This window comes from Triturus cristatus, chromosome 4_2 (genome assembly GCF_964204655.1).
Source record: "Triturus cristatus chromosome 4_2, aTriCri1.1, whole genome shotgun sequence".
In the NCBI taxonomy this organism is placed as follows: domain Eukaryota; kingdom Metazoa; phylum Chordata; class Amphibia; order Caudata; family Salamandridae; genus Triturus; species Triturus cristatus.
This window is the reverse complement of record NC_140586.1, coordinates 242131638-242359137: the sequence shown is the minus strand read 5'-3', so window position 1 is coordinate 242359137 and position 227500 is coordinate 242131638. Positions and strand designations below refer to the sequence as shown.

General features: G+C 48.1%; 1 protein-coding gene and 1 non-coding gene across 3 annotated transcripts in view; both read right to left on the bottom strand.

Annotated features, from left to right (window-relative positions):
* Positions 1–41636: 41636 nt before the first annotated feature.
* Positions 41637–180252, bottom strand: LOC146833541 (E3 ubiquitin-protein ligase TRIM39-like). 2 transcript variants are annotated; one of them, XM_085601398.1, is made up of 6 exons: positions 179806–180252; positions 87104–87199; positions 67336–67566; positions 64909–64931; positions 52452–52492; positions 41637–42533 (listed from the first exon to the last, which is right to left on the bottom strand). In XM_085601398.1, exons 1-6 carry the CDS (start codon positions 180220–180222, stop codon positions 42022–42024), a joined length of 1320 nt encoding a protein of 439 aa, XP_085457524.1. In that variant the 5' UTR covers positions 180223–180252; the 3' UTR covers positions 41637–42021. The 2 variants fall into 2 exon arrangements, with proteins under 2 accessions (XP_085457524.1, XP_085457523.1); XM_085601397.1 differs by lacking the exon at positions 179806–180252 and adding an exon at positions 140651–141092.
* A 46840-nt stretch (positions 180253–227092) lies between these two features.
* The window catches only part of LOC146833540 (28S ribosomal RNA), a 3734-nt gene continuing 3326 nt past the window's right edge, over positions 227093–227500 (bottom strand). Inside the window, exon 1 of the ribosomal RNA XR_014961034.1 lies at positions 227093–227500. This exon is cut by the window's right edge and continues 3326 nt beyond it. This is a non-coding gene — a ribosomal RNA (28S ribosomal RNA).

Sequence of the window (227500 nt, the reverse complement as noted above, 5' to 3'; positions counted from 1 at the left end):
CACCCGCAGGCGAGGAAGGGGGCTCCCGGTGCGTCAAGGGGCAGGCAGCCCCGCAGCCACCGGTCTCTCCCAGAGTAACCAGGAGGGACCGTATGAGTCTTCAAACCCCTCGGACCGGCCGCACGGGACCGGGTCAAATCGGGTACCTGGCATCGAGGGAGGATCACCCCACCTGCACCTCAGCCCTCCGTCACCAGGCGGCCCCGAGCCATGCACCGAGCTGGCTTGTACAGCCCACCCCACCCTTGCCTGTGCCAGAGGCGCCGGAAGGGAAAAGCCAGGCAGCTCCCTATCCCGCACGCCTCCCACCGAGAGGAGCCGGAGTCCCCTCACAGGTCCTCGGCCCCTGCTCTTCCAGGCTGCCCTGCCACACGAGAAGGGCCCAACCTCAGTCGCCTGGATCTCGGACGGGCCGGGACGTTGGGCTTAGGAGGGCCCAGCCAGCAGCAGGTCCTTCTAGGGGGGGTGGTACCCGCCCACTGCCATTCGGTTTACCCCTACCGCGGGGGTGGTGCCGGATAAGCTTGTGTTCCATCTCGGGAGGGCCTACCGCTGTGCCCCTCCCAGAGAGGGACAGGGGACGGGACGCCCCCCACCCCCAGTCCCTCACGCTTCGGTCGGGTCCTCCCCGGTGGAAGGCGCCCGCCGGAGGCCCGGTCCTCAACCGAGCACCCCATGTGGCCACGGACCGCTCCACCGGCCAGGGCGCGCAAGGGCAGGGCCAGGCGCCTGTGCCTACGGTGTGTGCTTCCAGGAGGCAGCCGAGGGCTTCGGGGCTGGAACGAGCATCAAGGTAAGAGCATCAAGGGGGTGCCGAGAGGCAGGGGCTGGGACAGGTGGTAGCTCGCCTCGCGGCGGACCGCCAGCTCAACCCCAAGATCCAACTACGAGCTTTTTAACTGCAACTTTAATATACCCTATTGGAGCTGGAGTTACCGCGGCTGCTGGCATCAGACTTGCCCTCCAATGGATCCTCGTTAAAGGATTTAAAGTGTACTCATTCCAATTACAGGGCCTGTATTTTTATTTTTCGTCACTACCTCCCCGAGTCGGGAGTGGGTAATTTGGCGCCTGCTGCCTTCCTTGGATGTGGCAGCCGTTTCTCAGGCTCCCTCTCCGAAATCGAACCCTGATTCCCCGTTACCTGTGGTCACCATGGTAGGCACAGAAAGTACCATCGAAAGCTGATAGGGCAGACATCCGAATGTATCGTCGCCGTCACGGGGACGTGCGATCGGCCCGAGGTTATCTATAGTCACCAAAGCCGCCGGGCGAGCCTGGATTGGTCTTGGTCTGATAAATGCACACATCCCGGGAGGTCAGCGCTCGTCGGCATGTATTAGCTCTAGAATAACCACAGTTATCCAAGTAACAAATGGAGCGATCAAAGGAACCATAACTGATTTAATGAGCCGTGTGTACTTACACGTGCATGGCTTAATCTTTGAGACAAGCATATGCTACTGGCAGGATCAACCAGGTATCCGCTCCTGCTGACGGGGTGGGGGACCGCATGCCCATCTCCCCGACCGGCAATCTTCACGCACCCCTCCCTCTCAGGAGCCTGCCAGGGGAAGGATCTAACCCACCTGGTTGGGAGGGCTCACTGGAGGGGTGTGGAGAGGTGCAGTCGCATGGGCACCGGCAGGCCCAGCCGTCTCCCCCGGGAGGGAGAGGCAGGCCGAGGTGCAGCCTGAGCGAGATGCAGGGGTGCCGGAGCCTGGCGGCAGCGGCACCCCTCAGAACAGTCGTTCCGAGCTGCTGTGGAAATGTGCTGGGCAGACAGGGGTGACGGCGTGGCGTGCGGGGCCTTCGGACCTGCTGAGCAGCAGCATCAAAGGGCCTGGCGCCACCGACCCCTCCCGCTCGGGTCAGACACCTGGGGGTCACGAGTTGCCGGGGCCGCTCGGCCATCACTCTGCTGGGTAGGGTCTTCTGCCAGGCAGCAGGCCCTCGAGTCGGATGGTCCATGCGGGGTGGAAGTGCTTTGCTCGAAACAACAGCCGAGGCTGGCCAAGCAGTCCATCCCTAAACGGACCGAGTGTGGCCAATCGAACAGAGTACAGCTGGGGTATCCCCTGGCAGGCCACCCTGCGCAGGGGGTATGCTGGCTTAGCATCCCTGCCTGCTCCCGGGGCAAGCCCACTCGGAGAAAAAGGATCATCGGGAAGGGGCTGAGAGGCAGGTGTGTAACCGGGCCCTTGGGGGCCCCGGCGGGCAGGCCCAGGTGCTGCATTCCCCCGTTTCAGCATCACCGGACCTCACGGAGGTCTAACTGATCAAACTGGGAAAAAAAGGACCATCGGGAAGGGGCCGAGAGGCAGGTGCGTACCCGGGCCCCTGGGGGCCCCGGCGGGCGGGCGGGCCCGGGTGTCGCCTTGCCCATCTCAGGATCGCCAAACCTCACGGAGATCTAGCTGAGCAAACTCGGAGAAAAAGGACCATCAGGGAGGGGCTGAAGAGGCAGGTGCGTACCCCTGGGGGCCTCGGCGCTGCCTTCTCCTTCTCAACATCGCCAAACCTCACGGATGTCTAACTGAGCAAACTCGGAGTAAAAGGACCATCGGGAAGGGGCGGAGAGGCAGGTGCATACCCGGGCCCCTGGGGGCCCCAGCGTGCGGGCCCGGGTGCTGCCTTCCCCCATCTCAGGATCGCCGGACCTCACGGAGGTCTGACTGAGCAAACTCGGAGAAAAAGGACCATCGGGAAGGGGCTGAGAGGCAGGTGTGCGTACCAGGGCCCCTGGGGGCCCCGCATCGGGGTGACCCGGGTGCTGCCTTCCCCTGTCTCAGGATCGCCGGACTTCACGGAGGTCTGACCCAGCAAACTCGGAGAGAAAGGACCATCAGGAAGGGGCTGAGAGGCAGGTGTGTACTCGGGCCCCTGGGGGCCCCGGTGGGCGGGCCTGGGTTCTGCCTTCCCCTGTTTCGGAATCGCCAGACCTCACGGAGGTCTGACTGACCCTCTCCCTAGTAATACGGAGGAAAATTACTCCCCTTTCTTGAAATCTGTGCACACGAGGTGACAGAGGGGACCCAAGGCGCGAATGTACCAGACCTCCTGCACCCCTCGCTGGGATCAGGGAGGCAAATGGACCCTCATCGGGACTTCCAGGCAAGCCCGGCCATCTGGTCACCCCATTGGAAAGCATTGCGCGCGACCAGATGGTCGAGGAGATAGGCGCGACCAGATGGCCGAGGGGACAGGCGCAACCAGATGGCCGAGGGAAAAGATGCGACCAGATGGCCGGGCTCGAAAGGGAAGCCATCTGGTCACTCTGTGCCCCAACAAAAGAGTGAGCGGGCGCCGGGGCATGGGGGACCGGAGGCCCAGGGCCCCAGACATGGAGGCTGCGAGGGGGACCCGACAGGCCCGCCGACCCAGGGCCCGCAGACACCTTGACAAGCAGGGGAGGCCTGCACGGGACCGACAGACCCCTGTCCCGGGCCCTTGGCAGAGCGGCAGGCCGGAGGACGGGGCCCAGGGCCGAAGCCCCCGACCTGGGGCCCCTGGACCTAGCCGGGGCTCCCAGGCCCGGACGCGCAGGGGAAGCCTCCCCGGGCCCACCGGACCCCGTCCCAGACGCGGCAGGACCCAGGACGGAGCCCGGGGTTGGGAGGCCCTCCTCCCCGGGGCCCTCAGGGGCCACGGTCAGAGCTCCTGAACCCAGCCAAGCAAGGGGAGGCTCCCTGGCCACAACGGAACCCCGTTCCGGGCCTTTGGCAGTGCCGCAGGCTGGGGGACGAAGCCCAGGGCCGGAGCCCCCGGCCCCCCCCTGGACCCAGCCAGGGCTCCCAGGCCCGGAGGCACAGGGGAAGCCTCCCCAGGTCCGCCACACCCCGTCCCGGGCACCCTGCCACGTGGCAGGACCCAGGACGGAGCCCGGGGGGGGGAGGCTGCCCTCCCCGGGGCCCTCAGGGGCCCCAGCCAGAGCTCCTGAACCCAGCCAAGCAAGGGGAGGCTTCCCAGCCACAACAGAACCCCGTCCCGGGCCTTTGGTAGTGCCGCAGGTCAGGGGACAGGGCCCAGGGCCAGAGCCACCCATCTGGGTCCTGGCAGGGCCCCTGGACTCAGCCAGGGCTCCCAGGCCCAGAGGCGCAAGAGAAGCCTCCCCAGGCCTGCCGGGCCACGTCCCAAGGCTGGGGCGGCATCCTTTCTGGTAACCCGTGCGCACCGTGAGGTTCAGGAGACCCTAGGCGTGAACATGCCCCCCTAGGCGCGAACATGCCCGACCTCCTGGAGCCCTGGCTGGGATCCGGGAGGCAAATGAGCCCTCATTGGGACTTCCAGGCCAGCATGGCCATCTGGTCGCCACATTGGAAAGCATTGCGCGCGACCGAGGGGAGAGGTGCGACCAGATGGCCGGGACTGAAAGGACTCTCATCTGCCCACCCCGAGCCTTCGCGCTAGGGTTCCCGCCTGCCCAGGCAGGGCTTGGGGGCTCTGCTTCCCGGGGGCTCGGGGACCCCGGCTGGGACTCAAGCCCGGGGAAGGACCACCGGAGCTCTTGGGCCCGGACGCCAGGGGAATGACAGCTCGGGAACCATGGAGCCCGTTCCGGGTACTTTGCCACGCCCCTGGCCGGAGGAGGGAGCCCTGGATGCCTAAGGAGGTGTTGCCCAGGCATAGCCCATCTGGTCCCCGCCTGAGAACCGCCAGCCCGGGAGGGGTGTCCCAGCATACCCTGCCCCTATTAATCCAGAGGAAGGCTATCCTCCTTTCTGGTAAACCGTGCGCACCGAGTGACGGAGGGGACCCTAGGCGCGAACGTGACCAACATCCTGGAGCCCTGGCTGGGGTCTGGGAGGCAAATGAGCCCTCATCGGGACTTCCAGGCAGGCCCGGCCATCTGGTCGCCCCATTGGAAAGCATTGCGCGCGACCAGATGGCCGAGGGGATTGGTGCGACCAGATGGCCGGGACCGAAATGACGCCAATCTGCCCGCCCCGAGCCTTGCAGGGCTCGGAGGCTGAAGGGCACGGGGATGCAGGGCTCGGGGGCTGCAGGGCTCGGGGCGGCTCGGAGACCCCACGCTGGGCCTCAGGCATGGGAGGCCCGCAGGAGCTCCCGGGGCCCAGACGCCCGGGGACCCATGGAGCCCGTCCCGGGCACTTTGCCTCGCCGCGGGCTGGAGGAGGGAGCCCCGGACGCTGGGGAGGTGTTGTCCGGGCTTAGCCCATCTGGTCCCTGCCTGAGAACCGCAATCTCCAGAAGGGGTGTCCCAGCATACCCTGCCCCTAGTAATCCAGAGGAAGGCTACCCCCCCCCCCTTTCTGGTGAACCGTGCGCACCGAGTGACGGAGGGGACCCTAGGCCTGGACACACCCGACCTCCTGGAGCCCTGGCTGGGATCGGGGAGGCGAATGAGCCCCCATCGGGACTTCCAGGGCAGCCTGGCCATCTCGTCGCCCCATTGGAAAGCATTGCATGTGACCAGATGGCCGAGGGGATTGGTGCAACCAGATGGCCGGGACCGAAATGACACCAATCTGCCAGCCCCGAGCCTCCGCGGGAGGGCTCCCGCCTGCCCTTGCAGGGTTCGGGGGCTGAAGGGCAAGGGGACTGCAGGGCTCGGGGGGCTGAAGGGCTCGGGAGCTGCAGGGCTCCGGGGCTGCAGGGCTCCAGGGCTCGGGGGCTGCAGGGCTCCGGGGCTGCAGGGTTCGGGGGCTGTGGGGCTGCAGGGCTCCGGGGCTGCAGGGCTCGGGGGGGCTCGGAGACACCACGCTGGGCCTCAGGCATGGGAGGCTCGCCGGAGCTCTAGGGGCCCGGACGCCCGGGTACCCATGGAGCCCGTCCCGGGCACTTTGCCTCGCCGCGGGCTGGAGGAGGGAGCCCCGGACGCCAGGGAGGTGTCGTTCGGGCTAAGCCCATCTGGTCCCCGCCTGAGAACCGCCATCCCCAGGAGGGGCGTCCCGGCATACCCTGCCCCTAATAATCCGGAGGAAGGCTACCCCCCTTTCTGGTAAACCGTGCGCACCGAGTGATGGAGGGGACCCTAGGCCTGGACACACCCGACCTCCTGGAGCCCTGGCTGGGATCGGGGAGGCGAATGAGCCCCCATCGGGACTTCCAGGGCAGCCTGGCCATCTCGTCGCCCCATTGGAAAGCATTGCATGTGACCAGATGGCCGAGGGGATTGGTGCAACCAGATGGCCGGGACCGAAATGACACCAATCTGCCAGCCCCGAGCCTCCGCGGGAGGGCTCCCGCCTGCCCTTGCAGGGTTCGGGGGCTGAAGGGCAAGGGGACTGCAGGGCTCGGGGGGCTGAAGGGCTCGGGAGCTGCAGGGCTCCGGGGCTGCAGGGCTCCAGGGCTCGGGGGCTGCAGGGCTCCGGGGCTGCAGGGTTCGGGGGCTGTGGGGCTGCAGGGCTCGGGGGGGCTCGGAGACACCACGCTGGGCCTCAGGCATGGGAGGCTCGCCGGAGCTCTAGGGGCCCGGACGCCCGGGTACCCATGGAGCCCGTCCCGGGCACTTTGCCTCGCCGCGGGCTGGAGGAGGGAGCCCCGGACGCCAGGGAGGTGTCGTTCGGGCTAAGCCCATCTGGTCCCCGCCTGAGAACCGCCATCCCCAGGAGGGGCGTCCCGGCATACCCTGCCCCTAATAATCCGGAGGAAGGCTACCCCCCTTTCTGGTAAACCGTGCGCACCGAGTGATGGAGGGGACCCTAGGCCCGGACGCACCCGACCTCCTGGAGCCCTGGCTGGGATCAGGGAGGCGAATGAGCCCCCATCGGGACTTCCAGGGCAGCCTGGCCATCTCGTCGCCCCATTGGAAAGCATTGCATGTGACCAGATGGCCGAGGGGATTGGTGCGACCAGATGGCCGGGACTGAAATGACACCAATCTGCCAGCCCCGAGCCTCCGCGGGAGGGCTCCCGCCTGCCCTTGCAGGGTTCGGGGGCTGAAGGGCAAGGGGACTGCAGGGCTCGGGGGGCTGAAGGGCTCGGGAGCTGCAGGGCTCCGGGGCTGCAGGGCTCCAGGGCTCGGGGGCTGCAGGGCTCCGGGGCTGCAGGGTTCGGGGGCTGTGGGGCTGCAGGGCTCCGGGGCTGCAGGGCTCGGGGGGGCTCGGAGACACCACGCTGGGCCTCAGGCATGGGAGGCTCGCCGGAGCTCTAGGGGCCCGGACGCCCGGGTACCCATGGAGCCCGTCCCGGGCACTTTGCCTCGCCGCGGGCTGGAGGAGGGAGCCCCGGACGCCGGGGAGGTGTCGTTCGGGCTAAGCCCATCTGGTCCCCGCCTGAGAACCGCCATCCCCAGGAGGGGCGTCCCGGCATACCCTGCCCCTAATAATCCGGAGGAAGGCTACCCCCCTTTCTGGTAAACCGTGCGCACCGAGTGATGGAGGGGACCCTAGGCCCGGACGCACCCGACCTCCTGGAGCCCTGGCTGGGATCAGGGAGGCGAATGAGCCCCCTTCGGGAATTCCGGGGCAGCCCAGCCATCTGGTCGCCCCATTGGAAAGAATTGCGTGCGACCAGATGGCCGAGGGGATTGGTGCGACCAGATGGCCGGGACCGAAATGACGCCAATGTGCCCACCCTGAGCCTCCGTGGGAGGGTCCCGCATGCCCTTGCAGGGCTCGGGGGCTGCAGGGCTCGGGAGCTGCAGGGCTCGGGACCTGCAGGGCTCGGGGGCTGCAGGGCTCGGGGGCAGCAGGGCTCCGGGGCTGCAGGGCTCGGGGCTGCAGGGCTCGGGGCTGCAGGGCTCGGGCTCCAGGGCTGCGGGGCTCCAGGGCTGCGGGGCTGTAGGGCTCGGGGGCTGCAGGGCTCGGAGACACCGCGCTGGAACTCAGGCATGGGAGGCCCGCAGGAGCTCCCGGGGCCCGATGGAGCCCGTCCCGGGCACTTTGCCTCGCCGCGGGCTGGAGGAGGGAGCCCCGGACGCCGGGGAGGTGTCGTCCGGGCTTAGCCCATCTGGTCCCCGCCTGAGAACCGCCATCCCCAGGAGAGGCGTCCCGGCATACCCTGCCCCTAGTAATCCTGAGGAAGGCTACCCCCCTTTCTGGTAAACCGTGCGCACCGAGTGACGGAGGGGACCCTAGGCCCGGACGCACTCGACCTCCTGGAGCCCCGGCTGGGATCGGGGAGGCGGATGAGCCCACATCGGGACTTCCAGGGCAGCCCGGCCATCTGGTCGCCCCATTGGAAAGCAATTTCGTACGACCAGATGGCCGAGGGGATTGGTGCGACCAGATGGCCGGGACCGAAAGGACTCATCTGCCCGAGCCGAGCCATAGCGGTATGGCTCCCACCTGCCCTTGCAGGGCTCCGGGGCTCTGTACCAGGGACCCTTGTCCCGGGCAGATGGACACTTGGCAGGCCACAGGACGTGGGCTCCCAGGCCCTGACCGAAACTCAGGAGGCCTGGGCCGGTCCCTGCTTCTCAACGCAGCCAGGCCGGGGAGATCGGGGAGCCTGCCCGAGCACGAGGGATCCCAGTCCCGTGCACACGGTCCCTCAGGTTGTGCGTTGGTTTTCCACCATTTTTTTCAAAATTGTGCGTAGTTGCGCTACGGAAAGTCCGCCCAGCCCTATTCAGGACCTGCGCTCATTTTCAACAATTTGTTTCAAAATTCTGCGTAGTGGCGCTACGCAAAGTCCGACCAGCCCTTATAATGGGTGAATGTGATATTGTGCTATGAGCACGGACTGCTTGACACCAATATTGGTTACTGTTATGTTTTGCAGAAACCTGGACAAATAATTCACTGGAATAGGGCGAGTCAGCCCTTGTTTGTTGCATATTTTAAGTGTTAAATGTGTGTGTTTAGGGCCTAACTCACACAGTTGGGCGAACAGACTGACCTTAAGATATGTCATTTCTGGGGTATAAAAAATGTAGTCCTGATGAAAGTCTGCAACCTTCTAGGCTACTGAAATCGGGCTGAAATATGTCAACATTACAGAGGGTGTAGGACCATTAATTCCCATAAGCACCCCAACTCAGTGACGGCTGGTGATATTTGGAAGTGCTGAGACATAACTGTTGTGAGTGTCTTGTGTCGAGCGAGAGAACTGCACTGTCAAAAATGGGGTTCGGGGACGGGGTTCTCCTCCCGAGAAAATTTTGAAAAAAAGTGGGCAAAAGGTGCATTTTCAAGCAAATTTGAGAAAGCAAGAAGTTTAATAAAGCAATTGTGAAAGTGTAGTTATGACAACAATAAAGATATTTCACATAATAATGACAAAGGTAGCTGCATATTCGGTATAACCACAGAACTTCATAACAGGGTTTAAGATAACAATGCTGAGTACCTCACAGATTTCTTTATTTATTGATATACCTTGAAGAGGGGCATCACAGGGCGGCCTCTGCCCCGGAGAGGGAGAAGAGCCCCGGGCCTCTGGAAGTGAAGAGAGCGCACAGGGCATCGCTCATCATTGCACAGCCAGTGGGGGTTATTACAGAGGAGGACATGCCAGGAAGGGGGCATAGAGCCATCCAGTTCCCACAAACAGGTAGATGTCTCTTGGAAGCCAGTAGGGCTGAGGCAGGGTCTGTACTACACTTTCAGGGAGATAGGACAGTTTCAAACAGTCTAAGGCAGGTGGGGCTGGGGCCAGATTATGTATAAGGCTCCCGGTTTTCTTTTTAAACTGATTTTTACATATAAATACAGACGGAAAACTTGTATTCCTTTGTCTGTATTTATAAATAGAAACAGAAAAATACTTACCAAACGGCTTTATGGTGTCTATGTGCTCCCCTCGAAAATCAGTGTCTGAGGTGCACAGGCGTTAGGAAAAGAAATCTGAAACTGCTACTGCGATGTCCTGTAGACTCTTCTCCCCTCTAAATCACCCGGCCCTCCCGAGTCTGGGCCAAGCACTCTGCTGCCAAGTGAGACTGATCTGTTAATGAGTGAGTCTCTCCACCTCCCAGACAGCAGCAGGCCGAAGTGCTTATCGGCCTTTATCAATACATCACACACATATTGAACATGCCACGGGGTTAATTGCCCCACCCCAGACATCCTGTTAACACAATGACGTTTGTCATCTGTTGTCGCACTATCAGCTCACAGTTTAAAATGCAAAGAAATGGGCAAGCAGCAGGACAGTGATGTTCTCATTGTCTTCGAAGTAGTGGTAAAACTGCACGATGTGGTGGTGGAGTCGGTGCAGCTCAATTTCTTTGTCCATCTACAAGAAAAATGAAAGGCCCGTTAAGAGAGCTCGTTTAAAGCTAGGGCCTGGCACCACAGCGAGGTTATGGCTTCCTTTACCCCCACAAAGTCTGGGGAGCAAAATCTTTGAATATTTTCACTGGAAGGGCCTTGCTGTCAACGGCAGCAGAAGCAGCGGCCATCCCAAAATGAGTACGAAACCAGTGTATTGGGGGTTGGTGTGAGGGGGGGGGGGGGCGGCTTAGCTTCCTTTAGTGCCCGTGGCACATTTGCTACACCATTCTTCACTTCTAAGCAGCTTGAGTAAAGAAAGATATATCGGGCGGTGTCCGCCACTTGAACTTGGAGCGCTGTGGATCTGAACCCTGAGGACAGCAGCGACGCATCTTAAAAAAAAGTGCACGTGAACATCTGGGCGTCTGAGGTACAACAGCGCCTGGTTCACAGCTACAGCCCAGAGCCAGTGAACCACCCAACTTGCCTCGTCATCACTGCTGTGGGAGGAACAGGAAGAAATCAGGAATCTAAGAGCCCTGTTTACGTTCCTTGATTTTCACTCAGCTTAATTTTCTTAGCCGCACAGCAGGAATTAAGTTACTTCTGTGGAGCTAAGAGTGGGTGTAACCCTGTGATGGCAAAAGGATTGTGATGTCACCTTCACTACTCATAGCACTGGGGTGAATTAACAACCATGGATGTGAACATACAGACTCAAGTCTCGGGTTTGGCTCACCATCCCATGATTATGGCCAAATCCCTTAATTTCCCAGTGTCTGTAAAAATGAAAATAACTTGGTGTAATCAAACTGTTGCTCATGTAAAGCACTTTAGTACCTTTGGAGCAAAGTCACACTATAAAAAAAACAGCAAAAGTGTGCATTATCTATTAAAATAAATGTGAAAAGATACTAGCTGCAGCGTGTTCTTTTGCTTGCCACAAAAATAAATGCGGATAAATACAGATAAAATTATAAAAAAATAAATATGGATAAATACAGACGGTAATGTGAAAAAAATAAATACCATAAAACCGGGAGCCCTAATTATGGACTAGGCTTTCGGAGAAAGAGGGTGGTTTCCCATCAGTCATAATCCTTTTAGGGCTGGTGGGGCTGGGAAAGGGTCTGTACTAGACTTTATGGGAGAGGGTGGTTTCCTAACAGCAAGGGTTCTTTCTAAGGCTGGTGGGCCTGGAGTTGCCTCAGGGCCGACTTAAAAGATATAGGCGCATGTCTTCAGCCTCTTTAGCAGTGCCCGAGTTAAGACAGTGATACGCAAATGATGGATGGAATGCTGAATAAATCATACATTCACCCCCAGTCAAAAGATCCGGGTTAAATCCATTGTTCTTCTGCTCACTACGCCACCCCCGTTTGGACACAGCTATATGCAAATCAGTCTTAACCCTGTGCCTCATGGGAACAGTCCAGCCCGAACTGCCAAGCCAGGTCCTCCCTGAACGGGAAACAAGCCTCCTGGGACAGGTTTCTGGGTATTACCCTTCATCAGCCAGGCCAGCTTTGATCCAGTGACACAGGGAAAAAAGGGACCCACGTCTGGGCATTCCCATCCCAGTTAGGGCGAAAAGTGATACGCAAACAAATGATGAATGAAATGCTGAATAAATCATACATTCATCCCCAGTCAAAAGATCTGGTTTAAATCCATTGTTCTTCTGCTCACAACGCCACCCCAGTTTGGACCCTGCTATATGCAAATCAAGTCTTGACCCTGTACCTCATGGGAACAGTCCAGCCCGAACTGCCAAGCCAGGTCCTCCCTGGACTGGAAACAAGCATCCTGGGACCGGTTTCTGGGTATTACTCTTCATCAACCAGGCTAGCTTGAATCCAGTGGCACAGTGAGAAAGGGACCCACTTCTGGGTATACCCATCCCACTTAGGGTGAAACGTGATACGCAAACAAATGATGGACGGAATGCTGAATAAATCATACATTCACCCCCAGTCAAAAGATCTGGGTTAAATACATCGTTCTTCTGCTCAGTACGCCATCCCAGTTTGGAGCCCGAAACCGGTCCTAGGATGCTTGTTTCCAGTCCAGCGAGGACCTGGCCTGGCAGTTCGCGCTGGACTGTTCCCATTGGGGGCAGGATCAAGACTGATTTGCATGTGGCTGGGTCCAAACTGGAATGGCATGGTGAGAAAAAAAAGGATGGATTTAGGCCCAGATCTCTGTACTGGGGTGAATGTATGACATTGTTCTGCATTCTGTCTATCAATTGTTCTTTTTGCACGAGTTAAGACAGCATCAGGGTGGGGATTGAACCCTAGGCCATGTTTACTTAGGTTTATAAATTTAAAAAAACACATTTGGTCATTTAAAGCCGACCACATACTCGAAATCCACAAGAATAGGCAGGTGTTGTAATTAAGCAGGCTGCAACGAAATCAAGTTGAAGATGAATTTATTCTTCACAGAAAGATCCTATCCACCAGCCCACAAGATCAGCTCCAACCGCTAACCAGAACCTCTTTTAATCACCACATTCCACAGAACCTCAGTATATCATACATGGCAACAGCACCAGTATGTCATACACGGTAACCACAATAGAAATAGAAGATACCACACATCTCCCTTCCATACAAAACCAAAAAGAAAACATTAAAAAACAAAATAAATAAAACAAACAAAAGCATCAATATTACACATATTCCTTCAAATAATTTGGACGAGAAGAAGCTCTGGAAGAATGTCGAACTCCTTCAGCAGGAGTAGTTAGATTCCTCCTCAAGGTGTCCTCTTTAGAGTTTCCATGAACATCACTCTCACTTGTTTTGCTGTGTCCATTTTTCAGAACTACCACTCTGTTCAGATTCCATACATGGTGGTCTTGAGTCTTGATGGCATTTGTGAAAACCTTAATAACAGTCATAGGTTTACAATACTTTAGATTAGCATTACCACATTGGCCTGGTTTTTTGATTGCTACTAGATCACCAACCTTTACTTTTAACAGCTTTACACAATTCCTATTGTCAAAATTAATTTTTCTTTTATTAACCTTACCATCCTCCCTTTCCTTCAGATCTCCATCATCACACACAACCTCTCTACCCTTACTTGCACTATACTCATTAACCCAACTCGGCTCCAAATGCGCGTTTGGAATTCTACTTTGAAACAAAAAAAATGGTGTTTTCCCTGTAGTTGAATGGGGAGTTCTTCTATATTCCTCAACCTTTTTAAGAACTTCACCCCTCCAATCCAGAGCAAGAGCTTTACCAAGAGTGATTGTTTCCTTTAAAACTCTATTAAACCTCTCTACCATCCTGTTTGCCTCGGGATGATATAGAGCACATTTCTTATGTAAAATCCCACAAGAACTTAAAAATTCTTCCATATCTCTGGAGACAAATTGTACCCCATTATCAGATAAAATTGATTTAGGCAAGCCCTCTCTACTAAACAGTTTTTTCAAACATTTAATGACATTCGCAGAGTCTATGCTAGTTAGAAAAAACACCTCAGGCCAACGAGAGTACATATCAATTATAACTAAGAGTTAAATCTGAGAACCCAACATGTTAATTGGTCCCAAGATATCCAATGAAATGTCATCCCATGGCGATTTAGGTCCAGACTTTACAACCATGGGTTGCACACTGGGCATTTTGGATTTATCACTCACATTGCACAAAACACAATCACGGATTTGTCTCTCAATAAACTTATCCATACCTGGCCACCAATAAGATGAACGCAACCTTTCTTTTGTCTTTGTAATCCCAGGATGGCTAACATGACCCAAATTTACTAATTCACTCCTAAGTTTCTCTGGAGGAATCAGTTTCGTACCCCTAAATAATATGCCACCATCCACCGCAAGTTCATCCCTCACATGCCAGAAAGGCTTAGTCCCATCCGAACCACATTTCGCACTTACCCAACTTCCCTGGATAAGCTTCTTAACCTCTTTTAGAGTATCATCTCCCGCTACCTCATCGGACCATTTCTCTTGAAAAATGTGATTAGGTTCCACAGTACAAACCCATTCACCACCATCATCAACATCATCACACTCACTACAGTCCTCAGAAACTAATCTTGAAAACGCATCCGCAACCACGTTATCAGCACCAGGAATATATTTGATCGAAAAAGAGTACTCTTGAAGACTAATTATCCATTTGGTTATCCTACTAGATATCAAATCCAAATCTTTATTCTCAAAAATCTCAACCAATGGCTTGTGGTCCGTCCTAAGCTCAAAATCAACACCCCATAGGAATCTCTTTAATTTCTTTACCGCCCAAAAGATTGCTAAAGACTCACGCTCAACCACCGAATACCTAGTCTCCGGTTCTCTCAAACCACGCGAAAGGAACATAATAGTCTTTAAGCCTTCAAGACTAATCTGTTGCAATACCGCACCAAGCCCTTTTTCACTTGCATCAGTAGTCAAAATCGATCTCAGATTGGTATCAAAGCTCTGTAGAAACGGAGCACTAGCTAACTTTTCTTTTATCAATACAAATTCCTCCTGACATGCACTTGACCACGCAAAGTTAGTTCCTCTCTTAAGAAGAAGTCTCATGTTTGCAGTTAATTCTGAGAACCCTTTAATAAACTTTGCATAATACTCAATCATGCCGAGGAAACTCATAAGCTCATCTCTAGAACTAGGAGCGGCCAACTTATGAATAGAGCTAACCAAATCTTCCTTTGGTTTGACTCCCTTTCCAGAAATATTATGTCCCAGATAATTCAAAGAATCCGATCTAAATTTACACTTTTCAATCTTTATAGTCAAATTTCCATTGCTTAACCTAGAGAGTATATCCCCAAGACGCGAATCATGTTGCTCAGTGTCATTACCAAATACCAGGATATCATCTTGATAAATGCACACGCCCTCAATGCCTTTAAGTAAGCTTTCCATGACTCTTTGAAATACTGAAGACGCAGAAACGAGACCAAAAGGCATCCTAATGAAATGAAACGTTCCAAATGGCGTTATAAAGGCCGTAAGATCCCTGCAAGATGGTTCAAGTTCAATTTGATGATATTCCGACGTCAGGTCAATTGTACTAAAAACCTTCGCTCTACCCAACAATACTAATAATTCACTGATATTAGGCAGTGGGTACCTGTCCACAACTACGTTCTTGCTCAATTGGCGCAAGTCAATGCATAAACGTAAATCCCCATTAGCTTTCCTTGCAGCCACTACTGGAGAAAGCCATTCAGTTCCTTCCACCTCTTCAATAATCCCATTTCTTTTAAGCTTCTCCAACTCTTTCACCATTTCATCTTTAAAAGACAAAGGTACTCCCCTGACTTTACAAGATGAAGGAATAGAGTTATTTTTCAGTTTAATCTTATGTTGATAACCCTTAAAACAACCTAAGCCATCATTGAACACCTTTGGAAATTCCATCTTCAACTTCCTCGTGAATTCACAATCAATCTGTTTCTCTACAGCACACACCTGGTCTTTCAACAATATCTGAGGAACCGAATTAGGATCTAAGTAAACACCAAGCTCCCCCTGATGAATCCAACTTATTAAACTATCTCCCCTTTTTGGCACATAAACCTTTCCAGAAGTCATCCTATCCCGATACTCAATCATACCTAGGAAGTAACCATGTAGCTTTATAGGTTCTCCTCCGTAAGCTACTGGAGATATGTCCGGTTTCAACAAATTCACCTTATGCCTTAACTTGCTCATGTAAAATTCATTAGACACTATTGTTATTTTAGCGCCCGAATCGAATAAGACACGAGTTGCAACGCCATCAACTAATATTTCATCATATGGGCATGACCTCTTGTTAGTAAGACCTCCGATTTCCGAAATAATTTGTCCACACTCGTACTCATCATAATTGGTGTAATCACCAACGCCCTCACATACATCAACTCTTTTAACTCTAGGAGGAGGTTTGGTTTTACACACAGATAGATAATGCCCCTTTTTTTTACATTTACTACAGGTGTTATTTATTGCAGGGAATTTTTTATCATTCGCAAGATGACCTGATTTGTCACACCTATAACATCTCAAAGAAGAAGAACTGTTCATCCTCCCTTTATTATTGCCAAACTTCTCCCTGTCTTCTGTCTTGACAGTAACTTTCTTTCCACTCACACTCTGTACTATGGAGTCAGCTGTTTTATCTTTGTTAATAATGGCAATACATTTTAACGAGTGCTCAATTCTTTTTGCAACCGCAATAACCTCATCCAGATTAGGCTCATCCCTAAGCCAAAGTTCTTCCCTAACTTTATCCATGTTGCAACCCAACATGAATTGATCACGTAAGTGCTCATCAACTAAGCCCTCAAATTTGCATGAAGAGGCTAACTTCCTGAGGTCAGTTAAGTAACTTTCCACAGTCTCCTCTCCATGTTGCATTCTTTTACCAAAATGATACCTTTCCAGGATGGTACTTATCTTAGGCAAATAATGTTTATCTAGTTTATATATACAAATTTCATAATCATTTAGCCCTCGCGCTTCAGCAGAAGACAATTCGGGTAAATGATCAAAAACATCCTGCCCTTCTGATCCCAAACAATGGAGCAATAATGACGTCTTCCTTTCTGCACCTAGAGATGCGCCACATACCCTTGCATATCTTTCAAAAACTTTTTTCCACTTCTTCCACTTTATTGGAGGTTCACCCGGAGAAGCTAAGAAAAACGGAGCAGCAGTAACGTTCTGCATACCTCCAAACTTCTAATGCTCCTCCAGATATGAACCCTTATTATTATTATTTTTTTTTATAGTGTACGTATATGCTGAGCAGAAGTTACAATATCAATGTGCACATTAAGGTGTGATGTCTTACCAAGCAAACTGCCAATAACGCACAACTTCATTGGACTTCTAGCCGCTCTTTTGACCCAACAATAACACTACACACTATTGTTGCAGGGTGCAACAATAGTGTGAAGTGTTATTGTTGGGTCGAAAGTGCAAACTTGCAGTCACACTTACAAGTGGTCTTCCTCGAACAGCACTCACCAGACAGAACCCTTTGCACTCTTGTGCACACGCGTGGGGGAACCAGTCGCATAGTTGGCAAAGCGCGATGCTGTCATCTCAACAGCACTGTCCCGCAACGCACCAAGGTACACCATAAAACCACACAGATAACATTGCACGCACACAGCAACATATGTACCAGCACACCCTCACAACATTGCGTCATAGCTGCCAGCACACCCTCACAACACAGAAACATAATACACCCTCACGCACACATCATAGCTACCTCACACAAATGCTGCTCATAGGGCCCCCACCTTCAAGCAATAGTGGTGCAAGGACCCAAAACTCTCCCTCACCAGATCTACGTGCGACCCCAACCAAAACCTTCAAAAAGGAGTGCGGAACTCTTCTATACCAAAAGACAATTTGGTGACTGATTATTCCCAACTCCAGCTTCTAATCTCCATTGCCTCCTTTGAATGTGTTGTTTCGGTGCTCACTGGTTTTACTGTATCGCTGTTACTCGCCACTACCTTCCATGCAATTGTAAGGCACGCTGATGGCCTAGCACCACGTTTGCGCAATAGAAAACTGCAAACATAAAATAAAATTAAAACTAGACTACTCATTTGTTCTAGACAGAAGCGTAACAGGAAAGACGAAAGCATTACCTTTGAAAAGCATCGACATGGTTCAGTTGGAGATAAACCGTAAAGAGAACAACACAGGATAAAGCCTAATTTCATAAATGCGTAGTCCTCCGCAGGTAAAAGATGAACGCCATTGTGCTGAAAATGGACTTGCAATCTGCACAGAGTTGATTTTTAGCAGTGTTTCCACCATGGTCAACATTTAAAATCCTCTGCCCTCTGCCTTGGGGAGGGCACCCCGTGTTGTAACTGGTATATCTTTGAGGTTTTCAGTCACACAAATTTTAAACATTGTAGTGCCATAGCTATTTAGTTGGGTTATTCATAATATTGTCAACAGTAGATTCATGAGCTGCTTGATATACTGCTTATTAATTCAGTGGGGCTGATTCATTCAAAATTAAATAATGTCTGACTTCCTTTACTAGTGGAAATAACTTCAAATCATAAAATAAAATATGCACATTTGCAGCAAACTCACTTTATCTGAGTGGATGGAAGCTGGAAGCTCTTCAATGTGCCGTACTAGCACAAGCAACGCTGCGGCCTATCTCTCTTCGTGACGCATGAAAAGGGAAGAGAGAGAGACAGCCTCCTCCCAGCCCCTTACTGCGTCGCGTGCACACACTGCCCGAGGCTCCTAGTCTCTAAGCCAATCCAGAGGCTGCTCCTGCTGTTAAAGCCACGCCTGGATTGGCTGGGGCAGGGAGCCTCTACGCTCATTACTGAGCCCGGGGGCTGTGGCTATGACTCACCTCAGCTCCAGTATGAGCTGACAAGAGACTTTGAGTGGCCTCTCGTGCAAATGGTGGGCTGGCCGGGGAGAGGCAGCCGACTTGGGCCTCAGGTGCTAGCTACTAACTCTAATGTTGCATGTCAATACTATTATTACGCCCCACCCCTCAAGCCCACACTAGCTGCTTCAGGACCCGCCTTTGTGTGCAACCGGCCCGGCCATTGCAACGTGCAAACACTTCCAATGTTTTACTTTACTGACATTTAATTGGGGGGGGGGGCAATATATGAGGGGGCAACGCCCAAACGCAGGCACTGCCCGTGTTGATATATTTTTTTCTAACTTTGATTGTGTACATATTTGTAATTTTATGACTGTATTGCCAATGGTTGTCTTGTGAGGAAGGTTATACTCAATACAATAGGCCTGAGTTTATTATGGCGACAAGTAAGTGATAAGGGCTATAGGCCTGAATGATTCATTGGGAAGAGTTATCAGATGGCACAGGTTTGATCTGTTTATGATGAAAAGGAATGTCAAAAGCAGTAGGCCTGATCTATTCATGGTGAAAAGCATACGTTAAAGGTAATATGCCGTTAAGAGCGGGTTGTGATTACACGGTGTTAAAACCTGTAGATAGGAATTTAATACCTGGAATCTCACAAATTACTGTAAAAAGCAATTTTTTAATGATGTATACTATTCCAGTGATAATCATGGCTACAACCTCTTAGGAGGGATTGTATATTGTTTTTACAACTGTAACTGTGTATACGCTTCACTGAAAAAAACAAAGGTTAAAGTAACATTATAGGTAGGTGAATGTCAGTGACAACAAACGTTTTGAACTAAAAACAAATACAGAAATTCACCAGTTATAGTTAGCAGAGCTAACTATAACTTGCACCCCTGCAGTGCACTGCTTATGACCTCACATGTTACATCCCTGATGACATGTTCTATGACATTATTTATGAATTCACTGATGACATTCAAATGACATTACTGGTGAAATCACTGATGACATCATTCAAGGTTATTTTTTACACATGACTCTGTAAACTAGTATAAAGAACAATTGATGGACAGAATGCTGAACAATGTCAAACATTCACCCCAGTACAGAGATCTCGTTAGTTTTTTTGCTACGCATGCCATTCCAGTTTAAAACAAGCCATATACAAATCAGTCTTGATCATGCTCCCCATGGGGAGACGTGGGCCCTGGGCTCACTGTGCCACTGGACTCAAGCTAGCCTGGCTTATAAAGGGTGATACCCCAAAACTGGTCCCAGGATGCTCGTTTCTGGTTCAGGGAGGACCTGGCTTGGCAGTTCAACCTGGACTGTTCCGATGAAGAGCGGGGTCAAGATTGAAGTGCATATGGCTCGGTCTAAACTGGGGTAGCATGGTGAGCAAAAGAACGATAGATTTAACCCAGATCTCTTGACTGGGGGTAAATGTTTGATTTGTTCCACATTCCGTCCATCATTTGTTTATCTTTTGCTCTATAAACTAGTATGGCATTAGAGGGCTGAAAGTAAGTACAAAATTGCTGAGAATATTATGAAGCATCATTAATGCCATCACAGATACAACTCCTTTAGGTGCAGCACACATATGGTATGTACAACATTGACCCTATACCATACACTTTACAGGAAGCCATGTTCACGTTAACAATCAACCACAAACATATATGCGAAACCCTCATTACACATGGTAATATTTATACAACTGTTCAGAAAAAGCCAAGTTCCTCAAGATACTTAACATCAGTTCCAACATTAATGCCCTACTACGGACAGCTTTTATGTGTATCAAAGCCCTTACTGTCACCGAACCTACATCAAGAAATTAAGTTGATATGAGAAGAAAAGTGGGCACTATAAACAGTGTTGACTCTATGGAGAGAGTTTACTTTGTACCACACTGTTAGCAGACAGTGAAACTCTCATGAGAATATACACCACAAAGTAATAAAAAAGTAACTATCTAGAACACTGTACACTATGCAACACTATACCTGGTGCACACAGTCTTCCAAGTTAAGTAGAAACTGTCAGACTGAGATGATTTTATCTAATAACTTAGGCTGCTACGTAGAATCTTAGCCCTTTTGGAAACCTTTTCTGCAGAGCTAAAAACGTGTGTGGAACATACAGGACACAAGTTTCAACTGTCATCTGCACGGAGTTACTCTTCAGTACAAAGATTTATAACGCGTTCATTACTTCTACACACCTATGCTGCATTAGCAGCACATGCATTTTGTAAACACTTACACCCATTAGCTGGACACAGGCAGTACAAAATTAGGTAGATAAGTAATATGGAATTCACCCACCGCTATGTAAATTATAAAACAAACTAACACACTCACAGGATGATAATATCAGTGATGTCATTACTGATGTCCTTTGAATGTCATCGATGATGTCATAAATGATGTCATAAAACATGTCATGAGTGATGTAATATGTGAGGTCCTAAGCACTGCATGGATGGGCAAGTTATTGTTTGTTCTGCCAACTAAAACTGGTGAATTCTGTGTTTTTTTTAGTTCAAAATGTTAATGCAGTCACTGAAATATTCACTTAACTATAACATTACTTTCATCTTGGGGGGGGGGCATAGCCGGCCAGCCAGCCAACATGGCGGATGCAAATTCTTAGTGCTCCGTCCATCGAGCCCCTATTATCCGCAATAATTCTCCTGAGAATGCCATCTGCGAAACCGATGTCCAGGACCGGGCGTTGGAAGGCGCACTGCATCTGTGGAATGCTGTACTGAGCAGTTCAACCCGCTGGGAACGAGGCGGTGTGGGCAGCAAACGCGCGGCCCTGCTAACGGTTAGGCCGTGCGCGGACATTTTGTGGAAGAAGATGGCCCCCCGCTGTGGAGTGTCCGCCCTGTAGCTGCAGCGGAGTCTCCAACAGCAGCGTGTTCGGGCAGTGCAAGCGCTACTCTGCAACCGGAGAACTGGTGCCTTGATGCGGTATCCCCCGAGATCATCACGGTGAGCTGAGACAGGCGAGGAGGATAAGGTGCGCGACTGAGGGCACCCATGTGGGGTGCCGGAGGCTGAAAGCAGCGAAAAGACCCCTGTGCCGGAGCTCGCAGCGCCCAGGCGTACGGGCGCCGTAGCGACTGCAGCATACCCCCGCCCACACTCACCTGCCGCCCAAGACAGCAAGCGCTGCGGGCACACCGCCTGAGGACCCAGGTTCTGTGGGCTGCGCGGGGCCGGTGGCTGAGTGGCGCGAAATTGTCCAGAGCTGCGGCGGGCACCGGGAGTAGGGTTCAGGAATCTCCCGAGGCCCCTCGAGGCGCAGAGGAGCACTGCAGGCGGCGCAACACGACCCTACATGGGTGCCTGGGACCTGAGGGCTGCACAGTGTGGGCGCCTGCCTCAGAAGCAGCCAACTAAGACGGGGTAGGCGGCGCGACCGGTGGCTGGGAGATGGAACCCCTGAGGTACGCAGGAGTGTGAAGGAATCTGGCAGACATAGCAGTCTGTCCCGGTGGGAGCACCTGAAACACTGCCGCCCTTACAGCAGTGCGGTCAGAGGCAAAGTTGAGACCTCCATGATCCCGGGCCTAGACTATTACTGGGGACCTGAAGTGGCCTCTGGTGAACGGGCAACGAGATCAGGAGTCCCCGGAGAAGGAAGTCTGTGCCACACCGGTGAGGAGCCTAGAGTGGAGGTGGGGGCGGTGCTTCCTGTGGGCGGCCTGTAGGGTCCTTGGCTGATGCTGGCAGGGAATCTGTGGTACTTGAAGGCCCCCATGGAAAGCCCCCAACTGGAGCCTGCGAGATAAGCAAACAGCGTACTACCAGTTGGGCACATGGTAGAGACACTGGTAGTGAGAGATCGCTGTAGTGCCCCGCTCCCACATCTTTAGGACACCGCTGCTGATGTGCCAACGGCTACTAGGGACTCGATGCTGGCTGAGTTGCCCTCACCCTGCAGTACGTGCGCTGCTGGGTTCGAGTGCGCCAACACCTCTGGCAGACGGGACGTTTCCTCCTGCCGGTGAACAGGTCTGGAAGAGGCGGTCCACGGATCCCGCAGTCTGGTGCCAGGGATACTACACACAAGGGGTGCAGAGCAGCGAGGCAGCCGCATACAGTACATACCTGACAACACCTCTTAGGTGATCTCCTCGGACGAGGACCTTTTGACTGTGACACCATTGCCGGTACGTTGTTTTCTCTTCTTGTATCCTGCGAACGCCCACAGCGCAGCAGCTTGTAATGGGCCGGATACGGGCCAAAACACAACAAGGGCACTTGCGGGCCGCCAGCCTCGACCCCATGCAAGGGTCTGCGGGGGAGATGCCGGAACCAACGACCACAGCCCTGGTGGCCAAAATGGACTCCGTTCTCGCGGCAGTGGAGCGGATTGGTGCAGTACTGGACCACACCAGGACCTCCCTGGAGACCAGGATTGATAAAGTTACCTCAGACTTTACCTTGCTTCACGCAGAGCACTGGAAGCTGGCTGATAAAGTCAATGCACACGACCAAACCCTGAAGGAGCTTCAACCTGTGACGCAAAACCATATGGCTGCACTGCAGGATTTGATAGACCGTGTCCACATACTGGAAGACCGGGTAGAGGATGCGGAAGGACGCTCACGCCATAACAATATTTGCGTGGTGGGTCTGCCGGAAGGCGAGGAAGGTAGAAATCCGGAACAATTCACAGAGCGATGGCTGCGTGATCTTCTGCCCCAGGGAACATTGTCCGTGCAGTTTGTGGTGGAACGGGTTCATCGCATACCAGCACAGAAGCCGCAGCCAGGTGCCAGACCGCGTCCGTTCATATTTAAATTACTCAATTATAGAGAGAGAGATGCGGTGCTCCGTGAAACACGCAGGATGAACTCCCTTAAAATGAGCGGCAGCCAAGTTATGCTCTTCCCAGACTACACTGCTCTCGTGCAGAGGCGTAGGAGCAACTACACAGCTGTGAATCGTCAACTCCGGTCCTTGGAGCTACCTTATTCGCTGCTGTTCCCTGCCCGACTACTAGTGGTCACGTAAGACGGAACCCACTTCTTCGACTCTCCTGAGGAGGCATGGGTGAGAGCGGGCACCCCATTCATTTTCGAGGACACAATGACAGACCCCAATGGCAGATACACTCTAGTGAAGGGGAAACTTAATGGTCAACAGATATTATTAGGCTCCATATATGCCCCAAACACAGATCAATCCTCGTTCCTGGCGCGATTGTCCATAATACTGTCTCCTTACGTTGGGCTACCCTGTCTGCTGGGAGGGGATTTCAATTCGGTGGTACTTGATGTGCACATTGACAGGTCCTTCCCGCCACTCCGGACAACGATGGCGGCTTCGAATGCGCAGGCGCTCGCGGACTGGTTGTCACACTGAGCAGTACTGGATATATGGCGTGTCCTGCACCCCACAGACCGAATTTACTCTTATTACTCTGTAGCTCACGGCTTACATGTGCAGTTGGATAGGGTGGTGGGCTCGCAATCACTGGTCCCCCTGGTCGAGGTGGCAGAATACCTGGGAGGGATGCACTCCGACCATAATCCATTACGGCTAAAACTGAATTGGGAACCTGGCCGCCCCCCCATACCCACCTGGCGCCTCCAGCCTTCTGCACTGGTAGACCCAGAATTCCATGCATCCCTGGGGTCAGCCGTCCTGGAATATTTCGAGCATAACGAGGGGACGGCGAGCTCCGCACTAGTGGAGTGGGACACCCACAAAATAGCCATTAGGGGGCACTGCCTTGGGACTACGTGGAATTTACGCAAACAACTGACTTTGGTGCTTACTCGCCTAGAATCGCAATTGCTCCAATACGAACGAGAAGGGGAGGGTGGGGGTGGACAGTCAGGCCAACTAGAGAACTTCAGGGCACAACATGCGGACCTCATGGAGAGACTGCGATGCCATAACTACGCTGCCCACACAACTCGCATACACACCAAAGCAGACAGAGCGGGCCGACTTTTGGCCTGGCTGTTGAAACAAGGGAGTAAGCATGCCCCAATCGGAGCCATACGCACACCAGAGGGCTCTCTAGTATACACACAAAGAGAGGTACAAATTGATGGCAGACCATTATGCACAACTGTACCAATCCAGGGAGCGCTGTTCCGAACCCAACCTAGAGAGATTTTTCGCATCTATTCAGCTACCAACAGCCTCCAGAGCACATCAAGAGGCACTCAATGGTCCCCTTACTCTAGAGGAAATCGGGGAGGCGATTAGGTCCATGGCGTCCGGGAAAATGCCGGGACCAGATCGCCTGCTTGCTGAATATTACAAAGCTTACCGGGAAGTTCTGACGTAGCACCTACATACTCTCTACTCCACAGCCCTGACAGACCACGCATTACCCCCGTCGATGCAAGAGGCCTACCTGGTGTCTCTCCTCAAACCAGACAGAGACCTCGAAAACTTGGGTCATACAGATCTTTGGCACTCCTGAATGCAGATTACTAAATATTCGTTAAGTTACTGGCAGAACGCCTGGCGCCGGTGGTCCCCGAATTGGTCCACAATGACCAAAATGGATTTGTACCCAAGCGCAGTACATCATTGAACTTGCGGAGATTCTTTCGGGTGGCGACAGAGTGGGAGGGAATGCCCTAGAGCGGGGTGCCTGGTGTTAGACCTCGAAAAAGCCTTCGACTGCTTAGAGTGGAGTTATCTCGCGGCGGTGCTGCTGTGTTATGAGTTGGGTTGGGAGTTTCTACAAATGGTGGACCTGTTATACAAAAATCCCACAGTCCGGGTGCGGCTAGGGCCATACATCTCCGATGCCATACCGATACACAGGGGAACGAGGCAGGGATGCCCGCTATCGGCCCTCCTGTTCGCGCTGGCAATTGAGCCCCTGGCAGCAGCTCTACGAGCAACGCTGGGAGCGGGAATACCCCTAGGGGATGCAACGCACCAGGTCTCGCTGTACGCGTATGACGTTCTAGTCTTCGTGAGAGATGTGGGAGCTATTCCAGCTCAACTAGAGCACATCTTGCGTGACTTTGCTGCCTGGAGCTCGGGTGAACGGCAATAAATCCTGTCTTTACGCGTTTGGAGGGGTCACTCAAGACCTGGGCTATGTTCTGGCCGATACATGGGTGCAGTGGACGGATGATACGTTCCGCTATCTTGAAGTCCAGATATACCGTCAACCGGCTGACCTCTTCGATGGCAATCTGGGCCGTGCAGTGACAGCCATCAAGTCGCAAATGAATTTCTGGAAGACGCTTCCGTTAACAGTCACGGGTAGAGTGGCGTTATCTAAGATGGTGATTCTTCCGCGGCTCCTGTATCACTTCGCTAACCTACCACTGTATGTCCCAGCGGCCTTCTTTAACAAACCTGCTACACTTCTTAGAGACTTCCTCTGGGGTAATGCGAGTCATAGGATAGTGCTGGCAAAGTTATACTTGTCCACGGACCAGGGGGGCCTAGCTGCACCCTGCTTCGAACACTACTACCTGGCTGCACAATTGCAGTGGATAGCCCGATGGTTCGCTGACAGAGGTCGAGATGATACGGCGACCACAGCTCCCCCCTCTCTTTGGACTGTATCACTAGGCTTTTTCACCCGGCTGCTAAGATGCCAATGCCGGCTCCCCTCCTTCTAGCGGTGGCTCACAAATGCGTCCGCCGCTGCCTATAAATCACCAGAGGGCTAGTCCCCTACGCGCCGGCCATACCACTAGTGAGCTCCCCCAGCGGGCCTGGGGTGCTCACATCCCTGGAGCTTCTGGAGTGGTACAAAGCCGACATACAGACCCTGGAGACCTGTATCAAGATGGCACGCTCATATCATATGAATCCCTAACCGAAGAACTGGGGCTGCCGTCGGGACAACTTTTAAGACACCATTCACTGATCACTACACTAGCTTCTAAGTGGGGGGATAAGAAAGAAGAGCCGAGTCAACATCTCACCATACAGTACCTTCACGTTATGGGACGTGGCCGACACTTAATCCGATGGTTTGCGGCATCTCTTCGCACACATGCGGCGATAAAACTAGACTCACTCCAATGCAGGTGGGAGGAGGATTTGAAGCGGCAACTGGAAGATAGGGAGTGGGAAAAGATAATGAAGAGTCCCAAACGCATCCCCAGAAACATGCGGTTCCGCCACATTCAATTATTCATAGTTCACAGGGCATACCTCACACCCGAGAAGATCAATAGGTACTTTCACCGCGTGGAAGCGACCTGTCCCCGCTGTGCGGAGGTAGGGGCTGGACTGGTGCACATACTATGGGGCTGCCACGCACTACATACCTATTGGCGGGCTGTCGGTGAGGCGCTGTGCGCATGCACGGGCCGCAACATACCCTTTGAATGGCCTATTTACTTGTTACATCAATTTCGCAGGACCCCGACCACAAAAGACACTTCTCGTTTCCTTGACTTGGGGCTGGTGGTTGCCAAACGACTCTTAACGAAGAGATGGACGGCGCAAACCCCACCACACATAAGGGCTTGGAGGTATTCACTCCCAGCGAGGGCCAAAGCAGAGGGAACTGCCATCACACAGGAGGAAACGCTGGGTCTTCGTAATACACCTATAGCAGCGCAATGGGAGGGTTTGCTTCAAGTCCTAATACACACGGAGGGGGACTGCCTTGAGCAGCGACCGGATGACGAGAGCGACATTCCCACACTCTGAGACGGGCGATCTGCCAAGAGCACCCTTATCCCACCACGCAGGCACATTTATACCAACCATCAATTAGGAAGGACGCTGATGTGTGCGGAGGATGGCGTTGCAGTTCCGTGGAGAGCCACAGGACTGAGGGACGGGGGGGGGGCATGGGAGACAGTAAAAAGGGGGGGAGGTAAAGGGGACTAAGTGAGGAGCGTACAATTAGAAGTCGGTCTCCGCTGCTGTAGTTGGTTTTTGAGTTACTGTTTGTTTTCTCTATAACATCTGTGCGCTCACATGAGATGTATGACCTTTAACAATTTGTATACAGTACCACCAGAAACACATTAAGAATGCATAGTGGACTTTATCTTCGCTGACATGACCCACCTGTTGAGGTTCAATATGGAACTGAGGCTATAATGCCACCAGTATGTACGGTAGGGCATTCCAAACTCCTACATGAGGTCTGAGCGATACTGTTAGCAGGTTCTAAATATGGCTGTAATGATATGATGAATGTTGTCTTTCATGCACATGTAAACTCTTTGAACAATAATGAAAACAGATTTGAACAAAAAAACACATTACTTTTATCTTTATTTTTTTGTGTGAAAAAAATGTATATATATATATATATTCACTGAAAAAAACATAGGTTTCAGGCCTGATATAGTTAGGAATTAGCATTTAAAAAACCTTAGAAATTCACTGAAAAAACAATAGGTTTTAGGGGTGTTATAGTTAGCTGGACATTTCACTCGAACAAAACCATTGAAATTCCTCCGATATAGTTAGTTGTACTAACTACATCTCGCGCGCCCACAATCCACTGCTGATGATGTCACATATTACATCATTCATGACATGGTCAGTGACATCACTGATGACATCTCAAATGACATCACTGATGACATCACTGATGACATCATCCAGAGAATGTGGTTTGGTTTGTTTTTTAAATATGTATTATATATATAGCAATTTACTTTGAAGAATGAGTGGATATATAAATATAAATATCTGGATGGAGGATTTAGTAGCAGTGTGATTGACTGTTTACTTGACTAATTTATAGTGTCTCACTAAATATATTGGATAGTGACTAAACTGTGTGAATATCTGTATCACTTTGTCAGTTGTTGTGTAAACTGCTGCACTAGTTGGTTACTACATACGTGAAAGTCTATATTATTCATTGATTAGTTAACTGAGTATTTGTATGGGAGAGTGAATGTGTGTGTGGTTCGGTGGGGGGTGTGTGACTGCCCAAAGATGTGTGAATAGTTGATTCAGTAGGTATATGAAGTTAAAACTACATGTTATAACAGTTGTTTGGGTGAGTGAATATCTTTATGGATGTGGCGATGAGCAAATATATGTCTCAATGGTACATGTCCAACCAACTAGAAAAATAAAAGCCAGTGTATGTGTCAGTTGTTGTATATAAATAAGTATACATAACACTCAGTGATTGTATGAGTGACTGTATGGATAACTGTATAGTTGTAATAGTGATTTTAAAACACACTAAGTATGAGCTATTATCTATATGGATAGATGAAGTGGTGTTTTTATAAGTGTATAGCTAAGTAAAAGTAAGTATGATCCATTGTTTGCATAAGTGAGTAGGATGACGTCATAAGTGATTAGGATGTGTGCTGGTGTGTAATGTCGATATAGGTGTATACGTATATTTGATAGTGTTCTATTGATCATTGACAGCATGTATGAGTGAATCTATAGGTAAGTGATTAGATGTGTGTATAGATCTAGGAATCACTGAGTGTGTGTTTAGAAACTTGTATTGGTGTGTCAATGGTTTTAAATCTGACACTCTATTTTACAGTGAGTGATGAAAGGTTATACTAGTGTATGATGAGGTGTATCTGATTGTCAGGTGGATGATGTCATCAGTGATGTCATTTGAGATGTCATCAGTGATGTCACTGACCATGTCATGAATGATGTAATATGTGACATCATCAGCAGTGTATTGCGGGTGCGTGAGATGTAGTTAGTACAACTAACTATATTGGAGGAATTTCATTGGTTTTGTTCGAGTGAAATGTCCAGCTAACTATAACACCCCTAAAACCTATTGTTTTTTCAGTGAATTTCTAAGGTTTTTAAAATGCTAATTCCTAACTATATCAGGCCTGAAACCTATGTTTTTTTCTGTGAATTTCAAAGGTTTTTTAAATGCTAATTCCTAACTATATCAGGCCTGAAACCTATGGTTTTTTCAGTGAATTTAAAAGGTTTTGTAAATGACAATTTTTAATGTATTAATTGTTATACTGATTTTTTTGATACTGATTTACTACATTGTTTAAACTGTTTATTTTTAGATATTTTATTTTTTTCATTACATTATACATTACAATACAAAATATACTTTCTCAGAATGAATTTTTAGTTTAAATACTTTGCAAATAGGCAATAGACTTTTAAGTACAGTAGTTACAGTTGTTGCAATGGGCAACACAATTTCAAACACAAAGCAACATTGAGCTCAATGTGAATTTCTAGTCAAATGCAATTAGTTACTTTATGGATTACTTTTCTAACCATAGGACTGGATGCTAGATTCAGTCCGTGGACATCTCCTGTAAACAGTTGAGTAAAAGCGTTTTGGTTACAGTAGTGATATTTAAGGATTATTATTGTATTTTAAAAGTTGACACTTAGAAACTTTTTCACATAGAATCACCAATGTTAACCTATGGCAGAAAATTCACTTAGCAGGTAAGTAGTGTTATTGTTACTTTTTCTTACTCAGTGGTGGATCCTGGATCCAGCACAGGTGAATCTCCTATAAACAGTTGAAAGAATGTGTTTAAGTCATACAGACGATTTTTTAGGAATATTTTTAGTTTGTGAAAATAGACACTTAGAAACCTTTCTGTTGAAAACCACACAATGGATTCTTATGGAAGGAAATACAAGTTACTGGTAAGTACGCTTAGAATTATTTTTCAGGGTCAGTGCTGGGCTAAAAGATGCAGCCCTGGGTTCTCTCCTGATAACAGGTGAGTAAATTGGAATTCGTAGTTCGGCTGATTTTAGAGGAATATTTGTACGTTCCAAAAATGGACACTTAGAAACTTTTCTGTTGAAAACAACACAATGGATTCCTATAGAAAGAAATACAAGTTACTGGTAAGTACACTTAGAATTACTTTTCAGGGCCAGTGCTGGTCCAAAAGATGCAGCACTGGGTTCTCTCCTGATAACAGGTGAGTAAATCGGAATTCGTAGTTCGGCTTATTTAAGAAGAATATTTGTACGTTTCAAAAATGGACACTTGAAAACTTTTCTGCTGAAAACCACACAATGGATTCCTATGGAAGGAAATACAAGTTACTGGTAAGTACGCTTAGAATTACTTTTCAGCATCAGTGCTGGTCTAAAAGATGCAGCCCTGGGTTTTCTCCTGATAACAGGTGAGTAAATCGGAATTCGTAGTTCGGTTGATTTTAGAGGAATATTTGTACAATGGTAAAGGAAGGGGGTGGGGCCTGAGGTGACGTGTGCAAACACGCCCTGTGGCGCGTTTTAAGTTGGGGAATTAATTCCTCTTCAATCCTGCGGTCCCCTGGGGGCCAACTAGCCCACCAGGTACCTCCAGTATGCATCAGGGAGCTGCGTTGCAGAGCGGTGTTCAGAGGCCACGCCCCTTTTACAAAACTCTGCAACGCAGCTCCGTGGTGCTTCCTGGAGGTACCTGGTGGGCTAGTTGGCCCTTAGGGGACCTCTGGATTGAAGAGGAATTAATTCCCCAACTTAAAACGCGCCACAGGGCGTGTTTGCACACATATCACCTCAGGCCCCCCCTACCTTCACCACTGTGCAAACGCACCCCGTGGCATGTTTTAAGTTGGGGGATTAAGTCCCCTTGAAGCCTGAGGTCCCCTGGCAGCCAACTTGCCCACCAGGTACCTACAGTATGCGCCAGCGAGCTGCGTTGCAGAGAGGTGTTCAGAGGCCACGCCCCTTTTTACAACACTCTGCAACGCAGCTCCGTGGCGCTTACTGGAGGTACCTGGTGGGCTAGTTGGCCCCTAAGGGACCTCTCGATTGAAGAGGAATGAATTCCCCAACTTAAAACGCGCCACAGGACGTGTTTGCACAGTATTACCTCAGGCCCCGCCCCCTACCTTCACCACTATGCAAACGCGCCCCGTGGCACGTTTTCAGTTGGGGGATTAAGTCCCCTTGAATTAGTTCCCCCTCTGCAAACATGCCAAGGAGGGGGCGTGGCCTCCAGCCCGATCCCGGTCAAAAATCGGGAAGGGGGCCGCGTGGCCCCCCTCCCGAGGCCATAATTTGTCCCAGGAACCCCATCCCCCGGGGCATGGCCCTTTTTTTTTTTGGAGGGGTCTGGCTACCCCCCTCCTGTGGCACCTTTTGGCCCCGGGGACCCCATCCCCGGGGCCGTTTAAAAAAAATGTTTTTTAAATTTTTAGGAGGGGGGCTGCGTGACCCTCCTCCCGAGCCACTACTGGCCCCAGGGACCCCATCCCCCAGGGCCTGGCCACCTCGTTGAGGACAGTGGGGGGTTCCCAATTCCCCCACGGCCCCGCCGGCTCCCCGCCTCCTGCGGGAGCCGTCATTGCTTTTCCACATGGGGAGCAGCTAACATGCTGCTCCCCATGTGGAAAAGTAATCTGCTTTGCTTCATTGAAGCGAGAGCAGGATTCTCTGCTCTCGCTTCAATGAAGCGAAGCAGTTTGCAATGGCAGGGCGGGAGCCGCGAGGCTCCCGCCCTGCCATTGCAAACAGCAGTGTCCCGGGGGTGGGCACCCCGGGACACTGCTGGAGCCGGCCTGGAGGGTGGCGGTCCCCAGGGCCATCATTGGCTCCCGGAGGGGGGCCGCGCTGCCCCCCTCCCACTTAATTTAAAGCCCCGGGGGGTGGCGGTCCCCGGGGCTTGGGGGGGCCTTTGAGCCCCCCCACTCATGTATAATAAAGCCCCGGGGGTGGCGGTCCCCGGGGCTAAGAGCCCCCCCATATTTCAGATTAGACCCGGGGGGTGGCGGTCCCCGGGGCTGTGAGGCCCCTCTGGGCCCCCATTATAATATCATATTGCCCCCGGGACTTGGCCCCCCCCGGGGGCTAAATAAAAACAAAGCGCGGGAGTCCGCACTTCGTTTTTTTTTCGGCAGCGGGATGCGCGGATCCTAAGCACATCCCGCGATTTAAAAAAAATATATATATTTGGGGGGCTTTGTGGGTCCTTGCGGGACCCCCTGAGCAGGCCTAGGGGGTCCGGGTGTTTCTACCCTGCCCCCTTGTCGCGTTTTGTGCCTTTTTTTTTGGTCTTCTTGTGCCTCGGTTCTACCGAGGCACAAGATGGCTGCCAACACTTCCTGATTCAGAGCGTTGGCAGCCAATTAGCATTCAGCTCGTGCTCGGGAGGGTGCGCGGATCCTCCGAGGCCATATATATCTATCTTTTTAACTCTAATTTTCTCAGGAACTACTGAACGGATTTACACCATTTAACCAAAAGGCACAAGTCTGAACTGAGGACTACCTCTTTGCCAAATTTGGTGTAATTGCGTTCAGCAGTTCGGGCTGTAGCTGCGTCAACAGGTCCTATGGGAAAATGCATGGGGAAAATGTGTGTTGGGACCCCCCCTTTTTTCTCGGCCCCCGCTTTACTAAACACCGTGAAATTTTCAGGATAGGAGCGGACCGGAGCTGGACAAAAGTTTGGAAAATTTCGCGAAGATTCGTCAATCGGCGCCAACGTTCTTCCAAATAGAATGTTGCGGATTTCCTATGGAAAATAGGTCCTAACTATATCTACCTACTGACGACCGCCAGTAGGTAATATATGAACAAACACTCCCACTTCCTTAGAGACATCCAGCGAAGAAGGCACGGACTTCAGGCTGTTAAGAATATGGCTTCTTTTATTGTTTCAGGTCACCCTCAACCCGGACATACGAGAGACGCGTTTCGGCTTCGCAGAAGCCTTTGTCAATCTGATTGGCGCCAACATCAAGTGAGTATATATAGTGTCCTTCCCACTTAAGGCTTTGATAAACACAGAAGAAATACTTTCAGGTAATACTATGATATGCACATGCTATCCCACGTAAAACAAAATTATGTACTTAGCTCAGTGCTAATGATCAGTTTGTATGTTTTACCATGGATTTGAAAGCATGAATGATAAAAGATGCATTTCAAAACTATGCATAATATCCGCCTTAATAGGAATTTTTAATACATTGAACATATGGCGCCCATCACTCGTAGTTTGTTGCTTATTAATCCTACACACAATATGTAAAACAGTTAAAATAAAGCGGTGCGGGGGCGTGGCTTGGGAGCCAAAGAAGATGGCCGCCGGATCGCGGAGCTCCGTACTGACGTGAAGACCGGAGCTTCCACCAGGCATCTTTTCTCTATCTTTGGGACGGTGCTGACGTTGGCAAGATGATATAAAGCATAGCGCTTCCAATTGAACTCATTTTCGACCTTCAGGGTGAGCTGTTTCACACTTTTTCAGCGCACTTTCGTTCGCGCTCGTTTCTGTGGCCGCCATTTTGTTTTTTACCTCGGCGCAGCAAATAGAATGCTATCTCCTCAGATTTGGCTCAAGAATATGGCTTTTTTGCTTTCTACCTGTTCAAGGTCGCTCTCTTTGTTTTTCTGAAGACTCGCTTTATACAAACAACCTGAGCAACATATTTTTCTAAATGCTTTTTGCCTCATCTCTTCCCTTTTTTCATTGACTTTCGTTGCTCTTAACTGGACTTTTGTCCGTGCCTCAAACATTTGCGTGTCCTCATTTCTCCACACGTTTTACATTTTATTGTGTGGTTTACTATGGCAAAAGCTCGTGCACTCCGTACTGGTTCTACTCTGGGTGACAGCACTACGATGAGTGATCCTAATCCCTTCAGTGTACTACAGGACAATACAGAAGACCCTGAAACTACGCAGTTCAATACCACTACTACTCAGGCCAACTTATCTCGTAGTAATCCTAAACAAATACCTAAAAATTCATCTACCACTTCTACAAAGCGTGTCAAAAAAGACCCACCGTCTCCAACAGGCTCTACAACGACATTATCCATGGAACTTCTTCTTCAAGAAATTCGCGCGCTTAAACCTCATATGGAAGAGACCAACATTCGTCTCCAGAATCTTGAAGATAAATGGTTTCAAATGGAGCAACAGTCCTCACTGCTTTCTCAACGCGTTGATTCCATTCAATCTGTCACTTCTCAAATCCCTCCATTACAGTTAGAGGTCGCTCCTCTCAAGACTCAGATTGAGAATTTGGAGAACCGTAATAGGCACAATAATCTACGCATTTACGGCCTTGTGGAAGGAATTGAGGGCTCGGATGCGCTTTCTTTCTTTCAATCATTTCTACCAACCCTGCTGGACATTCCTGAATCTCCAAAATTGAACATTCAAAGAGCTCACCGACTAGGCCAAAATTCTAAGTTTGCTTCCTCTACTTCCAAGCCACGTGGTGTTATTCTATATTTTTTAGAATACACAGACTTACTTAAAGTCCTTCATGCAGCCAAAAATAAAGGGAGAGTGTCTTGGCAAGGTAATAATTTATTTTTTGCTCAGGACTATGCGAAAGCAACTGCTGACCGGCGGAAAAAATTTGTGGACATGAGGCCTGCGTTACGGAATCTCAATGCTCGATATGGCTTGTTTCACCCATGTCTTATGAAAGTCACCTTTAACAACAAAACTACGTCCTACGAAGACCCAGCACGTCTACAAGTCTTTCTTGACTCTTGTACTGAGGACAACATGGAAATTCCTCGTACTTCGAAGACCTGAGGCTACTTAAGACTTATAACCTATAACTTTTAACTAAGCGAATGCTTTAACCCCTTCAGTGCCCGCCCCTTTCCCCGCCCAGTGCCGGCGCTTTCATTAGCGGGCGGGGTCTATGACGAGCTGGACTCGTCATGGGCACAGCGCAACCGCGGCCCATGACGAGTCCAGCTCGTCATGGGCACTGAAGGGGTTAACTATTCTAAGAATTGTTGTTGATTTATACTAAATTTGTTCTTCTGTTTTTTGTCATTGTATGTGATTATAAATTTCATATACCCTTTGTAATTGGTCTTCCTTTCCCCTTTCTTTATTTTAGAAGCAGCAATATATCGTCCGTCATTTCGTGATCCTATCTTCATTGCCTGGATGGTGTCTTCGTTTTCCGTTCTGTACCGGGGTATCCCGCCTTTGGTGTGCTGTTTTCCTCATGTGCTTCCACCATCCCCATCTGTCCATGTCTTTTTGTGGTATGTGCTTTATTTATTATTTCATCTTGTTCTCCTCTATTTCTATCTTCCTTGTCTTTCCCCCTTTCTCTTTTGTTTTTGCCTTCGCTTCCTTATCTTATTTCCTCTGCTGGACTCTCTGTTATTTTTCTCACATCTTGTATTTTTTACCTCAGTCTTGCCTCTTTTTCTTCTTTCTTTTTTCTACTTACATCCCGGTAATAATCTATAACCTCTTCTATTGTTCTTCCTTTTCACATTATACTCTATTTCCTGGCTTCTCAGTTACTATTTTATATCTTTACCTCTCTCTTTGGTGTTATAATTTCTCTTTTACTCGTTTAATTCTGTCTATCCTTTCTCAACAATTTTCCATGATATTTCTTTCTTGTATTAACTTAACGTGCATTGTACAGTTATTAAACATTACATATGAATGTTTTTACGGTAATTGTAGAGTTAGTATTTATATTTAGATGACATTAAATATTATATCGTGGAACGTCAAAGGCTTGGGTTCCCCCATTAAACGCCAAAGGGTTTTATCTCATATTGCTAATTTAAAAGGGGATATTGCGTTATTACAAGAAACTCATGTAACTGAAAGTGAACTAACTAAATTACGTCGTCAGTGGGTAGGCCATGTTTATGCTTCGCCTGGTTCAGGGAAACGTAATGGTGTAACTATACTATGTCACAAACGTTTAGATATTTAACTTGTGAAGCAAGAGAATGACTCTGAGGGTAGGTGGGTTGTTGTATCATTATTGATTAACAAAATCCCTTTAACCATTTTTAATATCTATGCTCCCACAACCTTAGATAAATCGTCTTGGCCTCACCTTCTTTCTTCTTTAATGCAATATACTGATGATTACTTAATTTTGGGCGGCGACTGTAATATGATTTTAGACCCCTTTTTAGACAGACGATCCAAATCTCGATTTTCTCCTTCTTCCATGCACAACCAGTTCACTTCTACTATTCAACAAAGATCTCTGGTAGACTCCTGGAGACTTTGTCATCCTACAATTCAAGAATACACGTATTTTTCCCCAGCGCACTCTTCCCAATCCCGAATGGATTACATTTTTATTTCCAAACCTCTCACACAACATATTTCCTATTCTGATATAGGATCCATTCTAATTTCGGACCATGCTCCAGTTACTTTAAGTTTAGATGTACTCCCCCCCAACAAAGGCACTAAACGTTGGAGATTTAATAACTCTCTACTATTAGATCCCAAATTTTCATCATCATTTCTGGAATTTGCAACCTTATTTTTTGCTGAAAATGACACTCCCCATATATCCCCCCAACTCGTTTGGGATACTTTTAAAGCTGCCTCAAGAGACTTTGTTATTTCATTCGTGGCTCGTAAACGTCGAACATCTATGCAGTCTATTCAAACACTTAATTCACAAATCAAGAAATTGGAACATTCTTATTATCTAACAGAGAATCAATCTACGCTTAATGATCTTATTAAAGCCAAACTCTCCTTTAATAAACTCTCTACAGAATTTGCAAACTTAATTCTTTTAAAGTCCAGTGCTAAATATTATAACGCTCCGAATAAATCTGGCAATCTCCTTGCCAATTATCTTAAGGTTAAAAAGGAACGCACAAAGATCGAATCTATTGTCGCTTCTAACAACACAACTGTTCATATAGATAAAGACATTCTCTCAGAATTTGTTAATTTCTATCAAACGCTCTATACTCCTGAGTGTTCGCCCTCTTTGCCTGACATTTCCCATTATTTGTCTACTATTCCCTCCCCGTCTCCCCCGGATGTTGATTTCTCCTCTTTGGACTCAGATATACTCCCCAATGACATTCTTAAAGCTATTCACTCACTCAAAAAGGGCAAAGCTCCTGGGCCGGATGGCTTTACCATGGAATTCTACGCGCATTTTGCTTCCTTCCTTGTTCCTAAATTACACCAATTGTTTTTATTTTTCATTTCTTCTGGAAAATCTGAAGGCTCTTTTCAAGAGGCTCTAATATGTCTTCTTCCTAAGGACATCAAAGACCCTACTCTGTGTAAAAATTATAGACCCATTTCTTTGATTAATTTGGACTATAACATTTTTGCAAAGATTCTAGCTCTTCGCCTAGATAATATCTTACCACGGTTAATTGGCAGAGAACAATCTGGTTTTATTAAAGGTCGTTATTTATCAGATAATACCCGTCTCTTTTTTAATGTTCTTAGTAAGTCCCATTCTCATCCATCTTCTTTAGCGGCCATTGCATTAGATGCTGAAAAAGCTTTCGACAGAGTCAACTGGCAGTTTATTTTTTCCACATTCCGTTGGTTTGGTTTTGGTCCCAAATTTATTTCATATATCTCACTATTATATTCTTTTCCTAGATCGTTTATTTTAGCTAATGGCCTTATATCCTCTTCTTTCCCTCTCCATAGAGGGGTTCGACAGGGTTGTCCCCTTTCTCCACTTTTATTTATTTTAGCGTTAGAACCCTTTTTAACAAAAATCCGTTTGAACTCTAGCATTACAGGCTTCCCTTATGCAGACAACAATTTAAAACTTTCAGCGTATGCTGATGACATTCTTTTATTCATTTCAAATCCTCAATCATCTATTCCAGCCTTTTTATCAGAGGTCTCTGCTTTTGCTCTAGTTTCGGGATACAAGCTCAACATTGACAAATGTGAAATTCTCCCTTTAAACAAATATTGTTTTCATGCTGATTTTTTAGATTCTTCCTTTCATTGGAACACTTCTAAAATTAAATATCTGGGTCTATGGTTCACTCCTTCCCTTAAAGATACTGTGGCTTTAAACTTAAAAAACTTACAGCTCACTTTGAGTAACTCTACATCAAGATGGCATCCTTTATTCTTATCTTGGTGGGGCAGATTAGATTCGATTAAAATTATGTTAGTTCCGATAATCCTATTTTTCTTATCTAATCTTCCTGTTAATATTCCTAAATCTTGTTTCAAAAAAATGTATGGCATCTTATCAAAATTTTTATGGCAAAATAAGCATCCTCGGATGTCTCTCTCCAAACTCAAACAACCTAAGCATGTGGGTGGGGTCAATTTCCCTGACTTTTCTTCTTATCATACATCATTTTTTCTCAAACACTCTTCGTTTCTGCTCTCTACAGATCTGGACACTTTTAATCCTCGTCCCTTGTGGGTAGAGTTGGAGTCTTCCTTTTTCCATCCATTCTCCTTTGAGGAATTTTTATCCTTAACTCACATCCCATTGAAGATGTCCCTTCCCATTCTTAAGAATGCTCGCAAAATTTTCCAACCTCTTTTGTTTGGAGGTCTTGATGATCGTACCCGCTTTCTAAACTCCCCAATTTGGTATAATAAACATATTAAAATCAAAAATAGGACTCTTTTTTGGAAGGATTGGCTGGCGCTTGACCTTAAGTGGACTCATCAACTGTTTCAAGATGATGCTTGTGTTCCCTTCTCTGTACTTCGCACTCGCTTTTCTCTTCCCCCTTCCTATCTGTCGAAGTATCGACTACTGACTTCTACTGCTCTAAATTCTTTCAATATCTTATCCTCAGTCCCTATCCATACACCAGCTTCTCCTCTCACACTTTCTTCTCTACGTACCCCATCCTCGGCATCCACTATTTCTAAAAAATTAAGATCTACATCTCTTTCCCGTACTAAGTCTACAACGGAATGCAGTTGGGAAGTGGATTTGGGTTTATCTTTTTCCGTTTTAACATGGGAAAAGATTTGGAATAAAATAAGGAAGTCATCAAGAGCAGCTAATATCACACAAACTTTATTTTTTATTTACAATAGACTCCTAATCACCCCGGCCAAATTGAATCGCATAGATCCTACTGTTTCCTCTACTTGCTGGTCATGTCCTGCCCCTAATGCAGATCTTCACCACATGCTCTTTACTTGTCCTCCTGTTCACACTTTTTGGATCAAAGTTTGGCAGCAAATTAACAGAATTTTTCACACGCATATCCCTTTTTCTCATGCTCATATTTTCCTAGGTAGTATCTCAGAGGTATGGTCTTCTCTCAGCTCTTCCACTTCTATTGTGGACTTACTTTTAGCCGTTGCATTTCAACAAATTACAAAATCGTGGAAAAATGCCTCTAACATTTCATTTCAAGCCTGGTGGTATGGCGTCTGCTATAACCACAGATTAGACCGAGCTTATGTTTACCCAATTGCTTTGGCCATTAAACGAGATATGTTGTGGTTACCAGTCACTAATTTCCTAAATGCTTCTGCTTGTGCTATACCTTTGCATACTCCTTGTAATGAAGAAGTATCCAAGCCTCCGTGAAATTAATAGAAAAGTTTTAATCTATCTACTGTTAATATTTTAGTATGCAATGCACGTTTGTTTTTCATGCTATTTTTATCATTCGCCGAAATGTTTACATGCTGTATTCTAGTTATGATACCACTGTTTATCATATGATTTCCCTCTTTTTTCCCCGCTTCTCCCTTTCTTTCTTTTCTTTCTTTCCCTTTCTTTCTTTCTTCTCTCTTGTTTTATAACCAATTTTGGATTTATATTACATTATATGATGTATTTCGAATTGTTATATTTCCTTTTTATATCCAATAAACCTTTCTTTAAACTTAAAAAAAATAAAGCGGTGCTGCAGCGTGTTAAAAAATTGTTGCATTGAAACAACGTTTACCCAAAATGTGAAGCTTCAAAAGAACCCGGACCAGTAAAAACAAACCTCTGACCTTGGTTGCGAGTAAATATTCATAGCTGGATGCTGAAAATACATAGATGACAGCTACGCTCACGAGGACCTGGAGAATCCCAAACATGCCCCCGAACTGAATTATGTACCATTTAAACACTAAACAGACTTACACGTCAAGCTCCCTGCGCAGGCCTATATTTAAAACGGGACTACCTGTCCCATAATGCAACTTTGCGGAAACATATTTAGTGGGCAGATGTCCGTGAAAGAGTCAGAGGTGTCGATATAACCTCACAGGGCCAAATAACACCACATGAACAAAAAGGACAATTAAAAAATATCGACTCTTGGGGGTATAAAGTCACAATGTTTATGGTGACGAGCAGCGCCAAATAAGAATTTAAACAAAGCACAAAAATCCGGGTATAGGGGGATCGGTAATCAAAACGTTTCCGTGTGCCAAACAAGCCTCACCGCATCCGCATGTGCATTGGCGGTGCCCGGTCACCATTATGTACGGTAGGGCATTCCAAACTCATACGTGAGGTCTGAGCGATACTGTTAGAAGGTTCTAAATGTGGCTGTAATGATATGATGAATGTTGTCTTTCATGCACATGTAAACTCTTTGAAAAATAATAAAAACAGATTTAAACAAAAACCATTAGTTACATCTGTATTTTTTTGTGTAAAAAAAATGTAGAGAGAGAGAGAGAGAGAGACAGACAGACACGCCTTGGATCAGTCCTGCTCATCCATTGATATGACGGAATGTTATTAGCATTCTTCTTCTGCCTATGACATCATATGGTATGGGGCACTGGGTCAACCCACTTCACTGACGCATTTGCTTTACCACTTTGTACAGCTGCTGAAAATAAGGTTGCTTCACTGCCAGAGCTGGTGGGCCAGTACATTAGTTTTCCATGTTCTTCTTTTATAAACGACCTTTTCTTTTCTTTTTTTAAATGTATTTCTTTTTTTATTTGTGTTTAAAGTAACCTGCATCTCTTCAGTAAATCCCACTGAGCAGCTCGCTCGATGGTCATTTTATCTGCACTGAGCAGTATCACGCACAGTCACTGCTTCTAAACCAGTCAGCCATCTTCAAGTGGAGTTGTCCAAAATTTTTCATTGTTTTGATGTTCTGTAACGGCCTTCACCTTATGAAGTAATGTTAGCCATCTTGGATCAGTACAACATGATACACTGTGCACAACACCATCCCGAGATGGCCTTTTGCTTGTATGTTTAAATTTGACCTATTTTGTTTTGCAAGAGTAAGCCCATCACATTTAGGTGGCAGTATTTATGCTTATTTCTACTTTTATTCTTCAAAAATATCTTGCATATGCGTATTGAGTGTATGTATGGGTTTTATTGATTATGCTTGAGTGGGTGACAGCAAGAATGAATCAGTGGGTTGATGAATGGATGCATGGTGCTGGGTTGAGTGACATGGGGCATGTATGTTGAGTTACTGGGTTTTTAAAATCACCAGTCCCTGAGACACACTTTCAGGATGAACCAGGCATTGTCCGTGCTTGTTAAACATATATTTATTGATATTTTCCCATTCAGTTATAACATATATTTCTTTTCCAACTCCATAAAAAACATTATAAACAGTACTCACCAGCCACCCTGCCAGGAATTTCTTGGTATAAAACCAGACTCAGTATAAATGTTGACTAGTTCCCAAGTTTCACTTCTAAGCTCGTAGCACAGTTATTTCAACCACTTCTGTAGTCGCTATATCTATAGTCTTGACTTGAATGACCTGAATGAAGGGGGCCATGGGAGATGTCCTAACAGAAACAAATCAGCAGTTGCACTTTGTGGACCTGTAAACCAGCCCCCTGAAGGGGATCAGACCCGTAAATCTCAAGTCAGGGGACATTCTTTACAAGAGAGGAGCAGCAGCTTCTACACCATCCTCAGCTCTGCTCCTTCCCAAAGATCGAAGACTGGGAAGAGCCTTTGTGTGAAGGAGGTGTGGGGGAACGCGTAGAGAAGCTCCATGGAGTCGGCATTGTACACATCCAGCCGCCCTCCCTCATAGTCCAGATACACCCCCAGCTTCTTGGGCTTCTCCCTTGGGGACAGAGAGGTCCGAGGCGAGGTGAGGACTGAGTACCGACCATTGCACCCGGTTACAGCCCAGACTCCCGTCTGAGGTGACCATGTGAATTTACTCTTCCTGTCCACAGAGTCGGCTAAAATGCCCATATACCATCTTACCCCCTCCTGCACAAGCTGCACCTCCCAGTAATGCCTTCCCGAGGTGAACCCCTCACTCCCCAGCACACACCACCAGCAGGCAAATCTCTTTGGAGTCCGTGGAAGGATCTGTGCTCTGTCTGCGTATCTCACATGTCTCTGATTCTCAGACAGGACGAGCCAAGTGTTTGCTGTGTCTGGATCCAGGGTGACTGTCACTGTAGAGGAGAGAGAGAGAGAGACAGGGTACTAATAGTGACTTAATGCCCACAAATTAAGGGATATAGTAGCAATTGTTTTACTGCATTTGATATATTGCATTTCTATCTAGAAGGAGCAGCACACTGATTTCATTGAATATTTTTCTAGTAGTAGGAAAATCACAAACACCAGCTGCTCAGCACGGATCAGTGGGGTGTATGGTTTTCAGTTGAAATAGGAACGAGAGAGCACCCTACAATAGACTTCACATTGTAGTAGATGGCTGCTGTACTAAATGGTACACTGCACTAGAGAGCAAACTGAACTAGGCTAGATGGCACACTGCATTAGAGAGCACACTGCACTAGATAGTAAAGCGTAACACAGTACAAAGCACACTGTACTACACCTTACATTGGATGAGACAGCACTCTGCATTAGAGGGCACACTGTACTAATCTGAACACTGCACTGGGCGGTACCCTGTACCCGACAGCGCATTTTACTAGACAGCATGCACACTAGAGAGCACAACTTACTGGACAGCAGACTGTTCAAGACAGAACACCGGCTAGACACTACATTGTACTCAACAAAACACTATATTAGAAAGCAACCTCATGGCAAACTGCAAGTTTATATACTGTACACAGTACACTACACTAGACAGCACAGCACACTAGACTGAAAAAATGTACTGACTGATACCCTGTACCTGATAGCAGGCGGCACGGATAGCAGATCACACTCTCTACCAAACAGGACTCAGTAGTAGATATTACTCTGCGGTAGAAGACACGTTGTGCTAAATGATATATTCTACTAGACAGCACACCACCCTAGACCGCAGACCGCACTAAACGGCTGTCACACCTTTACATGACTACAGCATGCAGTGATACCATTAGAAAACATATGTAAAAGCCACACGGGTTTTAGGACGCATGTGCTCAATCTTTGATTACCAGGATCTAAGAAAACTGCATATCCTAAATGACAGTCCTTGGAGATATGAAACTCGGTAGAAATCTCCCTAAATTGATTAGTAATAACCATTTAAAACGGGTTATTGGTCCCGCAGAGTGTCTTCAGGGACCCCGATCAGCTGTTGATGTCTCGCTATAGGCAGGTGTCAAGTTGGACACTTTAAAACTACAGTGAGGGAGAGGAGGGTTAGAACTTCCTGTCCTGCGACCCAGTCTCAACAAGCAGTGCACTGGCTAAATGAGGGGGAGACCTGGGAGAGAACCCTGCTGATAGGGGGACACAGTAAGATTGCACTACAGAACCTACTTATGATGGAGAGGAACAGGCCGAATCACTTTCCTAATGTGACTGACAAGAGTGCAATACAAGGGATCGGGTAGTCCAAATTGTCACGCATACATGATAAACATCTGGGGTGGGAGAAACAGGGCAAAGACTTGGCAGAACTGGGAATGTTTATACAAAGGGCCCAATCAGAAGTGGACACTGGCAACGCAGAGGGCACCGATTCAAAGCTGGGCTATGACGGGAGGGAGGGGATGTGATGTTCAGCAACAGATTGTTTATTTCTGCTTTTCCTCTTTCTCAAATTCCGAGTTCAATAATGGAAAAGTACTGCTATACAATGTTAAACTTAAATAACAATATATATTATACAAGCATTGGCAAAGTCAAAAGGTCTTGCCTATGCGAGAGCTATTTGCTTTGCCAATGTGTTTTAGCAATGTTGTACACCAGCTTGGCTGCTGCTTAGCATGGCTAAAAGTTAGTGGCAATTAGTGGAGGAGAAATGTCGTGGCTTAGAGTGTTGTGGCACAGAGAGGAGTGTTGTGGCTTAGAATGTTGTGGCGTAGAGGGGAGCGGCATAGAATGGAACGTAGTGGCATAGAGCGAAGTGGCGTTGAGTGAACTGGAGTGAAGTGGCGTGGAGTATCGTAGAGTGGAAGGGCGTAGAGTGCAGTATGCACGGTGTGGCAGAATACTGCCATTACAGACAGCACATTGTCCATTGAAATGGCCATTACATTTGCATGCATACAGTTTTACTTATAAAACTTTACAGGGCACAAACGATAATGTGATAATGTATGGAATTTGGCATCACCGAGGGAATCGATTTGGTTTGATCGAATTAAAATTTGTTTCCACCACAATTCAGAGTTACAAATTTTCCTAATTCTGATTTATTCTGAGATATTTGTACAATTAATTTACTGGCATTTAAATTTTGTTGTGTGCTAGAAAATAAAAAGAAAAGAACCTAACATTTGACCTCTGTCTATGCACAGCAAATGTGACATGGTAAAACACAAATTAAAGGCCTGTTTATTTGTCATTCATTTCTGTACTCCAACATGCTTCTTCAGGGAGGGCTTCAGCACCTCCTCACCCCCACGTACAATGCCTATGGCATGGATGTGAAATTAAAGAAACCAATTGTTTAAGTTATTTTATTACTAAAGAGCACTGATCACAGGCATGCAAGGTTACTGTACTGGCAGAGATAATCTGATAGAGACTTCTAGCCACAAATTACTTCCCCTACAATATTTCCTAGGTATCAGACTAGATCTGGTAAGTTTTGATGAGCAGTACCCCTGCACACCGATAGGTGGTGTCGTTCGGCTCCGAGTGGTGTCGTCGGTGTCTTACACGTCAGAAGTGATGTGAGCGGTGCCTATATAGATGCCACCCCAGCGTGCTGATGTCCGTTCTTTTCTTCCTGTGCCAGTCAGCGCAGATCCTGTGAAGAGCTACCCCCAGTCATTTTTGACTGACTGTTTTTCGACCTTTTGTCGAAGATTTTTTGACACTTTGTCTCCAGATGTGAAGGATGTCCACCAGAAAGGCAGGTTTTAAGCCATGCGGCGCCTGTCATCCACATATGTGGGAGATGGTTCTGCATTAGGTTTGTTTATGGTGGCCTGAGAATAACCGCGATGCCAAGACATGCGATGACTTCCACGCCATGCATTCTGAGGTGCTGAGAGAGCGCTCCCTCAAGCTCCTCACCGCCTGACATAAATTTTCTCAGTGACGCTTCAGGTCTCGGTCACGAGGAAGATCCCGAGATCATTCACGGAGCTATACCCGGCAATCGTTATCCTACTCCAAATCGCCGCGGAAGTCGGGTAAGTCCCACAAAAATAAGAAGTCGAAGAGGTCTTCCCCCCCACAAGTCTTTAGCTGAGTCACTGGGCCATCGGCGCTAGGGGCCTAGTTCTGTGGTGAAGCCTGAGCTTAGGCTGTCTTTGTGCCTCCCCACCACCAACGCCCAGCAGTGGCAGTGTAACCTTCATCATTCCCTACTCCGACACGGAGCTGGACAGGCTTCGTCTGACACCGGCGCCAACCAGGTGCAGACTCCCAGTATTGGTCACTGCCCTAGTCCTGTGACAGAACAAGGTTGGGTGATAATTATGGTATCGATAAGACCCTAACAGTTACCAGTCTTTAGAAGATCCTGAGGACAACTGGTAGGAGGATCAAGAGAATGTAGTTGGATTGGATACTTCTCCAGACAGTGGCCTGGTCTCTCCCTCTACGGTGGCTATGGAGGAGGATGCCTCTTTTGCAATGGTGGTGCAGAGGGCGGCTGAGGTCCTGGACCCTATGCTGCCCTCAGTGGCAGTCAATACAAACATCTTGATGGAGGTGCTTCAGCCAGGAGTTGCCCCCAAGGAACCTTTACTCCCATTCAATGAAGAACTTAACAATGTCCTGCTTGAAGCTCGGTCCAAGCCCTGCACAGGGGCTCCTGTGCATAGGTCAATCGTACACCGCCATCACCCCGCCTTGGGGGCCGTAGTTTCCTCACCCAGCACCCCACCCTGTAGAGCTTGGTGGCCCAAGCCTCCACCTCCAAAATCAACCCCAGTGCATTCCATACCATCTCACTGGACAGGGAATCCAAAAGGCTGGATACCTTCTGGAAGAGGATGTTCTCTTCCACCAGCCTGACACTGTGGTCTGTGAACACAGTGTGTCTCTTGGGCTGATACTCACATACAATCTGGGACTCGGTTGAGCAAGTGTTGCCCATTGTCTCGGAGGAGGCCAGAGTCATACTCTCTCAAGCAACTGCTGACAGGAGGAATGCAGCCAAGTTCACCATAAGACGACAGACACGCTGGGCAGAGCAATTTCATTGTCTCTGGCCTATAGGCACAATGCATGGTTGAGAACCACTGGCTTTTATGGAGATATCCAGGCCTCGCTCATGGACATGTCCTTTGAGGCCTCCTGTTTGTTCAGAGAGAAGGCAGACTCATCACTGGAGATTTAAGGACAGCAGGGCTATGGCCAGGTTTTGGGCCTTTTCATGGTCCCTCACCAACCCCATTGTGCCTTCCGCCCCTTTTGAGGAGTTTTCTTTGGTCATTTTATGCGCAGTCACCATGGCCAACAAGTCAAACAGTCTTTTCACGGCTAAGGACACGGTTCATGAAACACACAAAAGGTGATGAGAGGCTGCTTGCAATAAGTCTAACCACTGGCAATAGCTCGTGGGAACACTCCAAGCCATTGTTCTTTTGCTCTCCACGCCACCTGAGTTTGGACCAGCCAAATGCAAATCAGTCTTGACCCTGTTACTCATGGGAACATTCCAACCCGAACTGCCAAACCAGGACCTCGCTGAACCAGAACACAAGCAACCCAGGAGTGGTTTTGCCCTAGTTATGGGCTCATCCACTGGGTACAGCTTGGTTCCAGTGGCACAGTGAGCATGGGACCCACTTCTGAGCATGTCTATGCCACTTAGGGCGGTATATGAAACACACAAAATGTGATGGGAGGCTGCTTGCAATAAGTCAAATCACCGGAAATAGCTCGGAGTAGCACTCCAATCCTTCTTTCATTTGCTCACCATGCCACATCAGTTTGGACCCAGCCATATGCAAATCAGTCTTGACCCTGTTCCTCATGGCAGTTCCCATGGACCACGTGGGACAGGTAGCCAGAAGTCGAGCTTGTCATCACAGGCACCCAGTGGGAGGCAGGATAGGCCATCATCTGCACCACTAGAGGTCACTAATATCGCTCCGTCTGGAAGTATTGGCTCTCTTGGCCAAGGGATCTATAGAGAAGGTGTCAGCATCAGAAGTAGGTCGTGATTGCAATTCCTGCTCTTTTCTGGTGCCCAAGAAGGACGGAGACCTTTGTCCAATTCTAGACCTGTGCCTTTTCAATCTGTTCCTGAAAAAGAAGGAATTCAAGATGCTCACACTTGCGCAAGTCCTGTCTGCTCTAAACCCTGGATACTAGATGGTATTGTTAGACTTGAAGGACGCATATTTTCACATCTCTGTCCTGCCTGTCCACAGGCATTAGCCAAGAGCACTTTGCTTTGAGTTTGCCATGCTCCCCTTTGGCCTTACCAATGCACCTTGGGTGTTCAAGAAAGTGACTGCGGTGGTCGCAGCTCATCTATGGAGGTCAGGGTTTCCAGGCTTACCCTACCTCACCGATTGGCTGTTGAAGGCAATCACGCTGCTGGCAGTCGTCTTGTAACTCCAGACTACAGCAAACCTTCTGCATTTGTTCGGGTTCACTGTCAATGTGCCAAAGTCACACCTGACTCCCTCTCAGATGTTCCCTTTCATCAGAGCTGTTCTGGGTATGCTGAGGTTTTGGGCTTATCCTCCTGAGTGGTGAGTCCATGATATTCAGGCTAGGATACAGATGTTTCAGTCTCTACTCTGGATTTCAGTGAAACTGACTCTGAGGCCGCTGGCCTCATGGGCTGCTGCATTCTGCTAGTAACACGTGCCACCTGGCATATGAGGGCTCTGCTGCAGGACCTGAAGTTCCAGTGAGTGTAGCGTCACCATCGTCTCATCTAAGAGTGGGGAAAGTCTTTGTTAGATTTGTTTGCCTCTGTTGAGAACGTGTAATGTCAGCACATGTAATGCTTTTCTACTCGAGAGGAGCTCCGGCCTCCTGTGTGCCTTTCCGCCCATACCACTTCTGCTCAGAGCTCTCAGGAAGATCAGGAATGACAGGGCCCAAGTCATTCTTGTGGCTTCGGATTGGGCATGGGGAGACTGGTATCCAGAGCTACTGAGCATGATCAGGCTGCCTCTTCTGGAGGATCTTCTGTTGCAGTAGCAGGGCAGCTTTCTGCACCTGAACCTCAAAATGCTCCGTCATCATGCATGAAGATCGAGCAGCGACAGTTGACTCCTTTTGACCTTCCACCCAAAGTCTGCAATGTTATCTTGGTAGCTAGGCGTCCCTTCACTAAGACTGTATACGCCTTCCGTTGGAGCAAGTGTGTGGCATGGTGCATGTTGTATATTTGTGCTTCTTGTAAAATGGCTGACAGTGGTCATTAGCCCTTCCTTTGTGTTCTTATCTCCTCAGCCTCCCAGAATACATGTCAGTGTTCGAACTTATACTAGAGTGTTCTACTCTTGTCAGTTGATGGTCTGGTCAGCTGGTTCATTTACAACAGTGCACAGATAAAAAAAGTTGAGCCTCTACCTGCACCCCTTTCACAGGTTCTTTTGTTTATCTTACCCTATCCTAGCAGGGTTCTGCTTTGGGACATTGAAAGGTTATCTTTCTTCCTGCTTGGCATTTCTGCAGTTGCCAGATCAGCCATCCTTTTCAAATCTTATATTGTAAATAGGTTTCTAAAAGGTCTTCCCACCACCACCTTTCATTATGCCACAGTGGGACCTCAACCCAGTTCTCCCATTTTTGCGGTGTGCACCCTTTGAGCCATTATATAATTGCCCACTCAGGCTTCTTACCATAAAAACAGCCTTCCTAGTGGTGATAGATCTGCCCGGAGGGTCAGTGAGTTGCAGGCACTGTCAGCACATCCTTCATACTTCAACATCTACCCTAAAAAAATGATCCTTCAGACTAGAGCATCTATTCTACCAAAGCTGGTAACTCCCTTTCACATAAGCCATTCCATCACTCTGCCTACCATGCACACTCTGCTTCACCCCTCTAAAAAGAGGAAAGACTCCATCGGTTGGATCCAAAAAGAGCGTTGTACCTTGACTGCACAAAATAGTAACAAGTGGATGATCAACTCTTCGTGTGGTACGTCAAAGCAAAGAAAGGAAAGGAGTTGCAGAAGCGGACCATCTCACAATGGATTATGCATCAAAATCTGCTACGCATTTGCCAAAAAGCAACCGCCTGAAGGTTTGCAACCTCATTTCACCACAGCTCGTGGAGTTCCTGTACTAGATATCTGTCAGGCAGCAACATGGGCATCCCTGCACACATTTACAAAACACTGCTGCCGGGACAGTCAAGTTTGGCGTGATGGGCATTTCGCCCATTCTCTCCTACGGGTCTTTCTAGTCTAATGCGTATTGCAGCCAGTCCTCTGGGAAGGCACTGCCTAGTCTAATGATTATTGCAGTCTGTCCTCTGGGAGGACACTGCTTGGGCATCTATTCTAAGGTAATGAATCTACGGCTACAAGTCGCTATCAGATGAACAGGTTACTTACCTTCGGTAACGCCTTATCTGGTAGAGCCTTTGTCTAGCTGCAGATTCCTTACCAACCCACTCATCCTCCCCGCTCTACTGATAACACAAGCTCTCTTGGAGTGCCTCACGAAAAAGGAAAAATAGAGTTCCCAGAAAGTGAGCTCTAGTGTAAGATAACAAGGAGCCAGTCCGAAAGGTGGTAAACAGGCTGTGCTCCACGGGAGAAACAAAGACAAGCTGGACAACCAAAAACAAAGAACAAAGACAAGACGGGCAGCCTAAAACAAATAAAGCCAGCAGATAGAAAGCAAGCAAAATGTGAGTTATAAAACACCAAGCCAATCGTAAGCAATGGGTGGAATGCATTTCAAGTGAAGTTTTCCCCAATATGTCTTTGCAACCAGACAGCTGCGTTGTCTGGTAGAATTAGGCCTAAAAACGGGGTGTGCAAGGTAAATGTTCACTTTCATGTTCCCTCTAAATACTTAGGACACTAAAAGACGGGACAGTAATTTGAAAACGACAGGAAATATCTCCTTTGACAACAGATTTGCCTCACTGAAAGCTATATATATAAATAAGATTACAGGAAAAGAACAGGTATCTGAACACTAACATTTGTCAAAAGCAAAATTTGTTACTCACTGTTACTTCACATTAAATTTGTAAATTAGAAAAATATTTGTTTCTCATATACCTACTGCAACTGTGTATGAAACTTGATTTTACCATTTTCCTCCTTGTAACCTGCTACAGTAGCAAAATAAATTAGTTCCTTCTTACAACCTGTTGAAGCTGCAGATTACTTGGGAAAACTTGTATAGCTGCTGACAAGTTGCCTGCAAAATCAACTAATGTTACTCCACATCACAAGACTTATATTAACTTAACCTGCATCACAACTTAGAGACATCAGCCACTCGCTTAAGATATTTACACTATTACAAAAAAGTATGCCAAATCAGAAACCAAACCAGCACATTACATACACCCAATTTACTAACCCTGTCATTCTAAGCACACGCTTGTTCATAAATAACACAATTCAGTTGGTATCACACTATTCTAATCACTATATTTATTCATAATTTACCAAACTCATTAGGTATCACTCCACTCTAAGCACTACATTTTTGTTCAGGACTGTTCCAACTCACTTGGTATAACACCATACTAAGTGCTGCATTTTATTCACAACTCTCCCCTCACCCGATGCACTTAGTACAACCTTAACCTAACCATTATATTTTTTTGACGGCTGGTCCAACTCACTTGCTTTCAATATACACAATCGTAAGCACTACACTCTATTCAGGTCTGACCCAACTCACTTGGTGCCACACTATACTATGCACTTCGTTTATTCATTATCGACAAAACTCATTTGGCACCACACCATCCTAAGCTCTACATTTGGCTCATGACTAACCCAATTCACTTAGTATCGCTCCATCCTAAAAACTATATTTTGTTCAGATCATCACTACCTTGTGTAGTTCTTTACTACCCTGACCACTATATTTTATTCTGAACGCAACCTATTTAGTACCACACTATCATAAGCAGTACATTTATTCAGATGTTACTCGATTCATTTGCTACCACACCATCCTCAGCACTACATTTTATACAGACCTTATCACTTGGCACCACGTGTACCTAAGCGCTGCATTTTACTCATCACTTACCTGACACATTTGGTAGCACACCATCCTATGCACTGCGATTTGTTTAGGACTAACCTTCCTCACTTACTATCACAGCATCTCGAGCACTACACTTTATTTTGTATCCAGGACTAATCCGACTCACTTGGTACTAAGATATCATAAGTAGTTCGTTTTATTCAGAACTCATTTAGTACCACACTATCCTAAGGACTATATTTATTGAAGACAGACCAAATTCAATGGGTATTAGACTACAATATCCTAGGCACTATCTTTTATTCAGGGCTGCCCCAACTCACTAAGTACCAGGTTCAACATCTGGTACTCCTCCAGGAAAAGCAGGGACCATACCTGATCCATGAATAGTGAAGGCATGGCCTCAGTATTGTATGGCAGTTCATTATGCTCTGCCCAGGAACCTATTCGGAAATAAAAGTGTTTGCAGAAGCAAAGTATGATGCATTATTTTGAAATTAAGAAAATATTATGTGATTGAAGCAAGATCAAAATTGGGATTTGTGGCTATTTAGGAAGCATGAAGTCTAAAAGGATCATTCAATACTACGGAAGCGCATACATTTTAAAGACCCAAATCAAACATTTTAATTTGATGTGAGAAGTAATGCACATTGCCATTTAAAATAAATGTAAACATTTTTAGTTATTTTTTTGTCTTGGTTTGTTTTTAGACCTTTATGTTTTGGTGCAGTGGCATTAGTGTGCTAAATAAAAAATATAACCAAACAACTGTATTTACCAAAGCATTCTATTTCATTTTTATGAACACCAAAACATAAGTATAGTTAACACAATTGTATTTACCTTTATAACTCTTCACCGTCTGACCAGTCACATCGTTACACCTGAAACAGAACACAAACTGTCTTTCTATTACCAAACAAATAACAGTTTACAGGATCAGAAGGAACGTCAAATGCAGCCTAGTATTATAAAGTAATAACTTTAATCAAATGAGCTCCTGTTACTATTCACAATAAAAGTTTTAGAGATCTCTGAACATGCTACAGTTTTATGTAATAAAGTTGACTCTTAGAATGTCAACTACTTTAAGTCGAGTTAAAATTGCCCAGGCCATGAGGTCGTACCCTTAATTATTACCGATGGACAATTAAAAAAATTTTGATTTTTGAAAATTGTTTTTTCTTTATATGCATTCTTTAATTTATGTAACTGAACCCTAATAACTCCTAAATACCCCTAAAGCTTCATATCTCTGAACCCTTAAAACCCTGAACCACACCTTAATGACACGCTGCCCTGAACCCTAAATGCCCATACTACCCCTTTACACTACCCTAAAAGCCCCTAACTACCCTTTAACACTACCAATCCCTGCACCCACTTAATTCTACCCTTCTCTTAATCCTAAAAACAGTTTACTACCCTTTTAGGCACCCTTCCCTGAACCCTTAAACCAACTTATTACCCCTTAACGCTCCGCTTCCCTAACCCATAAAAGCCCCTACTATCCCTTAATGCTACCCTTTCTAGAACCTAAATAAACTCTACTTCCCAGGAACGTCAAATGCAGCCTAGTATTATAAAGTAATAACTTTAATCAAATGAGCTCCTGTTACTATTCACAATAAAAGTTTTAGAGAGCTCTGAACATGCTACAGTTTTATGTAATAAAGTTGACTCTTAGAATGTCAACTACTTTAACTCGAGTTAAAATTGTCCAGGCAATGAGGTCGTACCCTTAATTATTACCTATGGACATTTCCAAAAATGTTGATTTTTTAAAATTGTTTTTTATTTATATGCATTCTTTAATTTATGTAACGGAACCCTAATAACTCCTAAATACCCCATACGCTTCATATCTCTGAACCCTTAAAACCCTGAACCACACCTTAATGACACGCTGCTCTGACCCATAAAAGCCCAGACTACCCCTTTACAATACCCTAAAAGCCCCTAACTACCCATTAACACTACCAATCCCCTGTTAATCCCTTAATTCTACTCTTCCCTTAATCCTAAAAACAGCTTACTACCCTTTTACGCAGCCTTCCCTGACCCTTAAAACAACTTATTACCCCTTAACGCGACCCTTCCCTAACCCATAAAAGCCCCTTACTATCCCTTAATGCTACCCTTTCTGGAACCTAAAAAAAACCCTACTTCCCATAATTGTTAACCTCCCCGAACTCTAAAGTCCCTTACTACCCCTTAATGCACGGGTACTCATAGATTGGCCCACGGGCAGCCAGCGGCCCGGCAAGCCTGCATTGGCGGCCCGGCAAGCCTGCATTGGCGGCCCGCGGACCTTGCAGACATTGTACCTGTGTTTTAAAAGATTTTTTTTTTTTTTAAGAGTATCAGCAAACACCGCCGCAGACACTCTGCTCTATGGGGGCTGGGCGATTCTAGTGATGGTCAGAGTGGAGATGCAGGGGAGCTAAGAAGAGGTGAAGTTCAACAAAGCCTCATTAACAAGTAAATGGTCTTTTAAAGACCTATGAAGTACTCGGGTGCGGCTGTGTGTGTGCCTGGTAAAGCTGTCTCAGCCCGGGCTGACACACACGCGGGGTGAGGTGACAGAGGGAGGGAGACAGAGGGCGACAGACAGAGACAGACAGAGGGAGACAGAGGGAGGGAGGAGGGCAACCGAGGGAGCAAGACAGATAGAGGGAGACACAGGGAGGTAGACAGACAGAGGGTGACAGAGGGAGGGAGACAGAGGGAGAGAGAGGGAGGGAGACAGAGGGAAAGAGAGAGGGAGACAGAGAGAGGGGGACAGAGAGAGAGAGAGGGAGACAGACAGAGTGAGTGAGACACAGGGAGAGAGAGAGGGGGGGGGAGAGAGATAGAGAGAGGGAGGGAGACAGAGAGAGAGAGGGAGGGAGACCAAGAGAGGGAGGGAGAGATAGAGAGAGGGAGGGAGACAGAGAGAAGGAGGGAGAGATAGATAGAGAGAAAGATGTGTGTATGCCGGGTTGGTGGCTCAGTGGACGAAGGCGTTAGCTGCAGGGGCCTGTGTTCAACCTCATGGTCACAGTTTGTTTTGTGCTCTAGCCCCGCCCCCTCCCCCCACTGACCCCGCCCCACCGGTGCGGCCCTCAGCCAGAAACCACACTGTAAATGTGGCCCCTGAGAGAAAGTTTGTGAGTACCCATGCATTAATGGTACCTGCCCTGAACCCTTAAAGCTCATACTATCCCTAAACCTACTTTTACATCCCATCTACCTCTTAATGCCATCAATTCCTAAACCCCACAAACTTTTTACTAACCCTACCCTTACCTAAATCTTGAAAATATCTTTTCCCTAGGCCCTAAAAACCTCATACTATCCCTTTATGCTACCCATCCTTGAACCCTAAAAACCCCAAATTACCCCTTAATGCTACCCTTCCCTAAACCATAAAACCCACAAACCCTCTGCTAACTCTACCCTTCCCTGAACACTAAGAACCCTTTACAACCCCTTATTCTACCCTTCCCGGGAACCTAAAAACACCTAACTTTCCGTACATGCTAACCTTCCCTAAACCCTGAAAAACCCTTACTGCGCGTTACCTCTGTTCCCTAAAGCAGCTTGTTACTCTTTTACACTACTCATCCCAATATACTAAAAATTCTGAACTACCAGTTAATGTTAATCTTCCCTGATCCTTAGAAACCCCTTACTACTCCTTAACACAACCCTTCGCTGAACCCTATAATCCTCAAAACTACCTTTTTACACTATCCAACCCATAACGCTACATTTCCCTGAACTATAAAAAATAGTTACAACCCCTCAACACTACCCTTCACTGAACTCTAAAAATCCCTAACTACCCCATAACACTATCAATCCCTGAACCCTGGCAACCCCTTGCTACCTCTTAACGTCACCCATCCCTGAATTCTAAAAAAACCCTTTCTATTCGACCATCCTTCTACCTGTCCTTCTGGTACATATGTGTGATATTGTGTCTCCTGAACTTTACCGACAGTATGTTATACCTTCCACTTGCTTTGATTATTACATAGGTACATGTGGCGTTGGTTGCCTCGTTCCTTAGCACTGCCTCTTTTTCTGGTTTTAGATAAGTTGAGAAACAACTTACTCTGCTCTATGCCTTAGGGTTCCGGTCCTGGGCTGTGATTTGAAAACAAATGAATTTCACCCCTGGCATTGAGATACTCCCATTTCATTCTCCTAGGTGATTTTAATCTTCATATGGAGATGATAGAGGAGAAGGAGGTAATATCCTTACCGGAGAGTACCTCTTCCTTGGCCATGACCCAGATGGTATTTATACCCACACATCAAGCTGACCATATTCTGGACCAGATATTTTTTAATATATCACTGGAAGTGGACACTCCCACCCCATTAGTCTGTTCGGACCACTATATGATTATGTTCCGGTGGGCCAGCATATGGAGGATTTTACCTTAAGTAGGGCACATATCTCCAGTGTAGAGAGCCTTTCATAAATTTCCATCTGAGGTCTTTTGTAGGGCATTGGAGGAGAAAAGACCTTCTCTCTCAGGTATTATGGACACCGATGTTGACCTCCTGGACAACTGGATTGGATCCATTACTCATGTGCTCCCAAACTGCCACGGCATTCGTGACGAATTAAGCCTTCCAGTCCATGGTACACAGACTTCCTTAAAAAGGTCAAAACTGAGGGCAAGCACCCAGAAAGGCAGTGGAGGGTGTCCTATAGCTCAACCGCCAAAACGAGGTACAGAGTGGCTTTAAAAAAGTATCAGAAAAAGATTAAAATAGCTAAAAAAATCCTGCTTCGAGGACAGAATTTTAAAGGCTGTTAACAAATCGAGAGTAGTTCAAATAGTGGAGTCTTTTACATCTCCAGTGGCCTCCACAGGATGGCAGGTGCCCTCCGCGGAATGGTGTGAACAACTGGCTCACTACTTCTAGGATAAGATTTTCAATATCCAAGCTAGTCCCCCTCACCCCCTCTTGTGTGGGGGGAGGAGAGAATGGATGGTGGGGGGCACCTGTGTATGCAGAGACCTTTTGGCCCCAGATTCAGCCCCACAAGTCCAATTCGACAGAAAATACCTCCCAAAAAGTATTGACCAATAGACCAACTAATTACAACTAATTACAATATAGATGCACACTGAATCCCATACGGTATGGGATTTTTGCCCAGTAATAATATCCTTAGAAGGGTTAGTTTAGCGTGAGGCAGCTTTACAATGTATCACCGGCCAATATTGCGGGAAATCTTGTCGTCAGTACCTGTCGCTCAAGCATTCCCCTATTAACGCATTGTTAATTTGAGAGTCGGGATCCAGATACTGGGGAGTAGTTCTCCCCATATGCACATGCGCATTACATCTGTGCACTCGCGCATGTGCTCCCTCTAGTTTGGAAGCCCTGAGCACACCCCGGAAGGGGAATCCTCCCAGACTTCTGATCCCACGACTTTATTAGTATCACGTCTGGCCATGATCAGTTCATTGTCGGCATACGCATGGACAGGGTAGGTTCAGAGGAGGGAACACCCGTACGAAATTGTAAGTGGAGTACTTTTAAAAGCGTTTTATATATGTTGTAATATTCTGAGCAAGTTGCTCAGTGCATTTAATACTTTGGGTTTTATGACAAAATGTTATTTGTCTGTCTTTACAGCCCGGTTATATGCGGGCATTCATTGCGCTTGCCAAGAGGAGTTACATTCTTACATTGCTAGGTAAGCACACACCCCCTTTTTCAATAGAGAGGTTTGTGTGTTATCAGTTTAGTAACATTATTTTGGCGGGACCGCTACCCGAGCATGGTACATTTTGGCTAATTTAGCTTATGCACGGAAGTAAGGTCTCGACATATCGCTTATGATACCGTACATGATTGGGGCTCAATGCAGCATCAACAATTAAATTGCTTCGTGTGCCTGTTCTGTTTCTATTGTCTAATCGATGTGTACACAGTGTTAACACATTATGAAACATCTAGTTTCATTGATGCCCACATCTGTGGTTGATATCGTTTTCTTTTTCCTAGTCACGGTCATGAGCAGTCTCGACTACACAGCTGTAGCCACAATGAGGGTATACAGAATTTTGCACTGCCCTGACCGAAGAACAAAGAGGGTATTTTAATGTAATGTATATTGGTTCACGTGCACTACACTTTGTTGATGACTTTGGTCCTGAAGAAGCGCCACCGACCTTTATGGCGATTTAGGCGCGAAACATGTTGACCTATGACCTCCGACATCCAGGCATAGTGTGCCTTTGGGGCGTTGTTTTTATTGTAAAGGGTAAAATATTTACAACTACGCTTCGAGTTTACCCTTGAATTTATATACTTTTCGTATCACTTTGCACGCACCTCTTTACCCTCAGTTTACCCTCCCTTCACACACCCCCATGCACCATCCGGCAGTCCTGAAAAGATCTCCGATAAAGTGACCCTTCGGGGGACCCGTAGGGAATTGCAGCGCCGGCCCTACGAGGAGCAATTGCCCGATGATGAAGCATGACACCCCTAGGGGTGTGTGAGGGCACTAAAGGACAAAGATTGATCTTCCTTTCTCCCTTTCTATGGGTTCTCCATTCCTAGGACTCTCTTTTCTCTTTCCCTTTTTTCCTCTAATTTTATACGGGTGACTTTTGCACCCTAAAGCATGGGTGACTTTTTGCACCCTGCTATAGGAACAGTGTCCTCTTGTTGTTTATATAGGCATTAGGAGCATGGACACTGGACCTTTATTAGCTCCTAGGTCCCCCCCCTCTTCTTTTTTGATATAGTTAATGCACGACGGCTCAGCCGAGGGACCAGACTAGTGCTTCTTTTTCTCTTTTCACCTTTCTCAGACACACGAGACACTATCATATTTAAATTATAAGGTGGTCGGACTTCGCCTCAAAACATTTGTTATGGTTAAAGATCCAGCCCACCACTTTACTTGACTGTTATGGTGAATTTTGGAGTGGGGGGCACCTGTGTATGTAGAGACCTTTTGGCCCCAGATTCAGCCCCACAAGTCCGATTCGACAGAAAATACCTCCCAAAAAGTATTGACTAATAGACCAACTAATTACAATATAGATGCACACTGAATCCCATACGGTATGGGATTTTTGCCCAGTAATAATATCCTTAGAAGGGTTCGTTTAGCGTGAGGCAGCTTTACAATGTATCACCGGCCAATATTGCTGGAATTCTTGTCGTCAGTACCTGTCGCTCAAGCATTCCCCTATTAACGCATTGTTAATTTGAGAGTCGGGATCCAGATACTGGGGAGTAGTTCTCCCCATATGCACATTGCGCATTACATCTGTGCACTCGCGCATGCGCTCCCTCTAGTTTGGAAGCCCTGAGCACACCCCGGAAGGGGAATCCTTCCAGACTTCTGATCCCGCGACTTTATTAGTATCACGTCTGGCCATGATCAGTTCATTGTCGGCATACGCATGGACAGGGTAGGTTCAGAGGAGGGAACACCCGTACGAAATTGTAAGTGGAGTACTTTTAAAAGCGCTTTATATATGTTGTAATATTCTGAGCAAGTTGCTCAGTGCATTTAATACTTTGGGTTTTATGACAAAATGTTATTTGTCTGTCTTTACAGCCCGGTTATATGCGGGCATTCATTGCGCTTGCCAAGAGGAGTTACATTCTTACATTGCTAGGTAAGCACACCCCCCCTTTTTCAATAGAGAGGTTTGTGTGTTATCAGTTTAGTAACATTATTTTGGCGGGACCGCTACCCGAGCATGGTACATTTTGGCTAATTTAGCTTATGCACGGAAGTAAGGTCTCGACATATCGCTTATGATACCATACATGATTGGGGCTCAATGCAGCATCAACAATTAAATTGCTTCGTGTACCTGTTCTGTTTCTATTGTCTAATCGATGTGTACAAGCGTTAACACATTATGAAACATCTAGTTTCATTGATGCCCACATCTGTGGTTGATATCGTTTTCTTTTTCCTAGGCACAGTCATGAGCAGTCTCGACTACACAGCTGTAGCCACAATGAGGGTATACAGAATTTTGCACTGCCCTGACCGAAGAACAAAGAGGGTATTTTAATGTAATGTATATTGGTTCACGTGCACTACACTTTGTTGATGACTTTGGTCCTGAAGAAGCGCCACCGACCTTTATGGCGATTTAGGCGTGAAACATGTTGACCTATGACCTCCGACATCCAGGCATAGTGTGCCTTTGGGGCGTTGTTTTTATTGTAAAGGGTAAAATATTTACAACTACGCTGCGAGTTTACCCTTGAATTTATATACTTTTCGTATCACTTTTCACGCACCTCTTTACCCTCAGTTTACCCCTCCCTTCACACACCCCCATGCACCATCCGGCAGTCCTGAAAAGATCTCCGATAAAGTGACCCTTCGGGGGACCCGTAGGGAATTGCAGCGCCGGCCCTACGAGGAGCAATTGCCCGATGATGAAGCATGACACCCCTTGGGGTGTGTGAGGGCACTAAAGGACAAAGATTGATCTTCCTTTCTCCCTTTCTATGGGTTCTCCATTCCTAGGACTCTCTTTTCTCTTTCCCTTTTTTCCTCTAATTTTATACGGGTGACTTTTGCACCCTAAAGCATGGGTGACTTTTTGCACCCTGCTATAGGAACAGCGTCCTCTTGTTGTTTATATAGGCATTAGGAGCATGGACACTGGACCTTTATTAGCTCCTAGGCCCCCCCCCCCTCTTCTTTTTTGATATAGAGAATGGATGACAGTCAGCAGGCCAGGCAATCTTACAATTCAACACTTCCTTTGGATAGTTTTAACCCGATCTCCCTTTAAAGATCACTATCCACAATTTGCATCCTCAAATCAGGTTCTCCATCAGACCCATGGCCCACGAGCCTTTTTGGTCTGGGAGTAGAGGTTATTAATTCTCTGGCCAATCTCTCCTCAACGCCTCACTCTCTTCAGCCACTGTTCCCATGGCTTAGAAGCAGGCTAAATTAATGCCTTTGCTGAAAACACCCCAGGCGGTGGTCATAGATCCATCTAATTAAAGGCCTATTTTGTTACACCCGGCCCTCTCAAAAGTTTTGGAAAAATATGTCAATCAGCAGCTATCCCACTACTTGGAAAGCAATGGTCTGATGCATCCTAGTCAATCTGGCCTTTGTCCTAGCTGCAGTACAGAAACAGCGCTAGTACAGGTGGTTGTTTACATCAGGGGACCCTAGATGTCGGAGGCAGGGTTGTGCTGATTATGGTGACTCTGTCAGCAGCATTGGACACGATACCCCACTCCACTCTCCTGGCACGCCTCCAGTCTTTCAGGATTGGGGGGCAGGCATGGAAAGGGCTGGCTTCTTTTCTTGAAGGTAGAGGTCCTCCATTTTTGTCTTGCCTCGGGATCTCAAGGTGGGAGTGCCACAGGACTCCACTTTAAGCCCCACGGTATTCAATTTATACCTCACTCCCCTGGCATGCTTTGCTGAGACCCTAGGTGCTAAAATAGTCTCATATGCTAACGACACCCAATTGCTTTTTTCATGGGGAAGGATGAAACATTCTTGTCTATCAGAAGTGTTCCAATGGCTATCTCATCATCAGCTAAAGTGTAACCCGGGCAAAACTGAGTTACTTTTCTTCGGTTTAAGATCGTAGGAGGCCCGGCAGTTCTTCTGACCAAAGGATGCTCCCCCAACCGCTAAATCACACTAGATCAGTTAACAATCTGGGCATCTAATTTGATGGTGGGCTGTCCTTGTTAGCACAGGTCAATGCAGTAGTAGGGACTTACTTTGGTCTGCTGCGAATGCTCAGAAAGTTCCTTCATTTTTGGTCCCTTTCAGGTAGGAAACTGGTAGCCCAAGCACTGATAACATCTAGACTTGACTATGGCAATGCACTGTGCCTGGACCTACCTGAGTATTTGATCAGAAGAGTGCAGGTGGTCCAAAATGCAGCTGCCTGAACGATACTCAGCTTTCCCCTTTCTCAGAGAGCTGCATTGGCTTCTTTTTAGGAAGAGGATTATCTTTACGACCTTGTTGTTAATCCATAGTTCTTTGCATCAGTCAGGCGCAGGGTACCTGAGAGCAAGATCAAGAAATAGTTTTTATGCTTCCTCCAGATGTCTGCGCTCAGCCAATGTCTTTCAGGCCAAAATTTCTTGGATTCGTAGGTCTAGAACAGGGGGCAGGTCCTTCTCTTTTTTGGGACTTTCTCTATGGAATACACTCCCTTTGGAATTAAGATGCATCACATCCACCCCCCTGTTCCAGCGGAAGAAGCAGAAAACTTGGCTTTTCTTGAATAACTGATTTGGTTCTCCCTAATCTCTCTGTTTCTCCACTGACAGTGCAGAGTGCCAGGACACTCTTCAGAGTAACAGTTGCACTTTAGAAAAGCCTTTTACATTACTTACATTATATTACATCTGTGCCTTTTATCTCCATATTGCAACCTTTGATTCATATCGGTCACATGCCAGGTTTTTTTAATACAAATTGTGCCACATCTATAAGTATAATCTGTAATTTTAAGTATGCCAGAATGTGTTTTAATGTGTGAGTTTTTTTAAAGGATTGGTGTATTGATTCTTTCCTTGTGGTTGATTGATGCCATTTGGCAACTATGCCGGAGAGGGGTGTGGGAATGTGTCTCATACTATCTCAGTGAGACACATTGTTTAATGTCATTAACCAGTCTGGCCTGTCATCTGAAGTAAGATCAGTGTAGGTGTCTGTTTCTATCTAGAAACACCCCCTCAGCAGAGTAACAAAATGAGTTTGTCCGAATCGTAAAGGCCCGTTTTAAAACATTCTATTAATTTTTTGTCAACACGAGCACACAAATAAGATGAACTTGGAAGGAACAGAAAAAATTTCTTTGCCTCCCCCCCCCCAAGCTGTACAACTTGAAAACAACCATGACAATGGTCGATGATAATTCCAGCATTCTTATTCGCCAACAAACACTACTACATGCATTACTTTCTATTTCATGATCTCTTACCCTCACACTTCATCATTTATCCTCCAAACTGTAGACCTGCTTGAATCTAGAGTAATCTCTTGGTCCAGATTTTGTATTTCTGGAGGTACCTTCTTAGACAGGTGTTTTTATGCATTTTATGTATTTAAATGTATGAGGATAAGAAAACACGTTATGATAATAAAGTATTTTAAATATGAATGTACACTAGATAAAATAAGAAAATCTCAAATCGAATTACGATTCTTTCGGGATGCAAGCTACATCTGTTTGGCATCATTTTTTATATTGATCCAGATCCCAAAAGGAAGCATTTATAATTTCTTCCCAACTACAGCCCGCTGCATATTTTATACCATTCTTCTCAATTAAACTGAACGGCATTGGGCGAAGAATTATTTAAATGGGTTGGGATTCTGCACTGTGTCAGGTCTTGCCATCTGGTATCGGAAAAGGAATAACTATGAGACACAACACCGTCATTTATGCTGAAGTTAAGGTGTTGTTTGGAGAAGAGGGCAGCTTCATGGGTTTAACGGCTGAACTGGGGTGACAAAAGTTCATTGATGGGTCCAAAATGTAAAATGCCAAAACATAAGGGCAGCTGTCACACACTCGCCGTACATGACTTTGTTTATGTGGGTTCTGGAGTGGGAGTTAACCAAGGCGCAGCTGTTTCCACCAAAGATTGGTTCTGATGATATCACCATCTACAACCAGAAAGCTCAAGATCTTCAGCGTGCCGTGGATGATTGGGCCCAGTTTTGGTCAGCAATCATTTAGCTATAAATGTGAATAAGACGCAAGCCATAACATTGGCTGCTACCTCCTTCAAGGAGACGTAGTATACCAATCATAACCAGATAAGTCACACTAAAAGGGTCATTTAGGAATGGGCGGTAATGGGCATCTGCAATTGGTAAGTATCTTGTTTGTTCACCCTTTACTTCCCCCAATGTATTTAGATATTGGGGGTCGCTTAGTTTCTGAAGGCAGTGCCTCAACTAGCTTCAAAATGATGTGTTAAATCTTACAAATACATGGCCATTGTTTTTAGTAGGAAGTTGCTGTGGGTAGACATGTGGACTATTCAAGTATTAGGTAAAGCACATTGAAAATTCAAGGCATATGGAGTGAACTGAGTTTCTGTTGTGATAAGTGCTTACAATATCAGTGTTACTCCTGGGTTATCCCCTTAGATGGTTTTGAAATCTTCATTGGAGGAACTTCCTAGGGAGTCTGAAAAATTACCCCTTCTGAACTGTTTCACCTTGAACTGCTTGTCAATAGTGGTTGTCTGGCTCTTTGGTCTGTCGTGAGCTGCTTATGATTCCTTTTGATTGACTGAACACTGTCTTTGGAGAAAAAGGTGCACACTCTGTAGGTTTGATCATCATGGTTGCCTGTGTAAGCTCTATCTTGAGGTATTAAAATACAAGGACTCTTTGAGGATCAAACAGTCTCATTGCAATAAGTAAAGCAGTCATAAGTGATATTTCCTGGCTACTGATTTTTATTTATACTTTTAATGTACACCTATACATTAGCAAAATTGCTGTGATTATATAAAGGTGGCCATATGGGATATCTGGGTTTGCAGAGGAATAAGACGTTAGGAAAAACTTTATGCATTTTAGATTTTGTCATGTAAACACTCTGTGGGTGACAGGTGTGTCCAAGGCAATTCCTAAATTGCAGAAGGTATCTAGAGTTTGTTATCTGGAAAAAAGTTTTGGTCCTTAATTGACACTGTTGCATGAGCAGTTTATAATGTTAGAGAGACGACCATTTCTCCATTTTCGTCGAGAATCTTGGGGCTAATTGAATGAGAGCCTATTAGAGAATGAGGCGGGTTACTGTAGACTGTGTATGGTTTTCTGAAAAGTCCAATGATATTTTTAAGCACTAGAGGGGCATTTGAGGATTGGCATGGGTGTTAGCAAGTTTTTCAAATATTCTGAATTTGAGGAAAGAAAAGTTGAGTGTTTTTTACATGGATATCATTGAGTTTTATGTGGGCTTGTGGAGCTTCCCTACAACTCAATGTAATAAAGAAGTTTTCTGAGGGCTTAAAGTAATTTTCTGAGGACTTAGGGCAGGTTTGTGCATACATGAATGACTAATGTTCTCTTCCACTACATCAAGGGTTTCAAATACTAGATAAAAAGCCTACATACTGATGTGGGATTTTCAAGCGAAAGGAGTGGTTCTAACAAACTGAGATCGGCTACTTAAATATGTATGAGGTGCTCTCACTATAGTTCATAAGAAAGAGAGGATTTGTGTGACCTGAGCAGCGGCCTTTCCACAGCCAACCTGCTGTATACAGAGAGAACACAATAAACCAGCCTTACCTGCTTAGAATGCTTCTGACATCCTGAAAAACAGAGGGAAACACAAGGGAATCAGTTTCCAGGGAAGATATTAAATTATGACAACAGTCCTGGGTTATAAAAGAAGTTGAGAAATCCAAACTTTGTTAAATACTTGTAACAATTTTTACTGAGGGAACATTGGCCACCGCTCCCAAGCCTCCTCACACACAGTCTGTGATAGTCTAATAGGGTCGCGCTGCACAGCATAGTCTCTGATATTCTGAAGGGGGTCACATGACGCACCGCAGTCTGACCACAGTCAGATATTCTGAATTGGGTCACAAGACATAGCACAGTTTGATATTCGGAATAGAGTCACCCTGCAAAGCACAAGCTGATATCCTCAATGAGGTTACATGATACCCGTTTCAAAACTACCAGGTCTAAGAAAAACTTCCTAGCATTTAATATACACACAGTTTTCCAGTGTGGTATTAGCCAAGACCTTTTGATATTACCAAAATTATATATATATATAATATACTTACTTAGTAGGGAACATTTCAGCCATTCCTCGTCGTTTTTCTTTAGCCCGCTACAGCATGCAGCAGTTCACCCATTGGCTGGCTTTACAGTGAGTGAAGGTATTCTGCCCTTTCACAAGGACCACATCCACCCACAACTTATTTCCCCTCAGTGCCAGAGCTTTTGAGACCAAAAAAATATGTTTTCTTATAACATCTAAATTTCTTTACATAGACGAGGGTCTGGCAGCTTCGCCAACAATATTGTTATGCAAAAACCATCACAAATTAAAACAAACACTGACAAAGCCATACAGCTAGCAGTCATAGCCATACCTTCTGGCTTTGCTAATACTTGTTTTTTTATTTTTTACATATATGTCATCCTCTGTCCCTGGACCACTTCATGTTCTAAACCTCCCTTACCGCATGACTTTTTTCACAATCTATTTCTGCCCTAGGCTGTCTCCTTATTCCCATCTTATATAAACGTTATCAATCCAATCTTTTTCTTGACACCCAACTTTAGCACTTCTTTTCCCTACTTTCAAGCTTCTTTGCACTGACTTCCATAGTCTCTCCCCATGCCCTCCTATTCACCCTTACCCCTTGTGTGCAAAATTCAACTTCTTTTTTTTGGCCACTTGTCCTGTAATTTATGAGCCAAATTGGCAATTTAATCCACTTATAACTTTTTATCCCTGAGACAGGTTTAAATCGTTTTTAACACCGGATGTTGGGTACGATATGTTTTATTGTTTATTATACTGCAAAGATTGCTGATATGTCCTTTGTTTTAGGGTTATGCTACCGATTGTATATGTTTACTGTGCCTACTCTTTTTGCTATCTAGTAAAGTAGCTCTCTATAAAAATGCTAAATAAATAGTAATGCAGCACAGTCTGTAAAAATTTAAATAAAGTCAAATGAGAAAGCAAACTGTGAATTCATCACAATGTAATGTTTTTGAAATGTTTCCATCCATAAAAAAGGCACTCTACAAAGTTTTTAAGTGTTATCACCCACTGTGTGGGGTACAGCAACTGGGGGCCAAGAGTGTCAGACTCCAAGTAAAATACTAAATAACGCCCATGTACGGTGCAATACCAGAAAATCATGGGAAAAATATTGTGCCACAAAAATATCGAATAAAACATATTGTCAAGGTAATTATATGTAAGTAAGTATACACTTGGTATACTCAACTCTTTGTATGTATATCTTGACAACATATATATGTGTGCACACATTTTCTTCATGCTGCGCAGCTCTGTAGTTAAGAATAGTGAATCTGTACTTCTATACTTACAAACAAATAAATACTTACCATGACAACATTTTGGTTGGTAATCAGTATTTTGGCAATATTATTTTGGAGCACGATATTTATGTCTGTGATAGTCTGACATACAACCAAATACCTCTCTCTATACCGCGCATGTACCCTTCTCTATGCATTCCAGGTACCCCTTTCTTCACTCCCATGTGTTAGCGTGCACGGGATACTATAAAATGAACTTGCCTGTAGATTATGAACACATAATTGTCATGCAGGAGCACTGTAGATCTGATTAACACATATGTTGTCATAAATTACTGCACTGCAGGCAAAGCTGTAGGCACAAATAACCTACATATAGGGCTGAGTTTACGGCATTCATGTGACTCTGTAGGGAGGCTATGCCTCATACTGTGATGTATTATTTGCATGCAAGGTGTCACTGTAATCACAACCTCCCAGTGCAATGTTATTGTATTTGGCTCTTAGAATACAGAGATTAGCTCTAAACTGGGCCTTGTGTGGGTTCTATCAGCATAGAAGAGGCCACTACGAATGCACCCTGTCTGGAGATTGAGTGATCACCTCATACATGTAATGCTGCACATGCCACAGGACTGTATTACATCTTCACTGTATAGTATTTACCTAACAATGTCTCACCTTCAGAAGTCCCCATGGAGGCTCCTCAAACTTCTTCTGTATCTCAGTTATCAAGACATTGAGAGAGGTAATTTGATTGGACAGTTTGGCTATATTTGCATTTTCTACTCTAGCAATTTTCTTCTCCATCTCTTCAAGTCTCCTGTTCAGTGTCTTTTCGTTTTCGTTGAGGAGCTGGCGCAGTTGTTCAATGTCATATTTAATTTTCTCCTTCTCTTCTCTTAACTTGATCTGTGAACAGCAAAGCAAAACTGGTTAGACTTTGTGAGCATTGTCCTCCTTAGGGTGCAGGTCCAGAAAAGGGGGGGGAGGGGGAGAAAGGTCAGGAGGGTCTGTCAAAGGCGAAACTATAAGGATGAAGTCCTTTTCTTCAGTTCTGGTCTGTAGGTTTTGTTGTAGTGAAGATAGATCCTTGTAGGTTATATGATGTAGGTTTATTAAGCTTAGTTACAAGGTTGTAAAGACGGGCTCACTAGTGAAGTATTAAAAGTAGTACCTTATTCCAAGTAACTGGCACGGTACAACGAAACAGCTGCTGAGCCTCCGACCAGCTTCACCAGTAACTGTCCAACCTCCCACATAGGGTGCCCAACCGTCCCTAAATTTCACAGACATACGTCATTTAGGGGTGATGTCCGTTGTCCGTAATCATTCCTTTTACGAACGCCTTTTGTTCATAATTTTGGACATTGATTACAGCGTTCCCTGCGAGAAACCCCAAGAGATTAAAAGTTCTCAGGGACCAGTTCGCACTTCTCTGTTGAACTCCAGAGGCTGCAGCAGCCCCTACCTGAGCTCTCACACACTGTGGGCAGGCCCATTGTCATTCCGACTGAGGCCGATTATCCCCTTTCGAATGACAATGCGCCCACCGTCTGCCTTTAGCATATCATGTGCCAGTGACATCCTAGTTGGTGATTACAGAGGAGCTTTCCCCAGAGTACTGCAGGGAACTTCCCCCTTGTGTAATTTGTCAATGTTATACACAGAGTGAACAGGGCATGAGCAGTGACGGGACAGAAGAGGCGAAAGGAGAGGTGATGGGGCAGGAGAGGTGACCGGGCAGGAGAAGTGACGGAGCAGGAGAAGTGACAGGGCAGGAGAGGTGACAGGGCAGGAGAGGTGACGGGGCAGGAGAGGTGACGGGGCAGAAGCAGTGACAGGGCAGGAGAGGCAACAGTTCAGGAGCAGTGACGGGACAGGAGAGGCGACAGGAAAGGAGAGGTGATGGGCAGGAGAGGTGACCGCAGGAGAAGTGACGGGGCAGGAGAAGTGACAGGGCAGGAGAGGTGATAGGGCAGGAGCAGTGATGGGACAGGAGAGGTGACAGGAAAGGAGAGGTGATGGGGCAGGAGAGATGACCGGGCAGGAGAAGTGACTGGGCAGGAGAGCTGACGGGGCAGGAGCAGTGACGGGACAGGAGAGGCAACAGAAAAGGAGAGGTGATGGGGCAGGAGAGGTGACGGGGCAGCAGAAGTGACAAGGCAGCAGAAGTGACAAGGCAGAAGAAGTGACAAGGCAGAAGAAGTGACAGGGCAGGAGAAGTGAGGGGGCAGGAGAAGTGAGGGGGCAGGAGAAGTGAGGGGGCAGGAGAAGTGAGGGGGCAGGAGAAGTGAGGGGCAGGGGAAGTGATGAGGCAGGAGCGGCGACAGGCCAGGAGCGGTGAACGGACAGGAGCGGTGAACGGACAGGAGCGGTGAACGGACAGGAGCGGTGAACGGACAGGAGCAGTGAACGTATAGGAGCAGTGAACGGGGAAGGAGAAGTGAACGGGGAAGGAGAAGTGACAAGGCAGCAGAAGTGACGGGGCAGGAGAAGTGACGGGGCTTGAGAAGTGAGGGGGCAGGAGAAGTGAGGGGGCAGGAGAAGTGAGGGGGCAGGAGAAGTGAGGGGGCAGGAGAAGTGAGGGGGCAGGAGAAGTGAGGGGGCAGGAGAAGTGAGGGGGCAGGAGAAGTGATGGGGCAGGAGAAGTGACGGGGCAGGGGAAGTGAGGGGCAGGGGAAGTGATGAGGCAGGAGCGGCAATGGAGCATGAGCAGGAGTACTGACTGGACAGGAGCAGTGAAAGGGCAGGAACAGTGAGGGGGCAGGAGAAGTGAGGGGGCAGGAGAAGTGAGGGGGCAGGAGAAGTGACGGGGCAGGGGAAGTGATGAGGCAGGAGCGGCGATGGAGCATGAGCAGGAGTACTGACTGGACAGGAGCAGTGAAAGGGCAGGAGCAGTAACTGGGCAGGAGAAGTGACGGGGCAGGAGAAGTGACGGGGCAGGAGAAGTGACGGGGCAGGAGAAGTGACGGGGCAGGAGCAGTGATTAGGCATGAGCAGGAGCGGTGAATGGGTAGGAGCAATGAACGGGCAGGAGCAGTGAACAGGCAGGAGCAGTGAACGGGCAGGAGCAGTGACGGGGCAGGGGAAATGACAAAAGAGCGGTGACGGGGTAGGAGAAGTGACCGGGCAGGAGAAAGTGACAGGGCAGGAGAAGTGACTTGTACTTATGTTCCTTGCCTATTTATTTATACACTATTGCATGACATCCACTTATGTGTCTGCGAAGCATACCTTTTGTCACAAATTTTTGTCTTGACTTTTGACCCCTTGTCCTTAATTTTTACACTCACCATCCTGAATTTGCACCACATCATGCATCCCCACATTCCGAGGAGGCATGTCACCACAATGTTACAGGAAACACCCCACCAGGAGCAGCATCCTTGTTGTTCAGCCCACTCTCTCCAACTGACATTCACACCAACCAGGCACTCATCAACATTCTGGGAACGAGATCTCTGTCTCTGTCTCTCTCTCTCTCTCTCTCTCTCACAATTGAAAATGTAAAAAAACTAGGCCTATAGATACTCGTTCTCATTAAACATCAATGAAAAGGACAAAAGATAGAAGGAACGTTCAATCAGTCCTATGAATACTAGACTCACAAAACATCAGCAGGTAAATCTAATTCACGACTTCCACACACACAGTACATCCTTAACCCCTTAAGAAGGACACACAATATTAAGGCGTAACCTACATGCCCCTACCTCCTTAGGAAGGACACACCACATCACACTTACACTAATGCATGGCAGGACCAGTGACTTCTCTAACCCTCTACAGCATGCATGGCAGGACACCAGGGACCTCTCATACCCTCTACTGCATCAACATAAACCACATGGCAGAACCAGGGACATATCACACCCTCAACTGCTCACACATTGGGGAAACCTATTCCCTCAGTCGCCTCAACCACATTATTTTACAGAATACACACCGTCTGGTTCTCAAAACACAGTCTTACATCAGGACCAGGGATACTCAAATCACGGTCTCAGTTCAGGACCAGGGATCCACTTCCCCAAAACACTGTCTCACTTCAGGACCAGAGATGCTAATAAAAATCTGCATAGCATACTCAACATAGCATCAACACAGCTTGACAGCATATCTAAATAAATAAGTATTAGATAAAATTGTGATTAGGCAGGTAGCTTAAGATGGTGAGCGAGATCTCACCCGAACCCAAAACTCCTTTATGTTGAGCAACCTCTCACCCGAACTCATCGTCAAAGTACCCTTTCTGTCATTCAAATGCATATCATTAACCTAACCTCCTGTGTAAAGTTGCAGCTCTAGTTCTCATACCACTTGAACTGTTCTCATTAGCCAAGTCGTCTCACACCACTCGAACTGTTCTTATTTACTAGGTTGGCCCTCTAGTCTTCCTCCCAGAAGAACACTTCCTTAACAGATCGGCTATTCCATGACCTCCCTTGAGGAATTAGTAGCGGAGCAACTCAGCAAACCAGACAACAATTCAGAACAAGAAAGCTGTACCATATGAATTCCTCAGTTTGAATTTTACTTTTCCTTCACAGTGCTACACGCTGATCAGATCACTTCCGTTAAGTCCCGGCATAACAGCACACATGCACGCAAAGCCGGCAGAATGATAAGCTTGAAAACTATTGTCACTGTAGCGTTCAGGGCACACCTACAAAATGATGACCATCGCATGCCTGGCTATCTCATGGTGTGCATGCACACAATCACTCATGCGCTGTTCCGTTCTGACTTCTGATGACTGTAGGCTGTCTGGTGAGAAAGACACTGGTTGGACTTTTTGGGTGTTTTTCTTCTCTTCTTAAAAAGTCAAATTCTTCTTTGTTTCGGTAGTAGACTTTCTCTTTAAGTCCTTTTCCACATAGATTTGTTTTTCAGTCGTCACTAGTGCTACTCAGCAAACCAGACAACAACTCAGAACAAGAAAGTGGTACTGTAAGGATACCTCAGTTTAAATTTTCCTTTTCCGTCACAGTATCACGCGCTGCTCAGATCACTTCCGATAAGTCCTGGTATAACAGCACACACACGCTGTTCCGTTGTGAACAAGCGCTCACCAGGCTTCACATCACGTGTTGTCCACCTCCTCTTCGACTTGCCCACGACTTCTGATGACTGCAGGCTGTCTAGTAAGAAAGACACTGGTGGGGCTTTCAGGGCGTTGGTCTTCTCTTCCTAAAACTTCAAAATCTTCTTTGTTTTAGTAGTAGACTTGCTCTTTAAATCTTTTTCTGCACAGATTATTTCTCCAGTCATCGCAAGTGGTGTAATGAAGATAGATCTTTGCAGGTTATATGATGTAGGTTTAATCAGCTTAGTTACAAGTTGCCGGCTACAGGTAATGCCCCACCAGGAGCAGCATACTTGCTGTTCAGCCCACTCTCTCCAACTGACATTCACACCAACCAGGCACTCATCAACATTCCGCAACCTCACACACACTGGCTGAGCAGCAGGGAACAGGGAACTTTGAAGAGAATACTTAGCAACCATGACAAGTCACAAAACGTTTTTGATACTTCGTCTTCTATCACCTTCCTTCCTTCTCACACTCCCATTTGCACCCCCTTGGTTTGCAAACAGGTGTTTAGCCATTGAGAATCAGTGCTCTCTGCTAGCTCGGGGATCTACATGAGGACTGTGAAAGGGAGACTCAGTTGATGTCAGTCTCACCTTGTCAAAGCAGAGGCTGCTTGTGGTAAGTAGGAAGAACGTCTGTTATGTGGAAGAATGCCTGTGCCCCTGAAATGCCGCAGGAATGTTCACAGTAGAAAGAATTTGATGATGGGCTGGGTCTCCTGCTGTGAAATGGAGTATGTTAGTAAGGATCCTGCACTACTGCAATTAGTAAAGATCCTTTACTGCTGCAAGGCATCTTAAAGAAGGGAAGGCCTAATCTGCTCAGCGGACACATACCACAATGGATTCAGATTTCAGAATTAGGAAAGCTACAGCCCCAGAGAATGTAAGTAGAAAGTCCAGTGCAGATAGTCAAAGTCCCAGAGACAGGGCTTAGTGTAGTGATTGGCTGAAACCACCCGTGAATGACAGACTGGTGAGAACGTGGATAAGATAAGAGCCCAGGAAGTCTCAACATTTTGGTTAGAGAGCAGGAGTTACAGGGGAGGATATGTGCCGCCAAGAAAGAGAGATAGCATTTATCTTGTATACTTAATGTCCCCCCCTGGAGAGGTAGGCACTGTGTGACTACATTTTTGTGTTAGCGATTGGGGTCAATGGCCTTACAACAGCACAGAATAGAATGGTTTGAGCTATTAGGTGACATAAGTCTCGCGCTTGCCTCGAATACATGTTTGGCTTATCAATCAATCAAACCAGATTTATAAAGCCGAGCTAATCACCCGTGAGGGTATCCAGGAGCTGAAATCCAAGCTGCTTGGGGGGCCTTAGTTGAATAGCCAGGTCTTGAGTCCCCTTCTGAACTCCGGGGGAAGTCCAGAGATGGTAGGGGAGGCTGTTCCAGGACTTCGCTGCGAGGTAGAAGATGCGTCCTCCACTGTTGCTTCTGCAAATGCGGGGGTTTGAGCGAGGGAGGCGGAGTGCAGGAGTCTGGAGGGATGGTGGAAGCTCATTCGATGGTTGATGTAAGCTGGTCCTTGGTTATGCAGAACTTTGTAGGCGTGAGTCAGAATCTTGAATTGGCATCTCTTGTGGACGGGGAGCCAGTGGAGTTTCTTCAGCTGAGGGGTGATGTGGGTCAGTCAGGAGAGGTCAAGGATGAGTCTGGGCGCTGAATTCTGAATGGTCTGCAGTCTCTACAGGAGGTATGTGGTAATTCCTGTGTAGAGTGTGTTGCCGTAGTCCAGGCAGCTGGTTATTTGGGCTTGAGTGATGGTGCATCTGGTGGAGACTGGGCGACATTTGAATATCTTTCAGAGCATGCACAGTGTGAGGAAGTAGGCGGAAGAGACTACGTCTATCTGGTTCTTCATGGTGAGTTTGCTGTCCAAGATGATGCAGAGGTTCTGGGCATGGTCCGCGGGGATGGTAAAGGGTCCCAGTTCAGGCCACTAGGAGTTGTTCTATAGGGAGGTTTGCATAAAAGGATGTGCGTAAAAAATCCAATAGCAACTTGATGTACGTTTTTGCAGCTGTGATTTTTAATCACAATAATAATTTTCCTCAATCCCTCATTGTTGGAGTATTCAACTTAGTAACAAGTACCAGAGCAGCCCAAAGCAGCCAACACGTGTTTCGCCCCCTTATGGCTCATTCACCTGGGGCTTTTTCAAAGTTTATAAATACAAGTGAAACTGCAGTGGTCTGGATCCCTTATATATATTTTCCACGATAATCAGTTGTGATGGTAGGCGTGGTGAATTCCATCTTGCCCGGGCTAAATCCCATAAAACTCATTGTGAATAAAACTCACAACTTCAACAACCTACAGCAAGTTGCTTTTTGATTTTACATTGTGGAATACCCCGAAACTAATGCATTAACAAATACGGTATATGAGAGGGAGAGCGCACTTATCCTTTTCTATAAATGTCCACATAGAGGCAAAGGAAGGTCCAAACCTCGAGTAGTGACCCACCTGCAACAAAAAGGGTACTGCACAAACGGGGAGGGAGAGATGGACCTTGCACCATATCAGTTCCATTGGGAGAAGTTGTACCAGAAGATCAGTACTTCGGACTTGTCCATTTAGAGCTTGAGGCAGTTGTTTTGCATCCAGTCGGCAAAACTGCTCATGCACAGGTGGAAGTTGTCCCTCGTGGTGGAAGGGTCTTCGGATAGAGAGAGAATGAGATGGGTGTCGTCTGCTTAGGAGATAATGTTCAGTCCATGTTGTCTGATGATGTTGGCCAAGGGGGTCATGTAGGCGTTGAAGAGAGTAGAACAGAGGCATGAACCTTGAGGGACGCCACAGATGATGTTCTTGGGCTCCGAGGTGAAAGGTGGATTCTCTGTGTCCTTCCGGTGAGGAAGGATGCAAACCATTTGAGAGCATCCTCTTGGAGTCTGATCTTATGAAGCCTCTTTTATCAGGGTATGGTGGGACATAGTGTTGAAAGCCACTGAGAGGTCGAGGAGGATCAGGGCAGCCGCTTCTCCCTAGTCTAGGAGCGTGCTCATGTCGTCAGTTGCTGCGATCAGGGCAGTTTCTGTGCTGAGGTTCGTGCGGGATTCGGACTGGGAAGTATCCGGGACATCGTTGTTCATAAGGTATTCCGTGAGATTGTGGTTGATGGCCTTTTTGAGGACTTTGGCAAGAACGGGGAGCAGGGAGATAGGCCAGTTGTTTTTGAGCTTGTTGGGGTCTACGGATGGTTATTTAAGGAGGGGTTTGGCTTCAGCATGTTTCCATTCACTGGGAAGGTGGCTGAGCTGATGAAAGCTTTGACCATGGCTGTGAGCCTGTTGCTGATTGTCTCGTTGCAGAGCTTGAACATTTGGTGGGGACATGGGTCCATAGGTGCTCCTGATTGGACGGAGTGCATAATGGCAGTGGTGCTCTGCATGGTGAGCTGGTCCCAAGCGGTGATCCGGTTGTCGGAGGTAGCAACTGTGATATTGAGGGAGCTGAGGTTGTTAGCAGCGGCGGGCAGGGGTTCGAAGTTTTAGTAGATAGTGAAGATCTTATCATGGAACAAGTCCACCAAGATGTCGCAGTGTTCTTGGGATGGGGTAAAGATGTTTAATTAGCTGAGAGGTTGGAAAACTGCTTGATGATGCTGAAGATTTTTTTGCTGTGGTTGGAGCTGGCTGTGATGCGGTCGACTAAGGCGTTCCTTCTCGTCTCTTTCAGGAGTCGGTCGTACTGGTTGAGCGATGTCTTCAATGTGGTTTGGTCGGTGGGCTCCTTGCTAGTGCACCGCTTCCTTTCCAGTTGCTTGCATTTGCATTTTGTGGTTCTCTGTTACGGAGTGTACCAGCTGGCATGTTTGATGGCTCTCTTGAATTTGGTGGGGGCGACTCTGTCGGCGCAGATTCGGGTGGTGAAATTCTTGACCACATGTTCAAGTTTGGTGGTGGTGTCAGGGTGGGAGGGGTTGAGGGCACTGCTCCATTGCCTTTCGGATACTTTGTTCCAGTTATGGTGTGAGGTGCTGGGTGGTCTGTTGGTGATGCTGGGGGCTGCTGTGAAGGTCAAGTGGACAATAGCGTGGTCAGTCCAGGTGAGCTCGGTGGCATGGCTGTACTTGACTCTGTTTCTAGCAGTGAAGATAGGGTCCAGCATGTGCCCTGTGATGTGAGTGGGGTCAGTGACTAGCTGGGTGAGGCCAATGTTGTTTATGCTTTCGAGAAGGTTGGCTGTGTTGGCATCGTTGGGGTCATTGAGGTGAAACTTGAGGTCTCCAAGAAAGATGTAGTGTTTGGTGTAGATGGCCTAGGGAGCGATTAATTCAGGGATGGTGCGGCGTGGTCCTTGAGGTCTGTAGGCGAGGGTACTTCTGATGGTGGTTTTGCCGTCTATTCTGTGTTTGAAGTTGAGGTGTTCCGTGATCGGGCGGTGTTGTCCGTGGAGGTGGTGCAATGAGTGGATTCTTTGTGGATGATGGTGATGTCACCTCCGTGTTTGTTGATGCTGTCCCAGTCTGCTATCTTGTAGCCATTGGGCCTGCTGCTGTCGGGTGCAGATGCAGGGTTAAGACAGATCTAAGTGAGGAGAGGAGTAATACGGTGAGATAAAAGAGTTTCATCCAGGTATATCGGCTGATAAAAATACCCAAATTGTGAAAATCTTTCCAAAAATGTGGAATAGCGTGCAATAGTGTGCACAGAAAGGTTAATTTCCAGAGAATATTCCCTATTCCACTGTGCAACTGTCTAGTGACCCCTTACATGTGCAAGAATGGTGTACAGTAACTGCAATGTTTGCGTTTGCAAGGTGGCATCTGGTATATCTTTGTAGGCTTCTGCCCTAGCATCACACTGTGGTTGGTAGTTTATATTTTGGCTTACCCATGCTGGTAAAGAGTTGTGCTGGTGTTGTGTCACACCGTTCCTAGGAGAGGCTTCTGCTTTTATGTCTCCAGTCCTAGATGAAGGTTGTGCTCCTGTGTTACGTCACCGGTCTTGGTAGATGGGTGTACTTTTGTGTTATGTCCCAAGTACTAAAGATGTTTGTGCTCCATGTTGTGACACAAGGTTGTGCTCCTGAATTGTCACAGGTTTTCTTGACAGATTGTGTGTTGTGTCACATAACATGGTACAGCGTTACGTTCCTGCAATATCATGAGTCCTGGCACAGGGTTGTGCTCCTGTGACTACATTAGTCTTGGGAGGGGGTTGTGTCCCAGCATTGTCTCACCAGACCTAGCAGAGGGCTGTACTCCTGTGTTTTGTCATCATTCATAGTAGATGGCTGTGGTCCTGTGTTGTGTCACCCGTTTTTGCAGAAGGTTGTGCTCCTATGTTGTGTGATGGCAAAGAGTGGTGTTCCTGCGTTATGTGCTTAGTAGTGCTATAAGGGTGTGCTCTGTGTTGTGTGCCCAGCACCAGCAGAGGGTTGTTAGTCCATATTGTGTCACTAGTCATGGTGGAGTGTTGTCATGAGTCATGACAGCGGGTTGTGCTCCTGTTCCAGGGGTATGGAATTTAATAAAATATCAACTTGTCCATGGGGCAGGTTGCTTCATAAATCTACTTGCCCTGTAACAAAATCCACTTGTGCCTTTCGTGCCATGTAGTGCAGCGACAAATTATGGTAGCAATCTCATTATATAAGATATCTGATATCGCCTCTCTGATTATGCCAGGGCTCATACCATAATGGGTTTGAATACCAGAAATTCCCTTATTTTGCCACCTTTCCACAGATCCACATACTGGGGATGAAGGTAGTGGTAAGTCATTGTTCCAGGATTGGAATGCCCTTTTGAGTCCGTGCAAACCTACTAACTTGGATATTTTAAGGGTTTTCACCAGCTCTTCTCTTATCTTTTCCCATACTGAGAAAGGTTGGAAATTTAAACCTCACAATGGCATATGTAAAACTTCTTCCAGAGTTGGGAAAAAAGTGGCTGGAGGGAAAGTGAACTTGCAAACGCTCAACAGATTTTCACATGAGCAAATCTACACATGCATGTTTGTTCGTGCTAAAATGCTGTTCACAAATATTTTCTACGACTACGATTTCGTGACCAACTTTTGTAAATTTTTGTAAATTCATGAAAGCAGTAAATCTGCACTAATGTAGTTAGGCCTCCAATTAGGTCTGGAGTTAACCAAGATCTTTTGTGTTTATTACATTTCTATCTCTCTCTCTCTCTGTACATCTATTGGCTGGCTTCACTATAAGTGACAGCATTATGCTTTTTCACAAGGAGCATATTGGCACACAAAGTAGTTTTATTACGTGCCAGGAACTAATGTGGCAATGTGTGCTTTTTGAGACCAACATTTTTTTTTTGCCAATGCTTGTTATAATAGTGAGGGCCCGGCACCTCCCACGCCAGTAAGGTTTTACAAAAACCATGTCAAAACAAGACACGCATTGAAAAAACCTAATGACTTTGCCAATGCTTGTTTATTTTTAGGTTTCCATAATCTTGCTGAAACTGGTTACACTGATTTTCCATTAGGAATATTTTCTTTAAATACTAGCATGCATCAACACATTTTATAAATGATGCTGCAAATAAATGGTACCTAACGTGTTACAGTAGTTTAGTAAAATGTTATTTTTCCTAGTTGCATTTTGTTGTGAACATTTTATTTTGAAAACAAAGAATCATCCATCTTGCTTTCAAGCTTCTGCAAACATTTGCATCTTATCAGACAGCATTCTGGGAACATTATACATAGCCTTATACTGCTAAACTTTTAAAATGTGTGTACACGTTAATACTGTAATTGCTATCAGTAGTGCAGTCCGAGCTTACAACACTTCCTTAGAACACGCACCCTAATAATGAAGGCTTTGCATTAGTGAACCATGAATACAAGTTTGAACAGCATTAACACATGAACAAAAATATTACCTTAACTGCAGCCAATACCCTTATTTAATCCATGTGATACTGTAAACTTTCAGCCAAAAGGTGTTGGGCATACTTGTCCCAAGGACAAAATACACATGAAAACTTGTTGTCCTTAACCCCAAACATTATGTCCTGTGTGTCGGGCTATAGAAATTCCACACCCTTGCTGTTCTGGCCTCAGCAGTTTAGGTTGAGGGTTGAACTTTGGCGTTGTATCACCAGACGTGTTGTGTCACTAGTTTTGGTAAAGGATAGTCCTCCTTTGGTTTGTTACCAGTAATGGTAGATGGGTGTTCTGTTGTGTTATGCCTGCATGTGTAATAGTGGGTGTGGCCCCATGTTGTATCACCAGCTCCAGTAGTGGGTGGTTGTAGGACTTGGCCCTTTTTCCCTCAGTTGTTTTCATTTTTCATGTTGATGCAGATTCAGGGAGCCATTTTATTTACCCCTGGAAACTTCTGTCTGAGGGCCTGGAGCACAAAATGGTGGCCACCTGTGACATCACCAGCATCCACTGGAACCTACTAGCACCTTCCAGAACATTCCAGAACCTTGTGACAGTTGGAGGCGGTTTAGAATGTTGGGAGGTTAAGACAGAGTGTTGGCAGTTGGAGCTGGCGGTTGGCACCTGACTGGTGAAGAGAGAGGAGCACAACAGTGAAGGAGGAAGGAGTGAAGCAGCAGGGGTGGAAACTTGTGCCTGGAGTGGGGTCCATAAACCCACCCTTGATACTAGTCCCTACTGATGGATCCCAGCCTATAGCCCTGTGTGGGAAGAAGACAGAAAAACTCATCCTAAGGACCTGGACAGCAGGAACAGGCCTTAGAAGCAGAAAGCAGCAAGATCCTGACCTGGAAACTGGTTTCCCTGGAGTCCGGCGTCGAGTAGCCTGAGACCTGGAGCCCGAGGTGGAGAAGCGGCGCTGACTGAGGAAGCAGACGTCGTACCCGGAGCCGCCTGAGGTCGTGAGAGGGCGCCGACGGAGGTCGTGAGGAATACCAGAGGTCGAGGAGGAAGTGAACCGAGGTCGAGCGAGCGGCGTCATCGGAGGAGTGAAGTCCGCCCTCCGGAGTCGTCGGAGACCGAGGTGGAGTGTACCGGAGGTCGGGAGTGAGGATCGCACTCCGGAGTCGCCGGAACCGGAGGAGAGGAGCACCGGAGGTCGGGGGTGAGGATCGCACCCCGGAGTCGCCGGAAGTCGACATCGAGGCCAGGCCGGCCGACGTCATCGGAGCCGAGAGCGCCATCGGACCGGAGCCGCCCGAAGTCGACATCGAGTAGAGACTGCCCGACGCCGTCGAATCGGAGGTAGAGATCGAACCGAGGCCGCCGACATCGGACCGGAACCGCCTACCGGCGTCGTCAAGAACTGACATTGTGCCGAGGCCGCCGAGACCGAACCGGAACCGCCTCACGGCGTCGACACGACTCCAGCGGCGTCGGAACATCAGAAAAAGGGCAGTAAGTGGAGTAGAGGGCGCCTAAGGCCCTGTGGAGACCTGAGAGACTGCTCTAAGGGGCTAGGGAGGTGCTGAAACCAACCTGACTGTGCCTGGGGTGAACTGGGACTAACCTAGAGAGGTTGTGTGGAGAGAGAAAGCCAGGGCACTGGTATTCCCCCCTTTGATCTACCTCAGTTTAGGCCTCAGCCTTGTCCCAGCCAGGGAGTAGCCCCCCTCAAGCCTTCCACAACCCTACAAGCTGTGCCTGGGCCAAATCAGCCCTTAGGAATTGAAAAGTGATCTGATTACATGAGTGTTGCTGTATACTTTTAATTATTTATTGGGGGCACTGTATTTATTGTGTTTTACTTATTTATTGCTTCACTATATTTATTGGTCCACAGGACTTGTTGGTGTACAATATTTATTGGTACAGTATTTATTGCCTCAAAATATTTAATTGCCTGTATTACCTGCACTTATATTTATGTCCCTTATATTTATGATCACCCCTATTTATTGAATCTTCAGACAATATTTATTTGACCTGCACTATTTAAAATTTGTATATTGTGATTGACTTATTTATTTTTCCAATCAGCAACTAAGAGAAAAAGATAAAGAAGAATATTTTCATAATTTTTACGGTGTAGAGTCGTTTTTGGAACGGATGCACGCATGGTTATTGTATGGGTATATTGTATGCTTAGCACGGTGCCTGTTTCCTGACCACTCGAGCCAAGCTACCACAGTGTGTTCGGGAAGTCCACCACCACCCTGCGGAGTGGGAGTGGGCTGTTTCCAACATAAATTGGTGTTCAGTGGTGGGATAGAGCTGTGCCTACATATACTCAACAATAACTGTGGGTAGTCCATAGGCCTACACCGGGAGTTTTCTCAAAGCGGCCTTCCTAATTGTGGGTTTTTGTTTTTTCCAAATTTACTCTGGTGGTGGGAGGAGGTATTATTAAAGGTACCCCCCTGCATTGTTACTGCACAAAACCTGTCCTCTAACCTGAGTGGGCAAGATGGAGTTTGTACTAGAAAATCTAAAAACGTACACTGTGGCCCAAGTCAGGAAGTTAACAGACCGGAGGGAGAAAAGACAGCTCACATGGGACTTAGCAAGGCTGGAGAAAGAGATGGAGGAGAAAAGGATGGCGCACGAGCTTTGGATGAAGGAGATGAAGCTGCGTGCCCTCCAGATGAGTGTGTCCAGCGAGGACACTGGTGGCAGCATACCAGAAGCTTCACAGGAGCTAGAAGTTTATTTACCCCAGGATGACATCACCAGGGTGTCTGAGGAGGCATTGGGGTGTGAACCTGAAGGGGGTAGTGCAGGGATCTCCCCACCCAGCGAGGTGGGAGAAGTGGCAGATAGCCCAGCTAGGTCCCAGGGAGAGAGGGTTGTAGGGCCTCACGACCTATCTGTAGGAAGGCGTGAGACGGGGAGGTGTCCCGAGGTGCCCCAACCGAAGTCTCAGGGCCTGGAGAGTTCCGCAAGGGAGCCCCAGGTTGGGAGCCTAGGCTGTCCCGATGTGCCCTCCAGTGCAGGGGAGCCCCTAGTGTCAGGAGGACCCAGGGCGACTGTAACCAGCGCGCCTGAGGTTCTGGGGTTGGCCCAGTTTCAGGGTTTAGGTCCTGGGCTGGGATGCCAGGCTCAGGGGTTGCCTGACCTGGCGGGTGGGGCCTCGGTTAACCGGGTCCCCCCGAAATTGACTTCCAGGGGTACTTTTCCCGGTAGGAGGGTGCTGAAATCTGGAAGGGGGTGCAGAGGGAGGAAGGTCTCGCCTCGGGCACCGACTCAGCCTAAGGGTTTAGACCCTAGGTTGAAGGATCAGTTGAGGGGTCAAGGCCCTAGACTGAGGAGGAAGTGTTGGTCTGAGGGTGCCTCGCAGGGTAGGGTGAGGAATCCCAGAAGGAGAGTTAGGGGGAGGAGAGCCTCGCCCCTGAAGGCTGGTCAGCCTAAGGGTGTGAACCCCAGGAGGAAGGACCAGAGGCAGTTTAGGACTGCAAGGAGGAGGACCGGAGTGGTCAACGGGCACTACAGGCCTGGGGCTACTGCCCCCCACTCCGCGAGATCACCCGGGCCAGAGACATCTGGATGGCCCAGGGGCCGGTCCTGGCCACAACTAGCTAGGGAGCCCCAGTGGGGTGGTTTTGTTGGTCCAGGGAGGTTCGTTAGGGAACCATTGGGTTCCAGAGCGGAGGAGAACTTGCGGGAGCTCCTGCCGTTGCGGGCCGGCGTCCACCTTTTCTCGCCCCAAGCAGGGAAGACCATCAAGGCATTGATTGGTCTACCCTGGCTTTTGGCTGGAAGGGGGTTATGTAGGACTTGGCCCTTTTTCCCTCAGTTGTTTTCATTTTTCATGTTGATGCAGATTCAGGGAGCCATTTTATTTACCCCTGGAAACTTCTGTCTGAGGGCCTGGAGCACAAAATGGTGGCCACCTGTGACATCACCAGCATCCACTGGAACCTACTAGCACCTTCCAGAACATTCCAGAACCTTGTGACAGTTGGAGGCGGTTTAGAATGTTGGGAGGTTAAGACAGAGTGTTGGCAGTTGGAGCTGGCGGTTGGCACCTGACTGGTGAAGAGAGAGGAGCACAACAGTGAAGGAGGAAGGAGTGAAGCAGCAGGGGTGGAAACTTGTGCCTGGAGTGGGGTCCATAAACCCACCCTTGATACTAGTCCCTACTGATGGATCCCAGCCTATAGCCCTGTGTGGGAAGAAGACAGAAAAACTCATCCTAAGGACCTGGACAGCAGGAACAGGCCTTAGAAGCAGAAAGCAGCAAGATCCTGACCTGGAAACTGGTTTCCCTGGAGTCCGGCGTCGAGTAGCCTGAGACCTGGAGCCCGAGGTGGAGAAGCGGCGCTGACTGAGGAAGCAGACGTCGTACCCGGAGCCGCCTGAGGTCGTGAGAGGGCGCCGACGGAGGTCGTGAGGAATACCAGAGGTCGAGGAGGAAGTGAACCGAGGTCGAGCGAGCGGCGTCATCGGAGGAGTGAAGTCCGCCCTCCGGAGTCGTCGGAGACCGAGGTGGAGTGTACCGGAGGTCGGGAGTGAGGATCGCACTCCGGAGTCGCCGGAACCGGAGGAGAGGAGCACCGGAGGTCGGGGGTGAGGATCGCACCCCGGAGTCGCCGGAAGTCGACATCGAGGCCAGGCCGGCCGACGTCATCGGAGCCGAGAGCGCCATCGGACCGGAGCCGCCCGAAGTCGACATCGAGTAGAGACTGCCCGACGCCGTCGAATCGGAGGTAGAGATCGAACCGAGGCCGCCGACATCGGACCGGAACCGCCTACCGGCGTCGTCAAGAACTGACATTGTGCCGAGGCCGCCGAGACCGAACCGGAACCGCCTCACGGCGTCGACACGACTCCAGCGGCGTCGGAACATCAGAAAAAGGGCAGTAAGTGGAGTAGAGGGCGCCTAAGGCCCTGTGGAGACCTGAGAGACTGCTCTAAGGGGCTAGGGAGGTGCTGAAACCAACCTGACTGTGCCTGGGGTGAACTGGGACTAACCTAGAGAGGTTGTGTGGAGAGAGAAAGCCAGGGCACTGGTATTCCCCCCTTTGATCTACCTCAGTTTAGGCCTCAGCCTTGTCCCAGCCAGGGAGTAGCCCCTCTCAAGCCTTCCACAACCCTACAAGCTGTGCCTGGGCCAAATCAGCCCTTAGGAATTGAAAAGTGATCTGATTACATGAGTGTTGCTGTATACTTTTAATTATTTATTGGGGGCACTGTATTTATTGTGTTTTACTTATTTATTGCTTCACTATATTTATTGGTCCACAGGACTTGTTGGTGTACAATATTTATTGGTACAGTATTTATTGCCTCAAAATATTTAATTGCCTGTATTACCTGCACTTATATTTATGTCCCTTATATTTATGATCACCCCTATTTATTGAATCTTCAGACAATATTTATTTGACCTGCACTATTTAAAATTTGTATATTGTGATTGACTTATTTATTTTTCCAATCAGCAACTAAGAGAAAAAGATAAAGAAGAATATTTTCATAATTTTTACGGTGTAGAGTCGTTTTTGGAACGGATGCACGCATGGTTATTGTATGGGTATATTGTATGCTTAGCACGGTGCCTGTTTCCTGACCACTCGAGCCAAGCTACCACAGTGTGTTCGGGAAGTCCACCACCACCCTGCGGAGTGGGAGTGGGCTGTTTCCAACAGTGGTGCTCCTGTGGTCCTCTCAAGTCTTCAGACAAATGGCAAATTCAAGACAGGGAAGGTTTAGCCAAAGACTCTAGAGAAGAGCCATATCTTCCACTGTGTCCTAAACAAGGAACAGTGGAACATGTATTTAGTGATCTGAAGCGACTGAAAGGAGACGTTTATAGAAATCTTAAAGAAATACATTTCATTGAGGTGTTGGATTTGGGAAAACCTATGACCGCTGCACGCACTGCTGATCTTATTCTGCCAAGATACATGTGTTTAAAGGTAGAAAGAATGCCCAGGTTTATGTTTTGAGAGTCTTGTGGCAGAGGACTAGAGTTGAGGTCTAATGTAAGGTGTTGTTGTGCAGGGCTTTATGGAAAAGTCTTGAATCTCACTGGAATCAATGGAAAGTCCTCAGGATGTGGCCGAAGTGCCTTGCCTTATAAATTATTCTGACTCTTGAGCTGCAGTGCCTGGGGATTTCTTGTAAGACTGTAGTTCACACTGTCTGATAGGATGTTGTCAATCTATTTTTTCAGAAAGAGCCTTTTGGTTACAGCCCTGAGCTCTGGGTGTTTCTGGTTGAAAAGGCATTTCAGCGTGAGACTTCCTTCCGGAGAAGGTTACAGTATTTAGTTGAGAGTCCAGAGTAATGATTTGTTCGCTTTCTTACTGAGAAACTATTATTCGAGATACTACAGCTAGTACACAAACAGCTAAACTTTAGATGGTGTCTAGGGAAGCTGAAGGAAACAGAGCTCTTAAGTTTCCCAGTTCATTATGTAAGTAGATCGTCAAGTCCGGGTTTGTTTTTCAATCTGGTATTTGCAGTTCTGTTCATCCCATTATAAATTCAAGACTATAGTCCCAGAAACCAAATGATGAACTCCTTGTGCACAGACCTGGGAAACTTAAAAGATATGAAGATGGGAAGACTGAGCCTGAGTTAGAGTTTAGAGAATGATTAGTCTGTCACAAACGTGATGGAGATCAAGTCATCCTTATTACAAGTGCATATCCTACGACACCAGTTTCTGAGACAGACGGCCTGATTTATAGTTTGGTGGACAGGTTCTCCATCTTATGGGATAAGATATAATGGCATATCGGTCACATTTGCAATGGAGTACCCATCCGCCAAACTCCAAATCAGGCCCTGTGCCTTAGAAATAGTTGGGCAGAGGTGGTATTTATCTTTACCCAGTATTGAGCAGACGAGAGGGGACAAAAAAGGGTACCGTTTGGTGACGATCATTCCAGAAAGGACTATATGAAGGTGTGTGTTTTTTTTATAAAAACAAACACTAATGTTGAAGCCATCTTTCATATATGATACCAAATGCTTAAAGTTTTTAGGCCCTGTTAAGTTGACATGAAAACTCACTGCACAAGATGCTTGTACTTTTCCATTTTGCCTCAGTAAACTGCTATTGTAACGCAAGGCTTGCTTAAGAAAGATACAGGAACAGAGGAAGATGCACGCTTAGACACAAACATTTCAACATATCACATTTGGAAATGTTTCTGGTACGTGGCTAATTGCATTACCTAGAAGCTGCCTACTTGGGACACGTGGTCAGCAACAGTATATTTCGGACCATAAATGGTATAACACCAACTAGGCCTTTGCTAATTGGTCAAGTGGCCAATGCTTAATTTGTGCTACGTATGTTATGATGCTGCATCCTCTTGTGGTTTAGGCCTATAACAGCTCTCAGAAACGTCACATCTTTGGACACTCAGTGACTATGCTGTTTGTCTCCGAGCTGCTTGTATTTGCATCGTTTGTTGGTCTCCAATAAATTCTGCTATCTTCTGTGCTGACAGAGAACCGTATCTGTGGTATTATTTCTTATTATTATTTTAGATTTCACACTAATACTGGTGAGTCATAGGTCTAACAAAAATTGCAAGTAGCTATTTAAAGGCGCTGGTAAGAGTGTTGAGCCCTGGGGTACACCCTGAATATTTATACTGGAGGATCTGAGAAGTCAGCTTGCCGACCTGCAAGAACTGGGTTTTTATGGAGTGAGTGTTTGAGTAGGTATCAGATCCCAGGGATTAGATGCTGTAGAAAAAGCAAGAAGGAAAAGAGGAAAAGGAGGGCAAAGTCACTTAAATCCAGAAGTCAAAGGACTACCTCCACCACTGCTGCCATAGAGATTTCCACAACACAGGAGGGTTGAAAGGAGTTGGCAATGGAAATGTTATTAAAGATGTTCTGAAGTAAAGAGGTTGAGAAAACAAGAAGGCTTCCATATGTTTAGCTAGCAAAAGATCAACAGGCCCCCAGAATGATAAACATATTTTCTCATACGTATTCTAAAAAATTGGCGGTTCTAATTGTACTTAGCAATTCAAACAACAGTTATGTTCAGTTATCCCTTTTAAAATGCAATCAAATGCATGATTGCCATAATGCTAGTGGTGGACTGAACTCTGTAAAAGAGTAAAAGTATCCACTCTGTGATCCTTTATCAAAATGGGGAAGGGATTTTGAAAGTTATTTAGAGCCCTCTCACCCACCTCCTCTCTCACTTTCGCACCTGCTTCCAGGCAGGACTAGTGAAAAAAGGCATACAGCTAGATGGGCATTATAAAGTCAAAACTATTTTAAGCATGATGTTTACTTCTCTAGGAGAATAATGAATGGTCCTCTTTGCCAGGACATGCTGCCCCGTGATCAATTCATTCTCTCCCCCCTCACCCAACCCCCCCCCCCCACACAGTTTGAAGACCTCTGCTATAGGGTGACCCATAAGCTTCTGGGTGTTTAGAACCTTGACAGTAGAACACACTCATACACACACGCGCACACACTCCTCAAAGCTCCGACTTACCATCAGGGTTTTATATTGTTCCTCTTCCCTGCATTTAGACTCCAGAGCATATTCCATCTCTTTCTGCAGAGGACACAGCCAGTCCTGGAGCTTTACCTGTAGACAGCAAAGCGCATAAGAGATGAATACAGATCTGCTGGGAAGTTTTTACGAGAAATAATATTCACTACAAACCCAGAACCTCATGCTTCTTCCAGTAATACACTTCACATTTTATAACCTTATTCCACCATACTCAGATGGTAAATACAGACCACCCATATGTCATATTCATATTTTAAGCACCAGCCGCACATTGGAAGTAGCAGTCATACACATCGAGACAATAAGTGACAGACAAAACAAACCCTGATTGAAATGACCGACAATACATATGCAGAGTGTTAAGTACCAGCAACACTTGGGTCCCAAAAGTATTTTTGATGCTCGACGGGCAGCCATCTGCTTGTCATGAGCTGTGGCACTCTGCTCACCCACAGATATTATTTTGGAATACTGAATACAATAAATCCCTTTAGTTGAATATAAAGGGTTGAAGTCGCGCTGTGAGCCGACAAGTATTGTGGTGCTACAGAATCAGCAGGTTGCAGACTCTGCACAACACTAGACATAGACATCCACTTGTCTTCTTATGGTCTCTACTTTTCAGCATACAGCTGCCGCATATGCCATGCATTTGAATGCTTTAGCATACCAGAAAAAACAAATGGGTATTTCTATCCACTACCTTTCCTGAATTCATTCAGGCACAATTTGCAGGGGACTAGTTTTGCAGACTTCTCATTTACTCCGTGTCTAAAGGAGAAGAACTTCCATACAAGTGATCCGGGAAAGCTCTCTGGCTGCTCTTCCTCATCGAGGGTCTTCAGGGTACTCTCTAGTCTCCTCCTGATGCCACTCTAAGTTTTTTTGTGGTCCACCCCCCCCCCCCCCAAAAAGAGATAAGTCCCAAAAAAATATAGAGTGTACAAAGTGTGAACCAAGTGTGCAAAATCCCTTATTGATGTAAAAGGGCTTGGAAATATTTCAAATTGCATGAACAGTCACACAAACCAATCAGATGTGAGTCAAGGGTACCACTGTACCATTTTTAGGGGCTGAGGCAGACATTTTAATAAAAACTACATGATTTCTTAGTTATTTATACCTGTCAGCGGACCCCCTAGCCTCAAACTTGAATAGATGACCTCTTCTTAGTAAACTAGAAAAATGTTTTATCTTCTGAGTCCCACAGAACTGCTGTGGAACCCGCAAAAGAAAGTAAACGCTTTGCGCAGTGACGCAGCACTCTAACATTGGCTCAATAGGTCCACAAAAACAAGCATTTGCAATGCAATAGGTCTCGCGTTTATAAGAGTTTGAGCTATTGGCATTGTAAAATTACAATGCCTTTTATTTACGTTTTGGTTTTAAAACAAATAAAAGGCATTGTCATTTACAATGTCAGCAGCATAAACTCGCATAAAAGCAGTGTGTGGAGTGCAGCAGTGTGCGGCGTGCAGCAGTGTGCGGCGTGCAGCAGTGTGAGGCGTGCAGCAGTGTGAGGCGTGCAGCAGTGTGCGGCGTGCAGCAGTGTGCGGCGTGCAGCAGTGTTTCGTGTAGCAGTGTGAGGCATGCAGCACTGTGACGTGCAGCGGCGTGCAGCAGTGTGCGGCGTGCAGCATTGTGCTGCGTGCAGCAGTGTGCGGCATGCAGCAGTGTTTCGTGTAGCAGTGTAAGGCATGCAGCACTGTGGCGTGCAGCGGCGTGCAGCAGTGTGCTGCGTGCAGCAGTGTCGTGCAGCATGCAGCAGTGAGTAATGCAGCAGTGTGCAGCAGTGTGTGGCGTGCAGCAGTGTGCCGGTTGCATCAGTGTGTGCCGTGCAGCAGTGTGTGGCGTGCAGCAATGTTTCGTGTAGCAGTGTGTGGCGTGCAGCAGTGTGTGGCGTGCAGCAGTGTGCGGCGTGCAGCAGTGTGTGGCAGTGTGTGGCGTGCAGCAGTGTGAGGCGTGCAGCAGTGTAAGGCGTGCAGCGGCATGCAGCAGTGTGAGGCGTGCAGCAGGGTGAGGCGTGCAGCAGTGTGAGGCGTGCAGCAGTGTGAGGCGTGCAGCAGTGTGTGGCGTGCAGCAGTGTGAGGCGTGCAGCAGAGACACGTGGAGGGTGAGGAGAGACACGTGTAGGGTGAGGAGAGACACGTGTGGAGGGTGAGGAGAGACACGTGTGGAGGGTGAGGAGAGACACATGTGGAGCGTGAGGAGGAGACACTTGTGGAGGGTGAGGAGGAGACACATGTGGAGGGTGAGGAGCAGACACATGTGGAGGGTGAGGCGAAGGGTGAGGAGACACGTGTGGAGGGTGAGGAGAGACACGTGTGAAGGGTGAGGAGAGACACGTGTGGAGGGTGAGGAGAGACGTGGAGGGTGAGGAGAGACACGTGTGGAGGGTGAGGAGAGACACATGTGGAGGGTGAGGAGAGACGTGTGGAGGGTGAGGAGAGACGTGTGGAGGGTGAGGAGAGACATGGAGGGTGAGGAGAGACACGTGGAGGGTGAGGAGAGACACGTGGAGGGTGAGAAGAGACACGTGGAGGGTGAGGAGAGACACGTGGAGGGTGAGGAGAGACACGTGGAGGGTGAGGAGAGACACGGAGGGTGAGGAGAGACACGTGTGGAGGGTGAGGTGGAGGGTGAGGAGAGAGACGTGTGGAGGGTGAGGAGAGACGTGTGGAGGGTGAGGAGAGACGTGTGGAGGGTGAGGAGAGACATGTGGAGGGTGAGGAGAGACGTATGGAGGGTGAGGAAAGACACGTGGAGGGTGAGCAGAGACACATGTGGAGGGTGAGCAGAGACACGTGTGGAGGGTGAGCAGAGACACGTGTGGAGGGTGAGGAGAGATACGTGTGGAGGGTGAGGAGAGACGTGTGGAGGGTGAGGAGAGACACGTGGAGGGTGAGGAGAGACACGTGGAGGGTGAGGAGAGACACGTGTGGAGGGTGAGGAGAGACACGTGGAGGGTGAGGAGAGATGTGGAGGGTGAGGAGAGACACGTGGCGGGTGAGGAGGGTGAGGAGAGACGTGGAGGGTGAGGTGGAGGGTGAGGAGAAACAGAGTTGGAGGGTGAGGAGAGACGGAGGTGGAGGGTGAGGAGAGACGGAGGTGGAGGGTGAGGAGAGACGGAGGTGGAGGGTGAGGAGAGACGGAGGTGGAGGGTGAGGAGAGGTGGAGGTGGAGGGTGAGGAGAGACCGAGGTGGAGAGTGAGGAGAGACGGAGGGTGAGGAGAGACCGAGGTGGAGGGCAAGGAGAGACCGAGGTGGAGGGCAAGGAGAGACCGAGGTGGAGGGTAAGGAGAGACTGAGTTGGAAGGGAATCAGAAGTGGAGGAGAGAGAGAGGTGGAGGGTGAGGAGAGACAGTGGTGGAGTGGGGGGGAGGGGAGGATATCACTTTTACTTCCTCTCCTAGTGTAAGGCAACGCCCCCACCCCACAGGCCCTGCCGGGGCCGAGAGCAGATCACTGTTCGCATCAGCCGTCACCCGAGACCGCTCCGTACTTGTTGGTAAATAGAGGTTCACTATCTGTTGATAATGGGATTCACTTGGGGGGCTGACTTACCTCCTCCACCCCCAGGGCCAACACTGAGAAGGCATCAGAGACCTGGTGCTGCCTATGCTGCAGTACTGCGAGAGAGAGGGATGGGGGGGCGGGCAGAGGAAGAGGAGTGGGGTTAGAGAAGGGACAGGTGGGGAGAGAAAGAGGAGAGAAGGGACAGAGACAGAAAAGGAGCAAAAAAAGAATTAGAGAGAGTAAAGAGGAGAGTTGGGGAAAATGAAAACATTACGAGAGAACATGTAGCAATGAGGTGGAGAGAGAAGATGGGAGAGAGTAAGGACGCAGCCAAGAGATAGGGCAGAGACAAAAAGAATCGAAACAATACAAAAGTATTTTCCAAACTCGTAAATAACCACGGGCCAAACAACTGATCTGCAATGAAGCATCTGAATCCGGTATATCATGACGTTAACCATGCAATAAAAAATAAATTTAAAAAAAATAAAAAAACACCCAAAAACACGTATACACCATGTTGACCCTTTTCCATGCAACGAAATCTAAAACGCCATTTTCATTCATACATTCACAGAAAACCTGTTCACAAGAGTGACAGAAAATGTGGTATTAGTGTTACATTTTTGTTTACATCCATACTCGCTCACTTATACAATTAAAGGATTCATGACCACACGGTTAAACAAAACGTACTGATTGGCCTTGCCGTGAAGGAGAAACACGTGTTGACACACACTCCCGATCTGTGAAACGTTCACCCCACTTTCTCGAAATTGAAACCAGTGCATGTGTCCGACGAACTTACTGCCGCTTATCTGAATGCACCAGTGGCAGAAGATAGTCACCATCTTGCAACAACACAATTAAAGGGAGGCATGTCTGTCTCTCCCCACCGCCACATGTCTCTGAGTCTTACGGTCTCATGCGAGATCTCCCTCTAGGAGACAGCTGACACCGACTCTTCCCCTGAGACAGTACGGGAGATGCGTGGGTGTGCATAGTGTGTGTGTCTATATGTATATATCTGTGTGTGTATGCATGTGTGTGTGTTTGTATGTGTATATGTTTGTGTATGCATGTGTGTGTTGGTGTGCAAGTATGGGTGTGTCATTGTGTTCATTTGTCTTCATGGATGTGTACACATATGTTTGTGTGTATACCTACGTCTGTGTATGCATGTTTGTGTGTATGTATATGTGTTTGAGTATGTTGATGTGCGTGCTTGTTTATATGTGTATGTGGGGTTGGTGTGTTGGTGTGCATGTATATGCATATGTTTATGCATGTCTGTGTGTGTTTGTATATGTTCATATGTGTGTGTAAATGCATGTGTGTGTTTGTATGTGTGCATAGTTGTGTATGCATGTGATCAGAGGGCAGAGTGCACTTGAGGGCAGAGGAAAACATACAGGGAAGAGTATGTGAGGGCAGAGAGAAAAATACAGAGGGAACAGCACGTGAGAGCAAAGCGAAAAATACAGAGGGTAGGGCGCATGTTAGACCGGAGATAAAAACATAGAGGGAAGAGAGCATGTGAGAGCAGAGAGAAAAATATAGAGAGAAGAACACATGCGAGGGCAGCGAAAAAAATACAGAGCGAAGAGCACATGTGAGAGCATAGAGAAAAAATGCAGAGGGAAGAGTACATGTGAGGGAAGAGAGACAAATACAGAGGGAATAGCATGTGTGAGGAAAGAGAGAAAAATGGAGAGGGAAAAGCACATGTGAGGGCAGAGTGAAAATACAGAGGGAAGAGCACATGTGAGACCAGAGAGAAAAACATAGAGGGAAGAGCATATGTGAGGACAAAGAGAACAAGTACAGGCTATGTCAAGCGGAAGTGATCGCGTTTGCGATCAAACATCAAAGCGGCGAAAAAGAAAGTAATCGAGCAGAGCATCAAAGGGCTGGGTGAGAAGGGAGGGGGGAATGCAAGGGTCAAAGCGGCTAAAGTGAAAGTAATCGAGCAGAGCATCAAAGGGCTGGGTGAGAAGGGAGGGGGGAATGCAAGGAGCAGAGGAGCAGCTGTGCATGTGCACGCCATCGTGCACTCAAGCCCTAGGCCAGCAAAACCATGTGGGTAGCACTTTTGAAAGCCCACTTACAAAATGTCTCAAAGAGACAGCTTTCGCTGTCTCAGCGAGACCTAAATAACATGCATTAAAAATGCAATAGGTCTCGCATTTACAAGAGTTTGAGCTATTAACATTGCAAATGGCAATGCCTTTTATTTTTGTTTTTAAAACATAAATAAAATGCATTGTCATTTACAATGCCAATAGCTTAAACTTGTGTAAATGCGAGATCTATTGCATTGCAAATGCTTGTTAATCAATGCACTCACAGGCCGACCTCTGGTCTCCAGAGCCGCCCTCATCATTGTACACAGGCTGACCTCACCCAGCAGCGGCCTTTCTCATCGGCGCAGAAGGCGACCCACTGAATATAGGATTTTGCTCTCTCCTGTACACAGGCTCTTCTTTTTCTACAGGCGTAGAGGGCAGGCGGAGAAGACAAGATGACGAGGGGGAGGAGACAGTAAATGTGAGAGAGTCAAAATGAGAGGAAGGTGGCCAGGGTGGGGAGAGGTGGCATGAGGAAGGACGAGGGAAGAAAGGTGTAGAAGAGAGGGGGGCTATTCGGCAAAAAGGGGCTGAGGAGAGAGGGCGAGGTGAATGAAGGGAAAGTTCAGTTGATAGACATGGAGGAGAACAGCTGAGTTTGGGAGTGAGAGTGGTGGAGCGGAGGACAGGCAGGTCCAGCCAGGACACGGGAGGGGTGCGAGCAGAGAGAAGTAAAGGAGGGAAGTATGCTGACGAGGGAGAGTGCAGGGCAGTGAGGCTTATGGAGGAAAGGTGATGAAGAGGGAAGAGATGAAGAGGAGGGCTGAGGGCTGAGGGTAGTGGTGATGAAAGGGGAGATGAAAACATTGGAACTTTCCGAAAAGGGGACAGCAGGGGAAAGGAAGGAGCGTCGATGGGCAGAGAGGGGACGGGCTAATGCAGAGAGGAGAGTAGTGGAGAAGAAGGCGGGATGGTAAGTGAGATAGGAAAAAGTTGAAAAGAAAGAGGAGTGCTTGGAGAGGGAACAGACCTGTTGGAGGTCACGAGAAGGGAGGGGGGAGTGGATAGGAAGAAGAAGAGGTGGGTACAGGAGATGAAGGGACTGGGAGAGAAACATAGGAAATGACAGTAAGGGTTTCTAGTCAGGAGAAGGCGCGAGGGCGGTAGTAGAGGAGTAGGGAGACACGTCATAGAGGAGGCAGTGGAAGGCGAAAGTGCATTAGAGAGGAAAGAAGTGGGGGAGGTGTCAAACTCCATTACCTTGGGGTCCAGTTAGCACTAAATAAAACTGCAAAAAAAAAAAAAAAAAACACAAAAAAGCTGGATGATAAATTGAGAAGAAAGTGTAGAAATAAAGGGAGAAAGAGGGCGACAGAAAATGTGAGGGAGCGAAGATAAGAGTCGGAGAGTAGAGGGTGTGAGGTGTAAAATGAATGAAGGCGGGATGGTGACTGGGCGTGGGCGAAGGAGGTGAAAGAAGTCATACAGAATTTGAACAACAAAAAAACCCAGAGAAAGTGAGTGATTTATAGAGCGCTTATCAGCCTCAAAAGGGCCTCTTTGCGCTACCGCTGAAATGCGGTTGAAAGAAAAAAAGGGCTACTATTGAAAGCCACATCAGAGAGAGGAGGTGGGTGAGTTATGCCAGTTGAAAAGTGTGCGGAGAAGAAGGGTATCACGCTGAGAAATTACAAAAAAAAGTGTAAGACGGGGTGTAGGCAGTTAGTTCATGTAAGAGGTCTGGGAGGGAGAGTAAGGGGGTGTAGCGTGACAGGAAGCAACAAGCATTTGCAATGCAATAGGTCTCGCATTTGCAAGAGTTTAACCTATTGGCATTGTAAATGACAATGCCTTTTATTTACACATAAATAAACGACATTGCCATTTACAATGCCAATTGCTCAAACTCTAACAACTGCGAGACTTATTGCATTGCAAATGCTTGTTTTCCATCCTCCCATCCTGAATCGAGTGTCAGAACGGGATGGGGGCAGCGGGGACTTGTGTGCTCTTTGGCTGGCTGTCTTGTGTCTGCCAGCCAGACATGCACATTTTAAACTTCTCAGCTGGGTTAGAGAAAGCACAGGCCACCAGCGCTCTTGAGAGCGCACTGAGAGAGGCCGCTCCCTCCAATCTTGGGGCTTCTCTCATGCTGGTTACCAGCATGAGAGCAGCACCAGGATTGCTTAAGGGAATTTACTGGAGACCGGAGTGAGGAGAATGTTGGCTGTCGAAGGTAGTGCAGAAAGCAAGATAAGTGTTTTTTTCTTGTTCTTTACACACACCACTCACCTCGCAGCCATGCACCCTCTGACACCACATATGCCCGCCCCCCTCTCTGCCTACATGCCAGCCACTGTTGCCTTTGAGACTTTTGCAGGTTTCAAGCTATTTTCTAAGAACCAGCAGGCAATGCTAAATTTGCGTCAGTGGTGGGCACAGGCTCTCAGGTACCAGACCAGGACTTATTTGTCATCATCCAATTTTGACTCGGAGCAAAAGACAGTAAGGGAGAAATTGAGAAAGGGGCAGAAAGAGAAAGAAAAACAGTGACATGCAGTAAGAAGGGATGAAAAACATTCAAGAGTGAGGTAAAAATACAGGAAGTGTATGACAATAAAAGAGAGACAAAAATAGGTAGATGGATGTTTGGCAGTACTGGCATTCGGCAGTACTGGTTAGTTTGTGGTTAGTATTCAGCTTAAGGTCAGGGGCAAGGTAAGATTCAAGCACAAGTTAACATTAGTTTTAGGTGAATGGTTTGAGGTAAGTCTTGGGGTTAAGTTTAGTGTGGGTTCATTAATTTTTTCTAAATTGTTCACAACTAAAAGGATTTCATTTTTTGAACTACAGTAATAAACACTGGGGCCGTGTTATTGTGTATTTAAATGTCAGTAATTTGTTTTTCAATGTAATTGTGTCAAGCATTAAAGTGTAAATCAACAAAGGTTGAAGCTCATGCACAGCCAGTTCTGAAGTGTTAATGGGTTCACTTCTTTCAAATCAATGTGTGTGGTGCACCCGGGGCATCACTCTCCGAACTAGAGTGTAAAGGAAACCAATGTGTAGCGCCCCCTAATTAGGGGAATGTCCCCCTAGGCACCAAGCCAGTCCTTAAAAAAAGGTCTTAAAATTTATTTTTGATCCCTTTGGAAATGACGACAGTAATCCAGGTTTATCATTTATTGATTATTATTATTATTATTATTATTCTGAGTTTTGTATAGCGCCTGGTTACCAATAGGCATCCCAGCGCTTGCCAGCACATACCGCTACTGCAAGGATGAGGGGGTTACACAGCAAACAAAAAAGTTTTTAGGAGTTTACGGAACCGAAGGAGACTAGCTTCCGAGCGCAGCTGTAGGGGCAATGAGTTCCACAGAGAGGCCACATTTATTGAAAATCTTCTGCCACCGGTTCTTGCTTTTTTCACCCTGCCAACCTGAAGGAGATGTTGATGATCAGAGCGGAGAGAGCGAGAGGCCTTGTAGGGCTGGACCAATTCCTCCAGAATAGGTGGACCTACCCCATGCAAAACTTTGTGGGCGATACAGAGTGACTTAAATTTCACCCTGTCCCTCACCGGGAGCCAGTGCAATGCCCTCAGCGCCGGGCGGGCAGATTGACGTCTAGGGAGACCCGTCAGGAGCCTGGCAGCCGCGTTCTGCACTTGCTGAAGTTTGTTCAGAGTAGCCTCGGGGGCACCCAGGAAGAGCGCATTACTGAAATCCAGACGCGAGATGATCAGTCCCTGGATAAGAAGCCTACGAGTGGCTACTGGGAGCAAAGGCAGAATCTTCTGGGCTGAGCGGAGCAGGCCGAAGCACACGCCAGCAGTTTTTTTGGCATGGATTTTAAACGATAGGTCCTGCTCCAGCCATACCCCCAGGCTCTTGATCTCCTGCTTGGGGGGGGGTACCGGTCCAAGACAGTCAGGCCAGCTGCTGGGGGACAGAGATGGAGAAGAGTTCCCCAGCAGCATCAGTTCCGTCTTGGAACCATTTAACTTTAGGGCTGAGCTGCACATCCACGTGTAGACCTTACCAAGGCACGTGTGCAGCCGGTCGGGATGGTGCGCCGACTGGGAAAGGCCAACCACCAGCTGAGTGTCATCAGCATAGCTGATGATTTTAATACCCAGCGGCAGTACCACACTCTCCAGGGGGGCCATGTAAACGTTAAATAAGGTGGGGCTCAATGAAGAGCCCTGTGGCACACCACACTGGAGAGGAGATGGAGATGATTTTTCCTGGCCTTCCCAGACCTCAAAAGAGCGACCTTCCAAAAAGGAGGCGAACCACTTGAGGGCCAAACCCGTAATCCCTACCCCCGCAAGCCGTTGGAGAAGCACCTGATGGTCCACGGTGTCAAAAGCAGCGCTGAGATCCAGGAGGATCACTGCCACTGAGCCTCCCGAATCCAGCATGCTCCTCGCATTCTCCACAACGGCCAGCAGGGCGGTGTCAGTCCCCTGACCAGGGCGAAATCCCGTTTGGGAGTCGCCCAAAAGGGAGTTGGTTTCCAAGAAGGCCGAAAGGCGGCTGTTCACCAGCTTCTCAGCCACCTTACTAATACCCGGCAGCAAGGAGATAGGCCGAAAGTTGGCAAGGTCGGCGGGATCAAGGTTAGGTTTTTTCAAAAGGGCCTTAACCACCGCCCCTTTCCAACTAGGGGGAACTACCCCCTGGACGAGAGACAGGTTTATCAGGTCCGTCACAGGGCCACCAATTACGGATGACACCAGTTTAAGATATTTAATAGGTACTGGATCTTTCGGGGAGCCGCTCTTCATAGAGCCCAAAGCCATCAAGACTTCCTCCTTAGTGACTGGACCCAGGGAGGCCAGCTCCGCCGATTGCAACTTAAGGTGGGAGATAGAATTATCCCCCGAGGATGTGACCTCATCTAGCCGGGGAAGGGAGGCCAGTATACTGTCAATTTTGCTTTTAAAAAACGAGGCCAGTTCTGTACATTTTTTACGCGGGTCCTCGTGGATAACCTGCGGATCAGGGGCATTCAGTAGCTCCTTAATAACCCTGAATGACTCTTTAGACGAATTAGCCGCCGAGCCTATGCGCTCTTCAAAGAATCTTGATTTCGCCACCCGGATAGCGGCTTTATACCTGCTCAGGGCCACACGATATTCTGTACGACTTGCTTCACTCCAGTCTCTCCTCCAGAACCGCTCTAGTCTCTTGCATCCCTTCCTCAGAGTTCTGAGTTCAGGCGAATACCAGGGTGCAGAGCCCATTCGCTTCCCCTTCGTAAGTTGTTTCTTTTTGGGTAAGAGAGTATCCAAAGATTCCACGAGCCAGGTGTGAAAAATAGCATCAGCAGCTATTAGATTTGCTCCCAGAGGGGGCTGCGTGGCCTCCAAGTGAGCCACCCAGGTGTCAACTGGGAGCCGCGACCAGGCTCTCTCCAGAGTGTACACCCGTGAGGCCACTGCAGTTGGGCTATTGAATTGCCATGACGCGGACACCAAAAAGTGGTCTGTCCAAGGCAAGGCAAGAGCCGGAGATGGATTAAGGTGGTCCAGGTTGGAGAGTAAGGGGTCAAGCAAGTGGCCCTTCTCATGTGTCATGCCCGAATTGGCCAAGTTAATTCCAAAAGATTTAAAATCATCGAGCAGGGGGAGGAGCCAAGATGGCGACCGAGACGGCTGCGTAGATTCCCGGCTCCGTGAGCCTCCGCACCCCGCACGGATATCCTGCAAGAGATCCTTATTCTGCACCACGAGATTGTGTTCGTAAGCGAAAGTGGCAACCGATCGAGTGACTCTGAGGTTTCTGACTGCCACACAACCGGAGAAATCAGCGATCGAACTTTGCGGCCCGTGCGGTCCCGAAGCCGGGACCTCGAGTGGGCACCTTGGCCGGGTGGCAGTGGAACAACAACGGCCTGTGGTGACTGGGTGGGGCCGGTCCACCGGAGTGGAGCTCCCCTCGGCCTGCGTTTTACCGTGGCCGCTCCCCCTACTGAGCACTGCGGATTGAGGGCGATTTCCGGATTCTGTGGCGTTTGCCCCTGCCTTGGAAGGTGAGCTGCCTGGGCACCGTCCCTGGCCCGCCTTGATACGTGCGGGCTGCTCCCGGCTTTTCGCGGGAGATGGTCCGTGGCGGAGACGACTGTTGCCTGTGACCGCGCAACGGCTGGCTCTGTGTCTGTCCCGGGACCCCCTTTTTCAGCGACGTGGCCCCTGAGGCGTTGTTCCCTGGGTCCTGGCCCCTATGCGAGTCGGGCCTTCCCAGCGGCCATTTTGTCATCATGCAGCCGGCCATCCTGTCCGCCGGGACGCAGCGGGACTGGGGGTGTGTGACTTTCGAGAGTGTCGCGGAGCGATCGGAGAGAGCCGCTCTGGAGTATGGAGACCTCCTGGAGGCCCTGGGGGCCCTTCATTACTCCTTTGTCCATGGCGCCGGGGTCCTGGGGGGGAAGCTGGATGGTGTGGTAACAGCGTTGGGACAGTGGCGGCATGCTGGTACACAGTTACGCGGCGGCTCTCCACACTGCACTCGAGAGGAAGATGCTGCGGCCCCCCCCGCGATTAGTGTACAGCCGGACACTTCGGACAATATGCTACCGTGTGGTCGGCTAACTGTGAACTTCATCTGTTCCGGAGGTATTGGACCTGTGCGGGAGATGGTGGCCTTGGCCCGTGCGAGGTCTCCGGCGGCCCAGGGACACTTCCAACGACGTGTCTCCCCTTTGGCTGCTCCAGCCTATCTGGCCCTTGTGGGCAGTGCATATCATGGGGCAGCACTTGAAAAGATGCCCCTCCATGTAGCGGTCCGTTCGGATGCTCAGAGACTCCCACCCCACCTGTGTGCGACGTTTCCCGACTGTTTCTGGACACTCCTGTACCTTGGGACATTGGACATGGTGCTGGGTCAAGGGGCAGGTATGGGTAGATTCGCAAAAAGCGGTCAAGGCTGAGACTGATCCTTTGAGGGTGGTCACTTCATGGATAGGTGGACTCATGGTTGTGCGCTTCTGGGGTCATTCGAACAGTTGGTGTGTAATGCTTCCTCATTCCCCCCCCCCTCCCTTATGTTTGTTGTTATGATCGGCTTGGTACCGCTAATTGTTTGTTGGGGGGAGACTTCACCGTGCGGGGGGAGAAGCCGGGGTTATGTTTTGATGGCCCTCCTCCACTTTATTACATTTTCTCCGCTCACCCATCTGGGGGGGCCTTTCTTACTCTCTTTTTCCCTGTCTCTTCTATATTTCGGGTCTAGTTCCAGGGCGACAGGCACACTGCTGGGGGGTGGGGCCATACTCATTCGCAGAGGTGCAGGGTGGTGGGCTGGGGGAGGGGACTCTTTCGTCTTTATCCTTTTTTCCATGGCCTCTTCTTTCTTCATTGTTTCCTTTTGCTTTCTTTTCTGGGATCAGTGCGATACACCACCCTGATTGTGAATCGTTTGCTTTTCATGTGTGCCACAGTTTTTGGGGGGTTCGCTGGGTTTTAGGTATGGGGACCAGTAGGCGCAACTATTTTTGATGTTTCTCCCCATCCGTATTTTCTCGCGCCTGCGCCATCGCCTCACTGTATTGCTGCTTATTGTTTGTCTCTTATCCTGGCCCTTCTCGCTGTTGGCAAATTGTCTGGCACCTGATCCTACTCTTTTGTTTCATCATAAAATGAAAAACCCTTTCTCTCCTGGTGTCCTACCCACGCGGTTTTTTGGCCGGACTATATTGGACTGCAGACTTCGCTCTCCGAGGTGCCGCCTGTATTGACATTTGCTTTTATTATCCTGATTGTTTAGCGGCCGGCCCCGGGGGGTTGTAGGCCCATACATGTAAATGACTGAAACATCAATAAAGGTTTTTCAAAAAAAAAAAAAATAAAAAAAAAAAAAATAAAATCATCGAGCAGATCCACTCCCACGGCATTGGTGGGGTCCTCAAGATGTATATTGAAGTCCCCGAGGACAACAAAGTTGGCAGTTGAAGAGGCAAGGAGTGCGGTGGTTTCAAGGAGAGAATTAGAGAAGCTACCCAGGGGTCCAGGAGGACGGTAAATCAGCAAACCTACCAGGGACACTGTAGGTGACAACCGAAGGGAGAACTGTAAGCTCTCACAGTCAGTCACCCCTCCATTCTGAATCTTGCAGGCAAGAGTGTCTCTATAGAGAACTGCAATTCCTCCTCCCCTCCCCTTAGGTCTATCAAGATGAACTATATGAAAGCCCAGGGGGAGTGCTCTGACCATGTCTGGACCTGAGCTGGGGGAGAGCCAGGTCTCTGTAAGAAACAACACATCCAGCTCGTGGTCTAAGATCAGTGAGTTAATTTCAATGGCGTGGCTCGGCAGGGACCGGCAATTAAGCAAAGCCATAGAAAGGATAGATTTGACAGCCACTGAATTATGGCCAGATGGGCACGCTCTACAAGGTAAAAACGGAATAGTTCCCATCTGTGAAAAGCCACACCTAATGGGGTGTGGTGGACGCAACGCCAACAGAGCTTCCCTCCCATAACGAAGCCTGGTCATAGATGGCGCCACAGAGTCGGGCATGATGACAGGCCCTAGGCCCGTCTGGGCCCGGACGGGCACAGACGGGCTTGACTCTGGCGAAACTCCGGCGATATTCCGGCGATGACGCTGCGTGATGACGCTGCGCGTCAGCATGGTTGGCTTTATGCTCGCCGAGCGCGGGCTACTCGGATCACTAGAGCGCTACCTGCGCCTCACGCAATGTCCCCCCTCCCAAGATGGCCACCAACACGAGCCAGTGGGCAGGGACCCGCTAAAAGATTAGATTAGATTAGATGTATTAATCGTAGTGTTTTCACAAATTAACTTCATTCATGAAGCATACAATACCCAGAATGCATTGCATCCGTATGTTTAGTCAGTCACATGGATTTTTTTATTTAACATCTTTAGTTTTCCCAATGCATTTCGGGCATTCCGCCCTTCAACAGGGGATAGGATCTACAAATGTAAGGTAAAAACTTATGACCATGAGAAAACCAATGCAAATATGAAGGGTTAAGTGTGTCATTAATGATTTCTAGTATATTAATGATGAGTGTTTGAATTAGACCGACCACCGTGGTGATAAAACTGATATTAGTTGAAATACAAATTTAAACCAGTCCTCCAAGTGGTGTAGGTGAACTGTCTAGTTGATTTATCGTGAAAAGAGATTAGACGCGCGCAAGTGAAGTTTACAAGTGTTGAGTTAATGAGGAGCAAGATACAAATGGTGAGATGTCAAGTGACGGTAAAATTATTACACAAGTAAAAAAATCCCTGTGAGGCGGTGAAAGTTAGAACGACAAATAACGTGAGCGTTTCGAAAGTTATTTGAAACAGTTCAATCAAAGAATTGTGCAATCCCGTGAACTCAAGAGAATACTGTGCGTGCACGAAGAAACGTGCTCAAAAGTAAAACCCGCTAGTGGGGTGTAAGTGACGGAAAATATGTACTTACTAGAAAACGTTCATGCGTGTGTCTCGAAACTCCATGAGTGGAACTGACATCGTACCCGAGAAGTTGTTAAGAGCGCGATTAGTGAATGTGTAAAAGGAGGATGAATGTTACGTCAAGCTCAATGTTGGTAAAAGCGTGGCGTCCATGTTGGTCTAGTGTAGAGTATAGAACTGGAGTATAGAACTGGATTAGTAGTGTAAATATGTACTTACTAGAAAACGTTCATGCGTGTGTCTCGAAACTCCATGAGTGGAACTGACATCGTACCCGAGAAGTTGTTAAGAGCGCGATTAGTGAATGTGTAAAAGGAGGATGAATGTTACGTCGAGCTCAGTGTTGGTAAAAGCGTGGCGTCCATGTTGGTCGAGTGTAGAGTATAGAACTGGAGTCTAGAACTGGATTAGTGATTAGAAACTAACAAGCAACAAAAAGACGCGCGGTCGCGAGACGCACTCTGTGGTGGGGGAGGGGGAGGAGCATTGAAGCCGAGCAGGCAAGACTGAGGCGCAAAAGGGAAAGCAGGCTGGCTGGCGAGTGGTGTAAGATGTGAGCGCACCATGACGAGAGAGGAAAGCCATATGGCGCCTCTGCTCGTCATTGTGCGCGTAACCGCACGCCCGTGGCCAGCCAGCTAACAGACCTAACAATCTCTGAAGCGCTTCCCCAAACGGATTGCATGGCGGCACGATGCACGTGATTGTGCGCGTGCTCACCATGCAATCTACTTTTGGGAGCACTTTGAAATGCCCCTCTTACTAGAGTCTCGCATAGCGATTGCGTAAACGCAATAGCTAGGCGAGACCTAAAAAACGAATAGTTTAAACTATAAAGCAGGACTGTAAACCGATTAACCAGCAAGAAACCGACAGCACTACAACAACAGTACCGTTTATTTCAGAAAGCTTTTAAAGTTATTGGTTAGTGGCTGGTGTCTGCATGAGCTATGAAAAAAATAAATAACAGGCAGAGTCTGTCAAGGCCAGCTCTATTAGCTGCGACTGAAATCACAGAAAGCAGACCCAAAAAGAAACTGCTACATGCAAAATAGAACGCTGTGCAACAATGTGCATGTTTATCACTGACCATGGAATTAATAAGCAACTAAATTTAGTAACACTAATCAAGCAAATGTAAGGATTAGGGCACTATAACATACTTTGAGTTCTCTTAAATACACGTTTTGCAGAACACTGATATACAAACAAGCTCTGTGGTAGATGCCTGTGATGCCATGCATAACTCAATATAATAGTCACAATATAACTGAAAATAAAAAGATCACAGCTTGGTGAATGCTATCAATATGCTTCAGAGGGCTCCAAACAGGGGTGACTGAAGACGTCAATCAAAAACAGAGATGCGAGAACCCATCACCTGGCAGTACATCTTACTTTACTAAAATTCAAACACTCTCACGACTCCTACCCCTGGTATTTACTTCAACTGACCACAGAGGACGTTAGAAACAGCTGAACACCTCCTGGCAGGTTTTCGGCCCAGAATGACAGTAATGATGTGGTTTCAGTTTTGTCTGACCTAAAGTTTCATATTGCTGCTTTGCTGACATTTGATTGGCTCGTTTGTAAATGTAACATTCTTGGACGAGAGACATGCCTTGCTCAGTCAGCATTGGACTGGGACAGAAAATGGGCCCGGGCACCGAAATGAAAGTGGCTCCTATTAACTAATCCGATCCCTAAAAAGCGGGCCAAATCTGCGAATCAAGGCAGTTGCGAACTTATAAGGACGCGCTGTATAAATGTTTTGCAAGGTATGAGAGACTGCAAGCACTTGAGCATGCTGCAGGCAATACTTGTGGTATTGTTAGAGAAATTAACAACAAAAAACACGACCCACCGGCCCTAAAACAAGTAAAAAAACAGTCAAAAAACAGCCCACGTGCTGACCTATCAGACCAGCCCTTCGGACGTTCCCAGATTGTTCTGTAGTCCAGTTGAATCCTCTCCTTAGTTTAAGGGGGCATTCAGAACACTGCAGAAACTGGATGTAAAAACTCTGTAGTGCAAGAAGTAGGGAACAGCTTTCACAATTATTATTTGCACCACTTTTGTGAATGTAATTTCAGCCTTTGGAAATTTACTCCCATAGTTAAAACTGTTCAAACTTGATAGAAACTGTGTATGCAAATCTAGAGGAAGGACAATTTGAACTCAACTCTATATTGGTTAAAACAGTAGCAAATAATGTTCACATCTATTTATGACACTTGAAACAGTGTCATAATGAGACTCTAAATGTTTGTCCATAAGTAAGAGCTCTTCAATGTAATGGTATACATTTTGGGGAGAATTAGCATTGCTTTAATGAGGAAGTATGTCTATAATAGTAGTCTTTTACTGAACCTTGCATGACTTTGTGAATCGGCCCCAAAGTAGCCAACTCTCTATAGGTGAAAGAGGGCTCTGCTTTTTCTATGTGTTCATTGTGAGAAACTGGGTTACCGGTTGACTGGGGTGTGAGCCCTGCTCAAGCAGCAACCACAATCCTTGTCAGGGTATGGCACAAGCAAACCCCAAATTAACCTGGGCTCAACCTCCTGGTAGCTTGGCACAGAGCAGTCAGGTTTAACTACAAAGCAATGTGCAATAATTCAAGCTGTTAAACAGTGAAAACTTCACACAAAAAGTATCCCACACTAGGTTAGAAAAACAGAGCAAAATGTAATAAAGAAAACAAGATCAAAATGACAAACAACCAATTAGTATAAACAGAGCTATGAATTTTTAAAGAATAAAGTGAAAAATAGCACCTAAAAGTATAAATCAACAGCAGCTATCTCGTCGCACTGGACCGGATCAAAGTTAAAAGTTCAGGCCCACCGCGATGGAGCGCGGGTCAGATACAGTCCTAGATTGGTCCCGCTGAAGGTTCACCGTCTCAAGTTTTGTGCCAAGAGTGCCATTCATGTTGGAGAGCACCACAAGGAGCAAGCAGAGCTTCATGGAAGTCTGTCGGTGTGGTGCCAAGAGCAGACCGGGAATTGTGGATGGACGGGCTGGAGCTTCGTGTTGGCGTTACCCCAACGGGTAATTGATGGTGCTGAGTGAAGAGACAGGCTGGCGGCGGCTCGTGCTGGATTTCGGTGTGAGCAGCACAGTCTAATTGCGAATGTGTCCGTTTACAAAGATGCCAAAAGCTTGATTTAACAGCCAGTGAGCCACACCACGGGTCCAGGACCGGAGAGGCACAATGTGGGGCCATGAACTACCTACAGATGGGTCCAAGAGCTGTTTAGAGAGCCTTTTATGTTCTTGAGTCTCATCAGGAGGCCAGCAGACTAGCCCTTTGAGTCACTCTGGAGTCCTGGATTCAAGATGAAGTTGCAGGTCCAGCTGTTCCTCCCCAGGTAGGAGGGCAGCAGGTCAGCATAGCATGTCCATAGCTCCTTCAGAGTAAAAGCTCATCAGACGTGCAGTACTTTCACCAGTACAACAGTCTTTCTTCCTGGCAGTGTATCCACAGGTCCAAAAGTGTACTGAAGAGTTGGTGTCTGAAGTCTAGTATTTAGATCCAATTGTGCCTTTAAAGTGGGGGAGAAGCTTTTAGAGGTTTATGTTTGAAGTCCCCAAGCCTCCTGCCTTCCCTGTCCAGGGTCCAGACTAACTACAGGGGTATGCAGCCCTTTGTGTGGAAGTAGGACACAGCTTCAAGTTTGGGTGGGCTGTGCCCAGCTCCTCCTCCTCCATCCTGCCAGTGACGGCTCATCCAGGACCACCTAAGCTACCTATTTAATGAGGCTGTCTAGGAGAACAACACAAAGATCAACTGTTAGCTATACCCAGTCATGTGTCCCATGCACAGACTGCAGTCACTAAATGGTTAATGCATGTATAAGCCAACTTTTTTAAAAGTGTTGTTTTCAGAATAACAATTAAAAATATAACTTCATCATAAGTTAGGATTTTAAATTGTGACTCCAGGGACACCAAACATGAATGGTTACCTTTTTCCATTTGGACATGACACTTATAAAATGTAATAAAGTAACTCCAATGTTATCCTATTGGAGAAGTAGGCCCCAAAGTAGTGAAAAATGGATTTAAGAGATTTTCATGACCCGAAATATCTAAAACTTAAAAGGACATGCCCTAACTTTTAAATACATTGCACCCTGCCCTCTGGGATGTCCAGGGCCTACCCCAGGGGTGATTGATATGTATAAAAAGGGACGGTTTGGGCCTGGCATAAGGTTTAGTTTGCCAGGTCGATATGGCAGTTAATAACTGCACACACTGGCTGCAATACCAGACCAGAGACATGTCTTAATGGGTTACATAAGTGGGTGGAACAATCAGTGTTGCATACCCACTATTACCATTTAATTTAGAGGTCTTGGACACATGTAGTGCCACTTTACTAGGGACTTTCAAGTAAATTAAATAGGCCAATTGGGTATAAGTCAATGTTACCATGTTTAGAGGAGAGAGCAAGTGTGCACAATCCTAAGGCCAGCAAAAACTAGGTCCGTAAAAGTGGTTGAGGAAGGCAAAAAGTTTGTGGAAAGACCTCCGTAAGACAGACAGGTCTAACATACTTCTTGGATATGAATGTTCCCTGAATATTCACACAGAAGGACTTATTAACGTATTCCAAAATGCCTTTGTAAATAGGCCCAAATTAGTTTTCTGATACTGCACCAATCTGATGTAATTTATTATGTTTAGGTGGGTACAGTTTTAGAATCACAAATTTGTGAATGTAAACAACTTTTCAGGGTCATTTATAGACAGAAGCACACCCAGATTGTATATTGGGTGAATTAAGGCAAACAGTCCACTCCTGCAGAACAGCAAGTACAGAAGAGTAAGCTGCAGATGTCAGTTTGGAGATGACTGGATTTCAAACTGTTTATACCTGATATTTCTCCAGTCTGACATACACATCTATAACTACGGAATACTGTTCCATACCATCATGTGAAGCATTGCAAGAAGGGGAGTAGAGTCTTCCGTTTGTCCATCTAAAATACCAATGTAAGCTGCTGCTTTTACGATCAATGTTAGGGCAATCTATAGAACACCTAAAGACAACGTGATGATGTTCCCCAGTCAAAGAGAACACGATGGAACAAGCTTTTAGACTCAACACATGGTGGCAAGGGATCTAGTCTTATCACCTATGGCTCTCAAGATACTGAAATATTGACATGGGCAGCGGAAAATTCTAACTACAAATATGTGTACTAAGAATCAATTTCTGGCATAAAATATCACTTTTGTTCACAACCAAGTTACTTCTTAGACATCAATGTGTCAGCATAGACAACTTAGGTATTGAAAATAGGCAATATATTCTCCTACTGTTAGGTATTTCTGGCGTTCGGCCCACTAACATGCCAATGTCAATCAATGTCAGAAACAGAAGAGAGCAGTAGGAGAGTAAAAGTTTGGGACAGCGGGAGGAGTCTCGGTTTGAGACACAAGCCTTTCAGGACCCAATGCTACCAGCAACTATTCTGCTAGGGCACGCACACATCGACACTGGCAGTAGGCTAATAAACCACATTTAAATGTGATTATTTTATAGGAACCTTTCCAAGACTCTCTTCCTCTAGCCATTTAATATATTTACCAAGATAGTTCACACTTTTATGGAAAATAGAATTTTAACTTGTACCAATAAACCCTAATGCTGCCATTTTGTTAGCAATTTCTGGATCTGTCCACGCCTGTGGTGTATGGGGAAGAATCGAAGCAAGTATCACCCTCTCCTGCTGCTGAATTAACTTTACCCAAAAGCACTGTGCTTTTCACACTCTGTCCTCTCCTGTTGCAATAGTACATTAACTAAATTCAACAGGAAATTAATATTTCCGTGGTCTGATGCGAGCCTTATGCAAGAAGAACTTTCTCATAAATGATACAGCTCACAGATCTTCCAGTGCATAAACATGGTTCTTCACTTCAAAAGTACCTATTTCTCACATTGCAGAGATGTTTAATATTCATTACTTTTGTTATCCCAGCCGGGTTTTAAAAACCACGAAATCAGTCTAATCACATACTTCGAAAAAACATATTAACCTTGTACTATTTCTCCATGGACTCAGAGGAAAAAAAGTTATTTAGAAAGGGGAAACAGCATTGCATTTTGCTATGCATCATCAAATTAAAAAAAAATCTTCATTTTGTTCATAGCATTCCAAATAGGATTATAAAATAATCCTACTTTTCCTATAAAGATTAATAGTTTACAAAATCCACAACAAAATCTAACTGCGTTCATTGAGTCACCACAACTTCGTCTAGGATATAACATACATGTTATTTTCAATTACAGAGGAAACTAAAGGACAAACACAAGGCACAGTCAAGTGGCACTTTAAAGGAGAGACAGGTAACACAAGAAGCCCAATACATTGCACCAACATAAAAGGAACCGTGAGATATCCTTGGTGCTTCCCTGTGCAATGCCGGTTATCACCTCTCAAAATTGACATTTTGAATACCTAAGTCCCTTGACTTGAGTCAGCACCCTTTTATTAGATGTGATAAAACATTACATTTGACAATGTTCTTGGTACGTAGTTGACACATTAATCAATAACAACTGTAATTTGAGTTGCTTTGCTTGGAGCCACTCCAAATTGAATTAATATGAATATGAGTTGCCCAGACTACTTACATTGAAAATAGAGAGACAGTATGGCTCATTCCAAATAATAATAATAATGACCTTTAGGTAGAAAATAGTATTCATCAAAATGATCTAATACTGCACCCACCACTATTCATGAACAGGGCTTTAAAACTAAGGCTGTTCAGAGGGGACAACAAAGACTGTGGTAGTAGTGAAATGCTGAAGATAGTGTCCAAGTGTGTATGGAAATCTTAGAGGGTCAAGGCTTGTAGACAGGGCTTAGCATTGAGAGTACATATAATGTTGGTGAAAATGGACATGAATGCTATGAATAGTTACATTCATAGTCTTTACTCAGATTTAATTTCTTTCACGTTGATACGTACAGACCACAGAATGTACCCGGAGCAGATACTGGTGCAAGGGTGATGAAGTCACTCTTTTTCCTGTTTGACTTCATGATAGGTTCCCAGAGAGGGCTCAAGATACGGCCAGGGTTGGCTTGTATTACATTTTATTAGGTTTCTTCTTGTTTACCTTCCCCAAAACACCTGGAAGAAAATCAACAATATCTCATCCTGTTCCAAAGAGCACAAGGGCTGATGTATCAAGCATTATACTGATTACAAAGCCTGCAATTCACAAAATGACATGCTTTGCAACTGCAAAAAAGCAAGTAGCAATGTACAAAAATCACACTGTGAGTCGGATTTGTCTTTCCAACTCTCAATGTTCATCTTGTAAACTCATAATACAACACAGAGGAAAGGGGGTATGCAAAAGTGTCCCTCTCTACTTTGGGATTCCCTTTGGAATATATCCATGCTACTGTTTGCAGTTGAAAACAACTGATTAGATGCCGACTCCCCAAAGGCGATAGTATCCATTTGCAAAGTGAAAGGAGTTGCCCCTGAGGGACAGTTTCCACTCTGTGGATGTGGCCTTTCGGCAGTGGGGGAGGAAAAAGCGCTCCGTGGGACCGTCACACACTCCTCCGGAACCAATCACAGAACACTGAGGTTTGTTTTTAAAAGCAGCAACTCTCCATTAACGCAACTTTGGTGCCAAATGGCAAACTTCCCGATCTAGAGTTACCTGCCACAAACCCTTGAAGTTGACCTGCAGCTCTGGGGTCAAGGGTTTAAGAAACAACCAGAAGGGGCTTTCCATCAGAAATACATGACTTTGGTTACCTCAATTGCCTCTCATTTCCTCTCCTTGATATTTAAAAGGCCTGCTTGTCGAAAGAGATCATTGATTCAGTCAGAGAGAAAAAGAAGAGCATACCAATGAAGTGGACAAGGGGTGAGAATGGAGCCCTGAATTGTTTTCATTCATTAACAGGAATTTTACATGCTTCCATTGCAGGGCCCTAGTGGCCCTTAAAGGGTTTGAGGTTAGCACTAAAAGTAACCAACTAGACACTGCTTGAAAAGGACAAAACTGTTATCTAGGGGTGAGGAGATTATATGCTAAAAACAAAATCTTCCTCTGCATTTGTATTCTAACTGGAGAGGGTGAAGTTTGTAGCTTCTCCAACATAGTGAGTTAAGTCGTTCAACTTCACCGTTTGTGAAGTTGGATGAGAGTTCCCAACTTCGCCCGAGGCAATGGCAACCTACCTGCGATCTGCCAATTTTGCTTAACATATGCTTTAGCGAGTCTCGCCCAGGAGGAAGGGAACATGCTGTGGCTGTAAATCTATCTGCATTAACTGCACCCCTCACATTACCAGGAAGAAGGTGCTGTGGGTGGGGGTAAGCTGAGCTCTGTCAAAGGACCTTGCCTGGGCTAAGGGTGCTACAGTGAGGCTTGGGCGGCATGGAGGCTTGGGCAGAGAGCTAACCAGTGAGTAGCGAGACTGTGCTTGGGCAGAGAACCTTGAGGATGGACTTGAGGGATTGGCCAGGGTCCTTTTTCGGAGAGGGCTGAGGCTTTACTCAGGGGATGCTGCTAGAGGCAGAGGCTGTAGGAGAAGAAGAAAAGGGAAACCTTCCAAGAGGTCCACATGCTGCTTTGCACTTCAGGGTTCACTAAAATGATATGGGATCCTAACAGATAAGATACACATCCCTTTGTTAAAGAACTGTTATTCACTAGCGATGCTTATCTGAAAGAAACACGTTAGTTAGATTCCTCACCTTAGAATATCCCCAGGCGTCAGACTGGATCCGGAAGATTTTTGTAGCAATACCCCTTGCGCGTCGCTAGGCTTCGTCTGCGGCTCCGCGTCCGTCGTTGGTGTCGTGCGCCGGAATGACGTCGGAGTACTTAGACGCCGCCCTCGCGCGCTGACGTCAGTTCTTTTTTCCGCGCCAGTAAGCGCCGATCCGGGAGAGCTACCCCTTTAGTCATTTTTTGACTAAATTTTTGACTCTTTTTGGTCACTTTCTCGACTCTGGTGCCGGTAGGATGCCTGGTTTCAAGGCCTGCGACGACTGTCACCGACTGATGTCGGTGACCGATCATCACCGCCGGTGCCTGTACTGCTTGGGCCTCGACCACGACGCGGAGTCGTGCTCCGATTGTATGGCCCTGACCTCGAAAGCTAGACGGGAGCGGTCCCGCAAGCTTCTCGAGCTTCGCCACTCGGCTCCGCGCCCCTCTCGATCCCGGTCCACGAGGAGGTCCAAGGATCGGTCGCGGAGCCGCACTCGACATCGTCGCTCGTCTGGCTCGAAGTCTTCGGGTAAGTCGAAGCGCTCCAAGAAGTCCAAGAGGCGACACCGCTCTTCGGACTCCCCTCGCCGGTCGCGCGACTCGGCCGAGGGTCAGGGGGGTTTTACCCCCGCGGCTCCGCCGGAGCCGCAGGCGCCGCGCACGTCCCCATACCCGCCGGTCACTGGGACTGACGCGACGCCGGCGGAGGTCAGTGCCTTCCTCTCGGCCATGAGGAGCCTGGCCCCGCCGTCGACGCCCGCTGGCGCGCCTTCGGGCCCCGCGGACTCGACTGGGCGACCTTGCGCGCTGGCGGCTCCGGCCCCGGCGCCGTTGGAGGCTCCGGCCCCGACGCCGCAGGTCCCCGAGGGGCCCGAGCCTGGGGCCCCGTCGACGCCGGTCGACCTCGTCACGCCTCCTCCGCCGGCGTCGACTCCGGTGCCACCTCCGAGGCCGACTCCGGTCGACGTCGATCCCCGGTTCAGCCCCTGTCCGGTCCCGACGCCGATGCGGCGCCGCCCGACGCCGCATCCGACGCCGCTAGAGACACATGTCTACCGACCGGCTCCAATCATTCCTCTTGTTTACCAGGAATCGGATGACGGGGGCGACTGGGAGGGGTCCGAGGACCCTTTGGCCCTTCAGGGCCAACTTGCACAGGACTGGGCAGATGAACTGGGGGAGGCCAGTGGTTTGGATACCTCACCGGACACTGGATTCATCTCTCCTCCGACTGTGGCTTCGGAGGAGGGTGCAGCTTTTTCTGTGGTGCTGCGCAAGGCGGCTACGGCCCTTGTGCTTGAGCTGCCTGCCGTGGCTGTGAGGACTAACATCCTCACTGAGGTGCTTCAGTCTGCCGCATGCTCCACTGAGCCTCTGCTGCAATTCAATGAGGCCCTCATTGACGTTCTACAGGGCACCTGGTCCAAGCCCTCCACAGTCCCTCCTGTGGATAGGAACGTTGCCAGGCGCCACCGCCCTGCTCCGGGCGACCCCAGTTTTCAGTCCCAACACCCCACCCCCGAGAGTCTGGTTATCCAGGCCTCTACCTCCCAATCCTCCTTCCCGTCCGCTCCACCGGACCGGGATTCCAAGAGACTGGAACAGTTCGGTAAAAAGCTGTTCTCCTCGCTCAGTTTGGGCCTGCGGTCTTTGAACACCGCCTGTCTCTTGGACCGTTATTCCCACTCTCTGTGGGATACGGTGGAGGACGTGCTGCCCCTGTGCCCGGAGGAGGCCTGGGCACGGCTTTCCTCGGCTCTGGCCGATGGGAGGGATGCAGCGCGCCATGCCATCCGATGTGGACTCGACACTATGGACTCGCTGGGTAGGGCGATTTCTACCACGGTGGCACTTCGACGTCACGCCTGGCTACGGTCCACGTCCTTTTCAGGGGATGTCCAGAGCACTCTCATGGACATGCCTTTTGATGGCACTCGCCTTTTTAGTGAGAAAGCGGACAGTGCGCTGGCTCCCTTCAAGGACTCCCGGGCTACAGCCAAGTCCTTGGGCCTCTCGGCCCGCGGCCACAAACTTCCGCTTTTCGCTCCTTTCGTGGCCAAGGAAGGGGCGCCTCCTCACGTCCGCCTAGCCACCGGCCGCAGAACCAGACTGCACGCGGTCGCGGAAGAGGTTTCCGCCGAGGCGGTACTGGAGGACAACGCGGTCAGTCCACATCCACCCCGGCAGCATCCGCCTCAAAGCCTTCCTAGTCCGAGCTTTCAGGCCCATTCCTCGCCAGTGGGGGGACGGGTTCGCCATCACCTGCTCCACTGGCGTACCATCACTTCGGACAGGTGGGTGCTGCAAATCGTCCGAAGGGGCTACTCCCTCCCCTTCGAGACGACCACTCCAGCCATGCCACCACAGCACCACCGTATGTCGGAGGATCATTTGAATCTTCTGCGAGAGGAAGTTTCGGCCCTCTTGGCCAAAGAGGCCGTCGAGCGCGTTCCGAGCCCAGAAGTAGGTCGTGGTTGTTATTCCCACTACTTTCTGGTTCCCAAGAAGGGCAAAGGGGGCCTACGCCCTATCTTGGACATCCGGAACGTCAATGCTTTCCTCCGGAAGGAACGGTTCAAAATGTTGACTTTGGCTCAGGTTCTAGCTGCCCTAGACCCTGGAGACTGGATGGTAGCGTTGGACTTGCAGGACGCATATTTCCACATCCCCGTCCTGCCGGCCCACCGGCGTTACCTGCGGTTCACAGTGGGTCAGGAGCCCTTTCAGTTCATCGTGCTCCCCATCGGCCTTACCAGTGCCCCTCGGGTGTTCACGAAAGTGATGGTGGTGGTCGCAGCTCATCTGTGCAGATCAGGGGTTCCAGTCTTCCCCTATCTCGATGACTGGTTGTTGAAGGCGGGCTCGCCCCAGGCAGTCGTCTCCCACCTCCAGACTACGGCGGATCTCCTGCATTTGCTGGGGTTTTCCATCAACGTGCCGAAGTCACACCTGAGCCCTTCTCAGAAGCTCCTCTTCATTGGAGCGGTTCTCGATTCGGCGCAGTTCATCCGCCGGAACAGCGGGTCCGGGATATACAGGCCCTGATTCCCATCTTTCGGCCTCTATCCTGGGTTTCGGTCAGGCTAGTGTTGCGGCTTCTGGGGCTGATGGCTTCCTGCATCCTACTAGTGCATCACGCCAGGCGGCGCATGCGGGCTCTGCAGTTGGACCTGAAGTTTCAGTGGGCCCAACATCACGGCAACCTGTCCGACCATGTCTTGATCTCGGAGGGCACTGCACAGCAGTTGCAGTGGTGGCTCACGGACCGCGATTGGGTCACGGGCAAGAGCCTCTCCCTACCCCTACTGGAGCATGTCGTAGTGACGGATGCGTCCCTCCTGGGATGGAGTGGCCATATGGGAGAGGCGGAGATCAGAGGCCTCTGGTCTCCGGCGGAGTCTCGCCTCCACATCAACTTGTTGGAGCTGAGAGCGATCCGACTTGCACTGAAAGCCTTCCTTCCCTCTGTCCGGGGAAGTGTTGTGCAGGTGTTCACGGGCACCACCACCGCCATGTGGTATTGCAACAAACAGGGCGGGGTGGGGTCGTGGATCCTTTGTCAGGAGGCTCTGCGCCTCTGGACATGGCTGGAACACCAGGGCATCACCCTGGTGGTTCAACATCTGGCGGGCTCTCTGAACGCCAGAGCAGACAAACTCAGCCACCGGTGCATGATGGATCACGAATGGCGTCTGAACTCCGAGGTGGCGCAAGGTCTCTTTCAGCAGTGGGGAGAGCCTTGGTTAGATCTATTCGCCACCGACGAGAACGCGCAATGTCAGCAGTTCTGCGCGTTGGAATTTCCAAGGCGGCACTCGCATGGCGACGCTTTTCGTCGCGAGTGGAGTTGCGGTCTGTTGTACGCCTTTCCGCCTATACCACTTCTGCCCAGAGTGCTGAAAAAGATCAGGCGCGACCGAGCCCAAGTCATCTTGGTGGCTCCGGATTGGGCACGAAGGTACTGGTATCCCGAGCTACTCAGTATGTTGACCGATCCTCCGATACGTCTGCCCCTTCGGGAGGATCTTCTGTCGCAGCAGCAGGGGACGGTCCTCCACCCGAACCTGTTCAGCCTCCACCTCCATGCGTGGAGATTGAGCGGCGGCAGTTGATGCCATTTGACTTGCCTCCTGAAGTCTGTGATATCATTCTGGCAGCCAGACGTCCCTCCACAAAGACGGTATACGCCTGCCGGTGGAACACATTTGTGGCATGGTGCACAGCAAAGGCTGTGGATCCCCTTTCCGCCCCTCTTTCTGAGGTTCTCCTCTTTCTTCTTTCTTTAGCCCGGCAGGGCTCTGCCCTGGGCACCTTGAAAGGTTATCTTGCTGCCATCTCTGCCTTCTTACGGCTTCCTGATCAGCCCTCTCTTTTCAAGTCCCCTGTAGTGTCACGCTTTCTTAAAGGCATTACTCACACGTTCCCTCCTGTCCCTTTTGTAATGCCTCAGTGGGACTTGAATCTTGTCCTAACATTTCTGATGTGCGCTCCCTTTGAGCCTCTTCACAATTGTCCTCTTCGTCTTCTGCCTCTTAAGACTGCTTTCCTGGTAGCCATCACCTCGGCTAGACGGGTGAGTGAGCTCCAGGCTCTATCGTCCAAGCCTCCTTTTCGATCTGTTCATCCGGACAAGGTTGTCCTTCGGCCTCGTCCTTCCTTTCTACCGAAAGTGGTGACCCCCTTTCATCTTGGGCAATCTGTCACCTTGCCCACCTTCTTTCCGCCTCCGCATCCTTCCAAAGAGGAAGAGCGGCTCCACCGTCTGGACCCAAAACGTGCGCTCTCCTTTTATTTGGACCGCACAAAACAGTTCCGAGTGGACGACCACATTTTCGTTGGCTACGTGGGTGCAAAGAAGGGAAAAGCTGTGCACAAACGGACCATCTCCCGGTGGGTTGTTTTGTGTATAAAAATCTGTTATTCCTTGGCAAAAAAGGACCCTCCTGTTGGGCTGCGAGCCCATTCTACTCGGGCCACGGTGGCTACTACTGCTTAGGGACGGGGTGTCCCTTTGCAGGACATCTGTCAGGCGGCGACGTGGGCTTCGCTGCATACGTTTGCCAGGCACTATTGCCTAGACAGCCAAGTCCGGAGGGATGGCTTCTTTGGCCGTTCTGTCCTCCAGGACTTTCGGGTGTGATCTTGGTTCGCAGACCCACCACCGGGGTTGGTATTGCTTGGGTATCTATTCTAAGGTGAGGAATCTAACTAACGTGTTTCTTTCAGATGAACAAGTTATTCACCTTCGGTAACGATGTATCTGTAAGAAACATTAGTTAGTTAGATTCCTCACCGACCCACCCATCCTGCCCCGTCCTGCGAACTGACATCTAGGGTTAAGGCTATCCTTTTCAGGGCCCTAGATTTTTTGGCACCAGTGTCGGTCTCTTGCATGGCTCTGCGTTCCTGGCGCGGAAAGCTATGTACAAGAACTGACGTCCGCACGCGAGGGCGGCGTCTAAGTACTCCGACGACGTCATTCCGGCGCACGACGCCAACGACGGACGCGGAGCCGCAGACGATGCCTAGCGACGCGCAAGGGGTATTGCTACAAAAATCTTTCAGATCCAGTCTGACGCCTGGGGATATTCTAAGGTGAGGAATCTAACTAACTAATGTTTCTTACAGATACATCGTTACCGAAGGTAAGTAACTTGTTCTTTAATGCATTGAAACAAGCGGACACAATGTACTTTGCAAAACAACACAAGCATTTGCAATGCAGTAGGTCTCGCAGTTAAACGAGTTTAAGCTATTGGCATTGTAAATGACAATGCCTTTTATTTATGTTTTTAAAACGAAAACAAAAATAAAAGGCATTGTTATTTGCAATGTCGATAGCTCAAACTCACGTAAATGCTTGACCTATTGCATTGCAAATGCTTGTTAAAATTTAATTTTAGCGCACTCGCGCGCACACAACTCCCGGGCTTGTTGCCCTTAGACCAGATAACATTAACAAACTAGTGTGTACCGCCCGCACCAACCCTCCAAGGTCGATGCTTGTTTAAACGCAGCTTCTGAGTCTTTCACACTGCTATCTTAAAAACGAGTGTGAAACATTTTACAAGCAATACTTTATTTATAGGGCTTTTTCTGTCAGGAGCAGGAACCTCGTAGCACTATAAATAACTCATGCTACGTTTACCCAATGCACCAACTAGGATTCGAACCTTTGACCTTCGGTTTTCACACACAGACATTGGGAATGTTTGCATCAACCCACGGAGCTGTTTTAGCTGCTGGCTTTCCAGACTCAAATGAGAGCCACTGCCACAGTAGCTTATTTTGTGTTCAGAGGCAGATGTGTGCAGTATTGAAGATTCTCACTATATCAAGAAACCAAAAGTGTCGCCCCTCCTCCTCTTCCCTCAAGAAGATACTTTATACTCTGTTCTGAATGATATTATAAGTAGGTCACCAACTCTTAAGTTGTCAGAGTCTTTATCGATCCCTAGTTTTTTTTTTATACTTGTATAGTTTGTGGAAGTGTGAATTAAAAATAAAGTGATACAGAAACGTTTATGTGTGGCTGTAATTACGGTATAAAATGGGACATCTGGACACCACAGGTTCATTTAACTTGGAGTATCATTTAAAGTATGTGTGTGCCCGCGCTTGCAACAAAATATGCGCACCATTGCCCTGTGTGCTAAAAGCACCTGCCATTAGTACCTAGAAAAAAGTCTGTTTGTAAAGTGTACTATATAGGTGAACTTGACAGACAGGGGGGCCTGGCAATCCGCATTCATTTATTTTAGCTCAAGGCCCAGTGAATAGGGTGACAGACAGTTGGTAACATGAAATTACGCCCCCCTCCACCCCTGCGGAATGTGAAGCGGGCCCATGACTCTCCCATATCTCACAGGTGTTCATTGGTCTTGCCTGCATGGGGCCCTTGAAGTGTCGCCCTCACCCCCTCCTGCACTGTAGGAGTCTACCTTACGTCTTGGTGACAGAGCGCTCTATAGCATGGTGCTATGAGAGTGTCGTAAAGCCAAATGATGCCCACCCTCCCCCACGCAGAATGTGATTGGGGGCATAGAGCATCCCCTATCTCACAGATATTGATTGAATATATTGGGGAATGGGACCACCTTGAAGGATTGGGGCCCCCTGTAGGTTTGTGGCGCTCTCTGCACCGCAGGGGCCTGCGTTACGCCCCTCTACTGTGATACAAAGCACACGAAGAAATAAGACAGTTCACATTGTCAGCAGGAATGACAACGTGAAAATACACGCAGGAGAGGTGTTCCGCGTGCCCGTGTTATTTAGTCAGCGTCAGACGATGCTACGTAGTCATATTTTATTTATTTTATAGTTGTAATGTAATGGCCGTTTTATATAGCTCCGCCAGGAATGGAGTGTCTTCTGGGCACTTGAATGATATAGGTTTTTAAACGACTTTATTTCTGGTGTGAAATATTTTGCCAACCGAAGAGAGGTGCAGTATACGTAGGCAACGAAAGGGAACCGCTCAGTTAAGCTAATAACCACCAGGTGGCGCACTGAACCCACGAGTGGAAAGGGTGAATGTTTACCGATCGGAGCCACTATTCTCGGCTAGGGCCTGTTAGTAGACAAGGAAGACAAAAGTAGCGTGTGTCTTCCCGTGGGCGGGAACGCAGGCTTTGAAGCGGAAATGGGCGGGGGAGCGCATTCCAGGCGGGGGAGCGGAACCTTTGAAGTAGGTGCACGCGCCAGTGGGCTGAAGCGCTTCCCTAAAAGTGGATTGCATGGCGGCACAATGCACGTGATTGTGCGCGTGCTCGCCATGCAATCCGCTTTTGGGAGCACTTTTGGGAGCCCCTTACTATAGTCTTGCATAGCGATTGCTATCGCAATAGCTAGGCAAGACATAGCGATTGCTATCGCAATAGCTAGGCGAGACCTAAAAAAGGTGACAAGAAAAAGAAAGAAAGGGAGAAGAGGAAGGGGGTGGGGGAAGGCCAAAAACGAGAGTGAAAAAACATCCGAAAAGGGCCCCAGTGGAGAGGGTGATCAGCAGTGAGGGGTCGGGGAGCGCCAACAGGAAACGAGTAAAGTGGAGAAGAGAAGAGGCTGGGGTGAGAGCGGAAGGAAAAAGGCAGAACTGGTGAACGGGGGAGGAGTGGGGGAAAGGCACAGGAGGCGGGCATGAAAAAAGGGTGTGCGTAGTAATGGGGAGGGAGTCGAAGAGGGGAGGGGCTAATATAACGGTTAACTCGCCCCATGTCATTAGCGTAAGAAAGGAGGAACGGCTGTCAGGAAGCCTCGTGCCACGTATGTCAGTTTCAGCCAGCTCGGGCTTTTCGCTCACCCAGCAGTTTGCATTCTGGGACTTGTAGTTGAGCTTTCACCATTAAAACGATGGGGTTAAAAAGTTAGATGACTCGAAGGGCGGATTTGGTAAAAACAAAGGGTTGACTTAGAATGTCACACATAAAACACGGAAATAAATTCATGATGGTGACTTCTGTCAGTTCTGCTTTTTTTAACGAGTGCTGTAACCATGCTGGCACTTTTGTGCCTTGTACTTAACTAGACCAACTTGAAACTGGTGCCTAATAAACAAGCAAGTCCTTACAGCCACCTTGATGCAATTCGATATGAGGACATCTCGTCGGAGGGGGAGGGGCCTTGCTTCCAGCCCTATTTCTTTAAACTAATCACTGTTTTCTGTCGTGTTGAGTTTGATCGATATGGAAGTCTGGACAGGATAAGGGATACAATGTTGAGGACTAAGTGAGGAAGGACAGACTAAGAGCGTATGAGAGACAAAAGACGGGGTACAGTAAACAAGGCTCCATGTCGGCTCAAAAGCCTTTGATTCTGGGCAAATCACTTTATCCCCGTGCCTACCAAAAAGGAGCGTTTCCTTGTGTGACGTAAGTAGTGCTCATGTAAAGCGCTACAATACAGTTGGGTCGAGCCACGGACCCGCCGGTGGGAGGAACCAGGATACTTGTGTCTGATGGTCTTTGCAGCGCGCCACGAATAATAAAAGGTTGAGGGCGTAGCAGCTCAGCAGATACGTCGGACGAGATCAATGCAACAAGTCTTTATTTCACATTGCGCGTGCGCAGCGTGACACACCATTCGGAAATAGGCATCGCCCCCCCTTTCTATATTTGTCAGACATGCGACGCCCTATACCTCACCTGCCTCAAAACCCAAGGAGATGATGTGGCCTAACAGTCCGAGCTGCCGTCTTTCGAACAAGGCTCCATGTCGGCTCAAAAGCCTTTGATTCTGGGCAAATCACTTTAGCCCCGTGCCTACCAAAAAGGAGCGTTTCCTTGTGTGACGTAAGTAGTGCTCATGTAAAGCGCTACAATACAGTTGGGTCGAGTTCACGCTATATACAAGCGCACGCCATGACGTATTTGTTCGCAAAATGCCTGTCAGCACGCTTAACAAAATTTGTTTTATTTATTTAATTGTTTACTTACCTCCGTTCATCCGTATTTCAGTGTTTACTACCCCCCACCCTGCCCCTCCCCCGCCCCACTGCCCCGCAGCACTCCCTCCACGGGCCACTACTGTGCTCCACTATGAGGAGTTTTTCTGGACTCCGTTTGCTACGCGGAGCGCCGTTGGTTGAAAACTCTGCAAACTACGCAAGCGGAGTGGAATTTCATGCCCAGGCCTAGTGAGACCTGTACAAGCCACCCTGGACCTTTGGCTCTAAAGCACTCTGAAGCACACAAAAGCCAACAGTTTTAGTGAACTGTAAAAACTTTAAATAAATACCTATCAAAACGGAACCTTTATTTTGTTTCTACCTTTGGGTGCTGCATTCATTTTTAAAAAGTGCACCGCGAAAATGATATTAAGGTCACAATCCAAAACTTTAAAAGTTTCACATAGCTAGAATTGAGGTAGCAACGCCTCGACACTAACGCATTGGTTACGACATCACGCCAAGAAACAATGACATCATATATGACATTGCCAATTACATCAACAATCTAGCCAATGGCATTACTTACTACATAATTTATCGCATGATAAACTTAAAATAGCACCAATGAAATCTAACCTCGCCAATCCCCTGCATGTAATCCTGAGGCAGTCCCTGCTCCCACCTGCAGCCACTGGACTGGAAGCGCGCAGCGTGACGTAGGAGGTGCCAAACCACCGAACACCTTAAACGACGTTCATCGGCACCTTCTCCTCCTAATAGAGGGACTCCCAAAACATCTGCCTGTCTTCCCCCGCCATGGCGGTCACTGTAGACCACCGGGCGAGGTTGATGCCTTTCGCCGATCAGACTCAACAGCCACCTTGAAGACCAGGGCAAACTTTCTTTTTTTAAGACTTCGGTGCTCCAAAGTAACTAAAGGGGGCACGTAGCGCCGTACAGCATCCGCAAAATTAATGATTCTAACTGTTCTAGAACAGGATCAATGCAAAGACAATCACTAGAATCCAAACTGTAGACGAACCCCCATCCACGTACACCTGCGCTATACTGAGTCAGGTGACCTCTAGGCACATGGTTAGGGTTTCGATCAGCAGAGGAGGCCATACTGGGAAGTTCTTTGGACTGTGTTGGGGTGCCGGCGGGCCAGGGGAGCAGAAATGGGCAAACCCAGGGTGAAGCTAACGGAGCCTGCCTCGGAACAAGGAGAGGACCTACAGGGAACGGCTTGGAGTTCTTCTGAGGCACAAAGCTCTGAAGGTCCGGTTCAACAACGTCTGGCTAGATCCTGGAGGCAATATCGGACGCAAGGGAGACACTGCATCAGGATATAAGTACTGTGTTAGTGGTTTTGGGGCTTTTACGTGTCGAGTATCAGAAGCTCAGTAACCGTGTGAAGGTGGTGGAGTCATCCCTTGAGAAGTTGTCCCCAGCCCATCAGGGGGCGCTTAAACAGATGACGGATCTAACTGACAGGGTGAGAATACTGGAACGCAGAGCAGAGGACAGCAATGGGCGCAACCGGAGGAATAATATCTGCAATTTGGGCTTCCCGGAAGGGATTGAAAATAGCAATATGATGTCCTACCTGGAGCCCTGGCTCTGCACAGTGGTTGCCCCGGAAAGTCTAACACAATTTTATACCCCGGAAAGAGCTCATCGAGTCCCGGCAAGGCTGCCGGCGCAGGGTCATCCCCCGACACCGGTGGTGGCCAAATTGTTACATTATAGGGACAGGGCAATTTTGTTACAAAAAGCCCTCTCTCCGATGGTCCATTTAAGGTCAACAACAGCAAGGCCTCAATCTAACCGGATTATACCCTCGAAGTACAACGGAACCGCACCTCTTTCTTGGAGCTTAAGAAGGCGCTGAGAGATGAGGGCCTCCAGTATTCCCTTATCTTCCCTGCCCGGCTACGTATAACTGAGGACGGTAAGAAAGAGTACAAGACCAGGGCCCCCCTGAATGGCGCAGGACCAAGCGCCGCCCCGCCAAGCCAGACGGAATGGAAAGCGCACTAGGAGACGGCCGCCGAGGAGCGCCACAAAGAAGCCAAGCCCTTCCCAAACAGAGTGAGAATGAGTGGTGGCATTGCAAGCAGTGGCGTAAATAATGCAGGAAGATAGGCAGCAGTCGGAGGTGGGCTCGCGGTCGCCGAGGGGCACGGAGGTCTCGGAATTGGATTCCTCCAATGCGGGCACCTTTATTCTACCAAAGATCACCCCGAAGTTAGCGGATGAGATTATATGGAGGCGGACGTCAAGTAGAGTGGACTCGGCTGTGTATCCTGGGCCCATGGAGGCGGCGGGCCGCATTGGAACATCACAATACAATGGTGCAGGTTTGATTAACGGGACGGTCAGTGCCTGGCACTTGAGACACTGATCTAGGTCACGACCCCCGAAGGTCCTCACCATAGTTGGTTTGGACCTCGATTGACTATTAACTATGAAGGGTTTGGTTGGGTTCCCGTGGCCATACTGCTCTGGGAATTAGGGAGATTTTTTTCTTCTTCTCCTGTTTTTGTTTCGATTTGTTTTGATTTTCCACTTGAATCGGTCCTGTCTTGCCTATGATGTGGGTGCTGCTCTGTCTTATTGGCCCGGGGGGGATGGTGGGGGTGCTGGGGGGTTGTGGGGGGGATGGTTTCCTTAGCCAGCAATGGCAGCACAACAGCAGTGATTGAAATTCCTCATGTGGAATATTAAGGGGATGGGGTCCATGTCTAAAAGTAACAGGATCCAAAATTATATTAAGGGGCAAGGGGTGCAGGTAGCCCGCCTGCAAGAGACTCACCTGCTTCAAACAGAAGTTGAAAGGTTGCGTAGACGGTGGAGGGGCAGGTATATGCCATTTCATATTCGGCATATGCTCGTGGGGCGCTGATTTGGAATTGAGCGGGGGTGCCCTTTGAATTAACACGATCTACTATAGACAAGGAGGGTAAATATGTCTTCCTCCTGGGGAGGCTTTACAGGCGGGAAGTCACTTTAGGCTGTGTGTATGCCCCTAACCAGGACCAGTTGGCCTATATGGCTGACCTCTCTACTCGTGTAGCAGATCTGATGGTAGGTCCAGTACTAATAGGTGGGGATTTTAATGGAGTGAAAGACGTGGACCTGGATCGATCGCACCCCCCTCTGCCTGGTGCCCCAACCCGCTGTCTGGCAGCTGGTATGCGGGACTGGATGTCCCACTGGGGGTTGAACGATATCTAGAGGATCCAACACGGGGACACGAGAGAATACTCCTTTTATTCCCAAATGCACTAGCTCTATACCTGATTGGATGCCTTTTGGTGCTCCCCCACTCTTAGTGATTCCATCACACACACAGAGTACTTAGGACAAACCTTCTCAGACCACAGCCCCCTGTTGTTGACATACAGCAATCCGATGTCCCTAGAAGATGCTCCGTTTGCTGACGCCCTGCAATCTCTAGTATGTGATTAATTTGCTGATAATGAGTGTTCTGCTTTGTCTGCCTTAATAGAGTGGGAGGCGTTTAAGGTGGTGGTGCCAGGACATTGCATGGGGCAGCCTGTGGGGGTGCGGAGGGAACTGCACCGTGAATTGTTAGATAGAGAGGAAGAAATATGTGAACTGGACGGTCTTCAGGGACGAGACGTGCAGGCACACGCTCGTCTTTTGGACAAACGCAAACAGCATGCTGAGATACTGGAGCAACTTAGATCACATGACTATAGGACATACATGGATAGAGTACAGGGGGGGAAAGGACAGGCTGGCCACCTCTTGTCTTGGATGATTCGTCCGGAGAAACATGATTCTCCGATTATGCGTATACAGACAGCTGACGGTTTAACTCTGCATGATTCAAGGGAAATTAATACTCTGCTTAGGGATTATTATAAAGCCCTTTACACTGCCCCCCATGGGACTCCCTGGTGCAACTGTTGAGGCTTTGTTGGAGCCCCTAGATCTCTGAACGTTGGAAGCAGAAGCAAGGGCGGAATTGAGTGGACCAGTGACTCTGGAGGAGGTACAGGGAGCTATTTCCACCATGTCTAATGGGAAAACTCCTGGCCCAGATGGCCTGCTGGGAGAATTTTATAAGAAGTATGGGGCTGAATTAGCACCAAGGCTATTGACTTTATATGCGGAGTCGCTCCAAATCGGACATCTCCCAAACAGCATGTGAGATGCATTGGTGGTCCCGCTCCCCAAGACTGTGTCCCCACATCCCGAGGTGAAAGATTATAGACCCCTCTTCCTGCTCAATACTGACTTTAAGATCCTCAGTAAAGTACCGGCATTTTGGTTGCTCCCACATATACAGGCCCTGATCAATCCGGAACAGAACGGGTTTATTCCCTCCCGTAATACCTCATATAACCTCAGCCGCCTATACTCGGTGCTCTACCACCCAGAAGCACACGCCATCCAGCGGTCTGCTATCCTATCAATTGACCTAGAAAAGGCTTTTGATACTGTGGGGTGGGACTACCTGTTGGCAGTCATGAAGCGCCTAGGCATGGGGGACGGCTGGGTGGCTTGGGTACGACTGCTATATACCTGCCCCACAGCCAGGGTAAAGACTGGCAAAACCATCTCCCCGCAATACCGCATAACGCAAGGTACCTCTCAGGGTTACCTCTTGTCGCCGCTCCTTTTCGTCTTGGCGATAGAACCTTTGGCTGCATTATTCAGACACGGGGGTGAAGGCATGAGGTTATTAGGGGGACAGACATATATCATCTCTCTTTATGTGGACGATCTATTAGTGTATCTTTGCGACGCTGTTCGGGGGATGGAAACAGCTCTCCAAACTCTTGAGACGTTTGGGGAGTTGTCAGGCTTGCGAGTTAATAAGCGTAAAACATACCTCTTCCCAGTGGCTGGGACAATGGCACGTCCCCTCGAGGCAACCATGGACCTTAATTGGGCGTCGGACACCTTCAAATATTTGGTTGTCCAGATCTTCCACTCTCTGGAGGACTTGAGAGAGGGAAACCTGGGTAGGGCATTGCAATTCTCTTAGACCTAGCGTTCAGTTCTGGGGTACACTAGGCCTCCCCATCATGGCTAGGATATCCTTGGCGAAAATGGTCATGCTCCCCTGTGTATTATATTACTTTGCTGATATACCAGTGTTAATGCCTGTGGCATGGTTTTGCAACCTGGATTCCCTGATGAGGGACTTAGTTTAGGGGGGCAGTAGACGCAGAGTGTCGCTTAAAGTATTGAGACGCTCCATAGACGGAGGAGGCTTGAGTGTCCCTGACTTCGAGCTCTATTAGCTTGCTACCCAGATGCAACGGTTGTCCCAATGGCTAGAAGGAGTGCACGTGGACGGGTCTTTCTTGGCGGAACCCGGTCAGAGTCTGCTTCTGATATACACAACAGAAGTTCCCTACAATACCATACTGCAGTCCATGGCACTGCAATGCTGGAGACGTAGCATTAAGAGGATACCCCAAAATATTCGCCGGAGTTGCCGCTGGTGGGATTGCCCCAAGGTGAGCCGTAGCAGATCATGACTGTGGAGCAGTTAGCACCCTGGGCTGCGGTGGATCTCGAAACCATAGGCGACTGTTATCAAGAGAACACCTTGCTTCCCTTTGAAGAACTAGTGGAGGGGTGTGGTCTTCCCCCGGGCCAGTTCTTAGTGTATGAAGCGTTGTAGAGGGAATTCGCGAAGCTATGGGGCCGGAATAGGGAGAAACCCGAGACACATGCAGTGTTGCATTCACTGGTCACTTTGGGTACTGCGAGACACCAAATTAAATGGTTCTATGCGTCCTTGCGTGAGGCCTCACTGACCCTCCTGCTCCGCTTACGGGAGAAGTGGGAAAGTAATTTGGGGAGGGACCTCACGGATGCAGAATGGGGTAAGGTCCTGGAATCTCCCAAGAAAATATTGCAGAATACACAATTAAAATATGTACAATGTAATTATATACGCATGACTTATTTAACACCGCACAGGGCCTTGGTTATTTGGGGGGGGGGGGGGGGGGAACCGAGGCACTGCCCGAAATGCAATCATGAAGACGTGGGTTTCATATGACCTGGGAATGTAGGATCACGCAAATATTTTGGCACACTGCCCTCCCCACGCTTAATACTACATTGGGACAAACGCTTGCTTGCACTGCAGAAGTCTGTTTACTGGGACTTTACCCTAGGCCACCAAAAAGGAAAGCGGGAAACAGGTTCATAGATCTGGCGCTAGCATTGACTAGGAGACGTATAGGAATTGAGTGGAAAGCACCTATGGGACCATAAGTGACTGTGTGGCGGAAGGAGGTGACGACTTGAGCCGGGACAGATGAAAGAGTGCTGCGTAGGGAAGATTTGAGGTGGCTGCGCTTGCACCCAATAGCAGACCAGTGGAGAGACATACTGCATGCCTGGGAATACCCGAGCACTCCAAGCGATACCGATGGAAATAGTGAAACCCCCCTCAGCCAGCCTGACGAGAGAAACTGGGATAACTCCGATTGTGAGGATTAGACCCGGCCTCTGAGAATGACTGTGACAGAAACCCCTATGGGACAACCCCCTCCCCTCTCCTTGCGAGGGGGGTGGGGACAGTAGAGTGGCTGGCTGTGCAATAAATAAATGTGGTATGATTGGACATCTCCGGGATCCTGGGCTTCCCCCCGTTCAACCCCCCTCCTCTCCCCGGCGGGCATAGATTGAGACTTATGACGTGACACATATAGAGAATGCCGCGCTGGACATAGGTAGTTGGTATCCCAGTTCTTAACTCCCTGTTTGATGAATTCTTTCACATGCAAGACCTGGAGATGGTATGGACACCATATACCCAGACACAACTACCCTGAACGTTACGAGATTGTAGATCCCTACAGGGCTACGTGGGCATGGGAACAGGCATCATAGATTAAAGACATGTAATGGCAATTCGGGGTGTGTTAGTTGCTGGGAATCGTGCCTACGGGGCCCCGGTCTATAGATATGCTTGAGCTATAGAGTGTTTAAGGATTCATATTGAAATCTGTTTTGTACTGCTCACAAGAACACTTGATTGCCTGGGGCTTTGGAAATGTAATAACTGTAGTGAAGTAAATAGATACCGTATGTGGTCTTTCATATATTAAAATGCCAATAAAAATATTCCCCCCCCCAAAAAGGAATGTGGCAAAAAAACTGGTGCAAGAGTACAAACATTAGCTCCAAATCTGGGCTGTTGGTGGAAAGTATGAGATAAGAGTAGGCACCTCACGCATGCAGATATTGCTCTACCCTGGCAGTAGCAGTGCAAGCTTCATTACATAATAGGGAGGGGTACATGGGTAAGCATTATCTATCAGCTGTTTTCAGATATACAATCCCATTCTTCTGACGCGAAGCAAATTTCTTAACTCGCACAGACAAGCACAGCTCATAATATTATTCCAAAACTATACACGGGCCCCTGGACACTCAAAGACACATGCATTGTAGTCTTACCCCATAGACAGTGACTTGAGAACTCAGAACACTCACAGGCATTATGTGATTCGTGTACATCTTTCGCTGAAGAGTCCAAAATGTATCTCAAGATGCAGAACACTCACAGACATAACTTGTATTAGAACAATGGAATGTTGGGAGCTCCATTGAAAACAATAGAGTGCTCCGGGCTTCTAATAGCTGGTAGACGCCCGGAGCTCGAACATTCCAATGTTGTAGTTCACAGCTGTTGCTGTGAACAAAGGCCTCACGGAGCCTGAGGGGATTTCCATGAGGCTTTTGTTTTATTTGCTATAACATTCTGCCCTCTAGTCGCAGAATGTTCTAATAGCCTTATAGCCCTTCGTAGCTGGGCAATAATAGCATTAAAGTCTCACTCCCTTGTTAAAGGCCCTCGCCTTCGGCCTTTAATGCTGGAGTGGGCCTTTAATGGCCGGCTGAGCCCGATACGGCGGACTCTAAGGCTATATTAAAACATTGGGATGTTGGGTGCTCCACTCAAAACAATGGAGTGCTCTGGGCTTCTAATGGCCAGTGGAAGCCCGAAGCTCCAACATTTCAAAATTGTCGTTCACAGTTGTTGATGTCAATAAAAGCCTCACGAAGCCCGAGGGGATTTCAATTCCCTCGTGCTTTATGAGGCCTTTGTTTTATTTGTTAAAACATTCTGCCCTCTAGTAGCGGAATGTTTTAAGAGCCTTATATCCCTCCGTAGCACGGCTATATCAGCATTAAAGGTCTAGTAGTAGGCTCGACCCTTTAACGCTGGAGAGGGCCTTTTATGGCCGATATAGCCTACTACAGCAGGCTATAAGGCCATATTCTTCAGCCTTATTATGTGTTGAACTGTTTGAGTCTAATTTGAGATGTCATAATACTAACAGATATACCTTGTACTCCCGGGCAGCCTTTTCTACACAACTCTATGACATTTTAATCTGAGAACACCTACATACATAATCTGTGCTCTTCTACAGTCTCTCTTATGGGGCTCACCATGTGTGCTCTCAGATCCCTGGGGTGTGACAGATAATCCTTGTGCTCTCTGCAGGCTCTCCTGCGGGGTTACCGTGTGCGACCTTTCTCACAGGGCTGCCTAATAGGCATACTTTTTTACTCGTAGACAGCATTCACTATGGAGTCCTCTCAATCAGTGGCCTAGAAAGAGGGTCAATAGCCCCAACACAAGCAAAAACAAGCATTGAAAATGCAATAGGCCTCGCCTTTAATTAAGTTAAAGCCATTTGCTTTGCTAATGGTATTGTATAGCAAAGCAAATGGCTTTAACTTAATGAAAGGCAAGACCTATTGCATTTTTAATGCTTGTTTAAAGAATGCCTCGAAACGGGTCTCTATCGGGCTCTGTTTTGTGCCCTGGCACAGGCGGTCCATTTTTTTCCGGACTGCAGTGACAGTGCACTAGTGGAGAAGATACGGCATGACGACATGCCAGGTGAGAGTTGTAGGGTAAGGGAAATCCATTAAAGAGAGTCATTTTCTCTCTGGATTCCCCTTCTCGTTTTTAAACTCAGGAGCAGCAACATTGTCCTGGTGTCACTGGGGCTTTAAGTGGAAGATTTTTCAATATTATATACAAGCCAAAGTTGCTGCTTATTTATCTTATACAACTAACAACTATTGACAAACCAATAATCCTGACTTGTAGGTATGATGTTACTTGTTGTATCATATATCTGGATGCAATGATAGAAACAGTAAAATACAAGTCGGGTGGCACACTATACTAAGCACAGATTTTTAGTTTGTGTGTTTTTAAGCCACACTCTTAATTACATTGTCCACGCCCCTTTGAGAGATCCCCCAGTTTTTTCATCCCACTGAAAGCCCTGGTGCTGGCTGTATTATCTCTGAGGCCAGATATCCCAAAGGCATCACCAGGGGTTGCAAGGGCCAAGCCAGGGGTCGCAGCAGCGATGCCTGGGGACCCATGCATGAATCCATGTATGTGAGGCTGCTCCTTCAGAAATGAACAAGTGAACACTGCTTGCATCCTCCCGGAAAGTTTAAAAGCGTAGTTTTATTATGTGGAAAGTTTCTCTGCAGTATTTCGTTCAGACCCCTCAACAAATTCTTCAAACATTGCAACCTGTCCTTTTCGATTCTTCGTGTTTGTGTTTGTGCACGCGCATGCTTTGGATGGTGTAGAAGGGGGCATTGGTTATAATGAGCTCTTCAAAGAATCAGGGGTAGGTTTGCTTAAACCTCAGACCCTAATTAAAATGAGAACACAGACACTACCTCAGTGCCATTTGCAGATCAGAGTGCCCAGATACCTCTACTAACCTAGGAAAGCACTACTTAGATGAGTGTGACATCCCTCCGTCATACTCTCCTCTAAAAATACACCACGCAATCACGGTTTGTCTTGAGAGCCAGACCATTCCTATACTTAGGTCACACATGCACGGCCACGACATCTCACCGCTCTACACACGGCGTTGGCCACACCCATTTCTAGCAGTTTTATTCACATAAAATACGCCCAGTGCATTCTGGGAATCATTTGGTGGGTGATCATTACCGAAACATAGAAGACGGACAGCAAAACTAGAGCCCAATTGCATGAGTTTAGGCAAAATGTATAGCATCGAACACCCATTATTTTTCGCAGAAATTAAAATATTCTTTGGTGAGAAAATCTTTATTTCTGTCTTAAGAGTTATTATTAAGGAAAAACAGTGCAATGTTATGATTGCTAATTATTCATATATACTAGACATGTAAAGATAAGTTTTCTTGATATAATGGTTGACGGCTCAGATGCGCTCAATACGGGCGTTCGGTATCGCGCTCTATTGAAAGTTGAACAATTTTTCGTTCAACCCAAGGGCTCGGTTTTATTTACAAAGATGGCGGCTGGTCGTGCTATGCCTCGGTCCGTTTTCACTGTTAGGCTCTTTGAAATTATCCCTCACCTCTGAGATTGGCTGAAGCTCAGCAACCATTCAAAGGAGTTTTCGTCAGGCAAGGCAGGCCAATCGAGGAAAAGCACTTCAACTTTTCCTGGAAAAGGGTGTAGTTAGTTGTTTACCTGAATATTTTTTTAGAAGTTTGCTCGGTTGATATCGGATACGTACCTGATATGAAGACCACGTTAACTTTCGAGGGGTATAAATACAATAAAAGGACAGTTGGAACCCTTGTCTCTTTTAGAGCCGTCCCAATTGGAGTGGCTCGCGAGCCGTCCCAGTTGGACTGACTCGCATGACTGGTTTCTTATCTTTATGGGGCCATGTGTTTGGCCCCATAAAGATAAGAAAACCTTTCACGCCAGCAGTAAGTCGGGGCAGCCAGTCCAACTGGGACGGCACTAAAAGCGAAAAGTGTACGTCACGAGATGCTCCTTTCCAATGGCTGGCCACAGTTTAGCATAAACGGTGACGCCAGCCAATGGAAAGGAGGGGCGGGGCTTAAAGCCCACTAGAGAAATCTAACCAAAACATTAAATCTCGCCAGCGAGACGGGGAATGTCTGCGCAGTCTTATGCCAGGCGAGACCTAAAAATGCCCTCCCCCACTCATGGACACACATTACTGCTCCTGCTGCACTGAAGATAATCGCACTGCTGTTTATTGGTCTCTTCCTCATTACCTTCCTCCCTTTCACTTTCTCACACCCCTACCCTCTTCCGCTCACTTTTCCACTCTCTCACTCATTTGTCCTTATGTTTTACCCTCCCCTCTTAGCTTTCCCATTTTCCTTTCTCCCACACATCGCCCCGTCTTCTTTCTCTTCTAGCTACATTTCTCTGAATATCCCTTTAAACTGCCTCTCCCTTCAGTCTCCTTCCTCTTTTACATTAATATCTTGACTTCACTTTTCTCTCTCTCCCTTTCTCTTTTCGCCCTTTCGCTCTGATTAACTTATATCTGCAACCGTTGTGTCCCCTTTTACTTTCTCTCTCGTTCTTATCTCCTTTGTCCTTCCTCGTTTTCTTCTACTTGCTACTTCTCTGTCTCGCCTTCCGCCTTTTCTCTCTTCTCTAATTCTCCCTTATGCTCACCTCTATTTTTCTACATCCTCCTTTGTAGCTCACCTCCATAGCTCGTCTTTTCTTTTTTTGTGACAACTCCACGTCTGCTCTCCTTTCTCTTTCTGTACTCAAATCTTTCCTCCCTCTCTCTCCTCAATATCAGCCTCCCTCTTTAACTTGCCCTGTCGCTTTCCATTATTTCTGTCCTTTTTATCTTGTCTCCTTTCCTCTCCCAAGGCTTCTTTTTCCACTCACTGTTCTTATTTTCTTTTGTTTTTCTCTCACTTGTCATTACATGCTTTTATCTTGCTCTATATGCCCCTGCTCTTCTGTCCTCTGTTATCTCACTGTTTCTTTACATCTTTTCTGTAATTCCAATCGTGTCTCCTATCCTCTCCATCCCTTCTCCTTCTTTGCAGTGTCTCTGTCCTTACCATTTTCCCTATTCTCTCCTCTGCCACCTTTCTTTTCGCTTTCTGCCTTCTCCATATTTTCCCACTGTTTCCCTCTCCACAGTCCAATCTCCCCACTCCCTTGCTGTTTCTTCTCCATATCTCCTCCAGAACTCTCGCTTTCCATACTATTCTCCTTGTTTTCTCTCACCCCTATCTATTTTCTTTCTATGTTCTCTGCCCTTCTTATCTATTATTCTATTGTATTTCTTATCTGTGTATTCTATATTTCCTATATCCTTAGTCATATTTATCTCACTACCATCATATTCTCTCCTTCAGATTTCCCTGCCTTATTTTCACACCCTTCCTATCACCTTTCTTGTTTTTCCTTCTCCTATAAGTCTTCTCCCTCATTTGCCTAGCTGCCGCCTTCTTTCTATTACCCCTGACCTCTTCCCTTTTGCCTCCGCTGTCTATCTCTCATCCTGTCTTCTTTTTCTTTACCTCCACTGCCTTCTTTCTCTTTTCCTCCTCTAACGTCTTCATCCTGTTTTCATTCTTCGCTTTTCATTCTTACGTCTTGCTCTGTGTAAACGCTTGACCGCGATGTCCCTGTAGTCTCTTTTCTGGGTTTGCTAGTGCCTGCCTGGGAACCTGTCTCCCGCTCTGTGACAGCCTTCTCCCAAACCCCAAGGAAGGGACAACAGAGAGCGAGGCCCAGGAAGGGAGTATAAAATGACATTTAGAGGACAACCAGGTAAAACAAGCATTGGCATAGCCAATAGGTCTCGCTTTTGGGACCTTATAAGTATTTAGTTATGCAGCACAATATCCTTGGTGCAACAACATTAACTGTTGCATGGTTAAACACTTATAAGGCCCCAAAGGCGAGACCTATTGGCTAAGCCTAGTTATATGCTTTTGGATTTAGTCAACAGTCTACTGCAGTCAATTTTTTTGTGGGGATAACCACCATGTGACAGGGGGATTGCTAATGATAAATCATGGCATCAAAAGGTTCCTGTGCAACAATATTACTGTCTTTCCATGCTGTATGTGGGTGTTTTTGGAGGAGGCACAAAATGATCAAATGTGAGCATGGGTTACTTTTGCTATGCTTTGGCCAAATGAAATGAGCAGTACAAATCATGTCTGTAGGGGAGGTGTAAAATTGACAGAATTCTAGTTCAGCATATGCTGAAATTTAAATGTAATTTGTTGTTGGGCTGCAAAGGTTGTGTTTGGCTACATATAGATAGAAGTGCAACACTTGAGGTCCGTCACTCTGCACCTATTTCAGTACTTAAATGGGTTCATTCTTCAGGCCGCTGTTGCGGTTTTACTTCAGTTACAAAGACTGACGTAGCATGTCTGCTTAAGTATCAGAAAGGTTAGCAGAGTGTGCACTTAGCGCTTGTGAAAGGGTTGTGATTGACTTTGCCTTTGTTTCAGTAATGTGGTCAAGACTCGAACACAGTTACCCTGTGTATAAGTTTGTTTTGCATTTCTTTCAGTAACATCTTTTCATATGTTAACGTTCTTCAAAAGTAAAAGCTTAATAGCGATGGTATTGCTTATTTATTCTGTATTTGTTTGATTTACCATTGTGCAGCAATCCAAATTGTAGTACAAAATCAATGAAAAAGCACAAAATATCACAGTGATGATAGCAGCACAAGAACGCAAGAAAGTTAGAATGGGAAGGAAACCAAACTGACAAGATGGAAAATAAAAGCTCATGCCCACCCGATTGCAGGAGCCGCGGAGTGTCGGAGCGAAGGAGCACCGTGCAAATTGTGTAACCTGTTTGCCTTTGTTTCAGTAATGTGGTCAAGACTCGAACACAGTACCCTGTGTATAAGTTGATTTGCATTTCTTTTAGTAACATCTTTGCGGATTCTTTTCATATGTTAACGTTCTTCAAAAGAAAAAGCTTAACGGCGATGTTATTGCTTATTTATTCTGTATTTGTTTGATTTACCATTGTGCAGCAATCCAAATTGTAGTACAAAATCAATGAAAAAGCACAAAATATCACGGTGATGATAGCAGCACAAGAACGCAAGAAAGTTAGAATGGGAAGGAAACCAAACTGACAAGAAGGAAAATAAAAGCTCATGCCCATCGGATTGCAGGAGCCGCGGAGTGTCGGAGCACCGTGCGAATTGTGTAACCTGTGTGTAGCGCCTTTGGTGAGCGGGGCGCGACTGAAAATTTTACTTTGATGTTTACGGAGCCCATGTGCTTCAAAGTTCCTCCGTGAGGCAAAGTGCTGGAAAAAAACCAGCAGCTGGCCAGAGTGGGTAACTGTGTCAGCATGGAGCTCGGCACACGACATGCTCTGATCCGTGAGTCTATGTGCCATTTAGTCATTAAGCCAGAATCACGTCAAACACTACGCTGGACTTCTTGGAGAGAATAGACAGGTGTAAGTATTCTATCTGCAGATTTAACCGCAGTTTAAAGACCGCATAAAGCACAAGCATTGGCCAAGTAACGCCGCGCAGCCGCGAAATGAAATAAAAAATAAATAAAAAACGCAAGTGGTGACACGAGTTGTGCGCACGCGCGACGGGAAAAAGTGATGTGCACATCGCGCATGCTTGTGCGCATAATAGAAAGCTGGTGGCCGGCCTGGGTAGCACTTTTCAACCACCTACTAAATTTCTCGCAAGAGCAGCGCATGCGCTGACTCTAGTGAGACCTAAAAAACAAACTTAAGCAAAGGGCTCCAAAGACTAATGGTGCCATCCACTTTTTAAACCTCAAAAAGGTGCTAATTCCCCTTTGACCGTATTGGGATCACCTTCTTAAATGCCTGACTTCATCGGCATTTTTAGGTCTCGCAGAGTCAGCGCGCATGCGCTGCTCCGAGAGACTTTAGTAGGTGAGTTTTCAAAGTGCTACCCACATGGTTTTGCTGGCTACAAGCTTGAGTGCACAATGGCGTGCACGTGCACAGCTGCTCCCCGCTTCCCCCCCTCCCTTCTCGCCCAGCCCTTTGATGCTCTGCTCGCATCTCCCTCCTCCCTTTTCGTCACTTTCATTCTGGCTCCTCTGCTCCTCGCCTTCACCCCTCTCTTTTCGCCCAGCCCTTTGATGCTCTGCTCCCATCTCCCTCCTCCCTTTTCGTCACTTTCATTCTGGCAACTTTTCGTAAGTTTCATTCTGGCTCCTCACATTCCCCTCTGCCCCTCGCATTGCACCCCTCCCTTCTCGCCCAGCCCTTTGAGGCTCTGCTCCCATCTCCCTCCTCCCTTTTCGTCACTTTCATTCTGGCTCCTTTTCGTCAGTTTCATTCTGGCTCCTCTGCTCCTCGCATTCCCCCCCTCCCTTCTCGGCCAGCCCTTTGATGCTTATAACATTGTGTTTCATTTAGGGCATTAAACATAAAGGAGCACTGGCAACGCTGATAAAATGGATTTCATTTTGAGTAGTGACTAAAACTTCAACCACACACACCACACACACACAACCACAAACACACAATAACACACACAGCTACACACACAACCACAACAACCCACAACCACACACACACCCACAACCACACACACAACCACACCCACGCACACACACAAGCATACACACAACCACACACCCACACCTACACCCACACAACCACCACACACACAACCACACACACAACCACAGACACACAACCACACACAACCACACAGACACACAACCAGTCACACAACCACACACACACACCCAACCACACACACACAACCACAATCACACACACAACCACAACTAAACACACAACCACAACTACACACACAACCACAAGCACACACAATCACACACACACATAACTACAATCACACACATCCACACACAACCACTCACAACCAGAACCACACCCCCACACCCCCACACACACACCACGCACAACCAAAACTACACACACAACCACAACACACACACAAAACCACAAACACAACCACTCACACACACAACCACACACACACAATAACACACACAACCACAACCACACAATCACACCCACACACACATAACCACAAGCACACACAACCACAACTACACACACAACCACACACACACCCCCACACACACGCAACCACACACACAACCACAAGCACACACACACAACCACACACAAAACCACAACTACACACAACCACACACCCCGACACACACACAACCACACACACAACCACAATCACACACAAACACACACAAACACACACACAACCACAAACACAAAACCACAACCACACACACACCCACACACACAACCACACACAACCACAACACAGCCACAACCACAACACACAACCACACACACACACAGAATCACACCCACACAACTACACACACCCACAACTACACACAGCCACACACACACCCACACAACCACACACACAACCATAACCACACATCCACAACTACACACACAACCACAAACACACCCACACATACCCCACACACACCCACACCCACAACTACACACACACAACTGCAATCACACACACCACCACTGTAGGAGAGTAGGGTCTGCTATCCTATGGTCACCCCAAATTTTTGCTTTTTGCTTCACTGGTTTTTGACATATTGAGGCTGTGGGCCTGCTAATCAGACCCCCAGCCTGCTGTTCTCTCTACTAAATTGACACTATGCACTATAGGTGCATAACCAATTGGAATTGGATCACCCTGTGAGCCCCTGTACCAGTGTACACTAGGTACCCAGGGCATTGGTGTATCCAAGGCCTACCAGGGGCTGAAGCATGTATTGTGCCACCCCTGGCCTGGCCTAACAATTTGACACAACTGGCTGATCACTCAGCTGGGGTAAGTTGGTGTAATCACCTCTTACTTAGGTGTAGTATACCTATACCTAACCTTAAATGGGACACATATTAACTTATTAGTCACTCCTATGGCAGGCCTTAACAATCCTGAAGGCAGAGTGCTTGGTTTCATGTGAGATGGTGCTCTGGCATGAGCTGAGCCTGTCTGCAGTGGTCGGAACCACTTCCTTCTACTGTTTCCAGATATCGCCATACCATATACTCTTAAGTGCATTATGAACCTCGCGGTTTAATGCTATCTTTGGTTTGGCTTTATCAAAACATGTCGAGTAAGGTGTCATACGAATTGGAATACTAAATCCTCGCCAATTCTGGCGACGGGGTTAGCATTCCACCCTTCTAGAGGGACACGACATGTACAGAACCTGAAACCCGGGTAAAATCAGACATAGCCTCAGCTCCACAAAATGGACGCTGCCACCACAGACACAAGTCTGCCCTCCTGCTGCTGGGAGTCCTTCCAGCTTGGGAGACGTGGACAAAGGGTTTCCTGCCAAGGGAGGTGCGAGCACCACCCCAGACAGGATTTTGTGTATTGGTCAGGTAGGGCTTGAACGGAATCAGACATGCCTGAGGCTCACAAGGAGCCTCGGTGCATATGCCAGTTCAAACCGGTCCTGGGGCACACCAACCCGGACCTGGGGCGAGCTAGACAAAGGATTGGGAGTGTAACCAACCCCCTTCCTGGTCCCACCCTTAGGGAGGGACCTAGCAGGTAGTCCGGCCCCTAGAATCCGCTTAAAGGTAGGAGCTGTGTCCTAAGACTTCAGACATCCTGGAATCAACTTACTACAAAGAAGAAGACGGGAACTTCGACGCTCTGCTGCACAGAGGACTGAAGGAAATCTCCCCTATGGTCAGGGAGTGACCATCTTGCTAACGCAAGCACCATCCAGCAACTCGACGTCTGCTTTGCCGCCACCTCCCGCCGGAGCCCGAGCGCAGAGACCGACAAGACCTGGACCTCCAGACCTCTCACAGCCCGATCCACAGTCCCTGCAAAGAAGGAACCCGTGGAGGCACCGAGACACGTGGAGCCAGCCATCTTGAAAAGACACTCGACAAGCTGCAAGCCCGACAACAGAGGCTCCCTCCGAGTTGTGCTTTGGGTCCTGAGAAGCCCAACATCCGAGCAGCATCTGCACCAAAGGTGAGCCCTCCAGCATCTCCACGATCTGCGTGGGGCCCCTCTGCACTTTGCAACTCGACGCGCCTAACCGGACCCTGGCCCGTTGGCTAGTGGCCATCTTGGCGACGAACTTTGAAAACAACGACGCTGGTCTGGTTGCTCCAGACTGGCCCCTGCTTCCCTCCAAAGGAGCAGCCCCTCTGACCTTGCTGGTCAGAGTGACAAGCTTTCTTCAATTCCTGCGACTCCTGCTTTTGCCAAGGCTTGTTTGCTTCTTTCAAGTTGCCGACACCGCCGACAGCGAGAGCCTGCGTGGGACAGCTCGTGAACCGACTCCTGGACGTCGTCGACCTTCAGGGACCACGTGGCTGCGGAGACAAGCTACACCTCTTCACCTGTTTGCACCCGACATCGCCTGGTACCTACCTGGTGCCACGCTGGTCACTGGCTAGTGACTGTGAACACTGTCCCCTCTGCTTACAGGTCTTCTACAACTCCGATCCACCCTTGGATCCACCGCATCTCTTCTGGACCGACCGCCTGCAGCATCTTTGTCGTCAGGCTCCATTGAACAGATAGACGAAACCCGACGCACTTCGAGACCTATGCACCCGCTTCCTGTGGGTGAGGTAAAGCTGGCACTCCGGTGCCCAAGTGTAGAGAAACATCTCTAGTGTCTGTGTTTTAAGTCTTAAGTTCGTAGTCCATCCAGAAGACCCTTCTAGCAGTAACTTTTGAACTTTTACGCACCCATTGAAAACCTATGGGAGCCCGCGTGTAACTTTCCTCACTGCACACGCGACCCGTGGACCTCCTGGTCACTAACTAAAGTTAGCTCCTTGTAGGCCCAGCGATTCTAGAGGCCCTAGGCCTTCTCCCTTTCCTGTTCGTGGTACTTATACCACTATTTTAGTATATGGTTTGAACGGCCACCAGGGCCTATCCATATAAAGTGCAACTTCTGTATATTGTAATACTTTCTTGTTTAACGATTTGTGCTACTGTGCTCATAAAGAGTCTAGGGGATACTTTGAGTAATAAATACATATATATTTGGAATATATATCTGTGTGGTGTCCTTTCATTGGTATAAAAGGGGGTTACATATGGTAAAACAGGTTGCTTTACATGCTAAAACGAGTTTAGCCTGAAAGACTGCTTAGCCTACGCTACCACTAGGGCAGCTGGTCCGAAAAGGTTGACTTACAACCACACCATAAGGGTTGCTTGGCATGGTACAAGGTAGTCACTTTAATTAGTGAACATCATATACCAGGTCAACTTCTCACAACCACACACAAACAACAATACACACACACAATCACACACAACCACACCCACAACCACAAGCACACACAACCACACACACAATCACACCCACAACCACACACACACAACTACAATCACACACACAACCACACACACACAACCACAAACACCAACACACACAATCACACACACTTAACTACAACCACACACAACCAGAACCACACCCCCACACACACACCCACACGCAACCACAAACACACAACCACACACACACACAACCAACACACACACAATAACACACACAACCACAACTACACACATCACAACCACACAAAGAACCACACCCACACACAACCACACCCACATCCACAAGCACACACAGCCACACACACACAACCACAACTACACACACAACCACACACAACCACACACACACACACAACCACAAGCACACACAACCACACACACAACCACGACTACACACACAACCACACACACACAACCACACACACACACACACACAACCACTACACACACACAACCACACACACAAAACCACAAACACAACCACACATACACACACAACCACAGCCACACATACACAACCACAATCACACACACAACCACAACAAAACACACACAGAACCACACACACAACCAGACACACACACAACCAGACACACACACACAACCGCAAACACCCACAACCACACACACCCACAACCACACACACCCACACACACCACCACACACACCACAACACCCACACAAACAACCACAACCACACACACACACTACACACACAACCACACAACTACACACACAACCACACACACAACAAGCACACAACCACAAACACACACAACCACACACACAACCACAACCACACACACCACACACACACACACACAACTGCAATCACACACATAATCACACACAAACAACAATACACACACACAACCACTCACTCACACACAACCACACCCACAACCACACACACAATCACACACACAACCACACACACCCACAACCACACCCAACTACAATCACACACACCCACACAACAGTTGCATAACTAAATACTCATAAGCTCCCAAAAGCGAGACCTATTGGCTATGCCAATGCTTGCTAAGGTAAGAGGTTGACAGGTATGTCTCTGTGAAACAAGGGTGCCTTATAATCCATGAACACCCAGTGTTGTTCTGGAGCCTCCGTTATTCGCCTGGAGGAAAGATACTGTGAACCCTGAACACCCACACACATACCTTGTACTCCTCTGCAGCCTCATCTATGGGACTTGCGGAGTGAGTTTTGTGATCCTTGGACTCTCGGCAAACTAGGCAGATCGTCCTCTGATCTTCTTCACAGAACAGCATCAGCCTCTCCCCGTGTTTCTCGCATAGGATGTCCTCACTAGACTTCGCCGGGGAACGATGGAGCTGTTTTGCAATTTCCACAATGCTTCCAAGTTGCCTGTTGGGTCGGAGATTTCTCACCAGAGATGCTTCTCTGCACTGCGGACACGGGAAGTTGTCATCTTTACCCTCCCAGCAGCGAGTGATGCAGGAGCGGCAGAAGTTGTGCCCACAATCAATGGTCACCGGATCATTAAAATATTCCAAACAGATCGAACAGCTTGTCTCTTCCTTGAGATTTCCGAACTGAGATGCTGCTGCGGCCATGATCCCGGAAGTGAAGAGAGTACTAACTTAGTTTCGATTTCTCTCCCTCTGTCAGGGCGTGCCTGTCTCCACCTCCCTCTGTGCGGGACCTTTCGGTTTTGTACGGAAGGTTCTGAACACGCCAGGCTCGAGACACATGCCTGTCTGGGGGCCTGAAGTGCAGCTTCTCGCTGTGTGCGAGGGAAGTATGAATACAGTGTCTCAGTCATGGACCTGAGTGGGAGACGCGTATATTCCGGTATCTTGTAAAGTAAAATAGTCTGTGCGTGAAAAGAGCGTGCCCAGCTCTGCTGCTGTACACATTTATACATTTTTCAAAATTCTTCGCCGTGAGTTCGAAATTGTGTGATGTTTTCGCGGTTCACAAGAAATTTAGCAGTGCAACCTGTGACGTGAATGGCAGCAGACCACGTGACTTTAAAGAATGTATGAAAACTGTCCAAAACAAATGTAGAATTTATATACATTATTACAGAACTCAGTCTTATATAAACACGTGCTCTACAGAGCCACAGAACGGACATATAGCAATCTATATTACTTTTGAAAACGTATCATACAAGCAGGGCCGGCCTTTCGCATGGCCGACCTGGGCCCGCCAATATTCTGAGGGGTGCACGAGCTGTGTGCATTAAGGTACTGCCAACAGCAGGACCCCTGTCATTCTGCTCCAGGTTTGTCCGTAGCCCTCCGTGCTCGTTTCTGTCTAATTTTCCAGTTTAAAGTGGTTTTAATCCTCGATACCTTGGGCAATGTTTTTTTAACACGCCATTAGCACCCTTCCTTCACCCTCTGTTTTCACCCTCTCACCCCTGCTGACATAAAAAATGCCATCATCAGCATGAGGCAGCCAAGCTATCGGTGATTTGGGTGAGCTGGGGGGGTCCGGAGGCATCTGTGTTCAGGGGCAGTCACAGCTCAGCCAGGGACTGACCAGTGAACTCAAAAGGGCCTCCTGCTGCCTCATTTAATTCGCAAGCATTAGCAAGGGCGCCAAATTTCTCTGAGCCCAGGGCGCAATCTGAACAAAGGCTCTGATACTAAGGTAGCGAAGGAAAACTCACCCACATGAGTAGCAGCCCTTCCTATCACACAAAGTGTGTGGGGTGGAGGGTGGGAGGCATTGCCGTTGTAGTGAGAGTGGACCCTACGGCCTGAAGTGAACTGAAATGCACACAGATATAAAAAAAAAAACAAAAACCCTCACTATTTCCCTCACAGATCCTGCCGGTGTCCCACAGAGCTGCGGGCACCGCTCACTAGGGAATGGGAGTGTAAGCGGGAGTCATTAATTTTGTGTTCCCGATTCTCCTTATATTGAGCATGGGTGCGGGTGCAACATGCTCCTGCCCGGCTATGTTTCGCGGTTTTGGAATGATTTGAGGTGTGTGGTGTTCTCCGGTCGGACGCGTGCGTGTCTCTTCGCCGTTGGCGGATAACGCGAATATAGACTAGTGTTGATGTTATATTGGTAATCTTGCGGCCTATCTCAGATTATTGTGATGGGTGATGGGGCGGCGTACATAAATGGTCAGGTTGCCTTGCTGAGATGGTCATCTGCGTACTCTGGTCAGCACAGCGGGAGTGGATTGGCTGTGCGGTCCTCACAGGTGAGGCGGGAGGTTTAATCTGCTTGAGTCAGCACCCGTCCTGGGGGCCTGGTTTCAATGCTTTGTTTCTGATGTCTGGCTTTGGGCTCCCAGGTTTCTTCTGAAGGGCTTGGACTTCAGATGCTGAAAGGATGTCCGGTGTTATTTACTCCATTGGTATTCGATTGGTTGTTTCCGGGGGTCATCCGCGGGTGTAGAGCGTTAGGCGCTTGTTGTTTTTTCATCGGGTCGGTTTGATGTGGGATGGTGTTTTCATTGGGCACAGCCACGTGGTGGGTTTTTCTGTGTCGGACTGGGGTTGGCCTTCCGTTCTCTCCCTGTGTGTCTCACACGGTTGTAAGACAGGGGGTCAACTAGCCCTGTGCTGATTGAGTTGCTACTACGCCATTAGTAGTTAAACACATCAGGTACTCGTTTGAACTCAACTATAGGTACTCCAGGATGCATGCCCTCCATCACACACATCTTCAGACCGGACTGCGCCCCCCCCCCCACCCCGCTCCAATCCTTGGAGCAATAGGGGTCCAAATACTTGTGGGGTTGGCAGGCTCGGACAGAGGTTGGTGGCGAGCTCCCACATCATTTGGTAGGAGGATTTCGAAGAGTCTTTGGGCAGGTCATTGGCCGCTCCTCCCGCTGTATTTGCTGTCATCTTATTCTCACTGGAAACCCTTACTCCGGCAAGCCTATTGTTAGCTGAGGATGCCTGTTGATGCTGTTAGACCTGCCATTAGTTATTACACACACCTGTGTGCCTTGGCTGGTCTGTTTCGCATCAGGGCCAGTTTGGGGTTACTGACGAATTGTTATCTCCAGGGCTGAAGCGGGCGCTTCTAGACCAGGGCAAGATTGCTTAGGCCAGGCAGCAGGACAAAGGTCTTTTCGGCACTGGCAGAATGGTGCAGGCTGCGAAGTAGGCCATTGCAGAACTAGATTGTCAACATTGTGCTATGAAAGGATGAGCAGCATCAAGGTATTGGACCATGGGGAGAAAGTGTTGTGGGTTTCGTGCTCAACAGGAGCAAGGGAATTGCATTCGGTTCATCTAGCTACAGGTACGGTCGACAGCACCAGAAACTGAAAGCTGCTATGTTCGCCCAGGAGTGGGCTGCCAATGTCATCTAACTTTACATCCAGCCACTGAATAGGCAAAGACATACTTTCGATGGTGCAAGGGCACTCAGCAGTAGAGTTAGTTGAGTGTCATCATACCCCGATATTACGTCCGTGATAAAACGTAGGTTATGGCGACACTCGACCAGGCACTCTTGGGGCAGCTGGGGCGGGAGTGTGCCAGTGCCAAGAGGGTGCAGGTCGCCTGGTTAGGGCAGCTGGTTTGGAGGGAACACTAATACGGATCGCCACAGAGCACATTTTGCATTCATAGAAGGCTGAATTGATACTTTGGTGGCATGGTGCCAGTTGCTTTAGTTAGGCGCATGTTTCGTGGCTGGTCAGGAACATCCTGAATGCAATGCTGGTGGTCAGCCTGGTGTCCCGCTTTTCAGAGGTGTCTTAAGCTCAGGCATGGCCAAGCGTGGGTTAGAGGACGGGGTCTGCCCTGGGGATTCGTGTTAACAGGCAGGTGAAGCAGCAGAACTTAGAGGGGCTTGGGGCGGACCCCTGGTTTCAAGGGCAGAGCCTGGTCAGCTCACTTAATAGCCTGTCCTTTAGTTCGACAATACAGGTACATTTATAGTGAGTAACGATACGGGGTGACTTCTCCCGCCCTTTAGCACTGCCTGGCAGCTATGCAGGCGGTGGAAGTGACCTTCCCACGGGGGCGATTAGGGCCATATGTTTGGGGCAAACTCCTAGGAGGCATATTTGGGCTGCAATGCAGCAGGAGTACCACTGGATTCCCATTATTAACATGGTGAGGCATTCATGCTTTGGTTCCCTCCCTGGGTCACGCTGTCCTGTCTGCTCGCGGGTATGTTGTCAGAACTTTGTGAGGGCTAGGCCTCAAATAGGGTGCTGACTGTCGGAAAGTGATGGTCATACTCCGACTAGGGCTAGACTCCGGTAACTGAGGTAAGAGGAAGTAGAGCAGGTTTGTCAACTCTTTCCTCCACCCACGGGCACTTCCTGGCAGGAGTGGCTTGTCATAGGTACTGTTCTTCCTTCATTGGACTAACGCCTATTTTTAGGTTTCGGGTCACAGCAGTCAAAATCCACGGGGAATTTTTGATAGAATGGGGGCACTTGCCTGAAGGGGCATGCCGGCTCCGGGCCTGCATGGGCTAAGACTGGTTTGGCTGGACCTGGGGAAGCCTGGTTATCAGCATGTTGTATGTTAAAAAGCAAATTTGGTTTTGGCTTCATTAGGAAAGGTCTTATTCACGCCAAATCCAGAGGGTGCCGGGAGGGAGATGGGGTACACCTCTCTAGTTGAAGCATGGATCTTTTCCTACTGAAATTAGGAGAAGCTTTGGCTGCAGCAGGTTGTAAGTAATAGGCTACCTTGGCAAGGAGCCCGCTCAGGAGAAGCCATTATGGTGTCAACAGCGCCATGCGCAAGTTCACTGAGCAAAGAGGCTTTGGCTTCATCAGGCATGGCCTTTTACACGCCAAATCAACAGGGTGCCTGGGGGGTGATGGGGTGCACCTCTCCCCTCTAGGCAGGTATTTTACTTGACCTTGGTGTAGGCTTGGCAGCTGCGGGTTGCGAATAGACTGGACCAGGGGAAGCGTTGGCTGCAGCAGGTGGGAAGGAAATAAGTCTACCTTGGTGGGGGGCCCTGGTAGTGACGGTGGCCACTCCCAAGGCTGTGGAGGAGTTACAGGGCGATCCAGGGTCTGCACATACCAAGGGGTATAGCATGCAGCAGCACCGCGTGGTGCTAAGCCAGGATACCCAGGGATGTTTAGCGTGTCCACTGGAAGACCGACGGCGCCCCGCTATCCGACAGGCGGTTGTGGGTCTGAGCAACCGGGGGCTGCCATGTATGCTCCGCCCACCCATCACGGGGAGGCGTGGGAAGCAAGTGGACTGGTGGTCCACGGATGGGAGGGGGGGACCCTCCCAACATTTGGTATACACCAGTTGGCGTTGCCATGGTGACTCTAGGCTTATCAGACGGGCAGGCGGCATAGGGGCTGGCCTGCCCTGGGATCGCCCGTAAGATAACCCACCATGTTTGGATATTGCTTATGCTAATAAACCTGCAGCAATATTTCTCCACTTACATTCAGTGTCGTGTGTTTTATTTATGTACTTATGTGTTTTGTGATAACTGTTGCCGATATTGGCACTATGAATACAGTGTCTCAGTCATGGACCTGAGTGGGAGACGCGTATATTCCGGTATCTTGTAAAGTAAAATAGTCTGTGCGTGAACGGAGCGTGCCCAGCTCTGCTGCTGTACACATATATACATTTTTCAAAATTCTTCGCCGTGAGTTCGAAATTGTGTGATGCTTTCACGGTTCACAAGAAATTTAGCAGTGCAACCTGTGACGTGAATGGCAGCAGACCACGTGACTTTAAAGAATGTATGAAAACTGTCCAAAACAAATGTAGAATTTATATACATTATTACAGAACTCAGTCTTAAATAAACACGTGCTCTACAGAGCCACAGAACGGACATATAGCAATCTATATTACTTTTGAAAACGTATCATACAAGCAGGGCCGGCCTTTCGCATGGCCGACCTGGGCCCGCCAATATTCTGAGGGGTGCACGAGCTGTGTGCATTAAGGTACTGCCAACAGCAGGACCCCTGTCATCGTGCTCCAGGTTTGTCCGTAGCCCTCCGTGCTCGTTTCTGTCTAATTTTCCAGTTTAAAGTGGTTTTAATCCTTGATACCTTGGGCAATGTTTTTTAACACGCCATTAGCACCCTTCCTTCACCCTCCGTTTTCACCCTCTCACCCCTGCTGACATCAAAAATGCCATCATCAGCATGAGGCAGCCAAGCTATTGGTGATTTGGGTGAGCTGGGGGGGTCCGGAGGCATCTGTGTTCAGGGGCAGTCACAGCTCAGCCAGGGACTGACCAGTGAACTCAAAAGGGCCTCCTGCTGCCTCATTTAATTCGCAAGCATTAGCAAGGGCGCCAAATTTCTCTGAGCCCAGGGCGCAATCTGAACAAAGGCTCTGATACTAAGGTAGCCAAGGGAAACTCACCCACATGAGTAGCAGCCCTTCCTATCACACAAAGTGTGTGGGGTGGAGGGTGGGAGGCATTGCCGTTGTAGTGAGAGTGGACCCTACGGCCTGAAGTGAACTGAAATGCACACAGATATAGGTCACATTTGGATTTACACCGATAGACTTTCTCACCAAATCTGTGAGATACGGAGTGACATGAATGAGGAGTCAACCTGACCCGCGCATGCGTAAATCTAACCCAAATTTGACATTTCAGGGCTTAATTTGTAAAAGAAAATAAATGCCAGGGCCCTCGTCAGAAGCTCACTGCATCTTGAACCATCAATGGCCCCTGCCAGCTGCAAGTGACAGTACCAACACAACCACTAACCCTCGCAAACCTACACGTGTGAGAATTCAGACTATTGTAGGCCAATCAAAGCTACAAGAATGGTTGGATGGCAAGTATTAGTAATTTTATGTATATTGAAATACAATTCAATTGTTGTGCCCATCTCAAAATCGAACAAACAGTGCCTCCACGTAGTGTACTGTAATAAGTGCTGGTGTTGACAATTAAGTGCTGGTGCAGTGCCTCTGAAATCACCGAATTCTCTAGTATGTGTTCTAAGGCAGGGAAGCTTGCTGCGTGGTTACATTGGATATATAGTGTCGTTCTGTGTGTGAGATCTTTTTTGCCAACATTTTGATATTTGTAACCATTTCTGAACATTCTTCATCATATGATATATAAATCTCATCCTAGTCATCGGAGCTACCATAATATGTTACACAAAAGGGGGATTGTAGGATAGCAAAACCTAGGGTCAGCCTCAAAATAATCACACATGACAAACATGTCAAGGGCAACTTCTTTCTACCTCTGAATAGATGAATCACATACAGCTGTAACACTGGAAGATGAGGTATCAGGCCTTAATTTCTCTTGTGGGGATTGAGTACATCCCCATTTTAAAAAGTATTTCTGTAACAGTTCTAACCTTAGACCCTATCTGACTGAAAGCATTAAAAACATTCTCATTGATGACAGCAGACATAGAGGCCTGATCACAAGTGGGACGTGAGGAATTTGCTGAACCTAGGGACGGGTGTACGAAAACACCGTTTATCGATTTCCGAATTGTGAATTTTTGAGATTCACAATTGGGAAATCGCTAAATAGCATGTACGGTCTCAAGCTGGCCGGACTTTGTGACTCGGAAACGAGTTGCATCGCTAAATAGGATATCACAATTTGTGATTACTTAATCAGTCGCAAATAGCGACTGCATTAAAAAAATAGAGATTCTGCTTCCTGGGTCAGGGAGATGACCCCACAAACAGGAAGTGCTGCCCAGGAGAAGCCAAGAGAGCAGGCAGAGTAAGGAGGAGAGAACTGCTGCACAATTCAAGCGACCTGAGGAGTCCCCAAACCATCATTAATACCACAGGAATGGCTAGCCAGTAGGCAGAGAAGGAGGCAGGGGTGAGGAAGCGCAAATTGAAGTTCTCTGAAAAAGAACTAGAGATACTAACCGAGGAATGATGCAACAACCATGAGTAGCTGTTTGGCTGTGCATCTGTGACTGTGCCTGAGACCCAGAAACACAAAATCTGGAAAGGCATGCAACAGAAAATAAATGCTGTATCTGTGGCACAGCGCTTGGTGAAAGAAATACGGAAGAGGTGGTATGTACTCTGGTCTTGCACCAACCAAAGGGGGGGGGGGGGCAACAGGAGGTGCTCCTTCAACTGTACCCCACCCACTATACTGGAGGCAATGGTAGAGACTGCCATAGACAGACCCCCCCCCCCAAGATATTGCAGCATAGATTTGCAAATTTTGCAGCACAAAAATAAAAAATTTGCGGCATTATTGCAGAACTTTATTTTACTCATAATCATTCCTTTTCAGCCTTGAATCAATGGAACCTGTTTTAGCAGAGTATTCCACTTTGAAATAGGCATGTTTCAAGTTTCTGCAGCTCTATGGAAGCACAGCTCCAATCCTAACCTCGTGGGAGAGGGCCGTATTTCTCCCTGGGATGTTCTAGCGCCCAAGTATGCATTCCTGCTGGGGCACCACTTTCACCACTCCCTGATTTCATTCACACAGCTCCTTTTACTCTCTGGTTTCAGTCACACAGCCCCCTTCACTCCCTGGGTTCAGTCACACAGCCCCCTTTGCTCCCTGGTTTCAGTCGCACAGACTCCTTCGCTCCCTCCTTTGGGTATCTCCCACAATATCCAAGTTTATCATATAAGAAGGTAGACAAAGGGCCTGCTTTTAAGTGTGGAGCAAAGTATGGCAGCCCCATACATAAGTCAATTTTCAGAGTAAGACGAATTATTGGTAATAGACTTCAAAACGCCTGCTCTTGAATCATTAGATATTCTAAGTGTTAATGGATATCACAAGTGTTGCTAATGAATACTCCAAAATGAAAAAAGCACTGCTACAGTGACAAACTATGGCTGCAAATACTAGCATCTCTCGGCAGAATGGAAGCAGTTTTTTTCATCATCTGAAGGACATGTGAGCTGCGCAAAAGGGAATGGAGTCCAGGAGCCCTATGCACAGTACACACTAAAAAACACAAATTGGGAGTAAGTAGATTATATATCGGGAATAAAGGGCTACTATCCTGTTTACCAAGGCTCAAAAGTTTAATGACATATTAAATAATGTTACTTTTTATGTTTCTTTCACCTTTTCATTCAAACACATTCTCCTTCTATTATTTTGAGAATATTATCTGTGTATACAATTAACAACTTGCATTATGAATCCATTTGTTGAGCCCCCTTAAGGATTTAATTTTTCTAAATTCGTCAGTAACCAAACCATTCATTTAATTTTGCTTGAATTAGTACATCTGAAAGCTCGCCCAAACCATTGCAAAGGGATCTCAGAACCAACGGCAGAGCGTAGTAGAGCTCCACTCCCCGAACTCACCTTCATAAATCCGCAATGTTTGTTGAGAGCGAATCATTTACATTTTTACAAATAAGTTAAACAAATGACTTCCCTTATGCGTTGGCCTACCTCAAGTCTCCGTGCATAACAACCACTATAGTATAATACAATGCTAAAACAGATCATTAGTTTGTTAGCCGATATCTATGCGCCTTATCAAAATGCAAAAAGAATGTAAATGTATTTGGGGTTTGTGCAGCGAATATGATAATAGCCCTTCTAGAATATGTGCACAGAACAGGAAGCAGGCAGCTATTACAGCTGTACAGTGCCACGTAGTGACGTGTGCGCATATAGCCAATAGAATGTCACCATTTTTTTGGCCGTCTGTTGGAGACCTTTTTAGCAGCCAAAATGATACATTTTTCGGTCATCATGGTAGTTAGGTGATTTTGCAGTTATTTAGTACATCGCGAAATCCTGGAGGGTCTGGTTATAGCAGTGGTCTTCAAACTTGTTGATGCCAAGACCCCCCATCAAAATGTTTTAGGCGTAAGGACCCCCTCTGGAAAAAAGAAAATCTAGAACCTGGTAGTCCTTATCATTAACAACCATAAATGTTCTCCAGAGAAACGGTCAATCTGTGGTTGCACCTCATTAGTACTAGTTTAACACCCAAATATAGCAATAAGCAACAAAAATGTGACCAAAGCAGCTTTACAAAGGGCTTTCTACGGAGTGGCAACACCTGTTGCTGCCCTTTAGTAACTTTTAAACCTTTTGAGTAAATAAAAAGTGTTGTGTTAAAATTAGCAGATTATGCGGCAGATGATGGATTATGTGGCAAATGCGGCTAATCTATAATTATGCTAAAATTGCTGCGTCCGCACAATCACATAATTCCAGTGGCCCTTCGTATAATAGCTGTAATGCATGGGCTGCAAATTTATTGCACGGCATTAGAGGAAACCCATGCTATATTTCATGGGATGCTGACAGCTTGGCATTTACAGCTGCATGTAACTGGAGATAGCTGAACATCATTCATCATAATTAAAACATACGTACTTTTTTAGGTCTTTCACCATCAGGTAGCTACATAAAAAATAATGGGCAGCTTCAATGAATAATCAACACATTTTAAAAAGTTGTTACTCAGTGGGAAATGCAATATAATAAATTAGGAAACCTCTATTAGTTAATGCATTGCAAAGGTCTGTGTGAAAGGAGAGAGCCACAGAATTAAATCGTGGTTGGTGAAGTGGAGAATAGTGACTTGTGTATTTTTAGTGCTATGAGATCACTGCCTGCGACAGAAAGCACTGTGAATATTTAAGTCTCTATTTTATACTTGCATTACACACAGTATAAGATAGACCGCTACAAAATGCGCAAAATGTTTCACAATAAAATGGTGGTTCCAAAATATATGGGCTGCTTCCAAAATATAGGGCTTATTTGTAAGCCCCATGTGCTGCAGCTGCGTCATTTTTTATGATGCTCTGGTTGTGCACAGAGCAGACCCATATCTACGACGTCACGCAAAGTCCCTTAGCGTGGCTTTTCATGGCCTCCTAGATATGGTGTAAGGCAACGTAGCGCAAGTCAGTGCATTGCGTTACATTGAAAGGGGGGTGTTCCATGGGCGTTGCAGTGGGTTTTCCCATGGGTTTTGACCCATTCCGAGATTTACAAGGATCTGTAAACCTGAGGATGGGTCAAAACTGTACGCTGGCCCAAGGGATGCGTAACGAGGAGAAGTATCTTTATTTCTCCTCAATTGTTTCCTCTTTCTATGTGTAGCACACACAGAAAGAGAAAAAGGCCTCCATGGGTTGATTTTGCGCATGAAGGCGGGCCTTCTTGCACAAATACAATCTGGCCAACAATGCAGACACCCTTGCACCATGATGCAAGGGGGCCTGTGTTGGCACTAGGCACCAAATTGTGCGCCGGCAGAAAGGATTTGGAGTGCACAATATATTATAAATACAATCTATTCCTGCCCTTTTGAATTGGTATAGGGCAGCGCAGCAGAAATACTTGAGGAGCTGCCCTACACCATTTTATTGTAAATGAGACCCATACATTTTAGTAACATCCAGACCCTATGTAAAGCAATTTTTTTACATAACTGTCCCTCCAACACATTCTCAGGGATAGTACGCGCTTTGTAAATTCGATGACAATTAAAAGCAAGCACTTCAAAGCTCAGTAAACTCTGTGCACTACCACTCAAAAAGCTCCAAGTGATTTGATCAATTAACTGCAGCAGCACTCTCCTGAGAAATTAAAGCCAGACAGACAGCTAAACACACCCTTCTGCCAGAGTGCTGCTGGCCTGAAAGAAATGCAAATGTGCACAGGAGAGTCCCTGAATAACACTCCAGGGAAAACATGTTAACTACCGGAATCAACCGCCTGGGCCGTTTTCTTTAGCAAATGAAGAGCGAGACCCCCTTCCCATGCCTCCAGGGCCCCCCTGGGGGTCGCGCCCCACAGATTGAATACCTCTGGGTTACAGTTAGGCTCAGATTTCACCCGTACAAAACCATAGAAATTCAGCAGTTAAGGTCACCTGAGCTAACTATAACTTACTCCCCCAGATTGGACTGCTTATGACCTCACACATTTCATCACTCATGACATCTCAAAGGACATCACTAATGACATCATCCACTCACTCTACAGCCACTCACACAATTAATCACTCACCCTTACAGCCACTCATACAACCAGTCACTCACCCACACAGCCAGTCACATAGCCACACACTCACCCATGCAGCTACTCACACACCCACCTATTTACCTAGTCACTCACACACCCACTCACTCACCCATAAAGCCGCTCAACACAGCCACTCACTCGTCCATACAAGCACTCACTCACAGAATCACTTACATACCCATTCACACATCCATACAAGCACTCACACATGATGTTTCTCATGGGCCCACATGGAATAAGCCATGTAACTGTTGTGTGAAGGGAACTAGTTCTGTATTATTTACCTCAGTTTCATTATTTCCTACTTGTCCATGTGTTAAAAGCATCTAAGTTATGTATGAGAAACAATACACAATCGGGAAGAGTAGCCATGTCAGTACTGTTATTTTGTTTTTTGGATATATTTTTATTGAGTTTTTAAATTTTACAGTTCCATTTCTGACCTCTGGAATAGTTTGCTACAACATGTAGCGACAACGTCTATAGCTTACTTAATCGTGACATCAAGCTCTCTATATGTTTCTGCAATGGTATGATGATATATAAAAATGCACGCTTTACATTTGTACGGCTCGCCATGTCAGTACTGTTATAATCAATAACTTTCCGTGCAATGTCCTTTTTAACCATTTCTTAGTGGCCAGGATGGCCACTGTTTCAGGTCGGGCGGCACAAGGGTGGGTAGCTCAATGAATAAATATTTACCCTTCCTTCACCATTACTAATCCAGTGGCTCCTCTAAAGGATACCTCAATATCGACTGGACAACTGCAACATACTTTGTAAAATTTGTAACAAACTCCTCTATTCTTGTGGTATCAAAGTTACATTTAGTTATCCGATTTAGGAACTCCTTTATCTCAGTTGTATCAAAGTCCCACTAAAAATCACCCTCAAGATATGTTAGACTTTGCATCTTTTGGCATGTTTCCCCCGAGTTTTTGCTTTCTGCCCTCCCGGTTTTGACTCTGATTTTGCTGGTGTAACGTTTCTGCGCGCTTCTCGCACTGCTGATCAGTGGTAAAATGCTGGTGCTCCTGTGGTAATTTGTGTTATGATTGGATGTTTGACGTTCTTGTCAGTCCCCAGTAAAAGGCACTGCGGGTGCCAAGGCTTGTGGGTCGGCCACTACTCGTGGGCCTGCAGCACGGATTGTGCCACCCACGTACGTAGCCCGAAAAAGGGATAAGTGAACGAAGTTTGGTATGCCTGAACTCAGCGTCTAAAGACGTAGTCTTTAGCGAGGGTGCCCTTTTCATTCTGAGTTCATAAAAGCCACTTCCCTGCAACACATGTGACTTCAAGGGCCCCATCGCTTTGCATCTCTGAAAGGTACTGTTTGCGGGTCTTCCCGACACCGTAGCTGGCCTGCGACCCCGCTGTCAGCCAGACTTGTTTTTGTATTTGTGTGTTCATGACGCCGTGGTATCCCGGACAGAGCTATCCACACAAGGAACTCTTTGTAATCAATGTATTTTTGAACTGTGATCTTTTAAGTATAGTATTGTGGATTTTTTAAAATCATTTTTGGTCTTGTCCTAATTATATAAAAAATATTGGATATTTTTCTAAACTGGTGTGGTGTCCTTTTGTAGTGCGTACACTGTATCACTGTTGGTTATATGCAAATGCTTTACACATGGCCTCTAAGATAAGCCTGGCTGCTCGTGCCAAGCTACCAAGGGGGTGAGCAGGGGTTATTTTACACGTGTAACTCCCTTATCCTGACTAGAGTGGTGATTTTTGCCTGGCTTTGGCCCACGCCCTAGCCTACTAAAAATTCAATTTCTAACAAGATAGGTATCTTTATCCCTGCCTATACTGTTCAATAATTCTTCCTCTGTCTCTTTTTTTGGGGGGGTATTAATTCTTCTAGCCCCCAATCCTGAGGAGATGCAGTTATGTTGATATATGTTGTCCAGAGACCTAAAGGTAATGTACAATCAATACTTAGGTGTTCGAGGATTTCTTCAATTAATTAGTTATTGGACTGTACTGGTTTTGGTGCTCTGCTGTGGCAGTGCTATTGGAGAGGGCAACAATCTAATACTTCTAAAGGTGGATAAATAATTTGGGGATCTGCCGTGATTGATCACTTGCTGAGTGTTGAGACATTCGCTTAGTCAGTCTTTACAGTTACTTTGTCTAAATCAAAACAATGGTACGTTCACCAGACCCAAAGATATCACAGAGATCTTTTCAAAAGATCCTCTTCAGTCCTTAAGGGGCTTTGATACCTGTGCTGATGTCTCAGTTATGTTGGTATATACTGCTGTGAACAGTGGTATTTTCTTTAGATGGGATGCATTTGTCCGGTCCCGATTGTTTTTTAGGTCGAGCCTGTAACAGCGCATGCGCTGTTCTGGGGAAGACTTTATGTAAGGGCTTTTGAAATCTCACCACACGCCCGTGCGTGTGGTTTTGTTTTTGTCGCAGGATATTGGGCTTTGCGTGCATCTTTCTAAGAAAGACCAATACTAAATAAAAATCAGGTTCACTGCTCCGGTGCGATATGTCCTTTTGGAGAAAAAAAGGTACCTCTGTGTAATACATTATCACAATTCTCACTATTATATTGTCTGAAACATAACAGTGTCAGATGTGGGCTAAATAAACATATAGATTTTAGTCACAGTAAATGGGGAGGGGAAGGGTGGCCATGATTGACTGTATCATATGGTACGAGCTAGGCGGACTCATATGTGTGAAGGACATTTCTACAAAGTGGCGAGTTTGAAGGCGGCTATTGAGGCGATCCAGACGGGGAGATTACTGGCACTGGACTACAGTCATCCGGGAGTTCCGCATTTTTTCCCTTGAGCCAGGTAGTGAAAAGTTCCCATATGTCCCTCGGGCGAGATGCTGTCGGCATTAGGTCCCAGAATGACACCAGCTGCTCTTGACAGAAAGCAATATCTCGCACCCACGCAGCCATACGGGGGCTCTAGGGGCACCCCAGCGGATGGCCAGTCTGCGCTTTGCAAACAGTAGCATCATGGCCACCAAACGGCATTTCTCAGGTGGGATTTCCCCTACATAATCCAGCAGTGCCACCACTGGGGTATATTCCAGCGACGCTCTAGTGACAGCTTGAATAGTATTATACACCTCTTTCCAAAATTCAGCAATGGGTTGGCAACTCCATGTAACATGGGTGCCCTGGGCACTATGGTCGAAATTCTGAAAGCGTTTACATCTAATATTCAGAGATAGTGATGTGTTTTCACTGTTGAAAGCAGCCCACTAATTTTACAGTGCATAATATCTGTGATATCCTCCAATTTCTCATATGTGAGGACCCGCTTGGATCTAAAATAAACTTTTTTATGGTTGTTGCATGAAACAAATAAATTTTTCTGCAAATAGTAATAGCCTCATTAAATCAATCACATTAAAAAGAAATGAAATAAAACGGTATTTACAAGTATCTGTTTAGGAATTATTCCAGCAAAACACACAAGAGGATGGACGGAATGTTGCACATTGGCAAAACATTCACCCCCAGTCACAGATCTGGGTTTAATCCATCGTTATTTTGCTCACCACGCCACCCCAGTTCAGACATGGCCATATGCAAATCAGTCTTGACCCTGTGCTTCATGGGAACAGTCCAGCCCGAACTGCCAAGCCATGTCTTCCCTGGACCGGAATCAAGCAGCCTAGGACCGGTTTCGAGTTTCACCCCTCTTCAGCCAGGATAGCTTGACTCCAGTGGCGTAGTGAGCATGGGACCCACGTCTGGGCATACCCTTCCCACATAGGGCGAACAGCAAAACACACAAGATGATAGACGGAATGTTGCACATTGGCAAAACATTCACCCCCAGTCACAGATCAGGCCATCGGGGCAAAAAGAGAGCTTTCTCTATCAAGTGGCCCCCTGAAAGTCTGGATTGTAGTGCATGTAAATGTGTCCTTTTGTAATTTAGGACGAAATCCTTGATGGGGCATGACATGCCCATTCTCGTGTACAGGGGCGCAACTAGACCTGAACTTCGGGTGGGGGCTGACACTCCCAGACAGGGCGTGACATTGAAGTCACCCCCCCAAATGCTCGTGTCTCCTCCCAGTGTTGCTATCTTAGCCCATACAGTGAGAAAGAATTGTGGGTCATCCACATTTGGGCCATATATTGTGACTAAGGTGACTTAATTTGTTGGTTTGGACCTCGATTGATTATTAACTATGAAGGGTTTGGGTGGGTTCCCGTGGCCATACTGCTCTGGGAATTAGGGAGATTTTTTTCTTCTCCTCCTGTTTTTGTTTCGATTTGTTTTGATTTTCCACTTGCATCGGTCCTGTCTTGCCTATGATGTGGGTGCTGCTCTGTCTTATTGGCCCGGGGGGATTTGGTGGGGGTGCTGGGGGGTTGTGGGGGGGATGGTTTCCTTAGCCAGCAATGGCAGCACAACAGCAGTGATTGAAATTCCTCACGTGGAATATTAAGGGGATGGGGTCCATGTCTAAAAGTAACAGGATCCTAAATTATATTAAGGGGCAAGGGGTGCAGGAAACCCGCCTGCAAGAGACTCACCTGCTTCAAACAGAAGTTGAAAGGTTGCGTAGACGGTGGAGGGGGCAGGTATATGCCATATCATTTTCGGCATATGCTCGTGGGGCGCTGATATGTATTTGAGCGGGGGTGCCCTTTGAATTAACACGATCTGCTATAGACAAGGAGGGTAAATATGTCTTCCTCCTGGGGAGGCTTTAGGGGCGGGAAGTCACGTTAGGCTGTGTGTATGCCCCTAACCAGGACCAGTTGGCCTATATGGCTGACCTCTCTACTCATGCAGCAGATCTGATGGTAGGTCCAGTACTAATAGGTGGGGATTTTAATGGAGTGAAAGACGTGGACCTGGATCGCTCGCACCCCCCTCTGCCTGGTGCCCCAACCCGCTGTGTGGCAGCTGGTATGCGGGACTGGATGTCCCACTGGGGGTGGAACGATATCTAGAGGATCCAACTCGGGGACACGAGAGAATACTCCTTTTATTCCCAAATGCACTAGCTGTATACCTGATTGGATGCCTTTTGGTGCTCCCCCACACTTAGTGATTCCATCACACACACAGAGTACTTGGGACAAACCTTCTCAGACCACAGCCCCCTGTTGTTGACATACAGACCCTATGAAGATAGATCCCCGATACCAACATGGCGCCTCAATCCGATGTCCCTAGAAGATGCTCCGTTTGCTGACGCCCTGCAATCTCTTGTATGTGATTAATTTGCTGATAATGAGCGTTCTGTTTTGTCTGCCTTAATAGAGTGGGAGGCGTTTAAGGTGGTGGTGCCAGGACATTGCATGGGGCAGGCTGTGGGGTTGCGGAGGGAACTGCACCGTGAATTGTTAGATAGAGAGGGAGAAATACGTGAACTGGGCGGTCTTCAGGGACGAGACGTGCAGGCACACGCTTGTCTTTTGGACAAACGCAAACAGCATGCTGACATACTGGAGCGACTTAGATCACATGACTATAGGACATACATGGATAGAGTACAGGGGGAGAAAGGACAGGCTGGCCACCTCTTGTCTTGGCTGATTCGTCCGGAGACACATGATTCTCCGATTATGCGTATACAGACAGCTGACGGTTTAACTCTGCATGATTCAAGGGAAATTAATACTCTGCTTAGGGATTATTATAAAGCCCTTTACACTGCCCCCCATGGGACTCCCTGGTGCAACTGTTGAGGCTTTGTTGGAGCCCGTAGATCTCTGAACGTTGGAAGCAGAAGCAAGGGCGGAATTGAGTGGACCAGTGACTCTGGAGGAGGTACAGGGAGCTATTTCCACCATGTCTAATGGGAAAACTCCTGGCCCAGATGGCCTGCTGGGAGAATTTTATAAGAAGTATGGGGCTGAATTAGCACCAAGGCTATTGACTTTATATGCGGAGTCGCTCCAAATCGGACATCTCCCAAACAGCATGTGAGATGCATTGGTGGTCCCGCTCCCCAAGACTGTATCCCCACATACCGAGGTGAAAGATTATAGACCCCTCTTCCTGCTCAATACTGACTTTAAGATCCTCAGTAAAGTACTGGCATTTTGGTTGCTCCCACATATACAGGCCCTGATCCATCCGGACCAGAACGGGTTTATTCCCTCCCGTAATACCTCATATAACCTCAGCCGCCTATACTCGGTGCTCTACCACCCAGAAGCACACGCCATCCAGCGGTCTGCTATCCTATCAATTGACCTAGAAAAGGCTTTTGATAATGTGGGGTGGGACTACCTGTTGGCAGTTATGAAGCGCCTGGGCATTGGAGACGGCTGGGTGGCTTGGGTACGACTGCTATATACCTGCCCCACAGCCAGGGTAAAGACTGGCAAAACCATCTCCCCGCAATACCGCATAACGCAAGGTACCTGTCAGGGTTTCCTCTTGTCGCCGCTCCTTTTCGCCTTGGCGATAGAACCTTTGGCTGCATTATTCAGACACGGGGGTGAAGGCATGGGGTTATTAGGGGGACAGACATATATCATCTCTCTTTATGTGGACGATCTATTAGTGTATCTTTGCGAAGCTGTTCGGGGGACGGAAACGGCTCTCCAAACTCTTGAGACGTTTGGGGAGTTGTCAGGCTTGCGAGTTAATAAGCGTAAAACATACCTCTTCCCAGTGGCTGGAACAATGGCACGTCCCCTCGAGGCAACCATGGACCTTAATTGGGCGTCGGACACCTTCAAATATTTGGTTGTCCAGTTCTTCCACTCTCTGGAGGACTTGAGAGAGGGAAACCTGGGTAGAGCATTGCAATTCTCTCAGACCTAGCGTTCAATTCTGGGGTACACTACGCCTCCCCATCATGGCTAGGATATCCTTGGTGAAAATGGTCATGCTCCCCCGTGTATTATATTACTTTGCTGATATACCAGTGTTAATGCCTGTTGCATGGTTTTGCAACCTGGATTCCCTGATGAGGGACTTAGTTTAGGGGGGCAGTAGGCGCAGAGTGTCGCTTAAAGTATTGAGACACTCCATAGACGCAGGAGGCTTGAGTGTCCCTGACTTCGAGCTCTATTAGCTTGCTGCCCAGATGCAACGGTTGTCCCAATGGCTAGAAGGAGTGCACGTGGACGGGACTTTCTTGGCGGAACCCGGTCAGAGTCCCAGTCTATTGTTGGCAAAGCTTCTGATATACACAACAGAAGTTCCCTACAATACCATACTGCAGTCCATGGCACTGCAATGCTGGAGACGTAGCATTAAGAGGATACCCCAAAATATTGGCCGGAGTTGCCGCTGGTGGGATTGCCCCAAGGTGAGCCGTAGCAGGTCATGACTGTGGAGCAGTTAGCACCCTGGGCTGCAGTGGGTCTCGAAACCATAGGCGACTGTTATCAAGAGAACACCTTGCTTCCCTTTGAAAAACTAGTGGAGGGGTGTGGTCTGCCCCCGGGCAACTGTTGAGGCTTTGTTGGAGCCCGTAGATCTCTGAACGTTGGAAGCAGAAGCAAGGGCGGAATTGAGTGGACCAGTGACTCTGGAGGAGGTACAGGGAGCTATTTCCACCATGTCTAATGGGAAAACTCCTGGCCCAGATGGCCTGCTGGGAGAATTTTATAAGAAGTATGGGGCTGAATTAGCACCAAGGCTATTGACTTTATATGCGGAGTCGCTCCAAATCGGACATCTCCCAAACAGCATGTGAGATGCATTGGTGGTCCCGCTCCCCAAGACTGTATCCCCACATACCGAGGTGAAAGATTATAGACCCCTCTTCCTGCTCAATACTGACTTTAAGATCCTCAGTAAAGTACTGGCATTTTGGTTGCTCCCACATATACAGGCCCTGATCCATCCGGACCAGAACGGGTTTATTCCCTCCCGTAATACCTCATATAACCTCCGCCGCCTATACTCGGTGCTCTACCACCCAGAAGCACACGCCATCCAACGGTCTGCTATCCTATCAATTGACCTAGAAAAGGCTTTTGATAATGTGGGGTGGGACTACCTGTTGGCAGTTATGAAGCGCCTGGGCATTGGAGACGGCTGGGTGGCTTGGGTACGACTGCTATATACCTGCCCCACAGCCAGGGTAAAGACTGGCAAAACCATCTCCCCGCAATACCGCATAACGCAAGGTACCTGTCAGGGTTTCCTCTTGTCGCCGCTCCTTTTCGCCTTGGCGATAGAACCTTTGGCTGCATTATTCAGACACTGGGGTGAAGGCATGGGGTTATTAGGGGGACAGACATATATCATCTCTCTTTATGTGGACGATCTATTAGTGTATCTTTGCGAAGCTGTTCGGGGGACGGAAACGGTTCTCCAAACTCTTGAGACGTTTGGGGAGTTGTCAGGCTTGCGAGTTAATAAGCGTAAAACATACCTCTTCCCAGTGGCTGGAACAATGGCACGTCCCCTCGAGGCAACCATGGACCTTAATTGGGCGTCGGACACCTTCAAATATTTGGTTGTCCAGTTCTTCCACTCTCTGGAGGACTTGAGAGAGGGAAACCTGGGTAGAGCATTGCAATTCTCTCAGACCTAGCGTTCAATTCTGGGGTACACTACGCCTCCCCATCATGGCTAGGATATCCTTGGCGAAAATGGTCATGCTCCCCCGTGTATTATATTACTTTGCTGATATACCAGTGTTAATGCCTGTTGCATGGTTTTGCAACCTGGATTCCCTGATGAGGAACTTAGTTTAGGGGGGCAGTAGGCGCAGAGTGTCGCTTAAAGTATTGAGACACTCCATAGACGCAGGAGGCTTGAGTGTCCCTGACTTCGAGCTCTATTAGCTTGCTGCCCAGATGCAACGGTTGTCCCAATGGCTAGAAGGAGTGCACGTGGACGGGACTTTCTTGGCGGAACCCGGTCAGAGTCCCAGTCTATTGTTGGCAAAGCTTCTGATATACACAACAGAAGTTCCCTACAATACCATACTGCAGTCCATGGCACTGCAATGCTGGAGACGTAGCATTAAGAGGATACCCCAAAATATTCGCCGGAGTTGCCGCTGGTGGGATTGCCCCAAGGTGAGCCGTAGCAGGTCATGACTGTGGAGCAGTTAGCACCCTGGGCTGCGGTGGGTCTCGAAACCATAGGCGACTGTTATCAAGAGAACACCTTGCTTCCCTTTGAAAAACTAGTGGAGGGGTCTGGTCTGCCCCCGGGCCAGTTCTTAGTGTATGAAGCGTTGTAGAGGGAATTCGCGAAGCTATGGGGCCGGAATAGGGAGAAACCTGAGACACATGCAGTGTTGCATTCACTGGTCACTTTGGGTACTGCGAGACACCAAATTAAATGGTTCTATGCGTCCTTGCGTGAGGCCTCACTGACCCTTCTGCTCCGCTTACGGGAGAAGTGGGAAAGTAATTTGGGGAGGGACCTCACGGACGCAGAATGGGGAAAGGTCCTGGTATCTCCCAAGAAAATATTGCAGAATACACAATTAAAATATGTACAATGTAATTATATACGCATGACTTATTTAACACCGCACAGGGTCTTGGTTATTTGGGGGGGGGGAAGGGAAGCCGAGGCACTGCCCGAAATGCAATCAGGAAGACGTGGGTTTCATATGACCTGGGAATGTAGGATCACGCAAATATTTTGGCACACTGCCCTCCCCACGCTTAATACTACATTGGGACGAACGCTTGCTTGCACTGCAGAAGTGTGTTTACTGGAACTTTACCCTAGGCCACCAAAAAGGAAAGCGGGAAACAGGTTCATAGATCTGGCGCTAGCATTGACCAGGAGACGTATAGGAATTGAGTGGAAAGCACCTATGGGACCATGAGTGACTGTGTGGCGGAGGGAGGTGACGACTTGGGCCGGGACAGATGAAAGAGTGCTGCGTAGGGAAGATTTGAGGTGGCTGCGCTTGCACCCAATAGCAGACCAGTGGAGAGACATACTGCATGCCTGGGAATACCCGAGCTCTCCACGGTATACTGATGGAGATAGTGAAACCCCCCTCAGCCAGCCTGACGAGAGAAACTGGGATAACTCCGATCGTGAGGATTAGACCCGGCCTCTGAGAATGACTGTGACAGAAACCCCTATGGGACAACCCCCTCCCCTCTCTTTGCGAGGGGGGTGGGGACAGTAGAGTGGCTGGCTGTGCAATAAATAAATGTGGTATGATTGGACACCTCCGGGATCCTGGGCTTCCCCCCGTTCACCCCCCCTCCTCTCCCCGGCGGGCATAGATTGAGACTTATGACGTTATACATATAGAGAGTGCCGCGCCGGACATAGGTAGTTGGTATCCCAGTTCTTATCTCCCTGTTTGATGAATTATTTCACATGCAAGACCTGGAGATGGTATGGACACCATATACCAAGACACAACTACCCTGAACGTTACGAGATTGTAGATTCCTACAGGACTACGTGGGCATGGGAACAGGCATCATAGATTGAAGACATGTAATGGCAATTCGGGGTGTGTTAGTTGCTGGGAATCATGCCTACGGGGCCCCGGTCTATAGATATGCTTGAGCTATAGAGTGTTTAAGGATTCATATTGAAATCTGTATTGTACTGCTCACAAGAACACTTGATTGCCTGGGGCTTTGGAAATGTAATAACTGTAGTGAACTAAATAGATACTGTATGTGGTCTTTCATATATTAAAATGCCAATAAAAATATCCCCCCCCCCCCCAAAAAGGACTGTGGCAATAAAAAACTGGTGCAAGAGTACAAACATTAACTCCAAATCTGGGCTGTTGGTGGAAAGTATGAGATAGGAGTAGGCACCTCACGCATGCAGATATTGCTCTACCCTGGCAGTAGCATTGCAAGCTTCATTACATAATAGGGAGGGGTACATGGGTAAGCATTAGCTATCAGCTGTTTTCATATATACAATCCCATTCTTCTGACGCAAAGCACATTTCTTAACTCTCACAGACAAGCACAGCTCATAATATTATTCCAAAACTATACACGGGCCCCTGGACACTCAAAGACACATGCATTGTAGTCTTAGCCCATAGACAGTGACTTGACAACTCAGAACACTCACAGGCATTATGTGATTCGTGTACATCTTTTGCTGAAGAGTCCAAAATGTATCTCAAGATGCAGAACACTCACAGACATAACTTGTATTAGAACAATGGAATGTTGGGAGCTCCATTGAAAACAATGGAGTGCTCCGGGCTTCTAATAGCTGGTAGATGCCCGGACCTCGAACATTCCAATGTTGTCGTTCACAGCTGTTGCTGTGAACAAAGGCCTCATGGAGCCTGAGGAGATTTCAATCACCTCGGACTCCGTGAGGCTTTTGTTTTATTTGCTATAACATTCTGCCCTCTAGTCGCAGAATGTTCTAATAGCCTTATAGCCCTTCGTAGCTGGGCTATAATAGCATTAAAGTCTCACTCCCTTGTTAAAGGCCCTCGCCTTCGGCCTTTTACGCTGGAGCGTGCCTTCAATGGCCGGCTGAGCCCGCTACGGCGGACTCTAAGGCTATAATAAAACATTGGGATGTTGGGTGCTCCACTCAAAACAATGGAGTGCTCTGGGCTTCTAATGGCCAGTGGAAGCCCGAAGCTCCAACATTTCAAAATTGTCGTTCACAGTTGTTGATGTCAATAAAAGCCTCATGAAGCCCGAGGGGATTTCAATTCCCTCGTGCTTTATGAGGCCTTTGTTTTATTTGTTAGAACATTCTGCCCTCTAGTAGCGGAATGTTTTAAGAGCCTTATATCCCTCCGCAGCACGGCTATATCAGCATTAAAGGTCTAGTAGTAGGCCTTCGCTCGACCCTTTAACACTGGAGAGGGCCTTTTATGGCAGATATAGCCTACTACAGCAGGCTATAAGGCCATATTCTTCAGCCTTATTATGTGTTGAACTCTTTGAGTCTAATTTGAGATGTCATAATACTAACAGATATACCTTGTACTCTCGGGCAGCCTTTTCTACACAACTCTATGACATTTTAATCTGAGAACACCTACATACATAATCGGTGCTCTTCTACAGTCTCTCTTATGGAGCTCACCATGTGTGCTCTCAGATCCCTGGGGTGTGACAGATAATCCTTGTGCTCTCTGCAGGCTCTCCTGCGGGGTTACCGTGTGCGACCTTTGTCACAGGGCTGCCTATAATAGGCATACTTTTTTACTCGTAGACAGCATTCACTATGGAGTCCTCTCATTCAGTGGCCTAGAAAGAGGGTCAATAGCCCCAACGCAAGCAACAACAAGCATTGAAAATGCAATAGGCCTCGCCTTTAATTAAGTTAAAGCCATTTGCTTTGCTAATGGTATTGTATAGCAAAGCAAATGACTTTAACTTAATGAAAGGCGAGACCTATTGCATTTTTAATGCTTGTTTAAAGAATGCCTCGAAACGGGTCTCTATCGGGCTCTGTTTTGTGCCCTGGCGGTCCATTTTTTTCCGGACTGCAGTGACAGTGCACTAGTGGAGAAGATACGGCATGACTACATACCAGGTGAGAGTTGTAGGGTAAGGGAAATCCTTTGAGTCATTTTCTCTCTGGATTCCCCTTCTCTTTTTTAAACTCAGGAGCAGCAACATTGTCCTGGTGTCACCAGGGCTTTAAGTGGAAGATTTTTCAATATTATATACAAGCCAAAGTTGCTGCTTATTTATCTTATACAACTAACAACTATTGACAAAGCAAATAATCCTGACTTGTAGGTATGATGTTACTTGTTGTATCATATATCTGGATGCAATGATAGAAACAGCAAAATACAAGTCGGGTGGCACACTATACTAAGCACAGATTTTTAGTTTGTGTGTTTTTAAGCCACACTCTTAATGACATTGTCCACGCCCCTTTGAGAGATCCCCCAGTTTTTTCATCCCACTGAAAGCCCTGGTGCTGGCTGTATGATCTCTGAGGCCAGATATCCCAAAGGCATCACCAGGGGTTGCAAGGGCTAAGCCAGGGCTCGCAGCAGCGATGCCTGGGGACCCATGCATGAATCATGTATGTGAGGCTGCTCCTTCAGAAATGAACAAGTGAACACTGCTTGCATCCTCCCGGAAAGTTTAAAAGCGTAGTTTTATTATGTGGAAAGTTTCTCTGCAGTATTTCGTTCAGATCCCTCAACAAATTCTTCAAACATTGCAACCTGTCCTTTTCGATTCTTCGTGTGTGTGTTTGTGTTTGTGCGCGCGCATGCTTTGGATGGTGTAGAAGGGGGCATTGGTTATAATGAGCTCTTCAAAGAATCAGGGGTAGGTTTGCTTAAACCTCAGACCCTAATTAAAATGAGAACAGACACTACCTCAGTGCCATTTGCAGATCAGAGTGCCCAGATGCCTCTACTAACCTAGGAAAGCACTACTTAGATGAGTGTGACATCCCTCCGTCATACTCTCCTCTAAAAATACGCCACGCAATCACGGTTTGTCTTGAGAGCCAGACCATTCCTATACTTAGGTCACACATGCACGGCCACGACATCTCACCGCTCTGCACACGGCGTTGGCCACACCAATTTCTAGCGGTTTTATTCACATAAAATACGCCCAGTGCATTCTGGGAATCATTTGCCGGGTGATCATTACCGAAACATAGAAGACGGACAACAAAACTAGAGCCCAATTGCATGAGTTTAGGCAAAATGTATAGCATCGAACACCCATTATTTTTCGCAGAAATTAAAATATTCTTTGGTGAGAAAATCTTTATTTCTGTCTTTAGAGTTATTATTAAGGAAAAACAGTACAATGTTATGATTGCTAATTATTCATATATACTAGACATGTAAAGATATGTTTTCTTGATATAATGGTTGACGGCTCAGATGCGCTCAATACGGGCGTTCGGTATCGCGCTCTATTGAAAGTTGAACAATTTTTCGTTCAACCCAAGGGCTCGGTTTTATTTACAAAGATGGCGGCTGGTCGTGCTAGGCCTCGGTCCGTTTTCACTGTTAGGCTCTTTGAAATTATCCCTCACCTCTGAGATTGGCTGAAGCTCAGCAACCATTCAAAGGAGTTTTCGTCAGGCAAGGCAGGCCAATCGAGGAAAAGCACTTCAACTTTTCCTGGAAAAGGGTGTAGTTAGTTGTTTACCAGAATATTTTTTTAGAAGTTTGCTCGGTTGATATCGGATACGTACCTGATATGAAGACCACGTTAACTTTCGAGGGGTATACATACAATAAAAGGACAGTTGGAACCCTTGTCTCTTTTAGAGCCGTCCCAATCGGAGTGGCTCGCGAGCCGTCCCAGTTGGACTGACTCGCATGACTGGTTTCTTATCTTTATGGGGCCATGTGTTTGGCCCCATAAAGATAAGAAAACCTTTCACGCCAGCAGTAAGTCGGGGCAGCCAGTCCAACTGGGACGGCTCTAAAAGCGAAAAGTGTACGTCCCGAGATGCTCCTTTCCAATGGCTGGCCACCGTTTAGCATAAACGGTGACGCCAGCCAATGAAAGGAGGAGCGGGGCTTAAAGCCCACTAGAGAAATCTAACCAAAACATTAAATCTCGCCAGCGAGATGACGCAGTCTTATGCCAGGCGAGACCTAAAAATGCCCTCCCCCACTCATGGACACACAATACTGCTCCTGCTGCACTGAAGATAATCGCACTGCTGTTTATTGGTCTCTTCCTCATTACCTTCCTCCCTTTCACTTTCTCACACCTCTACCCACTTCCGCTCACTTTTCCACTCTCTCACTCATTTGTCCTTATGTTTTACCCTCCCCTCTTAGCTTTCCCATTTTCCTTTCTCCCACACATCGCCCAGTCTTCTCTCTCTTCTAGCTACATATCTCTGAAAATCCCTTTAAACTGCCTCTTCCTTCAGTCTCCTTCCTCTTTTACATTAATATCTTGACTTCACTTTTCTCTCTCTCTCCCTTTCTCTTTTCGCCCTTTCGCTCTGATTAACTTATATCTGCAACCGTTGTGTCCCCTTTTACTTTCTCTCTCGTCCTTCCTCGTTTTCTTCTACTTGCTACTTCTCTGTCTCGCCTTCCGCCTTTTCTCTTCTCTAATTCTCCCTTATTCTCACCTCCATTTTTCTACATCCTCCTTTGTAGCTCACCTCCATAGCTCGTCTTTTCTTTTTTTGTGACAACTCCACGTCTGCTCTCCTTTCTCTTTCTGTACTCAAATCTTTCCTCCCTCTCTCTCCTCAATATCAGCCTCCCTCTTTAACTTGCTGTTGGACCCGGCCTCGTGGCGTGGTCCTGACTTCCCGGGGGTTGGGCCCGTTCCCCGCCCTAGCCTCCACGAGCTACCCGTTCGGGCCGCACGAGGTCACCTACACCTCGGGGCTCCGCCATTTTGTCGCCTGCCACGTGACCCTGCACACCAGTCCTCATGACTCCGCTCAACCCGGCCTCGGCCCCAACAAGGCCCAGACATTGAGGCACCAAGAACTGGCCAGGGGGTGTCACGTGAACACCTCATCGCCCTGGCGGAGGGCGGTATCGATGGTACCCCCAACCGTCCCCACACACCGAGGTGCGATCGGCCTCCATCTCTCCTGGGCCAGGCGCCTCTCCTGCTGGGCGTCTGGCCGCTCCCAACCCGGCCTCTCCGCCCCCCGGGCGCAAGGGTCCGGACATCAAAGGGCTCCAGACCTATATCTGGGGCGACCCCGCCACAGACCGGCAGTTGTATCCCGGAGTCGAGAGCCCTGCTGATTGAATCGCGGCCGACCCTACGGAGAAGAACTCTTGCTTGAAACCACCACGAGCCCTGCAGACTGCGTCGCGGCTCCTTCTTGCTGAAACCTTGAAGCCCCCCGGAACATCGGGGCCCTGCTGACGCTGTCGCGGCCCAACCTCGCTGAAACCTCCCTCGGAGCCCTGCTGACGACGTCGCGGCTCGAGCTGAGCAGAAACCATCTTGAGAGTCCCGCTGACCTGGTCGCGGCTCCCCACGAACTGAACGCCAGAGCCCTGCTGACACCGTCGCGGCTCGACCCCTCCGAGACCCGGAGGTCCTCCAGCTTGAGGATAAGAACTGGGCCCCAGGTACCCTCGTACCAAGCTCCTGCCTAAGACTGTCCCGCTACCCCTTCCCTCCTAAAAGAGACACTGAGACTTTTGCGGATCCCTTGATCCTCTTTTTGTGTAATATTGAACCCGTAACCTTTTAAAGTGCTGATAAAGAATTGCTCATCTTGAGACAACCTCCTTGAGTCCGGTGTGGTGGTGTTGCTGTGCTAGTACATAATAGGAGATGGATCTCCCAGGAGGCTTCTCTGCAGCGCTCGGCTACTTCATACAGTGTGGGGGCCCCCCCTGAGTGGTCTCGCCGACTCCTCGGGGTCCGCCTTCCAACATTTGGTGGCCAGCGACGGGATCCGAGCCGAACGCAGTACGTACCAGCCAGTAACCCACTAGCTACCCATCCAGACAAACAGAAGTCATGAGCAACCAAGAAAACAACGCGACCACGGAGTTCCAGCCCGAACGGTTGGAGGAATACACGCACAAAGAATTGAAACAGTTCTGCAAGGACAAAGGCATTGCAACCACCGGCCTAGGTACCAAAGAGGAGATGCAGAAAGCCCTGAGGACCTGGCTGGAGGCCGAGGCAGGCCACTCCCAGGAAGAAGGTCCCCTGCCCCTGACTGTGGCCACATCAACCGCACCGACTCCGGCAACCGGAGGAAGAAAGAGCCTAGAAACCGGCCTCTCCGAATAGGAGATACGAGAGCGGGAGAAGGTCCGGAACCACGAACTAGAGCTCGCACGACTGCGGCTGGACGGCGAACTCCAGCTGGCGGAAAAGAAACTGGCCCTAGAGCAGCTACGGCTACAAGAGGAGATAGAAGAGAAGAGACGGCACCGAGAGTTGGAGGAAAAAAGACTGACCCTTGAGCACGAGCGAAGTCTCAAAGAGCTCGAAATCAAGGCAAAGAACGGGGGGACCGACACCCCCAGTAATAGAGACACCCTACCGCCTGCCGAGGCCAAGGTACATATCCCGAAAGATGTCGTCAAGGAGTACTATAAGAATGACGACATCCAACAATGGTTCAGGGCATACGAGGTGGCCATTACCTCCCATCGGGTGCCCCGAAAGGACTGGGGCGCCGGCCTGTGGGGTCGGTTCCTGAGTGAAGGTCGAGACACGCTGCTCCAGCTGCCAGAGGAGGTGATGACCTCCTACGACCACATGAAGGAGGCCCTGCTCACCCGCTACGGGCTAACCGCGGAAATGTACCGCCAGCGGTTCAGAGACTGCAAGAAGATCCCGGGTACTACCTGGGTGGAATATGTGGACTTTTTCAGCCGGGCCCTAGAAGGATGGATCAAGGGTAGCAAAGTCACCACCTACGGGCAGCTGGTCGACCTCATTGTTTGGGAACATCTCTCCAACAATTGCTTCGTGGAGCTAAGGCAACACCTCCTCGACAGCAAGATGACCGACCCACGAAAACTCGCCGTCGAGGCCGATCGATGGGTCAACACCGAGTCCCCCGGAACTCGATGGGGGAGTACCAGAGGAACCCCACCGGACCTCCCCGCCAACGCGGTGGAGGGGGAGGGCCGAACAGGAACCGGGACCCCCCCGCCGGGGCCCCCAGGAGCCCACCTCGAGGGCCGCCGCAGCAACACCTCTCCCCGAGCCTAGCCCGAAGAGGGGCGACCCCAGCCAGAACCGGACCACGGCCCCCAGCAACCTGCTACGGCTGCCAACAAACCGGACACTATGCCAGCGATCCGGTCTGCCCCCTGAACCGAAGAAGCGGGGCCGGCGGGCCCCCGCCCCGACAGCTGGCGGCCGCCGCCCTGGGGGAAGGAGAAGAAGAAGAAGAAACCCTCGACCGAGGAACCACCGAATGGGAGCCAGCGGCCATGTCCCTGGTCTGCCTGGGCAGTCGAGAAATGGTGCCCCGCACCCCCATCCCAAGCAACACCCAGAAGTACCGGCAGCAGGTCACCGTCAATGGACAACGGGCCGAAGCCCTTCGTGACACCGGCGCCAGTGTCACCGCTGTCCGCTGCCACCTGGTGACCCCCGAACAGATCCTACCCAATGTGCTGTGCCCCGTGCGGACGGCCGACAACAGCGAAAGCCTGTGCCAGATGGCCCTGGTCCCCTTCGAGTGGGGAGGGGTGACAGGCCTACTAAAAGTGACTGTCCGCGACGACGCACCAGTAGACTGCCTCCTGGGGAACGACCTGGAGAGTTCCCCCTGGGCTCAAGTGGAGCGACGAGAGCACCTCCGAATGCTGGGACTATCCGAATGGGCCTGCGCCATCACCCGGTCCATGACCGCCTAGGCCCCCCGCTCGTCCCTGGCCCCCGGTGCCGCCCAGCCCGAGGGGCTCGCACCACCCCCCGCCTGCAGCGAGGGGGAGGCGGACACCGACACTGGACCTACTGAACCCTCCCCCGAAGAGATTGCTTCCCTCGGCGCCCTACCAGAACTTGCACAATGGCGCCACGAAGGGGGCCCCACCCGTGAGCAGTTCCAGCAAGAACAGCAGTCCTGTCCCTCTCTCGAAGGGCTCCGACAACAAGCGTCCGCACAAGCCAACGGGGACCAGACCGGTACCCACTGGGTCTACTGGGCCGAGGGCCTGTTGTACAGTGAACAGAAAGTGGCAGAACTCGGGGCCAGCCGCGTGTTGGTGGTCCCCCTCCGCTTCCGGGAGTTCCTTCTCAACCTGGCACATGACGTGCCCCTCGCCGGACACCTAGGGCAAGACAAAACTTACAGCCGTCTGGTGACCCACTTCTACTGGCCCCGGATGTGGAGAGACGTGGACAACCACTGCCGGTCCTGCCAGACCTGCCAAGCCAGCGGGAAGACGGGGGGTCGGGTCAAGGCCCCCCTCCAGCCCTTTCCAGCCGTCAGCACCCCGTTCGAAGGGGTCGGGATCGACATCGTGGGGCCCCTGGACCCCCGGACTGCCCTGGGCCACCGCTTCATCCTGGTCCTCGTGGACCACGCCACCAGGTACCCGGAGGCGGTCCCGCTAAGAACTGTGACGGCCCCCGTGGTAGGCCGGGCCTTGATGGGGATCTTCTCCCGAGTGGGATTTCCCCGCGAAGTGGTGAGCGACAGGGGCACAAACTTCATTTCCAAGTACATGCGGTCCCTGTGGCAGCAGTGCGGGGTCACGTACAAATTCACAACCCCTATCACCCTCAGGGGAACGGGCTGGTCGAGCGCTTTAACAGAACCCTGAAGGGGATGATTCAGGGCTTGGAAGAGCCCCTCCGGCGGAGATGGGATGTCCTACTACCATGCCTCCTGTTCGCCTATCGGGAGGTCCCGCAGAAGTCCCTGGGGTTCAGCCCGTTTGAACTATTGTACGGACATCCGGTCCGCGGTCCGCTCAGCCTGGTCAAGGAGGGCTGGGAGACGAAGCTCCCAGGCGCCCCTCCTGACGTCTACCGATACCTCCTGACCCTACGAAACCAGACCCGCAAGTTCCGAGCCATGGCCGAAGCCAACCTTGAGGCCAGCCAGGAGGACATGAAGCGGTGGTACGATCGGAACACCTCTACAATCGAGTTCGAGCCAGGCCAGAGAGTCTGGGTCATGGCCCCTGTTGAGCCCTGCGCCCTCCAGGACAAGTGGACCGGGCCCTTCAAGGTGGTGGAGAAGAAAAGCCCCGTCACCTACCTAGTCGACCTAGAGTCCCCCCGGAACCCCCTCCGGGTTCTACATGCTAACAGGCTCAAACCCCACTTTGCCCGGACCGAACTGAGCCTGCTGCTGGCGACCGACGAGGGGGGCGAGGACGACTCCGAGCCCCTACCCGACCTCTTGCAGAACAACGTCCATGACGGATCCATCAAAGGTGTCCAACTCGCCTCTTCCCTGACCCCGGAACAGCGTATCGACTGTCAACAGCTGCTGCAGGACTACGCAGCCCTCTTCTCCCTCACCCCGGGGGTGACCCACTGGTGCGTCCACGACGTCGACACCGGGGGCAGCCCCCCCGTGCGACACCGAGCCTACCGGGTACCCGACCGAGTACGGGCATGCATGCAGGCCGAAGTAGCGAAGATGTTGGCCCTGGGGGTCATCGAGCCCTCCGACAGCCCGTGGGCCAGCCCTGTCGTCCTGGTACCAAAGGCCGCAGCCTCCGGCCATCCCCCGGAGTTACGATTTTGTGTAGACTACCGAGCCCTGAATGCTGTGACCAAGACGGACGCCCATCCTATACCCCGGGCCGACGAACTCATCGACCGCTTGGGGTCCGCCCGCTACCTGAGCACGCTGGACCTCACCGCCGGGTACTGGCAGATCCAGCTCACCCCCGGCGCCCGAGAAAGATCCGCCTTTTCTACCCCTGATGGGCATTACCACTTTCGGGTGATGCCCTTCGACATGAAGAACGCCCCGGCCACTTTTCAGAGACTTGTAAACAAGGTTCTGACCGGGCTCGAGGCCTTCAGCGCGGCCTATTTGGATGACATTGCCGTGTACAGCAACCACTGGGCTGAGCACCTAATTCACCTCAAAGCCGTCCTGGCCGCCCTCCAAAGGGCCGGGCTCACGATCAAGGCCAGCAAATGCCAGATCGGCCAAGGATCGGCCAAGGATCGGTGACCTACCTCGGCCATCAGGTGGGAAGCGGTCAGGCGGCCCCTCTCCAGCCAAAAGTCGATGCCATCCAGGCATGGGAACCCCCCACTACCCAGACCGCTGTGCGGGCCTTCCTGGGCCTCACTGGATACTACCGGCGGTTCATCCGGGACTATGGGAGCATTGTTGGGCCTCTCACAGAGCTCACCTCGAAGAAACAGCCCAAGAAGGTGCACTGGATTCCCCGCTGCCAATCAGCTTTCGAGACTCTCAAGGCAGCGATGTGCACTGCCCCTGTGCTCCAGGCCCCTGACTACAGTAAGGAGTTCATCGTGCAGACAGACGCCTCCGAATATGGGATCGGGGCCGTCCTGTCTCAGGTTGATGAGAAGGGACTCGACCGCCCGGTGGCCTTCATCAGCCGACGGCTGCTGCCCCGGGAGCAATGATGGAGCACCATTGAGCGCGAGGCCTTCGCCGTAGTGTGGGCCCTTAAGAAGCTCCGGCCCTATCTCTTCGGTACCCACTTTCGGGTCCAGACCGACCACCGGCCCTTGCGGTGGTTAATGCAAATGAGAGGCGAGAATCCCAAGCTGCTGCGGTGGTCCATTGCCCTGCAAGGGATGGACTTTTCGGTTGAGAACCGACCCGGCAATGACCACGCCAACGCGGACGGCCTGTCCCGCTTCTTCCACCTTGACGAGGAGAATCCCCAAGAAGATGGGTGACTCTCTCTGCCTTCGGCTGGGGGGGACGCCTGTTGGACCCGGCCTCGTGGCGTGGTCCTGACTTCCCGGGGGTTGGGCCCGTTCCCCGCCCTAGCCTCCACGAGCTACCCGTTCGGGCCGCACGAGGTCACCTACACCTCGGGGCTCCGCCATTTTGTCGCCTGCCACGTGACCCTGCACACCAGTCCTCATGACTCCGCTCAACCCGGCCTCGGCCCCAGCAAGGCCCAGACATTGAGGCACCAAGAACTGGCCAGGGGGTGTCACGTGAACACCTCATCGCCCTGGCGGAGGGCGGTATCGATGGTACCCCCAACCGTCCCCACACACCGAGGTGCGATCGGCCTCCATCTCTCCTGGGCCGGGCGCCTCTCCTGCTGGGCGTCTGGCCGCTCCCAACCCGGCCTCTCCGCCCCCCGGGCGCAAGGGTCCGGACATCAAAGGGCTCCAGACCTATATCTGGGGCGACCCCGCTACAGACGGGCAGTTGTATCCCGGAGTCGAGAGCCCTGCTGATTGAATCGCGGCCGACCCTACGGAGAAGAACTCTTGCTTGAAACCACCACGAGCCCTGCAGACTGCGTCGCGGCTCCTTCTTGCTGAAACCTTGAAGCCCCCCGGAACATCGGGGCCCTGCTGACGCTGTCGCGGCCCAACCTCGCTGAAACCTCCCTCGGAGCCCTGCTGACGACGTCGCGGCTCGAGCTGCGCAGAAACCATCTTGAGAGTCCCGCTGACCTGGTCGCGGCTCCCCACGAACTGAACGCCAGAGCCCTGCTGACACCGTCGCGGCGCGACCCCTCCGAGACCCGGAGGTCCTCCAGCTTGAGGATAAGAACTGGGCCCCAGGTACCCTCGTACCAAGCTCCTGCCTAAGACTGTCCCGCTACCCCTTCCCTCCTAAAAGAGACACTGAGACTTTTGCGGATCCCTTGATCCCCTTTTTGTGTAATATTGAACCCGTAACCTTTTAAAGTGCTGATAAAGAATTGCTCATCTTGAGACAACCTCCTTGAGTCCGGTGTGGTGGTGTTGCTGTGCTAGTACATAATAGGAGAAGGATCTCCCAGGAGGCTTCTCTGCAGCGCTCGGCTACTTCATACAGTGTGGGGGCCCCCCCTGAGTGGTCTCGCCGACTCCTCGGGGTCCGCCTTCCAACACTTGCCCTGTCGCTTTCCATTATTTCTGTCCTTTTTATCTTGTCTCCTTTCCTCTCCCAAGGCTTCTTTTTCCACTCACTGTTCTTATTTTCTTTTGTTTTTCTCTCACTTGTCATTACATGCTTTTCTCTTGCTCTGTATGCCCCTGCTCTTCTGTCCTCTGTTATCTCACTGTTTCTTTACATCTTTTCTGTAATTCCAATCGTGTCTCCTATCCTTTCCATCCCTTCTCCTTCTTTGCAGTGTCTCTGTCCTTACCATTTTCCCTATTCTCTCCTCTGCCACCTTTCTTTTCGCTTTCTGCCTTCTCCATATTTTCCCACTGTTTCCCTCTCCACAGTCCAATCTCCCCACTCCTTTGCTGTTTCTTCTCCATATCTCCTCCCGAACTCTCGCTTTCCATACTATTCTCCTTGTTTTCTCTCACCCCTATCTATTTTCTTTCTATATTCTCTGCCCTTCTTATCTTATCTATTATTCTATTGTATTTCTTATCTGTGTATTCTATATTTCCTATATCCTTAGTCATATTTATCTCACTACCATCATATTCTCTCCTTCGGATTTCCCTGCCTTATTTTCACACGCTTCCTATCACCTTTCTTGTTTTTCCTTCTCCTTTAAGTCTTCTCCCTCATTTGCCTAGCTGCCGCCTTCTTTCTATTACCCCTGACCTCTTCCCTTTTGCCTTCGCTGTCTATCTCTCATCCTGCTGTCTTCCTTTTCTTTACCTCCACTGCCTTCTTTCTCTTTTCCTCCTCTAACGTCTTCATCCTGTATTCATTCTTCGCTTTTCATTCTTACGTCTTGCTCTGTGTACAACCTGTAAATGCTTGACCGCGATGCCCCTGTATTCTCTTTTCTGGGTTTGCTAGTGCCTGCCTGGGAACCTGTCTCCCGCTCTGTTACAGCCTTCTCCCAAACCCCAAGGAAGGGACAACAGAGAGCGAGGCCCAGGAAGGCAGTATAAAATGACATTTAGAGGACAACCAGGTAAAACAAGCATTGGCATAGCCAATAGGTCTCGCTTTTGGGACCTTATAAGTATTTAGTTATGCAGCACAAAATCCTTGGTGCAACAACATTAACTGTTGCATGGTTAAACACTTATAAGGCCCCAAAGGCGAGACTTATTGGCTAAGCCTAGTTATATGCTTTTGGATTTAGTCAACAGTCTACTGCAGTCCATTTTTTTGTGGGGATAACCACCATGTGACAGGGGGATTGCTAATGATAAATCATGGCATCAAAAGGTTCCTGTGCAACAATATTACTATCTTTTCATGCTGTATGTGGGTGTTTTTGGAGGAGGCACAAAATGATCAAATGTGAGCATGGGTTACTTTTGCTATGCTTTGGCCAAATGAAATGAGCAGTACAAATCATGTCTGTAGAGGAGGTGTAAAATTGACAGAATTCTAGTTCAGCATATGCTAAAATAGAAATGTAATTTGTTGTTGGGCTGCAGAGGTTGTGTTTGGCTACATATAGATAGAAGTGCAACACTTGAGGTCCGTCACTGTGCACCTATTTCAGTACTTAAAAGGGTTCATTCTTCAGGCCGCTGTTGCGGTTTTACTTCAGTTACAAAAACTGACGTAGCATGTCTGCTTAACCTCTTCGCTGCGGCGCAAATTCCGCCGCAGCGCTGCCGCAGTGCTGGACATTCCAGTCGTGGGCGTGGTCATGACGTCTACCGGCCGTCGTACGCACACGCCCATCGTGACTCATGGCGGCCGGGAGACGTCATGAGCATGGAAGAGGCTAAGTATAAGAAAGGTTAGCAGAGTGTGCACTTAGCGCTTGTGAAAGGGTTGTAATTTACTTTGCCTTTGTTTCAGTAATGTGGTCAAGACTCGAACACAGTTACCCTGTGTATAAGTTTGTTTTGCATTTCTTTCAGTAACATCTTTGCGGGTTCTTTTCATATGTTAACGTTCTTCAAAAGAAAAAGCTTAATGGTGATGCTATTGCTTATTTATTCTATATTTGTTTGATTTACCATTGTGCAGCAATCCAAATTGTAGTACAAAATCAATGAAAAAGCACAAAATATCACGGTGATGATAGCAGCACAAGAACACAAGAAAGTTAGAATGGGAAGGAAACCAAACTGACAAGAAGGAAAAAAAAAGCTCATGCCCATCGGATTGCAGGGGCCGCGGAGTGTCGGAGCACCGTGCGAATTGTGTAACCTGTGTGTAGCGCCTAGGAACGCGCTCTGTTTGGTGAGCGGGGCGCGACTGAAAATTTTACTTTGATGTTTACGGAGCCCATGTGCTTCAAAGTTCCTCTGTGAGGCAAAGTGCTGGAAAAAAACCAGCAGCTGGCCAGAGTGGGTAACTGTGTCAGCATGGAGCTCGGCACACGACATGCTCTGATCCGTGAGTCCATGTGGCCATTTAGTCATTAAGCCAGAATCACGTCAGACACTACGCTGGACTACTTGGAGAGAATAGACAGGTGTAAGTATTCTATCTGCAGATTTTAACCGCAGTTTAAAGACCGCATAAAGCACAAGCATTGGCCAAGTAACGCCGCACGGCCGCGAAATGAAATAAAAAATAAATAAAAAACGCAAGTGGTGACACGAGTTGTGCGCACGCGCGACGGGAAAAAGTGATGTGCACGTCGCGCGTGCTTGTGCGCATAATAGAAAGCTGGTGGCCGGCCTGGGTAGCACTTTTCAACCACCTACTAAATTTCTCGCAAGAGCAGTGCATGCGCTGACTCTAGTGAGACCTAAAAAACAAACTTAAGCAAAGGGCTCCAAAGACTAATGGTGCCATCCACTTTTTAAACCTCAAAAAGGTGCTAATTCCCCTTTGACCGTATTGGGATCACCTTCTTAAATGCCTGAATTCATCTGCATTTTTAGGTCTCGCAGAGTCAGCGCGCATGCGTTGCACGGAGAGACTTTAGTAGGTGAGTTTTCAAAGTGCTACCCACATGGTTTTGGCGTGCACGTGCACAGCTGCTCCCCGCACAACTACAAACACACAACCACACACACACAACACACACACAACCACACACACACAATAACACACACCACACAAAAAACCACACACACACAAACACAACCACACCCACACACAACCACACACAACCACAACTACACACACAAACACACCCCCCCACACACGCAACCACACACACACAACCACACACAAACAACCACAACTACACACAACCACACACACCCACACACACACAACCACACACACAACCACACACACACAACCACAATCACACACAAACACACACAACCACACACACAACTACAAACACACACACAAAACCACAAACACAAAACCACAACCACACACACACCCACACACACAACCACACACATACACACACAACCACAACTACACACACAACCACAACACAGCCACAACCACACACACAACCACACACACACAGAACCACACCCACACAACCACACACACCCACAACTACACCCAACCACAACTACACTCAACCACAAACACACACAGCCACACACACACCCACACAACCACACACACAACCACACAAACAACCACACACACACAACTACACACACAACCACAACCACAACAACACAATCACACACACACCCACACACAATAACACACACCCCACACACACTACACACACACAACTGCAATCACACACACCACCACATACAAACAACAATACACACACACAATCACACACAACCACACCCACAAGCACACACAATCACACCCACACACCCACAACCACACAACTACAATCACACACACAACCACAACCACACACACACAACCACAATCACACACACAACTACACACACACACAACCACAAGCACACACACCAACACACACAATCACACACACATAACTACAACCACACACAACCAGAACCACACCCCCCACACACACACCCACACACACAACTACACACACAAAACCACTCACACACACAACCATAAACACACAACCACACACACACACACAACCAACACACACACAATAACACACACACACAACCACAACTACACACACCACAACCACACAAAGAACCACACACACACACCACACCCACACACAAACACACCCACACACACAACCACACACACACAACCACACACACACGCACAATCCCACACACAACCACAAGCACACACAACCACACCCACACCCACAACCACTACACACACAACCAAACACACACAACCACACACACAACCACACACACAAAACCAAAAACACACATACACACAACCACAAACACACACACAACCACAAACACACAACCATACACACCAATACACACAACCACACACACAACCACAACACAAAGCCACACTCACACACACAACCACACACACACAGAACCACACCCACACACACAACCAGACACACACAACCAGACACACACACAATCACACACACCCACAACCACACACACCCACAACCACACACACACCACCACACACAATAACACCCACACAACCACACACACCACAACCACACACACAACCAACCACACACACAACCACACAAACAACCACAACCACACACACACACACACAACCACAACTACACACACAACCACAACTACACACACAACCACAAACACACACAACCACACACACAACCACACACACCACACACACACACACAACTGCAATCACACACACAACCACACACACACAACAATACACACACACAACCACACACTCACACACAACCACACCCACAACCACACACACAACCACAACCACACACAACCACACACACCCACAACCACACCCAACTACAATCACACACAACCACACACACACCCACACAACAGTTGCATAACTAAATACTTATAAGCTCCCAAAAGTGAGACCTATTGGCTATGCCAATGCTTGTTAAGGTAAGAGGTTGACAGGTATGTCTCTGTGAAACAAGGGTGCCTTATAATCCATGAACACCCAGTGTTGTTCTGGAGCCTCCGTTATTCGCCTGGAGGAAAGATACTGTGAACCCTGAACACCCACACACATACCTTGTACTCCTCTGCAGCCTCATCTATGGGACTTGCGGAGTGAGTTTTGTGATCCTTGGACTCTCGGCAAACCAGGCAGATCGTCCTCTGATCTTCTTCACAGAACAGCATCAGCCTCTCCCCGTGTTTCTCGCATAGCATGTCCTCACTAGACTTCGCCTTGGAGCGATGGAGCTGTTTTGCAATTTCCACAATGCTTCCAAGTTGCCTGTTGGGTCGGAGATTTCTCACCAGAGATGCTTCTCTGCATCGCGGACACGGGAAGTTGTCATCTTTTCCCTCCCAGCAGCGAGTGATGCAGGAGCGGCAGAAGTTGTGCCCACAATCAATGGTCACCGGATCATTAAAATATTCCAAACAGATCGAACAGCTTGTCTCTTCCTTGAGATTCCCGAACTGAGATGCTGCTGCGGCCATGATCCCGGAAGTGAAGAGAGTACTAACTAAGTTTCGATTTCTCTCCCTCTGTCAGGGCGTGCCTGTCTCCACCTCCCTGTGTGCGGGACCTTTCGGTTTTGTACGGAAGGTTCTGAACACGCCAGGCTCGAGACACATGCCTGTCTGGGGGCCTGAAGTGCAGCTTCTCGCTGTGTGCGAGGGAAGTATGAATACAGTGTCTCAATCATGGACCTGAGTGAGCGACGCGTATATTCCGGTATCTTGTAAAGTAAAACAGTCTGCGCGTGAACGGAGCGCGCGCATCTCTGCTGCTGTACACATCATATATCATTTTTTCAAAATTCTTCGCCGTGAGTTTGAAATTGTGTGATGCTCTCACGGTTTACAAGGAATTTAGCAGTGCAAACTGTGATGTGAATGGCAGCAGACCACGTGACGTCAAAGAATTTATGAAAACTGTCCAAAACAAATGTAGAATTCATATACATTATTACAGAACTCAGTCTTAAATAAACACGTGCTCTACAGAGCCACAGAACGGACATATAGCAATTTATATTACTTTTGAAAACGTATCATACAAGCAGGGCCGTACTTTCGCATGGCCGACCTGGGCCCGCCAATATTCTGAGGGGTGCACAAGCTGTGTGCATTAAGGTACTGCCAACAGCAGGACCCCTGTCATCCTGCTCCAGGTTTGTCCGTAGCCCTCCGTGCTCGTTTCTGTCTAATTTTCCAGTTTAAAGCGGTTTTAATCCTTGATACCTTGGGCAATGTTTTTTAACACGCCATTAGCACTCTTCCTTGCCCTCCGTTTTCACCCTCTCACCCCTGCTGACATAAAAAATGCCATCATCAGCATGAGGCAGCCAAGCTATCGGTGATTTGGGTGAGCTGGGGGGGTCCGGAGGCATCTGTGTTCAGGGGCAGTCACAGCTCAACCAGGGACTGACCAGTGAACTCAAAAGGGCCTCCTGCTGCCTCATTTAATTCGCAAGCATTAGCAAGGGCGCCAAATTTCTCTGAGCCCAGGGCGCAATCTGAACAAAGGCTCTGATACTAAGGTAGCGAAGGAAAACTCACCCACATGAGTAGCAGCCCTTCCTATCACACAAAGTGTGTGGGGTGGAGGGTGGGAGGCATTGCCGTTGTAGTGAGAGTGGACCCTACGGCCTGAAGTGAACTGAAATGCACACAGATATAGGTCACATTTGGATTTACACCGATAGACTTTCTCACCAAATCTGTGAGATACGGAGTGACATGAATGAGGAGTCAACCTGACCCGCGCATGCGTAAATCTAACGCACATTTGACATTTCAGGGCTTAATTTGTAAAAGAAAATAAATGCCAGGGCCCTCGTCAGAAGCTCACTGCATCTTGAACCATCAATGGCCCCTGCCAGCTGCAAGTGACAGTACCAACACAACCACTAACCCTCGCAAACCTACACGTGTGAGAATTCAGACTATTGTAGGCCAATCAAAGCTACAAGAATGGTTGGATGGCAAGTATTAGTAATTTTATGTATATTGAAATACAATACAACTGTTGTGCTGATGTGCCCATCTAAAAATCAAACAAACAGTGCCTCCACGTGGTGGACTGTAATAAGTGCTGGTGTTGACAATTAAGTGCTGGTGCAGTGCCTCTGAAATCACCGAATTCTCTAGTATGTGTTCTAAGACAGGGAAGCTTGCTGCGTGGTTACATTGGATATATAGTGTCGTTCTGTGTGTGAGATCTTTTTTGCCAACATTTTGATATTTGTAACCATTTCTGAACATTCTTCATCATATGATATATAAATCTCATCCTAGTCATCGGAGCTACCATAATATGTTACACAAAAGGGGGATTGTAGGATAGCAAAACCTAGGGTCAGCCTCAAAATAATCACACATGACAAACATGTCAAGGGCAACTTCTTTCTACCTCTGAATAGATGAAGCACATACAGCTGTAACACTGGAAGATGAGGTATCAGGCCTTAATTTCTCTTGTGGGGATTGAGTACATCCCTATTTTAAAAAGTATTTCTGTAACAGTTCTACCATTAGACCCTAAATGACTGAAAGCATTAAAAACATTCTCATTGATGACAGCAGACATAGAGGCCTGATCACAAGTGGGACGTGAGGAATTTGCTGAACCTAGGGACGGGTGTACGAAAACACCGTTTATCGATTTCCGAATTGTGAATTTTTGAGATTCGCAATTAGGAAATCACTAAATGGCATGTACGGTCTCAAGCTGGCCGGATTTTGTGACTCGGAAACGAGTTGCATCGCTAAATAGGATATCACAATTCGTGATTACTTAATAAGTCGCAAATAGCGACTGCATTAAAAAAATAGAGATTCTGCTTCCTGGGTCAGGGAGATGACCCCACAAACAGGAAGTGCTGCCCAGGAGAAGCCAAGAGAGCAGGCAGAGTAAGGAGGAGAGAACTGCTGCACAATTCAAGCGACCTGAGGAGTCCCCAAACCATCATTAATACCACAGGAATGGCTAGCCAGTAGGCAGAGAAGGAGGCAGGGGTGAGGAAGCGCAAATTGAAGTTCTCTGAAAAAGAACTAGAGATACTAACCGAGGAATGATGCAACAACCATGAGTAGCTGTTTGGCTGTGCATCTGTGACTGTGCCTGAGACCCAGAAACACAAAATCTGGAAAGGCATGCAACAGAAAATAAATGCTGTATCTGTGGCACAGCGCTTGGTGAAAGAAATACGGAAGAGGTGGTATGAACTCTGGTCTTGCACCAACCAAAGGGGGGGGCAACAGGAGGTGCTCCTTCAACGGTACCCCACCCACTATACTGGAGGCAATGGTAGAGACTGCCATAGACAGACCCCCCCCCCCCCAAGATATTGAGGCATAGATTTGCAAATTTTGCAGCACAAAAATAAAAAATTTGCGGCATTATTGCAGAACTTTATTTTACTCATAATCATTCATTTTCAGCCTTGAATCAATGGAACCTGTTTTAGCAGAGTATTCCACTTTGAAATGGGCATGTTTCAAGTTTCTGCAGCTCTATGGAAGCACAGCTCCAATCCTAACCTCGTGGGAGAGGGCCGTATTTCTCCCTGGGATGTTCTAGCGCCCAAGTATGCATTCCTGCTGGGGCACCACTTTCACCACTCCCTGATTTCATTCACACAGCTCCTTTTACTCTCTGGTTTCAGTCACACAGCCCCCTTCACTCCCTGGGTTCAGTCACACAGCCCCCTTTGCTCCCTGGTTTCAGTCGCACAGACTCCTTCGCTCCCTCCTTTGGGTATCTCCCACAATATCAAAGTTTATCATATAAGAAGGTAGACAAAGGGCCTGCTTTTAAGTGTGGAGCAAAGTATGGCAGCCCCATACATAAGTCAATTTTCAGAGTAAGACGAATTATTGGTAATAGACTTCAAAACGCCTGCTCTTGTATCATTAGATATTCTAATTGTTAATGGATATCACAAGTGTTGCTAATGAATACTCCAAAATGAAAAAAAGCCCTGCTACAGTGACAAACTATGGCTGCAAATACTAGCATATCTCGGCAGAATGGAAGCAGTTTTTTTAATTATCTAAAGGACATGTGAGCTGCGCAAAAGGGAATGGAGTCCAGGAGCCCTTTGCACAGTACACACTAAAAAAAAAACAAATTGGGAGTAAATAGATTATATATCGGGAATAAAGGGCGTCTATCCTGTTTATCAAGGTTCAAAAGTTTAATGACATATTAAATAATGTTACTTTTTATGTTTCTTTCACCTTTTCATTTAAACACATTCTCCTTCTATTATTTTGAGAATATTATCTGTGTATACAATTAAGAACATGCATTATTATACTTATTTTGTGGAGAATCGATGAATCCATTTGTTGAGCCCTCTTCAGGATTTCATTTTTCAAATGTTGTCAGTAACCAAACCTTTCATTTAATTTTGCTTGAATTAGTACATCTGAAAGCTCGTCCAAACCATTGCAAAGGAATCTCAGAACCAACGGCAGAGGGTAGTAGAGCTCCACTCCCCGAACTCACCTTCACAAATCCGCAATGTTTGTTGAGAGCGAACCATTGACATTCTTACAAATAAGTTAAACAAATGACTTCCCTTATGCGTTGGCCTACCTCAAGTCTCCGTGCATAACAACCACTATAGTATAATACAATGCTAAAACAGATCATTAGTTTGTTAGCCGATATCTATGCGCCTTATCAAAATGCAAAAAGAATGTAAATGTATTTGGGCTTTGTGCAGCGAATATTATAATAGCCCTTGTGCACAGAACAGGAAGCAGACAGCTATTACAGCTGTACAGTGCCACGTAGTGACGTGTGCGCATATAGCCAATAGAATGTCACCATTTTTTTGGCCGTCTGCTGGAGACCGTTTTTAGCAGCCAAAATGATACATTTTGCGGTCATCATGGTAGTTAGGTGATTTTGCAGTTATTTAGTACATCGCGAAATCCTGGAGGGTCTGGTTATAGCAGTGGTCTTCAAACTTGTTGATGCCAAGACCCCCCATCAAAATGTTTTAGGCGTAAGGACCCCCTTCGGAAAAAAAAATCTAGAACCTGGTAGTCCTTATCATTGACAACCATAAATGTTCTTCAGAGAAACGGTCAATCTGTGGTTGCACCTCATTAGTACTAGTTTAACACCCAACTATAGCAATAAGCAACAAAAATGTGACCAAAGCAGCTTTACAAAGGGCTTTCTACCGAGTGGCAACACCTGTTGCTGCCCTTTAGTAACTTTTAAACCTTTTGAGTAAATAAAAAGTGTTGTGTTAAAATTAGCAGATTATGCGGCAGATGATGGATTATGTGGCAAATGCGGCTAATCTATAATTATGCTAAAATTGCTGCGTCCGCACAATCACATAATTCCAGTGGCCCTTCGTATAATAGCTGTAATGCATGGGCTGCAAATTTATTGCACGGCATTAGAGGAAACCCATGCTATATTTCATGGGATGCTGACAGCTTGGCATTTACAGCTGCATGTAACTGGAGATAGTTGAACATCATTCATCATAATTAAAACATACGTACTTTTTTAGGTCTTTCACCATCAGGTAGCTACATAAAAAATAACGGGCAGCTTCAATGAATAATCAATACATTTTGAAAAGTTGTTACTCAGTGGGAAATGCAATATAATAAATTAGGAAACCTCTATTAGTTAATGCATTGCAAAGGTCTGTGTGAAAGGAGAGAGCCACAGAATTAAATCGTGGTTGGTGAAGTGGAGAATAGTGACTTGTGTATTTTTAGTGCTATGAGGTCACAGCCTGCGACAGAAAGCACTGTGAATATTTAAGTCTCTATTTTATACTTGCATTACACACAGTATAAGATAGACCGCTACAAAATGCGCAAAATGTTTCACAATAAAATGGTGCTTCCAAAATATATGGGCTGCTTCCAAAATATAGAGCTTATTTGTAAGCCCCATGTGCTGCAGCTGCGTCATTTTTTATGACGCTCTGGTTGTGCACAGAGCAGACCCATATCTACGACGTCACGCAAAGTCCCTTAGCGTGGCTTTTCATGGCCTCCTGGATATGGTGTAAGGCAACGCAGCGCAAGTCAGTGCGTTGCGTTACATTGAAATGGGGGTGTTCCATGGGCGTTGCAGTGGGTTTTCCCATGGGTTTTGACACATTTCGAGATTTACAAGGATCTGTAAACCTGAGGATGGGTCAAAACTGTACGCTGGCCCAAGGGATGCGTAACGAGGAGAAGTATCTTTATTTCTCCTCAATTGTTTCCTCTTTCTATGTGTAGCACACACAGAAAGAGAAAAAGGCCTCCATGGGTTGTTTTTGCGCATGAAGGCGGGCCTTCTTGCACAAATACAATCTGGCCAACAATGCAGACACCCTTGCACCATGGTGCAAGGGTGCCTGTATTGGCACTAGGCACCAAATTGTGCACCGGCAGAAAGGATTTGGAGTGCACGGTATATTATAAATACAATCTATTCCTGCCCTTTTGAATTGGCATAGGGCAGCGCAGCAGAAATACTTGAGGAGCTGCCCTACACCATTTTATTGTAAATGAGACCTATACATTTTAGTAACATCCAGACCCTATGTAATGCAATTTTTTTACATAACTGTCCCTCCAACACATTCTCAGGGATAGTACGCGCGTTTGTAAATTCGATGACAATTAAAAGCAAGCACTTCAAAGCTCAGTAAACTCTGTGCACTACCACTCAAAAAGCTCCAAGTGATTTGATCAATTAACTGCAGCAGCACTCTCCTGAGAAATTAAAGCCAGACAGACAGCTAAACACTTCTGCCAGAGTGCTGCTGGCCTGAAAGAAATGCAAATGTACACAGGAGAGTCCCTGAATAACACTCCAGGGAAAACATGTTAACTACCGGAATCAACCGCCTAGGCCGTTTACTTTAGCAAATGAAGAGCGAGACCCCCTTCCCATGCCTCCAGGGCCCCCCTGGGGGTCGTGCCCCACAGATTGAATACCTCTGGGTTATAGTTAGGCTCAGATTTCACCCGTACAAAACCATAGAAATTCAGCAGTTAAGGTCACCTGAGCTAACTATAACTTACTCACCCAGATTGGAATGCTTATGACCTGACATATTTCCTCACTCATGACATCTCAAAGGACATCACTAATGACATCATCCACAAAACCACTCACACACCCACTCACACCCCCATACAACCTTTCTACCGGAATCAACCGCCTGGGCGGTTTTCTTTAGCAAATGAAGAGTGAGACCCCCTTCCCATGCCTCCAGGGCTCCCCTGGGGGTCGCGCCCCACAGATTGAATACCTCTGGGTTATAGTTAGGCTCAGATTTCACCCGTAGAAAACCATAGAAATTCAGCAGTTAAGGTCACCTGAGCTAACTATAACTTACTCCCCCAGATTGTACTGCTTATGACCTCACATATTTCATCACTCATGACATCTCAAAGGACATCACTAATGACATCATCCACTCACTCTACAGCCACTCACACAATTATTCACTCACCCTTACAGCCACTCATACAACCAGTCACTCACCCACACAGCCAGTCACATAGCCACACACTCACCCATACAGCTACTCACACACCCACCTATTTACCTAGTCACTCACACACCCACTCACTCACTCACCCATACAGCCGCTCAACACAGCCACTCACTCGTCCATACAAGCACTCACTCACAGAATCACTTACATACCCATTCACACATCCATACAAGCACTCACACATGATGTTTCTCATGGGCCCACATGGAATAAGCCATGTAACTGTTGTGTGAAGGGAACTAGTTCTGTATTATTTACCTCAGTTTCATTATTTCCTACTTGTCCCTGTGTTAAAAGCATCTAAGTTATGTATGAGAAACAATACACAATCGGGAGGAGTAGCCATGTCAGTACTGTTATTTTGTTTTTGGGATATATTTTTATTGAGTTTTTAAATTTTACAGTAGCGACAACGTCTATAGCTTACTTAATCGTGACATCAAGCTCTCTATATGTTTCTGCAATGGTATGATGATATATAAAAATGCACGCTTTACATTTGTACGGCTCGCCATGTCAGTACTGTTATAATCAATAACTTTCCGTGCAATGTCCTTTTTAACCATTTCTTAGTGGCCAGGATGGCCACTGTTTCAGGTCGGGCGGCACAAGGGTGGGTAGCTCAATGAATAAATATTTACCCTTCCTCACCATTACTAATCCAGTGGCTCCTCTAAAGGATACCTCAATATCGATTGGACAACTGCAACAAACTTTGTAAAATTTGTAACAAACTCCCCTATACTTGTGGTATCAAAGTTACATTTAGTTATCCGATTTAGGAACTCCTTTATCTCAGTTGTATCAAAGTCCCACTAAAAATCACCCTCAAGATATGTTAGACTTTGTATCTTTTGGCATGTTTCCCCTGAGTTTTTGCTTTCTGCCCTCCCGGTTTTGACTCTGATTTTGCTGGTGTAACGTTTCTGCGCGCTTCTCGCACTGCAGATCAGTGGTAAAGTGCTGGTGCTCCTGTGGTAATTTGTGTTATGATTGGATGTTCGACGTTCTTGTCAGTCCCCAGTAAAAGGCACTGCGGGTGCCAAGGCTTGTGGGTCGGTCACTACTCGTGGGCCTGCAGCACGGATTGTGCCACCCACGTACGTAGCCCGAAAAAGGGATAAGTGAACGAAGTTTGGTATGCCTGAACTCAGCGTCTAAAGACGCAGTCTTTAGCGAGGGTGCCCTTTTCATTCTGAGTTCATAAAGGCCGCTTCCCTGCAACACAAGTGACTTCAAGGGCCCCATCGCTTTGCATCTCTGAAAGGCACTGTTTGCGGGTCTTCCCGACACCGTAGCTGGCCTGCGACCCCGCTTGTTTTTGGATTTGTGTGTTCACGACGCCGTGGTATCCCGGACAGAGCTATCCACACAAGGAACTCTTTTTAATCAACGTACTTTTGAACTGTGATCTTTTAAGTATAGTATTGTGGATTTTTTAAAATCATTTTTGGTCTTGTCTTAATTATATAAAAAAATATTGGATATTTTTCTAAACTGGTGTGGTGTCCTTTTGTGGTGCGTACACTGTATCACTGTTGGTTATATGCAAATGCTTTACACATGGCCTCTAAGATAAGCCTGGCTGCTCGTGCCAAGCTACCAAGGGGGTGAGCAGGGGTTATTTTAGACGTGTAACTCCCTTATCCTGACTAGAGTGGTGATTTTTGCCTGGCTTTGGCCCACACCCTAGCCTACTAAAAATTCAATCTCTAACAAGATAGGTATCTTTATCCCTGCCTATACTGTTCAATAATTCTTCCTCTGTCTCTTTTTTTTGGGGTATTAATTCTTCTAGCCCACAATCCTGAGGGGATGCAGTTATGTTGATGTATGTTGTCCAGAGACCTAAAGGTAATGTACAATCAATACTTAGGTGTTCGAGGATTTCTTCAATTAATTAGTAATTGGACTGTACTGGTTTTGGTGCTCTGCTGTGGCAGTGCTATTGGAGAGGGCAACAATCTAATTCTTCTAAAGATGGATAAATAATTTAGGGATCTGCCGTGATTGATCACTTGCTGACTGTTGAGACATTCGCTTAGTCAGTCTTTACAGTTACTTTGTCTAAATCAAAACAATGGTACGTTCACCAGACCCAAAGATATCACAGAGATCTTTTCAAAAGATCCTCTTCAGTCCTTAAGGGTCTTTGATACCTGTGCTGATGTCTCAGTTATGTTGGTATATACAGCTGTGAACAGTGGTATTTTCTTTAGATGGGATGCATATGTCCGGTCCCGATTGTTTTTCAGGTCGAGCCTGTAACAGCGCATGCGCTGTTCTGGGGAAGACTTTATGTAAGGGCTTTTGAAATCTCACCACACGCCCGTGCATGTGGTTTTGTTTTCGTCGCAGGATATTGGGCTTTGCGTGCATCTTTCTAAGAAAGACCAATACTAAATAAAAATCAGGTTCACTGCTCCGGTGCGATTTGTCCTTTTGAAGGAAAAAAGGTACCTCTGTGTAATACATTATCACAATTCTCACTATTATATTGTCTGAAACATAACAGTGTCAGATGTGGGCTAAATAAACATATAGATTTTAGTCACAGTAAATGGGGAGGGGAAGGGTGGCCATGATTGACTGTATCATATGGTACGAGCTAGGCGGACCCATAAGTGTGAAGGACATTTCTACAAAGTGGCGAGTTTGAAGGCGGCTATTGAGGCGATCCGGACGGGGAGATTATTGGCACTGGACTACAGTCATCCGGGAGTTCCGCATTTTGTCCCTTGAGCCAGGTAGTGAAAAGTTCCCATATGTCCCTCGGGCGAGATGCTGTCGGCATTAGGTCCCAGAATGTCACCAGCTGCTCTTGACAGTAAGCAATATCTCGCACCCACGCAGCCATACGGGGGCTCTAGGGGCACCCCAGCGGATGGCCAGTCTGCGCTTTGCAAACAGTAGCATCATGGCCACCAAACGGCATTTCTCAGGTGGGATTTCCCCTACATAATCCAGCAGTGCCACCACTGGGGTATATTCCAGCGACGCTCTAGTGGCTGCTTGAATAGTATTATACACCTCTTTCCAAAATTCAGCAATGGGTTGGCAACTCCACGCAACATGTAAAAAGGCAGCTTCTTCACGTCTACAATTTCCAGCAGCACGAATCAGGATGTAACCCCAGTTTGTGTAACTGCATGGGGGTGCAATACATCCTATGTATGAATTTGAAATGGATAAGTCTCAGCTTCTAGTTCGGGGATAAATATCTCAGCTATGTGCAATAAAATAACCATTGTTCGCCATTGGGCAGTTCATCTAGGTCAATTCTCCATTGTGTTAGTGCCTTGAGGGCAACCCAAGGGGTGTTTGTTTGCGTGAGGTTGTACAATCTGGTAATTAATTTACGAGGTGATGGTGTGGTTAATAGATGTTCTAGTGGCTTCATTATATCTGGGGGGGCTGGAAAAGTTGAGTGCATTGTCTTGCAAGTGGCTCGGAGTTGGAAATATAGGAATAATTTCAGGAGTGGTATTGGAGTGTCACCCTGTTGTTGTGGCTGCTCTAAAAAGGTGTCCTGTGGGAACAGGTCCCCTAATGTAGAAATGCCCATACTGCGTGCCCATGCTATGGAACCCTTATCATTAGGAACGGAAAATGAGGGTGATGTGCAACTGAAGTGGAGGGCGAGTAATGCAGTGGTGTCCCAACACGTTTCCTTAAACCGCCCCGGGCCCAGCTTAGTGTCTCAACTGTATTCATTTTGTTTGCTGATCTATGATATGGTTTATAGACAGCTACGTGTAGGGGGGTGGGATCAGCTATATCTGTTTCAATGGCCACGTGCAGCTAGATTGGGATGGGATGTATTCAAAAGTGAAGGAATTGGGCTTGCGTCCTCAGTGCATAGAGTTCGAAGTCAGGTGCATCCATTCCACCCCAGGTAGCGGGCGTGTTAGCAGGTCCCAGCTCACGCAATGTTTACCAGCCCAAACTAAGGCAATTACGATAGAGCGCAGGAAATTAAAAAAGGCCTTGGTTAAAGGTATGGATATATTAACGAATAAGTATAAAAATTTAGGAAGAACTATCATCTTGGTGATAGCGACACTGCAAGCCAGTGACAGAGGCAGGGCAGCCCAAAGTTTCGACTTGCGGTCCAGCCAGTCCAGTAATTTTCCAAAGTTAATTCGCCATATTTCCTGCAAGTCGCGGCTCAACCACACCCCTAGGTACTTAACAGCACCATCAGCCCATTTAAGCAGGAATTTAAAGTGGGTTTTTAGCAGGGCATCAGTCAGCGGCAAAATAGAGGATTTTGAGCAGTTAATCTGTATGCCTGACATCCTTCCATAATGGCGGACTTCTCTCAACACAGGGTTAAGGTTTTCATCTGGTTTGCGAATATATAATGTTATGTCATCTGCATACATTGATATTATAAGACTCCTGTCAGTGAATCCCAGACCCCGTGTAGTGTGGTGCCGGCAAATTCTGGCTGCTAGGGGCTCCATCGCCACTGTGAAAGCGGGCATCCCTGCCTGGTTCCAAGAGTTATGTAGAATGGTTCCGATATTAGATTATTTGCTCTAAGTCGGGCTGTGGGTTTAGTATAGAGCAGGCTTATTAGTTTGCCAAATTGAGGCTAAATCCCAATCTAGATAGAACAGTAAACAAGAAAGGACACTCTAAGGCAGAGGTCTTCAAACTTTTATAGGTTGAGCCCCCCCCCAGCTAAATGTTTTCAGATGTTGGGCCCCTCCCCCACCACCTGACAGAAATGTCTGGAATCTAGTACACTACATAATCGACCGCCACACACATATCCCTGGCCTTATTCAGCAAATAATGTTCAACACAATAAGAGTGTTTGGTAAAGTGCAGGTTTGTGAGTGGGTGTGGTGAAATGACAGAGGCTTATTACACAGCTCAAACACTATTTTTCAAGATAAAATGTGCGCAAATTGTTTTTTGCCACAGAGACAGTCAATCTGTGGATGGATTTTTGCTACTGCCATCCTCAGGTTGTGCTCCAAACCCAGTCTTGAACGGTACTTAGTCTTTAATACTGCAAGTGCTGAGAACCCAATCTCACATAAATAGGACGAGCTGAAAGGCAAGAGAGTTTTGATAGCAGTTTCTCTCAAAGCTGAATATACTGCAGACATTTTCAGCCAAAACAGGGACTGTAAGGGAGACAGTGTTGTCAGATTTTTCAAGCACTCCCTAGCTCAGAGCTGGTACACGAGAAACAGATCTTCTCTAGAAATTATTAACAAACGTTTTAGGCAGCATTATAATGGGATAATTGCCCACCAAACTGTTCTGGACCCAAAGACAAAGTTGAAAGTCCACAGAGAGGGCGTTGAATGAATACCTAATTGAGATTTCCTTAGTGGTACGATAAGTTGCTTGCTCGAAGCAGTGGGGATTAAGGACAAGTCGGGCTTATGTTTAAAAAAATGAATGATGTTGTCTATTTTACTTCAGAGCAATGTTGTCTGACAGACTTTGTGGTGGCAGGGACATGTTAAGTATTTTGGGTGCCCTGGGCCAAAACTATTTTGGGGGCCCCTGTTCAGCACAGCTTCGAGTTTAAATGATTTACTTTCAGCCATACCCTCTTTAGCCAGGCTACTAACGATGCACAGGCACTATGGTCGAAATTCTGAAAGCGTTTACATCTAATATTCAGAGATAGTGATGTGTTTTCACTGTTGTAACAAAGCAGCAGCCCACTAATTTTACAGCGCATAATATCTGTGATATCCTCCAACTTCTCATATGTGAGGACCCGCTTGGATCTAAAATAAACTTTTTTATGGTTGTTGCATGAAACAAATACATTTCTCTGCAAATAGTAATAGCCTCCTTAAATCAATCACATTAAAAAGAAATTAAACAAAACGGTATTTACAAGAATCTGTTTAGGAATTATTCCAGGCCATCGGGGCAAAAAGAGAGCTTTCTCTATCAAGTGGCCCCCTGAAAGGCTGGATTGCAGTGCATGTAAATGTGTCCTTTTGTAATTTAGGACGAAAACCTTGATGGGGCATGACATGCCCATTCTCGTGTACAGGGGCGCAACTAGACCTGAACTTCGGGTGGGGGCTAACACTCCCAGACAGGGCGTGACATTGAAGTCACCTACCCAAATGATTGTGTCTCCTCCCAGTGTTGCTATCTTAGCCCATACAGTGAGAAAGAATTGTGGGTCATCCACATTTGGGCCATATATTGTGACTAAGGTGACTTAATTTGTCATAAGGGTACCCGTTAAGATGATATACCTTCCCTCGGGGTCTATCTGTATATGTGTGGTCGACCAGCCAAGGCCACGCCTGATTCATATCGCGACTCCCCTGGCGTAGTTAAAGTAGGGGGCCGAGTGTACTTCCCCTCTAATATCTATTCTTTAGTTTAGGGTCAGAGTCATAGTTCAAATGAGTTTCTATGAGAAGACATACGTCTATGCGGTACCTCCTTAGATATGAGTTTATCAGCCAAGCTTTCTTAAAATCTGTAAGCCCACGGATGTTCCAAGTGAGGAATTTGGTCTCAGTCATTTCTCAGTAAATAAGGTGTATGATATGTGTACCTGTAAGATGAGCGCACAATAGAACATCATAAATTAAAAAATATACTGTATTTCCTTGTTTTACATTTAGGGAAAGATAGAAGCTAAGATAATCATTAGGAAAAATCAAGTGACTTTTCACTTCAGTATATGCTGTGTAGTTAAGGACCATGCGCCTGAGTATACTATGCTTCCCCCATCCAACCCTCCACCCACATCAACCTCCCAATTAGGTTGTGACTTGTGTCCACCCTCCCACCCTTGAAGAACCCGTTGAACAAAACAAAAGTACATGGGAGATCTCCCTGTGGGGTCGGGTATAACCTGCCATGTGGCAGGGTGACCAGGCTTTGACGTGTGATACGTAATCTGCCAAAGGAGAAGGTTGCTCCATCATATAACCATGAGAAGTAAACTATATTCTGTTACAGTCTAGGTAACTAACAGAATTGTAGTGATTAACGCAATTATAACCAAACTTGTGTAATACAATACAAAGCTACTTATTGGCTTATCAATCATTGTCACTCAAGTTCTGTTCCGAAGCAGCTTGTTGTGAGGAATGCAAGGGCGATTTCCTTGTAACTATGTTTTTGGCATACTTAAGGGCTGATTTATCGTCTGTGAAGAATTGCGACTTACCGTTGTATGTGATTTTAAGCTTGGCTGGATATAGCATAGCATATGAAATGGAGGCAGTTTTTAGGATGCGTTTCGCTGGCGTGAACTCTCTCTGTGCTGCTTGGACAGTAAGTGTGTAGTCAGGGTAAAAATGAAAGGGAGTTTCCCTGATGAGTTATGGGGCTTTTGTCTTGTGCTGCTCTGAGAATGGCATCCCTGTCCCTATAGATCAGAAGGAGTGCGATTATTGGACATGGCGTTGCTCCTGGCGGGGGCCTAGGGCCTAAGCTGTGATGCGCTCTCTCAACGATCATGACTTGTGAGGGTACCTGTCCGAATAAATCACGCAGCAGGTCTTCAATGTATGGTTCCATTTTCAGGATAGCAGTTGATTCCAGCAGCCCAATAATACGTAGGTTATTACGCCGAGAGCGTGCCTCCAAGTCTTCATTTTTAGCTTTTATTACAGCCAATACATTTTCCATATTAAGGATTTGCGTTTTGGATTTTGCATTAGAGTCTTGGGTATACGATAACCTGTTTTCTAGAATGTTGTCAAGTTGGCTCTTGTGAGTGTCTACACGTTTTTTGACTATATCAAGACTTGAGGCAAGAGTGTCTATCTTGTTGTCCACTATTTTGATGCTAGGGCGCACGTCCAGCAAGATAGTGTGGATGTCTTCCTCCTTTTGCGCCACATGTTCTTTGGAACCCTGGGCCGAGTCCAACTCAGGGCCTGCGTCATTAGTCCGGGTGAGGCGTTTATTTTTAAGGGGAAGTTTCGCCTGTTTGGGGTCTGTCTTCTCCATTTGAATGGAAGTTGTAGATACACAAGATAGCAATGTGAGGCTTAAACGACGTGGGGCGACTCAGGGTAACAGCACTCAGCCAATCAACGTTACAGCGGGCCCGGAACGAGCAGCATTGTAATCCCCAAGCGGGTCCCCGCGCCCTTCACATGAGCGCAGGATGCATGAGAGGAGAGGTAGAGGCCCACTCATCTCCCTCGGCCACCTCGCCATCCAATATAGCACCGCAGCACATCAGTTATCTTGCGCAAACGGGAGCTGCCGCGGCACAAGCCTAACTACGCCGCCGACCACAGAGCGCCCCCCAGGTATAGTATAGTTGATGGGGACCAGGCCTGTGCAGCAGGAGGACGTGTTGCCCAGCAACACCCCAAATCCCCGGCCCACACTCACCACACCTCACTGCAGTGTCTGGACTTCTCCTCCCTCAGGCCAGCACATCTGATACGTCCCGCAGTCTCCGGGATCCGATGGACATCAGCAGTCAGCGATTCACTGAGCTCCCCACAGTCAGGCCCAGAAACACGGCACAGGGATACTCCGCCGTCTTCGCCCATGAGTCCGGTGCGTTGTTCTGCCGAATTAAAGGGCGCAGGATCCTTTTTTGTGTTTTAGATGTCGGATTGCTACCCACACACTAAGCTTTTTCCCCCCACGGAGCCTCTGCCAGTTGTGTTGGAGGTGCCCGGGGTCTTAGGAGCACACTTGGTCAGTTTCGCTTTTCGACGGTGCGCGGAGGCCATGATACCTTGCCAGCCAGGCCGCGGCACGATGGATCGTGTAGCTCGGCTGCGACTCAGTCTCCACCAACCAAATCTTGCCCAAGCAGTGTGATTCAGTTTAGCGGCAGGTTGTGTCGGTCAGCCTTGGCAGATTCCGATTATCAACGGTGATTTTCTAGGATAATGGAGTCTGGTCTGCGGAGCCCCTTCAGAAGGCGGCCATTCCGTAGCACGACATAGCCACGCCCCATCCGGTCCTGATTGTTAGTGCATTTGATGTCTGTCTGTGTGGTGAGCAGGATTTGCACTGGCCCCTTCCATCTTAAATAAGACACATCCAAAAAGTATTTTGTGTAGTGTTTTATTTTGGCACAATCAATATGGCGCCTTTCTATTATTGTTTATAATGTAACTGATATGATGGTCATTGTTTAGGTTTTCTCAGGAACCCTTAACTTTGAATAGAGAAATTACTCTGGGTATTGCATCAATATTTTTACTCCATTAATTAATCTTCCAGCTCAGGAGCCAAATGTTCCGATCCTCCTATACAATTTTCTCTTTCTTTACAACCCTCCTGGCAAGTTTTTATACTGTGGCGGTCTTTGGCAGGGCAACATTCTGCTTGACATTAAAACTTATTGGGTCAATAATCATTTTGCCTACTTTGTTTTTGTTTTTGACCCATACTCTGTCATCTAGCATAGATAGTATATGTGGTGGTGTAGTCTGTACTCCTGATCTGACAATACCCATATAATCAAAAGATTATATCGCAGTCATCTGAGCAGTGGCTGCTACTACAGCCCCTTCCGTTGCTCCCTTCTTTGACCCTACTCTTGGTTATGGACTTATCTGCAGGGCAAGGCCTTCAGTCAAACCTGCTAAATTATCTATATAGGGTATGACATTATACCACTTGTTTTCTCCGTGAGCAACTATCTCATTGGGGGTGAGATCATTGCTGCGTGAAACTGATTGAACACTCAGCTGTGGTATCAGTCTTTTACGTGGTGCCAATTCCCTTGTAACCTCAAGACCCTTTTCTGAGATATGGCTGACCATGCGTTCCCTGAAGCTGGAACTAATTGAGCTCCGTCGCTTGGGGTTTCCTCATATTAAAGAAAGTGCCCTGCTCTCCTCCTCCAATTGTTTTTATAAACATATTAGTGGGGCTGAGCGATGACACTGATCTATCTCTATGATCAAAATGTATGAGGAGCCGCTCTTGGCTGCTAGTGTTGTAAGTGGGGCGTCTAGGCTCCTGAGATTGAAGCATTTCACCCATGTCATCTACATACCTATGTATTGATTCTGTTCTGTCTGCCCTCCCCACTAAATTTCCCTTAAATTGTTCGGATACATTATCATGATGTTCTTCTCTCCCTGCGTCTCTCTCATCTTTTCTATCTTCACTTTGTGACAACCATTTCTGAATGTTCTCAGGTGTTATTATAACACTTCCTTTCTCCTTTTGACAAGGTGGCAAATCATCTTCATTCTTTTTTAAAATCCTCATCTTTTTCTCAAGGTACTGGCCATGGGGCTATCCCTATCTACCTTTTCTGTTATGTCTCTTTTTTGTAACAAGTGTGACGTTGCTGATGAAGTCTGTGACCGATCGTCGTCATCTCCTGGACCCTGCCCTTTGTCTCTAGCCTTCTGGGGAGAGGCTTGATCTAAATTTAATTTAAACTGTCCTTCCAATTTTCCTGAGAACTGCGAGTTTCCTATCCTTTTTTTGTTATTTGGGAGTACTTGCGTGTTTTGGCCTTTATGTCTGTAGGGCAACACTAGGAGGTCACTTTGGAGATAGGAGAGGGGTCACAACCTCGGGATTTTCAAATCCCACTGCAGCATCCTGTAACTGGGTTAATGTATTAATATTGGGTACCTTGGGAGAGTTACTTGTGGGGTCATATGGGGCTGGGAGAGCGGACAAGTTACAAGATGTATAGGTATTTAAGGAGTTTTTTAGGTTTATCACAAAAGACTCGCCACAAGGCTATAGTGGATTCTCGCATCTGTAACTTAATTCCTGAATATTTACTTTCAAAGTACGTGATAGTGTGTTCTAAGATTTTATCATCAAATGTCCCTTCTTCTGGCCAGGGATGCGTATATTTTTTGGGTAGCCTTAAACCACTCTTTACAATATTTTTGTAACCTTTTCTGATCACCAGGAAAAGTATTTTCCATATGTTATAGGGGAGTTTCCATAGCCCCTATAGTTCTAGCAACTTTTTGTAATATTTCTTTTAGCGTTTTATCTATTCACTTAATGTTTTACCTATTTAAAACTTCCTTTCCTGAAGTGTACACTATCCCTCACAAGATATTAAATCCGTCAATCTGTTTCTTAGTTGCACATTATGCATCGTGACATTATAAAACAACATTACTCTTTAGCTGCATTTACATGTACATGTACATACACACATTCATCACCAATATATATATTTTCTTAAATATAAACACCTTAAACTTATTTCTAAAATCAATCACAGTTTTTACTACTATAAAGTAGGTCGGTAGCCATTAGTCACTTCCCTCTGCGCTCAAAAGAGGATAACCCTCAAACCATGCACCGTATACGCCATGGAATAACTTCCAGATATTAGGTCTGGGATAGTAATTTGAGTGTTAACTTCTTACTGGAGGTAAAGTTTAGTGACATTGGCATTCCAGCCGTCCCTCTATGTCAAAATATTGAAATACATATAGGACTCCCAACTGCGAATCACCCACACTTGACTACTTCCAACTTTATAGTGGGAAAAACTCTCTACCATAGCGCCTTAACCTAACATTGTGCAATATTCATTCACAATCTTGCATGCCATAACCCATTTACATGTCATCCACGTTTACCACTGCCAAAGAACAAGTCATATATACAAACATGGAACTAAGTCTGCGTTGTTCTCACCTTAAAGATGGCAATCTCCAGGTCCTACCTGTCCACCGAGAATAGGCAGACCTTTAGGTAACATGGTGTCTGCTTACCTTGTCATAAATATGCAGTATTCTATGCAGCTGGGGTAGGTGGTGTTCCTGTGACAGCCGCCAGTCGAGGGCAAACGGGACTCCTGGCTCGCTTGACAAATGTTGAGAGAAAACTGAAATAAAAAGAGACAAGACTTCTCTTGGCAAGGCAAAAGTAGGTTTGCCTTTTACTGCGGGAGATCAGTCACCTCAAAGGAGCTGAACAAACAGATATCAAATTGCAGCTGGCAGGCAGCTAGTTATATAGCTGAAAAACAGCTGACATTACAACTATATAAAATTCCAATAACAAGTCAAGACAGGTTAATAAAAATACTTTTACAAAAACATCACCCGTTTCCTTAAAACTCATAACCATTGCTCTACATTCTCTTTATCATAGTTCTAACAAAGCTTTAATGAAACATTAACCTTCTTTCTCTGTGTGCATGCATATTTATTGCTCTTCTCCCAAGACTTCTCATCTGACTCTGTATGCCTTAGACTAATGTCACCTTTGACTAACATTTTCTAAGCCACATCTCTATTGACAATGAAATATGTGCTTGTGTGCTGTGATTGCAATCTCTTCAAGACTCAGTAAATATATTTTCTCATTAAATAGAAACTTGCTGAACGTGTATTTCTGCATTCAATAACAAATAGGTAGTGGTGTTCTTTATAAAGGAATAACCGCACACCAGAATATTACACACAAATTATTGATTGAAAAAAGTGTCTTTTAGGCGTAAGGTTTCACTTACTCACAATTAGGTGGGGGTGCTCAAGGCAAATTTTTAACGTATACTACCTGAAGACATCACCAGCATGTTAAACAACATGCATATATTGAACTATAGAAAAAGCCTGAACAGCACACCCCTATCTATTAAATGTTCAGTCCAACAATACTGTGGGTCGATCACTGTATCCAAAGATTACAAGTACTCATCAGTACAGGTGGGAAGGATCAGTTCCATCAATCAATATTCTCCATTGTCAAAGAATCCAAACCCCTTTAGTTGATTGTCATCTTTTATTGTTAAAACAGAAATCCCAGCACACGATCTAGCCGTCACGTGTTTCGTCTTATACTAAGACTTTTTCAAGGCAATAGGTATGTAACAATATTCCTGGTTGATGTTTGTAAGTGACCCTCAGCAACTTGTTCTCTCGATCCAAAGTAACGTTCGACTACAAGAGACCACGAATCTGATGAAGGCCACAAGTATCCTCGAAATAAAACGTTGCACATGGAAATGTAGACCCAATGATGAACAACACACTTGTATCACGCAGTGTCAATATTCAGTACAACTCCCTGATACGAGTGTACACACTTTCCTATCACAGAGCGGTAGTGGATAGAAACGAAGATCCGCTGTCCCGTGAAAAATATATACGACACGCCTGTATTTCTGCATTCCGGTGAACTTCAACCTACATTGCATCTTTATGAAACCAAGGCATATATTGCTCATTTAACCATGTATCACTCTATATTGCTCTCTACTAATGTCTAGGGTAGCACGATTTCTTCACATTTTATTTTCTTCTTAACACAGGCTTGCTAAGGGCAGAAATATTGGCTTTGTCAACGCTATTTTACGTTGGGTACAATGCAGGAAACCTCAGATTCAACAAAAGTCCAGAATCTAAGATGCGCCCCTGCTTGTGATAGAAGCTGAAAACCTGAAGGGACTCAACAGCTGGTGCATAGGGAAACTGCACAGGCAGAAAATTGGTTTCTGCACTACTTCAATCACATAGAAACTATAGGCAACAATGCACACAACAGCCACATATGATTGAAAATGTTGCATTTGGTGGGGAAGTGGGTAATGAGTATGGGATTTGGAGAGAGTATCAAAAACTTGTTAGATGATTCCTTAAAAATACTTCATTATTAAGGCCTGCAATACAAGTATTGTAGAATTTGGTGGAGGATACATGAGGAGTAAATCTCTTATTCTAGTCGGTGGGTGCTGGAATCTCCAATTCCCGTTGGTATCCCCACACCAAATTCTAGTGATGAAGAGGTTTTCTCCCTAGACTAGGAAATAACCGGAGATGCTGGGTCTTTTACCATGTGTTATTCCCCAAATCTGGATCAAAATCTTCTGACATTTTTGCCTGCTCTGAGCAGGTGGAAAGTGTCAGCGGCAAGGACCGTCGAGTGTGGGGCAGCAGTGAAGGGCAGGCTTTTATCTGTCAAGGGAGAGCATTATCTACTCCCCCTTGTACTGTCTCGGGGGTGGGCAAGGCCGACAATGCTACTGCCTGCAGCCCCTGCAGCATTGTAAAGGCTCTTTGATCTACCACAAGACACTTCATGTCCCTTTTTTCTCATTCTTTCAGGTTTCTTTTCATTCCTCCTTTCTTTGTCACTGTTTTCCCGTCTTTCTCTTTCTCCTTCCTTCCTCCTTTTTTCTATTTCTCTCCCCTTTTGTGTTTTTCTCTTTCTTGATCTGGATGAAAGTATGATGAAGAAAAATAAGTGCCAACCCCCCCCCCCCCACATCCCCCACAAAAAAAGTGCCTGTGGGTCCCACTATCGGCCCAAATGAAGCACCGCCAAAGCGCTCTGTTTGGAATTCAGAAGCAGTGCTTTGATCCTTGTGCTGAAAATGATCCCTCCCCCATTGGTAATAACCTTGGGGGACTTCTCAAGGATTTTAGGAACTATGTTTTTAACAGATTCCACCACCAAAGAGCGAGGTATGTCCGAACAGATAACAAAAACCTCATCTGACATAAATGTCATGGACTAAATATTGTTTGCAAAAAACTCACTACATTTGGTTTACAATTTCTATTACTAACTGCAAAAGAGAGTTTTTTCTGTAAATGGTATTTTTGACACAATGTTTTCGTTAGGCAATATTTAAACAACAATATTCTGGTGTCTATACACCCAAAGAGACATCGTTTGTGGGGCGAGGTCTAGAGATGTTATGCTCCAAAGCAGTAGTAAATGGCTGGAAAGAAGGCTCAGCGAGTTAATCTCTTACTTCTGAGAACTGTGCGATCTGTGGGAGATAAGTCTGAATAATGGCACAGTCATTTCAGCCTTTCATCCCTTAGAGGCGGGTACTCTGAGTACTATTACATTTGGTTATAATAATACATGTTCTTTACCGCTCTTAGAAACAACAAAATCTTTAGTATGGCGCACTATGTGGCAGACAAGTTTTTAATTTTTTTTTAACTGAATTGTTGTAGGGTTTGCACCTGTGCATTTGTCTCCAATTCACAGTAACAGTGAATGTGCGTGGTGGGCACTGATTTAGGTTGGGAGAGCTCACTGGAAACTGGAACAGCAGGAGTCGCTTTAACTTAGGTCTGTGGTTTCTTTACATAGCTGAGTGTCACCCTATTGCTGACATAACAATGACTTCTGTATCTCAGGTTAGAGGTGTATCAGCAATTGCTGCGTTGACCTCAGTTTTTGAATAGGAGGCAGCTTCCTGCCAGGATTAAAGCACATCAGAAAAAGAGCTGTTAAGGTCTCAAATAGAAGGGAATGCTCTAGGTTATGAACTGAGGTGCCTCAGCTGAGCTTTGAGTAAGTTCAGTCCAGAAACAGTAGGGGATCCTGTAGTTGGGAACGTAGCTCTGATGGCAGAGCTAAGTATGGATCTTAGTACTGGAATTGCGGGGGCTACTGCCTGTCAAGATTGCGGTGCATCAGCAGATACTGGAATTGCAAGGGGGCCGCAGGTTAGAATCGAGACGCAGCAGCAGACTATTACAGGTGGTCAGGTAATGGAAAAAGATAAATTGCTGCAGACAACCTATGACTGGCAAGGCAGGCAATGGGTTGATGGGCTTTTTGCTGAGTCCAGTTGGTGGGCTTGTTTTAGGTCTAACCTAGACAGCGCTTGCGCTGTCTCTTCCAGACATGCTGTATCTTCGAGACATGCTGTATCTACTTTGTGGGCTTCAGCCTGCCCACAGGCTGCCCATTTGCTGGCTTCATTGTTGCTCTCCTATTCTTTCTCCTCATTTGTCCATGGCATACTGTAGTCATGCCTCTTGCTGTGTTTAGCCGTCCCCGAGAGCAGGGACTAAATACTAACTAATACACTGGTTACCATTTTAACATCTGTACTAGAACTCTTTTTTCTTTAATCTGGACCACTTGAGACAAGGGCTTGTACCGAGCTCTGCTATAAACAGGGCTGTAAATCTTGTTATCTGGTCACATTTGCTGTGCATTCAAAGACCGAGATCAAACGTTAGATGCTGTTTTCCCGAGGGTGCGTGTTTACTTACTTTCCCGGTGTTGCTTGTTTCCATCTTGTATGAACTACAGTATTAACTGTGATAAGGCCAAACGCGTTGACCCAGTGTACTTAGGGTTTTTTGGAAATACGTAATTTTGGCTTCTGACATCGGCGCTATGCAAACATCACGTTGCTGCCACAATGCCTAATTATACTTAGACAAGTCATTGGTTGCATTTGTAATTGAAACCATACTTTTAAAAAAGCTTGCTCCCCATAAAGTGAAAGATTTGCCGGGTGAAACACAGAGCAAACACAACAGAGGGAGAATGGGGTGCGGCCACAATTGTTCCAATGAAGAGGCCGTTGAATTGTTAATTCAGGGGCTTCCTTGGTTTCAGGTCACTATCCAAAAGCAAATATGATCAAAAGTTGAGGTCTCATGTGCACCCCAGAGGAGCCCCAAGATTATCAGATTACCTTGCTGCCATTTTGAAAGTCTGGTAGGTCTCCATTGCCTCCATGTAAAATCTTCTTCACTCCATCCGTGTTAAGCAGAAACATGCCATCCATTGTCTTGTCTCCAGTCGTGCTTCTCCTCTACAGGGCACAGTTCTACTGGTCCTTCTTTATTGTTTCTTCTTTTTACACCCAAGGCAAACAACATATATCTATTTCTGGAAGAGTCAATGCGACGCTTCTCACTCCTTGTCAGCTGCCTGTTTTGAAGTGCTCCTCTCAGCCTCCCCTCATGCCTCTAGGTGTTTATATGTGTGTGGTAAATATCAGTTATCTTTCCTCCTCATCGGGATATAGAGACAGGCAGGACTGACCCAAGACCTTATACTGTCTCGAGCTGACTTATTTCAAATTCGCACTCGCTCTAGATGGCCAACAAGGAAGAGGTCGTTTTCTAATTAGACAGTGCCGCACTGCCAGAGTTAAGCAAAGGCCCAGAGTGCGCATATCTCCCTCTCTCCATCTCGCTCTCCATATTCTATAATCACTCAACTTTTGACTTTCTTTTTCAAGACGAGTTTCGCTCTTTTTATTCTACTCCTGCACAGGACCCCGGTGCTTGTTTTCTACATTCCTGATGAATGCCTGATGCTCTTTGACATATGAAGGATGATTTTGCCTTTCTAACCCTTTCCATATCTCCGTGTAAATTTGAATTTTCTTGGGTCTAATCCCATTCCAGTGAGTAAAACGTCAGAGGGGAGCAGCATGCCATGCTTCGCCCTTGCTGTTCCTCAGCCTCACACACTGATCTATCATGTCACTGGCAATATCCTTTCAACTTAACACCACTTTTAAAGTATTTTGCGTGGGTCTGGCTAATGGTGCAGTATCACAAAATATCAAGAAACTATTATGCCATATGTATGACAATCTAAGAAGATATCACCCCCCCAAAAAAAGACTTCTAATACATACAGCAGAGTTTTCTACTGAGTAATCTACTGTTAGTTTTTACTCTACAGGATTTACAACCTTCCTTCCTATTTGTCACCTTATCTGCCCAGCTCCATATGGTTACACTTTGATGGACGCACTGATGTGTGATATCATGAACCAAGACCAAGTCAGTTTCTCAACACTGGAGATTTCCATACGATGATGTGGTTGTTGCTCATAAAACATACCATGCACTTCAGAGAGACAATCATTTGCACAACCAAAATCTATTATATTTTAATTTATTGGAGATCTTTGCAAAGCACAGCACATTGGGATAGATCTGCCTTAGAGTAATTGTGACGGAAAGAAGAGGTTCTTTAAGTTACTCTGAAATAGAAGTCCGACTGAGGATTCATTGGGTACACTCCCACACCTCATACAGGCAGCGAAGCGTTCATGGGGTGACAGACAGAGCCTTCATAGCATTTTAACATACATTGATAACCCTTAGGTTTACATTACAGACCCTATCAACAGTAAGTATCAAAAAACCCTTTGGTTCACCAAAGAATACCATTCATTTGGTCACCCTCCCTATGTTTCATGTAAAACCACCTTCTTATTTAACATAGTTCTTTCAAAGCTTACAAATACACTTTAGCTCCATACACACAACCACCCTTGGTGATGTCTGACTTTTACAAGGTCTTCAATCTTCAAATCCACCTCTGCAGCACCTCATGTATGACTAAAATGCAATTTGTTTTAATGTTGCTTCTCTCTCACTTGCCTCTACACTGGTTAATAATCTACTTCACAGTCCATAGTCTATCAAAACCACATTTGTTACAATTTGTACCCAGCACACTTTCTTACATAACCACAAAAGGCATCCTCTCTGATCATGTGAGCTATCAACATACACACATTCCCTAGCTCACACACATCTTTCCAGTCTAAACTACTCACCAGCCCCACCAAAATGCTTTCTTTAACCAACCAACCAACTTCACACATTTTTCTGCCCTTTGGTTTGTGTGTGAGAGAAAGCTACAGGAAAGTGTTTGTTTGCTCCCAAAATGTAAGTATTTTGTGAACAAGCCTTTACATGTTGCTAGTAGCAAGGGCGACTCCTTTATTTGCACACAAAAAAAACACAAGCCTGATCATAATTTTCAAACTCCCCCTTGATCAAAATGGACCTCCACTCTCCTACAACACTAACTCCCTAGCACCAGAGCATATGGATTTCATCTAAATTATGTACTAATTGTCCAACAATGTCCATCACCAGCATCTTTATCACCGTCACCAGGGAACTCCACATTTTGCAAATGTTGTAAATCTCCACAATTTGCAAACATAATACTTATTATATGTTTATCTTGTCTCTTAACCTTCAAACTTAACCTTCCTTAACCATAAGTAGCACAGGTGTTGGTGGAGTAGGCATATACACCGATAGTATGGTTCCAACTTCCAATCAATCGGTTTGAGTGTATTTGTAGGATTCTTTTTCAAAATTCAGGACATCTTCAACCATGTTCATTTTGAAATTGTCTTTATTTCTTAAAACACAATCTTGAATGCAGGATCAGTCACCCCATTTGTTTTTTAGGCTCAAGCATGCGCTAGCGCATGCGTCTCACTAGCGAGACATTGTTAACAAAAAGAGCTTGAAGCCTGTCCTTTGCTTACAATTTGTTGGTTTGCGTGGCATCCTTCTTTACAGCCTCATAATGAATCATGGAAGGCCTAACATAATTTCCGTTCCACTCTGTGGAGCAGGGACCAAACACTGATTGATTCAACTTAATCAGTATCCGTCAGCTGCTCCCAACGTGATTGAGGTACTATTCTGTTCTTTACAACTTTTATTGCCCGGCAAAAGGAAGGCGTGTGACTGGGAAAAACACGCCCAGCAGGAAAAACAAAATTACAAAGATTTTTTTTCTATAGTTAACTTTCTTTTATTTTGCCAAGTCTTCTTTTCCCACTGTGCACTCATGTTTTCCTTTGTTTTTGCTCGTGGGCGCTGTTCTTGAAAGATGAGGATTATTTTATTGCAAAGCAACATTGTTTCTTTCTTATGCATAATTTCTGAAATGATGCTTTAGCGCATAATCGTGCAGTACACCCAAATCCACCCCACTGCAGTCCACACCAATCCAATCCACCCCAATCCAATCCATCCCATTCCGTCCCACACCAACCAACCCCACACCAATCAGTCTAATCCACTCTAGATGAATCCATACCACTCGCCCCAATCCAATTCGCCACACTCTAATCCTCCCAACTCACCCACTCCAATCTGCCCCACTAAAATTCAAAACAATCTGCCCGAGTCCAATCCAAAACAATGTGCCCTATTCCAATCTAAAACAATCTGCCCGCTTCAATTTGCCCCACTTCAATCTGCCCCACTCCAATCCCAAATAGTTTGCCCCACTCCAGTCCAAAACAGTCTACCCCACTTCAATCCAAAACAATCTGCCCCACTCCAATCCAAAACAATCTGCCCCACTCCAATCCAAACAATCTGCCCCACTCCAATTCAAAACAATCTGCCTAACTCCAATCCAAAACAATCTTCTCCAATCCAAAACAATCTGCCTCAATCCAATCTGCCCTACTCCAATATAAAACAATCTAGCCCACTCCAATCCGCCCCACTCCAATATGCTCCTCTCCAATCCGCCCCACTCAATCCCAAAACACGCTGCCCCACTCCACTCTGCCCCACTCCAATCTAAACCAATCTGCCCACTCTAGTTCACCCCACTCCAATCCACCCACTCCAATCCACCCACTCCAATCCACCCACTCCAATCTGCCCAGTCCAATCTGCCCAGCTCCAATACAAAACAGTCAGTCCCACTCTAATTCTCCCTACTACAATCCAAAACATTCTGCCCACTCTAATGCAAAAGAATTGGCCCCACCCAAATCTTCCCCACTCCAAAACAATCTGACCCATTCTAATCCACCCCATCTCATGCCAATCCAGTCCACCTAAACCCAATCCAGTCCACCTCAACCCAATCCAGTACAACCCAATCCACCCCAATACAGTCAAATCCAATCTACCCCTCCACTCGAATTGACTCCACTCCAAACCACCCTAATCTAATCCAATCCCACCCCACCCCAAACCATTCCACTTCACCCCAATCCAATACACTCCACCCCAAACCAATCTAATCCACTCCACTACACCCCACTACCTCAATCCACTCGAACCCACTCCACCCTTTTCCACCCCACTCTAGGACACTCTAGGACACTGCACTCTAGGACACTCTATGCCACTGAACTCTGCTCCCCTCTACTCCACTCTATGACACTGTACTCCTCCCTCTCTACTCTAGGACACTACACACCACTAACTTTTAGCCACGCTGAACAGCAGCCACACTGGTGTATAACATGGCAAAACCACACTGCCAAAGTCAATAGCTCTGGTATAGGCGATACCTATTGGCTTTGCCAGTGTTTGTTTGGTCTTCTAAGGACTCCACCCCTGCTGCAGAAGTCAAAGGCTGTTGTTACAGCCTCTACAAAAGTATATAGTAAGCTTGACCCCATGCACATGAAGTCAGGCCAGGGGGCTGTCAGATGCAGAGTGACAATGGGCGGCTCCGACTGTCACAGCATGCGGCGTGCCTGACCCCCGGTTCCCTCCAGGCGTGACAGGGGCTACAAGGAGCGGCTGATGGGAAGCCATTAGCACTTGCTTTGCCGGGGACTGGGGCAGGGAAGAGGACTGGAGGGGGTGGTGGGGGGGTTGGTGCGGTCCGGAGAGGAAGCGCCTCAGTTTATTTTTGTCCCCCTCTATTCCATGCAACAAGCGGAGATACATTAGTCTCTGCTGTTCTCCTTTGTCTGCCAGATATACATTTCTGTAGTCAACAGGGACAGGTTGTGGCCTTCGTTGACTTTGAATGTGGGAAATCAGGTTCAAATCCGGGCATCCGCTCAACATCCTGTGATTCTGGGCAAATCAGTTAATCTACATGAACCTAAAAAAATTACTATGATGCTCTGTAATGTTATCTGATGCTCATATAAAGAGCTCCAATGCCTCTGGGCCAAGTTTGTGCTACATAAAATTGTATGCAAGGAAAGTGACACTGTTTTGTTTGTTTATTTTTGCATTTACACACTAGCATCATTCCTTTTCTCAGAATGTACATGTGATGCTAGCAGCAAGTGAAACAAAAAAACATAGATGCACCTTTCACCAGTCTGTGATCACTGGAGGGCCTCTCTTAAGTACTGCAAAAAAATATATATCAAAGAAACCCAGGGTGAGTGTAAAAGGCAGTCTAGGTCTATGCCATGTCATGTTTCCCAGTGAACATTAATCAAAACATCCACCACAAACGTATGGATAATAAACAATTAAAAGTGAGTTCACAATGTGTTTGATAATTACGTGCTTTTAAAGTAATTATTTTCCTATTTAAGTACTGGCCCTATAATCTTTAAAATAATGTGATTACCACAAATGTTTGCCATCACTTAGCTCCATGATCCTAACCAAGGAGTGTATTGTAAAAGGTTGTGGGCCACTTTTTTTTGCTGTCCGGTCCGAATTGAGGCCCCAATCCAGCCCAGCCTGCTGGTCTGGTATGAGGTTCATGCAGTGCTTAATTTGTTCTGGTTTTGCCAGTGTTCGGAGCCGGCACTTCGTTCCTAGCCCCGGCACTGTCTGCCTATTTTCAGCAGAGCACATTAGTTTAGCAATGCAGGATGCACTAAAAATAGTAATAGCAGTACATCCACAGGCCATTGGCACAGGCACTGGCGGGGGTAGCGGATGGTAAAAGCTGCAGTTGCATCTGTAGAGATCCGTGGACCCTGAAACTTCTTTTTCTTTTTTTAGACATTAAGCACTGGGTACATCAGCAAAGGTCTGCATGGGCAGAGACCAAGGCCCCTCTATAATCCTACACTTTGGTGTTAGGACCAGTGGCGGCCGAGACAATGAAGAGGTGGTGAGGTGGGTGCAGGGGGCGCAGGGGAGCGTGAGAGGGGTTGCGCAAGGAAAGTTACAAATATGTTTAAACCACTTACCTGAAGCTGCCGGCCCCTCGTGCCTCAGTGTTCTACTGCTTCCTGGTCCCAGCAGGCTCTGGTGCAGCATCAGACTCCCTGTGCAATCCCCGCACTGCGCTCATTCTTTGAGAGCAGTGCGAGGATGGGCCTGAGCGGGCTGAAATGATGCTCCACTCAGGACAGGGAGTCTGTACTGTTTCTCCAGCCCGGCTGTGCAATACAGCTAGGTTGGAAAAACCTAAATGCGTATGTGTGTTTGGCCAGCCTGAGACAGCCGGCCAAACACACATGCGCCCCTCGTGCCTCAGTGTTTTACTGCTTCCTGGTCCCAGCAAGCTCTGGTGCAGCATCAGACTCCCTGTGTAAATTGATACTTGTATAGCGCACTACTCACCCGCAAGGGTCTCAAGGCGCTTGTACGAATACCGCTGTGGAACCCATCCTGGCTTTCCCTGTGAGGCGTCCACTCCTGGGCACCCCCAAGGTGGAGGCCAGGCATCCTTAGCGTTGTGGGGGCCGTTGTGGAGATTAAGCAAGCTATTGCCCAGAGTTGCAGAGTGGGACTCCATGATTGGAATGGCACCGAGGCGAGAATTATCAGGTCCGTGGAATTTTTGAGCCCAAGACCCGCCGAGGTTGGGAATTGAACCCTGGTCCCGGGCTAGACCTCTGCATCAGGGTCTGCCGCTCTAATCATTGAGCCACACTTCTCCACTCCCGCACTGCGCTCATGCTATGAGAGCAGCGCGAGGATGGGCCTGAGCGGGCTGAAATGATGCTCCACTCAGGACAGGGAGTCTGTACTGTTTCTCCAGCCCGGCTGTGCAATACAGCTAGGTTGGAAAAACCTAAATGCGTATGTGTGTTTGGCCAGCCTGAGACAGCCGGCCAAACACACATGCGCACTGAGAAGTGCATATACCATTCCTCCTCCCACCTCTCCCTCCCATGCCCCCACCCGCCCCTCCGTGCACACGCTGGCTCAGAGCCGGTAAATGAAAAACAAGCATTTGCAATGCAATAGGTCTCGCATTTACGAGAGTTTGAGGTATCTGCGTTGTAAATGACAATGCCTTTTATTTATGTGTTGTTTTTATAACATAAATAAAAGTCACTATTATTTAAAATGCCAATAGCTTAAACTCTCGCAAATGCAAGGCCTATTTCATTGCAAATGCGTGTCGTTAAAATTTTTAAAAAGTGTTAGGAGAGAGCGTGTCCCTCCTGCAGCAGCAGGCAGGAGAAAGCTATTTCAGAAAATTGTCCTCGGAGGCTGTAAATAAAGCCTACTGAGCAACAGCACACGAAACGGGGTGTCGCCATGGGAGGTTACAAAATGAGACAAGGCGGTGCTAAGGAGGGACTGCTAAGCCTTTTGACCAATGAACATCCACGGTTTATAGTGAACAATGACACAAGCCAATGAAAAATGTGGGTGGAGAGTGGGCATGCCTCCCAGAGCAGCGATTGTGCTGCCCCGGCTCAACCTAAACACAGGAGTAAGTCCTGGCACAAACACAAACACAAAAAACCTTTGGTGCTACCACATCACTCATTGTTCACATGGTTTTTCCGGTAAGACCTGTGCCTGGCCCTCGACTAGGCCTGTGCCTGGCCCTCGCCCTTGCCTGGCCCTCGTCTAGGCCCATGCCTGGGTCAGAGGGTACAACCCCTGACATGCCAATATTCCTGAATGACCTTGGTGTTGCAGTCATCGACCAAAACTTTTACCTAAGCCCCAACAGATCTTTGCCTGCGCCCCCAGCATAACCTTTGGTTTGGCCCCTCCACATTCCCTTGCTTTGCCTCCTAAGAGACCCGTGGCGCCCAAAATATCCTACAACATCCCACAGATAGGCAATGTTGTAACCCCTGATCGACCTTAGATGGCCACTGCCCACCCAGGCAGACTGCCATGTTGCCCCCAATCAACTCTCATACTGAATGTGTCGAACCTTGTCAGTGTCTCCCAAAAGCCCTTATCTTCAACCCCAAAAATCTGTCTCGCGCTTTCTCTTTTGCTCTCGCTCTCTCTCCTTTGCTTTGTGTCTCCGCTGGACCCAGTAGGGTCCCCCATCACCCTCGCAACTCCTCCTAACTCCCCTGGTGTGAGCGGAAGTTGGTGATGGGCCTCTACTTCCAGGTGTGGTTGATATTTTCGTGGTTGGCGGTTTGTGGGTCAGCCCAATCCCCAGAGAACTCTGTGGGAGACCTGTACAGTACAGAGGCAGCTGGCACCACGTGTGATCTGTGTTAAATGAGATGAAAAACCACAGCCAGGAGCCGAGAGCTCCCTCCGATACTAACTGCAGAGGGGAGCACACACGTGAAGTACTTACTGCAGAGTGGAGAATACACGTGAGCTCTCTCCCTGAGGTACTGCAGAGGGGAGCACACACCTAAACACTCTCTCTGAGATACTGCAGAGGGGAGCACACACCTAAGCACTCTCCCTGAGGTACTGCAGAGGGGAGCACACACCTAAGCACTCTCCCTGAGGTACTGCAGAGGGGAGCACACACCTAAACACTCTCCCTGAGGTACTGCAGAGGGGAGCACACACCTAAACACTCTCTCTGAGATACTGCAGAGGGGAGCACACACCTAAGCACTCTCCCTGAGGTACTGCAGAGGGGAGCACACACCTAAGCACTCTCCCTGAGGTACTGCAGAGGGGAGCACACACGTGAGGTACTTACTGCAGAGTGGAGAATACACGTGTGAGCACTCTCCCTGAGGTACTGCAGAGGGGAGCACACACCTAAGCACTCTCCCTGAGGTACTGCAGAGGGGAGCACACACCTAAGCACTCTCCCTGAGCTACTGCAGAGGGGAGCACACAACTAAGCACTCTCCCTGAGGTACTGCAGAGGGAGCACACACCTAAGCACTCTCCCTGAGCTACTGCAGAGGGGAGCACACATCTAAGCACTCTCCCTGAGGTACTTACTGCAGAGGGGAGCACAACGTGAGGTACTTACTGCAGAGTAGAGAATACACGTGAGCACTCTCCCTGAGGTACTGCAGAGGGGAGCACACACCTAAGCACTCTCCCTGAGGTACTGCAGAGGGGAGCACACACGTGAGGTACTTACTGCAGAGTGGAGAATACAAGTGTGAGCACTCTCCCTAAGGTACTGCAGAGGGGAGCACACATCTAAGCACTCTCCCTGAGGTACTTACTCCAGAGAGGAACTCACTCGTGAGGTACTTACTGCAGAGTGGAGAATACACATGAGCACTCCTCCTGAGGTATTCACTGCTGATGGGAGCACACACGTGAGCATTCTTTTCAGGTACTAAGGGGAGCACCCTCGTGAGCACTTTCTTATGCACACCCCAGAGGGGAGAACACTCGCCAATGCTCTCAGATACTTACTCCAGAGGGGAGCATACTTGAAGGCACCCACTCAGATAATCCACATGGATCACACTCACGAGCAGTTTTCCAGATTCTTACTCCAAAGTGGAGAACAATTGCAAGTGCTCTCCCAGACGCCTACTCACGAGCGCACTCTCAAACACTTTCTCCTATGGGGAGCACTCTGGCAAGCACTCTGTCAGGTACTTTGTCCTAAAGGGAACACACTAGTGCGAACTCGCGCAGGGGCATACTCCAGGGGGGCGTGCACTCGTAAGCACTCTTTTAGATACTTAGGCCTACGATGACACACATGTACTTACTAGAGATGGGAGCACATTCACAAGCACTCTTACAGATGCATAGTCCTGAGGACAACACACGTGCGAGCTATCTCTGATACTTATTCCAAAGTGGGGCACGCTCGGGGGCTTGCACTCGAATAGTTCATAGGGAGCACACACTCATGAGCACTTTTTCAGATATATACTCTAAGGTGGGGGCACCTATGCGAGCACTCTGATACTTACTCCAAAGGCAAGCACTTTCACAAGCGTTTTCTTATATACTTACTGCAAAGTGGAGTGCACTCTCAGATAAATACTCCAAAGCAGAGCACCCTTGCGAGCAGACACTCCAATACTCACTCAGGTGGAGCACTCAAGCAAGTACTCTGATATTCCAAGGGGGAACACCCTTGCCAGCAGACTTTCAGATACTTACTCCAAAGGAGAAAACCCTTGCGAGCAGACACTCCAATACTTATTCAAGGGGAGCACTCATGCGAGCACTCTGATACTCCAAGGGGGCACGCTTGCCAGAAGTCGCTCAGATATTTACTCCAAAGCAGAGCGCCCTTGCAAGCAGACACTCCAATACTTATTCAAGGGAAGCACTCATGCGATCACTGTCCGATACTCAAAGGGGGCACGCGTGCCAGAAGTCGCTCAGATATTTACTCCAAAGCAGAGCGCCCTTGCAAGCAGACACTCCAATACGTATTCAAGGGGAGCACTCATGCGATCACTCCCTGATACTCCAAGGGGGCACGCTTGCCAGCAGTCGCTCAGATATTTACTCCAAAGCTCCAAAGCAGAGCGCCCTTGCGAGCAGACACTCCAATACTTATTCAAGGGGAGCACTCATGCGAGCACTCTCTGATACTCCAAGGGGGCATGCTTGCCCGCAGTCGCTCAGATATTTACTCCAAAGCAGAGCGCCCTTGCGAGCAGACACTCCAATACTTATTCAAGGGGAGCACTCATGCGATGATACTCCAAGGGGGCACGCTTGCCAGCAGTCGCTCAGATATTTACTCCAAAGCTCCAAAGCAGAGCGCCCTTGCGAGCAGACACTCCAATACTTATTCAAGGGGAGCACTCATACGATCACTCTACGATACTCCAAGGGGGCATGCTTGCCAGCAGTCACTCAGATATTTACTCCAAAGCTAAAAAGCAGAGCGCCCATGCGAGCAGACACTCCAATACTTATTCAAGGGGAGCACTCATGCAGTCACTCTCCGATACTCCAAGGGGGCACGTTTGCCAGCAGTCGCTCAGATATTTACTCCAAAGCAGAGCACCCTTGCGAGCAGACTCTCCAATACTTACTTAAGGGGAGCACTCCTGCGAGCACTCTGATACTCCCAAGGGGCGGGCAGCCTTGCAGCAGTCTCCCATATACTTATTACAGAGGGAGCACTCTTTGTGGAGCTTGGCTGCAAGCTGAAGTAAGACCCTCTTCTGTGTACTCTCGGCTCTCTTTTGCCTAGTGGTAGATTATGGAAATTTATAATCTAATGAGTTTTTAGTCAAGTGATGATGAAGCTTATGCCCGACTTCGCCCCCACTCACCCCCCCCCCCCCCCCCCCGCCCCCCCATAGTATTATCAACGCAGAGAGAACAGCCTCGGCCGCTGCTGCTGCCTGCTTGTCTCTTTGTTCTGCTTTTAGCGACTAGTGACGGGCTGATAAGGACTGGGAGCAGATTCTGCAGAGATAGGGCCTGAGCAGTTTTATTAACTTCAATCATGAGAGTTATGTGGAACTTGTTCAGCCATTACAGTGGGCTCCGCCAGATAGGGGGGGGGGGGGTCCTGGGGGCAGCTCTGATGCGGGAACCATACTTTACACCCAATGTCCCCAGCCCCTTACTACATCTATAGAGCATCTCTATTCATATCCAAGCAAATCAGAGGAAACATATTTTTATTCATGGACATTTTAAAGCGCCAACCAGTGCCAGAAGGCGTCGGAGCGCTTTGCATTGGTAGGAATACTTTGTGAATAGGCAAGTTTGGCAGAATGGTCATTAATTTAAATGTCGAATATAAACCATACAGTGATGAATGATGGCGAATTACCAGCCAGCGCAATTACATGTTTTACAGAGTGCAAATTTGCACCTTGTAACATCGTTCACTTTTTAGCATACATTTGGAACATATCTGTAAGATGTCTGCAGAAAAAGGACCACGGGTGGCTGAATTGCTTGCACTAAGGGCCCATTAAGTCTTGGACTTGCCTGTTATGTTTCCATTCTAGCCCAAAAACGTATGGTGGGTGTTTACTGGGGTTTCGGTACCGTCTCCAGTTGGGTACCACTGGACTGTTATTACCACCCCATGTTATAATGTGGATGATGGGCGGGGCCACCAAAATCGATTCTGTGGCTACCGCAATTTTTGCATGATTATGAATTTGCCGCATTTGCCACATAATCCATCACCTGCTGCATAATTTGAAAATTTTAACAAAAAAATAGTTTCAAGCTCAAACGGATCAAAAGTTACTAAAAATGCGGCGACGCTTGTTGCTGTGCAGGGGATGGCAGTTCGCAAACGTTGACTGTTCACCCTTCAGTTTCATATGCCTTTCAGTTGCATATTGCTGTGTTTGGGTGTTAAGCTAGTAGTAATACGGTGAAGCCTTTGTCCATTGTTATTTTTTTTTTAAACTTATTTTTATTGCCATTTTCACATTTCATACATTGTACATCATTCATATTCTTCAAGTGGTCGTGTTCGATCATACATCCTGTAAGGATACTTAACAATTGTATTGATTGATGATTCGTTACCAAGAAGCTTAAACAGTGTATACAGTTATCGTGACGTTCACATCCTACGATCTCGGGTTCCATATATGGCAAAGGAACTGGGGTTTAACAGAGGTATAAACTAGGGAATGAATATGGAAGAATATATCCAATTACACTAGGGGGGGAATGCAGCGTCGTGATGGTGAGGCACCTCTGATACTCATGTTTGCCTATCCTAGTCGTTACGACCGAAAATCGTAATAGTGTGCCTGGAGCTAGGGTTTGTCAAGACCTCGCGCGGCTGGGAGCCTACGGATTCAGGTGGGCTGAGCCTGTGACTGTGTACTCCGGATTAGTTGTGTAGATGCGTCAGCTGGTGGGTCCGCCCCCGGGGAGAGCTGCCTAAACTGGTATAATAACATGGCCCATTCCATTGATATAGGGTGCTTGTGGGTCCCTTTCACCTCCTCCTCCCGTAATGTCTCCTCCTCCGCCGCCGCCCATTTGTGCGTAGCTCCCACCCACGCTGCCACCGGAGGGCCGGTGGGGGAACGCCAATGCATGGCTATGCTGCGTTTGGCCAAGAGCACCGCTAAGGAGAGGAAGCGAGTCTGCACCTTGTGCTGCTTACTTACGCGAAAGATGCCTATGGCACTGGCCTCCCAAGTGTTCATGCAAGTTAGCCCAGTGAGGGTACCCAACGCGGTGTGAATGTGGTGCCAGAAGATTTGAATGACGGAGCAGCTCCAAAACATATGCCGAAAGTCTGCATTTTGTTCGTGACATCTGGGGCATAGGAACTGAGTGTCAGGGTAGAATCGTTGGAGGCGTGCAGGTGTGAGATAGGCCCTGTGTAGGATATAATATTGGATGTTTTTAAATCGTGCGTTTCTGGAGACTTTCTTAGGGTATCTCAAAGCCTTCTCCCACTCCCCTTCATGGAGCACCCGCCCGATTTCCGCCTCCCAGGTGGCCCGGAGGGTCGCCAATGGTTTATTAGTCAATTCCCGTATGGCTTTGTAAAGCCATGTAGTTAGATGGCGTCCTGCTCCCATATGTAGGATCGTGTGTAGCACTGGGTGTGGGTGTGGTTACCCGTTACTTAGGTTCTGATGCGGTCGGTAGCTATCTAGGAGTTGGCGGTGAAGCAGGAACTGCCCTGGGGGAAGCCCGTATTCCTCCACCAAACTAAGGAACGGTCTTAGTTGCCCGTCCTCGAAAAGGGACGCCGCCTCCGTTAAGCCACACCCCGTCCATGTGCGAAGCGCGCTATTCGTGTAGTAGTGTTCCCGGTTGGGCCATCCTACCAGAGTGATTAAAGGGGAGTACAACGGGGTCCCCGGGGACATGCGGTGTATCCGCAGCATGCACTTACGTGCGACCAACACCTGTAAGGGGTATGTGGGCTTTGGGTGTGTGCCAGGGAGGAGCAAGCGACGGATCTCCGGAACCGATACCTGTCCTGCGATGGTATGAGTTTCCACAGTGTACCTGTCTGCTGTCCAATGAGACAGCCATTGCAGTTGTGCTGCTAAGAAGTAGGCTTCGAATGATGGGGCTCCCAAGCCACCCTGCGTGGTGGGCAGCTGTAGTTTTGTCAGGACTATTCTGTGCCTGTTGGACCCCCAGATGAGCGCTCTAAGAAGGGAGTCTAGGTCCCGGAAAAAGGTCCTGGGCGGGATTACGGGCAGGTTGGTAAAAAAATACAGCAATCTCGGAACTATGATCATTTTGGCCAACGCTACTCTCCCAATTGGAGCCAATGGGAGGCTCTTCCAAAATCCGATCGTAGCCCTAATGCTCGCCAGTGCCTTGCAATGGTTACCCTCGAACATATCTGTGGAGGAGTGGTAGAGACGAATACCAAGGTACCGGGGGGCCTCCGCGCTCCAAGGCACTCGCTGGGTTCCTATGTGAACCTCCTGCGGAGGTAGTCCCGGATGCAGCGGATAAATTGTGGATTTATCCCAATTTACTCGTAGTCCTGAGGCCACGGTAAATTCCTGCAAAGTTTCCCAGAGGGGTGTCAGATCGTCCGCAATGCCCCGCACATAGATCAGCAGGTCATCCGCGTATAAGGAAACACTATGCACCGTGCCTGCTATCGGGATGCCCCAGCTCTCTCCTTCCCGCCGGAGTCGTATGGCTAGAGGCTCCACCGCCAGGGCAAAAAGCAGAGGGGACAGCGGGCAGCCCTGTCGCGTGCCTCTCTGAACCGCAAACTCCGTCGATATTTATCAGCCTAGGCGCACCCGCGAGGTCAGTCCGGTGTACAGTAAGCGCGTATAGGCTAGGAGGGTGGGCCCTATGCCTACTCGCTGCAGCACCGAGAACAGAAACTGCCATGTGAGGGAATCGAAGGCCTTCTCGAGATCTAAGATGAGACAGGCCGCTCGAGGGTATATCCCCTGTACCTGATCCTGAATGTGGAAGACTCGACGTATGTTCTGGGACGTACATCTGCCGGGTATAAATCCGCACTGATCCGGGTGAACCAGAGAGCGTATGATTTGGACATATCTATCCGCCAAGGTCTTCCCGAAGAGTTTGCAATCGGCTGACAATAGCGATATTGGACGGTAGGAGGCCATTCGCTGTGGGTCCCTATGCGGTTTCAGGAACGTCACGATTACGGATTCTCGCATGGATTTCGGCAGTTCTCCTTTCTTCAACGCCGCCGCAAACACCTCCACTAACCGAGGGACTAGGTGCACTGAAAACGTTGTGTAATATTCTAGGGGGAACCCATCCAGCCCCGGAGCTTTATTTCGGGCCAGGGCACGCAGGGCCCGCGTCACATCCGCCGAAACTAGTATGGTATCTAGGGCCTCTTGCTCTGTCCTCGTGATTGTTGGGAGAGGTAAAGGATCGAGAAAGCGATCCACTACATCCTGCGGGGTAGAGGTGGGGTCGCTATACGTCTCGGCATAGTAGTCGCGGAAGGCCCCCAGAATCTCCGCTTGGGAGTGCACTAACACCCCCCCAGGGTCCAGTATCTCGGTGATGGGTTTGACTTCCGTGTCTTGCCTGGCTAACCACGCCAGTAGAGTGCCCGTCTTGTCCCTCTCTTTATGCATCCGTGTAGCATATGATCGGAAGTTGCACCTTCGCAGATCCGCGGAGGCCGAGTGATAGGCCGTTTTGGCTTCTGCTATACGCCGCGTCTCCTCTTCGGACGCAGCATCCCGTTTGGTGAGGGTCGCCAGGCGGTGTTCCGCGGTGGTGAGGGCCTGTTCCAACACGCGCCTAACACCCGTTATTTGCCTCAGGCACTCTCCCCGGGCCACCACCTTAAACGCATCCCATTCCACCAACCTAGAGGACGCTGTCCCCGAATTGCGTGTGAAATAGTCTTGGATGCTACCCTCCTGATCGTGACGAAAGATCTGGTCCGATAGACAGTCCCGCGGCAAGCGCCACGTGGGGACCGGTGGGTGTGGGGGCCGCCAGTGTAACTGGAGAATGTGAGCATCGTGATCGGATATGATCCTGCCCAGGTAGTCTGTGTGGGCGATCCTGGGTAGGATAGTCGCCGTACATAAGAAGCGGTCAAGGCGGACGCGCAAGTTGTGTGGGATGGAATGAAAGGAATACAAGCGGACCAGGGGGTGGCGCATCCGCCAGGCATCAGTTAGCGACCAGTGTGAAATCCATGCCCGGAATCTAGTGGTTTGCTTATGTGCCGGGGAATGCAGTGGAGGTGGGTGCGATCGGTCAAGGTTCAGGTCAAGTGAGCAATTATAGTCTCCTCCCAGAACCCAGGGTATAGAAGCAAATGGGGCAAGGACCCCTGTGAGATGATCCCAAAACTTGTCTTGGTCAACATTAGGGGCGTAAATGCTACCGAGAAGTACTACCTGTCCGTCTAGAAGACCCTCCAGTAGTGCATATCTACCTTCTTTGTCGACTACTCTCCGAAGCTCCCGGAAGGGAGTTCCCGGTCGCACCCAGACCAGCGCCCCGTGCGCAAACGCAGAGTAGGTTGTGGCACACAGGAGACCCCTCCATTTCAACTGCAGTTTCCCGACCTCTTTTGCAATGAGGTGCGTCTCTTGCAAAAAGACTATCGGGTGTTGTGACGCTTTGCGTAGGAATACACCGCATATCGTTTGCGTGGAGTGTGAAGCCCCCTAACATTCAGGGTGAGGATGGTGACATCAGTGTGTGGCGTGTGATGCGTCATGGTCTGTGTCTGTTCGCCAAGCGCAGGGACTACGCCTATTGAGGTGTGCATAACTCGGTCGCTCCAGGTGGCTAAGGCTGTCTGTGTCCCCCGACGCCGCGTAAGCATATGTGGGAGATGGCTGGATCTGTTTCATTCCATATGAGGGGTGGGAAAAGTGTGCAACTGGGGTATACAACTGAACCAAAGGGGTCGGGGAACATCCCCAATGCCTAGGACCCATCATCAAGGACGGTGCGTCCAAACCTGTTTACCCACTTAAGGGGGAATACAACAATATATGAAGGGGGCGGCGGTGCATGCGTACTGGGCCAGAAACGAATCGGGCCAGTAGTAGGAAAAATGGACGTTGCACCTGCTATAGCAGGCTACGAGATTAGGGCCGGAGTTCAATAGGCGGGGAAGAAAGTACATTTGGCTTAATGGTAGGTACAAGAGTCCCCTTTCATTTCGCATGGGAGCCAGATTGTCCATCTAGAATGAGGTCCGCCGTCTGCGGAGTGACCATGGGGGGTGTCACGGAGTTCTCCCCCGTCCCTGTTCCATCACTGTCATTCTCCTCCTCCGAGGTAAAGATATGCGGTGGCCTATCAATGTCATCCGGTAGAGGAGATGCCTGCAGGTCGATCACCGCTTGCAAGGCCTCCCTCCGTTCTTTCACGATTTGCTCGAGGTCAGGAGAGTCCTGGGTGCGTGCACGTGCTCTGCCACTCACGCCCTCGCGTGGGCGCCGTTGCGACCGCCTGCCGGATCGTGGAGGCTTAGGATGCGGGTCTCTTGCGATCTCCGCCCTAGATTGTCGTGTGCAGTGCTGGTCTGCCCAATCTTGAGCTTCCGTGGCGTTCGTGAAAAACACAGTAGAGTCGGCGTAGACCACCCTGAGACGGGCCGGGAAAAGCAAGGAGTAGTGGATATTGTTCTCGCGCAGACGTCTCTTTACATTCAGAAAGGAGGCACGTTGTTGTTGAACTGCTCGTGCATAGTCGGGGAACACCATAACACGTTGGTTGTCGACCCGCAGGGTGCCCGCCACTCGTGCCGCGCGTAGCACCGCATCTCTGTCGCGGAAGTGGAGGAATTTTGCTAGCAGCGGCCTCGGGGGCGCCCCTGGGGGCGGTCGGCGGGCCGGGACCCTGTGGGCTCGTTCCATAGAGAAGAATGCGGAGCGATCCTTATCCGGGGTGAAGGATTTCACCCAAGTCTCTAAGTATTGCAGGGGGTCTGTGCCTTCGATTCCTTCATGTAGCCCTATTACGCGAATGTTGCAGCGTCGTGAGCGCCCTTCTAAATCGTCCGCCCGCTCCTCCATGATGGTTAGGCGATGCAGCACCTCCTGGAGAGTCTGCTGGTGTTTATCGAGCGTTGGCTGTACGTCTTCCATCTTCTTCTCTCCGTCCTTCACTCTATCCACCAGCTTCCGATGGTCATCCCGGATAAGGCTGATGTCCGTCGCTAGTGTCCCGAGCCGTTCCTCCATGGAGACCCTGGAGTGCTCTATGGCGGCCAGAACCTGGTCCAACTTGACGGATACCGAGGAGTCAGGCAGCGGCTCCGCCGCGCCCACCCACGTCCGGGCTCTGGGCATCTTCTCTGGGGCCGTCTCGGGAACCGCCGTCTGTTGGGTCCCCCGGGGCTTCCCCATGGTTGCGGTCGAGGTACGTCTGCTGGGAGACACGGGCTCCCTCTCCTCCCGAGGAGGCAGGGGGGTCGTCTCGTCGCCGGTTTCGCTCTCACCAATGGTTTGTGTCCCCACCGGGGCTCCTCGTACTCCACCACCGGCCTCCTCAGCTCCGCGTGATCCTCCGCGCCCGTCTGCTGGGGGACGCGGGCTCCCTCTCCTCCCGAGGAGGCAGGGGGGGCGCGTTTCGGCTCTGATCTCGCTCTCACCAAGGATTAGTGCCCCCACCAGGGCTCTTCGTGCTCCGCCACAGGCCTCCGTAGCTCCACGAGATCCTCCGCTATCCTGCCCCTGTCTGTGCTCTATGAGGAGGCCGCCGTCCGTCGATCTCGGGGATCGTTATTCAGAGCATTTGGGAGGCGTCATCCCGTCTCGCGTCTTTTCTCGAAGCGAGCCCCCGCAAGGCACTCCACCGCTCGGTACTTTTCGATAGATCCCCAGGGTGGCCACTCCCATCGGTGATGTTCGAGTTCTGGGTGCCGTCCGGGTTTATGCCGTCCCGCAGGGTGGGGTATCCTGGGTATGATCCGGGAGGAATGGAGGCCGCTCTCCCTCAATCCCGGCGCCCTCCGCTCTCAGTGATGGGCTCCAGGCCTCAATGTGGTGATGTCCCGTCAGGCGCCATCTTAGGGTCAGGCGTCCCGATCCTGCCTCCAGACCCACCAGGGCCCCCCCCGCAGCTCCGCACTCACCGCGGGTGTCGTAGCCTCCAGGCGCCCCCAGGGAAGGCGTCGGTTCTTGTCCGGTGTGCCTCGTCCTCTCAGCTGCGGGGCCGATTGCTGCGTGGGACGTGCTCTGCAGGTGTCATGGCCGCTCTCTCTCTTCGCGCCAGGGCAGGTAAGGGGACGCTCACGCTCACAACCTGTCTCCGGGGCTCCACCATCCCTCAGCGGCATGCAGGTACCGGTCTAGGCTCAGTGGGGGTCACAGGGTAGGTTTGCCGACTGTACCCGCTGTCCAGTGGTCCTCCGGTCACTCGATCGCGGACTTCAGGGTCCGCTCGCCGCCATCTTGCGATCCCAGGTCCCGGTCCGGAGCTATACTGCGCCGCCACTCCGCTTCTCCCCTTCAGCGTTTCACCTCAACGGAGCAGCAGATGCCCGGGACCCTCCGACGCCCAGAGGTGCGTTTTCCGGGGGGATGCAACGTCTGGAAGTGACCACTTGTCCGGCCCGATCGTGGAGCCCCAGCAAGATGCAGCCGCCATGGTAGCCGGCTTGGCCACGCCCCTTGAAGCCTTTGTCCATTGTTAACGTGCAAAAATGGCAAAATAATGAACTGATACTATCGCAAAATGAGCCACACCATGCCGAATAATTTGCATTTTCTTTCTGCGTCAGTCATCTCTGCTGCATAACTTGGTCCTCTCTTGCAGCATTATTCCAGCTGCCCCGACCATAGGGATGTGTCCGCATACATGCAACCACATCCACACGCGGTTCACTCAGGATGCCTTGCATCACACCTGGCCTTGAGCCCAGTGCTACGCTGCGGCGGTTCCTGTTGTGCGGAGACCTTTCCTCCACACACACGCACACAGGCAAACTTGAGTTGGAAAGTGGCGGTAGTCGCAGGAGCCGGGCTGCCCGCTCTTCCTCTGCTGTGCTCGCTGCTAGATGTCAGCTGCTGATAAGCGGCGGGCCCAGATCCCCATTCTGATAAAGATTGCCAAGCCCGATAGGTGCTGCTTATCTCTCCCCAGCAGGCCAGCGCTGGATTCCCTTACAATAACCAACACTGCTGATGACAACGCACAGGCCTCCCAAAATCTGTCCCACCGCTAATGTGATTAATGCTGGCGCTTTTTTAAAATTTCGTGATGGCATGGATGGTGGGGTCAGGGCAGGGAAGGGCTGCTTACATTTGCACTTTTTTGCACACGCAAGCACTCAGAACAAGCGTGGCCGTGCGTGCCAGGTCGGCGGCGAAAGTGAAAGCGCTGCGTTTAGAGCAAAAGTGCACCAGGGCCAGCGCGACCGCCATCTGTTTCCAATTAACGCGACCGCGAGATGCGGGCGGGCGCGATAATTGGAAACAGATGGTGCCACTGCTTACTCCCGAGACACATAGGCTATGGGAGGGAACATTTAAAGATAAGGCGGGACATACCCGTGCCTTTGGCCATTTGCAAGCTTTCTTTTGTGGAAGCCTTACGCAAATGGCCAATCAAATGCGTGGCCGGGAAAAAAAAACATGAGGAAAAGATGTGTGAGATGGAAGTCCTTACTATAAGCCTCGCAGAGCAGCGCATGCGCGCTGGCTCAGGCGACCTAATAAAACGATTATAGTATAGTGTTTTATTTTTCATCTTCTGGCTCTGAATCAAGTGGGGCAACACTTCTCCGCCACTGGGGAGGAGCCACTCTTGGTTAGGACTGTAGTGGCTATGGCAGGTCAAGGTTGCGGTGCATTGACAGAGCACAATGTGATTAACAGTCAGGAAAGGCAGGTGTGTGTCAGGATAGAGGTGCAGCTGCAGAACTAGACGCAGGTCTCAGTTTTGTAAGCTTAAGAAATTGTGTCAGAATTGAGGTACGTCCCAGGCCAGCACTAGGCATGAGCCGTGTGGGCAGCTGCCCAGGGCCCTGCGCTTAGCTCAACACCATGGACAGCTCCACCACACTCGCTATCTTTGGGTGGATGAAAGGGGTGGGGAAATAATAGTAAAATGTCAATCCCTATGTGCGTTACATGCAGCAACAATGCATGCTTATGCTCTGCAACCTAAGGCCCCACAAGAGAAATAGTTCTTGAGGCGAAGCTTATATACACACAATACTCGTCGTGTTTTAGGGTGATTGAAATGAGAAACTTCCATTCAGCTGACACAGTCATAGGTTCGGTCTGGACTGTTTCCATGAGGCACAGGGTCAAGACCGATTTGCATATGGCCAGGTCTAAACTGGGGTGACATGGTGAGCAAAAGAATGATGGATTTAACCCAGATCTCTTGACTGTGGGTGAATATTTTGATTTGTTCTGCATTCCGTCCATCAATTGTGTGTCTTTTGCTTTCTCGCCCCAAGTGTGCCGGGTATGCCTAGACGTGGGTCCTGGGCTCACTGTGCCACTGGATTCAAGCTATGCTGACTGATGAGGGGTAAATCCCCGAAAACAGCCGTAGGATGCTAGTTTCCAGTCCAGGGAGGACCTGGCTTGGCAGTTCGGCCAGGACTGTTCCCATGAGGCACAGGGTCAAGACTGATTTGCATAGACTCAATAGCTAAGGATTTTCTGTTCGAGACTAATGCACAGAGGGGCACCATACTTAACATTACTCAAAGTTATGACTCGTCATTCGAACAAAATTTTAAAAGATCCAGTCAAAGCAAGGATAATTACTCCATGCATTGACAAAGTATAAGGTAGCACCATCAGACCCGATTTCTTTAATTAAAGGTCAACTAACTCTGGAGTCTTTAGTGGTGTCAAACGCAAGCAAAAGAGCTCACTCCAAAACAACTGGAGATGCACCACCTCCAGAAAAAGTCCGCTCATACATGCCTCTGGTAAAAGAGTTGCAACACAAGCAGCTAATCATTAGTGTATAGCCAATAGCCAGGCTTTGTTAGGAGATATGACAGGGCCCATTGCGACGAAATGAAGGGGCTTCTCCAACACCTTCCAGAGGAGCACAGAAAAAAGGGGCAAGAAATGGTAAATGAAGGTAAACTTATTACTATCAATTCTATTAAATGTGCACCGGAGTGGCGTGCTACTCACTGAAAAAGCGCATCAACAACCCGTCAGGGAGAACAAGCGCTATAAATATATATATATATATATATATATATATATATCTATTTACAAACCTCTTTCCCTCTGCTACCCTTCTCAGTCCAAATAACTGACTAACGAGCCCCGGGCCAGGTCCCAGCTTCCGAACCCCTGCCAGGCCGGGGAGAGCCTCCCCGGGCCCCGGTGGACACCCTTCCCCAGCACCCGGACCCTCGGCTGGCTTGCAGGACGGGAGGCTCATGCAACCCGGGGCCCTCCGGACAGAGCACAAGCCCCGGGCCCGGTCCCTGCTTCCGAGCCCTAGCCAGGCCGGGGAGAGCCTCCCCGGGCCCCGGAGGACACCCTTCCCCAGCGCCCGGACCTTCGGCTGGCTTGCAGGATGGGGGGCTCCCGCACCATAGGACACTGGGACGGAGCACAAGCCCCGGGCACGGGCCCAGATTCCGAACCCTAGCGAGGCCGGGGAGAGCCTCCCCGGGCTCCGGTGGACACCCTTCCCCAGCGCCCGGACCTTCGGCTGGCTTGCAGGACCTCTGGGACAGAGCACAAGCCCCGGGCCCAGGCCCAGCTTCCGAACCCTAGCCAGGCTGGGCAGAGCCTCCCCAGGACCCGGTGGAACCCCTGTCCCCAGCGCCCGGACCCTCGGCTGGCTTGCAGGACGGGGGGCTCCCGCACCCTGGGACAGTGGGACGGAGCACAAGCCCCGGGCCCAGCTTCCAAACCCTAGCCAGGCCGGGGAGAGCCTCCCCGGGCCCCGGTGGACCCCCGGTCCCCAGAACCCGGACCCTCGGCTGGAACCAAGGAGGGTTAAGCCCAGGCCACGTCCTCTCCCCGACGGCCTGCCCTGGAAGCCCATTTTTCTCGACTATTAAGCCCCCACGTAGTGGGGGCTTACAGAAGTTTGGGGACGGACAAAAGTTGGAGTTAGCCAGGCCGCCAGCTCGCAGGGTCATCTGGTCACCCGGCCCACAGAGCCATCTGGTCACCCGGCCCGCAGGGCCATCTGGTCGCCCGGCCCGCAGGGCTATCTGGTCGTGCAGCCAGGGCACCAGATGACCCGGGATGACCCAGCGCCCGGATGGCCTGGGAGGGTGCCGTACCTAGTCGCCCTTGCAGTTCAGCGAGGGTGGCCAGGCGCTCCGAGGCAGCCGCTCGGGAGGCTCCTTCCCCCGGGGCTGCCGCTGCTCGCCTCTCTGCTCGACTTGCCCGGGAGCAGCCGGAAGGGGAGGCCCGGCCGGCCTAGGCCATCTGGTCACCCTGCCGACCCACAAGGGATGGTGGCCCCTATTCCCGCACCCCGGTGGGGCAGGGATGGGAGGGGGAGGCCCCCGTGCTGGAGGGCACGTGGTGGAGGCAGCCTCCCGCAGGCCCGCGTTACCCCCTCCGCGTCCTTCCCGCTGGCCCGGCGGCAGAGGGACCCACCCCTGGGTGTGGTGGTGGAGGGCGTCCGCGGGCGCCCACGCACGGAGAGACAAAAGCTTGGCTCAGAGGATGACTTTCCATAGATCGCAGCGAGGTAGCTGCTCTTCTACTTACGAAACCCTGACCCAGAATCAGGTCGTCTACGAATGATTTAGTACCGGGTGCCCCACGAATATGCAGTGCACTAAGGGCGATGGAGGCGGCCCCCTTCCGTCCGCGCTCCGGTCCCCAAGCGAGCAGCTCTGCGCACCGGCCCCCCGAAAGAGGCCGGCTATCCCAGGCCAACCGAGGCTCCACGGCACTGCCGTATCGTTACGGTTTAGGGGGGATTCTGACTTAGAGGCGTTCAGTCATAATCCCACAGATGGTAGCTTCGCCCCATTGGCTCCTCAGCCAAGCACATACACCAAATGTCTGAACCTGCGGTTCCTCTCGTACTGAGCAGGATTACTATTGC

Coding starts and splice junctions, on each gene's coding strand:
- LOC146833541 (XM_085601398.1), bottom strand. CDS start 180,222: ATGGCCGCAGCAGCATCTCAGTTCGGGAATCTCAAGGAAGAGACAAGC. Junction 64,932..67,335: donor CTCCATGGGGACTTCTGAAG/GTGAGACATTGT, acceptor TCTGTTTTTCAG/GATGTCAGAAGCATTCTAAG. Junction 52,493..64,908: donor GTCAGAAGCATTCTAAGCAG/GTAAGGCTGGTT, acceptor GTTCTGTTTCAG/GTGTAACGATGTGACTGGTC.